This window comes from Cryptomeria japonica, chromosome 4 (genome assembly GCF_030272615.1).
Source record: "Cryptomeria japonica chromosome 4, Sugi_1.0, whole genome shotgun sequence".
Taxonomy (NCBI): domain Eukaryota; kingdom Viridiplantae; phylum Streptophyta; class Pinopsida; order Cupressales; family Cupressaceae; genus Cryptomeria; species Cryptomeria japonica.
This window is the reverse complement of record NC_081408.1, coordinates 265119966-265408323: the sequence shown is the minus strand read 5'-3', so window position 1 is coordinate 265408323 and position 288358 is coordinate 265119966. Positions and strand designations below refer to the sequence as shown.

The 288358-nt window shown below is 37.8% G+C and overlaps 2 protein-coding genes across 27 annotated transcripts; both read right to left on the bottom strand.

The window, feature by feature from the left end:
- Positions 1-92306: 92306 nt before the first annotated feature.
- Positions 92307-256021, bottom strand: LOC131039677 (uncharacterized). 26 transcript variants are annotated; one of them, XR_009104697.2, is made up of 24 exons: positions 255783-256021; positions 211777-212090; positions 211436-211580; positions 203477-203559; positions 202811-203031; positions 202488-202623; positions 185228-185310; positions 184787-185005; positions 155206-155565; positions 154922-155114; positions 154121-154318; positions 153740-153961; positions 153435-153527; positions 153105-153319; positions 152233-152820; positions 151973-152053; positions 151702-151787; positions 105872-106687; positions 105663-105737; positions 105185-105350; positions 103719-105068; positions 103503-103602; positions 102385-103130; positions 101773-102205 (listed from the first exon to the last, which is right to left on the bottom strand). XR_009104697.2 is itself a non-coding variant. In XM_057972471.2 (22 exons), exons 1-21 carry the CDS (start codon positions 255895-255897, stop codon positions 104957-104959), a joined length of 4521 nt encoding a protein of 1506 aa, XP_057828454.2. In that variant the 5' UTR covers positions 255898-256021; the 3' UTR covers positions 92307-92875; positions 104944-104956. The 26 variants fall into 26 exon arrangements, 3 of the variants coding, with proteins under 3 accessions (XP_057828454.2, XP_057828455.2, XP_057828453.2); XR_009104694.2 differs by having other exon boundaries at positions 102385-103799; positions 104612-104670; positions 104944-105068; XR_009104698.2 differs by having other exon boundaries at positions 102385-103602; positions 104612-104670; positions 104944-105068.
- Positions 191025-192948, bottom strand: LOC131875456 (uncharacterized). Its single transcript, XM_059219787.1, has 3 exons — positions 192468-192948; positions 191951-192359; positions 191025-191837 (listed from the first exon to the last, which is right to left on the bottom strand). Exons 1-3 carry the CDS (start codon positions 192855-192857, stop codon positions 191239-191241), a joined length of 1398 nt encoding a protein of 465 aa, XP_059075770.1. The 5' UTR covers positions 192858-192948; the 3' UTR covers positions 191025-191238.
- Positions 256022-288358: the final 32337 nt, after the last annotated feature.

Sequence of the window (288358 nt, the reverse complement as noted above, 5' to 3'; positions counted from 1 at the left end):
CTTAATGACATCCAAGTTTGGAATACTATCCAAAGGCAGATAGTTGTTCCATGAGTCTATAGGATAATCGATGAACAAATGAGAGGGGGGGAGGGGGTGAATCAGTTGTTAACAAATTATATCAACCAAACAACTTAATAACCTTTAACCGGATCACATGAACATTAAGTACCGGAATAGCAGAAACAGATATCGATAAACAATACTACTTAACAATAAAATAGATAATCAACACAATGCAACCATACCACATAACACCATGATTTGTATGTGGAAAAACCAGAAAGGGAAATGGGAAGGCTACCCACAGTCAGATGATACTTTGGCAGAAAGTATGTGATACAATGAGGGGCCTGCACATGCAGGAAGTCACACTTCCTAGAGTGTACTGCTCATTACAAAAGAGTCTCACTGACTACAGAGAGGTTATAACCACCTCAAGATAAATGGACAACAATCCAGAATAATGAACTATCGGAGATAGCATCTACCATGCCTGATTACAGTCCTAGTTAAGCTCAATACTGGAGGCCTTTGACCTCTTCCTTAATCCCAATTCAATCACCTATGATCAACCAAATCTCCTTTGCATATGATATTACATTTCACGACCATGATGTCTAATCTACAATGAGATCTTACATCAATTTATACCAACCCTAAGGCCTAAACCAATTAGGTCAGCCACCTAAAAGATATTACAATAAGATCATTACATACATATATATTACAATGATATGTCATGTCATCTTAAGACCAAAACAGCAATAACCAATCCATAAATCATCCTGGTAACATGTAGAGAACACGTTAACATGATACCGGTCCATAATCTAGATAGGCACTGGACCTAATCTAGGTCCACCATGCCAAAGAAATGTCTTCAATCAGTTGAGGCATGATCAAAGAACATCTTCAGCATCCTGAAATCCATCTAGAAGCCACACCAACACCACTTATTCATTCTATCAAGACTTCTCAATGAAAGCTCTGTCGATTAAACCTTAAACCCATGCCAATAAGGGTTTACAAGAGTGTATGATAGCATCCGATTACCAATTCAATACCAACTGACCAAAATATACTCCAGAAGCAAGTAACACATAAAGTCAAACATACTCCATTGATCCAAACATACCGGAAGTGTCCAACAGATAGTCCTTTCTGCCAGTAACACTATATCTTCTACCGGTAACCAAAACTTGTCTATCGGTAACCAACCATAACAGGTAGTGTTGACATCAATGACAAAACATCAATGCAACACATAATCAATTCATCCATAATGCCAACAATCTCCCCCTTTCGCATTTATGGCAACAGTAGATGTGAAAAAACATTTAAGTACCAAAAAAATGCCAAACAAGTCTCCCCCTATAGAAGACAACCAATAATCTCCTGAATATCAATAACTCTTCCCCTGTGAATAATATCTCTGTAAAATTCTGAATTTATTTTTCACATCACTATCTCTCCCCATTTGACATCAATGCTAGAATTCTGACAAAAATATCAAAGCAAGAATATAAACCTCTAAATCTCAAAGTTGACTATTCCCCTTGAGTAGTAGCACCACTCATCAGTGCTGGAATGAATAATATTTCTGATAGTCAGACTGATGACAAACTATATCAATCAAGTCTCTACTGGAGGGGCAAAAACCCCTAACCTATCTCTCAAATACTCAAATGATTCCTTAGACAGTGGTTTAGTAAATATATCTGCAATCTACTCTTTAGTGTTCACATAAACCAAATTGACTTCCTTTCCTTCTACCTTGTCCTTCAGAAAGTTATACTTTATTGATATATGCTTAGTCTTAGAGTGAAATACTGGATTCTTAGACATGTCAATACTTGCAAAGTTATCATAGTAGATAACTACCGGTTCACTACAATTTACCTTGATATCCTTCAACATTTGCTTCATCCATAAGACTTGAGAGCAATTAGTTGTTGCTGCAACATACTCATCTTTTGTAGTAGACAAAGAAATGCATGACTGTTTTTTGTTGATCTATGAAACCAGTTTCTTTCCAAGAAAGAAAGCTCCACCAGAAGTGTTCTTCCTGTCATCAGTATCTCCTGCCCAATCTGAATCAGTATAAGCACATAAAGTGAAATAATCATCTCTAGAATACCATAAGCCATATTCTGTTATTCCTTGCAAATACCATAATATCCTCTTTATTGCACATTCATAATTTTATTTAGGATTACTTGGATATCTTGAAATAATACTTACTGCATTCATAATATCAGGTCTAGTTTGAGTTAGATATAACAAGCCACCAATCATAGACTTATATCTTGTCAAATTTACCGATGTAGATGTATATTTGATAGATAATTTATCACTTGTCACCATAGGAGTACTTACCAATTTGAAATTATCCATACCAAACTTCTTCAACAATTCCCTTTGATACTTAGTTTGACAGATAAAAATGCCTTTGTCAGTTTTAGTAATCTGCAAACCTAAGAAAAATCTCATCTCACCAATCATGGACATTTCAAATTCATTCTTCATATTATTAGAAAATTCCATGTACAATTTATCTTCTCCTCCAAAAATGATATCATCAACAAATACTTCAATAATCAGAATGTCATCATCAATGATCTTATAATATAAATTCCTATCAGCACTGTCTTTAGTAAAACCAAGCTTCAAAAAATATTTATCCAACCTTGCATACCAAGCTCTAGGAGCTTGTTTCAATCCATATAAGGCTTTCTTCAATCTACAAACCATATCTTTATCATCTGTCAGTGAAAATCCATCAGGATGTTCAATGTATACTTTTTCCTCAAGTTCACCATTCAAAAATGCATATTTAACATCAATTTGATAAACCTTATAGTTCTTATAAGATGCATAGGCAAGAAATAGTCTAACAACTTCAATTCTAGCTACAGGTACAAATATCTCACTATAATCAATTCCTTCCATTTGAGAATATCCTTTACAAACCAATCTAGCCTTGTTTTTTACAACTTGACCATCCTCATTTAGTTTATTCCTAAAAACCCATTTAGTTCCAATAACATTCTTATTTTTAGGTCGGGGAACTAAACTTCAAGTCCCATTCTTCTCTATCAGATCTAATTCATCTTCCATATCCTTTAACCAATGTTTATCTTTACAAGCTTCAATAATAGATGTCAGTTCAATTTGAGAAATAAGACATACCTCTTCATTTGTCAGTCTTCTTCTTGTCATAACTCCCTTGTTCCTATCTCCAATGATTTGAACTTCAGAATGATTTAATCTTACATACCTTGGTGTCTTCTAAACTTCAACTTCACTGCTCTGATCATCAGTCACAGTTGAATTTTATGATTGTACTAGTGTAACTGTCTCAGTTTCCTATACTGGTTGAGGCATTGTCGGTTTAGTTATGATCATTTCCACTATCGGTTCCATGTCATATGATATAGATTGATTTATGTATTGCTCGTCCACTTTCACATTAACGGTTTCCACAATTTTCTGCAATCTTTTGTTATAACATCTATATGTTTTGCTTTGAATTGAATAACCAAGAAATATTCCTTCATCACATCTAGGATCAAACTTGCCAATTGAATCATCCCTTTTGATATAGCATTTACTTCCAAAAAATCTGAAATATTTAAAAGTAGATGTATGTCCAAACCATAATTCATAAGGGGTCTAACTGGTTTCACCTTTAATGTGAACTCTGTTGAATGTGTAGACTGTTGTACTCACTGCTTCTCTCCAGTAGATGTGAGGCAATTTGGCTTCCATCATCATAGTTCTTTTTGCATCCAAAATGGTTATATTCTTTCTTTCCACTACTCTATTATGCTGAGGAGTCCTAGGTGTAGATAACTGTGTGTGAAAAGTGGAATAAGTATCTGCAAGTTGTAAGACACAACACTTCAATTAAGTCATTGCATGTACGGTTAGATAGATATAAGCATGAATAATAAAACCATAACAAATCAACCAATTGCCTTCTAAAAGATGTGAGTATAGACTTGCTCTCAGATTTGTATAAGAAATACCAATGACTAGACTACACCAAGATGAAGGATTTAATCTATATGAGCATGATATTAAGCTAAATGGATTCAAGATTATGCTAGATGGATGAGTAGTAAGCTATATGAATTCAAGCAATCATAATTGAACTAAATATGCAAAAAGATAAACTAAGATGCAATAATCTCAAAAAAGAAAGCACAATATCTTCAATGACTCCAAAGCAAAAACTGTATAATAACAATAAATCTCCAGGATGTTTTGAATGAGAGATGAAGGTTTATTAGTGATAGGGTCCTCTACGTAAAATAAATTATCCTGATATGAAAAGGATGGTCCTTTGCCTCTGTCATCTTTCTTATGAGAACTTCCGGTTTGAGTAGGCATTTTTATTGACTGATGTGACCTAGAGTTGTTTGTGATGCAGAAGTCAAGATCAAATTTGGAGCTAGTTGTTCGTTTAACGTATTGATTGAGAGAAGCAACTAAGATTTAGTCTGGTTTCTGGAAAGATCTATCTTGTGTAAGACGTGATCTAAGTTACCTAGTTTTATTTGAGAGAAGTGACTAAGACTCAGTCTGGTTTCAGGAATGATCTATCCTGTGTAAGACATTATCTAAGTAACTTAAGTTTGATAAATGGTTGATTGAACTAGCTAAAAGATAATCGACAAAATCGTGCAACACAATGGCAGAGGTACATTGTTTAGATTTGTTTATGCTCAGGATGATGATAACCAGTTTTATGCTCGTTGTAGGTTGTTTTTAAGCAATTGTGATTGTTCTAGACTAACAAAATCAGAGATTTGTACGATAGGGTTTACAAAACCAGACGACTATTTAATAGCTTCAAGATGATGAAAATAGTATTTCGTATGAGTTGTTGCCTAGGTTCATACGACAGGTGGGTATACCTCAGATGACAAACTGATGAATGTGATGTTTTCTCGTATGACACAGGACAAGGGCTCAGACGATACTTCCCTAAGAAGGACAACAGTTTATCAGATCTCGTATGACAACTAATGCAAGGTCAGATGACAAACTGTAAGGCTTGATGAAATTTCATACGAAAATAGGTATGTAGAAGAACAATAAATCAGAAGACTCGTATGACAGTTTACTGGATAGAGACAAAATTCTGACAGAGTTTTCAATGACTAATGATGACCAGTTTTGAGATGGACTGAGTTTTTTACGGCTGAGATAGACTAGTTTGTGATACAGGAAGAGTTTTAATCATTGAGTTGTTTATTGTTTTCTCCAATTTTGGTATTCCAGTTTCAGTTTCAGGGATGAAAACACAATAAACACAACAATATGTATAATGACTTCAATCACAACACGCTAACCCTATGGAAATTGGTGAGAGAAGAAAACCTTTGCTTGCAGACTCGGGTACACACCCAATAGCTAATCAGAATATGGCCACTAAGTCTCATACAATGGATTCTCAATGCCATATTAGCCGACTCCAAATGCTAATGGGGACATGAAATGGCAAGTCTCTTGGGAGAGTTACTATCTCTCTTGCACAAAGATTATCCCCCTTTCGGAGGTGAACTGGGTAGCCTCTATCTTATAGTTCTTCATCGGGAATTCCATTTGAAATTACCCCTTGAATTCACACAAGCACAATTGAGGCCTATAGCTCGACAAGGTACCAAAACAAGTTGTATTCACGTAAACATGATTGAGATCGCAAGGCCCTACAAAATGATCGATATGAGAGATCTCAAAAAGAAAACTCAAATAATCTCATCCTCTAAGACTTTAATCAACTAGAGGCCTATTTATTATAGTGAGTTATAATTCCAAGGTCCGCTTGTACTCACTTGGGTCGTTCTCATAAGGTAATTACTTTTTTCCACTGTGACAGGCCCACTTAAGCTACACAAATCTCAAACTTAGAAAAAGCCTCAAGGGTCTGGATTTCTGATTGTTTGTGCACAGACAAGAGCATACTCTCCTACCTTTCAGAATTTTCTTAAAACACAAAAGACATATTTGTTCATTAACCAGATAGCAATTAAGGTGCCTAAAAATGAATTTAAAGAATACATGATGTTTACTTGAATCTCCTCAAGCAACCTGCAAAGACAACGAATTAGTAGTCATATTGTCTTTGTGCGACAAGCATATTCTTCGACAAGTGTTCTGCAAAAAATGATTAGGCTATGAAAATTCCTCAAAGAAATGAACAACAAGCTAAGGTCAGCATTAGTATGATCAAAATTGAATAAAGAACCCGAAGAATGAAGTCTTCTTTTAACCTAAAAATACATAATACTGTACGACGATTCTCACGGAGTCGTACGATAATCCATACGAGACCGTACAATATTTGCAATTTGTCATTCGGGCATGTGGGAAATCTCGTACAATATTTCGTAGTAACTGTATGGACCAAAATCCAAAAATGTTAAATCTGAAAAATAAGAAAAAAGTGAGTCTTTGAGGCCGAAAGATGTAGTCTTCTGCCCCACGGTGGGTGCCAGAAATGTGTGTAAAAAATGGAATAAGTATCTACAAGTTGTAAGACACCACTTCAATTAAGTCATTGCATGTATGGTTAGACAGATATCAGCATGAATAATAAAACCATAACAAATCGACCAATTCCCTTCTAAAAGATGTGAGTATAGACTTGCTCTCAGATTTGTATAAGCAATACCAGTGACAAGACTACACCAAGACGAAGGATTTAATCTATATGAGCATGATGTTAAGCTAAATGGATGCAATATTATTCTAGATGGATGAATAGTAAGCTATATGAATTCAAACAATCATAATTGAACTTAATATGCAAAAAGCTAAACTAAGATGCAATAATCTCAAAAAAGCAAGCACGATATCTTCAATGACTCCAGAGCAAAAACTATATAATAACAATAAATCTCCAAGGTGTTTTGAATGAGAGATGAAGGTTGAATATATAGAGAATCACAAGAGAGACCAACGGTCAAGATCAATTAGCAACGAGCGGTTGAGATTATTCAAGAAAAAACACAATTTAAGATAATTGAAATAATTGACAGATCAAATTCAATTAACCTTGAGATAGATTCCAATTATAGTTTGATTGAAATGCATTCAGATTATAAGTTTGAGTTTGCATTGGAGATAAAATTCAATTAATTCCATGCACTTGAGATAAAAATAGGTGATTCCATGCATATTCTTTGATTTATTCAAGAAAAGAGTCTTTTCAATGCAACTCAACTTCTTTTCTCAAAAGCTTTGAGTTCCAATTTTAGAGAATGATTAATAATTCATTTTAATTATTTTTTTTAATTTCAAGTTATCTCAATTAAGAAGAAGAAATAATATCTCAAGTTTGATTTCTCTCTCAATTCAATTCTTTTATTTTATTTTCAATTTAACTCTTTCTTTGCATATTGATTCCTCTTTTGTAATAAATTGATTCTTTTTTATGATTAATGGCAAATTTATTAATTAATTAAATATGATAATATATTTAATAAATTAAATAAGATAATTGATCAAAATGATTTTCTTGGAATGATTTAATTAAAAAATAAATATTTAATTAATATAAAATAATTCACTTGCCATGTGACATTTAATGATTGAAGAATTAATTAATTGTGTGCTCAAAATTGATTTAATTGCCTTTGGTTAGGACCTTGGTGATGTTGTCGAGATTAGGGGCCCATGGTTTAGGTGACCAATTTTAGGGTATTACATTTTCTCCTCTTTGAATTAATGTGCGAGCAACGCGTTGGTTCAAAGAATAGTTGATGTCTAGGAGATACCAGTTCTAAACTTGATTGGTCACAAACCAGATAAAGAGCGAGGTGTTTAGCTTATTTTGAAGTGATGAAACTAAACAGATTTTATTAAAGCAATACCGATCCCAAACTTGATTGTACTAAAACCGATGAAAAGCAAAGATACTGAACTTGAACTTGATTGATCAAGAAACGGATCTTACTAATCTAGAACTTGATTGAACTAGACACACTGAGGGAAGATAAAATTGATCTTGAACTTGATGGATCAAGACACGATGAGGGAAGATAAACTATCCAGCTTGATTTGATGTGATGAAACTGAACACCTGCTTAGATTGAGTGTGTGATCAAAGATACTCTTTAAACTTTTGATTGAGTTTAAACGAATAATCATCTTGATAAAAAGCGATGAAACTGATTAACATTAAGAGACTAATTCAGATGAAGGCAATATCAACTTGAATTGAAGCGATGAAACTGATATGCCACTAGTGATTGATTTGATTCAGATGATTGAGAGATCCCAACTTGATATGAAGCGATGAAGATGAGATGCCCCTTAGCGATAAGGATTTGTTCGATTTTTCTTAGTTGAAAAGATTTTTGCTCGACTTTTGATGAAGATTTGAAAATTTTCTCCACATTGAAGATGTGAGGTCATGAGTATGCCCACTCGAGAGCGAAATCGAAAGATAGTGAGGGTACAATATTTTAGGCAATTGTTGGCGATGATAATGAATCAAGCACAAAGATTGAGTCAGAGGATCATTTGAAGATTTAGTGATGATTGATGTGAAATTGAGCGCAAATTGAAGAAAAGAATGAGAATGTTGAAAGCACTAAGTGGTCTCAGTTGTGCGAAGTTGACTAGAAGAATGATCTTGAATTTAATTTCGATCTTGAAAATTGAATCAGGACGAGCAAATTAGCTAAGGGTACAATTTTCATGTTCATCGGAGAAAGTTGAAAAATTAGGGTTTTGGCTATATAAGGGGTCCAAGTGTCATTTTCAATTCATTTTAACCTCTCCAAGTTTCAAATTTGAAAAGCCTTATGCGAAAAAAAATGGCCATTCCGATGCAGGAGCATCGATTCAAGCACCATAAACGAAATAATCGACCACAGAACTACGAGTCAGCAGTAAGTAATCAATGTTATGCCTTCACATTTCATCAATTTTGAAATTTTGGTTGAATTTTTTTCTTTTTAATGTCGTTCAATGTCGTTTTGTCGTGCGAGATGATACTGTCTCTCGTACAACAAACTGTCCTTGTGTGGTTTGTTATATTAGGCTATATGTTTTGTCATCTGGGGTCATCCCATGTACGTATGAGAGTTTTCTTGAGAGCCCATTTTATCGTGCGAGTGCATGTCTTTTGTCGTATGGGATTCTTTTATCGTGCTACATGAATTCCTGACTCGTACGAGTTTTTTCTTACTCTATGAAATATCGTATGGAAAAAAGTGAGCATTTTAAGGGTCAAAAAATAAAAAATTGATTTGGCATTTTGTGTATTTGGATTTGTGTGATGTTTAACATGTTGTATAGTGTAATTGGGATGACTTGTTGATGCTCTGTTGTTTGATTCTTGTAGGTTTGACTACCACATATCCTGTTTCGGTGTGTCTATCCTCCTACAATGAGGCTAGTTTGTGAGCTATCAAATATAGATAGAGCACATATTGATTTGTACGGTTTTACTCACCTTTTACAGATGCTTGATATACGTGTGAATCACGAGATGCTTACTACACTTGTTGAGTGGTTCCATTCAGAGCATAACACCTTTCATCTACCAATGGGAGAGATGACTATTACTCCAAAGGATGTGTACAGTTTTTTGAGGATTCTATTTGTTGGGGATAAGGTTGACTATGATTCTGCTTAGTGTCCTGGTATCTTAGCCTTGAGACGCATTTTTCATGATGAGGACATCCTTGAGTGGGCTATCAGTTGGGATGATATGATGGCTAGATACAGTGAGCATTTTTTACTGGCATGTGTATTAGCAAGGTTCATTGGTTGTTTCGTTATGTCAGACAGGGGACAACAGGGCTTCTTATGTGACTGGGCTAGGATGCTCGAGAGACTACTGACACATCCTGAGAGATTAGGGTGGGGCTCTTGTTTGTTAGCCCACATGTATCATGAGATGCATGAAATTGCATACAGGGATGGGAAGAGAATGGCAACAGGAGTGTTGGTTCTGCAAATTTGGGCCTGGGAGCATATCCTAGTTTGTAGACCTATTGTTGATGATGCCAAAGATCCACACCAGCCGATCATTTATAGATATTCTAGATACATTACTCAGCCCCATCTGGGCAAGACAGAGTATTGGTGACGACAGCTTGATGATCTAATCATTGTTGTATGGATATCATATAGGGGTCTAGAGCTGTGGGATGATTGGAGAGCTCAGCGGAGAGATATATTCATGACCCATCCTCTTATTGGAAGATCTGTTACCGTTATTGAGGATTTGTTGTATCTTGGGTTATGAGGCAATATGGCAGGCCTCAGGGGATTTCACAGGATTTCACTGCCTACACCTATTATGGGGATGAGGAAAGATGAGGATGGGCCCCTAGGTTGTCATACGTATTGAGCATGTAGGAGCTTGTCGGATTGCAGTGACTTCAATGGGACTATCTGGAGGATGTTGCAGATGCAGGGGTATTGCCCCAATACAGGGATTGGTTCCAACATCATTCCTTCCCTAGATTTATGGCTCTGCCTAAGCATGCACCTCTCATAAAGGAGGTTGAGGATGAGGCCCCTGCATAGGCATAGGTACAGGGAGAGGCACAGGGATAGAGAGCGGAGGGCCCTAGGAGGGCAGGTGATGATTCTGGTGCTAGCAGCAATAGAGTACCAACTAGGGGGAGACAGAGACAGAGAGGGGAGGGCGGATTCCTAGGATTTGTTCGTGTTGGGACTAGTGGTTCTAGGGAAGAAAAGGGTGGAGGCGAGGAGGTTCAAGTAGCTCCTAGACAGGTGCGACAATGGAGGGATGAGTAGGGTGGAGAGGAAGGCAAAGATGGAGGCGGAGAGCCTGTGAGGTAGCAGGGGGTAGCTGATCCACTACGGTCCATGAGAGCGAGATTAGCAGGTCTGCAATAACAGTTGACAATGGCTCAGGCATAGCTTGCAAAGTGGGACTAACAACTGGTGAAGGTCAGAGATGAGTGTGATCATCAACTCGCTGAGATGAGGGTAGAGAGAGATTATCTTCAGCAGGAAGTGTTGCATCAGATGAGGCAGGTAGCATATTATGTTGCAGCTTATAGTGTAGAAGTTCTTGTAGTGTAGCAGGTTATCCCATATTCTTAGTATATGGCACAATCTGAGGGAGATCAGGCACCTAGGCAGGATACTAGTCAATAGGCTCCACCTCCTCCATTACCTGGCGATGAGGGAGAGGCAGAGAGCTAGATTTTTATAGCTCTTAGATTTTTCTATATACTCAATTTTTTTGTAGCCCATACGATTCTTACTCTGATGGGATATTGTAGATGATAGTTGATATCATTTGTACCCTGAAACTTTTATTTGTACTCCAAGATATTTATGATGATATATATGAGATCTTGATTTGATTTCATCATACTTGTGTTGATTGATTATGAGATGTTTTTCTATATGTATGCATATTTCTTCAGTATGGATGTATGTAATGCAGATGAATATGGATGTTTATTTTTGTTTCTTTTCATATGAAAATAAATGATGAAAATGAGTAACTAGTAATGCAAAAAAAAAAAATTCTATGCAATAATATGAATGCAAACAAGTATATAATGAAATTTATGGATCTATATAAGATGCTTATGTATGCAGCTAACATCTCAATACACAAGTACTCGATCGAAGAAATGATGAAAAAGAGACCACTTAGCTGAGAAATAATGATACTTCAAACTCTCATTCAGAAGATAAAGAGATCATTGTTATCATACCGAAATCACTCAAAATGCATAAAATGTAGAATGAATGCAACCTAAAACTAGTCACTGGATTTGAAATGCTTAACTTTCATCACTGAGCATTTACAAACATAGTAGGTAGAATAGAGTTCCTTCCTTTCCATATGCAATATTAATTATCTTGTTCGCAATGACCCTTTTTTTTTTCATATCCTTGGATAGATTACGCATGCATCTGGAATGCACATTTAAATAAATTCCCTCAAAATAGACAAAGAAATGATTCCAACCTCCCTGTAGCATACAAATAAGCAGATTCGAGGTATATGTGGTGATTTCACCTTGATGTGAAGGCACTTATCACAGACACCTAGATGATTAGATGTTTCCAGATCATCGAAATCATTCCTACAAATAGAAAATATATATATAATGCCCCCAATCCTTGCTCCTCTTAGTCAAGATAGACTTCCTCGAGTTACTCAAAGGGAATAATAATCGAATAATAATCGAAAACCAATATAAAAGACAACACACAAAGAAAATTTCATGCACATCTCAAACTGTTTAGTGATTGTTTTCAGTAATTTTGTTTTGCTTGTTTACTCAGTGATAAAACCCTCCAGTAGTTAGGAGACAGGTGACTGAATCAGATTGGATGACCAGATATCACTGACAGAAAGATGACTTGATTGATGCTTCTTAAGACACGTAAAATGCTCAGGCGATTACCATAAGACTAGGACATTGATCAGTTTCAAACCATGAGGGTTCTAAAAGAACAAGGATGTCACAAAAAGCGAGTAAAAGATATGTACAAGAGAAATAAAAGATGCAGGAAAGTAGGAAATGCCAACGTTGCGTTGATAGATGGAGTGCTTGAGTACAAGAGGTGCCTGTTTTCCAAGTTTTCACCTGCTTGGCTAAGATTTTTTTTTTTTTTTTTTCAAGACATTTTAGGATTTTTAGGATTTTTTCCAAGACTTTTTCAGCTATACAAGTTGCTGGAGCAGAGAATACTAAGTGAAGAATTTATTCAAGTGGATGGTGTTGATCAGTTTATGGAGTTGTTCTCCTTCTGATGTTGAGATTTGATAGGCACCAGAGCTAAAGATTGTAGTAACGATGTAGGGACCCAGCCAGTTGGGTTCAAACTTCCCTTTGTTGTCTCGAAACTGTTGACTTTTAGGATTTTCTCTCAGAGCAAGGTCACCAACCGTAAATTGTCGTTGTCAAACCTTCTTGTTATATCCTTTATACATTCTCTTTTGATACACTCTCAGATGATCAAACGCCACTTGCCGACATTCATCCAGCAACTCGAGTTCTTGCAATCTATATATTTTGTAGTCTTCCTCAGTAACAAGACCTTGCAAAGAAACTCCTAAAGACGGTATTTCCACCTCAATGGGTAAGATTGCTTTGGATCCATACACCAAAGAAAAAGGTGTATCCCCCATAGGTGTTATGATACTTGTTCTATAAGCCCATAATGCAGGATTGAGTTGCAGATGCCAACCCCTCCCAGATTTTCTTATTGTTCTATGTAAGATAGTCAGCAAATTTTTGTTAGATGCTTCATCTTGTCCATTATCTTGAGCGTAATATATGGATGACCAGTTTTGTTTGATTTTAAATTTTTCACAGAGTTCATCTTAATCTTTGTTCTTGAAGTGCCCTCCATTGTCAGTCACAATGGATGAAGGTATCCCATACCTGTAGATGATATAGTTAAAGATGAACAGAGATAAATTTTTACCGGTTTCTTTGATGAGCAGAACCGCTTCTACCCACTTAGTGAAGTACTCAGTGGCAATTATGATAAACTTGTGTATGTTAGATGATGTAGGATACATTTGGCCAATGAGATCAAATGCCCATTGCTGAAAAGGCCAATGTGTAATGAAGGGTATGAAATCCCTTGCTAGAGCATGTATGAGATTCCCATGTAGTTGACACTTCTCACAAGTTTTAGAAAACTCTATAGATTATTTCTCCATGTCTGGCAAGTAGTAGTCAGCCCTTAGTATTTTCCGAGCTAAAGTTAGACCGTTTGAATGAGATCCACAAATACCTTCATGGACTTCAGATAATGCGCGTTGGGACTCTTCCATTTCTAGACACCTAAGCAAAGTACTATACAAACCTTTCCTAAATAGATCATTAGTGATGATGATGTATCGTGAAGCATTTTGGGTTAGGTTCCTTTTCTCATTATGGGTAAGATTTTCAAGGATAATTTGGTCTCGTAGATAAGAGTAAATGTGGTTGTAGCGGGATGAGTCATGTCCAATAATAGAATAAACCATCTGGGACTCAAGAGAATCATTGGCAGGGTAATGTAACTCTTCCACCAAGAATTCAAAGAAAAAATTAGATTCTTGTAACTCTGGTATAGATGCCAAGGTGGCCATAGCATCTTTTTCTCTGTTTGCTAATCTGGGAATCTGCTGAAATAATACAAAAGTAAAATATTTCTTGAGATCATCAACCATTCTCTTATAAGGCATCAGTTTCTCATCTCGAGTCTGATATGTATCATTGATTTGGTTGATGATTAGCTGAGAATCTCCATAGATGTGTAATTCCACAACCTTCCATTTGATCGCCAGCTTGATCCCGTTTACCAAAGCTTCATAGTCTGCAATGTTGTTTGTGCAAGGGAAGAGAATCTTGTAATCCTTTGGGATCAAATATTTTTAGGAGTAATAAAAATTATTCTAGCACTGGAACCATGTTGAGTGAAAGACCCATCAAAGAACATCTTCCATGATTGTTGAGTAAGGTGCATGATAGATTCATCCAAAAATTCTATAAGAAAAGTTTGAGTGTCTTCAAGTGGAGCATCATCAAGTTGATCTTCAATTACCTGTCCTTTGATGGCTTTGCATTCTACATATTCAATATCAAACTTTGTAAGAACCATGACTCATTTAACCAATCTTCTGCTAAGTGTTGCTTTGTTGAGAAGATATTTGAGCGGATCAATCTTAGCTACTAGCTTGATTGAATGTGCTAACATGTAGTGTCTCATTTTTTGTCATGCAAATACTAATGCCAAACAGGCTTTTTCTATTATAGTATAGTTCATTTCATAAGACACCAAGGTTCTGCTGATATAATATATAGCTTTTTCCTTTTTATTTTCATCTTGTTGTGCCAGAAGTGCCCCCAGTGATGAATCGGTAGTTGATATGTATATAATCAATGGTTTACCTTGAATTGGTGGCATCAATATTGGTGGATTAGATAGGTATTCTTTGATTTGTTGAAGGTTCTATTCACATTCTTGATCCCAGTTGTATGTTACTCCTTTCCTTAATACTTTTGTAAAGGGTTGAGCTTTATCTGCTAGCTGAGAAATAAAGCGTCTGATTGACTAGAGATGTCCTTGTAAACTTCTCATTTGACTAATATTCTTTGGAGGTGGCATTTCCATTATAGCTTGGACCTTCTCAGGATCAACCTCAATTCCTTACTTTGAAATGATGTAACCAAGTAACTTCCTAGATGTCACTCTACATGCACACTTTTTTAGGATTTCGCCGGAGCTTGAATTTTTCTATTCTATCTAGTATGAGGCCTAGCTCTTGAATATGTGTCGATCTCTTCATAGTCTTTACTAAGGTGTCATCAACATAATCTTCCATGTTTTTATGCATCATATCATAAAAGATAGTTGTTACTGCTCTTTGGTAAGTTCCTCCTACATTCTTTAGCCCAAATGGCATGACATTTCAGCAGAAGGTTCCCCATGCATAGATGAAAGATATTTTTTCTTGATCCCCAGGAGCTATTTTGATCTGATTATAACCGAAGAATCCATCCATTAATGAGTACATCTCATATCCAGCAGTCATATCCATTATCATATCAATATTAGGAAATGGAAAATCATCATTCGGAGAAGCTTTGTTGAGATCTCTGAAGTCTATACAAACCCTAATAGATTTGTTTGCCTTTGATATAGGTACTGTCTTTGAAATCCATTTTTCATAGTCTATAGCTCTGATAAAACCAGCTTTTAGTAATTAGTCTAGCTCATCCTTGACTAACAGTGCTACATGAGGGTGCATCTTATGGAGTTTTTTCTTGACTGGTTTAACTCCTGGTGTAATAGAGATATGGTCCATGATGAGATCAGGATCTAAGCCTGGCATATCAAAGTATGTCCATGCAAAGTTGATCTTCTTTTCTAAAAAGAGATTGCTGAAATCTTTTAACTCTTCTGTTGATAATGATTGAGCTAAGTGGATGATATGTGGTGTCTCTTGACTCCCAATATTTACTGGGTGATTTGGTTCAATCAATATAGAAGACCTTTCTTGGAAGTGACTTGGTAGTATATCAAGTATCTCACCTTCAGGTGCCTCAAAGAGGTTTTACCCTTAGGTACGTCATTTATTTTCTCTATTTTTTATTCTGACACCACCACAATGTGGTTTTCACCATTAGATCTTTTATTTTCTTTTTTTGATTTTTGCGACTAAGATACTTGATATCTATTTCAGTCATGTTCTCACTTTGTTCACTAATGGAAGAGTCTATTGGTTCAACTGCATTAAGCTAGTAGGCTAACATGTAGTCATTGGCAAAGATAGGTACATTCATAGGTTGGTTTTGGAGACTACAGTCAATTAGTTCAGGATGTACCAAGGATAAATTTTGAACAGGTTTGAAGGAGTTCACGGTATTATCATCATAACTTCGGACCGACAATTTGAATTCTAGAAGACTACCTTGCATAAATGTCTCAAGACCAGGAAGAGTTACAACATGATCATTGAAGTGCACATTAATATTTAGTTGAACAAATCCAATAGACCTACTTCTAGTATCATTCTCTATGTCAGACTGGACTATATATTGTGGTTTGATAGTAACAAGATCAGTAGACAGATTCTCGATATTCAGGATGGAGGAGTCAAAGTTTGATGTTGAATAGGTATTGTCATAAATAGGTTTGTTGTCAGAGTCATCAGAGTCATAGGATGAAGTTTCCGACTCTTCTTTAAGTGATTGAGTAAATATATGTATAGTGTCAACACCTACATCTTTGATGTTGCAAGTTCCTTCATGATTTGAACTGCCTTCATTTCGTGAATTCATGGCCTACCCAGTAAGATGTTGTATGAAAGAGGGAGATCAAGCACCTAAAAAATAATATCTCTTTCTATAGGTCCTACCCTGATTGGTAATAGTACCAGACCTTTAGAGGTTCTTTCTTCTTCATCATAATCTTTGATTGTTATTTTCTTGGTCAGATCAAAGACATTTTCATAAAAGCCCAGCTATGTAAGAAGATTATAGGTACAAATATTCAACCCAATGCCTCCATCTATCAAAACACATTTAACTTGGTGTTTATGGATCATAGCTTCAATGTGCAATAGTTGGTTATGTGGTTGATTTAGCGAGTTGTCATCTTCTTCAGAGAAGGTAAGATAATGAGGTGAAGTTAGGTGACCCACCATACATTGAAATTGATCGATATCTAAATATTTTGGGACATTAGTACTGAGAAAGGCTTTGTCCAGGATCTCTTTATGAGCAGAAGAGATTTTGAGCAATTCAAAGATGGAGATTTGAGTGTTCGTTCTTTTTAATTGTTCGACAATGCTATAACCAGGAGAGAATGATGAAGCCAATTGTTTGGATTTAGCCATGGTTGTATCTGTTTCTCTGTTCGAAGAAGTTGGTAGGTTTGATGTTGTTTGAGTAGGAGTTGAAGAACTAGCTCCTTGGAGAGTGACTTTCTTTTGAGTGCGGGTCACAGCATTTGCATTTTGTGATTCGTTTTGTTTATCTTTGATTATGATCACATTGCAATATTTAGGTTGGGAAGACTCAATCATGTTGATCACATTGTCATTGTTGGTATAGGTGTAATTAACTTTGGCACCTCCTTTTGACTTTGAGGAATCACCTTGTTCATAAACAGGTAAGGGATCTTTAAAAGCTTTGTGATCAGCATTAGTTGTGTGATTTCCAACAATAATTTTGCCAGCGTCAATGAGATCTTGAATCTCATGCTTGAGCTTCATGCAGTTGTTTGTGTTATGACCTTTGTTTCGATGGTATTCAAAGTATTCGTTCTCTCTCCACCATTCTGGTTTGACTTCGGGATCATATGGCCTAGAATTGTCTGGTAAGGTTATCAGATCATTTGTCAATAAAGTTTTGAAAGTAGATTTGTATGATTCTTCCAAAGGAGTAAAGTCACATTTAGGTTTGGAAAGCCAAGGGTTCTCTTTAAACCACTCATTTACCTTCTTCAAAGGATTTTTTGTTGCAGTTTCAGCTGCTTTGAGTGCTTGTGTGCCACTAGCTAGGGTAAATATCGTGGACTTTGATTTTTCTTTGACAGTGTCTACCACTCCATCATTAACAACGTTTTTGTTGTTGTCTTTGTCATATTTCCAATATTTGTTCTTTTCTTTGGAAAGAACCTTGTTGTGTTTCTTTCCAAAGTGAGATATCTCTTTTCTTTATAAGCACATCTTCCATTATGAGGGCATTGTCTACCATTTTGTTGAATGAAGGGTATACTTGCATTTGGATACTATATTTCAATTCAGGGATCAAGTTGTTGACGAAGATATCCATCTTCTCAAAATCTGGAATAGGCCGTGAATATCTAGAGAACATCTTTCTCCAACATTGGAGGAAAGTGAGAAAGGGCTCTCCTATTTTCTATTTGTTATTGCGAAACTCAATCATAATGACTAGATGATGAATTTTATAGGAGTATTGTTATACAAACAATTGGATTAATTATTCAAAAGTTCTTATTCCCATAGGTAGGCTTGAGAACCATTCTATAGCTTGCCCTCCTAAACTTCTCGAGAAAAGGCGCATGAGATATGTTTGTTCGTGCATGAACTCCATACATAAAACACAAAATTCTCTGACATGGTCTTGAGGATTTGAGTTGCCATCGTATTTGTCAAATTTCAGAATCTCCACTTGTGAAGGAAATGGAGGCATGTAAAGGTTTTTATCAAATGAAAATGGGCATATCGTGTCCAGAGAATATTGTTTTGATGATTTATCCTTGTTTTTCAGTTTTGTGATCTCAGTTCGTAACGCTTGTAATTATTTGTTTACCATTGCTAAGGGTGTCTCTTCCTCTTTAGTGATGAGGGCCTCAACATTATAACCAGTAGGAAGTTTAGCGCCTTTCTTTGCTAGTTCTAGAAAATAATCTTCTTTTTCTCTAGCCATGATAACCTTCATCATTTTTTGGAAATCTTTATCCTTTTGACATTTATGAATATCAATTTCGGTAGGTTAAGAGGCTTCAGATTCGCTTGATGAGGAATCACTATCAGTAACATGGATACTAAGATCATCATAAGCATTGTGTTTAGCATCTCATCTTTCTTGTTTTGTTCCCTATATGGTGGTTTGCAACCTATAAGACACAACACTTCAATTAAGTCATTGTATGTATGGTTAGACAAATATAAGCATGAATAATAAAACTATAACAAATCGACCAATTTCCTTCTAAAAGATGCGAGTATAGACTTGCTCTCATATTTGTATAAGCAATACCAATGACTAGACTACACCAAGATGAAGGATTTAATCTATATGAGCATTATATTAAGCTAAGTGGATGAAAGATTATGCTAGATGGATGAATAGTAAGCTATATGAATTCAAGCAATCATAATTGAACTAAATATGCAAAAAGGCTAAACTAAGATGCAATAATCTCAAAAAATCAAGCACAATATCTTCAATGACTCCAAAGCAAAAACTATATAATAACAGTAAATCTCCAAGGTGTTTTGAATGAGAGATGAAGGCTGAATTTATAAAGAATCACAAGAGAGACCAACGGTCAAGATCAATTAGCAACGAGCAGTTGACATTATTCAAGAAAAAGCACAATTTAGGATAATTGAGAGATCAGATTCAGTTAACCTTGATATAGATTCCAATTATAGTTTGATTGAAATGCATTCAGATTATAAGTTTGAGTTTGCATTGGAGATAAAATTCAATTAATTCCATGCACTTGAGATAAAATAGGTGATCCCATGCATATGCTTTGATTTATTCAAGAAAAGAGTATTTTCAATGCAACTGAACTTCTTTTCTCAAAAGCTTTGAGTTTCAATTTTAGAGAATGATTAATAATTCATTTTAATTGTTTTTTTCCGATTTCAAGTTATCTCAATTTACAAGAAGAGATAATATCTCAAGTTTGATTTCTCTCAATTCAATTCTTTTATTTTATTTTCAATTTAACTCTTGCTTTGCATATTGATTCCTCTTTTGTAATAAATTAATTCATTTTTTATGATTAATGGGAAATTTATTAATTAATTAAATATGCTAGGATATTTAATAAATTAAATAGGATAATTGATCAAAATGATTTTCTTGGAATGATTTAATTAATATAGAATAATTTGTAAAGTTCTAATGCTAATAGTAAACAAGATGAGAGGGGGGGGGCTGAATCATACAAACTTAATCTTCAATATATTCAACAGATTCAACCTCGGTAGCTTATACTTCATAATACATAACCAAAATTGTAAAAAATTCAAACTTGTGAACAGATAACATCACAACACATATAACACCAGATTTAACATGGAAACCCAAATAGGGAAAAACCATTGTGGGATTTCAGACCCAGTAAGAAATATACCCTTATAGACTATGCTCGGTTAAAAGCAAATCCTGTTAAAGATTACAAACACATTGCTAGATGTGACCCGGTTAAGGGATTTCCCTCAAACTTGTTAGAGTCTTGCACTTTGTTAGAAGTGACCTTGTCAAAGGATTTCAAACACTCATTTAGAATGTTACCTTGCTAGAGGATTTACAAATAAGACTATTAGGTCCACTCGGTTAAGAAATTTCCTATCACTTACAAAATAAACAATAGTAATAAAATATATCTGCAACTTCACATCTGAAATGCTAAAGCAGATTCTTATTTGCTCAAAACAATCTTGTCATAAGACTTATCTAGTCCCTTGATGGGCTTGTTGGGCTTCTCAATCTGTTCTTCAATCAGATCTTCAAGCTTCTAAGCTCGGTAAACAATCTTGTAGCATCACTGTGCATACATTTGCCCGCATGCATTGTTTATCAATAATTTCTTATTTATAAACAATTTATAACCGCTTAATCTCCTTGATCACATTTCCCATGATCAATCTTAGCCAACAGATCATCGAACTTGACTAGGTTCAATGTATCCTTCGATCTGAAAAACATTTTACCTCGCCTTGGAACTTGCATTCCTTCCTTGGAACTTGTGCTAGGTTATTGTGGTTCAATCTATGTTGTAGATCTTCCTCCTGTATTTTCCATGTCGTCGATCCTCAACAAACTTCTTGCACGACAAACCAATCATTTGATCAACTCCATCTCATTAGCATCCTTCATTAAATAATGGCTTTTATCCATCCAATGCGATCTATTATAACTCGGTTGTTACTCGGTTAATACTGAACTTTGCTCGGTAGGCATTCTGCCTTCTTTAACCGATATCGATAACCTTAGGGTTTACCGACTAGGTTCCTTTCTCAATAACATAATACAGTATTAAACTTATAATCAACAACATGTGTAGGATATCAAAACAATTAAAACAACATGATCTTATCATTGTCTAACTCAATAATAGTTGCCTATTAAATAACTTATTTCTCCCCTTTATTATCACATTCTTTCTATGTCACTTACCGACCTCCTAATACTCATCAACACATACTTCTCAAGATATGGCAAAATCATACAGAATCAGAAAATCAATTTCTTGACATCAATGACAAAATAATATTATTAAGACAGTAATCATCCTTCTTCAGTTATATCAATAATCTCCAACAACCTTCTCAATATCCTTATTGAAATGCCAACAATCTTCTTTCTATTGTAATGCCAACAATATCCCCCTTTGGCATATGGAAAAACCCACAATTAAATGGTAATACCAACTTGATTTGTTCCAACTGATTCAAATTCAGATTGTTGTTTAGACTTCTATCCTTGAGTTGATCAAGCCTTCTCCTGAAGTCTTCTCCCCCTATCATTGGTTTTATGTTATCTTCTCCATTTAGTCTTCTCCCCCTTTGACAACAATGCCAAAAAGAAAAAAACTAATTCATGATTTCTTCCTTTGTGAAGTAATTTCCTTGTTGTGTTACACATGTATCATCTCAGTCTTAGTCAGAGCAACTTGTCTCTAATCACTATTTCCTACACACCTTTAGAAAACCTCCTAAAGTGTGTAAATCAACATCAATCCACAAATAATATTCGATGGAGTCATCGAATTGATGCTTTCATTGAACTCTATCAGTGAGTAGAAGATAGGGGTATGACCCCTAACTTGCTTCTGAGATACTCAAAAGTGTCCCTTGGCAGTGGCTTTGTGAAGATGTCTTCTATTTTCTCCTTTGAACTGATATATTCCAGCACAACTTTCTTCTCTTGAACTTATTCTCTGAGATAATGATACTTTATAGAGATATGCTTTGTCTTAGAGTGCATTACTAAATTCTTTGAAATGTTAATGGCACTAGTATTATCACATAATATAGTTACTGGCTCGATAACTTTCTCATTTATACCTTCCAACAGTTGTTTGATCCATGCTATATTTGTACAATTCAATGCTGTAGAGACATATTCAGCTTCAGTTGTTTCTTGTGAAATGCATCCTTGTTTCTTACTAAGCCAGCTTACTAGTCTTTCTCCCAAGAAGAAAGCTCCACCACTTGTGCTTTTCTTGTCATCAATGTTTCCTACCCAATCAGCATCAGTATAAAATTTTAAATCAAAATCATTCCTCTTTTCATATACTAAGCCATAATCTTCAGTGCCTCTCAGGTATCTGAAAATTCTCTTGATTGCTGTCATATGGGTTTCTTTGGGATCTGCAGAAAACCTTGCAACTATTCCTACTACATATGCTATATCTGGCCTACTGTCAACAACATATTGCAGCTTTTCAATCATAGATCGGTAAAGTGTCTCATCAACAAATACAAATTCATCATTCTTTGATAGTTTACAGTTAGTAGTCATAGGAGTACTTACAGGTTTAGAATCCTCCATTCCAAATTTCTTCAAGATTTCCTTTATGTACTTGGATTGAGTAATGAAAATCTCATCTTTCATTTGTAGTCTTTGTAAACCTATAAAATACTTTATCTCACCGATTAATGGCATCTCAAATTCTTTGCACATTTCATTTCCAAAGTTCTTGCATAGAGAATCATTTCCACCAAAAATAATATCATCAACAAATATGGCTGAGATCAGTATTCCATTGTCTTCATCATTCTTCATGTACATTTTGTTGTTTTCACTTGTCCTTATAAATCCAATCTTGATCAAATAAGAGTGCAGTCGCTCATACCATGCTCTAGGTGCTTGTTTCAGACCATATAAAGCTTTGTTTAATTTACATACCTGATCTTTACTCTTGTCTTCAACAAATCCTTCAAGTTGTTCAATATAAACTTCTTCTTCTAGTATACCATTCAAAAATGCAGATTTAACATCCATTTGATATACCTTGAAATTTTTGAAAGCAACATATGCCAACAATGTTCTTACTCCCTCAAGTCTAGCCACAGGTGCAAAAGTCTCACCATAATATATTCCTTCTTCTTGAGCATCACCTTTGCAAACTAGTCTTGCTTTGTTCTGAATGACCTCACCTTTTTCATTTAGCTTGTTTCTAAAAATCCACTTTGTACCGATTACATTTTTGTCCTTCGGTCTTGGGACCAATGTCCATGTTTCATTCTTCTTGATTTGATCAATCTCTTCTGTCATAGCATTTACCCAATCTCCATTGTTAAATGCCTCTTTTACTATTCTCGATTCAAATTCAGATATCAAACATGTGTTTTGTCTTAGTTTGTTCCTTGTCATCACTGGATCATCTTTATCTCCTATAATCTGACTTGATGCATGATTTCTTCTGACATATTTGGCTAATATAGGCTCGGTAGGCTCTGTATGATCTTCTTCATCACTCAGTAACTAGATATTATCTTCATTTTCTTCAGCAACTATCTCGATAGGACTTCTCGGTTGAACATCAACAAATTCTTCATAATTTTCTGGTTCTTTGGAATTTCCTTCATCATTTCTTTCTGCAAATTCATCAATTTTCACATTTGCACTTTCTACTATTTTGTTAGATGATTTGATCAGACATTTAAATGCTTTACTTTTAGAAGAATAACCAAAAAATGTTCCTTCCTTGCTTTTCTAATCAAACTTTCAATTTTTGTCATTTTTGTGAACATAACATCTACTTCCAAAGATTTTAAAATAACTTACATTAGGTTTCTTGTCATACCAAATTCCATATGGTGTCTTCATAGTTCCTTTCTTCAGTTGTACTTGGTTCAGGGTGTAAAATGCAGTGTTGATTGCTTCTCTCCAAAATGTTTGAGGTACCCTCTTTTCTATCATCAGGGTTCTAGCACAATCTACAATTGATCTGTTTCTTCTCTCAGCTATCCTATTTTGCTGAGGTGTTCTCAGTGCAAACACTTGCCTTTTTATACCATGATCATTGCAGAATAAGTTAAATTCATCAGAAGTGAATTCTCCTCCTCTATCAGATCTAAGACATTTTAGTTGTCTTCCTGTTTCATTTTCAACTCTTGCCTTGTACCATTGAAACATTTGAAAAGCTTCTGATTTTTCTTTTAAAAACATAACTGACATCATCCTTGAGTAATCATCCACAAATAATATGAAATATTTATCACCATAATAACTTTGAACTTTCATGGGATCACAAAGATCAGTGTGTACTAGATCTAAAATTCCTTTAGAAGTGTAGGACTTACTTGTAAAGCTTGATCTTGTCATCTTACCCATCTGGCATCCTTGGCACATAGCATTCTTAGGTTTTTCCAGGCTCGGTAGACCTCTTACTCGGTGCTTCTTACTTATTTTGATCAGATTATCAAAATTTACATGACAAAACCTTTTATGCCATAACCAGGTATCTTCTATTTTTGCATATAGACATTTATTCCGAGTTGAGTCAAGATGAAATGTGTTACCTTTTGTTTGTGTCCCAGTAGCAACTAGCTTTCCATGTTTGTCATGAACTTTGACACATCCCTTCTAGAATTTTATTCGATATCTTGTATTGTTTAGCTGTGCTACACTCAACAAATTGTATTTCAAACCTTCAACCCAGTATACATCATCACATTTATCATTATCAAGAAGTGTTATAGATCCTTTACCTTTCATCGAACATGGTGCATCATTACCAAATCTTACATATCATCCATCATAGTCTTCTAATTTATCAAACTTGTGTTTATCACCTGTCATGTGATGTGAGCATCCACTGTCTATGATCCAAGAATCATTATTATTTATGTGAGATATTAGGGCTTTTTCTTCATACCTTTCTTCATCTAATCCATCTTTAACAGCCACATAAACAACTTCCTCTGCATCAGTTTCATCAGATTTTTCATCGTTGGATTCCTCATCAGCTACTAGGCATGTCTTTTTGTCTCTCCTTCTGAAGTCTCGGTGTCCTCTATAGTGATTGTCTTTATGTCTGTCTTCTCGGTATTCTCTCTTTTCACTAGATTCTTTGTCAGGGTAGTTAGAAGCCATATGTCCTATTTTATCACAATAGAAACATTTTAAAGGTAGTTTTCCTTTATACTTACCTTTGCCTCTCGGTAACCTTCTGGCCAATAGTGCTTCAAACTCTTCTTGCTTTCTGATTTCCTCATATAGTTTGTGTACTTCTTCCATGTTTTTACGAAATCTCTCACTTTCTCAACTGTGATTTCCTTCAGAATACTTATTCATTCTATCATTATAGTCATCAGATTCACCAATATGAAAAGAACTGAATGCAGATTCTACTTGATTTACCAAAGACCCACTATTATCAACATTAGCTTACTGATAGTGGCATCCAAAGAGACTAGCATGTTTGGTACAGATCTTAATTCATTGATTGCAGAGACTCGAATGGCATAAGTAGGTATAGGGGTTCTCAACAACTTACTTGTTACATCCTTTTCTTCAATAGTTCCTCCTACTCCTTTAATTTGATTGACAATTTCCTTTAACCTTGTGCTATATTGGGTTATGTTCTCACCTTCATTCATTCTCATGGATTCAAGTTGTCCTCTTAGACTATCTACTTTTTCTCTTTGAACATGTTCATCACCGCCATACATAGATATGAGCTTGGTCCACATTGCTTTTGCATCATTATAGCCTTCTAGATCATTAAACTCTGAGTCGGTCAATGCTGATGTTATTTCAATCATAGCTTGAATATGTTCTTGCTTTGCCTTTATCTCTTCCAAGGTCATCGGGTTGGTGCTAGGTGCTATGTAATCATTTTCCAAATAATATGTTGCATATTCTCCAATTCATGATAAGTGCAGCTTCATCCTTTTCTACCATGTGGAGAAACTTGACTTGTTCAGCTTTGGTGCATCCCTTTTATACATCTTTGGATCTTTGCCTCAAGTACCTTTAAACTTTTCTTCCGAAGTCCACAGCTCGGATACCAATTGTAAAGTTCTGATGCTAATAGCAAACAAGATGAGAGGGGGGGGTGAATCATACAAATTTAATCTTCAATATATTCAACAGATTCAACCTCAGTAGCTTATACTTCAGAATACATAACCAAAACTGTAAAACATTCAAACTTATGAACAGATAACATCACAACACATATAACACCAGATTTAACATGGAAACTCAAATAGGGAAAAACCACTGTGGGATTTCGGACCCACTAAGAAATATACCCTTCTAGAGTATGCTCAGTTAAAAGCAAATCTTCTTAAAGATTACAAACACATTGCTAGATGTGACCCGGTTAACGGATTTCCCTCAGACTTGTTAGAGTCTTGCACTTTGTTAGAAGTGACCTTGTCAAAGGATTTCAAACACTCATTTAGAATGTTACCTTGCTAGAGGATTTACAAATAAGACTGTTAGGTCCACTCGGTTAAGAGATTTCCTATCACTTACAAAATAAACAACAGTAATAAAATATATCTGCATCTTCACATCTAAAATGCTAAAGCAAATTCTTATTTGCTCAAAACAATCTTGTCATAAGACTTATCTAGTCCCTTGATGGGCTTGTTGGGCTTCTCAATCTGTTCTTCAATCAGATCTTCAAGCTTCTGAGCTTGGTAAACAATCATGTAGCATCACTGTGCATACATTTGCCCGCATGCATTGTTTATCAATAATTCCTTATTTATAAACAATTTCTAACCTCTTAATCTCCTTGATCACATTTTCCATGATCAATCGTAGCCATCAGATCATCAAACTTGACTAGGTTCAATGTATCTTTCGATCTGAAAATGTTTTACCTCACCTTGGAACTTGCATTCCTTCCTTGGAACTTGTGCTAGGTTATTGTGGTTCAATCTATGCTGTAGATCTTCCTCCTGTATTTTCCATGTCGTTGATCCTCAACAAACTTCTTGCACCACAAACCAATCATTTGATCAACTCCAGCTCATCAGCATCCTTTATTAAATAATGCCTTTTATCCATCCAATGCGATCTATTATAACTCAGTTGTTACTCGGTTAATACTGAACTTTACTCAGTAGACATTCTGTCTTCTTTAACAGATATTGATAACCTTGGGGTTTACCGACTAGGTACCTTAGGGTTTACCGACTAGGTTCCTTGCTCGGTAACATAATACAGTATTAAACTTATAATCAACAACATGTGTAGGATATCAAAACAATCAAAACAACATGATCTCATCATTGTCTAACTCGGTAATATTTGCCCATTGAATAACTTATTTCTCCCCTTTATTATCACATTCTTTCTGTGTCACTTATCGACCTCCTAATACTCATCAACACATACTTCTCAAGATATGGCAACATCATACAAAATCAGAAAATCAATTTATTGACATCAATGACAAAATAATACTATTAAGACAGTAATCATCCTTCTTCAGTTATATCAATAATTTCCAACAACCTTCTCAATATCCTTATTGAAATGCCAACAATCTCCTTTCTATTGTAATGCCAACATAATTCACTTGCCATGTGACAGTTAATGATTGAAGAATTAATTAATTGTGTGCTCAAAATTTATTTAATTGCCTTTGGTTAGGACCTTGATGATGTTGTCGAGATTAGGGGCCCATGGTTTAGGTGACCAATTTTAGGGTATTACAATAACTGTCTCCTAATTCCATTTGTCTCATAGTAATTGTTAAATTCATGAGAAGTGAACTCACCGCCTTGATCTGATCTTAGACATTTGATTTTCAATCCAATTTATGTTTGAACCTTTTCTTTAAAGATCTTGAGCTTCTCAAAGGTTTCAGACTTCTCTCTAAGAAAAGTCACCCACATCATTCTAGAATAATCATCAATTATTAGCATGAAATACCTATCACCTTAAAAGCTTCTAATCCTTCATGGACCACATAAGTCAGTGTGAATCAAATCAAGTATATCATTAGATTTATCATGTATGCTCTTAAAAGAAGTTCTAACTTGCTTTCCCAATTGACATTCCTTACATACCGGATTATGAGGCTTCATAATCTTTGGTATATCTCTAACTGCCTTTGTTGAACTGGTCTTAATAATACAATCAAAATTAACATGACACGACCTTTTATGCCATAACCAACTCTCATCAATATGAACAATCAAACATGTTTTATTTCCAGTATTCAAGTGAAAGATATTACCTCCAGTCTGAGTACCGGTTGTAATCTCCAAACCAGTTTTGTTAATGATCTTGCATTTTCTATCTTTAAACTGAAGTTGGAAACCCTTATCCACCAATTGACCAACACTCAAAAGATTATGTTTTAAACCTTCTACATAATAGACATTATCAGTATTATGCTTGCCATCCAGAAAAATAATACATCTACCTTTGATCATACATGCTTTGTCATCTCCAAATCTGACTTGGCCATCATTGTATTCTTGCAGGGACAAAAATTTCCTTTTATCTCCAGTCATATGATGTGAGCATCCATTATCAATTACCCATTCATCCTTATCTTCAACTTTTGCTGCCAGGGCCTTTTTTTCATTCATGATAGCCAGTTCCAGTTCATCTTCATTTAGAGCATAGAACACCCATTCCTTTCCATTGTCGGATCCACTAGCAGAGTCTGTTGTCGGTTCATCCTCAAAGTCATCACCTACTCCTTCCTCATCCACTATGTAGCATTGTTTACTTTTCTTGAATCTATATATGTTCTAATAAGGATTAAATGTTTTCTTAACTCTCTCTTCAAATCTTACATTCTTTTTAGGACATCTAGATGCAAAATGACTAATCTTATTACATGCAGAACATTTAAAAGGTCATTTTCCTTCACACTCACTTCCTGTCGGTCCTTTAGGCACTCCTCTAGAAAATGGGCTTCAAGTTGCTCAAATTATTCATCTTCTTTCCTCATATCTTCCAATTCTTTTGCATATAAGACTTTCCAATCACTTTTGTCAGTAGATGATGATGATGCATGAAAAGAAGGTTCAGATTTTGTAGCTCCAAAAGATCCAAATTCTTCAAGCTCAAAAGAAGATAATTTCCCAATCATAATGTCTCTGTTAACTTAAGTGTTTGTCATTGTTCTTAGCTCATTAATTGCAGTTGCCTTTATCTTGTAAGCCGATGGAAGGGCTCTCAAGACTTTGGAAACTATTTCATCTTCACTCAGAGCTTCTCCACAACATTGAATTCCCATAACAATCTCATTTACTCTTTCCATAAATACAACGATTCTTTCATTATCTTCCATCTTCAATTTTTCATACCTTACCCAGTAACCATCAAGTTTAGCAATTTTTACAATAGGATCACCTTCATTCAGAGTTTTCAATGTATCCCACATAACCTTTGTCGATGATTTATCAGTCAATCTCATGATTTGTTGATCCATAAGTGCACACAACAGGGCTTCTCTAGCTCTGCAATCATTTTAAATATTCTTGTCTAGATCTGCAGGAGCACGATTGCCAAATGTCGGATCATAAGGTGTGTATTCTTTCTCAATAATCTCCCAAATATCCTTACCAAGACATCTAAGATGAGTCTCCATTCAAATTTTCCACATCCCATAATTTGTTTCATCAAGCTTAGGGATTTCTCTTCTGAAAATAGTTGTCGATAGGTTTGAAGTGTTAGGTGTCATAGGATCTACCTCAAGTGGTTAAGCTTCTGCAAAAGAGGACCAAAGCTCTGATACCAATTGTTAGGATAACTGGTGAACAATTAAGAAGGGGGGGTGAATTATTTGTTAATAGATTATATCAACCAAACAACTTAATAACATTTTACCAGATCACATGAACATTAAGTACCGGAATAGCAGAAACAAATACTAGTAAACAATATAACTTAACAATAAAACAGATAATCAACACAATACAACCATACCACATAACACCATTATTTGTATGTGGAAAACCCAGAAAGGGAAAAACCACAATGGGAAGCCTACCCATAGTCAAATGATACTTCTACAGAAAGTATGTGATACAATTAGGGGCATGCACATGAAGGAAGGAACACTGCCTAGAGCATATTGTTCATTACAAAAGAGTCTCACTGACTACAAAGAGGTTATAACCACCTCAAAATAAATGGACAATAATCCAGAATAATCAACTGCTAGAGATAGCATCTACCATGTCTGATTACAGTCCTAGTTAATCTCAATACCAGAGGCCTTTGACCTCTTCCTTAATCCCAATTCAATCACCTATGATCGACCAAATCTCCTTCGCATATGATATTACATTTCATGACCACAATGCCTAACCTACAATGAGATCTTACATCAATTTATACCAACCCTAAGGCCTAAACCAATTAGGTTGGCCACCTAAAAGATATTACAATAAGATCATTACATACATCCATATTACAATGATATGCCATGTCAACTTAAGACTAAAACAACAATAACCAATTCATAAATCATCTTGGTAACATGTAGAGAACACGTTAACATGATATCGGTCCATAACCTAGATAGGCATCAGACCTAATCTGGGTCCACCACGCTAAAGAAATGTCTTCAATCAGTTGAGGCGCAATCAAAGAGCATCTTCAACATCCTGAAATCCATCTAGAAGCCACACCAACACCACTTATTCATTCTGTCAAGATTTCTTAGTGAAATCTCTGCTGGTTAAACCTTAAACCCATGCTAGTAAGGGTTTACAAGAGTGTATGATAGCATCCGATTACCAAGTCAATACCAACTGACCAAAACATACTCCAAAAGCATGTAACACATAAATCCAAACATATTCCATTGATCCAAACATGTTGGAAGTGTCCAATAGATAGTCCTTTCTGCCAATAACACTATATCTTCTACCGGTAACCAAAACATGTCTGTCGGTAACCAACTATTGTTAGAATCAATTAAAGTCCCAAAGACACTGAGAGGGGTGGTGAATCAGTGTCTAACAGGTTAACAAAATATTTATACTTATTTAAAACTTTGCATCCCAAAATAGTGTACCAGTAAATAAGAATAATAGAGACAGCATAGAGAACACACCATAACACAAGATATTTAACGAGAAAAGCCGGTGTGGGAAAAACCTCCATGGGATTTGTGACCCACAATATTTACTCACTGTCCAATGAATAAATATTACTTACATGAGGGGCCTGTACATGCAGGAAGGCCAACAACCTAGAGCTCACTGCTCAACTACAAAATAGAAGTTTCACTGGCTTACAAAATGGATAATTAAACCCAATACAATGTACTTCTCAAATCAGCATCAACTATGCTAGGTTCAGTACTGGTTTAAGCTCAGTCTATAACCAAAACCTTGTTGTCCTTATACAAAATTCTTCTATTAATTTTGCATCATATCATTCCTCTTTCATACCATGCATCACAAAATGACCTACAAAACTTCATACATATATGAGTCTTTTACAATACACCAAGTTGACTTACAAAAAGATAATTATATTACAATAAAAGATATTTCCATGTCGGCTTAAGTGTCGGTATATTGTTGCCGATGTAATCTAAATGCCAGTGAAAGTGTTTGTTGATGTCGATGCTTATCGGTGTATGTAGAAATATTAATGTCGGTGAATGCCATTCGGTTTCCTATCAGTTTGTCAATCAGTTTGCCATCAATGACAACACAACCATTCTCATAAGAGTGTAGAATGCCAACAACCATAACAACTAGTGTTGACATCAATGACAAAACATAAATGCAACACATAATCAATTCATCCTAATGCCAGCAAAGTCCTCCCAAAATCTTATTGACCTACCATCATGCACTAACCAAGTTAGATTAGGCAGAAAACTCTCTCCATATTTTACTAGAAAATTCCACATCTTTGACCCTTTTAGATGATCCAAAACTATGAAAATTCTTTCTGGATCTTCTAATTCAAGATACTTACTTCTGATAATAGCAGCCCAGATAGATGAAGAGTCTGAATACAACTTCCACACGAGCTTAGTCCCTAGAGCAATGTTCCTATCTTCAAAATTAGGTATACCTGTCCCCCCATACACTTTGGGAAAACAAACTTTTTCCTAGGCCAGTAAGTGTATTTTATCTTTTGGATCTCTACTACTCTTCCATAGAAATTTCTTAAGGAGAGATTTCAATTACTCTTGGATCTTGAATGGCATGGGGAGGACTAACATGATGTAGTTTGGAATTGTTGCCAAGACAAATTTGATTAGCAAAATTCTCCTAGCTAGTGATAACCAAGTTTTCTTCCAAGAAGTTACCTTATTCTTAATCGACGAGACTATAGATTCCCAATGGTAGCCTTTTATCACTCCTGAGAAGAGAGGAACTCCAAGATACTTCCACGGTAAACTCACTTGCTTGAAGCCCAAAGTATTTATCAATTTTTTTGACAGAAGCAGAGAGAAATAAAATAAGAATGTTTTTTATTTAGTCTCTCACTTTTTACCCTGAAATCTCACTGTATAATTTGAGGGCTCTTTTAATAACCTTAGCTTCCCTCACCGTGGCTTCCCCAAACAAGATAGTATCATCAGCAAATAACTAATGTGTGATAATAATTTGAGTTTGAGGAATTTGTATTCCTTTCCATAGGGACAAACCCTGAAAGGCTGAGATCAATCTACCTAGAGCCTCTGCCATGATGATAAATAGAGACGGGGACAGAGGATCGCCTTGTCTGACTCCTTGGGAGGATGGAAATAAACCCACTGGACTACCATTAACCAAAACTAGAAATTTTCCCCCTGATAGACAAGAAAGAATCCATTTACACCATAATTTTGAAAAGCCAAATTTGAGAAGGATTCAATGCAAAAAAATCCAATTGACCCTATCATATGCTTTCAACATGTCAAGCTTAACCATAATTGATTCTATCTTATGAGCCATTACTGAATGCATGATTTTGTGCACTACCAAGGTTCCTTTTGTTGTTTCTCTACCTATCACAAAACCTCCTTGCTTCTTGGATATGATCTTACAAATCAAAGGAGCCAATCTGAGAGAGATGGCCTTAGTAATAATTTTGTAGACTGTGTTACATAGAGAAATGGGTCTAAAATTTGCAAAGGATTGTGGATTGGATAGCTTGGGAATTAATACAATGAGGATATTGTTAAATTGTTCCAACATATTACTATGTTTCCTAGAATCCTCCACCATCTTCCAGACATCCGACCCCAAAAAGTTCCAGCATTTTTGCAAAAAAAAGGCAAGGAACCCATCCGGTCCTGAGGCTTTATTCGGGTGCATGGAGAGTACTGCATTCTTATCTTCCTCCAAAGAAAAGGGATTCATTAATGATATATTGTCCTGGTGTGTGATTAAGCATGGTATATGTTGAAGAATGTCCTGAGTCTTTCTTCTTATATCTTCATCCTCAACAACTGAATTTGAGAAAAGGGAAGAGAAAAAATGAACTGCTTCATCTTGAATTTTTAGATTATCCATAAGAATTTCCCCTGCATCATTTCTAATTTGTGCTATTTGGCTATTTTCTCTCTTCATTTTGAATGATGCATGGAAAAAATTTGTGTTCCTATCCCCTTCTTGTAGCCATGTTTCCCTAGATTTTTGTTTCCAGAAGAGTTCTTCTCTTTTCAAAACTTCTTGTAATTGTAAGTTCAGGAAATTTTGTTGCTTATAAGACTCCTCATTTATGCCATTTTGAATAATGTCTTCATTTAGCAATTTAATGCTGTCCTCCAGCTGATCCTTAGAGTGGAAAATATTCTTGAAAGCTGAGGTATTCCATTCTTTGATTCTTGCTTTGACCCATTGAAGCTTGTTACAAAACTGAAACATCCTAGAGCCCGGAGTAAATGGAGCTGTCAGTGACCATTTTTGCAACTAAGGAAGGAAGGAGATATCTCTAAACCACATCTGTTGGAATTTGAAAAAAGCAGAACCCTTATTTGTGTTAATAAATAAGGGAATATCCAAGTGAAGTGCAGGATGATCAGATCCTGATAAAGGAAGGATTTTGGAAACTGGAGTGTTGAATGAAGCATTCCAAATAGGCTTCACAAAAAACTATCTAAATGCTCTGCAATATGAAAAAAACCTTGTCTTTTGTTTGACCAGGTGAAGGAGCCATTTGTTGGCATACAATCTATAAGAGCGTTGGAGGAAATAAAGTCATTAAAATCATGCATTGACTTTGTGGGGGGGGGGGATGATTCCTCCAGACTTATTCCTTGAGGAAAGGATAGCATTAAAATCTCCTCCTAAGATAATCGGGTCCTCTAGGAAATTGAGACAAATTTGGGCAAGGTTGTCCCAAACAACTTTCTTCCTTGTTTATGAATTTGGACCGTAGACTAAAATCAAATGAAAGGATGTTGAAGAAGCTACTACTTTGATGTGAACAAAGTTTTCTTTGATTGAAATAAAATCTATCCCTCACACACTTGGCTTCCACAATATGGCCAACCCTCCCGAGGCCCCAATGGACTGGGATGCAATATACTTCCACTTTTTCCATCCTTTAAAAGGTTGATCTTCAATGGTTTCTGAGAATTTAGTTTCTTGTATTAAGAAAAGATCAGCCCCGCAATTCTCTATTTGATATTTGATAAGGCAACTTTTGTTAGGAGTGCTAATGCCCCTAACATTCCAAGACATTATTCTCAGTGTTGTCCCCAAGAGTAATCCACTCTCTAAGATCCAAGTTGACCATCTAGTGTAATCTAAATTCCTACTTTGACCTCCTCTTTGGTTTTTTGGGGTATTCTCTTCTTCTTTGGTGGTCTCCCCACTCTCCCTTTAGGATCGATCGTCATAACTACTTTTCTAGATCTCATTTGATATATAGAGGATACTAATATAGGGATATCTTGATTTTCTCCCTCCTGTTGTTCTTGAACTACACCACTTCTTTGTTGTTGCAAATTTCCAAGGATCTCCTCTATTGCTAGTGTTGCAGGAGCAGTAAACTTTTGATCTACTATATGCTTGAAAAAACCCATCAAGTCCTCAATTACAACCATATTACTTGGTTGATCTATGATCTCATCCACAAATATAGAGCATGATTTATGGAGCTGATCTGTTACAAATTGATCGAAATGATCTGGATTACTCTTCAGGAAAGAGGATTTGTAGTGTTTTAAAAATAACTTATTCTCTTCCAAAGGGGAGATTGGGATTGTAGGTATTACATTGGGGCAACACAGATCTATTATTGACTTATCCACCATGATGTGATGAAAGGAAACAAGGCTTTGTATCTATGGTATAGATCTTAGTGGCACTGAGACCCTTCTTCGTCCAATAACAAAACTAAGAGAGTTAATGAGATTTTGAATAAGAGATATTTTAATTTCCACCACTTGCCCTCTCTTTCTTACTATTGTTTTTCCCATCTGGGTAATACTCACCAAGGGCTGAGATATGTTTATTTCATTATTTGGACTCTTACTACTTCGAACCTCTACCTCCCCTGAAGGGTTGGAAGCGAAAGTGTTGCTAATTCCTATATGCATTACTTCCCCATCTTTCTGACTTATTGTTTCCAATGGGGATTTCTCCTAGTTTGCCTCCAGTAAGGGCTCCAATTGTGTTGTTTCAGTATTTGGATTCTTACTACTTTGAACCTCAACCTCCCTTGAAGGGGTGCAAATGGGAATGCTACTAAACTCTTTTTGCTTTACTTTCCTGTCTTTCTGAGTTATTGTCTTCAGCGGCCTCTTTTCCTGATTTTCCTCCATTGAAGGATCCAAATGTGTCCCCACACTATTCAATGTTGAATCAGAAGGAAGCTCCTCGACAACTTTTAACTTTTCTATTATTACTGCTTCAAATTCAAAGGTCAAGGACTCTAGTGTGGATGCCCTATCATGTGGTGGATTTCTAGAACACTAAATCACAAGAGAAGAGTGGTCTTCACAAACTCTTATATATTGGCAATGAGATCCTTGGCAGTCTGTGGTTAGATGGCCCAGGGAATCTGTGTGCAAGTCTACTATTTTTTGATCCTAAAGAATGAGTTGTTGATCCCATTCCCTAGCTTTCGAAATGATTAATAAATTCTTAGGAAATGGTTTTGAAAGATCCAATAATAAACATACCCTTAAAGGAAGTTGTGGATCTTCAAATGGAATTAAATCATGCTTAACAAAAATCCCCAGATGATTTGCTAAGATTTCTATTAGGTCTATATATCTATATTATATTGGGATCCTTGGAAAAGATATCCAGAATGGCATATTTTATATCTATGCCCTGAGGGTTAAAATTTCAATACCAAGGCAATGTGTATAAACCAAAACCCTTGTAGAACCATCCCTTAGATCTATTAATCTTGTCTCGACACTGTTGGTATTTTGATGATGTTTTGATTGTCATTGATGGACATACACTTTCTTGATGTATGAGTTATGCTCAACCGGTAATTGTTCCAACCGGTATTGTGTATTATTGAATGTATAGTCTTTAGATTATAGATATTTTGTTGAAGATGGTTTACCAGTCACAGATTGACTGAAGATCCCAAGCGGTATGAAGACCCCAAGCATTTTGAGGATCTCAAGCGGTACGAAGGACCCAAGCGGTAGTTAACTTTTGATTGGAACACTACGATCTTCCAGTCTTCATTTTTGACAATCGGTAATCGGCATATTGTATTAACCAGTATATATTTATGATGAGTTACCAACTGGTATTTTTGTAATGTGTGATGAGTTATCATCCACCAACACTTTGGCGGTGTGATTGTGCTGTGTTACCAAATGTGTCCAGATGCACTGTACCTAGGAACTTGTAGTCTAATTCTATTGGACCGACATGAAATCAGATTCCTTTATAAGGACATCACGTTTAGGGTTTGCATGTGTGAGACATAGAATAGAAAAGGTTATGTGCGATCATCAAAGAGAAGGTTAGGTCTATGTAAAGAGATAGAGTGTGGAGATATTGAAGACTGAAGTAATGTTGAAATGCATTAACAATGAGCTATTAAGGATCTAATTAAGCATACTGTGCTATTATCTAGATCATTTACTTGTTGAATACTAATTTCTTCAACAAGTTTGAAACCCTTAACCAGGTAGGCCCAGTAAAGCCTTTGTAAATCCTCTAACAAGGTGGTTCACAATTGTGGATTTGAAATCCTTTAACAAGGTAGTCTTTAACAGGACTTATCTCCTAACAGAGATCTAGATTCCTAATAGGATCTATTCTGGTGAAGAACATTGTATGACCTTAACCGGTCTAACCTTAACCAGCTTGGTTACTATTCTGCAGATAGTTACTTGTGAGTTTCTGCTCACTGTGGTTTTTCCCATTTAGGTTTCCACATAAAATATCTTGTGTTATGGTGATTGTGCTTTTGTGGGTGAATGCTTTGTTTGCTATTTGGTTTTTATTTATCTTAACCGGTTTATTAGTGAATCTGTTGCACCGGTTATTTGCTAAACTATTTAAAAGTTTGCTTACAGTATTTTTTGGTATACTAATTCACACCCCCCCCCCCCTCTTAGTATTCATCAAACACATCTTTGTAGAAAATATGGCAATAAAGAACTGAAAACCCCGATCTATGAAAAAAAATTCCTTCACTCCCTCCCAATGTTTCTTAGCCCATATACATAAATCAGAATATTTGGGAGAGAAACCCCAAAACTTACCTATCAATGCTCTTTCACATAGATCTGAGCTCAATGAATCAAGGAAGTGATCTGACAATTTTATAGAAACCTTTCCTCCCGCCAGGTCTGGAGTCCTAGTCGACTATACTTCTCCCTCTCTCCTTTCGGTTTAATAGTCCATTCCATTCAGTTTAGGATCTGTGGGAATAGTCATTTCCTTCGTCTTATAGGAGTGATTCTTTCTCCAATATTTAGTAAAGCCCCTCCCATTCTACATCGGCCTATGTATATTTTTGTTTCTGTGATGGCTGGTGTTTAAGTTGGAAACCTCCCCACCATGTTGAGCACTATATTCCTTCGATTGGTTGAAATGTGGTGGATTGAAACTCCCCCCTCCAGATCTGAAATGGGAGTCCCATGCCATATGACCAGCGGTCGATTTAGGAGCACCCATTGATGGAGACGGTGATTTTTTCCACAAAGGAGTTCTCAAAGGAATATTATTTGGGAATGTGAGAACTCTAGAAACACCATGTGACCTATAAACCCCCGTTCCCCGATGCCCATATTTGTTTTGTAGAGTAATATTGTTGGGGACTGTCAGACGACTTTTCTTCCTATCAAAAACCTTAGGGCTATCAATGTAGAGCCTATTTAAATACTCTGAATATTCTTCCTGATGTCGAGGGATTGTTTCCGTACGGATCTGACTATTCTCGTCAAGATGTTTGTCTTCTTCACATATATTTAAGATTTCATGTTTCCCCTTGTTCAACTTTTTTGGCCACGTGAATGGCTTCCAATTTGGTTTGGAAAATCTGTGTTTGGTTTAAAGTTTTCTATGGGCCCAATGGAAACTATCCTTTCTTTTTGTATTTCCATTGTTCTGCCATTGTAGATCATTCCTATAGCACCCCCTACTTTGACCTCTGCCACCATTCCTATGGGAGTTTTGAAAAAAAAATTCCCGCCCAAGGCCATTGCCCAGTTGCAGAGCCCATATTTTTGGCTTTTTTTAACATACAACTATTGTTGAAATGGCTAGATGCATGTTTTTTATTAAGCAAAAACAGGTTTTATGGGGACCCAAAACCCCTTACAACATAGCATTAAAGATAAAGCGATAAAGTATCATAAAAGAACCTAGGTCTAAGAAACAAAACTGGTTGCTAGATGCATGTTATATGCAAAGAATATCTTATAAATTTTGGGTTGGAGCAGTATATTTTGCTACTTATATTATTAATAGGACTTCTACCAAATCTTTAAAGTATATAACTCCTAAACAGGCTTAGTTTGATAGAAAACCTAATCTTATGCATTAAGGAATTTTTGGTTTGAAATTGCTTATGTTCATAAACCTAAACAAAACAAAAATAAATAAATTATAAATCTTCTTATCATATTTTTGCTAGATATGATGGGCATTCTAAAGCCGAATGAATTTATAATCCTATCACTAACAAAGTTGAAGTTTCTAGAGATGTATGCATTGTTGAAAGTAGTGTTCATATTGTTCTAAAGTGCATGACAATGAGTTTTTTAAAAGTAAAGTTGTATGAGGATAATCTTCCTTCTCTAAACCCTCCTAATGCATCTCTTAGTCACAGTACTAGTGAAGATGATACTGATAAATCTTATCCTCGTGATTCTTCTTCAAGCGATGATACTCCTACATCTTAAAGAAAGTCTAAATAGTTTTAAAAAACTCTTCAAAAAAGTGAGGATATATTATCTATATTGAATCAATCTAAAGTTAGAAAGGTAAATTATTGCAATTATATTTTAATGTTTAAATTTATGGATACAAATGATTCTCAATCCTTTGAACAAGCTAAAAATCAGCATCATTAAGAAAAGACTATGCAAGAGGAATATGATACTTTGTTTGCAAATCAAACTTGGGATTTAGTTCCTTTACCTCAAGGTAAGAATATTGTTTTGTGTAAATAGTTTTAGAAAAGTAAGTTCAATGCAAACAATGAAGTTAGAAAGTTTAAAGTCAGATTAGTTGCTAGAAGTTTCTCATAAGTGGAAGACCTGGATTATAATGAAACTTTTGCCCCTATAGCTAAAACGTCAACTATTAAATTAATTCTTGTTTTAGCTTCTCATTTGCATTGGCCTATTTATCAAATGGATGTTAAAAGTACATTTTTAAATGGTGATTTAGATGAAAAAAATTGTATGTCTCAGCCTCCTAATTTTATTAAGGTAATGAACACCTTGCTTGCAAATTAAAGAAATCTATTTATGGTTTAAAACAATCTCCTAGAGAATGGTACTCTAAAATTAATGCTTTATTTATCTCTCAAGGTTTCATTACAAGTAAAAATGATTCAAATTTATATATTAAACATAGTGAAGATGATATTGTGATTATTTTATATGTTGATGATTCGATTCTCACTTCTAATTCTAAATTTTTTTTGTGATATTAAGCCTCAATTCAATAAAGAATTTCAAATGATTGATTTAGGCTTATTGCATTATTTTTTGGGTATACGCATTTTGTAAACACCTAAAGGTATTTTCTTTTTTCAAAGCAATATGCTCAAAATCTCTTATTAGATAAATTTAAACTGAATTATGCTAATTGTGTTTCTCCTCCTTGTGAATCGGTAAATAAATTAATGGTTGATATGGAAACTCCTTTTATTGATCCTACTTTATATAAGAAATTGCAAAGTAGTTTAAATTATTTGACTCTTACTAGACCTAATATTTCATATAGTGTTAGTTTAGTTTCTAGATTCATGTCTAAACCACAACAAACTCATTTTAAAGTTTCCAAGAAAATTCTAAAGTATGTTAAAGGTACTCTTAATGTTGGTCTCTTTTATGATGCAAGTTGTGAATTTATTTTAAAGGGTTATATTGATTTAGATTTAGGAGGTGATCCACATGATGGGAGATCCACTTGTGGTTATTCATTATTTGTTGGATCAAGTGCAATCTCATGAAATAGTAAGAAACAACAATCTACTTCTTGTCTCTATAAAATCTTAATATAAAGGTTGTACCAATGCATCTAAGGAACCACTATGGTTAAGAATATTACTTGAATACTTGGGTCTACCTCAAGAGGTTCCTAGACCTTTATATTGTGGTAACCAAAATGTTATTTCTTTGACAGAGAATCCATTCTTTCATGCAAGGACCAAGTGCATCTGTGTTCATCATCACTTTATTAAATAGAAAATCAAATACAAAAAAAATTATCTTTTGTATTGTAAAGGTGAAGATCGAGTTGTTGATATTCTCATCATAATAATCCAAGATTGCAACCCATTGAAGGGTTTGACAAAAACTCCCCAAGTAAAGCTTAAGTGGGGGTGTTAGGAATTAATATTTACTTAGCAAAGATTATATAATTTACTTGTTACTTGTAGGAATATTCCAAAGAAATCTCTATTGGTCTTTTGTCTTATTTGAGTGTTCTTGCGCGTGTGAGAATGACTCATTTTTATGATTCCTAATATGTGAAATATCAGAGCTTAGGTTTAGATTCCTCCTTATGAGGATCTTGACACTTTTCACACACATAGAATGATAGGTGGCATGCATAGACTTAGGAAAATCATATGCAACTCCTCTTTCACCTCTATTTATTTGAGGTTCTCTCTCTCTCTCTCTCTCTCTCTCTCTCTCTCTCTCTCTCTCTCTCTCTCTCTCTCTCTCTCTCTCTCTCTCTCTCTGTTCTGTTAGGTTTTGTGCCATCTTCGTAAAATTGAGGTGTTTCTTTTCTTTTTCCCCCTTGCAAATTCTTGTGTCTCCTCTCTAATATTTGGTGTGCTTACTTGTGGTTCTCTTTTAATAGTAATATTTCCATTCCAACAATTTTTCTTGGAGTAGTTCATTCCTTTTTTTTTCATATCATGAGATAATCCAATGACTCAGTTCAGCGACTCAACTACACCTTGCCTTTGTCTTACATTTTACCAAGTTTTGGGGTATAGAGAGGGTGAATTGAGGTGAGAATATTATTCCTTTATTTCATTTATATTTCTTTCATAATTGTATATATTCTCCTACTCGTGGGTGAATTTAATTCTAATATTTCTTGCAACAATCTATATGTTTTAGATGAATTTTTTCTTTATAATCATGTATGTTGCTAAATATTCATAACTACAATACATATTACCAAACTCTTTAGATTATTCCATGTATGTATTATTGACTTGTTGATACTCCCCAACCCTACAACATAAAACATTAATGTATAATTTACGTATGCAACCAAAAATTTATCATCTTTAAATAACTCCTCTATTTCCTCTAGGAAATCCTTAACATCTCCAAGTCTATCAATTTTTTTATTTCTCATAGTAAAGAATCATCAAGGATATTGACTTAACATATTCATTATTAATATTTCCCCTAATTAATCGATTAGGTATTTGGTGGTGTAGCACAATCATGATTATGCTAGCAGTTTTTAGAATTTTCCTCACATTTTATATGTTTTGCCTCTTTCTCTTCATCTCACAAATTACATCCTCAAATATTTGTCTCCTCTTTATCATGTCCCATCACTAAAACTATAAATGTCATGTTATTGGGGAGAGTCATCACATGGGATTTCTCAATGTGAGATATCACATCCTTTTATATTTCTTTAATTCATTCTTTATCGATCACCCTCTCTATACTATATTTATTTCCAAACTTATCAATTCTACCTTATACTATCTACTAATTCTTGACTTTCTTTTCTTTCCTTAATATTCATCTCATGAATTCATATCCTTAATATGTAAGTTTTTCCCTCTCCTTAGAGTTTCTCCCTAATTTCCTCCTCATCCATTAAATCTATTGGCCTTAAATTGTGTTTACCTTCTTCATTTCATCCTTAAGCCTATTAGTATTGACTTCCCCTACTCGGCCACTCTTGTCATTTATAACATCGTCAACCCACTTTCATACTCTTAATTCTTCATGTTATATAGATCCTTATACAATGGCCTTAGTGATTCTATCACCTATTGATCTTAGATCAATTTCACTAACTATCCCCATTGCTTCTCTCACTCTTCTTCCTCTAATTTCATTCTCTATATCCCATTATTTCACTCCTTTATTCATTTTTACATTATTTATTGTATTCCTCCCCCAAACATATCACCTAATTTATCTCAAGAAGCATGTCTTTTTAGATCTATTTCATTCTCTATGTCCTCTCCTTAGTTCTTAGTTGCTTAAGGGATAGGGATAAGCGTGCACCATTGCACCTCTACAATTTAATAACTAACATAATCATTTATAGGTGTAGAATAAAAAAATTAACTTCTCAATTAGCACCTATTCCTTTGGCATGATCAATAATATGGACCAAAAACCCATTTCCTATTTTCCATAAACCAAGCTTGAGGGAGTCGAGCCCAATAGATCTCAAATATTTTAAGTGTGAATTAACTTATTATTCAAATTGATAAGAAATGTGTTTTGTGAAAGTTTTGGATTTGCCTTCCCCAAGTGTCTTACTTCTAGTGTTAGACTCTCAACCTTCCCTTTACTCGGATACATCTTAAGGATCTTCCCTATCCCCAACTCTTAACTCAAACTTTTCACTTTACTGATGTAAGAGTTTTAACCTCACTTCTACCAAGGTACCAATTCCTTATTATTTTCAAACCCAAAACCCCACCCTTTACACCTTTTTGGAGTCAAATGTTTTCTCATCCTCTTACCTAAGTACTTCATTCTAAGTATCCTTGAACCCTAACACTAAATTCATTCCCTTCAAACATGTCCCATTGGAGTTATTGTGTCAAGCTTATCCTTAATCTAGTATATAATATGCCTTACCACTAATTCTCGACTCCCCACTTTTATTCCCTCCTATTAAGAGTTATAAGTTGTCCATGTCATCATCCATATTTACCAAACCCCTCTCCTCCCCTTGCCTTCGTTGGTGAGTTAGACTTCTCATTATTAGTATGTTTTTTCTCTAAACCTTGATCTTGACTTGTGGCATGAGTCTTGGGATGTCCTCAAAACCTAAACTCTTAACACTCTTGCCATTTTTTATTGTTCTTCTCACCTATCTCCAAGCACAACATTGAGCACCATTAATACATAGTTGTGATGCTATATATTCGACAATGGATTTCCCTTCCACCTAAAAAATATTATTTAATCTCTGGGATGTGGATCCAAATGTACCTCCAACAACAAGAAAGGAGAAAACAACCTTTATTTCCGTTAATGTGGTGGTTAGGGCTTCAAAGTACATATGAACCTATGATATTATTGCAAAGGAAGTTTTCATGTTGGAATACCTTTCTCGTTCCTTTCAAGTAGAACCTTGTGCGTGGGCATATTTTTTGAATGCAATCCAAATGAAATGACACCTAATAGTTATAGATGTCCCTTGTAGAATACCAATCATGTGTTCAAGAACATAAATGTCACTTTCAACATTCTTTCTAGGGTATTAAGGTTCTTGAGTCTTCATAAAGAAACATTATTAAATACAAATTAAACCCTAATTAAGAACATTTTGAAGCCTTGATTTCAAACAATAAAATCTAAGGGCAAAAACACTTATGTTTATTATATATGAGAGGACAAAACCCCTTTGATATCACATGTTAGAGGTTGAAACCCCTCAAACTTGAGGTTGATCTCAATTAGTGATTGAATTTGGGCTTACCTAGTGGAAAATCTTTAGTGGTACCGAGTCTGTTCAAGTTACAAAATGTAGTGGGTGTAAAGCTATAATTTTAGTTTTTACAACATTAAATACTTGAATATTTCCTTTTCAATATTCTTTTGATCTATCGGAAACATTTCAAGATGGAGTTTTCTAATTTCCTTTAGAAACCCATACTACACAATTCCATTAAGAAAGACATCCAATTGAATGGGTTCATGTGGAGGTGCCACCAAAGAAGCTTTCTTGGGTTTTTCTTTTTAATTGGGATTTGAAGTGCCTTCCTATCCTTTTCCTTCTTCTTCCACATTCATAGTTTCTAGCTTATTCCTTTTGAAATCCTTTTGTGTCAAATATTCAGATGCAAATTTCCTTCTATAAGGGACAAATTGAGTAGATCTAAATGGCTACAGAGGAGATGCAATGGTAGAAACAGATCCTCCTAACCTTGTAGTTCATCAAGATATCTTTGGAGGAACAGAGATGGATTTGGGATCCTTTGCAAGAGCATCAGAGGAGGGTTTTAGTGAAATACCCATAGTTTATGCAAATTTTCTCTATTTTTATCAAGATTTTATGTCACACTTATCTTATTTCTTTTATCCCTTATTTCATCATGTGTCCCAAATCTCTCTACAGTAGGGTCTCTTCACTTGCTGAGTAGAATATTAGCATAGGCAATAATTTCATGCTCTATGATCTCATAAGGTAATTGTGGAACTCAAGCAATCCTTGGTTCAACAACTTCCATGTAGGAATAATATTTGTCCACTAAAAATATAATTTGTCCTTCAATTTTGTTATGATCATGCTAAAGGGGATTCTATATCGTGCTTCCACTTCAGCTTGTAGGGTTTTGAAGAAACCCCAATACATTTCACTATAAATATTTTCATTCCCAAACCATCTCATATGCTTTATAATTTTGGTGACAATAGGAAAGGACTTTTCCCAAAGTTTACCCTTAAAGCCAGGAACATCATTCAAAAAGAAGAATGTAATACAAATATTCAAAGATACAAACCTAGAATTGTATTTGGTCTCCTTGGTTCTCTTCAAGTTCTCAAGTAGTTGCTCCCCCTACAATTCACATAAGTCAAAACTTGCCCCTTTAACCATTTGGTATGCAATATGAATTATGGTACTGGTAGTTGATCCTTCTCTATTTGTGAAGTAAATTTTGTTGCCAATGCACATATAGGCATATCGGACCCCTGGGTTAGTAATATCATTTACACTCAAGGTCCTTTTGACAAATCGGCCCCAGATAGTTTTGTAACTTCGTCATTTTTAATGGCTTTCTTCACCAAAACAAGTATGGTGGAGCACAAATTAGTAACGACCCTAATAGAATCCTTGGTGATCCTATAGGGTTTATCCAAATAAATGAACCCATCATGAATCCTGCTCAAAACATTTTTTACCCATTTATGGTTGCAAAAATTAAGAAAATTATTCCACACATCCACTCCTTTCATTGCCAAATTTGTACATTTTAATCAATATAGGCCAAGATTATCCAAGAGTTCATGTCAGGCAACTTTGATCTTTGTATGATGTAATGTCCCCAAATTATAAGTTCCCAAAATTTCCACTAATTGAGATTGAGTAGGGTTTACAAATACCTGTTAATTTGATTGAAACCTTGCAAGTAAATTAGAAAATATACAATAATCACATTTCATTAGATAGATCTATTAATTAGGAAATACCAATCATACATATGTTAGACATAGTCCTAATTACAATATTAAATTATGCTTCAGAGTTCAAAATAGAGGGTATAGAAGAGGATGACTAGATAGGGTGCCTTAGAGACTCTTTACCCTAATCCCAAGGGTGTATCTCATTCCCCCTTGGCCTCATGTGGCCCATACCATATGAGGTGGAATACCTAGTCAGGTATCCTATCACTGTTTTCCTTAACTTTGTCACCCCTATCTTACGTCTCATGGTTAAAAAATTCATTCATCATGATAGAGAGCATGAAGGCCATCATAATAGGGAGCCCAAGAAGTCTGTCCTTCATAGGCCCAAAGGCAGCACCCTTTGTACCCCTTTGGCCTCATGGAACTCCCCGATCTTATACCATGAGGTGTAATGCCTAGAAGATAACTACCACTCCCCTACTTGTAATCCTAATACTCAAAATGTATGTAGATAGAACTTACACATAAATATGTTTGATAGACCAGAAGTGAAGTACATAATATAATTCACCAGATTTACTCATTTATATATTATTCGTAAGGAAATGCATTATAAATTATAAGTATGGTGTAATAACATATGTAGTTACAACACTTTATATTATGCACAAAAATTCATACCAACTAGGGTGTTAAGTCGAATTGCTGAGAGAAATGTCTAATATTCATATAAAATCAGAATCCTTCCATGCCCTTCTAATTTTGTGTTACTCCTTTATTATGCCGAAGGCGTAACCTGTTTGAAGTATTCGAGTTAGCTTGAAAGATCAACGGATAAAAATAATGCAAGACGATTGCATTAATCACGTTCGTTTGTTTTTTTGCCATTAATCTGTGTCACTTTTTACCAATCATGCTTTGTCATTTACTAACAGAAAGTCATGGGCAAAGTCGTGTTTGCATTCACTATTTATGAACCTTATTGGGTTGGCTCTTGGACTTTCCGTCAGATGTGCTAGTGAATGAAGGTGGCCTTAGGTTGCTTTTTCGATTAGCACAATGAGCTTGATAACTGCTTTATTCTTTGTGTGCTTCCCTCTGACAAATCTGTGTACCTAATTCATATCTCCACGAAGCTTGTCATTTTATCTTTAAAGCAAACCTGCAATTCATTTTATTATTACTAATATTTTAATGCAATGGAGGGAGAGACTTTAACAACAATGTACACATATGAGATTTCTTAATTAAATACATAGTAAATTATAGATAATTTAAAATATATTATTATCTAGGAAATATATATTACATGTAATATTTATATTGAACATTTATAATTTTATATAATAAAAATAATTTAAATCTATTTTCAAATAAATTAACATAATTTTGAAAAATAAATATTAAAAAAATTAAACATATAATATATCTAATGTAAATAAAATGTAATATAAATTATAGATAATTTCTAATATATTATGTTAATATTTGATTAGTTTTATTTATGAAATATATATTACATGTTATATTTATATTGAACATTTTTATATAATTTAAATATATTTTTTATAAAATTTAATATAATTTTAAATAATGAAAATTAAAAAAAATAAACATATATTATATAAAAATGTAAATAAAATGTAATTTAAAATTAAAACTAAGTCATTTATATAACCTACTAATTACTATTTTAAAATTTAATATAATAAATTTTTAATTTGTCTTGAGTTTTATATATTTATATCCCTTATATTGAAAAGTGAATGAGTATGATATTTGTTTCTATTATGATTTCATTGATGTCACTTGCGTTGTCTATCCATTTTAATAGATGAAAATGAATAGACCAATCATTGATATCATTGATTTATAAAAAATGAAAAAATCACTTCTCCATTGAGACCTTTGTTGCACAAACAACACCATTTGCTAAATGACCTACCACTTCACCTCATGTACTATACAAATGTTTGCAATAAATAGAATGAAAAAATTCCTAATTGACCTTCCAAACTTTTTCGATGTACCCATTGCACACCAAGGTGTGATTGCTAGTATAACTTCTATATGCTTTCCATTAAGACTTGTCTTCAATCGTCCACAAGTTGTGGCTTTTATAACATAAACTCATTATTTCATAATTGTGGCTTTTGGGTAAAAGTGATAGACTTGTCTAACCAATCGCACCTCTTGTATACCAAACAAACCACCTTTAATGTTGTTTAACTCAACATGTTAATCCTTGTTGTGTTGACCATTATAGTTGCCCCTTTGCTTTGATGTTCATTAGTGCTCCTTACTATCACCCATTTCCAACAATTAATATCTGATTTGATTATTCTTTGTGTAGATAGTGATAGTACTTATTTTCATTATTAAATCTTCCCCACGATAGTAATCAATGGTTAATGAAGTACTGTAATTTATTAGTAAAGCAACATTAACTAGGGAACTGACCCTTAACATAGTCAAAAACTATCAACAGACAACAAGCAACATCAAGAGAGATGATGTTGGCAAAAAGAACAACAGTCCAAAGGCAGTTAGAAATAAACACAGTCAGACAAGAAAGGAATCCTATCCAACTGGAGAACAAAAAAGACCCCACTCAAGGGGGGAGAGCCACCCAAACCCTAATGAGGGGGGTTTGGGGCAGGGGAGAAGACTTCCCCTTTTGCCTGCGAACAACCACAGTCCAGGTGATGTTGTCATTAGGTCCATCAAAAGAGAGATCAACCGGAAAGGACCCCGCAGGGTTACAAATAGAGGTGTCAACAGAGTGTTGCAACATAACAGCAAAAGGTTGTTGTACAACATCAGCAGGCTATGACGAAACAATAGCAACAGAAGCAGATCCAGTAGCAGGGGATCGTGGTTGCAGAACAGGAGAAGAAAAAGAGGGGACTTCAGGAGATGAGGCCACAAAGGGAGAAGCAGGAGCATCAATAGTCATGAGGGGCACGACATCAACATCATCCTCATGAGAGGAGCCAACAAACATAGAGTCGAGAGCATTAAATGTTAAGTGATGCACAGTGGCATTCTTCCACCAGGTAGAAACACCTTTGTGGCGTAAAATAGAGCAGTTTGAAGCAAGATGACCCGTAGAGAAGCATCTCCTATAGCGAAAGGGGAGGCCCTCAAAATCCAGCAGTTGTGACCAAGGCCTATCCCCCACCATAAGAAACACATCTCCCAAGAGAGGAGAGGAGGGGAGATTTCAATGTCCACAAGAATGCAAGCAAAGGTAGTGTGGTCCATTGAGGACATAGCTTCATCAACCTTCAGGAAACGGCCAATAGAGTTACTGATAACCTCATAACAAGAGTGATCCCAAAAATGAAGAGGGATATTGATGAGCCGGACCCAAACTGGATGCACATCAATTGGTTAATGAAGTATTGTTAGTGAAAACATAATGAAACTCCTTTTTATTTTAACTCATTATTCTAAATATTAATGATCACTGCCTTAGTGAATTATTTATTCACTATATTCATGTGAGATTGTTGCCTTAGTGAATCGTTTCTTAACTATAATCATTATCATATGTATGTGTTGTGCATACATCAATCTTAATGTAGGGTTTGATCAGTCACTTTCTCTTTGATGTATGTTTGGGTTTGATTAGGTTTAAGAAAATTGTGAAGTCTAGTGAAACAAGATAATTTTCTTTTACAAGCACATATCATCAAGGCGGGGCATGACAGGGAACCTCACCTACCTCACAAAAGAGGATCACTCAATGTTATTTAATCTATATAAATAACCCTTGAGGCTGCTTTCATTCTTATCATATCTCCCGCTTTCTTCCCTACAAATTTTATAGGATCTAGAGTCTCCCACCATGAGTGCAATACTCAACTTCCAAAACCTTTCACTTCATTTTATATTTGAGCACTATAGATATATTTTACTCTTTTACAAAATGAGATCATTTGCTAGCACATCTCATCCTTCATCTTCCCATCTAGGATATTAGCCCCAAATATATTTGGGGAATATTCTCTTATAAAAAAATCTTCACATTATAAAAAATAACATTAATGGAACAAGGAGAGGGTATCATAAAAGGAATCAACAATTGCATTATTTTTTCCACTCGTAGACTCTATATCAAAATTATAAACTTAGGATTTTTCTCTCATTTTTTGTACTCATTTTCAAATTATGCTGATCCAACAAGGGATTAAATCTATTATAATGTGCCCTCCACCACACATCTAGCATCAACTAATATCTCATTTTATTTTTTAAACATAAATAATGGCAAACATCCTCTCATCATACATAGAACCCATTTCTGAATCTTTGAACTTTGTGCTCTTAATTTTTATGGAGTCTCTTTTGTATTAATACAACCCCAATACTTTCTCCTAAAACACCACATTTTAGCACAGATGAATGCAAGAAATTTGAAATAGAAAAGATGAGACATGATTTGATCAACATATTAGGATTTTCAAAATCTCATGTTCTATGCATCTATGAACGAGCGTCTTTTTTTGTCATGTTGGTTAAGGGTGCTGCTACATGAAAAAATCCCTTTTGTAATGGCTGCATAAACTAAGTAATCTTTTCCATAGAGCTAGTGTGGTAGTGAAAGCTCATACTAAAGAAATCTGAATTCTCATTTGACTCTTGTTGTGACGTATTCACACATCCCCCCATCGCAAATGGGGACCCCTCTTTTCTTAACATAGTTGTAAATGTAGAGTCTTAGTTTGATTTAGAGTTAGTGTCTTTAAAAAGCAAAAATACCCAAAAATAAATAAAAATTTAAAAAACCAAAAAAAAATTAAAAATTCAAAAATATAAAAATAAAATTAAAATTTTAAAAATAAAAATAAAAAAATCGAAAAATAAAAATTGAAAATCATAAAATTTTGGCTAAGGAATAGAAAATAAGCAGTGCCTTTCAATAGCACTGCTGCTTTTCAGCGGTGCCACAGCTGCTTCTAAGCGGTGCTACTGCTGCTTCTAAACGATGTCACTGCAATGCTTCTTAAGTGTCACTACTGCTTTTTAACAGTATTCATTAATATCGTTACTGCATTTAAACACAGCTTAGCATTGCACTTCTCATGCATTGCTTATCACTGCTTCTAACGATGCCAGTCACCCAAAATGATTTCAATATTCCATTACAATGGGCAAAGCAAGTTCGATGCATCTCAATAGTGATTGATACGAGGCATTAATTAAGGTGGCAATGCAATTATAAGTAGAAATCATTTAATACTTGATGCTTTATAATCAATCGACTAAGGTGATAACTAAGCAAGTTTTAAAAAAAGAGTATCATGATTCGATAAAACAGTATTAAATGGAGAAGCCCAGCGATTCAAAATCAAACAGTATTAAATGGAGAAGCCCAGCGATTCAAGAACCAAGAGTGTTGTTTAAATTTGGTGGATTAACATTGAATGAAGGTGGTCGAAGCATTTTTAAGACCATTGAATAGAAATCGCCTAAACTTGTGATGAGGTACTGACCGTTTTGAACGATTATAAGCATCAATTTTATTATTCGTTTGATCAAATTGTGATCGATTTACTTTTACATCTGTAATATCCGTTCTCTGATTATCAGTGAAGTGTTAGACATTATTTTCTGATCCACTTTAGACAGCAAAATCGCCTCTACATTTTAATCTTCAGCGACTCTACTTTTTCGCGAATTTGTCTAGGGAGCAATGGGATTTTGATAAGGCTGCGATGAGCTTGTGAAAAATGATTCTATTCTAAGGAGCAACGATTTGTGTTTTCCAGATTTTGGGCAATATTCACCAAGGAATCGATTTTATATCATCCTCCTAGGTTGGCAATACGACATCAATATTGACAGCGATCTTGATCTCCAGTTGATCTCCAGTGGGCAGCAAGTTCACTTTTTCCACTAATTCGATTATGTCTGAGACAGAGATTTTGGATCTGTGCGATTTGAAAGACTATATCGATTCAAACTCGTCTCCATTTTCAGCGATATCAAAGATCATTGTTTAGACAGTTAACAAATCCTTACAAAGGCGATTATACTCCATCTGCTGATTCGATCAGGGAGAGACAGGGATCTTGTTTTTAACAGAAAATTCATCTCTTTGATAGAGGACGATTGTGTTGACTGCAGTAGTAAGTCGCCCTTTGGATCACCTATATACCGGTTTCATTTTGGAAGGTGACAATTTTGGTGCAGTGGTGAAGTTACAATTTTGATCAGCGTTCTATGTTACAAACACTTCAAATTTTGGGAGACCGGGTAAAGCGATTGTAAGATCATTAGATTCATCCAACGAACTCCATTTTGACTGGTAGATTGGTCTATCTCTAAGGTGGCGGACTTGTCACAAATTGTGATCAGCGATACCATTCAACATCATAGGCACAACGATATCATTTAAGGATAGCGACTTCACCACGATTCTGAGTTTTGATCTGAAATTTATCTCTAACAAGAAATTAGAGGACAGTGAATTTGATCATCACCGCGAATTTGACCCGGAGGCGGCAAACTTCTCATTTTGGACCAACACGAGGGTGATAACACTATTTCATTTGGTGGCAGCGAATTGTGCCTATTTTGATCACTACGTTTGATCAAAATATTTGGAGTGGGTGATCGAATTATCATATGTATTACATATGATCGTTGTTTCTTTTGTCTAACTATCAGATTATGTCTTGCGCTGATATGGTTTCTTGATTATTACATCATCTTGATTGTGACTTCTTCATGTCATTTTAAAATAGTTGCATTAAGTGAATGGTTGAAGGCGTGATTCGGAAATACAAGATTTTTATCGAGATTTTCGTGCCTAAGAAATTGATTATCTATTTGCAAGCAAATTCCATATCGTGATACTAACTTAGTCAATTTTCGCAGGTGCATAATGGCGGGATCGCGACAAGCTCTCATCAAGAAGGAAGACATTGCATCGTCAAGTTGCGAGATCACGCAAAGAGAAATAAGATCAATGCACTTCAAAGCACAATGAGGATCATGCATAGGCGATGACAGGGTCTAATGCAAGCAATCAATGTGACGAATAACTATCAACATCAAAGCAAAAGATAAGCATTAGCGTCACCCATTTAAGGAATGAAACTTTCACAATCTTGAATTTCCTTCGAAAACCCAAGAATCATTGCCAGTAGAGCCAGATGAAAGCTCAAGAATGCAAGTGATCGAGACAAGAGAAAGTTTCAGAAGAGTTAATCAAAGTTAGAAGATCAACTTGAGCAAAGTCATCATCACATCAGGCGCTTGCACATGTTGAGTATCAAGAGATACGCCACATTCAGTTGCACACTTGTGATGAGTTACAAAGAGCGAGTTGAGGTGGTGCCCAGTCATCATTACATCCAATCACATTATTTCCAGAAAATCCGTCCAAGAATGAATAAATCTCGTGGCCTGCTACCTCCTCCAAAATGTTGTCAGTGAATGGAATTGGGAACGGATCCTTGATAGTCACGACATTCAAGCATCGGAAGTCCACACATATCTTGATTTGATTTGCTCCCTTCTTTAGGGATATGACAATTGGCGATACCCACTCACTGGTTTCTACCTTAAAGATGATTCCGTCCTCTAACATCTTCTCAATTTCTTCATTTACCTTTGCTGCATAGTTCGTACTCACTCTGTACGGCCTCCTTCGTACGGTTTGGGCACCCGGTATGAGAGGTATTCTATGTACACATAGTTCCGACGTAATCCATTTCAAGTCCTTGTACGTCCACGCAAACGCATCCTTGTACTCCAAGAAAATTTTAAATGTCGTCGCTTTCAGCACAGGGTTCCAATCGTCCCCAACCAGGATTACCTTCGGATCAGCCTCATTCCCCGAATTCACTTTCTTCACATTGGACTCCTCGTACTTGATGACTTTGTCTCGTTCGAACTAGTGCGCAGGTGTATCATCCACCCGTGCTACCCTTTCACGGTACTCCCCATACTCTAGAGGAAAAGTTGCATCTTTCGTACTTGCACTTGATTCCCCGATCTCGCAGATATGCAACATGTGGCAATCAAGGTGAAATAATTCATAGTCTTCCATTTGCCAAGGGAAGAGCCCAACGAGGGAAATTGTTTCATCCTCGGAGCATCCCTCCAGTTCCAAAACCCCCTCCGCATCAGGTTCCATCATTATTTGGCTCTTTTGTAAGCCTCATTCCCAATTGTGCGAGTCATCTGAGTGACTGAGTCTAAATCGGACGAAGCCAATTCCTTGCTTACGGCTTGATTCTTCAAGTCGATCACGTACTTCCAACCCTCAATCTCAATGGAGAGTGTTTTTTTATTCTAGTTGTGGTTCGCCTTCGCCATAATCAGCGAACCCCCTCCTAGAACTAGAAGGGCGTCGTAGGCCTTCTTCTCCAACAATATGACCACGAAGTCAAGGAAAAAGTGTTGGTTATCGACAACAACTGTTTGTGCCATGAGTGTCCCCAGGGGCTTGATTCCATGCTGGTTAGCACTGACCAGGTGGAATGTTGGAGGCCAGAGAGTTGGCTTGCCCAGACCCCTCCATGTCTCCTCTGGTAACACGTTCACTCCAGAGCCATCGTCAACAATGGTATTCATCAATTTATGTCCCATTATCTCCATCTCAACCACGACCGGCTTCCGACCAATGGTTACGATGAGCAGCATGGGGTCTGTAGCAAACATACCAGGTAGTTTTGTTGCTGCCATGGGGTCTCTGCCAGATGGTTTTGCTGCCATCGGACGGTGTTCCTGGTTGGCAATGTTGTCACCGACTATGTTTGTAAGAGCCATCTTCAATTGTGGCATTATTTGTAGAAGGTCAGACATGCGTACGGGTACGATGGTTTGCAACATCTGTTTGATGATAGTTTTCTCGGACTCTGATCGAAGTGGGGTACTGGCAGTATTGTGTGAGGCCCTACGTTCTTCCCCCATTGTGCATTCCACATCAGCCTTTGCTTCCCAGAGTCTCTCCTCCATACGGAGATCGGGGTACACTGCCTTCTTACTTTGCAATCTTGTGATTGCCAGTACCTCCTTGTCTGGCTCCTTCACGTCCAACATATTTACACCCTTCTATTTCGGGCAATCAGTGTCCTCATGGTTTCCAAGACCACACCATTTGCATAGCAAACCTCCACCATTGTTCCCATTTTGACATTCCCAAGCAAAGTGGCCCCACTCATTACATTTCCAACATTGGATCATGGGTCGCCCTTTTGCATCGTACTGAATTTTTCTCCTTGGCGCATGTTATTATTGGAACAGTTGTTCCCACGCCGATTATTGCGGTATCCTCCTGGTGAAGCCTCGGAGTTTGTTGATTGTTTAGGTGGTGTGGTTGGTCAAGTAGCTTGCTCGCCTTGAGTATAGAGCACTTGTGTGCTCCGTGTTTTTAAATTGTACAGGCATTCCTTGGTGGAATGGCCCAGTACCTGACAGATGTCACAAAAAGCTTTCTTTGACCATGTTCCCTTCGTATGCCCTTCTGCCTTGCAATCAATGCACCAGAGTTCTTTGTCGTCTCTGCCACCTTCTTTATCAGCATTCAACTCCATCATTCGCAACATGTCCTTTCGAAGAGCGTGTACGGTTTTGGACTCACCATCCATTTTGTTCAATAGTTCCTTCAACCTTCGGTTATAAGCCTGGACACTTTCACTTTTTCCCTATTTGGTATTGTAAATCTCCGCCACAATTTCATTGTCATCGCGTAGGAGTTTGAATTCCTCCTGGAACGCCTTCTTCAAATTGTTCTATGATGTTTTATGCTAGGCATCAAGGTCCCTGTACCAATCAATTGCTATCCCTCGAAGGGTGGCCTAAAATGCCTTCAACCAGTAATCCTGGTCGTCTTGGCCATTTGCCTCCCAGATGGTTATGCATGTCTTGCAGTGTCGTACATGGTCCTTCGACCCATCTCCCATGAATCTTGGAAGCTTCTATTTCTCTCGAGTGTGTGCCATTATCTTCGTCTGGAAGGTTTTATGTGCCACCTGGAAGGTATTATATGTCCGGAAGGTATCGTACCCATTTGACCAAATCGGACCGTATTGCTCCATCCACGAGCCTTCTACGCGTCCACCCATGTCCTCTGCGCTTTGGTCACCCTCACTCCTATACTCCCTCCTTCCCGGGGTTTTTGGGTATAACCCTCCTATTTTTGAGTATTCCCTGAGGGACAGATTTCCAATTCAGTACAGGTTATTCTCAAAGAGTTCGGCGACCTCACCCTACAGGTCCCATACAACTCCTTCGTCGCAGTCGAAGTTCTCTGATGGATTGCTCTTGGAATGAGTTCCGGACTATTCACTCGATGTCAAGTGAGTGGCCTAGTCGGCAAGATCGTCCTCCACTACGTCCGGTATTGGTAGGTTGCTCACAACCTCTACCAACCGGTTCTACGTACGCGGTTTTTGCCTCTCCCGACTGGGGCTCCGACTCTTGCTTTGCCTTTCCGGACTCTCCAAGCCTTCAACAATCTCCCTCAGTTGACGTCTCCACTCGTTTTGTTCTATGATACGTAGGGATCTTCGTACCAACCCCTCGCCTACTCCTCTGTTGGTGTCACGTCGTCAGTATTTGTTGGGACATAGGGGCATTAATTGTGAGGGATACATCGTCTTCTCGTATCCCTCTCTTCCTCTTCCCTATGGCTCCTTTCTTCGTACTACTGCAGGATTTGCTATCGACGACGTTCTCGACTGATTTCTTCCCTCTACTCTTGCAATTCAATGAGATTTTGTGCCAACAATCTAGGAAGGCTCCCAGAAGATCAAACACGACAGAATTTACTATGAGTTCCTCACGTATCGTGCCCTCAAGGACCACTCTCTCCCGAGCTTCCCTCTGCACGTTCTGGGTGATGGAAACGTCTCACAATTCCACCAAATCCTCCGTTAGTTGATCCTCCCTAGCTTCCGCCTGCATGGGCTCTTCGTGTGTATCACCTTCAATGACTATTAACTATTGTTGACATGGTCGGCCCATTACTGGTTACCACCTGCTGCCATATTGATCTCTGGAATTCAAATATGCAACGACGCCAAAATGTTTGCTTCTTACGATGAGTTGTTCAAGTTCACAGTAAAAACAGTATTTAATGCATACAGAACATCTAACCAATAATAACAATTATATCCAGAGCATTGATTAAGTAACAGTCACAATAATATAGCAGAAAAATATATCCTTTATTGCATTCCAAAATGTTCAGTACATCAACATTATTGTCGGGGTTCCCCTACATAGAAATATATACTACCTGGCGGTTGGTCGAGGTACCAACCGTCGTAACTAACACGTGAACCCACACGGTCGACTCCAAACATAACAAAAATGACATAATAATAACTTAAAAGTTTTATTCCTAATTACAGCCTAACAATGACAGGGTGTAATGCAAGCAATCAACGTGACGAACAACTATCAACATCAAAGCAAAAGATAAGCATTAGCATCACACATTCAAGGAATGAAATTTTCACAATCTTGAATTTCCTTTGAAAATCCAAGAATCATTACCAGTATAGCCAGATGAACGCTCAAAAATGCAAGTGATCGAGACAAGAGATAGTTTCAGAAGAGTTAATCAAAGTTAGAAGATCAACTTGAGCAAAGTCATCATCACATTAGGCGCTTGCACATGTTGAGTATCAAGAGATACGCCACATTCAATTGCACACTTGTGATGAGTTACAAAGAGCAAGCTGAGGTGGTGCCCAGTCATCATTACATCCAAACACATTATTTCATGATAAGGCGTCTAGATTCAATGAACCTAACAAGGAGATAACCACTACAAGGGCACAACGTTCGGAGTACCTACCCTCGTCATTCATTGGTCAAATTTTCACATAAGGACATATGTCCTACCAAATGTAATCATATCATTGCTCAAGCATTAAATGTTTTGCAATAGAGTTTCTATCTTGTAATCTTGGCCATTGATTTCAAATCGATTTGAGCCACTAAAATGTAATGAGAGCACTATAAAAGGCCTCACTTCTTCATTTGTAAGGTTAATAGTTAGAAAATAGTCAATAGTTGATAGTTAGTAGTTCAAGAACAGTTAGTAGTTAGATTAGAGTAGATAAGAGAAGGCAAAGATTGTTGCCAGGACATTGTTGCAAAAGACATGTAAACTGCATTGAAGATATGGTGAATTCTATGTGTTGATTCAACAATTTGCATGGTCTCTATACTTCTCAATTTGATTTCAAGTTAATTAGTTGAATGGAAGAAATTTGTATGATCAATGGTGAAATTCATAAATCCATACTACTAACACCTTGCTGATGGTAACGTGTCTTGCGTAGTCAACTGAAATCATTCAGCTTAAGCTTAACTTTAATTATCGCTTCTTCATTGATATGCATCAACTTGATGGTGTATATGCTTGTAGCAGTTATTTGAACATCATAAAGATATCCTTAGAAGATCGCACTAGCCTTGTGGAGATGTTTGTTGCATGTCGAAGCAAGACTTAGTTAGAGTTTCATCAAAGATCATTCATTGCTCCTACGTTATAAGAGTTAGAATAGTTGTTCTCAACCCTTATCTTTTTTTCCTTTTTTTTAAGTCAAGTGAAATCCCACGTTCCAGCAATCATTCAATCATTCAGGTGTTCAACGTAAGTCCCCTTGCAGGTACAGCGAATCACATCAATAGCATTGTTGGTATCCGACACGTTAAGACCTAACATAAAAGAACCTTGGAGTCATCTCAAGTGATCCTTCGCAGATCTTCAGCATTTGAGAGTCTTTTTATCAAGAGAGGATAGAGTACCATTGGTATTTTATTCTGTGTTCAATAGTACATCAAAACACCATCAACAACTCCATTGTGTGCCTTGAGCGGCAACAACATGGCCCAAGTATAAAACATTTGTTTAATAAATGTTCACAAATAAATTATTTTTCAAGTAAAGTTGCACTTCTAGAATCCCATGAATCAAATTTAGGTAATACATTTGATCCTTCCATGCTTTTCTGCACATCATCATATCACAATATTTTTATAAAACCAAATTGTCTCGTCTGAACATTAAAAACTTGATTCCCCTTGACGTGGAATGTAGCCCATGTATTAATCACATTGAATTGTATAACCAAGAATTTAATGTGTCCAAGAAGACATTTGAAAGTTGCACATTTCCCATCTAACGAAAATTTGATGGTAGCCTACTCTTAGGTAACTCTGTGGCCGGTTGGAATCCTTTAGTTGTTAGTGATCCAGTGAACATATATATAATTGTGTACCGTACCATGTTGATTTGGAGACATTTGAATATCAAAATAAAAACTATGTTTCTCACCAAAAGACAAGATAATATGCATGTCTTCTGTAGACATATAAAAATGACCATATTCCTAAATGAATATCTTATGTTCATTCCTCTATTTAATTAAATCCAATTTAATTGAATCACTCATGTTCCTCTATTTAATTAAGTAAATTACTCAATTTATTTAAATTAAATTCACTAAACCTCTTTTACCATTTAATGGGATAAATCATTTTATTCAATTAAATCCCTTCTATCCACTTTTTAATTAAATTCAAATTTAATTAAATAGTTTACCCTAAATTGAATAAATCTAATTTATTTAATTTCCCAAATTACAAGCAAATTGAATTAAATTAACTTTATTTCAATTAAATCCTATTATTTCTCCATCCACTTGCAAAATCCTACATCTCTCACTTGCCTCCTAAACCCTATTCCTAACCCCCTTCTAGACTCTTCTAATCACTTCTAAATTAGCCTAACCCATCTCCTAAATATTGTCACATCCCTAAGAAAGGGGAAGTCACTTCTCAAACCCTTAAAGTCTTTGAAAACCATTAAAGGCTTCAACAACTTAATTTTGAAAGTCTTCCAAACCATTAATGGTTAACTCAACCCTCCAACATGATTAAAGACTTTCTCTAAACTCAACCTCCATGTAACCCAAGGGTCTCATCAAGCATTTATTGCTTTGACCATGGTTAGTCCTTAATCCTTTGCACAAGAGTTTATCCTTTGGGTAAAAGCTTTATCCAATGGGTAATCCTAACCTAACCTTAACCCTTACCCCCTAAGGTAACCATTAGGTCTTCTCAAGCATTTAATGCTTCTTACATCTCCTCTCAACCAACCCTATGTTGCCAATTGTCACCATTTCATTGGTGAAAATTGTGAACATGGATTGAGCAACTTTCAAACTCAACCCTTGATTAACTCTTTCAATCCTGGCCATCCATTGTCCTATTTTTGCTATAAATAGAGCTCGCATTCCTCCATTTTCATATATGCAAGCTCTTAGTATCATACTTATGCTCAATTTTATCACATTTAGTCTCTCTCTTTGCAAATAAGAATTAATCTAATAATCATTTTATATTGCTTCTTTTATCAATAGCTTAACTATATAACTAGTATATCATGTTAGGATAGTATCACTACTAATCTTGTCATCTTATAATCTAGTTCAATTTGTTTACCTCACTGGGTAAACAGGAAGAATACAGAAACTGAACAGCAATGCACAATGCAATTACAAAGGAAGTACCAGAATAAGCTTTCCATTAATGTCAAAAGATGTTCATATTATAATCTGTCGTCAGCATTACATGTCCCCCAACACCCGGAGGTGGTACAATATATGACAGCCAAAGGGGTGCGACACAACCGTCGCGACTCCAACTACCTACCCGTCGGCTAACTAACTATCAACAATTAACATTACTAAACTATACATATTTTCCGATATCATCCCCCCCAAAAAAAAGAAGTCGTCTCCGACGACTAACAACAAAATGGAGACAATGCATATATACACCCAAAACAAAGTCAAGGAGGGGGTTGAGGAAGCGTCCCTGAAGTCGAAGGCTGGGATGCCGGTGTCTGGGCCGCCAAGCGGGCGCGGAGGTCATAAACCTACTGAGTGCGTGCTGCCACATCCCGCTCCGCCACCAACACCTTCTCTAAAGCCGTCTTCACCATATGCGCAGCTTCCAGCAACTCCTCCTCCTTGGTATCCGCGGACTCTGTCATACCAACCAACTAAGTCTGCAACAAACCCCGCTCTGCAGTAACAGTATCCAACTCCTGCTGCACAAGGCTCCGCGCACTTTGCTCCTCCGACAGGCGGATGCCAACCACAACCTTCTCTGCACGGGTTGTCTCAAGCTGTGCTAACAACTGCGTCCTCTCGGCTGCCCACGAAGCCTGCTGTTTGGCGAGATCTCTCTCTATCTCTACACGAGCAGCCTCGTGGACCGCGGACTCATGTTGCTTCTGCCGCAATGCATAGTAGGCATCCCTGTAAACCTGCTCAATCTGTCGGACGAGAGTAGTCACCCTACTCTCCATGATGGGCTGAGGCACACTCCAAGCCTCAAGCATCGCATCTGTCTGAATAGCTGGCCACCCCTGTGACTCAAAGCATGTAGCAAAAGCTATCGAACAATCTACCTGCATAAACTGGAGGACCTGCTCTAATTCCTCCACAACCTGCTGCAAAGCTCGCGTCTGAGCCATTGCCACCACTCGCCGACCCCTCGTCACCATATCTGTTAAGTAAGCCTCAATGTCCTCCCCATCCTGCCCCGAAGGCTGGGACCCCGATATAGGTGCAGGGGGCTCGAGTGGGACCAAAACTGCTGCATCCTGCTGGCACAAAGGTGTCTCCTCTACCCCCGCCTGCTCCTGGATAGCAAGGACGACTTCTCCTATCTCATGCCCTACTGCTGGTACCGGTGTCTCACCCGATGAATCCTCCAAGTCTACCACCTCCGTCAGAGGCTCTCGTCGAGGTGAGAATACAGCAGCTCCTGCTAGTGGCATCACCGTCATCTGAAATCGTCGGGTCAGCCAACTCCCCATAGCCACCACCGATAGATCCGTACTCAACACCTCCGGGCCTCTCTCCACCTCTAAAGTGTGTCTATCCATGGGCTCCTCCAACAAAGAGGCAGACACAGTCACTACTGCCTCGGATCCCACAACGTCCAACTGCACCTGAGGCTCTGCGTGGACCACCTCCCTGTGCTCCTCCTCTGCCACTACTTGCTGCGGTGATCCACACGACTCCGCCATGCCTTCTGTACGTGCCTCTATGGCCAGAGGCGGTCTCGCAGGTGGCGCACTAGCCTGCGGAGGTGGTACGATGGAAGGTGATGCCACCTACTGCATGGGCCCAAGTGCAACGGGCGTGCGGCCCTCCCCAAAAGCTGGAATCGACATGCCTCCCACTCCCGCGGATGACCTCACAAGTGTGCCAAGTGGTAGTGAGGGTGGCGCAAACAAGACTCGCTCCCCTGCGTGCTCCATCCTCCCCTCTTCTGTCGCCCTACTGCTACTATCCTCCGCCGAATCCTCCTCCTCCGAAACCTCTTCGCTACTGGAAGTCTCTCTTCCACTATCAGGTTCTGCCGAGGGGGTCTCTACTATCCTTTTTCGTTTCGCCGAAGAATGGCCAATGTCAAGGTGTCTCCAATGCATGATAGGAGGCTCACCTACAGCCAATGGTCTCTGCGGCTGTATCTCCAATTCTGCCTCCGGTACTACTTCTCGCGTGGCCTCTAGAAACAATCTGATGGCATAGTGGGGCATGTAAAACATGCGCTGCTCCATCCTCAAGAACTCGCACATCCGCTCTGATAACAATGTAGCCCAATCATACACAACGCCATTCAGAAGTTCATTCATCAATATGATCTGCGGTAGAGCGATATTCGATGCCCTACCAGACCCCGTCAACCTGCTCTTGATGACGTCCATTATGCACCGCCAATGGCCCTCTGCAACAAAAGACCTACGCATCCCACGGCTCTTCGTGGCATCAACAATGCTCTCCAATTCTACTGTGGTCAAGTCTCGGGATACTCGTTTAATCCGATATTCTTTTTCCTCCCGCATCATCTTCTTAGCTTTCAATTCCACTTTCTTGCCATGTACTCCTGGAATGCCAAACACTCATGAAATCTGTCGGTTTGAAGGATATCGAGATATCCTTCCCAAGGTACTCAAAAGTACTAGTCCGTGAATGGCTATCAAAAGTGTCTACCATGAACCGTAATGCTCCCTCATACTCACGGATAGCAAAGACAGGCATTCGGATGGCCCACTCCACTCCTGCTTTACGAAGGCTCTTCTTCACCAAATCATCATCTGGTACATCTTGCCACCATTTTCTGCATTCGGACCCATTCAATCCCTCGAAGGTGATATTCTGTGGGGTCAATGTGTTCTTCCCTCTTGCGGCATGCTGCTGTGGTGTCTTTCTCTTCTGCCTGGTGTGCATTGTGTTACCGACTATGCGAACACCCGAAGGAAGAACTCGCGTATCCTTATTCCTATGGCTGCTATCCTGCAATTGTTTTTTCCAATTTCTTTTACCTGCCGACTCCATTAACTTCTTCCTTATACTTACTTCTTGTTTTGCCGATGCGAAAAACCCCTTCGGTACAGGCCTAATTACCTCCTGGCAGCTGGGACCATGCAGTGGCAGTGAGTGTAACTACCTCCCGGGGCAAGACTTGAATTCCTTCACGACTCAAGCTTCAAACCAATACACTCCCGACCAATGGTATACAACCATGCAGCCACTGCAATTGCTCACGCCCAACAATTATGTCAACTGTGCTCGGTAATAATCCACGTCTTCCCTTCCGAGTTTGGCGTCACCTTCCCTCGGAGAGTCTTTGTTCAGCCGGTATACACCACGGCAACACGGAATCCACCACGGCGAAAGCCACTCACATTCGCACTTGGCCACTCATAATTGCTTAACGTAGGGTTACGCACTACGCTCTCTTCCAACCCAATACTTCAATCTCTTCTCGAACCCACGACAGCTACGTATTACCAAGCATGGGGTGATAATGTCGCAGTAGGTTCACCACGAGGATGGGGTTTTTTTCCGACTTCGGCTGTCCTTGGGTTGTGTACGCGGTGTGGTGAGCCTGCTTTGACCGCACGGTGAATGCCTCGTCCGCACGATGCAACGAAAGCTCGTGTTATGCTGGCAACACCTCCGTTTTCCTGACTACTTGCGGGTTCTCCTCTGTGAAAATGACTTTTAAACCCCTTCGACTACTACCGCACAGTGGAGTCTGGAATATACTTAACGCAGCAGCTAGGAATGTTTGGGATTTGCTTGTTTGTATACTTTATTTGTTTTGTGTGATCACCGCACGGTAGCTCCTTAGCTCCTTTCGCGCTGTCCGTTGGTATTTTCATTTAAATGTTTGACCACACGGTAGTGTTTTTGTTACGCTCTATGCGCTGTTCGGTGAGGGTTGTAGGTGATGCGGTGGACACCGCACGGTGGTTCCACCGCATGGTGGTCACCACACGGTGGTTCCACCGCGTGGTGGTCACCGCACAGTGGACCCAAAGTTTTTTTTTTTAGTTTTTTTTTTTTAATTTTTTTCAATTGTCGAGCTGCCTGCTCGCCTCCAGCCTCTGATGATATACTTTAAGTTTTGAGCCATTGACAACCTCCATAATTTCTTGTCCGTTGAGGGTCCAAAGTTTGACGGACCCGTTTGCTACGACCTCTCGGACCCTGTACGGGCCTAACCACTTGACCTTCAACTTGCCAGGCTTAATCTCGCTTCATCCATTATATTTCAAGACTAACTGCCCCAGGGTGAACCTCGCCCACCGAATGTGTTGGTCGTGCCAATGTTTCCTTCGTTGCTGGGCCACGTCTGTCACCCATTGTGCCATCAGCCTTCGTTCATCGAGTTTGTTTAGGGCATACAGGCGCTCCCTCAGGCTCTCCATATCGCCAAGTTTATTCTCAATAGCAATTTGGAGACCTGGCACCATGAACTCCATCGGTACTACCGCTTCCTGTCCGTACATTAATTGGAATGGTGTCTGGCCCGTCGTTACTTTGTAGGTGGTGTGGTATGCCCATAACACCGACGGTAGTCGCTCCTCCCAATCTTCTTTTTCTACCCTGCACGACTTATAGATGACCGAAACCAGAATCTTGTTGGTCGTCTCCGCTTGACCATTGGCCCTCGGGTAATACAGACTGGACAAGCAGTGAAAAATTTTGAACTCCGTCGTAAGGAGTCTCACCACATGGTTCACAAAATGGCCTCCTCTGTCACTGGTTATCTGAAGCGGAATTCCATATCTCGTGATAATTTGTTCATAAATAAATCTAGTTGTACTCACCGCGATGGTATCGGGTAGGGCCCGTGCTTCGACCCATTTTGTCAAGTATTCCGTAGCTACCACAATGTATGTACATCGCCGCGGTCGGCTAACTTTTAAAGGCCCCACAAAATCAAGCCCCCAACGTTCGAATAACTCTTGTGCCGCTGAAGGGTTTAATGGCATGAAGTCTCGTTTTAGTGGTTTTCCGGCCCTCTGGCATGTATCACAGCTTCCGACCCATTCTCTGGTGTCACTGTGTAGCGTCGGCCACCATAGTCCGGCTAACAGTACTTTCCTGACCGTCGTGTCCGGCCCCATATGACCTCCTGCGGGTCCTTCGTGTGCTTCCTTCAAAATCCCCGGTATCTCTTCCTCCATCATGCATCGGCGGAGTACTTGATCTGTCCCCATTTTGTAAAGGAGTCCATTGATCAGTTGGAACGTTCGGCTCCTCATCAGTTGGAACGTTCGGCTCCTCAGAACCAGTTTGCGTCGTTCCCCTGGTCGCATGTCCCGAGGGAACTGGGACATTGATAGGTACTCGCCAATACGAGTGTACCATGATGGTAAAACCGCAATCCGGAATAAGTGCGCATCCGGAAAATCATCATTCACCCCCTCCGCTCGTTCTCCCGACTTGATTCGTGACAGTTGGTCAGCGATCACATGGCTCTTCCCTGGCCGTACTATCATGTTGAATGTGAATTCTTGCAGTAATAACAGCCACCGACTCACCCGTCCTTGAATAATAGGTTTATTCACCAAGTACATCAAAGCTTGGTGGTCTACATAGAAGGTGAAGGGTGTCGCCAACAAATAATGTCGGAACTTCTGTACTGCGTAAACCATGTCGAGCGCTTCCCGTTCAGTTGTACTGTAATTCCTCTCAGCTTTCAAGAGTAGTCTACTGGCAAAGTAGACCGGGTGATCCAACCCATGATCCCCAACTTGTGCTAATGTTGCACCTATTGCATAGTTGGAGGCATCGACGTGCACATGAAATTCTCTGTCCCAGTTTGGGTAGGCCAATATTGGTGTCACCAACAGTCGTGATTTCAATTCCTCAAAGGATTCCGACTGCGCTGTTCCCCATACGTACGGTTCCCCTTTTCTTGTGAGGTTATCCAGGGGGTAAGATATCTGGGAGAAATTTTTTATAAACCTTCGGTAATATCCGATGTGTCCCAAAAAAGATTTTACCCCTAAGACATCCTGTGGGGGTTCCATCTCCACAATCACCCGAACTTTATCCGGGTCTATTTTAAGTCCCGCTTTACACACTATGTGTCCGAGTAGTCTACCCTGAGGTACCATGAATCTGCATTTCTTAGGGTTCAGTGCGAGTCGTGCCCTCCGGCACCTGTCCATACATTCTCCGAGTGCCTTCAGATGCGTCTCCTCCCCGCTGTAGATGGACCAATCATCTAGGAATGCCTTGAAGTTACCCACGGACATCTTATCAAAAATGTGGAGAATTATTCGTTGGAACGTTGCCGGAGCATTGTAGAGACCGAAGGGCATCCGGTTGTAAGCATATACTCCGTCCTCCACCACAAATGTCGTCTTCAGCGTATCTTCCTCCGCTATTGATATCTGATTATAGCCGGAAAATCCATCCATAAATGAATAGATTTCATGGCCGGCCACCTCTTCAAGAATAGAGTTCGTGAACAGTATGGGAAATGGATCTTTGATGGTAACTGCATTGAGTCGCCAGAAGTCGACACAAATCCGGATCTTGTTACCATCCTTTTTGAGAGATATTACGATGGGGGATACCCATTCACTATTCTGCACCCTAAAGATAATCTTGGCCTCCAGCATTCGTTCAATCTCTTTTTGTACTTTTGCAGCATAATTTTTATTCATCCTGTATGGCCGCTGTCGTACTGGTACTGCGCCTGGTACCAGCAGAATACGGTGAACACATAACTCCGGTGGGACTCCCTTCAAATCCTTATAAGTCCATGCGAATACATCTTTGTACTCGGTGAAAATCTTGAATGCGGCCGTTTTCAGCACTGGGTTCCAGTCATCTCCTACCAGAATGATTTTCTTATCCGTCTCCGTACCTAGATTCAAAGGTTTCACCGTTGGTTCTTCATACTTCATGGCCTCCTTGTTTCTAAATTGATGTGCGGGTACGGTGTCCATTGTAGCTTCTCCTTCCTTATACTCCCCGTATTCTGGAGGATATTGATCTGGCTCCTCTCCTTCGACGCTTAATACGTTACAGGAGGGTGAGAACATCTCATAGTCCTCCTGCTGCCAATGGAACAATCCATTTAGTGAATCTATGTCATCCTTCGAACAGCAACCTCCGATTTTTAATATGCCTTCGGCATCTGGGTCCATCCCCTCTCTCCCTTCGTCTCGTGGGTCATTTTCCCTCTCGGATTCAGATCCCGAGGAAGAGGCAAGTTCCTCGCTCACCAACTGCGTCTGGAGATCAATAGTGAATTTCTTGCCTCCGTTCTCCATCGAGAGTGTATTTCGTTTCCAGTTGTGGTTTGCTTTCGCTGCCACCAACCATCCTCTTCCAAGTATGGTGTCATACCCTTTCTGTTTCAATGGAATGACCACGAAGTCGAGTACAAAAGGTTGTGCACCCACGGTGACTTGCTGTGCCATCAACATGCCGAGGGGTTTAATCTCATGCTGGTCTGCACCTAGCAGATTAAACGTAGGTGGCCACAGAGTGGGCTTTCCTAGCTTTTTCCATGTGTCCTCCGGAAGGACATTTACTCCGGAACCGCCGTCTACTATAGTATCTGTCAGGATGGTGCCCAGGATGCCCATCTCCACCACGATTGGGTGTCGGCCATTGTTGACAGTAAGTACAACTGGATTTGTTGCCGAGCTTCCTAGTATGGGAGCGTCCACGTCTCTCGGTTTGGGTTTATCAACCTTTGTGCCCAACAACACTGTCCCCAATTGCGGTATGGTGTGTAGGAGGTCTTCCAGTTTCACAAGTACCTCCATTTGGAGCATCTGCCGTACAATGTTCCTCTCCGCGTCTGTGCAGTAGGGTCCAGATGACTCGTGTGTCTCTCCCCGTTGGGCTTTCATGGCCCTTTCTATTTCCTCCCTTGCCTCCGTCATTCTCTGCTTCTCCGTGCGGGGATGGGGGTATCGGGCTTCCTTTGCCTGCCCTCGGTTAAGAGCAAGGATGGCTTCTTTACCCCGTGTGTTGCCTTCGATATCAATTAGATTGGCCCCTACGCCAGACTTCGGACAATCGGCATCTTCATGGTCACCGGGGCCACACCACCGACATAGCCTTTGAGCGGTGTCATTGTTATTACACTCTCGTGCGTAATGACCCCATTGATTGCAAGCCCGACATTGAATCATCGGGCATCCCTTCGCATCGTATTGGACCCTGTTTCTGGTGGAATTATTATTATTCCCCCGTCCGCCTCGTCGGTTTCCTCAGTAGCCTCCGGAAGATGCATTATTGTTTGAATCCGATGTGGAGGGCTGCTCATGTGCAAAGAGCACTTGCTGGTTACGTGCCTTCAGATTGTATGGGCATTCCTTCGTAGAATGTCCCATGATCTAGCAGATGTCACAGAATGCCTTCTTGGGACAGGCACCCTTTGTGTGGCCGCTCTCCTTACAATCCGTGCACCACAGTTCATCATCCTTGCTTGTGGTCCCCTTCATTGTCTTAAACTCTTTTAACATCCGTTCCATATCCTTCTGAAGGGCCGTGACTTTCTTCTTCGGCTTCTCATCACTGCTACTCTCTTCTTCCGACGTATCATCTTCAGAGGATGACGAAGATCTATTCTTCTTCTTTTTGGCCGTCTTATTTTCACTTTCCAAGTCCATGGCCCGGTTGTATGCATCATCGTAGGATGTCGGAGGCACGATTTTCATCTTTCGTCGTAGCTTAGGGTTCAAACCCTCGACAAACCACCGCTTCTTTAAGCCATCAGCCGATTGGCTTTCCATCTTTCCGACTAATTCCTTCAGCCGGCGGCCATACGTCCGTACGGTCTCCTTCTTTCCTTACTTTGTTCCATAGATTTCGGAGACTATCTCATTATCATCTCGGAGAAGCCGAAATTCCTTCTCGAATGCTTTCTTCAATTCATCCCACGTAGTTACCCCGGTTTTATCCAAGTCTGAATACCAGTCAATAGCCACTCCTCTTAGTGTGGCGGGGAACTGCTTCATCCATTCATCCTGGTCAGTCACCCCGTTGGCTGTCCAGATGGTTTCGCATGTACAGCAATGCCGTGCGAGATCATCTGTGCTATCCCCGTTGAATTTGGGCAACTTCTGTTTGCTCGCCATTGATGGAAGTCGTCCACTTGGAGGTGGTTGTGGCTGTGTCTGCCCTCCGGCGCTACTCCCTCCGATGCCGCTGATGTCTCCTGTGGTGGTGACCAAAGGTACGGTGTTCTGCCTTGTACCTACCATGCGGTTAGCTTCCCCTTCGTCGTTACCCGTGCCCGGCTTCCTTCGGTGATCCTCCCTTTGTGGCGTGAGAGACAAGTCTATGAACCGATTTCGAGTCTCTTCAACTAGTTCTCTCCGTAACCTAGTTTCCTCCAGAAACTCTTCGAGGCTTCTCGCTCTACAGTAGTCTGGCGACGCGTAGAAATTCCCCTCGGCTTCTGCACCTTCCATGACACCTCCTTGGTTCCCTTCAGGCAACCCTTCGGCAGGTCGTCCTTCGGCAAGTTGCCTCAGCCTCCGTCTACGTTCTACACGTTGTTCCAGAATCAAAGCCTTCTGCGCAGCCTCCCACTCGTCGGTTTCTAATTTCTTATTTCTGTCTTTATTCAATAAATTGGGCATTAATTGTGGTACAATTTCATGTTTCACAACACATAAACCAAAACACAACACGTCTTTATTAATTCATTCTTTTGTATACAATCAACATAATTCTTTTGCTTCTAACAATGTTCTTTATTTCTCTCCCTTCACAATTTAAGGATTATTTGTCCTTCGTCGGTCGTCCGTCATCTTGGCGCTCATGAAATTCTCGTAAGATTTGTTGTCTTCGGTTCTCACGGTAGGTGTCTTCTCTGCGGTTTTGAAGAGCCAAAAATGCTTGAGCCAAAAGGTTAGGCAAATTGCTCATCAACCGATTCACCGCCGGGCTTACACCAAGCGCGCTCCACACAGCATCCTCTGGAACAGCCTCAATGGTGGCTTCCCTCCGTACATGTGTTTCGATGGCCGCCTGAAGGATGCAAGTGAAATCTTTTGTGAGTGCTCGTTCTCCTTCGAACAGTTCTTGGTGATCTTCGTCAGGGTTACTGCTCGTCCCCTCGGGCAATGGTTGTCCCATTATCCCTGTGCCATGTAGTATATTCCCGTCCCTCCCGAAATAATTTCGGCAGCGGCGCCAAATGTTTACCTCACTGGGTAAACAGGAAGAATACAAAAACTGAACAGCAACGCACAATGCAATTACAAAGGAAGTACCAGAATAAGCTTTCCATTAATGTCAAAAGATGTTCATATTATAATCTGTCGTCAACAATACATGTCCCCCAACACCCGGAGGTGGTACAATATATGACAGCCGAAGGGGTGCGACACAACCGTCGCGACTCCAACTACCTACCCGTCGGCTAACTAACTATCAACAATTAACATTACTAAACTATACATATTTTCCGATAACACAATTCATTTGTAGGATCATGCATAGATAGGTTGCATTCTCATGTTAAAATCAACCAAAGCACCCCTCGTTCTTGCATTTGTCATCCCTAAACCACTTTGCTCAGTGATCTGAGAGCAAAGACATTGGTTTGAGGGACCTTGTGAGATAGAGAACCATGGAACCAACCTTGGGAAGCTGAGTCATCCTTCATGACTCCATAGCTTGCACCAAGAAGTCTTGTGGGTGTGTGGACAAGGATCCTTAGGCTTCATTTTTCACATTTTAAGTTCTATTGACCCGCTTTTCCCGCATACATCTTCCATCATCAAACATCTTATTGTCTAAGCAACTCGTCACTTGCAAGAATACTTCTTATCTACGACTTCTCCAAGAATTGTTTTCAAGGAACTTCCAAGAACCATATCTGCTCATTTAGATATAGACTTTATTTTTCTAGATTAATTATCTTGTAGAAAGTCACTTAAGGAATAGAACCATTGAACTCATAAGCATGTCAATTTCATCGTCATAGAATTCACTATAGATCTTATGCTTTCCCTTGGCTAAATTGATTTGTCTACTTATTCTAGTGCATGGCATGATGAATTTTTCAGCAGCAATGATATTAGTCTCATCAAAAATTTCAACCTTAACGTATTTCTCATAGTCTTCATTCGGTAGTTGTTTGGTTAAAGCACTAGGTGATGCTTTTGTATTGCTGCTCAAGCCTTTTTAGCTTACTACCTAGGTTCCAAATCATATGGAAAGCCACATTTGAATTCTTTCATCTCTCTTGTGATACTTCCTAGAATGATAATAAATCAGAAATGATATAGCATGAAGCAACAAATCTCTAATAATTTTAGCAGCTGTAGAACCTAAATTATAAGGCATCTCAACATCCATCTCAAAAGGTGGGCTATCTAAAAAAAGATTGAAAGTTATTTTTATTGAAACTCTAGGTTACAAGCTACTTGATTTTCCATACAGAATCACACAAATGTCAACTGTTGGTCTTTTTTTGTTGACACTTTTATTAAATCAACACCCTTATCTCGAGGTCTCAAAATATTGTTCATTTTCACAAATATTTTGCAATTCATCAATTATTGGAGGATTGATGGATGTGGGTTAAAAAAAAGAACAACTCCCCCACTTGTGCATTCAAGAAGAGATGCTCTCTTTGACTCTATTAACAAATCTCTTGTTGATAGGCAAACTCAAGTCATTAAAATAATCTTTTCTCCACCAAATTTCATACTTTACTTGCATTATGGTTTTCTTGAAGGTTTTCTTTCTTTCAAATAATTGCAAATATGATTTTTCTTTCTTCTAAAGCTTAACTATCATAATTTTTTATTCTTGTAAGAGATTTATACACTCTTAATGAAGGCGGCATCCCTTACCATTCTTGCTTCTTGGACATGATTTGTTGTATCCTCATATAAGGGATGTGTATTCCTTTTACTCTTTTTGTAACTCAGTGGACCTATTCTCTTTTATTTTTCTTTAGGCTCATCTAAGTTTGATCTTATCTTACATTTGCTCAATCTAGTGCACTTGTTCTTTATCTAGGCACCTACAACATGGAGTCCGTGGTTCTTTGCAAGAAAAACATAGCTTCTTTCTCTTAAGCTTGTTTATGGTGTCTTCATCTATCATCTTTGTAACAACTAGAGGTGTAATATTCCTTCTTGTGTGAGCCTTCTTTGGAGTTGCTCACATATTATGTCTTTGAGAATGTTTCTTGCATTGGTTGTGGCTTTGGTTCTAAATACTCTTCATTCTACAAGAATATTTTATTTGATTCTTGCTCTTCAAGAGCTTTTTTAACTTCTAATTTTTCCTCTTCTTTTGATGTTTCAACTAGAGCTAAATTTTGCTTGTTACTCCACCACTGCAAATTTTTCTCTACATTTTTTTGTTTGACTGTATCTCTATCTCTTCATTTTCATGGTATTTGAGAGAGACATTATCTTTTGGATGGAGTGAAAGTTTTTTGTGTTGCCGATAGAGAATAGTTTGTTGTCATTGATGTCGATCCATTTTTGTTTTTTTGTCATTGATGTCACTACTTGAGGACAAACAGGGTATGGTGCAGATAACCCATGACATAACTAAATGTTTTAGTTATGTCATCCGCATATCTTCATTATGGTGCAGATCAGCTTTGTAGAGATATGAAAGACAAAGATTCAATATTATTGTACACAGTCATTGATGCTACACATGTGGAGAAGTTCAGAGAGACTTTTCACTAGTGAAATGATGGAGGAGACATGGAGTAAGCTCCATTTGTACACAATTGTACCTCGTCTTTTAAAGTTCATAATGAATATTTATCAAAGTTATTCAGTTTTGAGTGTCTAAAGTATGATGCAGACGTGGGTACACATGCTTGGGTATGATTCCAAGTTGTTCATAATGATATCCAGTCAGTCTTGTGTACCACACTTAGGAGTATGATAGGAAAAGTTGTCTAAGGCATAAACAAGATATTATCTTGCAGTTCAGAAGCTAACATTGTTGAGCTGGAAACATAATATATCTATAGTTTCAAGTCAAGATCTCCTCTGCAGAAAAAGTTATGGATACCTGTGTACTGGATAGCACTAAGACAGAGAAAAATGTTTCATAAGGCATATTGGAATTCTCTGCACCATCATACTGGCAGATTTGATCAAGCGACTTTGAGAACATGTTAACTAATGTCTAAACAATGATGTATTCAAGTTTCAGATACTTCGGTATATAACAAGTTCAGTTTCCAAGGCGTTGAGATGATATAGTGAACTTCTATGCTTTGTCCTTTTACCTACGCAAGTAGTTTGTTGTTTGCGCAGTGTGAAATGACTTGAAATCATAAAAGGAGAGTATAAAGGTGACAAGCAGGTCCTGTGACATTCATATCATGATCTGCATTATAACAATTGGGTCTCTCTGGTACTGGTATCAATTAGATCAGTTGGATTAATGTGTTAAGTGCTTAAAGGGCCAGCTTGGGATACTAGAAGGGTTTGCACCAGATTTTTGATCCATGCGCCAAGAGGAGTAACATGTGCCAACCATGCCAGATTGTTTTTGGACCAGTTAATCCTTCTGCATGAACCGTTGTGACCTATTTGGGGAATTAGGTTATGTGTCTTAAGGCCGACTAATGTGGTATTATGAATTTCCTCCATATGCCACCTTGTGGCTGACCTAAGTGATGCTTTGAAGACTTGGAGAGGATATAAAAGGTAGATCAAATCAATTGAAATGAGTGTGCAGCTATGAGATGTGTGTCCACTTTACTTCTCAGTTAGCAGAGTGTTATTGTTGACAAATGTCATTACTTTTGTAGACTGTTGTAAAGTTCAGGGAGCACTGAGGTTCCTTTGGTGTAGCCATATAACTCTAGGGAGTCTTTACTTCCTTATGAGCTCATCCCATAGAAACCTACTGTAATCTTGTTATCTTTTGTGAAGCTGGATTTGGACAATAGCTCTAAGCAACATTTTTCATCGTGATTTTTTCCTTGTGGGGTTTTCCACGTAAATTTGGTGTTATAGTTATGCGTTTGATTTTTCCTCTATTCTTGTTGTTCAATCATTAATGCAGAATGAATGACTAAACAAAAGTAAAAGAATTTTTAGTTAAGATTGATTCACCCCCATATTTTTAGTCTCCAAATGTGTTCAACAATTGGTATCAGAGCAAGGTTCCTTTATAAAGTCTAACGACTAGAGTAGATCATGCATTTGAACACACGGGAACTGAAACAGCGTTTAATAACATGATTTCTTCAAAAGATGACCTTGACTTGATCGACTTCAATTTAGATGACTTTAAAGTTTTTGAAAAAGATCTCAAATCTACTCTAGAAGCTATAGATATTGCAAGAGCAGAACCTAAAAAATTTAAGGCCAAACTCAAAGAGTCTAAAGAAACTATCACCAATCTAAACATTCAGGTTGAGGAAGATAAGAGGATTGAAGATTGCCTAAATACCAAGCTCCATGACAAATCCATTGAATGCTCAAAACTTAAGGAAGAGATTTTTTCTCTAAATAAGGAATTGGTGAAAGTAAAAGAGCAGATAAACAAAAACCTAAAACTCAAGGACATCACTAATATTCTAGATGAGATAATTAATAGCCAAAAATCACCAAAGGACAAAAGTGGTCTTGTATTGAAAAGGGTCAAAACTCAAAGTTGGACACTTCTAAAGAAACATTTGAGATAAAGAAGAATGAAGTTTGCGCCAAGGACTCCAAGAATGCTAAAGATGACAAGCAAAAGTTGAAGAAGGATCAAACAAAGGTCAGCAAATAGATGAAGGGCTTCAAGAAATCTCTCCAAACAAGCTGCTAACTCAATGTATTCTCAATTGTTTCATGGTCATTGTTTTTCTTGCAGTAAGTTTCTGTTAGGCCCAATATGGAAAGCTAATGTACTGAGAGGGGAGGGGTGAATCAATACTTCAAAACTTTTCTTCAACAATATCTTTATTGTTATGCATAAACCAAAAACTGTTGTAACATAACATAAAGCTAAAACAAATAAATAACAATCATACATGATTCACTCCATAACACATATATTTTGGTTACGCAGAAACTCTTGGTTAGAGAGAAAAACTGCGGTGGGGATGGCACCCACAACTTCACTACTGCAATAATAAAGGTTGCTCGGTTAGAGCTACGTGTTTAGCTATTTCTGATAGCTTACCCTGTTAGGAGTATCAAGATCGTTAGATCTACCTTGCTAAAGGATTTTACAACACTTATTCTAAATGTTGCACCTGGTTAAAGGCTTTACAATTTATAGACTTTGTTAGAGTCTTTCACCCTGTTAAAGGTTTCTCTTACAACTCAAAATATTACAATAAAATCTTTACAAATATCTGCAACTTTACATCTGGAATGTTATAGCAGATTCTATGTGCTCAAAATGAGATTACCTTGCATATAGCATACCTCGATAACCCATAAAATAACTCGGTAAACCCTTCTGTTTACTCTGTTCTTTGGCTGTTCTCTAAAATCCTTCTTGGTGACCTCTGTGTCTCTGACAGTCTCAATATTCAGTGTTTCCTTATGTATTACACATGTCTTGCTTCATACACCTCTATATATTTCTATTTGATCCCAATACATGCTGTATAAATAGATCTCTTATGTCGGTGATCTAGTTCATTGCTTCGATCTTACAAACATGATTTATCAAATGAATAACCATACAAAATATTTCATTGGATAGATGACCTCAAAATCATACACAATCTAGAAGTGCAAATTCCAATGTGATAACGGTTCTTTGTTCCTCGATCTTGTAACACGTTTCCACACATGTGTCTAGGTTCAATGAATCTGGTAAAACATTTCACTTGGTGTATATCAACTCGGTGTAACATTATTGCTGCTCGGTAGACATAGAGTGTTACTCGGTATAGCTCAATGTATACTAGGCTCTGTGACTACTTTCTTCTATAACTGACTGCCCTGTGCTTACCGACTAAATATTTTGGTAGTAGTAACCAATTAGAGTATATAAAATGACTTTGGACATAAAACTAATGGCAACTTAACAAGTAGTAACAATTTGGTCATAAGGCAGTTAATCGTAGAACTGTGGCAAGAAGAGATGGCCGCATGAGTAAGAAATCATTTATGCCTCGAAGAAACAATGCAGTAAGCTCGCATTCCTTCCATGGCTATTGCTATGCATGCAATAAGTTTGGTCACAAGGATGTAGACTGGAACTAAGGTGAGGAGAAATAACTATGGTTTGGATTACAACATTGTTTGCTAAAAATGCAACAATTTGGGGCATAAAGAAAAGTTTTGCAGAGGTGGTTCTGTGAAACCATCAGTTTAGAGCAAGAAGGAAGACACTATGAATGTGCATAGGAAGGATACTACAAAAGTATAAAGGAAAAGGCAAGGGCAAGACGATGAGAAAAAGAAAGGCATTGTGTTTGTGCATGGTGCAGTAAGGGTCTTAATAAATTAATTCTAAGCATTCACTTAGGCATAGTTATCATCTGCAAAATCTTTTAGCCCCCTGAAGAGAACAAAATGTTGAGAATCTCAGCATGAAAGATGATCTATAATAGTACGTCTGAAATATATGTTTGTGAAGGATGATCTAGTGGTTTTCTCAAATTTGCAGATCAAAAGGACATCATGCAGAAGATTGTGATAAGTCTCTGAATCTTCGTGAAGACATAACTGTCTAGCAAGAAATTACCTAACAAGGACAAATAAATTTATGACAAATGCAAAGGTATTTGTGCCTTACTTGATTGATTTGATCTCATTTGAACAAAAACAATTAAGTGAAAAGCTAAGAAGAGAAGGCATCCAAGGTACGAAAGGTGAAACCCTAGTGGCATTTTGTAGAGGTATTCTTTTGAGTTATTTCAAACCCTAGTTTTTGAAATTCAAAAGATATTGCAATGGTTGTTCCACAAGTCCTTGGTGTTGCAGAAAGAGCTTGACTTTAGCATAAGAAATTTTCGCTTATATCCACAGAAGATGATAAGGATGGAAGATTCTCTTTCATCCCAACATTTTTGGTCTATACTAAAGATGTGAGAGCTTACATTCATTCTACCTTGAATGAAATAGAATTAGAATAGGGCTTTTCCTTCTTCCCTTTTTCTCTGCAAGCTGTTAGGAAAGGTTTAGAAGTAGAATTTGGAGTGTTGAGTTGGTTCAACACCTGCACTTGGATTAAGAAGGAAGTCGGCCTTCTCCGAAGATTCAACCCCATTGCGCAAGGTCCCACACTTCGGGGTTGTTTTCATCTTTCACAAAGTTGTTGAGTTGATAGCTCAGCAAGGGTGCAAACTTTATTGACAACAATTTCTGGCACACCCAGTGGGACCCATCCTTCATGAGTTGAACATTTGGTGTGTTCTTCAGTGTATTCAACCTTGGAGAGGCATCTTTCAAGCACCTGGTGACTCTACTATCAATTTGGTGAATTTGTTGGTATGTTATTTGTCTTTGGTTGAGTAGATCTGTTTGCTCTTTTAAGCATTTCATTATACATGTTCTACCTCTTGCAAATGTTTTATAATAAATACATATCATGGGAATACCTTCTTTTCCCATCCATCCCATGAGCCTACTAGTTATTTTCCTTCTCATTAGCAATATCAAACTAGGAATTCTCCTAGTTTCATCCCGAACAACCTTGTTACCACAGGGTATCAGCACATCCAATATGCTTGCCACCCTCCCACCCCTGCTCAGCCTTCTTGGAAAACTAACCATACTTATTGATGCACATCAATAGGAGGCACAAGACAAGTCCAAATGTTAATATGTTAGTGACAACCAAAACGAAACACAAATGAACTTAAAAACCAAAACATGCATATCAAGAGAGATAAAAAGCATACAATAAGAAGCATACACAGATGAAAGAGGGAAAGAAAACCCCCCAAGATGCTCCCCAAAATGCTCATAGATGCTCCTCCCTTGTTCCTCTCCTCTCCAAGTCCCTCATGAGTGTAGCTCTCAGCTTTTAGCACTATCTATGGATGTCTTATGAAGATTCAAGATGGTTATGAAAATGATAACAAATGCCTATGCAAGTGTAAATAAGTTATACTATGAGAAAGCACCTAATCAGTCTATGTAAATTTTAGCAAACTAACAATTCAAATGCTTCTAAATGCTCTCTTAAAAATGACTATAAGTTTGATGCACAAAGATTTCTGATTTTTTTGAAAATGAAGAATAAAAGCTCTATTTATAGTAGAAATAAGGCAATGGATGGTCAAGATTGAGTAATCTTAACAAGGGTCAGGATTGAAAGTTAATCAATTCATGTGATGCCTTTCAACCCAATCCCATGATGACAAATGTCAACATGAGATGGCTTGAGAGGAGAGGGAAGAAGCATTAAATGCTTGAGATGACATGAAGGTTACCTTGGGAGGGTTTGGTTAACTTGAGTTAGTGTATAAAGCTTTTATCCAATGAATAATGTCGTTATCCAATGGATAAACTCTTATGCAAGAGTTAATGGGGATAACCATGGTCAAAGCAATGAATGCTTGAAGAGACCCATGAGTTAAATGAGGGTTGAGTTAGAAGAAAAGCCTCTAGCCATGTGGGTGAGTTGAGTTTAACCATTAATGGTTATGTAAGAGCCATAAATGGTTTGGAGGACTTTGGAGGTTAACTTGTTGAAGAATAAAAAGTCTTTAATGCATTTCAAAAACTTTGGAGGTTTTGAGAAGTGACTTCTCCTTGCTTATGAATGTGACAATAATTAGGGGATGGATTAAGCTAATTTGGAATGGATTAGAAGAATCTAGAAAGCGTTTAGGAGGCAAGTGGGTTTGGTTGGTGAGAGAAAATAAGATTTAATTAAAATAAAATTCATGTATTTCAACTAAAATTGTGCAACTTGCATTTGTAGGAGAATGTAAGTGGGGGGGGGAGTTTAGAGATTTTAAATAAATATTTATTTATTTATTTAAATGAGGAAAAGGGTTAAATTAAACAAATATGCTTATTCATTTAATTTAATTGTTATAGTATAGTTAAATGAATTAATTTAAATACATTGAATAATTTATTTAATTAATAGAAGAAGAGGTTTAAGATGAATTCATTAAATATCAATTTAATTAACTGTTAACTGATGGTTTAAATAATCAAATAAATACTAAATATTCATTTAATTAAGTGTTCAAATCTATGTATCTACATTTGCCCCTCTTTGAGACGGTGCGGTTTATCGCGTCGTTTCAAAGAAAGAAAGATAGGTATGAGAAATATGCCCCAAGAAATGTTAATTTAGTGGGTGGTATGCCCCCTCGAGAGATGGCCTGAAAAATTTCAAAAAATCGGGCGATCTCTCGAAAAAGAAAAAGAAATTGGGGGGAAGTAGAATAGAAGAATTTAGAAATAATGGTGAAAAAATGGGAGAAGACGGAGTGAATACGGAGAAACGGAAAGCCTTGAAAGTACATGGGGGTCACGGTGCAAATGTAGTGTTTGTGCTTTTGATTGATACTATACAATTGATCAAAATTGGTTGGACAATCTGGTGCAATCAGTTGAATTACCCCGGTTGAGTCAAAGCATGACAGTTGATGTCAGTTGTTCGCTTGGACAAGATAAAGTCTAAGTGAATCAAAGTGACCTGTTGTGACTTAGACAATTGATGTAATTGCCCGATGAAGTCAAAGTATCTGAAGCAAACTACTTGTTGAGACTTAAAAAATTGATATAATTGTTTGTTTTGATTATGTTTGATTGGTTGATCAATTCATAGTGTTTGCGTTGTAGGGTGTTTGTGGTGAATCATAGCAGCCCCGTTAAGACTAGGTCATTGTAATAAATACATGTTGTAGTCTAGGATTTCCATAATCGATTACCTGTTGAGACCCGAAGATACTTGATTAAAAAGTATATGTTGATAGTCTAGGCGTGCATGAGTTGATGTACCTGTGTAGACAGAGTAACTTGCTTTGCTTATAGGATGACCTAGGATGGGAAATGCGACCCCTCCTGTCAGGGATGGACAGTGATGAGTGTGGCTTGATTGTGTTGATGGGACACGATGTAGGGTATGTGATGTTGATGATTAAGATAGGGAGGGTGAGGGGGGGGATTCAATGTTAGATAGAAGATATGGAGGACCTAGGACCCATTCCTATGTAAGAGGAGCAAAATAGAGTATCCATTGGCATGACTATGTATGAATGATATGCAACGATAAGGATTTATGGAGGGATGGAATGCAACGGAATGCAATATGTACAGATGACATGAAATGGTGATCCATGGATTATTCAATGCTTAATTTTCATCATCGAGCATGGTAGTATCGATCTTGGCCGAGGTATCAGAAACCACGATTGAGCGTTTCGCTTGTAAGCAAACATCGCAAACAAAGAAAGTTCCCCACCATTCTGGTTCATGTACAAATGGTCAAGGTATACGCTATAGTCAGTAAGCCATAGTGATCCACGACTATATTTTTGCATAGGATCGCATAGCTTAGTGAACTTCCCATGTAGACACCATTAGTATATGCCCCAAAACTTTATTGGAACAATCCGCAAACAACAAAACAAAGAAAAAGATATCAGGAACCATCCTGGCTACTCTAATCACTTGTGGATATCACGGAGTAGCGTAGGAACCTGATATAAATAAACAAATAACAAATCGACCAAGTACTTATTAGCCAAACCAAATTTTCTTGTCAAAGAAAATGTTACCATGTCTTGTTTGTGAGGAAGAATGCATCCTTGTGAAGACAATTGTGTGCAGATGTTTTGATTGGTTGGTTGATTTGATACGTGGTCATCGTTCGAGTAGCTCAAAATGTTGTGTTATGTCTCTTGCGATGTGTATGTACAAGGAATAATATATTGTGCAATGTTTTTGATTAATTTTTGATGTTTTTGTCATGTTTTTAATTTTTTGAATGTTGTAAATGTTTTTGGTATTTTCTTTAGGATATTTTGCAAATGTTTTTTGGATTTTTTGAGTTTTTATGAATGTTATTTTGGTATTATATCAAGACATTTTTGAATGAGCAACTCAATGAATCACAAGCAATGGAGAATCTACTTCCATCAGTAGGTTTAAGCACATTTGCCCCCAGTTAGATTTCACTATGAAAGCGTGATGCGAGACACATGAAGTAATAACCCTGTTGGCAGATCCATAACAAGCTATGGTATAAATGATGGATGAATGGATGCAATGGATGTGATCGCAACAAATCTGAAAGAAAATGGAGCCATAGACTTTACGAATGGCACCTGTTTGCCAGGTTTTCACCATCGTACTTACCCAAGGCATCACCAGAGTGGTTTTCACTGTTTGGATGAATGATTTTTCTTTACTATCTTCTTGATTTTTTGTACTTTTGTAGTTTGTTCAAGACTGTTTTCTGAATGTTTTTGGTATTTTCTGATATTGGATGAGCCTGATGATCTGCACAACTTATGTATGAAACCTTTTGAGATGCATGTTATTGATCGGATCTACTAGTGGTTCTCCTTCTGAAATGGCTAACTGATATGCCCCAAACCCAAAAACGACAATGGTGGCATATGGACCTAGCCAATTGGATTTAAATTTTCCTCGGTGTTCTCTATTCAATTGATTGTGAGGATTCTCCCTGAGAACAAGATCTCCTACTTCAAATGTGTGAGGTTTGACCCTATGATTGTAGCTTCTGCTCATGCATTATTGATAAGCTTTTAGGTGGTTGTAGGCAGCTTGTCGTTTTTCATCAAGCAGTTCCAAGTCCTGAAAACATGAGACTCGGTATGCTTCATTATCTATTAGATTGTGCAAGGAGACTCGTAGAGATGGTATTTCAACCTCAATAGGCAAGATGGCTTCTGCTCCATAAACCAATGAGTAGGGGGTTGCACTTGTAGGGGTTCGCATGCTAGTTCGATATGTCCATAGTGTTGGATTCAATCGAATGTGTCAATCACTGCCAGCATCATTGACTATCTTTTTGAGGATCTTCAATATATTCTTATTGGATGCTTCGGCTTGACCATTGCCTTGTGGGTAATATGGGGTGGAAAAACGGTGTTGGATATGAAACTTCTCACAGAGTTCACAGACATCTTGATTTTTGAAAGGGAGTATGTTATCTGTGATGATGGACATGGGTACACCATACCAGCAGATGATGTAATTGAGGATGAATGAGGCGATCTACTTGCCGGTGACTTGGGTAAGTGGAACGGCTTCAATCCACTTGGTGAAGTACGCTGTGGCGGTAATGATAAATTTATGATCGTTGGATGAAGATGGATGGATTTTACCCACAAGGTCAAGTCTCCATTGACAAAAAGGTGATGGTGTTGTGATAGGTTGTAATTCTTGTGTTGGGGCATGTATCAGATCTTCGTGAACTTGCATTTCTTGCACTTTCTAACAAAGCAGAAGGAGTATTTCTCCATGGAGGGCCAATAGTATCTGGCTTGCATGATTTTCTTTGCTAGTGAAGGATCACTTGAGTGAGCCCCAATAATTCCTTCATGGACCTCTTCCAAGGCTTTTGTTATCTCATCTTGTTCCAAACATCGAAGGAGAGTACCATCAAGACTTTGTCTATATAGGGTTTCGGCAATGATGGTGTATCGAGCAGTTTGGCAAATAAAGGTCTTTCATTGGTTGTTTGATTGGTTAGGGGGAAGTGTGTGATCACGTAGGTAAGTGAAAAACTCATCGTACCATGGAGAGTCGGAACTAGTAAGGCGACATCATTTCAAATTTAGGGATAGCATAAGTGGGAATCCAAAGTTGTTCTACTAAGAACTCATAACGTGTCGAATTTTGTGGAAGATCCAGGAGAGATGCAATGGTAGCCATTGCGTCGGCAACTCGATTATGATCTCTTGGTACTTGCTCAAATGTGATAGTTGTAAATGATTCTTTGAAACTATCTGTATATGGTGAAAATGGATAACAACAATATTGAAAGGCTATAATGAATTCAACCACAAAACCCTAGCCTAACAACAACAAAGATGCACCATAACATATGAAGATTACCTAAGACAATGCAAATAAAATGAAATCACAAAGATTATACCATCACATGTCCAATAGGGTTTGGATCTCCATTCTTCCTATCTCCATTGATCTTGCTTGATATATTTGCTCTCAGATTTTATATGTGCACAAGAGCTCAACAAAGAACGGAAATGTGATTGCAAGTAGGCTTGATTGCATATGCAAGTTCGAAAACGTAGTCGGGGCTGAATGCATAGTGAGGGTCTGATAATGAAGGAAGCATCTCCTTATATAGAAGACATTATAAGAAATGGAGGGATAAGATTGAGAGGTGTAAAAGAGGTCGGCTATGATTAGAGGGTAGGTAAAAAAAATAACAAAATAATGGGAGGGTAGGTAGTGTATGAATTAAGAGATGAATGACATGTGTCATAAGTAGAAAAGGCTAATGAATTAATTCAATAAATAAAGATTTATTTAATTAATAGAGGAAGTGGGATCAATTAAATAAATAAGATATTTATTTAATTTATAAAAAGGATAATTTAAATAAATAAATGTATTTATTTAAATGAGAAATAAGGCTAGAAGAGGATAAATGAAGTAATTAAATAAATAAAGATTTATTTAATTAATAGAAGAATTAGGCTAAAGATAATTAAATAAATAGAGAGATTTATTTAATTAGACATGACAATTTTAGGTGTCTACACTATCCACCATCCTTTTGTACGGCATGAGCTTATCATCCTTTGTTTGGTATTCATCAGTGACTTGTTGGATGACTAGCTGGGAATCTTCATACACCTGTAGCTCTTTCAGATTCCATTGTATGGCCAATCTGAGTCTTGTGATCAAGGCCTCATATTCTGCTATATTATTTGTGTATGGGAAAGTGAGCATGTATGACTTCGGGATGCTGTCAACTTGAAGTGTGATAAAAAGAATACCTGCCCCCGAGCCATGTCTGGTGTATGAGCCATCAAAATATAGCTTCCAAGGTTGTGTAGTTGTGATCATGAAGATTTCCTCATCTGGAAAGTTGGAAATAAGAGGATGGTCGCCTTTGATTGGTGCATCAGCCAACTGATCTACAATAATTTGTCCCTTAATAGATTTACGGTCCACATACTCAATATCAAATTCACTCAAGATCACAGCCCATTTGACCAAGCGGCCTGTCAAAGTTGTCTTGTTGAGTAGGTACTTGAGTGGATCTATCTTGGCAATAAGTTGTACTTTGTGCGTTAACATGTAGTGCCTTAATTTGGTGGCTGCCAAGATAAGTGCTAAGCAAGCTCGCTCAATAGGTATGTAATTGAGTTCATAGCCTACCAGTGTTCGAGAGATGTAGTAGACAGCACATTCTTTTCCTTCCGCATTATGTTGTACAAGCAATACTCCTAATGTCGTGCTTGTAGCTGAAATGTATAACAATAGAGGTCTGCTTGGATTTGGTGGAATCAACAATGGTCTATTCATTAGGTAATCTTTAAGCATTTGGAATGCTTGCTGGCATTTTGCATCCCATTGAAAGCGGATATTTTTATGTAACAGATGGGTGAAGGGATGACATTTATCCGTCAATTGTACAATGAACTGTCGAATGGATTGTAGCCGCCTTTGTAATGTCCTTAACTGGCTAATATTCTTTGGAGGTGGCATGTCCATGATTGCCTTGACTTTCGCAAGATCTACCTCAATACCTTTACTTGAGACAATGTATCCTAAGAGTTTCCCGGAAGTTACTCCAAAGACACATTTCTTTGGATTGAGACGGACATGGTATTGTTCTAATCTGTTGAAGATTTTATCCAGTAGTTGCAAGATGACTTTCTCTTGTTAATGATTTAGCTAGTAAATCATCCACATAATCTTCCATTATGGTGTGCATCATATCGTGAAAGATGATAGTCATGGCTCTTTGATATGTTGCCCCTGCATTCTTTAGACCAAATGGCATCACATTCCAACAGTATGTTCCCCGTGGACATGTGAAAGCAATTTTGTGTTGATCCTCTAGAGCAATTTTAATCTAGTTGTATCCTAGAAAGCCATCCATAAGAGAAAGCATCGCATGACCTGCTCTTAGATCGACAATCATGTCGATGTTTGGTAAGAGAAAGTCATCTTTAGGACATGCTTTGTTTAAATCTCTGAAATTCGTATAGATACGGATGCTCCCATTAGGTTTACCAACAAGTGCAATATTGGAGATCCACTCTGCATAATCAATAGGTCTGATGAAACCAGCATCCAAGAGATTTTTACGTTCAGTCTTGACAAGAACAACAATCTGTGGGTGCATCTTTCTGAGCTTTTGTTTGACAGGTTTAGCTCCTTCTGCTACAGTTAAGTGATGCATGACCAAATCTGGATCTAAGTCGGGCATGTCTACATAAGACCATGCAAAGTTGATTTGGCGCTTCTGAAAGAATTCCACAAATTTTGGTTGTTCTTCAGGAGTTAATAGAGATGCCCAATGTATTTTGTGAGGAGTCTCAGGGGTCCCCTCATTGAATTCTTTTGTTTCTTCTATTAGGATGGTTGATCATTCCTGATTCGTATTAAAGGGGAGGATGTCAAACCTTTCATCCTCAAGCGCCTCAGAGAGGTTTTCACCTTTGGATAGGCTCTTTGTTTTTACTTTTGTGGGATCAAAAAGTGCCACTATGTGGTTTTCACTAGAAGATCCATGCTTTATTGTAATATTTTTGCAACTGAAAGGTTTGGCATCTACCCCAAAGTATGTTGCATTGTTAAATTCAATGGCAAACCCAACTTTATGATCCCCACTAGGTATATTATCCCATAATTCTAGAAAGTCTATGAGTGCCTCATTGTTTTGGAAATGGTCAAGGCACGGGGGATTTGGCTGGTTCCATTCAATGAGTTCGAGATGAATGATAGGCATTACTTCATCGATTAAGTTAAGTTCAAAGGAGGCATCAGTGAGGGTTAATACGGAGGCGTGAAGTTCATCGATGATACTCTCCTTGTCAAATTCAATTGTAGGATTTGACGTAGGGCCTGTGGAAGTTGCTTCTAGCTCAGGAACCCAAAAAATTTCAATACATGCTTCTCCATAAACTCTTATATCCTTACGAGGTGGAGGGGGTGATGTTTCTTCCTCGTCTAAAGTATTTCAATGTAGTGAATCCCATTCCCACTCATGTGAGTCTATCTCAGAATCACTCTCTAGCATCTGATTACTGTGCCAGGCTCGGATGTCATTTGAATTGAATAGTGCATTAGTTACTGGCTTATGTACTATTGGAGGTGGGGTTGTTGGTGCTGCTGGGGTTGCTGGTGCTGCTAGTGTTGTTGGTGGGGTTGTTGGTGCTGCTGATATAGTCAAGGATTGCATCCTTGGAGTAATTGGCTGATACACGGGTTTGCTAGGTTTTCCTTTGAATCAAAGCTTAGGAAGAGATTCTCTTTGAAAACCTACTCCAATTTATCTCTTTGTTTCAACTCAGGTTGTAAGGGCTCTTGTCGTCCTTGCAAGGTCCCAAAGAACTATGGCCATCATAGCCCATTCTTTGCATTATAATGAAGCCTTTGCCATATTTATCAATGGGGAGCTTAGCCTTTGGGCTTTCTTTGTTGGGAGGGTCTGTGTAGATCCATTCTGCCAGGTCTTCATCTATGGTTTCCTCCTCTTGACTTTTACCAGGGGTGAATTGTGCCAAAGTGCAAGTTCTTTTGGCCAGTGGTGTTTGAAGTAAACCTTGGGGTTTGCCATGAGTTCTAGGGGATGTGAGTAACTACCCAACACAAAAGAGTTGGCTAAGATTATATTCACCGGGACCTTCCTCAACCATTTTCATTTTCAATTTCTCCTGTTTTGGTGTAGGGGTTGTTAAGTTGGAAAGAGAGGTTGGATTAACATATGAGGAGGAACAGATAGCTTCTCTATTGTTAGGTACGGTGATCTCTTATTGATGGTGAATATTATTACAATATGCAAATGGATTAGCATCACCAAGGATTGTAATTTCTACCCCATTATGTGGAAACTTTATACATTGGTGATAGGTGGATGGGACTGCTTGCATGGCATGTATCCAAGGTCTCCCTAACAAGAGATTGCATGGCAAAGGAAGGTCTAGAACTTGGCAAACTATATGCTTCACCACTGGCCCAACCTTGATGGGTAATATAACAGCTCCTCTGGAAGAACATTCTCAATCATCATATGCGTTGATGGTTATTTTCTTGCTGACATCCACTGATTCTACTACATAACCCAATGTTGTGACTAAGTGCAAGGTGTATATGTTTAAGACGACTCCATTGGCAATCAAGACTCGTTTGATTCTATGTTGGTTTACGAATCCTTCAATATGGAGGGAGGCATTAAGGGGTTGTTGGAAGGATGTGTTGTCACTTTCGATAAAAGTGAGACATGGTGATGACTTTACACTACCAACCATGGCTTGAAACTAATCTATGTTGAGGTTGGCGGGGACGGACACTTCTTGGAGAGCTTGATCCAAGATTGTTTTATGTGGGGGATAAGCGTAAAAGCTCTAATATGGAGATGAGGGCTGGCGTTCTATCCAATTTCTCTACAAGATTATATTGTTTGGTGAGGGGTGTTGTTCCTTGTGGTGTCGCTTGAATAGTAGTCTTGCTACGACACGTAACAATGTTGCATGTAGGATTTGGATTTTTTATGGTAAGAGTTGCAACTTGTTCATCCACATCATAAAGGTGATTCATAGTATAATGGTATGTGGCTTGTGTGTAATTGGTTGTCGTATCTGTATTTCTTCTTGAAGTGGAGGGACCACTTTGATCATGTGATGGAAGTGGATTCTTGAACATTTAGTGATCATCATTGGATTTTTTTGGGTCATGTCATTCAATTTCAATTTCTCCTCTATCAATAAGATCATGAACAAGATCTTTTAGCCAATGGCAATTGCTTGTTTTGTGCCCTAGTCTTCCTTGGTGATATTCACAATGTTCATGATCTCGCCACCATGGAGGCTTGACTTGAGGCTCATAATTGGATGTTTTTGGTAAGGTCACAAGATTGGAGGATATTAATTGGCATAAGATCGTTTCGATAAGTTTCCCTAAGGGTGTATATGTGTGTTTTGGCTTCTAGTTTTGTTTCTTTTATTTTGGTTCCTCTTGTTGTGTATTGCGACCTTGATTTTGTGGATTATTGATGGTGTTGTTGTTAGGAGGGGGGTTTTGTCCTGCAAACTTGACCACTGGTTGTGCATTTTTTACTATTCTTGCGTCCATTGTCCCGTCATTGACAACGTTCTTGTTTTTGTTCCAAAATTTTGGTTTGTCGTTATTATAATGTGGACGAGGACCATCTTTGTTTTCATTACAAATTTTGATAAGTCCCTTTTTTACAAGGGCTCTTTCACATTTGAGCCCTTGAGTTATCATTTCTTCAAAGGATGTTGTGCCCTTCATGTCCAAATGAAATTCCATTTCATCATTTAAGTTGGAAATGAAAAATTTTCACTAATTCTTGCTCAAGTAGATGAAGGGAGCGTCTGCTAGACAGTTGTCTCCACCGTTGTAGGAAAGTTAAGAACAACTCCCCTGGTTTTTGTTTTGTGTTGCACAAATCTGCCATGGTGACATCACGTTCTATGTTGTGTGCATAATGAGCGGTGAATTTTTGGACCAGTTCTTCAAATGTTCTAATACCACCTGACAGTCGTGAAAACCATTGTGTGGTTGCGCCTCCCAAACTTTGAGGAAAGAGGCGCATCAGATATGTGTCCTCACAGGCCAACTCTAAGCAAGTGGAGTGAAATTCTCGCACATGGTCCCTAGGATCTCCTTTGCCTCTATATTTTTCAAATTTGGGCGTTTTGAACCCTCATGGAAAAGGTGGCCTAAGAATGTTCCTATCAAAAGGATAGGGACAAATGTCGTTAAGCGAGAATTGATTGGTCTTCACACCATTGTTCAATTGTTGGGCGAGATTTTATATTTGTTGCCTCAACATGTCTATTCCTGAAGGAGGAGGTGGTGGAGGATTCCCTTGATGATTAGGGTCATAGTGGAATTAGTCTCTACATCCTCCACCATCATGATGGCTATGTTGCTCAGATGTTTGTCGTAATTGTGTTGTATCAAAGTTGGAGGGAAGCTTGGCACTCTCTTGAGCGAGTTTCAAGAAATGAGCATTGGCATTGTTTCTAAGAATTTCATCAAAGAGTGTTGAATTTGGGATTATGTTGTGCTCTTTCTATATCTTCTGGAGTAGGACTGTTGGGTTCTTCATCATTAGTGCCTCCTCCAAAGGCCTCATGAAAATCGTTGAGGTTTTCTTCCTCCTCTTCAATTTCTGGTTGTCGATTTCTCATTGATCTTGTTTGAGTCATGGTTTTGAAAGTTGATGTTGTAAAAATGACTATGACGTGGTGATGAAATGTTTGATGGAAGACAAGTTTTTGTGAAATGTTTGGTGGAAGATAGATCTTTAATACTGGAGGTCGGATGTCAACAAAGTTCATTGTGAATTGCTTTTGTGTTTTTCAACAATTTGATGTGATGAGGTATAGCAAAGTTTGAGATGTGTTACAATCCAAGCTACCTAGCAATGAAAGGATGCACTCATAAACTAGTTTTAACCTATCTAGATGTGTAAAAATGCCTCTTAGGATGACTGATCCTAGATGTAGAGACAACCTAAAAAAAAATTGACTTGTTGGTTTGTTTAAGCAATATATGAAAGAACTAAGGACAAGACCTCTTTGTGTTGAGAGTTGAGTGATTTTGTGATGTTTGAATGTGAAAGTGGGTAGGATATGTGTCTCAATAAAATTCTTTCGTTATGAAGGGGGTTTCTACTTCTTCCTCTCTTACAGTGGTTGGTGGTTCCTCTCGAGCTTCGTTGTATGTGATACAGATTTGAGGAAAAAAAGAAGGATTGATCTTTGCCCCCTTTGTTCTTGTGATAACCAAAAGCTCTATGCTGAGTGACAGCTCTATTGCTCAAAGGCTCTTTGCAAATTTGTTGGATTTTCCCTGAAGGTACAAGTGCATATGATGCAAAAATACTCTATGTGAGAGAAAGAGTTGTCTATTGATATGGAAAATTCTTTTTCTTGATAAAAGCCTTTGAAGCAAGTTGTCTTTTCTTCAATTTGATATTTTGATGAAGATTTCTTTTTCTCAAGATATGAGTGATGGTCATACAAACTGATCAATGTTCCAATTCTTGATGTAGATTTGTTTATCAATGTTGATGTAGATTTGTTGGATGGATACTTAGTTCAATTTGTTTTGAATCCTTTGACAAGAAAACACAGCAAGCACACAAGCATATAATCTTGCCCCTTTAAAAAAGCACAAATGTGGGTCTAAATTAACCCAATCATGAACTTTTTGACCCTTTATAAATGTATGTTATGTTCTCAAAGCCTAAAGTCAGCCCAAATTTTTCTTGGTCTGAAACAAGACGAAGACAACTCAAACACTTTTTATTCCTAAGGTCATGGCCAGTTGCGATATTTTTAGCCCACATCTTGATATTTCTTCAACTTTGGTACTACATACCTTATGTATCCCGCCATGGGGGTAAGGATGTGATATACTAAGTCTTGCATGAACATAACAGATAGATGATCCCTATGATGGGGGAGTCACCACTTTTATCAAGCTACAAGTAGCCTTTCAAAAAGCCCTGTTTTTACTCAAGGAAATATGTATGGTGAGTATCTTGGGAGCAAAATCATCTATGTTTTTGCACTGAACTTTTCACAAATATCCTTAATCAACAGAACGGGTGGGCTTCTAAAATAAGAGGTGTCTAGTAATGATTGATGTCTTTGGACGTAAGTTCATTCTACAGTGACTCACTTAAGAGCCTTGTAACTTGTGATGGAGCCCATATGTCCTTTCAGCAAGTTATATTGTAGGAACAACTACACCCAAGGCTACAACTTTCGCTCTCATCTGATTTCTATAGCGGCTCGAAGGATTTACCGCGCAAGGTCGTTACCAAGAGTGATGTGTCTCTTGGTAGGCCTTTCTTAAAAATAGAAAATTTATAACACTACTAACACTTTTCTCTTGCACCTAGGACCACGAGAGTCAAGAGAGAGGATAGTGTGTGTTAGAAATGGGACCACTCTACAGATTTGCACAAGCGTGCCAAACACGAAAAAACACTTGTTTTTTTTAATTTTTGTATTGCAATATGATCTATTTGCTATTTGGAGATGTTGCTCCAACAGACATGATATTCTTTTTATTCCACAAAGCAATTTGTTTTCTAACTAGGAAAGTGAAATCCTGATCAACAAAATGAAAGAACTTTTGCTTAAAAGAAAATCGTTTTTGCAAATAAATGGATAAGTTTGATTGTTTTTTTTAACTTGCAAATAAAAGGTTGATTGTGAATTTTACCATTGCAAGAAATGAAAGATTGTTTTGTTCTTTTTAAGCCCAAATTGAAATGTTTTTCCCTAACTTGCAAGAACGCAAAGTGTTTGATTTGTTGTTTTTGTTACCTTACAATGAGACTTTTTTTAAGCTCAAATGAAGATGTAGTTGATTTTTAGCCCAAAATGAAATATGAGATTTTTTTTAAACCAAAAGAAAATGAATTCTTTTTTACCCAACTTCAAAAGCTGGAAAGAAATCAAACTCCTAATCCTAACTCCCTAACTCCTCCAATCCTGCAAGAAATTGTTAGTGACTTGCAAGAAGAAAAGTTAATGAAATGTCCAATCTTTTGGTGGGCTTCCACAAACCTAATTTTAAATTTTATTTTTTTCGGTTACAATTTTTTTTTTTTTTTAGCTCACTATTACAAAAGCACTACTTTGAGAACACAGAAGCGCTACTTCGGACAATAGCGCCGAAGTACTTTCAAAAACGCAAAACAAATAACAACAGCACTAAAATATTAACAAAAGCGCTAATTTAAATTGTTTGACAGAATTAAATAAATGACAGCCAGAGAGCGCAAAAGCGCTAGATTATTACAACAACGCTAGTTAATAAACAAATTCGCTACAACTTTAAATAAAGCACTAAAACTATAACGAAAGTGCTAAAAGTCTAACCAAAGCGCTAAAACCCTTCTGTCAAGGGTGCCAAAAGGCAAGACAAAAACGCAACCTGTGTGTGAAAATTATAAGAAAATCAAAACAAAAGTTAGAATCGAGATCAGAAGGTTGCATGTTGGATTCACGTCGGGTTCACCAAATGATGCAAGTCAAAAGGAGGCACAAGACAAGTCCAAATGTTAATATGTTAGTGACAACCAAAACGAAACACAAATGAACTTAAAAACTTAAACATGCATATCAAGAGAGATAAAAAGCATACAATAAGAAGCATAAACAGATGAAAGAGGGAAAGAAAACCCCTAAGATGCTCCCCAAAATTATCATAGATGCTCCTCCCTTGTTCCTCTCCTCTCCAAGTTTCACATGAGTGTAGCTCTCGGCTTTTAGCACTATCTATAGATGCCTTATGAAAATTCAAGATGGTTATGAAAATGAGAACAAATGCTTATGCAATTGTAAATAAGTTACTATGAGAAAGCACCTAGTTAGTCTATATAAATTTTAACAAAATAACAATGCAAATGCTTCTAAATGCTCTCTTAAAAAAGACTAAGTTTGATGCACAAAGATTTCTGATTTTTTTGAAAATAAAGAATAAGAGCTCTATTTATAGGAGAAATAGGGCAATGGATGGTAAAGATTGAGTAATCTTAACAAGGACCAGAATTGAAAGTTAATCAATCCATGTGATGGCTTTCAACCCAATCTCACGATGACAAATGTCAACATGAGATGGCTTGAGAGGAGAGGGAAGAATCATTAAATGTTTGAGATGACATGAAGGTTACCTTGGGAGGGTTTGGTTAAGCTTGAGTTAGTGAATAAAACTTTTATCCAATGAATAATGTCTTTATCCAATGGAAAAACTCTTATGCAAGAGTTAATGGGGATAAACATGGTCAAAGCAATGAATGCTTAGAGAGACCCATGAGTTAAATGAGGGTTGAGTTGGAGGAAAAGTCTTTAACCATGTGGGTGAGTTGAGTTTAACCATTAATGTTTATGTAAGAGTCATAAATGGTTATGTAAGAGCCATAAATGGTTTGGAAGATTTTGGGGGTTAACTTGTTGAAGAATAAAAAGCATTTAATACATTTCAAAGACTTTGGATGCTTTGAAAAGTGACTTCTCTTTGCTTAATAATGTGACAATAATTAGGGGATGGATTAGGCTAATTTGGAATGGATTAGAAGAATCTAGAAGGGGTTTAGGAGGCAACTGGGTTTGGTGAGTGAGAAAATAGGATTTTAATTAAAATAAAATTCATTTATTTCAGCTAAAATTGTGCAACTTGCATTTGTAGGAGAATGCAAGTGGGGGGGAGTTGAGGGTTTTTAAATAAATATTTATTTATTTATTTAAATAAGTTATGGGGTTAAATCAAACAAATATGCTTTATTCATTTAATTTAATTGTTATAGTATGGTTAAATGTATTAATTTAAATAAATTGAATAATTTATTTAATTAATAGAATAAGATGTTTAAGATGAATTAATTAAATATCAATTTAATTAACTGTTGACTGATGGTTTAAATAATCAAATAAATACTAAATATTCATTTATTTAAGTGGACAAATTTATGTGTCTACACTTATCAACAACCCCAAGAGGCCAATTTTGATTCTTTCCAACATGCCCATCAAAATGTGAAAAGCTTGGAAGATGTCACCATCAAGGATATAATGTTGAACTTCCAAAAGCAATTAGAAGCTATTGAGAAGGAGCGAGAGTATGGTCTACAACAAAGTCAACTTGCTTATCAGGCTCAGCTCTAGAAACAACAAATGGAAACCCAAAGACAACAACATGAGGACTTCCTTGCAAAGCAGCTTGCTTTTGCTAGGAAGGAGGAAATTAATCAAGTAGCAACTATAGAGAGGTAGCTCATGCAAGATGAATGTTCTGCCCCAAGGGTTCCCATATTTGTAATCCCAAGCTTCAAACAAGGGAGACCTTCCAAGCCTTCAAATAAACCTCCTAAGAATAAAATACCAAGTTTCAAAGGAGCTCAAGTTGTTGTTTTACAAGAGCCTTCCCCTCTACAACCTCCCTTGCAACATCCCTTACCAGATCGATCTTCTTTCCCTGACACTATCTCACTCTTCAAAGGTGGACCTGCTGTTTGGAAGGCTGATTGGCTTGATCATGAAGGAGGATGGGAGGTGTTGTATGCTAGTTGTGAGCTTCCTTTTACTCAACAAGATCGAGGTTTAGACTTGCTGCAAAGTAAATTCAAAGATAATCTACAATTGCAGGACATTGAGTGTGGATGTGAGGACATGGAGGAGCCAATTAGATCAGGTCATGATGTTGACCATTCAGAACATAAGTCATCCTATGATGAGAATGGTGAAAAAGAAAATATCTTTGATGTCTTACCTACTTTTGTTCCATTTTCAGAGGATAGGATGGAGATTGAGGCTACTTTGTGTTCAAAGGATGTGGTTGTTGCTACACATGCTAGAGACGCCACAAAAAATGATGTTATTCCTACAGGCAGTATAGGGAACAGATCATGCCATGAGCATGAGATAATTGCAGTTGGTAGCCAAGAGGAAGAAACAAAAACAGAGAGGCAATTTGAAGATTTTAGATCTTCATATAAAGTGCCTCATAATTTTGAGGTTGGTGTTGATGAACTAAGTATCGGCACGTGTGATTATGATGTATGTTGGTTCTCCCTTGTCTCGGAATGTGATGAAGTTGAATTTGAAGTCTTCATTCAAGGTGAAGAAGTTTATTTTAGCATTAGGGACAATGTGCCTCAGCTTGAATGTTTCACTTGGGACTATCATATCGCAGATGGTGATGTTGAGCAGCAACATACATGTCAAAAGAGTAATTATCTTGTTGCTCAAATTGACAGTAAACCTGAGCTTCAAAGTTTTCTATTTGATATGCATGAGGACCCCCTTGTGCAGATCAAGAAAGAGGTATGGTATACTTTTCATCGCCATGTGAGTTTGAGGCCTTTTCCTTTGGTTTCAACTCACACCTAGAGGAGGTCGACTATTGTGGAAACAATGATCCCCCCTTGTATGAAGAAAGTGTCTTCTCTTTTGCAAGTGGTAGTTATTATGAAACTAGCCTACTCCAAAAATACTACCCCCTTGCTATTGTATGTATGCTCGATGCATACCCAAATGTCTCAAATGCCTACATTCTATGGCTTCCTTATGGTGGCAAGGTGAACGGTGAAGTGTTCTTTCACCATATATGCAATATGTATGATATGATGCATGCATACAAAAGATTTTAATTGTTGCAATTAGATAATTGCAACTATAGTATAAAGGAGATCGGCTCCTTCAAAAGATTCATCTTTGACAAAGGCAAATGCATTAGTTGCCTCTTGTTGTAAATCAATGTAAATATTAGATTAGAGGTTGTTTTGCTTTCATAGGTGCTTTTGCACCTGCTACATTCTCCTTAAGAGAATGTATGCTCTAGTTTTCAACTTCCCTCCAAGTGTTGGCATGCACGTGTTTTGGGTCTTTCAAGTGACTCAGTGCCCAATGGATGCTTAGGGCTTCTGGATTTCATGCTTAGCAAGCAAGCATCCCGCAGAGGTTAACAAAATGTTATCATTTTATGACACCCTTGGTCCATCAATGAGAACCGACCAGAGATATGTTCCATGCACCAGCGCTGCCCAAGTTGATCAAGGACAAAGCCAATGGTCATAAAAGTGTTAAGTGTTGTCTTGTCGAGAGGCAGGTTCTAAGACTTTTCCTCATGACCCCGGAATCCTGAAACCCCCAAGTTTCAAGCCTTTTCCTCATGACCCCGAAATCCCAAAACCCCTAGGTTCCAAGCCATTTCCTCATGACCCCGGAATCCTGGAACCCCCAGGGTCCAAGCCTTTTCCTTCATGAACCCGGAATCCCAAAACCCCCAAGTTCCAAGCCTTTTCCTTCATGAGCCCAGGACCCCGGAACCCCCAGGTTCCAAGTTTTCCCTTCTTGACCCCGGAATCCTAGAACCCCCAGGTTCCAAGCCTTTTCCTTCATGACCCTAGAATCTCGGAACCCCCAAATTCCAAGCCTTTTCCTTCATGACCCCGGAATCCCGAAACCCCTAAGTTCCAAGCCTTTTCCTTCATGACCCTGGAATCCCAAAACCCCTAGGTTCCAAGCCTTTTCCTTCATGACCCCGAAATCTCGAAACCTCCAAGTTCCAAGCTATTCCCTTCATGACCCCAGAATCCCAGAACCTCCAAGTTCCAAGCTTTTCCTATCATGACCAAAATCCCGAAACCCCTAGGTTCCAAGCTTTTCCCTTCATGACCCCGAAATCCTCGAACCCCCAGTATCTTAACCTTTTCCTTCATGACCCCGAAATCTCATAACCCTCAAGTTCTCAACTCCTCTCCCCTGCAAAAAGATCCAACGTCTGACTTCCGACAACTTGCAACACTTCTATATGACATGATCAACACTCAAGGCTCTTAATGCTCCACTATAATGTCCCCACTTTGAGATATGATTTAATAATAAATAATAATAAAATTAAAATACAAAAGAATAAAAATAAAAATATATAATATTATAATTAAATATGATTAAAATTCGATTAAGTTAATGAATGGTCAAGAGGCATGAAATGATGAGTTGTTACTTCCCCAAATATGAGGTATAAAAGGGAGAAGAGAATTCATTTGAAAGGAGGATAATTTGAGAATCAGAAGTGCAGATCTGATTTAAATAAGTGCAGCTCTGACTATGAAAGGTTGTGTCCCTTTCAAAAGGCAGAAATAATGAAGAATTGCACTCTTTCAAAGGGTGCTAATGGTGAAAGGGTATGTCTCTTGCCAAAGGGCATACATGATGAAGAGGTGTGACCTCTCCCTCACATTGAGAGATATAAAGGAATGGAATAAAATATCCTAGGATGGAAGGGCGGACATAAGCAGAGATAAATCCTAAGGACAATAAGCAATGAGCAACAACAATAATATATTAAGAGCAACATAAAGGACAACGAGTTAAATAAGGCAACAATCAATCAGCACCGAAGAAACACAAGGATATAGTAGAGAAGAAAATAAAGAAAGTGGAAATCGCTGAAGACATAAAAAGAAGGAAAGAATAGAAGGTAGAAATGAATCCAAGGAAGGAAGAAATACTACGACAACATAGGCTCAGATGGAAGAGCCTATTCAGCATACTCACAACTATGAGAATCTACTTCTCCCACCCCACCATTATTGCATAAGAACTAAGGTATGTTCAGATGTTAGAAATAGATATTTACTGAGCAATATGTTGTTACTTTACTGAGCATATCTAAATGAAGACATAATAATTTAAATGTAAATTTTATTGAATGGTATCCCTGTTAATCCACTAGAATATGAATTAGCCATAAGGAAACAAGTCTGTAATATGAATCATATCAGACTATAATTGTTGATGATATAGTGACTAGTTTATTAAAGCACTTTCATTTCATATGTAATGAATAAGTTTTGTTTGTGCATCTTGTGAGGGATGGATAGAGGTGTAATCTAGTGGCAACGAGGGGCTCACAAGTGGTCAAGACCCTTGGAGTCAAGGAGCAGATTGCACCCTCTATGCCAAACCCGCAGGGTAAGACTTGTATGAGTAATGGACTTGAAGGGCAAACAACATGGGCCGCCAAGTCTAGCAAGGAGGTTAGAAGCAACCATTCCTTGGACTTGGTAAACAACAGACCCAAGCAACCCTTTCATGTCTCGTATACCCACTCTTTCTATTGTCACCTTAAAATAGATTATGACTAATTAAGAATGGATATGTTTGTAGTTGTTTGCCTTTCCTTGTGGGTGCAGGTTAGCTTTGTAAGTCTACACTCCTCTAATACAAGGTAAGTCTCAAGCCCTATCTTTGATTTATAAATTTATGAATTATTGATTGCAATAGGATATTAGATTCAAGGATAATTGCATTGAGTACTATGATAAATATCTATTTTAGATATACCATTAGCAAGTTAAGAATGGAAATTGTCTCCTAATCAAGCAAATTAATTTAAATCATAAATATATTGAAATTAGGTAAATGTTGTTAAAAGGCCTATATCTAGTAGAGGACATTACATCCACCAACCCCTATTACTTGTCTACTTTCATTCATGGAGCTACAGGGGTGCATTTAATGTTTTTGCAGGCTTGCTATCAAGTGGAGTCCAGGGCCATGCTTATTTATGGTTACTTGATGGCCTTCATGTCAGGCATGCATGCTTTGACTTTGGAATGTCAGGCCATCCAACTTCCAGAAGTACTTTTGTTCTTGGGGTTGCTTTGTAAGGGTATGGCTAGGTTACTTGAATACACAACATGTCAAGTTTGTGCACCTCCCTGCCTTCCCTGAATGACATTCCTTTGTGCATTCCAGGGTCAAGGCTTCATCTCCTTGACCTTTGGCCTCTTCTTTGCGACCAACTTGCTATATATAGGTTGTTAAGCCTCATTGCAAAGGGTTCTCTCCCTGTTGGTTTGAGCTACTCTTTGCTCTTTCACTTCTCTTGAAGATTTATATATTTTTTGCATTTATGCAACTATAAGTTTGGCCATTGGCCATAAATGAATTGAAATTATCATTCTTGCCTCCCTTCAACTTATGTTGTGTATGTTTCCTTACCTTCATTATAAGTGTATGTTTTGTGGCTTTCTCTCACGTATATGTTGTGTTAACTTGTTTATGAGTGTGACTAGCAGGAAACCTTCTCCCCTTTGACATTCAACAAATTCTAACCTCCATACGTGTGTTTTGGGTCATTCATGCAACCGAAGTTTGTGCATCTCCAGTGTATTTCAATGAATTTTGTGTCATTTTGGGGTGGGGAGAGGAACATCTCATATCTTGGTGCATCACCTCCTTTCATTCTTCCCTTTTTCTTTGCAAGTTGTTAGGATAGGTTTAGAGGTAGAAGTTGCAGTGTTGAGTTTGTTCAACACCTACACTTGGATTGAGAATGAAGTCAGCCTTTTCCGAAGATTCAACCCCATCTCGCAATGTCCCACACTTTGGGGTTGTTTCTATGTTTCACAAGGTTGTTGAGTTGATAGCTCAACAAGGGTGCAAACTTTTGTGACAACAGTTACCTTCCATGGGGGTTTCACCGGCTAGGCAATATTATATCACGTGCGTTCATATTGGGGTGTTTAAAATCCCAAAAATGAGGGTACAATATATTGTCTATCAGTGAAAATAAGGGGATTTTTAATTTGGGCTATGAAAAAATACAATATCTAGCAAAAATAAGGGGGCTTTCAATTCAGGTTGTGTATTGAGAGGGGGTGACAAAATAGGAGTTTAGAGAAATATTTTTTGAAAATAGAGAGATTCTTTAGTATGACATGAACGCACGTGATATAACCCAAGTTCACTAAGTGACACCCCAATGTTACCTTCTAGGCATGCCACCTCATGCTATAAGATCGAGGAGTCCCATGAGGCCAAAGGGGTACAGAGGGTGTTGCCTTTGGGCCTGAGAAGGATAGACTTCCTGGGCATCCTATTGTTATGGCCCTCATGCTCTCTATCATGGTGAATGAATGTGGTAATCATGAAACATAGGATAGGGGTGACAAGGTTTAGGAAAACGGTGATAGGATACCTCACTAAGTATTCCACCTCATATGGTATGGGCCACATGAGGCCAAGGGGGAATGAGATCCGCCCTAAGGCCTAGGGTGGAGGGTCTTTGGGGCACCCTATCTAGTCATCCTCTTCTATGCCCTCTATGATTGAACTCTCAAGCATAATTTAATCTTGTAATTAGGACTGTGTCTTACATATGTATGATTGGTATTTCCTAATTGATAGATCTATTTAATGAAATATGATTATTGTATATTTTCTAACTTAATTGCAAGGTTTCAATCAAAGTAACAAGTATCTCTAAACCCTGCTCTACCTCAATTACGGCAAAATTTGGGCAGTTATAATTTGGGGACATTACATTACCATCGTTTTTCTTCTCCATGACACACTTCCTCATCTGCCCAGTGACATCTTTTGATTCTTTGATAAATACAGTGAACTTTACTTAACAAAATCTACAGTGGATTCTCTATTAAACCTTTGATGGTAAAATTATCTACAAATGCAAGGGCAGAATAAACAACCCTGCATTATAAATTCTCTCATGCAAAAGATTTGCTGTTAATATCCATTCCCTCTCCCATTTAATACATGGTCATGTTAAAGGATTACAAACCTTCCCCTCCAGATCTACGGATATAAAACAGTTCTGTGAAAAAATGTGCCACCTCAGTGGACCTAATGGTGGAGACATATGTAGCCCACGGATGAGGCACAGATTCAAATCCAAACTGGGATACATAGAAGTGGAAGCTAGGAAAAAACCACACTTAAACAACATGCAGCAAGCTTCTTGTGCTAGTCAGAACCAGCACTTCCCATTCAAACAATAAACCAGTAACACCAGTCAAAACGGGATCAAACCACCAAAAAAACAGTCAAAGCTGAAAACATTGCAGGTTAAACAAGTCTGTTGATGAAAAACCTGCTGGTTCTGGTTTTTCAAAGGTTTTTCAAAATGGCGTTGGTTTTTTCTCTTATAAACCCCTCAAATTTCATTTTTTGTCATTTTTTCCCTGTGTGGCCAGTTAGGAAAATTTTGCAGGCATTTAGCATTTCTTTTTCCCATGATTTTCGGTTTTAGACCCATATAATTGAATTCCATTTATACTTTCAGTTTGCCAGGTAAATATAATGATATTATGCTGGGGTAAGCTACATAAACCTAGTATGAACAATATATAAGGTAAATGGAAATCAAACTCCTTGGCAGCTTCCACAACAGGATATTGTATCCCAAATTGGTGTGTTGCTTGGTGGTAAATCAAAAACTACCTTTACCTTTTTGTGCAGACCCTATAATTTAATATAAATTGTCAAAACTATTTTAGTATGGATAAATTTGAGTTACTAGTGGTAAAAATCTCAAGGGTGTCTAAAACAAGTGAAAATAGAATGCGTTAAGTCAATTTTAGTTTATGTTAGCAGAACTGCTTGATAGAACAATTAAAGTTCCTTCAACAAAATTCAGATGCCACTGCAAAATCAACCTAAGCCTGCTTTCCTGACTTTTCTCCACTACATGTATACATACTGCCATACATAACAACACACTTCTTTCCTTGGAACATGCATGTTTATCGATATCAATAGCTTACACAATACTTGAGATTATTTTCCTTCAGTATAAAGAAATATCTAAAATGCATGTATTATTTACCTCGGGAAGACTTGTAATAATAAGGCCATAAAGATATACATTCATACATATAGATCTATAATTGAAATAATTATTGAGGGTGAATTTAGTGAACAAGCCAAATGGCATGTCCCGTACATGAGGGTGAGATCACAAAAGACATGAATCTCCTTATTTAAGTATACAATTGGGCATATGATACAGAATATTTGATAGCAAAGATCACAAAATTGACTTTTTATTCCAACTGAAAAATCTGTTTATCATTATCTCAATCAAATAAGATCAGAATTATATTTTCCTTGGTGCTCTCTCCAACCCAACTTCATCATAATGGTGGCATAGAAATTCATTCATCAATCCAGTATAATAGAACATTCAAGTTGCCATTTCTCCTCAGTTTCATGAGAAACAGGATCCTTACAGAACAGTTTCTAGTTTGAACACTATTGTATCCTTTAATTATGTTATTCAATAGTTTCCGCCTAGAAAGCAACAATCAGCCTGTCCATATTATAAAAAAAGGGGGCACATGAGAAAAATAACCTAATCTGACACAGGGAAGTGAACAGAAGGCTAAATGCAATGTACCCAACAAAAGCCTCAAGACTAATAACCATGCATTTATATATTTCTTTTTTATAATGTAAAGAATATTAATAAAGAAGAAGTTAACAATTTACCAAGTGCCTGACAAGGACAAAACCAGAGAGATTACATGAAAATTGCAGAAACTTTTGGTAAGGCAGGGTGGGCTGGCTGCAAAGGACTATGCTCACTGCCCAGCTGATTTTTGCATTGAAAATGGCATTGTTTTGCTAATAGAAAGGCACAATATGATATAGGTGAATACATCGACCAGATTATGCAAAAGCTTACAAAGTTATATGCATACACAAAGCTTACAAAGTTAAATGCATATGCACTACTATTTGCTAACAAGTACCCTTCCGGATTAGAATAGAATCTTGCAAGGTGAAAGTGACAGACATACAAAATTGAAGTCGGTAGTAGTATTCATTGATTAGCAGAAAAAGGAAATCCATTTGTAGTTATAGTGACTTTCCTCGAGTGTGTACTGCTGCTGCCAGGAGGTAGATGCCATGTGGTGTGCTGTTACATGGAAGGATACTGCCAAGTGGTGCCCCTCATGGGGCATTGATTGCGCTTTTTCCTCTGTAGCTTGTCTCTCTAGGAGTGATGGGAGTTCAGCTTCTCTTGAATTATTTCAATGATCCTTCTTTTTGCATTCTTTGACATAAAGGGAATTGATGGGCTGTACGGTCTACTCATGTTGCTCAATGATCACATTTGGTCTCTCTATGTAAGTTCAGAGGTTTTCTTTTTTTTACTGTTCCCATCCACATAAACAAGTCTCACTAGCCCAACTTCACAATAAGGGTTTTACAGCCCTTTTATCTGGAAGTTCCTGCTTTGAATATAAATTGTATCAGCAGTTTCATCTAAAATAGCATGAAGATTGGGATTGTTTTTTACAAATTTCATAGGGTTCACAGGGTTAGAGCAAGTGTTTTGGGGTTTAAAGATCTGAGTAACCTTAGTGGTAGATGGGCTGGAATGCTGGTAGATAGACTGAAAATGGGAGTAGAAGGATGGGAGATTTAAAAGGGTAACTTCAATAGGCATTAAGTCCAAACCTGGTGAAAGTAGGGGCTACAGAAGCTCAGGCTTTAGCACTAAAGTTAAAAGCTAGAAAGACAGATAAAATTTGTTGACACTGACGAGCCTTAGGGTGATGTGATCCGGAAGTCATATTTTGGACAGGAGCAGACACCATTACCTGGGTTAGATTTGCATCTTTGGGATGGGGAATGCTTGGAGATGCAGCAGAGTAGAGAGACGCCCCTGCTTTCCATAATCAGCCAGATGTTCATCATCATCTACAAAAATATTCTTAAGTAAGTTATCCTCACTTCCTTGCTCTTTTATTAATTGCAGATTCAGATCTTTTCTTTATCTCATGTCTCTCGTAGTAATGAACATAGGGACATATTACCAGCTTTTTGTTCACCTTTCCCTTCTAGTATGCCAATTTATAGAATCATTATATTGCCTTGAGCTCCTTGTAGAATTACATCTGTAGAAAAATCTAGATTAACTTGATAGAGTTGGTTGGAATATGATTGGCAGAAATAATGAGGCACAAATAGTGGACCCAGAAAATTTGGAATGATGAGCTCAAGTTAAGATTTTGCAATGGGAATCAAACCTAGAATGCTTGAAGAGTTCAGGAGAGGACAGAGCAACAGTGAGGGGTTGAATGAAGGGTGGAAAAGGATTAGCGCCCTTGCTATAAGTCTTACCAATAATGCTATCAACAATAACAGCAGCATCAATGCTCACCCAATCTATTTTAATTTCTTTGCTGTCTCCTCCTAGTGGCTTAAAAGAAGCTCTGAACAGAACAAACTTGCATGGTTTCAGAATGCTGTGAAAGGAGAATGACCTACCAAAGTAGGCAGTGTAGTCCCTAAGGACTCTCATTCTACTCAAGAGCTTCATTATAGAAGTAATGTGTTGTCAGAGAATTAAGATCATTTCTGCCCCTATGACACTTTGATGATCAAACTCAGACATGGTAAGCGCTCAGAAAACGGCTGAAGGAATAGTGAAGTTAAAGACAAGGAAGAGTGGAGTGGTGCTTTAAAAAAGAGAAATAAGGAATTAATGTGATCAGTGGATGACAGCAAGATCTAGGAATATATGTGTTGGATGTGGAAGTGGTAAATACTAGAACATTAGTGACTAGAAATATATATCTGTTGCTTACAAAAATAAAGGTTAAGAGAAATATAGACTGTGCATACTAGCCAACTCAAGTTCAGATCTAATAATTAACCTCTTTGTATTTAACAAGAGAGCTTTGATGTGATAGGTGTCAAAAAAAACCTGTAATGCCAGTCCTGGTTCAAAACTGATGATGTGAAATGTAGTTGCTCAAGATGTACCTTTTACAGCAAAGACAAGAGTGTGAAAAGTTGTAAGAAGACTCTCAGTCTCTCAGTGAAAATACCATCATAATGAATAGCAGAAACTTCACTAACACTTATGAAGCTTCAACAAACCAAGTTTCCAACCAACAGTTCTCTCAGATCAAAGGATCCCATTTACTAAAACCATAAAATCCAATCAAATTTATTCTTTAAATTCTCTAAAGCAATTTAAGAATTTCATTGTGTTACCACTAACCTCCTATACCCATGTTTACAGAAAATACTTACAGGAAAACAATTCTCAATTATATCTCAGGTTCTCGGCATCTTCATGTGTATCTTGAATCTCAATGTTATTTGAAAATTCAACAATTTGCATGCCCCTTCCAACTATAGCAATCTGATAATGGGTTCTGACCCCAACAAAAGTACATTAGAGATTAAAAATAGCCTCTCTTGAAATTCCAAAAATAAGGAAAGCATTTGAAACCAAATAATAGGACTTCAATTCAATCCAAGTAATTTTTACCTTTTTTCATGAACTATAGTATGTAATGCTTCAGGTTCTGGAACATTAATAATTGAGCTAAAATGCTCTCTGATAGTATAAATTTCATTGAGACATGAAAAGCGCCAGTAACGAATGCGTTGATCTAGACCAGTGCTAAAAACCCAGTGCCCATCTGTCCACACACCTGTGGTGAAAAAAATGGGCCAATGAGTTTTCCAAAATAGAAATTTTCCATTGTATTACCATTTAATAAAAAATTTAAAACACAGTTACACTCCAAATAAAATTGCACAATTCAATCATTCTTAGCAAAACAATTTCTGCAATTCAAACTAAGAAACCTGAGGCTTTGTCTTTATCATTATATTAGATATGACCAATCCTAGATTATAACACATAAAATAACCTTCGAACTCTATGTGCTCATTTGTTTCATATGATAAAATATCAGCACAATTAAATTTATACCTAATGAAGCTAGGAAGAATTTACTTGCCTTTAATAGATGAGCTGTGGGCAGAGCCGATTACTTCTTGACTTAAGCAAGTGAACTTGTATGCAACTCTAAGTCCTGAAATCCCATCGATACAAGATATACACAAGTAAAGCTATGGAGGCAGATCTTAGGAATATTACCCAGTAAAAACTGATCATATGTATCTCTAGAAATCACCAACATATCATCAATTAAAAGAAAAACTAAACCTGGAGTCTTGTCATCTGTTGTGTTTGATGTGGTATTTCCAATAATTTGCTCAGCTAGTCTACAATGTTGAATTCTACTGTAAGCACAAGGTTCTTTCCTCTCATTATATATAGGCGCATCCAAGCTTTTCTTCTCAGTTTCTTGCACATGCAACTTAAAGCTTGCAATATGTAGAGCTTGATCATCCCCTCCACTAACAACACAGTAAAGCAGATCCGAATTCTCTGTGTTCAGCATCTCATTGCCATTTAAAGTCGAGATGTGGAGACAGTTGACTCCAGACTGGTGAGCATGATCAAATACATGTAAAGGATGTAACTTTTGTATTTCATCATGCAGCCTTCCCATTGATGTCACTTCATGACTGCCTCTTGTATCAGGATTTGTATCACATTCAGTTGGACACTTCAAAGAGCCCTTTTTATATTTTTTAGCAACCTCTAATTCATTTTCTGGGTCCTGTTCCTCAGAGCATGTAAACTGACTTCTGTTAACTGAAGTATTCAGAGAGATCTCCTCTCTCACATCTTCTGACAGCAATGTGTCTGATAATGGCTTGGAAATTGCAATATGTACAGCATCTGATCTACTAGCAGTATCTTTTGAATTCCCATTTTGGTTCCTTAAAAACCTCCAACGACGGCCACCTTGACTACCTCTGCCTGTTCGTGGGCGCCGTTGGGCAACAATATCTTTTCCAGGATTGAGAGAAGAAATTTTCGAAGTGAAATCATTCACTATGTCTGTCAGGTCCCACACTACAATGCTCCCTGTTGTTGCTCCACCAAATACCAGGAACGTATTCTGTGTGCTGTCTACAAATAGAAGTTTCAAGAAATATTAGATACAATTTCCTTGATAGACAGCTACAGAAGTTCCATTTGACTCAATCTCAAGCTCTACTTTTAACTTGTTCTCTGCTCAAGATGATTTTCAAGTTTGGACCAACAAAACCTTTGACCATTGTAAAGAAAATGAATTCGATACAAAAAGATACAAACATAAGACTAAGAAATAGAAGGAATCATATCCTGTCTATAGGAAAGATTATTATACTTAGGGGGAAAGTATACAAAATACAGCTTGAGCATTTGGGCATCTCAACAAGTACTTAAAGAATTGAGCACTAAATCATGGTCACAGGCCTTCCTATAGTGTTTTGCATAGATCAAGAAAAATAATTATTACACCAACAGTTTAAATGATAAGTCATGGGTTTAATTAAATAAACCTATTTAGTGTATTGGGGAGTGGTTGTAACACTCAGCTAAAATAAGGAATGGTAGAGATCTTAGCAGGAAAATGATTAGCTATGAGTCAATGGAAAATAGGATCAAAGAATTGTATATGTATCTTGCAATGTTATGAATAAATTTATCTTGATAATGCATTTGAATTTTCAGTCATTTTGTATCAGAGTAGCTCAAAACTTCAAGTTTGAAGTACTATAACTTAGGAATCAATTCTCCAATGTCTTTTATAGTATCAAATCTAGTTACTATTTGTTGCCAAAGAGAGTAACACAATTCTTGTGGGAGCACTAAATGCTGCAAATTCAATAAGAACACTTGAGGGAAGATGAGGAACAGTGTGGATAGTTTGCACTTGCTAATGCATTGAAGATAAACATGCGAAGAGGAGGCAACACATCTACATTTCATTGGCTCATGCAATATAAAAAATTATGTGCATTAAAAATACCTCACCCAAGGCATCTAAGGAGAAGCGATGTTGTCCTTCATTCCATAGTTGGCAAACTCGGCAGTACTTGCCGAGTTTAATACCAAACAACTAATCACCAGAGGAACTTGCCAAATTTATGGTGAGTACTCACCAGTTTTTTAGCAAGTTCTCGCCAGAAACTCAGTGAGTCCGAGCAAAAAACTCATATATAACCCAAGTTATACATAGTTCATGTTAAAAAGTGACATAAAATGCTGAAAAGATGTGGAATTCTCCTCGTTAAAACCACCAATGCCCCTCCCACTTTGCACACAGCAGTGACAACACTCTTGCATCCTTGTGAGAACACTGGAAGGGTTTTTTAATGAATTTGGATGACAAATCTGAAGAATTTGAAGCACAGGTCAGAAATTTTTTTATTTTTTTTTGTAAGCATTTTACTTCCACTTTATAGTTGTAGGTTGATCATGGATGCAACTAAAGAGGCAAAGCAAGTAGTGGAAGAACAAAAAAAACAATTGCAAAAATTTGCCTGAACTATGCTTTCGTATCAATGGAACAACAAACAGAAAGAACCACACCATTAGCAACCTTTTGGTTGCTTCAAATGGTGAGGTGATATTTTAAAATCAGTTGATGCCTCTAACAAAGTAAAAAATGAAAAAACATTGAGTCGATTGTTGCAGGAATTTGTAGAGGTGGGCATATAGAATGAAGTTCAAATTGTAAACAATAATGCAGCAGCATATGTGGCGGTTGGGAGATTGCTTGAACATAGGCATTGATCACTATTTTTGACCCCGTGCACAGCACATTACCTTGGCCTTCTTTTGGAGGACAAAGGCAAACATGATTGGGTGGCACTAGTTGTAGATGATGCAAGGAGCATAACAAAATTTATCTAGAATCACCCTTGGGTTCTTAATTTGATGAGAGATCACACCAAAGGGCAAGAGTTGGTGTGATCAAGTGTCACAAGATTTGAGACAACTTTCTTAACATTGCAAAGAATTATTGGTTTGTTGACTTCTTTGAAATGGATGTTTGTGAGTCAAGCATGACTAGATTCATCATATTCAAAGAAGCCTAAAGGAAAGAGGGTTGCAAGCATAGTCTTTGACATTTCTTTTCGTACAGAGAGCTACAACAATCGTGAAGGAAGCCTCAAAACTTTGATTTCAACTTCAAATTGAATATTTTATTTTTTCATCTTGGTCTTTCATTATAAATTGGTATCCTTAATCTTTTTGTGTGTAAATTATAGGTGTCGGATATTTTGGGTATGTGTAGTTTTCGCCAAGTCCAAGTCTACCAACTATGCTTCACAGAAGAATAGCAATGTTGAAGGATAGGCGCCAAAGATGATGGTAAATGGATAATCTTAATCAATGAAATCACAAATACACATAGGCATTTACAAAGATGATGTTTCCTAAAGAAACAATCATTTAACTGAAACAAATTTAGAAACTATCTAAATTGTCTAAACAATCTAAAATTACATTATTGACCATTAAATAAATATATGTAAATATTAATCTAAAACCCTTCCTTAATGGTAATAAATCAACTACACCAAGGTGCCCCCTAAATTTTCCAAACTTGTTCGAGCTCAAAGACTTAGTGAGGATGTCTACAATCTGATCCTCAGTTGGAACATACTGCAACTGAACTGATCCATCTTCTACAAGCTTGCAAATGAAATGACAATGAAGCTCAACATGTTTGGTCCGCTCATGGAAGAGTGGATTCTTGGCAAGTTTTAGCACCCCTTGATTGTCACAGAGGGAGAAGGACCTGCTTAAGACATTTGCATGTCAGAAAGCATCCTTCGAAGCCAAACTGCCTCACAAGATACCTTTACGGTTCCTCGATATTCTAAATCAATCGAGGAAAGAGCTACCGCTTGCTGCTTCTTGCTAGTCCATGTGATTGCACCTATGCCCAAATCTGAAAACATACCCAGATGTATACTTTTTGTCACAGAACCTGCCCAATCTAAGTCTGTAAAACCAATAAGCCTAGGATCTTTGCTTTTGTTGTACCAAATGCCAAAGTCAGGAGTGCCCTTCACATATCTCAGCACACGCTTCGCTGCAACCCAATGTTCAGCTTTAGGGGCTGACATGAAACGAGATATGTAGCTCACAGCAAAACTGAGATCAAGTCTAGTAGCAATGAGATAAATGAGGTTGCCTACTATATGCCTGAATGTGGATTCATTCACCACAAGTTAATCTGATTTGATTGATAGTTTCAGCCCTTTCTCCATAGTTGTAGATGCAAGTTTGAAGTCATTCATTCGGAACTTATCCAACAAACATTTGGCATACTTCGACTGAGATAAAAAGATGCTACATCAGCCCTTTCTCCATAGTTGTAGATGCAAGTTTGCAGTCATTCATTCGGAACTTATCCAACAAACATTTGGCATACTTCGAGTGAGATAAAAAGATGCTACCATCTATTTGCCAAACCTCTACATTGAGACAATAATGCAGAAGTCCCAAATTTGTCATGTCAAAGGAGTGACAAATTTTGTTTGATTTCATCAATCAAATGTGTTGAGCTCCCACTAATGATCAAGTCATCAACATAGACAACAAGAAAAAGAATATCATCACCATACTATTTGACATACTAATTAGAATCAAAAGGACTCCTCTAAAAAATCATGATCAACTAGGTACTTATTATTTTTCATGTACCATGCCCGAGGAGAATGTTTGAGAGCATAGAGTGCTTTCACTAGTCAGCATACTTAGTGTTCTTTACCAACAACCTTGAAACCAGGAGGTTGCGTCATGTATACCTCTTCGTCCAAATCACCATTGAGGAAGGCACTTTTGACGTCAATTTGATGGACTCTCCATCCATATTGGGCTAAGATAGCGAGGACAAGCCGAATGGTGCTCATTTTGGCTGTGGGAGCAAATGTTCCTCATAGTTGATGCCCTCTTTCTACAAGAACACTTTGGCTACCAACCGAGCCATATACTTATCAAGGGTTCCATCAGCCTTATACTTGATTTTATACAACCATTTGCAGCCAATGGGTTTCTTCCCAAGTAGAAGATCAGACAGGACCCAAGTGTTGTTCTTCAAAAGAATATGGTGTTCAGCTTCCATAGCCTATTCCCACTCAGGTATTCCTTTAGCATCTGAATATGTTTGAGGCTCATAAACACTATGAATGTTAGCCATGAGCGCAAACTTAACTGTGTGGTGTTGCTTGCACTTGCTTCTAGTTGATCTACCCTCAATAAGCTCATCATCATGAAGATCACCAATGATCTTGGCCCACCGCCTAGGCCGGAGAGTAGAAGCACCAACATTCAAGTCAAGAGTAACAACAACACCTAGGGTGCCTGAACAAATTAATCTAGATGTGGATCCGAATTCTCCCAAGGAAAGTCAAGTGGTGCAATATCATGTATAGGTGACTCCACAACTGCAAAGTCAAAGTCATCAGAATCCCTCCCATCAGGTGGAGCAAGGGGAAGGTAAACACCCAAATCCTTAGCCTTCAGAGGCTCGTCCTCAGGGCTTAGAGTAGGAGAGGGGAGATAAAAGGGCCCACTTTCTTCATCAACCACAACATCACGACTGAAGATGAGACAATTGGTATCTACATCAATCAACCTGTAGGCCTTATGATTATCACTATACCCTATGAACATGAGTTTCTAGCTCTTGGAATCCAGTTTTGTGTGCTTGGCATCTGGCATCCAAACATAACCAATAGAGTCGAAGACTTTCAGGTGGCGTCAGGTGTTATTTTTCTATTGGCCCACGTCCAATTAGGGTTACCCCTTAACCCCCCCAAAAGTCACATGTTTTTTAAAAACTGCTTTTTTTGGTTAGCTTTGACATGGGAACGTGGGAGACGCCCAGACGTCTCCGCGTCCCGGCGGCGCTTGGGTGGCGGTGGTGGGACGGCGGGGGACGTCGCATCCCCGTCCCCTGTCCCCGAGACGTTTTTGATGGGGGGACGTGCCCAAAAAGGGGGGGGACGCGTCCCCGTGGAACACTGATATATATATATATATATATATATATATATATATATATATATATATATATATATATATATATATATATATATATATATATAGTTTAGATTAGACTAAGCTTCCCATATGTTTCTCAGTGTGCCTCGAGGAATCAATTTGATTATATCTATTGATCTGGCTAATAAAATTCAATAAACCTTTGCCAGCTTGGCCAAATTATCTTTGTGAAACATCTTCCATTACAGTTTTGGTCTACCCCTCATGATTTGTGAGAAATAATTGTGTTTCTGCATTGGTTTCATTTAAAAATCCTCATTCTAAAATTGCAAATTGTTTTTTTTTTAAAGAAATGCACTATCAGGTGCTAACTAACATCCTTACAAATTTTTTGATTAAGGGAGAGGAAAACATTCCAATTGAAGAGACAAGTTCCAAAAAAGCTATGGTTAGTATCTTCTGAAAAATATTAGAACTGACGGAAAGCTTCATATTGTATCCTATGGTTCATAAAACCATCTTGATCAACCTAGATTAAACGCTAGAAGACCATAGGAGGATGGAGGATAATTCCCCTTAAGTTTCCTACTAGCTCAAAGCCCAGTTTATTGTTTTGGTGGCAACCTAAAGAAAAAAATATTATAACATTTACAACAGCAATGATAGAGCTTGAACTGCTACATAAGAGAGGAAGGTTTTCAATAAGGCCTAGACTGACTAAGACCAAGACATATGTCAAGGCCTTTGTGAATGATTGAGTTTGTCCATATTCATGGAATGTACTATGTAGTAAAGACTAATAGGGTCCAATCCAACTGATCATAAGAGGCTAGTTGTGTATGTCCCTTGTCACAAGGTGTTCTGAAAGATGAACAACTAAGTGTCCATGTTCATCTGTCCACTAAGGTCATTCCCATTGAAGAAGCACAAAGATGCCATAGCACTTGAGAGGCACAATGAGACCATTCATTCTATTGCTTTTGAATAGTTGAGTGTGTCCCTATTCACAACTAGAGTTTTCTATAGTGAACAGCTGAGTGTCTCCACTTCTTGCACGTTTATGGATTGTAGTGTCTCAATTCAGGTGATATAGAAGTTTTTCAATGACTTGTGTGTCCAAACTCAACAATTTGATGTAAATATGCGAAACAGTGTCTATAAGTATCCATGTGTGAAGACTATTCTCTCCAATTCCGATGACTACATTGGAATAGGGGGGACTGTTAGAAAAATAAATATTACACCATAGTTTAAATGGTCAGTCAAGGTAAATAGGATCAGTAATATAGCCTACTTTTGTGTGTATGTTGAGTGATTATAACACTCAACTAAAACAAGACACACTATTGTGTGTAATTGCAAAAATATTTTAAAAATGTTTCTCCAACTCTAACATCAAGAAACCCTCAACGTTTAGATGATGTGGCAGCAACAATGCATCATTATCTAGGTCTATGTTAACAGGTACAACAGATGGGGCATCATTTGTCAAGAGAGGTCTATCATCTATTGCCTAATCAAAGCTAGGATACTTCTCTAAAGGTTCACAAGGCAGTAGTGTCCCAGATTATGCCTTGCAAAGAGGGCCTAGAAGGGCATATTCAGGGAGAGTTTTCTTTGAACTACTTAGGGAATGAGCGCATATCTAAAGCTAAGCTCTTTCTTGAACCTAATGAAGACAACAAAGGGTGGTAGAGCTAATGGATGGGAAGTCTCTAGACTCTCAGATGCTTCGTAAGAACATTATTCCTTGTATAAGCAAGCGCCCCATTCTCTCTCTAGGAAAAGAGATGTTGAATGAGGAAACAAAACACTCCAAGAGAGGTTTCATATGTAGGTTTAGTGCCTTTCGGCCTATTCCTATTTCTTTGCATGCTTAGATTTCTACTTCATGGAATGCCAAATTAAGAAAATCATAGAAATATACCCATGTGCACAAGCATTTTTGTACCACTCTTTGAATCTTTCAAAAATAGATCTTAATGTTTAACAAATGGACCTTCGGTCTTAGGAGAAGCACATATTAATGGTAAAGCCTTCATTTTTAAGATTCAACCCATTGATAGAATTGTTGTTTATTATACCAGTTTAAGTCCATCTGCCCAATCTTCCATTGCAATGTTTAGTAGATGCCTATTTTCAAGATATAGGCAATACAATAGGTAGATTTTTAGCTTTAAAGCCAACAAATGGTTTTGTTCATTCTACCTCTACCAAGATTTAGGTAAAGCTAGATGTATCCAAAAGGCTCCAAAATGCAATTTGGTTGAAAATGGAGGAAAGGATCTAGAAGCAAGTACTAGACTACGAGAATGTGTCTTTCCACTATAGGAAATGATTTTAGGTTGGGCATCTAGCTTCTAAGTGTAAGGCTTGTAAATCTACTAAGTTGGCTACATGGTGGAAAGTTTCTCACCATGATTCAAGTAATTGTAGAGTACTCAACAATTTATCAAGCAGTCGACATTTTTTTATCCCTGAGTACTTCCAACTTTAACTCGTGAGACTACAAAAACAAGTTTCTAGCAAGTTTTCCACTTTGACTTGAGCAAGTACTTGCTAGTACCCAGCAAGTTTGAGGGTAAAATGTGGAAAAACGGCTTCACACAAAAAATGACAAAAAGGCTGAAACTTTCAGCCTGCACATGCCCTTTCATTTTTGCATGCACCTTACAACATTTCTACAAACATTTTATATGCTTTGTCAATTAACAAACATTTTAGGAATTTTACAAACATTTAAGGACACTTGACAAACGTTTTTTAACAAACATTTTCATATACACAATTGACAAATTAGGTAAGTATGATTCACAATTTACAAACATTTTCAAATTTGTGATTTACAAATCTAAATTGCACAAGATTTAGCATAAATAGCAAAACCCAACCTATTTTGCATAAATTTACGTTTTTAAAAGAATCGTAATATTTTTTTTAAGTTGCCGAATTTTCACTAAGTCAAAATTGTTGAGAACACAGCTATACTGAGAGGAAGGTGGGGGAGGGACTCAACATAACAACAAACTTTTATTTTTTCATCTTTATATTACAAGCATCTAACTTGATCTCATTAACATATTCATTTCATATTAGCATTAACATGGATCTAACTATTATGCATAACAAGTTGAACACAAGATATATACGTGGAAACCCTTACGGGAGAAAACCACGGTAAAATAGCTTCCTTATATTTTAAAAGCTTCTTTTGCAAATTCATAGGTATCAACCCAGTAGAGGCATCAACCCCTCATTCTAATTTCCACTTTTAAAAGGATGATGGATGATCCTATTCTTCACAACTTATATTATAATTCTTCCTCTCAAATTGATCTTCAAATCTGCTCTAGTGTGTTCACTGAGTCCTTATATATCTGCTCGAGAATGCTTCATAGCTCTGTCTATTACAAAGACTTTATTGATCTGTACATTCCTCCTTCCAAATCTGCATGCATTAACTCATAGATATCCTGGCATGTATCTTTAATATGTCTGCACATAACCATCTCTATTTTATCTTCATACACTACTTATTTCATTCTTTATTGAATGATATTTCCCTTTATTAACTCACACACTACACCACTCCTACTCTATCTCCATTTCCAAACTCTATATATACCTACGAAGATGTCCATTTCCTTTCTAAAGTCATGCTTTTCCAAAATGAATGTATCCATCCCAACCGGTCACACTCCTCCAAAACAAATTAATTCTTTTCAAGCAATCGCACCACTTGGATAAAACTCACCTCTTTAATAGATCAATTTTCAAACAAATCACAACCTTTATCTTTGACTAATGTATCTCCAATACTATTGCTGACTTTCAAGGATAAATCAATCATTTTAAATCACACCATATTATTATGAAATCGCTTCAATAGTGTTATGGATACCTTCTAACATGGGGCCGCCACCTTAGTTATGAATCTGCACCCTTTCATTAACTGTTGTAATCACTGCCAGTTGATGGTATTAGACAGCAAGAGAGGGGAGTGTCATACCTTTCCTATTGGTGTTGACGTCTTGATGCTAAATTGGATACCATGTGTTCTTGGCTTTTGGATGTTGTAACATCCCTTGTGCTTGGATGCCCCATATTTGCCATGTTTTGATGCTATGTATGCTTTGTATTTGGTTGAGTGTTTGCCTCTCCTCTTGTGTCTTGTGTGTGTGTGTCTTTGGCCTTTGTCGCTATATCATAGCACAAAGGGAGTGGATCTCTTTGAAGAGAACACAATTATATTGACAAGGGGGTGAATCTGTACATCTACAAATTTTTACTTTTAAAAACTTGATTAGATGCAATAGTGATACTTCAAAGCATAATCAACCACAAATGCAAGATCTAGCAAGAAGAAACAAAAAAGAACACACGATTAACGTGGAAACCTATTGATGTGTTTTTTATGCACTTCATACATAGAATAAAATACCAAGGTATCTTATCCTCTCTTGAACAAAATCCTCTCAAATGATAAGCTAAGTGATCACTTGAGGTGACTCCAAGGTTCCAAATGCCAGGTCTTGACGTGTGGATAAGCTCAAAGGTTGATGGGATTGTTGGTAATCCAAGGGGACTTACGTTTTGCATGAACTCTTGCTTGAATGCGGTTGGAACGTGGAAATTTACTTGATTTTAAAACAAAAGACAAAAGAGATAGGGTTTAGGGAGTCTAATCTAGTTCTAGGGATGCAAGAAACTATGAATGACTTAGTGAAACTCTACTAGGCTTTGCTTTACCATGCAAAGAACAACTTCACAAAGCTAGTTGATCTTCTAAGGTAATCTTATGATGTTCAAATCACCACCAACAGCATAGACATCATCAATGTGATGGATATCAATGGGTGAGTAGCAATCGAAGTTAAGATTATATAAAGAGTTCATTGGACCACACAAGGTATTTAGCAATCAACAAAATACAAGTAGTATGAACATGTAAATTTCACCATTGATCATCCACAATAGCTTCCATCCATCTAATCAACATAAAAATAAATGAGAAGTAGATACCATGCAAATGTTGAATCAACACATGAAGTTCACCATATCTTCAATGAAAATAATATGCTTCTTGCAACAAAGTCTTGATAACAATCTCCTTTTCTACTCTAGCTATCTGCTAATAATCTACCCGCTTACTATCTAACATGTATCAACTATTAACCTGTTGTTAACCTTTACAAATGAGAGAGTGGAGCCTTTTATAGTGCTCTCATTACAGTTGATGACCAAGATCAAATCCAAATCCATGGCCAAGATTGAAAGATAGAAACCCTAATTTGGGTTTGTTAGACCCATGACATAGCATTTAATTCTTGACTAATAATAAAATTACAATAGATAGGACACATGTCCTTCCTTGAATGTGCACCAATGAATGATGAGGTTAGGTAAATCAAACTTTGCACCCACATGTGGTAGTTATCCTCGTTGGATGGGTCAAGTACAATGAATCCGGATGCTTTGACTTGAAATGATGTGACTGGGTTGAAGATGACTAGGCCCCACCTTAGCTACTCCTTGTAACTCATCACACGTGTTTGTGATTTGAGCAATATCTCTTGATACTCAACATTTCCAAGCCCATGATGATGATAGTGGGAGATATTCCCAAATTGCATCATCCTCTCTGACTTGATCACCTTCACTTGAAGCCTTCATCTTGGATTATTCTCTTGCTATACTAGCAATGACTCTTGGATTTTCCAAGGAAATTCAAGATTCTTGTAAGATTCCTTGCTTTAGCATCTTCACTATCATGCTTACACTTTCATGAGATTGATCTTTACTTTGTGATGATGAATCTTTACGCTTCCTTTGCAATGTTGATGAATATTGGGGTGTTTATCACGTGGAGTAATCTGCTTCCTTGTTTAACTTGATATCTCCCCTTGTGAAGTCTTCTCTCGTTTGAACTGCTTCCATGTGTTCATCTCTACCATGGTGAAGTTGTTTCTCCTGCATCCCACGTGCTTACTTCTTGCATCAGAATTTGATGTTGCTGGCAGCCAGTTCCTTCATTTGATCACCTGCAACAACAAACAAGCTAGCATCAAACACCTATGATATATATATAGATTTCATACATTTTCTGAGTTCTCTAACCTGATATGTCTTCCTAATGAGGGTGAAATGATGCTCTGATTTCTGACCTTATGTCTGATTTTGTAATGCCTTAAGGTCTGATCGAGGCTTTCAGTCTAAGACTTCACCTCTAGTGATCTGATTGGTGTTTCCACCAAGTTGTAGACAAATCAGCAGGTCTGATTCTAGGATCCACAGTCCTGATCTGCTCTAGGCCGGGGATTTGACCATGCAAGGGAAGAAATGAGGATGGACGGACATTTTGATGGAAACTGGAAGTGAGCAAAAGAAGTCTGGGCTTTTGAGGGGTAAGTGGCAGTTGATAAGGTAGGCCAGGATTTTCAACATGAAGTGGAAGTTTATGCAAGATGGCCGAACTTTTAGGCACCAAGTGGAAGTTGAAGGAAGATGGCCAGACATTTCAAGGGTAAGTGGAAGTACTTACCTGCCTTGTTGCCAAAACTTGATGATTTCAAGCATTCTTCACTCAATTCACTTCAAAGCATCTTAGATTGAGCAAGTTCAACATTTCTTCTCCACATCAAGGATTAATCTTGCCAACTTCATGCATGGCCAGAATTTTGAGGTGCAACTGGAAGACTGCATGATGATGGTCGGGGTTTTGGGGGTGTACTAGAAGTCTGCATGATGATGGCCGTGGATTTCGATAGCAAGTGGAAGTCTTCAAAATAGGCTGGGGTTATGGGGGTGCACAAGAAATGATGCTCAAGGTGGTCGGACTTTTGACTACTCACTGGAAGTGCCTTAGAGCTGGACGGACTTTTTGATGCCAACTAGAAGTGAAACATGACCCTTGAAGTCTGCAATAAAATTGCCCTCAAATCTGCAATAATTTACCCTTCAAGATCTGAACTTAGGTATGCTACAATTTGCCCTTTAGGTCTGCAAAAATTTTCCTTCAAGACTGCTCTTAAAATCACCAAACAGATTCTCATTTATATCCATCAACATGCCCCTTAATAAACGGTTGCATTGCTTTGAAACAGATTGGCCAGCAATCATAAAATTCACTTTTAACTCAAACTTTCCTTACCCAAGAAAGGGTGCTCAAACCTAGGAGGGTTGGCCCAAGAACCATAAAAATATTTTGTTTTAATAGTATTTTCAAACTGCGCATTTAGCATAAGGAGGTCGGCCCCAAAACAAAAGCAAATTAAAAATTAAAAAAAATTATTTTTGCCTAAATAAATCACTTGCAAGCTTGGATGCCAAGATTAGATACTTATGCAATTTAAATTAAATTGCCTCTCTCTTGATAAACCAAAACTCGATCATTGTGCATAAATTTGACCATCAAATACTCTTTGGCATCAATGACAACAATTTATCAACACTTTTGATTCCACGTGGTTGGGTGGTGTGTATACCATTGTTGGGGTCTGAAGGATAGCAAACCAAGCTTGCTTAGTGGATCCATGATCCGAATTATGGATTCGGACGACAACACCTAAGTGAGAACTTGCGGTGTTGTGTATGAACAAGATAATACAGAATTGAAGCAAGCCAAAAAGTATTGTATTCAATTTGAAAATCCAACATATAGTAGTCCAAGGGATTCCAAGGGTCACCAACAACTCCTTGAGAATCAAAAAACTAACAGTCATATCAGGTTTATTTACATAATAAAATCTAAAACTATGTAATTTTTCAAAAAACTATATAAAATTTGTTCTAACTTTAACTAGGCATAACTTTCTGCACAGGACTCGAAATTACGAGCCGTTTAACTCGTTGGAAAGGTCTCCAAGAGTTGTAGGTGAAATTTTGAAAGAACATGCCTAGCCATGTCCACTTTCAAGGGCTAAAAATGCCCTGAAGACCTTCAAAAATGCCATTTACTAACATATAGAAAAACTAAGAAAATATATAATAATATTTTTCAAATTTTCTTTTGATCATTACTCCCCCCTTGAAGAGCAATGGGTTCCATTGCATCAATACTCTGAATGAAATGAGGGAAACGGAGCTGAAGCTGCTCCTTAGTAAACCACTTTCCTTCTTGAGTGATCTGCCTTGCTCGAACCACTTTGTATAGATAAATTTGCTGTTGTTTGAGTGTTTTCGCCATGGTGTCCACAATCTAATCAAATTGGAATGGAGAAGCTGCACCTAGATTCAATTCTGTAGTGGAAATTGTTTCTGCAACATCTAATAGTGGAGGAAAATATGGCTTCAAGAGTTCCTTCTGAATATGCAGCCACACCTTGTCCCCGACTTGAAAATTATGAGGAGTGTGATACTCATCATGTCTCTCCTTATATTTCTTATTGGTATGCTCCAAGATTTCATCCTTTTTCTTTGCCAGAACCATGGGACTGCCACAAGGTGATGCACTTGGACGAATATGTCCTTTCTCAATCAATTCTTGTATTTGCCTCTTAGTTTCATCATTTCCTAATACTGATCTACGATAGACTGGTTCATTAGGCAATGGAGTTCCTGGTATCAAACCAATAGTGTGTCTTACTTGGCAGTGTGTAGGTACCCTAGTTGGCAACTTAAACAAATTCTCATATTTCATCAAAATTTGGTCCATTGATCTTTTCTGTTGTGTTGTGGTGTTTGTGATGTCATTGGAATTATATACAGACTTCCTTTCTTCTTTAGAACGAATCATTAATAATATGAATGTTCCTGTTTTGACAACCAGCCTCCTACCTTGCTTAGCACTAATCAAAGAGGTAGTGTATGCAGGGCTTACCTCTGGTATTCGGTATTTCTGCTCACCTAATCTGATTGTCACGCTGCGAGGTCTGGATTCATAGACACCATGGCGCTGGTACATATATGGTTGTCCCAACAAAACATCACAAACATCTAAAGGAGCCACATCACAAATTACTTCATCTTTGAAAGGCTTTATAGAGTAGGAAATGCGACACTGCTAGTGCACTTGGATATCTCTCCCTTGACTTACCCATCCCATAGAATAGGGTTGCGAATGTGCTGTTGTTTTCAGATTCAATCTTTTCACGGTCTCTGCTGATATTAGGTTCTTTTGACTTCCACTATCAACAATAAAGTGCAGGGCCTTTCCTCTGACCCACATCTGTGAGTGAAACAATCTCTCCTCATCCTCCCGAGGCAATATCTTTGTAGTAGCTACCGTTGCGTATGGATCAGCCTCAATGATCTGTTCATGACTTTCTTTTGGACAAGATTCTGCCACCTGAGGTTCTTCCTTGTCCTCATGTGTCTCCATCATTAAACTTTTTATGGTTCTGCAATCTTTTGTGCTGTGAGAGGGACTCTTATAGAATTCACACCACATATTGTTCTCTTGTGTATTCTTCATACCCCATGCCTTTTTTGTTGGTGAATTGGAAGGAGATTCCTTGGAGCTCTTCCATCTATTATTTGCGAAGTTATCCCTCCTTCCTTTCTGTTTGAATTTCTCCTCAATTTTTGTAGCAAATTTATATGCACTAGGTAAACTCTCTATGTTCAGGAATTCCATTTCGGTTTGAATATACCTATGGAGTCCACTCTGATATTTTAAAACTCGATGCTGCTCACAATCTTTGAGGCCAAGTTTTGTTGTTAAAGCATGAAACAGATTAGTATATTCTTGAACAGTTTGGTCTTTTTTCTGTCGAAGCAATTGCCATTACATATATTTTTGTTCATATGTATCAACAGGAAAATATTCTTCCTTTATGTGCTCCATGAATTCTCCCCATGTGGGTTTTTTTATCAAAGATGAACGTAGTGCCCGTTTCTGCTGCCTTGGTTGCTAACTTCGCTTCCCAAGAATCTTTCACATGATTTTCATCTTTGAGAAGAGCGAAAGTTATTTTCTCTTCATCTGAAAACTGGATGACAGAGAAATATCTTTCTAGTTTTGAAACCCAGTCATCAACGGCATCTGCATCAATCGTTCCTTGAAAGGTGGGTATATCGAAATTCACTTGCACCTTGAATGGTGTATACCCTGTGAATGGTGGGTTTGCAAGTGACCCATGACTTTCCAACATCTGCTTAAACTGCTCCATCATTTATTCTCGTTGTTTTGTTAATGCATCTGCAACCAATGCTTTAATGTCTTCATCAGTCTGCAACTTAACCATCTGTGATCATGTGCGTCTCAAAGGAAGGTAGTCTGAAGGATTCCTTGTTTCCAACCAAATCTTTGATATGTTGATCGCGTGTGATATGACATACAGGAGCGAACTTGCTCTGATACCACTGATCCGAATTATGGATTCGAACGACAACACCTAAGTGACAACCTGCGGTGTTGTGTATGAACAAGATAATACAGAATTGAAGCAAGCCAAAAAGTATTGTATTCAATTCGAAAATCCAACATATAGTAGTCCAAGGGATTCTGAGGGTCACCAACAACTCCTTGAGAATCGAAAAACCAACAATCATATCAGGTTTATTTACATAATAAAATCTAAAACTATGTAATTTTTCAAAAAAACTATATAAAATTTGTCCTAACTTTAACTAGGCATAACTTTCTGCACAAGACTCGAAATTACGAGCCGTTTAACTCGTTGGAAAGGTCTCCAAGAGTTGTAGGCAAAATTTTGAAAGAGCATGCCTAACCATGTCCACTTTCACGGGCTAAAAATGCCATTTACTAACATATAGAAAAACTAAGAAAATATATAATAATATTTTTCAAATTTTCTTCTGATCAATCCATTTCTCTTGGTTTTACTTATGCTTTTCAATTATTTCAGTTAAATGTAATTTTATATTGATAGGACATCTGAGTCCTCTTGTAATGTAATATTATTTCATGAACCTCTCGTTGAGATGGATGTAATCGTAATTGGTCTATGAAATTGGTTGTGAATTGGTTTGTGTGCCTTAATGTTGAAGCCGAGCACAATTACTTTATAATCTGCTCAAATTGCTTACGCATTGTTAAGGAAAATGAATGTAGGAACTTGTTTTTGGGCTTAAAATGAATCTTAGGTGTTTTTATGTCATCTTGGGTGGTGTTGTAGACCCACCATGCCCTCGTCATGTGTCCTAGTAGCATTTTGAGTGGCATTGTAAACTTTTTTGGCCATTCCAAACCCCCTTACAGAGTGTTGTAAAGTGTCACTTTGGTTTAAAAGTGTCGTTGTCATGTGTCCTTGTGTCCACTCGCTTAGGTCAGGAGTTAGGAGTGTTTGTGAGGTCACTACAGTGCCTTCCAACCTCTCCTTTCACATTATGGTGGTGTCTAGCACTTAAGGGAGTTGTTTGTCAATTTCGTATCCTAACTCAAATTTTGTAATTTTTGAGCTCATGTGGCATTGTAGGCCCTTGTGGGTGTGTCCTTTGCATTCAAGGTGTCCTGGTGACCAATCCCTGGTGACCAATCCCTCACTTTGGATTGCTCACTATTTAGGACTCTAGCACACAACCAAGACACCAACGTGTTGTCAAGACTCTAACACTAAAGTAGGACACCACCACAGTGAGCTAGTGTCTGCCTTGGGCACTATTGTCCCATTCCGGCACTAATGTCCCCAGGGTGTCCAATTTTGTAGTTCAGTTGCCCAAAACATATTGTCAACCATTCATTGAGGTGAGCTAGTGTGTGGAAGTTGATACCCTTGGTCTCTGGGACCTTCCTAGGTCGTCATTACATTGACAAGTGTCCTACAGTAGGTTTTAGGACATCCCCTTGCCTTAGGAGGTGAGTCAATAATTGGAAGTGGCTTGTCATCCTCCCATTCAGTGGAGAGTTGTATCCTCCTAGTTGAGTTACCTCTTATGTAGGTTGAACCTTGTATTGGAGGGTTTTCTTTGGTTGTGGTTGTGATAAGTGTTTTGCCCTGGAGTTTGTTGGTGAGGTTGATGTGGATTGGATGTTGATGATTCACCCATCTCATCCTATTGTCATTTAGTGAGGAAATGCTTATGTCAATCCTTGTTGAGGTGTCGTCCTATTGTGACGTTTTCACACATCGCCCCATTGCGAATTGGGACCCCCTTTCTTTTTCTTTTTAGGTTAAGGTTTTGGCGTCTTAGGGTTTTGTCTCCAATCTCTCGCCTCTGCAAATGAGTCAAGTTTTCCGAAATTTGGAGGAGTCATCAAAGTCAGAATAGTGAAGCAATGGTCGAATTAGCGTTTCGATGTTGCAGATGGCCTCAAATAGGTCGAAGGAGTAAAATCGCAATTTCCCAGGGTCAATTCGGACACCTTGCTTTTTTAGAAATTTTGCTTTCTTGCTTTTTTAGAAATTTAGAAAGTTTTGTTTTTGGCATTTTGGGGCCAATCTGAGAACCTACTTTTTCAGCCTGCTTTCTTCTAAAAATAGAAAGTTGCTTTTTCCTAAAAGTTGCTTTATGCTTTTTCGATCATGGATGGTTTCAGGATCAAAAGAAGTAGACGAATTCGCCCAAAGCAAACGAAGTATAGAAGTGGCTTTCAAATCCAGAAGATGTATTCCTAAAAAGCTAGTTGAAAATCATGAGGAGATGGTTAAGTCTAGAATTAAAATCAAGAACTTCTTTGTTTAAATCATGGAGGTTGCCTAGAAAGAAGAAAATTTTCAATTGAAGACCAAGGCAGGTGAAATGTTGCATAGCATTGTGCAAAGTCCACCCATGGTAGGTGAATTTATACATTATGCATATGCAAAGTCCGCCCTCTCTATGTTAAATTATATGTGTGTATATGCAAAGTCCGCCCTCTCTATGCTAAATTATACGTGTGCATATGCAAAGTCTGCCCGCTCTAGGTTGGCAATCATACGTGTGCACATGCAAAGTCTGCCCATGCCATGGGGAAAAGTTATGTGGCACTGTGCAAAGTCTGCCCCCCCTTGGTGAAATTTCTCAACCACTAGCCAAGTCCGCCTAGGGAATAGGAGTAAAAAAGTGTTCAGTTGTTGGCACTTGGAGAGTGGAAAAGTTTGAAATCTTGGCTAAGTATGGCAGATTTCCTCATCAACACATGAACTCCACCCTTGAGATAATAGAATTTTCAATCTTAATGTGAAGTCTGCCTTGGTAGGCATGACAAATTCTTCCTTGTGCTTGTGTAAAGTCCGCCCTATGGGTAGGCATGAAAGTGATAAAGTGTTGAGGAAAAGATCAGAAATATTTGTGAAGTGTGGCAAACATGAAAAATTCCCTAAAGTGCTTGCAAAGTCGGCCCTCAAGGTGGTAAAAACTTCCTTGGACACACCCCAAGTCCACCCAAGCACATGAAAAACTTCCTTGGCTAGCATCAAAGTCCGCCCATGGACATCAGAAAACATTCCCAACTCAAGGCAAAGTCCGCCCTTGAAATTATAGAATTTTCAATCTAAATGTGAAGTCTGCCTTGGTAGGCATGACAAATTCTTCCTTGTGCTTGTGTAAAGTCCGCCATAGGGGTGGGTATGGAAGTGATTAAGTGTAGAGGAAAAGATCCGAAATGTTTGTTAAGTGTGGCAAACATGAAAAATTCCCTAAAGTGCTTGCAAAGTCCGCCCTCAAGGTGGTAAAAACTTCCTTGGACACACCCCAAGTCCGCCCTCAAGATGGTAAAAACTTCCTTGGACACACCCCAAGTCCGCCCACGCACATGAAAAACTTCCTTGGCTAGCATCAAAGTCCGCCCATGGGCATCGGAAAACATTCCCAACTCAAGGCAAAGTCCGCCCTAGGAGGAAAATCTTTTGGCAAGGTGGAAAAGGAATAAAGCAAGGAAGAAAACAACAAAACAATTCGCCCACCAAGGAAAGAGAAAACTCTAGGCATAAAAGCACAATTTGCCTAAGTGTTGGATCAAATAAAGCAAAAAAGGAATTAAAGCACAAATCGCCCAAATTCCAAAAGAAATTGTTGATGACAAAATGAATTAAAACAAGGAAAGGGAAAAGTCAAAGCAAAGAGCAAGAATTCGCCCAAGTATTGGATGTAAAAGGTTAAAACAAAAAGCTGAGCACAAAGACAAATTTGCCTAACTCATGAAAGGAAAGAGTTTGAAGTTGGCTAAATTGAAAAGGGAATAAAGCAAAAAGAATTGGAAAACAATTAAAGCCAAGTTCGCTCATGAAGAAGAGAAGCTTCTAAGTGAAAAAAAGAATTGCCAATAAGTCTTAAAACATGAGAAAAACAAAGGGAAGGTTCGACTTGAAGAGCAGATTGTGACTTGATTAATTCCAATTAAAACTCTTTAAAACAAAAAAACAAGGCAATGCAAGGTTTGAATTTCCTATAAACACCAGCCATAGCAATTCATTATTCACAACTCTCTTCTCGCACTTAGGAATTCGAACTCTTCCAAGAGTTCTTTTTCAAGTTGTGAACTAGATTTTTAAAGTAACATTGCAGGTTCAAGGTGATTTCTAAATAGAATTCAAGCATTTGAAGACAAATGAGGAGCAATTCTTTGAGAAATTCCCTCAATTCTTTCAAGGCAGATTTCCAAGATTTCAAAACTTTGAAATTATTTTCTCTGTCAGAAATTCTGATTATCAGACCCCTGCACAGATTTTCCTTCACAAATTTTTTGAGTTTCATCAAGAGAACAGGGTTGCTTTTTATGCTTTTCAATCTTGGAGGCAGAAATTCTCAAAAATCAGACTTTGTTTCACAATTCCCAGAATTTTCCAAGTCTGATTTTCATTCCTTAAGTTCAAATCAGACTTAATTTCATGATTTCCAAGAGTTTTTCCAAGTCTGATTTCAATTTCTAGAAAGTTCTTGAAGTCTGATTTTCATTTCTAAAGTCCATAATCAGACATTAATTCCATAAATTTCCAAGTTTTCCAAACTCTGATTTTCATTTTTCAGACTCTACTTAGTCTGATTTTGGGTCTGATTTTAAGAATTTATGAGAAAATCAGAAGTTGTCCTTTGAAATTCCTTAGTGAACATCAAGCCTATTTCTCGCTTCAAGATGGAATCCAAAGATGAATGGAACAAAGAAGGACTTACACTTCATCAAGACATTCAAGAAGATGAAGTCATACAAGGATGAAAGACTCTACATCGACCTTGGATTCTTTTGGAAAATACAAAATCAAAAGAAAGAACTTGTCAATATGAAGGATTGTTCAAGAAGCACAAGATCAAAGTGAAGATGAGGATTTGTTCATAAAGAAAACTTGAAAATGATAGTAAACACAAAAGATTCCACACCAAGGAGCAATAAGTTCAAGACACAATGAGAAAGAAGAAAATCTTCTAATCATCTTGAATTTCCTTCGGAAATCCAAGAGTAACGTATCAACACTTTCTTCATGATGAGGAATCAAACCCACAAGGCAAGCTGAGGTGGCATCTCAGTCATCAATCAATCAGTCCAAGGGTTCCACACCAAGGAGTGATAAGTTCAAGACACAATGAGAATGAAGAAAAAGTTCTAATCATCTTGAATTTGCTTTGGAAATCCAAGAGTAACGTATTAGCACTTCTTCATGATGAGGAATCAAATCCGCAAGACAAGCTGAGGTGGCATCCCAGTCATCAATCAACCAATCCAAGGGTTCCAAGTCAAACATGTCCAGGTGCAATGAACCAAACTCAACAAGTGGAAGATATTTTCCCATTGGTTATCCAAAACATTGTAATTTTTTTATTGGCCAAAAGGAGTTTTCTTGCAATTAACCCTAATTAGGATTTTATCTGTTAATCTCATTGTTCCACGGAGGTTCGAGACGAGGAGACAGGGGGACATGGGCACGGGTTTCGGGGACAGGGAAACAAGGAGCCTAAGTTTGGGGACAGTAGGGGCACTGCGGCGGGGTGGTGGTGGAGGGGTGGGGGCCGGTGTTGCTATACATATAGTACTTGAAAAACTACTTATGAAAAGATGTATAAGAATTACATGTCAAAATGAAACTTTGGCAGATTAGTTAGATAGCAAAATCACTCAATCTATCTCTTTTCAGTCCTTCAATCAAGACTCAGACTCGGCGAAGGTGACAAAACTCATGGAATATGAAATCCATGACATCAAATGTTCCAAACAAATATCAAAACAATAACTAGGAGCTTGCATCCCTCCTATGAAGACATTGTTGTTATATGGAGCCTAATCAAACTCGAAGGTTAAATTTTCCCACCTTTTTAGCGCACTTTCCCCCCAAATTATTTGACAGGGATTTGGGGGCAACGCCCCTTGCGGTGTCCAAGGGCAGACGACTTTTATTATTTTATAAAGGCGTCGGGAATTATTTTTTCTACTAGTTGACATATACTTACCCTATTTTTGTAACCGACATAAGTCTTGATAAAACGGCTAATGGTTAAGGTTTTCCGTGACGTCCTAGAATAGGAGTCTTGGAGATGCTAAGACGTCTTCGCGTCTCCAACGGCGCATCGGTAGCGGTGGCAAGACGGCAAGAGATGCCACGTCCCCATCTCCCCGTCCCAAAGACGTCCTCGTTTCAGAGACGTGGGCATGAAGGGGGGGAAACGCGTCCCCATGGAACACTGGTTAATCTTGGCCATTGATCTTGGATCAATCTAGGCCATTGCTTTGTAATGGGGTGCCTATATAAACCCTCCTCTCATTTGTAAAGAGAGAGATTTATGAGAAATTGTTGTAGTGATACTTCTTAAGTGCTCAGACATAATTCATTGTTCAATTGTTGATGAATCTTGTCTACATTTGTAAATTAGAATGGTTTCTTGGCTCTCAATAGAATAGATTTCATTTTAAAGTTGTCAGATTGAATGAAGGATCTATTAGAGATTGCTCAATATGGAATAGAGTGTTCATATTTTTGATAATTGGATGATTTTCAGTTATCGTGCAAAGTTAGCCTAAACCTGTAAAAGAAATTTACCTTCTATTGCTTTATTCATTGTTCAAAATGTTGGTGAATATGAGTAATATGAAAATCTTTTGAGATTTTGTAGAAGATTGCACCATTCTTGTGTAGTTGTTGAATTTGGCGAAGCAAGAATTGGTTTGCATTCCACTTTGCAATTTCCATCTTCGGAGTTCATAGGATTAGATTAGGATTAGAACTATCTTTCTAAACCCTCATCCTTTTGCCTTTTTTCTAAGTCTTAGTAGAACTTATTGAAAAATTATTCCAAAAAAGAGAAAGTTATAAGTGTCAGGAATCCGCAGAATCCTTAGATTGATTCACTCCTTGAACAATTATGTAAGTCCCCCTTGAGATTACCAGCATATAACAACAAACCAACTGAGACTATTCGCATGAATCTGGAAACTCGAAGTCGTCTTTGTGATCACACAGCCCATCTGTTTAGCACATAGACGATTTTGATCAAGAGAGAATAGGATATCTCTGGGAATTTTATTTTGAATTGTGCATGCATAAAAAACACACCAATACGTCCCTTCTCTCTCTCTCTCTCTCGTCATTCCGTCACGTGAGTTGTCCCACAATTGTGAGTCTTTTGTTGGTGCCACCTTGCTTGTGCAATGGTGAGGTCTTGTGTGTAAATGATGTTCAATTTTCAATTCAATATGCAAGATGTATCCTAATTTGTATTCTCTCTATCTATGTATTATCTATTTATATTATAACTCTGACTATCTTCTTTTGTATGGCAGGTGAGAGGAGTATTTATCGATTTCAATATCCTCTTCACAAATATCGATTGATATATATATGGAAGAGGGGAGGATCAAGCAATGCCTTGACCGGTCATGTCTTATGAACATGACCGATCAAGACACTACTTGATCGCACCCTTTGATATATAACTATCAATCAGTGTTTATATTAATCACCAGCCCGATACTAATCGGGGTCTACGTAACCTAGCATTCCATGCCAACTGGTATTCGCGTGGTATGTTTAACCGATGTCAATCGGTATTTGTGTGGCATATTAACCGATGTCAATCGATGTCTAAGTTAACCGACACCAGTCACTAACTAATAGTTATATATTAAGCGGTGCATACTTTGCCACCCGATAACAATTCGATAATCATTATTTGTTTGCTGCTGAGAAGATATCCGATATAAATCGGGATACATGGTTAACCCGATAATCATCGGTGATCACAGTTATAATGCAAACCGATATACCATGCTATGATATGATTATCGATATTGTAGATTGGATATATACAAATGAGGAATGATCATCAAATGAAATAGCTTGAAGTTTTCCTGATAGTTTATCGATAGAATAAATGATTGAATGAGAGACTTCATTTATCTCTCATTCAATCATTTATCTTACCGAAGCTACCATGCATTAACACTCCCTCTTAGCTAGGTAAGATGAATGAGAACAGTATATCAAGCATCAGAATTCAAATGATGGTTAGTATTCTTTACACAATCTAACTTCCTAAGAAATCATATCACCTAATCACATGATATGAAGTATCACCTAAACACGTGATACAAAATGTCCATCACGTCAATCTTGTGATGACAAGATATCACCTAAGCATGTGATATCAGTATTGCCTAAACACGCAATACTTAAAGATAATCATATGAGAAAATATTCAATTCTCATCTTTATCCAAATTGTGGTAGGTGCACTAACATCTTATACAAATGTTTTACCACAACACAATCGTAGCACATCCATGACACACTAGAGATCCAACATGATAACTGGTTTGGACATTATAAGATCGTCACCTTATAATGTCTACATACAAGTGTTCATTATCTTGAGAGATCGTCACCTCTTATATATGAACCCAGGGGATAAAATCCAAAATGTCCTATCATGACAAAGAAGTTTACACATTAAACATCTTATTGATATGTAAATACAGATTACAAAGCAAATTACCTTTCTATCATACCTAAACCTTTTCTGAAGTGATCAACCTTCACTCTAGAAAGAGGTTTGGTAAAAATATCTACCGTTTGATCTCCTGTACAAACATATTCTAATTGAATCACATTTTTGTCTACCATATCTCGCACATAGTGGTATGGAATCTCAATATGCTTGGATTTGTCATGGAACACTGGATTTACTGAAAGTTTTATGCAGCTCTGATTGTCACAATGTATAACAGTGGGTTTCATAGGTTCTCCAAACAACCCCACAAGCAACTTCCTAAGCCATACTGCTTCTCGGGCAGCCATAGAAGCTGCAATGTATTCTACCTCGGTGGAGCTTTGAGCTACAGAGGACTGCTTCCTGCTGATCCAAGATATTATGGCTGAACCTAGACTGAAGCAACACCCTGAAGTGCTTTTTCTGTCAATTACACCTCCAGCCCAATCTGAATCTGTAAATCCATGTAGGCCTATATCAACTTTCTCATATTAGAGACCAAGGTTTAGGGTACCTTGTAGGTATCTCATGATGTGTTTTACTGCAACCAGGTGTATCTCCTTAGGTTCACACATAAACTGACTTAAGGCATTAACTGCATAACAGATATTTGGCCTTGTATTCACCAGGTACATCAGGGACCCAATCATCTGTCTGTATTGAGTAGAGTCAATGGGTTGTAACTCTGTTGTTGCTTCTCTAAGTTTGTGTAAATTGGTTTCCATAAGAGAGGTCATGGGCCTACAGTTAAGCATTCTGAATCTCTTCAAAATATCCAAGGTATACTTTCCTTGGTTTAGTATAATGTTATCAGAATTCTGCCATACTTCCAATCCTAGGAGGTAATGAAGGAGTCCCAAGTCCTTCATATCAAATCCTTTAGATAGATCTTTCTTGCATTGATCTATAAGATGATCATTTCCTGTGATTAATAAGTCATCAACATATAAAATCAACATTAGCATATCACCTTTATTTCTTTTGTAGTAGAGATTAGGATCCGCATCATTCTTAGAGAAGCCTAGTCCTAAGAGATAGGTGTCAATTCTTTCATACCAGGCCCTGGGAGCCGGTTTAAGCCCATAGAGAGCTTTCTTGAGTCTACACACATGAGACTCTGCATCATGAATTTCAAACCCTTCATGTTGCTCTAGGTAGACTTCATCTGAGATCTCACCATTTAGAAATGTTGTCTTAACATCCATCTAGTGTACCTTCCACCCCTTTGTTGTTGCAATGGCTAATACAGCTCTTACTGATGTATATCTAGCAACAGGTGCAAAAGTTTCTTCATAATCTATTCCTTCCCTTTATGAAAAACCTCTAGCTACAAATCTAGCCTTGTGTTTTTCAATACTACCGTCTGCAGCATGTTTGATCTTAAAAAGCCATTTAGATGAAACAACTGATTTCTTAGTTGGCCTAGGAACAATCTCCCAAACATCATTTTTCATAATGGACCGATACTCTTCAGACATGGCATCCTTCCATACTTGATGTTCACGTGCCTCTGATACATTGTTTGGTTCGGCTTTAGAGAGATCATTCATAAGGGCAACATAGCTAGTGAATTTATTAGGCCTTTTGCTTTACCTGAAGGTCCCTGAAGGAGCAACAAACTTCTGAGCTTCTGCTACAGTCTTGGTGGCCCATAGTGGTCTTTTCTTGAGGTTTTCTCTAGGTGGACTTTGAGTTTCACTTATAGTTTCCTCAAGATTCTCCCTCTGAAGCTCAGGAGTAGGATCTCTATCTATGTTAGGGGTGGGGATATAGACTTCAGGGTCTAGAGAGCTTTGGGCGATTTTGAAGGCTGTCTTCTTCAAAGATCACATCCCTACTTAGTTCAATATTCTTTTGACCAGGTATATAGATCCTGTACGCCTTGGAGGTTTCACTATATCCTACAAGGATTCCCCTTTTTCCAGAAGGCTCTAATTTTAATCTTTTCTCCCTAGGTACATGAATATAGACAAGGCATCCAAATATCCTAAAGTGGCTAATATCAGGTTTTGATTTAATAAAGACTTCCTCAGGGGTCTTATCTTCAAGATGAGAGTGAGCACATCTGTTTTAAATATATACAGCAGTGCTAATTGCTTCTGCCCAGAGATTGACATTTAGATTTTGATCAAGAATCATAACTTTGGCAACTTCAACGATTGTCCTATCTTTCCTCTCAGCTATCCCATTTTGTTGAGGGTTATAAGGTATTGTTAACTCCCTCTTAATCCCTGAATTTTTACAAAACTCTTTAAATAATTCTAATGTGTATTCCCCCCATTATCAGTTCTTAGGGTTTTAATTTTATTTCCCGAGTAGTTCTTTGTTAGTGATTTGAATTCTTTAAACCTATTAAGGATCTCTTCTGATTCTTTACATTTCAGAAAGTAGATCCAAGTTTTCCTAGAGTAATCATCAACAAATATTACATAATACAAAAATCTTCCCAATGAAGGTACGGACATAGGTCCACATACATCAGAATGAACTAACTCTAAAATTTTACTTGTTTTCCTAGTACTATTCTGAAAAGCACCCTTAGTATTTTTACCTAGGGCACATCCTTTGCATGCCCTTGAATGATATTGCTTTAACTTAGGTAGACCTGTGACAAGGTCTCCCATTGATGATAAAGCTCTAAAATTTAGGTGGCCTAGTCTTCTATGCCAGACTTCATTAGCATCTGTAGTTTCATGAATTAAGGCTAAGTTGGGCTCTGTGCATAGCTCATACAAGTAGCCTTGTCTTTGACCAATCATTTTAGCTTTCTTGATGGATGAGTTCTTTGGCCAAGCCAATACTCTATTGTCCATGAAGGTTACTCTGTATCCATTGTCCTCCAGTGCTGATATTGAGACTAGATTTCTCTTGATGCCTGGAACATATAGTACTCCTTTAACTTGTAATGATACACCTGACTTTAGTTTGATGGTGCAAGTTCCAACTCCTTTGACTGGATGTGTAGAGTCATCTCCGATAGTTACTTCCTCATCATTCTCCTCTTTCATGGAGTCTAGTACTTCTCTGAATCCTGTAATGTGTCTGGATGAGCCACTGTCGATCACCCAGGAGTTAACTTTGTTTGATGCTTGGTTTGTGAGTGCTGAATCAGAGTACATACTTCTCGGGGTCCTCTTCCCTTTTAGATTTTCCTGTTTTGGCAAATGTGGCTTGCTTAGCTCTTTCTGGACATTTGGCAACATAGTGCCCAAATTTGTCACACCTGAAGCATTGAATCTGAGAAAGGTCCTTCTTGAGGGTGTTTCTGCCGTGACGACTTTTTCTCTTCCTGAATTGTTTCTGGTTGCTTTTCTTCTTTGAGTTCAAATTTAGAACTTGGAGATCTTCATCTATATTCTTTTGCTTGATCCCTTTCTTATTTTGCCTTGATTCCTCTTGGAGACAGTAAGCCTTTAGCCTATCGAATTTTGGGAATTCATCCGTTGCACTGATGCCTTGGACGAATGTTTCCCATATGCTAGGCAACCCATCTAGAGCAATGAGTGTTAATTCTTTGCTTTGGATCTCATATCCAAGGATTACTAGTCCATCCCTTAGGGCAAATATTCGCATGAAGTAGGCATTGACTGATTCTCCTTTTATCATGGCTATGTGATTTATTTCTCTTTTTAAAGCCAAGGTTCTACTGGCATTAGATATCTCAAAAGCATCTTCAAGTGCTTTGAACATGTTGAAGGTTGTTTCATGTTTCCTTATGATAGGCATAATATTGTTTCTTACCCCATCAACTATGATTTTAATAGCCTTTTCATTTCCCTCTCCAAGTTGTTTTGTCAGGTTGAGTCTCAGGTTCTACAGTTTCAGTCTTTACAAATGATTCGACTTTATTTTCTTTTAGAATCATTTGAATTCTGAACTTCCATGCTGAGAAGTCATCACCTCCGACTCTGTCTTCAAATCTGATAGCACTAGCCATTGAAAGAATTGTGATGTTGAATATATGGTTGATTTGAATTTTCCATAAAATTGAACAGCCACAGGTTCGATTTAACTATAGCTCTGATACCATGTAAATGATGTTCAATTTTCAATTCAATATGCAAGATGTATTCTAATTTGTATTCTCTCTATCTATGTATTATCTATTTATATTATAACTCTGACTATCTTCTTTTGTATGGTAGGTGAGAGGAGTATTTATCGATTTCAATATCCTCTTCACAAATATCAATTGATATATATATGCAAGAGGGGAGGATCAAGCAGTGCCTTGACCGGTCATGACACTACTTGATCGCACCCTTTGATATATAACTATCAATCAGTGTTTATATTAATCACCAGCCCGATACTAATCAGGGTCTACGTAACTTAGCATTCCATGCCAACCGGTATTCACGTGGTATGTTTAACCGATGTCAATCAGTGTTTGTGTGGCATATTAGCCATTGTCAATCGATGTCTAAGTTAACCGACACCAATCACTAACTAATAGTTATATATTAAGCGGTGCATACTTTGCCACCTGATAACAATTCGATAATCATTATTTGTTTGTTGCTGAGAAGATATCCGATATAAATCGGGATACATGGTTAACCCGATAATCATCAGTGAACACAGTTATAATGCAAACCAATATACCATGCTATGATATGATTATCGATATTGTAGATTGGATATATACAAATGAGGAATGATCATCAAATGAAATAGCTTGAAGTTTTCCTGATAGTTTATCGATAGGATAAATGATTGAATGAGAGACTTCATTTATCTCTCATTCAATCATTTATCTTACCGAAGCTACCATGCATTAACATTGTGTAGTCATTCTTCAGTGTCGTAGTGCTCTTGCAACACTTGTGTTGTAATGTCCCCATTTCAATAGACATGGATTTTGGATGATTAGCCTATTATTCTGACCCTCATAGGCTAATGACGATGGTTAGAGGGTCTTTAGAGGCTTGTATCATCTCCAGTGTTCAATGGTTAGCAGTTTTGGCTTTCATTTGAGGTCTCTAGGACTCCATATGCATTACTTACTATTTGTAGTAAGTCAAAGTTACATAGAGAGGGACCCTTTCTATTTTTAGTAAGGCAGTTGCACGTACAGAGGATAAAATGGTTAACTTCCAGGTGTAGATAAAATTGAGAAATAATGATTATTTGGGGAGTTATGATATGTAATATCCCGGTAAATTTATTTTTTTTGGTTTTTTAACAATAAGCGATACAAGCAATCACCACAACCCATTAAAGATAGAGAAATAATCCAAACTGCTGAAAGGGAACCCTTCCACCTTTTGTTCACCGAGAGCCCAGTCTGGGAGCGTGAAAGCATACGGTGTTCCGAGGATCGTTAGCAACAATAATCAAACTGAAATTACAATGCCTGGGCGGCAAGCCAGCCCCTTCTGCTTATCCAGCAGGATAGAAACCAAACTCTTGGCGGTAAACCGGCCAAGGGAAAATGACAAGAAAATGAAATTCAATCACTCTACCGCATATTTCAGCGGGAGGACATTACATTAAACTATCACTCTACCGCATATTTCAGCGGGAGGACAATTGCATTAAACTTATCACTCGACCACTTATTCAGTGGGAGGACTGAGTACATAAACTGAATTTCAAAGTAAGAAGGTGGCTAAGTCAGCCTCTTCCACTTATGCAGTGGGAATTACAAAATAAGGACAGCAAGAATGATTGATCAGTACTACTGAAACAACCTTACAAAATTAGAGATGAAAGAAGGAGAGTAATGCAGATTTCTATAGCAAGAATATAATTTTCTGTTACAATCAATCTGCAAGCTGAAAGTACAAAACAGTAGCCCATGGAAACACCCAAATGCTCATAACTCCCTCATTTTCATCCCATTTGACTCAAACCAGTCCCAAACCCACCATAATTCACTCACAACAGCAACCAATCAAAGCTACAACCCCAACAACTATTTGGCACGCATCCCAATGCAAGCACAAATCCAATGCTAGACCTAGAAAGTTCGATTTTGTCTAGAAAAATCATTGCTCAATTAAACTTGTTAAAAAATTACACAATGTATCGCCATGGCTAGGAAGGAAGGATGAGCCGATACCCAGAATGATGGAGTCGCCTGCTTAAGAGGTGTGAGCAAAATATACTTTCAGCAGTCCCGCGACCAGCAACCAGAAAACACTCAAATCCCACATAGAACACTCCACAATCTGCAACTCATTCACCAACAGCACTGGGAATACAAGGACACAGCTAGGTACTATCTTGCAAGTACGAAACCGAGACTTAGCTAGGAAGCCATACTTCGAAGCTCAGATTTTCAGTCGCCAAACCGGCAACATAACGATGCCATTTTCATAGATAGTGCAAATGGGAGCCCAAGTCTCATATTTATAACTTCACTCCTCAAACCCAAATGCAATTCCTCCAAATTCAACGCCTTGCATTTGCATTTCATTCCACTACATGTGGACCCAAGTGTAGCGCCACTTTTCATAAGTCAAAACTCACGCCAAAAGGGAGAGGACCCATGTTAATCACTTGGCAAATAATGGAGATGCAATGTGAAATAATATTCCTATAAAATATTTCGACATCCCATAGCACACATGAATTTCGCCAAAAAACTTAGGATAAAATAGGCATTAATCCCAAATTTAATAAACCAGTAGCCAATAATCATATTAATTAAATATTAACCTTAGGATAAGGAATTAATATTTAATTATGTCGCAAATGACTCCCGTACTGATTATTATCACAACTAGGATGAAACTGAGCCCGGACGACCACAGAACTGTTGCAAAATCAGAACCCTGTCTACTGCCAAAAATAGAATTGTGCCACACTGCCACTTACTAAAAATAGTAAGTCAAGAACTAATGCTCAGAAAAGCATGATCTTCGCTTCCAGAGGCAAAGCACGGAGACCTCAGTAGAACAATAACACCAGAATGGCCATTCCCTGACTTACGAAAAATAGTAAGTCCTCGTTTCATCAATGTTGGACCCTCATTCTTCATTCCACCTAGCCTACGGGTCTCAGGAATAGGCTAATGGACCATTGGAAGGTCATCAATGAGAAGGGGACGTTACATGATATTTAATTATTAATAAAGTGAGCACTTTATTAGTAATTAATTATAATAAGGCATTTAATGTTATATAATAAAGTTATTAATATTTCATAAAGAAGGGGTCAATGCATCATTAAAAAGGGGCCAATTGATTATTTAAGTGAGGTGCCTAGGCCAAGGCGGTGAAATTAAGTTATCATGCCAACATTAAAGATGTTTAATGAGTTAAAATTGTGCTTTTTAGGAGAAATTCGACCGCCTTCATGGAGAATATATAAATTGCTTGGGAAATCGAACTAAGGCATTATTATTGTATTTTGTCTTCATGAATTTCTCTCTTCAAGCGAAAGCCAAGGTTTTCAGCATGCAAGCAGCCATTGGAGAACGGATAATCTTCAGTGTGCAACCATTTGAGGGAGTGAAATATCTTATGAATTTGGTGTATAGGAGGGCTTCACACAGGAGCTCTAATTGTGCTTCAAATCTGAAAGTAATTCATCAGATTTCAATGGTTTAGAAGAAGGGAAGGTTCTTAATAGATAATAGCATAAAGACGACCAAGATTGTGGTCATTGGCAGCTGCATTTTGGCTGTACAATCTTCTTTTGCCCAGCCGTACTACTTAGGGCTGGTGCGAATTTGCAATGGGAGGTGTGATTCTTCATTGAGTGGATCTCATAATTGTTGGACCGTGCTAATCAGGTCTGCCATTCATCTGCAATTCATATATGCACTTCATATCAGGTTCTAATGCATATTCCTTAGTGCATTGATCATATGTCTTCATTAGGGAATTGCTGCTGTAGATGTCTTTTTAATATCAGACCTAATATTGTAGTTGATTCATGGATGTAAACCTATAGACTTGGCAACTACATGTTCTATTGTATTTGGCGATTGCATATGATAAAGGAGGAATTAGTTGCAGGCCAATTATTTGATAATATGTCCATATTCAAGGTGATAGTAGTTTGCATGCCAAGTGTTTGTGAAAATGACAGTTGGCTGTAGGTGCACATTTACATGTAGAATTCCTTTTACATGCATTTGAAGAGACCAAAAGAAGTTGCATTTGCATCTAGTGCTTTGCTAGGACATTGTAGCGATAATTTACAAGCATTCGAACATCATTTGAAACCATTTCAAGCAAGCAAAATCAGTCTGAAACAAACGACAGCAAATTAGAGGTTTCATGACAAGTGTTCGACGATATTCCTTGAGCATTTAAATCAGAAATTTTCAATCAGATTTAGCAAGGGATATCTCATGTGTGCACATTGTAGTGTGAATGCAACATATGTTGTCATATCTTTAGTGTCATCAATTGTCATTTCAAAAAGAAAGTTATTTTGCCTAGTTTTGCCTTGGTCCTTCAGATGGCGCACTCCTCAAAAATGTCTTCATTTTCCTCTAATGCAACCACCTCTATTGTTCTTGTGTTAGTGTGAAAAGAAGTATTATCAATCTAGTTAGCTTTTAGCCTACTTAGTAGAGTCCTATTCAAATTACACTTAAGCTCACTTAGAGGTTATCTAGACTTTTGTCTCACCTCTTGTAGACTCACTTGTCCATAGAGTCCTACACTTGATTCATACTTGGAGAGCTAATCAGAGTTTCACTCCTACCTTCTCACCTCTTCTTTCTTACCTTTATAAACAAGGCTCATTTGTACATTTTACGAGTCATGAACACATGCTTATGATATTTCTCATCTTTCACATTGTTTATTTGTGAAGAGTTTTGAGTTTGCAAGCAAATCTTGACTGCTCAATTGTTACTCCTTCTACTTGAGCAATATCTTCATCAACAAAGATGATATCATTATGTTCTTCAATAGTCCAATCAACAAATGGATCGATTTTCACCTTTTTTGTTTGAAGACAAACGTTGTGCTAAATGAAGACAAGGTCATTGAAGCACTACCTAGTCAACATATTTCTCTTCTTTGTGTGAATGCTCTCAAATAGGCTCCAATTGCATTCACACCCAAAAACCATTACAAGGCTAGGATAAAACACAGATAGCTAGCCTCTAAAGACTCGATGTGACAACACCATAATTATCCCACCACATATTTATAAATAGAACATTCTAAAAGATGTAAGAATTATATAAAAAAGTTAGAACTTGTTTAAACTTTCAAGTTTCGAATTTCTACTTTCTAGTATCAAGCTAAAAATTGAAGGATTATTTTTTAACTTGACTGTAGGTTTTCCCTCCTTGAAATGGCTTAAGCTAAAAAACGAGCCTCCCCTCCGCACCCAAGTAAACCTCCAACTCATCAAGAATTTTATCTATAATCTCATCATTTGGTATCATCCAATCTATGCATGAAACAAAACCTACCTGTTGACGTGTATTTTGTACACAATCATACACAGAATAAAATACCCAAAGGCATCTTATCCTCTCTTGAATAAAGTCGCTAACTGCTGAAGATATTGCAAGAAGGATCAGTTAGGATGACTCCAATGTTCTTTTTAGTAGGGTCTCTACGTGTGGATAAGCTCCAGTGGTATGATGTGATTTGCTGGAATCACAAGGGGACTTACATTTAATGATTGAACTTCCGATCAGCTTTGAATATTGCTGGACACAGGATTTTCACTAGCTTAGATTTGAAAAAAATGGAAAAAGGATGAGGGCGAAGAGAAGATCTAATCCTAATACTAAGAATGTAGGAGCAATGATTTGATTTTTGATGAAACTCTAACTAGGTCTTGTTTTGACATCAATGGACCATCTCCACAAGGCTTGTGCGATCTTCTAAGGGAAGCTTTATGATGTTCAAATCATCACCGCAGGCATAGACACCATCAAGTTGATGCATATCAATGAAGAAGCGACAAATTGAAATTGAGCTTAAGCTGAATGATTCCAGTTGACTACACAAGGCAAGTCTGCAATCAACAAACTGCTAGTAGTATGGATATACGAATTCCACCATCAATCAATCACATTTCCTCCATTCATCTAATCATCTACCATCTAGGATTGAAGACTCAACAAGAAACCATGCAAATTGCAAGAAACGACACACTTCACCATTACTTCAATGAAAATGGAGTTTGTTTACAATCAATGGCAACAATTTCTTGCCTTGTCCTCCTATTCTACTCTAATTACTATTCTATCAACTTCTAACTACTCTCTATCTACTAACTGCTTTCTATTATTTACAACTCTCTCTAATAATCTTACAAAATGAAATGTTAGGGCTTATATAGTGCCCTCAATACAATTCGATGGCTTAGATCCATTCAAGATCAATGGCCAAGATTTTACAATGAAAACCCTAATTAGGGTTTGTTACAACCATTACATAACATTTAATGCTTGACCAATGATAAAATTGTATTGCTTGGACACATGTCCCCTCTAGAAAAATCGACCAATGGATAGTCGAGGTAGGTACATCGGAGTTTGTGCCACCTTCCATGAGTTAAGTACATTGAATCTGGACATGCTGAGGTGGACCTCACTGATTGGAGAAATGATGACTAGGACGCCACCTCATTTGACACTTGTAACTTGGTAGATATTCAACTTGATGTTATTGAGAAGCTTGCTTTAATTAATTCATCTGGAACTATTTACTTCTTCAACGAGCCCTTGTTCTAACTCCTTGTGTCCTTGATGTGCAGGATGATGATGTACCTCGCCTTGGAACGCTGGATTGAAAGAGGTCACCCCTGTCCTTGCTTGATCGTCCCGGCGAAGACCATCCTTGATCCGACTTGATTTTCCTTGATGAGATCTCCATTTGATGCCTACACAACATTTCAAAATTAGTAACATGATTTTGCAATGAATAGCATAGATTAAATTAATTTTAGGAAACCTCATGATAAGTCCTTGAATTATCATTTCCTAAAAAACGATTGGGCTACTGGAATTCAAAATTTAAGCTATGACGATCAACATTCAAAATCAAAACAATAAATCCATATCGCCATACCTCTCTTGAGAGCTAACACTAGAATGCAAAATGAGGAATTTGCCTAGGCAAAATTAACGTTAGAAGCCTTCAACGTGATCTTCAAGGATAAGGAACGTCCTCTTTATCAATTCGCCACCCTTGGGGATGTCTTTGACGTGGTCTTTGGCAAGTCCGCCTAACTTGAAACTCGAACTCCTTTGATAATGCTTGTGCCTTCCTATTGATAAGACTCGCACCTTGAACACAATTCGCACCTCCTCTTGAATGATAATTTCGCATTTCCTTTGTATACTCCAAATCGCATATGAAAAGATGATAAATGATGATGTGAAAATGAAATAAACTACTCCTCCTTTATAGGCGCTCACCTTCATATTGACCCTAGGCCGACTTTGGTGAATAAGGCAAATTTAAAATAAACTTAAAGGCCGACCCTTGTAAAATGAAACAAATTTTAAATCAAGCGCCCCATTTTTATTTATAATTAATTAATTTAATGCCTATAATTTTAAATAAACTCGATTTTTAAAAGGCAAAAATTAATTAATAAAAGCCCATGCACTAATTTTAAATGCTATTTTAATTGAATTTTTTTTTGATTTTGTCGATTTTAGCATTTAAAATAAATTCAAAAAAATGATTTAACGCCAAGAATTTTAAAAAAGGTGGAAAGATGCAAACCTAACGCTCTGGTCCCTGACTGAGGGACAGGAGCGAAATCTCAATTTGGTCTTGATTCTTGTGCTTTTGACGTTAAAACCTCCATCTCCACATTGAATTTGGCATTTTTGCTGGGAATTTCGAACTTGACTAACTTGATTTGGTGAATGAATGCCCTCTAAGGTGGATATCGCCCTGGTCCCTTGGTGAGGGACAGGAGCGAACTTCCATATCTAGCTCAAATTGGTAACATTTTGTCATTCACTTCTTTTGTGTCGCCTTCCAAATGACGTTTTAAACCTTTTGCAACTTTGCTTTGACATGATTTTCGAAGGAAAATGAATGATTTAGCTAATATCGCCCTGGTCCCTTGGTGAGGGACAGGAGCGATCTTGGTGTTTCTCCTTAATCTTGCTTGTTCAATCACCAATCTGCATTATATGGCAAGTAATGACGTTGTCCCTTCATTCCACTTTACTTCACTTGGCTTCTACGAGGCATATTTGATGTTTGGAGGATTATCGCCCTGGTCCCTTGGTGAGGGACAGGAGCGATCCTGAAGTTCTAGCCAAAATTTGCTATCTTCCAACCTTTGTTCTTTGTTCATTGCTTCCTAAATGATGTCCTTGATCTTGTGTATCCTTGCCTTGTCATGATCTTGAAGAAAAATGAATGATCTTGTGCAAATCGCCCTGGTCCCTGACTGAGGGATAGGAGCGATATAGGTCCCTTGGTTCAATTGATGACCCTTTGACGTTTGAAACCTTTACATATCGTTTTCTTAAGACACCTTTGATACTTTGCAACTTCGTATAATCCTGGCTTGGCATGATTTTTGCATGAATTGGCAATTATGGTGAATATCGCTCTGGTCCCTGCCTGAGGGACAGGAGCGAACTTCAATGTCCTGGGCTCATGCTTGCTTCCATCAACTTGTAATTACTTTCATAATGTAGAATGAGGTCCCTTTGATCCCCTTGGACACTTGATACTTGTTAAACCTTCAAAATCTAGGCCCTTATGAAAATTTCGCTCTGGTCCCTGACTGAGGGACAGGAGCGAACTTGGACGCTTGATGTAATTCTTTCAATATTGGCGACCTTTGATACTTCGTTCTTCATTGAGACGCTTCAAAACGTCCTTGCCACCTTTCACCTTGACTTGGAGTGGTTTTAAACTTGGAGGAAAGGCACATAACTAAGATATCGCCCTGGTCCCTGGCTGAGGGACAGGAGCGAATTTGTACTTGTAGGCTCCATCACATTTTGCCAACTTCAAAATTTATCTTCAACGGATTCGTAATGTATCTTTTCATTCATCCATGGCTTGGAATTCATTGTAACTTGGCAAGAAATTTGTCTAAGGTAAAAATCGCTCTGGTCCCTGACTGAGGGACAGGAGCGCCCAGGCTAATATAGGTCCCATTTGGTGTCTTGCAATCTTCAATTTTGTCTTCAACGAATCCGTAACACCGTCTTTGCTTGCCTCAAACCCTAAACTTGCTTGATCTTTGCCTAAAACATGCCTTATAAGGAATTTCGCTCTGGTCCCTGGGAGAGGGACGGGAGCCACAATGGATTTCGCCCTGGTCCCTGACTGAGGGACAGGAGCGATTTTTGCAATTTGGTCCACTTTCTTCATGTTTGTGCCTTCAAATTATATTCAATTGATGAAATGCACTTCCTTGGACCTCTTCAAATCGTCAAGTTGTTAAAATCCTGCAAGGACAAAGTAATATTTGATTTTGAGCTCCGGTCCTTCACTGAAGGACAGGAGCGATTTTGACTCCTGGGGCATTTCCGTGTTCCTGAAATTCTTCAATTTATATTCAACGGAAAGATCACGCCTTTCTTTACCATTTCTACTTGAAAAATCATCTTGATCCTGCAGAGACAGTAAGATTTTTGAAAACGAGCTCCGGTCCTTCACTGAGGGACAAGAGCGATTTTGCTCTTACAGGCCAAAATATCATGATTTCACAAGTTTAATCACTTCACAAGGCAAAAACAAATCATTCCTCATGCCCAGGATCAAATATCAAAAAACTCAAAATTTGGTCAAAAATTACTCAATTGAATAAAAATCACATTTTCATCATCAACACTTAGACAAATTAAGACTCTGCACTCAAAATTCCAATTGAAAATAGACCATTATGGCGAATACATTCCATTCAAAATTGCATCCTACAAAAGGAAGCTCAAAAAGCTCTCAAGACTGACTGGATTCTGGCCCTGAAAACGTCAAAATGAAAATAACCCTAAGGCTTGACCCTAATCCAGACAACTGACAAACTAAACCAAAACCCTAAAAAGCAAAGCGAAAACGAGCAAAACGAGCAAAAACATGGGTCCCCATTTGCAATGGGGCGATGTGTGAAAACGTCACAACACTACCATGATCTCCTAATCAACCCTAAATGTATTAACATAGTTAAATTTTAGGTTTAGGTAGTAACAAAGGCATGTATCAACTAGTAGAGTTAATTCATCCATCTATGCCAAACGATCCCATATTTTCTTTTGTCTCCACTATTGTAATGCAAAATGGACTCTTTAGCCCTATCCATGGCCCTATACAAGCAATGCAATGGCATGCCATCCCCATCCACCAGACATAAAACCTTGATCAAAGGTTTTATCACCTAAAAAATTGATAATAAATTTCTTAAATTATTTAAAAATAAACAAAAAAAGATTGAAAACAACAACATATAGACGATTTCCTATAAAATCTATGTTTGTCATCCTTACTTATCCTGAGCAACTCTACATTTTTTATTAACTTGTAAAAAAAAAGTTCTTGTGTCCTCCCCTGCAATTTTTTGGAATATGGACTCCATCCTAGCATTGCTCACAAACATTTGCTTGAAAGAAGAAACTGCAGCTACAATGCTTTGATAATAGGGAAAGTAGATGGCAAATAGTGTCACATCACACAAACTCATTTCCATAAATGTGATCTCTAATCAAAAAAAGGGCCCAACTATGATTGTAAATTAATTTGGCAATTTATCTAGCATCTTCAACCACAATTCTGACCCATCCAATCTTCCCAATGTCCTTTATAATCAGATCCAAGCAATGTACAACACAAGGACTCCGAAAAATAGTGAGACATTTATCCATAAAAATGTCTCCTTGTAGTTAAAAATGTCATTGCATTGCCCATGACAATTTGGACAATATTCTCAACTTCAACCTCCTATGGTACCCCCTTCAAAAAATTGCACAAAGTTTCAACATTTTCTACTTCATGTTAAGCATTTACATACTTCAAAACACCAATGGGCCACTCAAAGCCACTAAAAGGTTAAGGAGAATCTTATTTTGGCCATCTATCCATCCATCTAATAAGGTGTTGCAGCCCTTTCTCTACCAAACCTTCTTAAAATCATCAACCCCAAGCCATGTATTTTTTCACATCTTCCTCTAACAATGGCCCACTCAAACCCTTAGTTGTTGGAATCTTAAACCCTTTATCAACAACTTTCAATGCATTTATCAACCCTTGCTAATATGGGTTGTTGACCACATTGAAAGGAATATTATTATAGTACCTAAATTTTGCCATTGTCATCCTAGCCTCATGGCATTCCTCTTTATTCCAAGTAATACCTTCAAGCAAAGGTTGTTCTCGTAAAACATTGCAAAGAATAAAGAAACAAGGTGAAGAAGGCAAATGATTAGAACTCTCAAGAGTCTCACAAGTAGATTAGAACATTGTGCGGAATAAAGAAACAGGGTGAACAAGGTAGATAATTAGAACTCTCAAGAGTCTCACAAGTAGAGAAATGTGAATGACAAATGCATCAAGCAATAAAGGAAACTATAGATGAATCAGCATTCATCACTTCTACCATCATTTCCCTTGTCCTCTTCCTTTATTTTATATCAAAATTGGTAATTAGAGCATCCATTTCTCTCATAAACTCATCAAGAACCTTATCACACTCCATCACATCATCTCCAAGTGTCCGAGCAAGGTGGTACTTTAAACTATTGATTCCTCTTGTTACAAGAAGCTAGCAAAAATTAATACACACCTTGACCTTTGCATCACCCAATGTGCCATGCTTCCATGGTGGGCCTTTCCTACCATTGCATTGTATTTAACTTGCCATTGTTGACTTTAACATAGGGGCACAAATAAATAGGGTTTCAAAAAAAAGACAAACATTTATAAGATAAAATAGAATGAAAGAATATGTGGTAGGGTTAGGAAATGCAAGAAAACAAAATTTAAAAATGGGTAACATCATACCTGGCTTTTCAATATTAATTTTGAAATACAGATTTTTTTAGTTAATTTTGAGATCACTATTTACAATGAACACCACAGTGTGTTACTACATAATTCTACTTCAAAGATAAACTCAAAATCAATGACAATTTTAAAAACTTTAAATACAAAAATGTGGATTCAGCCTTCCAAATATTTAAAAAACTCAAACATTTTCTAATTAAATATTTTTGTGTTCTATAAAATTAACATTATAGGCCTGGTAATGGGCCTTCTCGGGTTGATCCGAATAGGGAAGATAGGTCTACACTGGAATGGAAGAATCCAAAGCAAAAGTGGACAAAAATAAATTTTGATGGAGCGTCGAAAGGCAATCCGGGCCATTCAGGTGCGGGCTACATTGCTCAGGATTGGAAGGGGATACCCTTGCCCTTGGGGCGAGATGGCTTCTGGAAGGTACAAACAATGAAGCAGAGGCTCAGGTGGCTTTATGGGGAGTACAGATGGCAAAGAAACTAAATGTCTCTAAACTGCACCTTGAAGGGGATTCAATGATCATTGTCAATGCAATTATTAAAGAAGTGCTTTCATGGAGGTTGGATAAATTTATAAAATTAATATTAGAAGAATTAAATGATTTTGAATGTTACCAAATTTCCCATACCCTGCCAGAAGGAAATCATGAAACGGACAACTTGTCCAAGGTAGGGGCATCATTTAATATTATGCAATGTAAGGAGATATGGGAAGATTTTCGAGCAAGTGAGCTGGTGTACGGGGAGGAAGGTACATCGGCAATCAAGGAAGAATGATGATTTTGAGTGGTCGAGGTTGGTGGTGAGAATTATAAGAGTACTGTGTGGATTTTTCCAATTTCAAAGCAAGGTGGTAAAGACTGAAAGAAGGGCTTTGTTGTGGTGGTGAACAAGTTTAGGCAGGAGATAATGGAGCTGAATTTTTATCTATCATCGGCAAAACAATAGCTTCCCTTTATGGGAAAGATTTTGAAGAAATGATTGAATGGAATTTTTAAGTTTGAGCAACCCATCTTCATTCAGATCTTGGATTTACTTCTTGGGGAGGAGTATATGCGGTCAGAAATCAAATTCCACACCAATGTGGATGTAGTTTCTATGGTTGCCACTTGGGGTTTAGAATTGGGTTCCAAGGAAGAGACTGAATGGGTGCTCCATGCATGTGTTCCGGAGGGATACCTGTTTGGGTTGAAGTCTTTGTAGGCAAAGGCAGTCCCTAGGAAGGGATCATGAAGGAGTTTGAGTCAAGGTATCTACACCAGAGAGGAAAATGAAGAGTTCAGGCCCTTCATTCTATGGAAGGATGGGATAGACAGAATGGAGCGGAGGGAGGAAACTTTAATTGGGCAGGAAGGGATCAAGGATTTTGTCCAATAAAAGGAGATAGAACGGTGGAGGCTGCAAGAGGAGAAGCAAAGTGGACAAGGGTTGCGCTTCGAGCCTAACGATTACTAGGAGAACAGCCCAAGGAAGCCATGAAGCAGGGGTCTGGGTCTTCAACGAAAGTGTGGGATGGTGCACAACTATGTTTGCCTTTTGCCCACTTTTCATATGTTTGTAAATTTGACATAAAAATTTATATCTGGGGGTAGATATAAGCTTTTTGTTTAATGAATTACAGTTGAAGACCAATTTTGTTTTATGGCCTCGGCCACAAGGGATAGTATTATGCAGTTACTTTTATGAACAATGTTTATGGCATTCGGGGATGGGAAGTGAATGGATGTAGTGGGAGGTCTCTGGTTTAGTCATGGTAGTTGCTGGACAGATATATTGTTTTAAGTACTATGTAAAACTTTACTTTTTGAAATATTGATAAAATCATAAATTACCAATCAAAAATAAAATTAACATTTTAAATTTTAATATGAAATAACAATTTTAAATTTTATAGTTTAAATAATATTTTGTATTAAAATTTAAAATAAATAAAAATAATGATTTATTTTTTAAATATATATTTGAGTTAAAGTATAAAAGAAAAAATTAAAATTAAAATTTATCTTGAAATAGAAACATAAATAAAAACAAAGAAAATATTTATATATGCATGCTTTTTAAAAAAAAAAAACAAAGAAAAACAAATAGGGTTTTGAAATAGAAACATAAATAAAAAGAAGAAAAACAAATAGGGTTTTGAAATAGAAACATAAATAAAAAGAAGAAAAACAAATAGGGTTTACAAAAACTTTAAGGCAAACATGTATAAGATAAAATAGAATGAAACAATATGTGGTAGGGTTAGAAAATGCAAGAAAACAAAATTTAAGAATGGGTAACATCATAACTAGTTTTTTAGTGTTAATTTTAAAATACAGAATTTTTCATTAATTTTGAGATAATTGTTTACAGTGAACATTGCATAGTGTGTTACTACATAATTCTACTTTAAAGTTAAACTCAAAATCAATGGCAATTTTAATAACTTAAATACAAAAAATTGTATTTGGACTTTCAAATATTTAAAAAATTCAAGCATCTTCTAATTAAATATTTTATGTTTTATAAATTCAACATTTTAAATTTTATAGTTTAAATATTATTTCATACTAAAATTTAAAATAACTACAAAAATTAGTTTTCAAGTTTTAAAGAAAAAAAAATTAAAATTTATCTTGAAATAGAAACACAAATAAAAAGAGAAAAAATACCTAATGTATGTATGGTTTTTAAAATATTAGAAAACATTTAAGTGGCACATGTATTGCAAAAGTCAACAGAATTGGATGAGAGTTCTGGAAAACAAATACTTGGACTCACCATGCGCCACTCATATTCTTACAATTAGAGACCCCACCAGAGGATCAGCATTTTGGAATTTCATCTATTCATGTAGGTCAATCATTTGCAACCGGTTATGTGACATGAAACATCAAGAATGGACAAAATGCAGCCTTCTGGTCAGATTCCTGGAACGGTCACAAAATCATTAACAACCTGTAGAACCTGGAGACATTGAAGCAACTCTTGATGGAGCAATGGGGTTCTAAAGTCGGAGATTATGTGCAACCCAATTGGAGTGGTGATATTTTCAACTATAGATGGCATTCTCTTTGAGATGTAGATGCTCCAGCTGACCAAAAGGAATATCTACAGTTACTCTTGGAAAATAGGACCATTTGGATCTCAGAAGATGAGGTGGTGTGGTGTGGCAAAAAAATCGGGGAATTCAAGAAGCCACTACTTGGAAGGAGAATTGGTCGATGCAGCTCATGTGGAGTTACATTAGCCTACCTAAGGTAAGAGTTTTTTCCTAGGCTGCTCGTCAAAACAAGATCCTAATTGGGGACAGGCTGCTCTTCAAAACAAGATCCTAATTGGGGACAGGTTCAAGAAGTTAGGATTTGCAAGATCAAACAGATGCATTATATGTAAATTGGAAGAAGAAACAGTTGATTATATCTTCCTACAATGTGACATGGTGGAATTTTGTTGGAAAAGCATAATGGACAGACTGAATTGGCAATCCCCTCTCCCCAACAACCTACAGGATCTATTCATCGTGTGGCCTAGACTCATTAAAGGCAGCTTTCAGTAGTATATGGATTTTGTTGGAAAAGCATAATGGACAGACTGAATTGGCAATCCCCTCTCCCCAACAACCTACAGGATCTATTCATCATGTGGCCTAGACTCATTAAAGGCAGCTTTCAGTAGTATATGGATTTCCTCGACATCCATCATCATATGGGAGATTTGGAAATAACACAACAGGAGATTATTCAAGAACAAGGAATCACCTAAGGAAGGACTTCTAAGTAAGATTGAGACAAGCATAACAAAAAATACAAATAACACTGCCAGAAATCAGAGTTTTAAGAAAAGCAAATATACTAATTGGGATTGATAAGTTAAAGAAGCATTGACAGGGACTAAGTAACCACCCCGTTTATGGAGTAAGGTAGGTTAATAAGGAAGGATATCAAACGGATGCCCCCCAATGATGGGTGGGTCAAGATAAACTTTGACAATCCTATCAGGGGCAATCTGAGTCTATTGAGTCCAGATACGTTATCAGAGACCATCAAGGCAAGATTTTGAGATTGTTGGGGAAGAAGTTAGGCAAAGCTACCGATAATGCAGCAGAGTTTCAAGCAGCCTTACTAGGAGTGAAGGCCAGAAAAAAATTGTGCCTTCAAAAAATCCACCTAGAGGGCGATTCGCAAATAGTCATCAATGCTATAAGGTTGGGTAATACTCCGAACTGGAAGTTGGATGGTTGGCTACAGCAGATCAAGGAAATCCTAGCATCATTCGAAAACTATGTTGTTTCCCATGTTTTCCAAGAGGGCAACAACGTGGCCAATAAGGTGACAAAGACCACGGTTGATATGACATCAATGGAGGTGGAGGTCACTTCACTCATTGAATGGCACGAGTTTTGTAGTCACACTGAGTGATAACATATCACTTCACACACCCGATACTGCTTGTCGAGGCAGATAACATTACATTGGAGGGGTTCAAGTAATGAATACGAGCATCAACTTACTTTGCAATCATGGCACCCAGGCTTTACAAGGTGAACAGTTAGGAGCGTCGCGATGTAATGAGCAGCATCTATCATGGATTCCAACATTTGCCTTAAGGCTAGCCAAATGACTTTCTATGAGGACATGTCGAAGCATAGGCTAATGGAGGTGTTTAAAACTCGAGTCAGGGTTATTCTACGTGCTATGAGAATGGTGCTCAGAGAAGAATATTTGGGTGGGAATAGGTGATACCAAGTTAACTCGAATATCACTTCAATGTTTCTTGCAATGCTGTTGGACGTCAATGAGTTAGAGTCCTTGGTGGAGGCCCTCATGGCCAAATTAATCTTTCGAAGTGAAGAGACAGTCTAAATAATTACTTGCAGAGAGCAATTCTTGGCCACGGCTCAGTCCTAGATGGAAAGATGTGGCCTAAGATGGATGAAGTTGATGATGATCCTTTGCAAGTTTAAGTTGTGTGGGGTGTGGGAATGACGATGGCAAAAAGGAGGAACTGGGTGCGGGTGGGAATAAATTTCCTTAAGGGCTCTGTGGAGGGCATGGCAGCGGGAGATGACAGATGGGCCTTCTCACTGGTGGAAGAGGAGGGAGATGTTGCACTAGAGGAGGACAAGGAAGGGTGAAATGGGTGGCAACAAACCCACAGGGAAGCCAAGACACTCCCAGACCCATACCAAAGCCAATTTCTGTGAACCCAAAAACATTGGCTGGAACAAGTGCCTTTGGTTCATTCTCTCATTCATACATGGTGAAAGATGAATAACAAACATTTTGATTTTAAAATTCAGAAAAATATAGAAGATGCACTAAAAGCACATGATGGAACAAATAGCCGTTGATGGACAAAATCTATGCTGAATACATATCTAGACAGTTTGAAATCAGTTTGCTCCCTAAAGGTGACTATAAACTCTTGAAAGCCAAGGAGATTACCAGAACCACGATGGTAGACAGGAATAACAACATGCTGTAAAGCTAAAATCAGTGCCCTCTCGTGATCCAAAACAGCCACCTCAAACCTTAAAACAACACAATAAATAAGTTAAATTTAAATCAATACTCAATTAAGGATTTCAATGTCCAAATAAATACACCAAATTTATTTCAGCTAGGCCATCTATTTCTAAATTAGTAATTCCCTCAATTATGTAGGGAAAATTGACAATGTAACAGCAAAAAGGAGCCATGCAGAAATGGATATTACCAGAGACGATCTGGCAGTAGGAGAGCTTGCACGGTAAGAGTGGCATTTGAACACGCAGTTACAACAAAGCAGACAACTGACCTGGGTAGCAAAATAAAAATACTCATCAGGGACATAATGTTATGGTACTGGTGGCCTGCATACATCGTAAAATCAAGGTCTGAACTAAAGAGCCTGATCGATGTTCATATTAATGTAGAGAAATGCCAAAGCAAGCAAGTTAATGAATCAAATGACATTTAAAATGTTGAAAAATGTACCTGGGGTCAGTTACATGCACCATGAAAGCTGTCACTGCTAAGTACCTCCAGTCATCTTGAGTCTCCTGATCAATGATAGGCTTCAACTTTTCTCCGCCACTTCCATCTTGTTCTGATGCATGCTCCATGAGAGCTTCTGGTATCACTATTCTAGGAATAGTACCATTTGTATGACTCTGCTTTTCTCCACCTCCCAGGTTCTTAGGAGGTTTGTGAAATCTTGGTTGCATGTATGTACTCAACCATTGGAAAGAAATTTTATGGTTTCTCTCTGATGAATATTTTTCAAAATTTGATGTGCATGCAGGGTCCAATTTATTAGATAGTTCGTTCTCATAGCCATCATCACTTTCATTTACCCATTTCAGCAACCAACTTGTTAAAACTTGCTTGGCTCCAACAGATAGCAACACCAATAAACTATCTTTGTTTTCCATGCTGCAACTATGACTATCTTGTATTCTATGACCATCCAATTCTAAAGGATAAATCTTTGAGACAATGGTAACTGATCTTACTGCTGATCCACCCACATGTTCCCCAAGCAATAAGGATAGGCTCAACTTGTCCATCTGCTTCGAGGAATACCTGAATAAAATTTACAATATCCAGAAGATTGTATGTGTCCAAATAAGGAAAGGATTGCCATAAAATACCAATCAAAACTACTCAATATTGCAGATGGAAGCCTCATTATCAACAAATATATGCAGACATAATATATTGCTGAAATCTCACATATCGATAGTTACATTCTATATAATATTTAGAGACCTTTCCTGAATGGCATTCCACTTATTTGAATGTGCTATTTAACATGGAAGATGTCCCAAGACAAAATAAGTCAACAGCATAAAACAATGAAGAGTTACCTTGTTATGCGTACAGTTCCATCTTCACTCCCTGTAGCAATCCAGCTCGTTTTGGGACAAGAAAGATTATTCTGACTACAAAACAAGCTAGACAGCATGGGAATAAAATGAACCGAATGAATCTCCCTCCCATGAAACTGTGTGTGTAAAGATTGAGGAGAAAGTTTTATTTGATCATTCGGAACCCAATTTCTGAGTACATAAATCGTGTGATCCTAAAACAATTCAGGAGGGTTATCAAGATTGGTAATCCATGAAACGTTACTCACAAGCATATGGGCAATATGAAAACAATTACACCTGCGGCAAAAAGGCCAGGTCAAGGCAAACCTTTAAATAGGCAAAACAATTCTGAATTTCTGGCATCACTCCAATGAAATATGAATGAGGCCTTCTCCAGCCCCCACAAGGAACTCGTAAAAGCTGCCATACCAATTAAATTAGTCTTTATTTCTCTTGAATGCTTAAGTATATATTGAGCACCATTCAAATCATTGCAATCTCTCAACACAACAAAGAAATGTATTTCGAGGTAAGTTTTTTCACTGCTAATATCATATGATTAATACTTCAACAATAAGATATCTAGGAAATAACAAAATTTCTATCAGAAAAAACATGCTTATAACAAATACCTCGGACTCATTTGTTATGTCCCATAAAAGAAAGTCTACAGATGTAAAACCTGCTGCAAAACTCCTTTGAATCCCATCTCCCATGACATTTATGTAATTAACAACACCTTCAACCATAGTAATTTCTGGTACATCTTTAATTCCAGTGAATATCAATTTATTTGAGTCTTGGGCAGTGTCATCATCAAATATATAGCTACAGATACATCCATCCTTGCCTGTCTGGGACATACAAGAGGATACATTGAAAGAGGGTAAGAGATGCATCAGTTCAGAATATGTGTCCAAATTACAATATCCTTCTTTGGTACTGTCATTCAGAACTGGGGCAGAAATGTTCTCAATGAGCATTCCAAAAATGAAAAATGCACTTGGCCTTACCGAACAAATATGGATTTGATTTCCATTTGATCTTGCAACTGAGATGCTAACCACACTAGATATGCCATGAGCTCCTTTAAATGAGCAATATGCTTGAAACGTTTCTCGCAAAATCGTGTCATTAAGATCAAGTGCAAGCAGTTTCGTGGACAACTTAAAAACAACAAGATTCCCTCGTTGATCACCACAAACAAGTAACTGCAGCACAATCAGTTGTTGAAAGCCAAAAATAATGAATCAGATTTCATTTTAGATGTAACCAATGTTTAATTATGTAATGTAGATATCTATATTCATTCTTACCTTAGTGTTTTAAATATATCTGACCATGTATGTAACCTAAAATTTACTAATTAAGATTATTGAAATAGATATAGTGACAGGAAAACCCAATGTGCTACAGTGAATTTTTAGGAAAGCTTCAGACTTGAGATAAGATTTTTAGGTATTTGTTGTTTCTCCATCGTCAGTGTATTCATCATCTCTAAGAGCAATGTGCACTCTGATCAGAAAACTAATCAGCAATAAACAATAAACAAACAGCAATTGGTTAAATTGTATTGTTGATGTAAGTGTAACTCACTCAAAGTTCATATTGAGTTGGAGAGCAACAAACAAGTGGAAAGCTAGAAAGAGAGAATGCAGCAACTTCTCATTGAAAAGAGCTATGTAGTATTTTACGAAAAAATATGAAGAATTCCAGTTGTAAGAATATATCTAAGAAGCTGAAAATGTAAGCACAGTAGAGCCACTATATAATACAAAGGCAGTAGAGTCCAACATAATAACCTTAACTAGTACCTCATTTTCAATATCTGCATCCATGCAAACAATACGTGCTGAGAAGTTTGAGACAAACTCGGCAATTAAAGATGCCTGGGCCTCCTCTGGAAGATTCCCTTCAACCATTTCACGTGATTGAATTAATTCTCTAGATGGGTGCCTCAACCTCCACAGTTTTATTCTTCCTTTGGGATCTGTTGTGAAAAGATGCCTACATAGTAAAGAGTCCAACATATCATCTCAATAATATTCTGTATTGTGACTAATTAAGAATCAAAACACACTAAGAAATAAAGTTTTACCTATTTCCCAAGGACTTACACCAGTAAATCCCTAGAAGTTGCCTTTGTCGTTCAGATGACCACACAAAAGTGCTTGAGACCTCGTGCTTAAGATTACTAGATATAACTTGGACAACAGTCACTCTTCCTTTACCATCACCTATTGCAACCCAATCTTCTTGAAATTCTGGGGATTTGGGGGACTTCAAGACAAGTAAATCCAAGCAAACAATGGGCACCTTATCATCACTCTTGACTATAGTAGTCCATTTTTCCTCCCCAGGCACAGTCAAGTCAATGCAATGTAGAAATCCCAGGTTGGTTGCAACATACAGACATCTTTCTTGAGCTAATTGTAAGCATCTCACATATTCACTCTTACTGCACCATCACAATACAGCATTTTTCAGAAATTTGACGAGGAAAATGAATAATTTCTCAGACAGCATAACCAAAATATTAAACAATCAATAAATGTAGCCTTAATAAGCCCAAAACCACACAGAAAAGAAAAAATTACGTGTTGTATTCAAGATAGGTCATTTTGCCAACTTTCCAAAACTATTTCTGTGTATGCTACTTTCACATTGCAAATTTGAACAAAAATATGAAAATGATTTGCTCATGATTGTTATGCCTACCAAAACTTTCCATAAAGAAAACCTAGTATTTTATAACCAAATAATATATATTTTGTAAAACTTAAAGATAAAATGCATATTCATAGCCATCACTTACAAGTCCATACACAAAAATTCAATTTCCCTTTACTACAAATTTATAAAATATATTTTTAAAACACATTACATGTGAATAGTTCAAGAGATAATGGTCTATTGTTGAGAGCATGTCACTCCTTTAGGACCAAATAGATTCAATTCACTTAAGTGAACAATGTAAGAGATTATATACCCTACCCAATAATTTAAAGGGATTTACAATTAGATAAACATTACAAATGAAACCATAATAAATCTGGAAGCAGAACGGTATGCGAAGAAAGTGCCTTAGCAAATGAGGATGGCAACTAGGGAGATGTAATGTCCCCTTCTCAGGCGTAATGTTTCAGTTGACCAATGGCCTATTTCGGAGACCCGTAGGCTACTCAATGGGTGAAATTAGGGTTTCCAATTTTGGAGGTTGTTGTTGCTCGTGAATTAGAGTTTGGATCGCGGATTCTTTCTGGGTTTTCAAAGGGCTTCGCAGTGGTATGTCCGGCTTTGTGTTCCGAGCACTTTTGGAATTTACTATTTTTAGTAAATTCTATTTCTGGCAGTGATCCTAATTATTTCGATACAGTTGGTTCTCTTCTTCAGTTGGTTCAGTTGGCTTCGTCACTTTTGGCCTTGGGATGTTTTTGGAGAGATAAGTTCATTTCATTTAAATAATGTTATGTTTTAATGTTATATTTTAAAGTTGACCCCTTGGCCTAGCTTCATCAATTCAAGTTGTTTTAAAAGGTGGTCTTCAAGGGTGGACGCATCATGGAAGGGATTTAATATTTCCTAAGGTCTAAAATCTTGCTTATGAAAAGGGGTGCCAACTTTATGAAGAGAAGTGAATTAAAATAAAGGTTAATTAAGCTTTTAAAAGTGGTGCCATTTCTTGGAGGAAAATTCAAATGTGAAATTAGGGCGCACTTTCTAGAAGCCTCTAGAGATCCCTTCTTAAGCTTATAAATGGAGGCCTCTTCCCTTCATTTGGCATCTTATGTCTATTGTAATGTTACTCTACTGGAATGGTATTGGGGTTGCTTCGAGGAATGAATGCCTCCTAGCCTTGGCATTGCTTCTTGCTTGAAAGATAGCAACTAGTGGTGATCTAGTGTAGTTGTGAGAGTTTGTAGTGGGGATTGCATTGTAGCTTGAGTTGTGCTTGAAGTTCAGTTATTTGCTGTTCATTTCATTTTCGAGAGTCGCAATTAGCAGGGCAGATTTGTAGTTTCACTCATATAATCCAAAATAAAAACATATTCATTCTGGGTATTGCATATTTCCTCTTGTTTTGGCTGGGTGCTCCTTTGTGCAAATTTGCAAATTCTAATATGAAGTGTTTTATTTTATAGAGAAGAATCGCCATTCTTGTCTGGCGTCATTGCTGGGAATTGCCTTGGGGTTCGTGTTAAATAATATGTTGGGTTAATGTCCGATTTCTTGGTATTGGTTGGGTCGCCTCCTTCATAGGAAGCCATTGCTTTTGGTTTTGGGTCATTCGGACTAGTATTGAGAGAGTAATGAGCATTTTAGTGATTCCAGGTGTTGCTGATTAAGCATTTCACGTGCAGGTCTGTCATAAATCAGAATATTAAGATTGATCATTGAGTAGAATTTCTTGGACTTATCATTTTTGTTAAGCCCGGGAGAGCCTTCTATATTGTTACAGCATTGTATAGTCTTAATCCTATGATCTTGGCAAGCATTTACTATCATATTGTAAGCTGAACAATAGTACTGGCAACATTTCTTCTCATTTTCATTTCATGCTTGTTATTTACATTTAATTCCATTTCTAAGTTCTTAGCATCTCCGCCATATGGTAGCTCCATTCCCACCCTGGGTTTGAAAGCACATGCTTGGTGTCGAGTTTTCCTTTCAGCAATTGTAATTGTAAAGATCCTCTGACCATATGTTAGTCCGTCTTGGGCACATTCTTGGTTAGAGTTGCTTTCAGCATGCACCAAGATCCTCTGACCATATGTTAGTCCATCTTGGGCACATTCTTGGTTAGAGTTACTTTCAGAATGCTTTAAGACCCTCTGACCATATGCTCACGCCTTGCTCAACTCGGGATCCTAGTGTACATTCTTGGTTAGAGTTGTATTCCTCATTGTTTTGGTTTAAGTGCTAACCCTAACGGATGTGTGTTGCATTACTCTTTGTAATTGAAAAATTGAAAATATTGGTCTAGGATATATCAGGAGATTAGCCATGAAACAACCTTGGATCTACTGAGATCTAATAATTTCTGGACTATTGACAAAGGAAACCTTCAAACTAAAAAACTCTGCATTTTTTTCACTTTGTTTTTGGACATAAAAATAAGATGTCTGTGTGGGAGATGATCAGCTTTGGTCCACTCATTCTATTGCCCTAAATCAAAAAAATTATACAAAAGAAGTCATTTTTGAACTAGATTTTTATTAACATTTACTTGAAAATTTTCCATGAAGCTTTTTTTTCAATTTTTCGCTCATATTTTGTCTCTTTTTGAACTGCTTGTTTCTTCTTTTTCTACAAACACAGCTTATATGAATTGGACAAATTTTAGTACTTGCTGGCCCATTGCTGTGCTTAGCATCTATCTCCTATGCTCAACACATGTAGGCATCCAAGCGACACAAACACAACCATAGAATTTAAAAATAAGACTTGGTTCTTTCAGATCTTCCACCAAGGAAGAAGACCATTGGTTGCAAATGGATATACATAGACAAGTACAAAGCCAATGGTAAATTTGACAAGTACAAAGCACGATGGGTGGCTAAAGGTTTCTCGCAGAGAGAAGGTATTGACTATGAGGAGACATTTGCTTCTAGAACAAAGATGAGCACCATCTGTCTAGTTCTAGCCATAGCAACATAGTTTGGTTGGGAAGTCCATCAAATAGGCATGAAGAGTGCCTTCCTCAATGGTGACTTGGAGGAAGAAGTGTACATGTCTCAGCCTCAAGGTTTTCAAGTTTCAAGAAAGGAGCATCAAGTATGCAAATCGATGAAATCTGTTTTTGGCTAGAAGCAAGAACCCATGGAATGGTACATACGGATTCAAAAAATCATCGATAATGAGATCATTATACTGGTCATTTACGTAGATGATATCATCATAAAAGGTAGTAAGGCAAATTTGAGTATAGTTTATGAAATGATAGACTTAGGCCTCCTACATTATTGCCTAGGTTGTATAGGTTCGGTAAACAAGTAGTGATATTTTTATTTCTCAATCTAAATATGCCAAGAGTTTGCTCAACGAGTTGAAAATGACAAATTGCAAAATCTTGTCTAAACCTATGGAGAAAGGGTTGGAGCTTTCAACCAAAACAGACTCAAAGGTAATCAATGAGTCAGCCAAGCAACTAGTGGGCAGTCTTATCTACCTTACAACCACTAGATCTGATTTGAACTTTGTTGTGAGTTACATTTCTCATTTCATTACTGCATCAAAGGCAGAATCAAAGGCAGAACATTGGGTTGCAACGAAGTGGGTACGAAAATATATGAACGGGACACTTGAATTTGGCATTTTGTATAGCAGAAGCAAAGATCCTGGGCTGGTTGGGTTCACAAATTCAAATTGGGCAAGTTATGTTGATGACAAGAAATCCACTTTTGTGTATGTTTTTGGCCTTAGTACGAGCGTAGTCACATAGACTAGTGAGAAGCAATAAGCAATAGCACTTTCCTCGATAGAAGCCAAGTATTAAAAAAATAGTAAAAGCCGCATGTGAGGCAGTATGGCTTTACAAGATGCTTCCAGACATGAAAATATCTCAAGCAGGGCCTTCCCCCTTGTTTTATGACAATCAATGGGTGCTAAAGTTTCCCAAGAATCCACTCTTCCACGAGCATGCCAAACATGCGGATCTTCATTGCCATTTTATATGGCAACGTGTAAAAGACGGATCAGTGATGTTGCGGTATTGTCCAACTAAACAGACTACAAACAATATTACCAAGTCCACAAGTCCTAACAAATTTGTAAAATTTCGGGATAAACCTCATGTTGTTAGTAAATTGACCATTAAGGGAGAGTATTAAAGTAATATTGTAATATTTTGTTTATAATGGTCAATTAATTCTTTATGAATATTCTTTTATCCTTTTAGTTAAGTTCTTATCCTCTGCTTTCTTAGTTGTTGATTGTATCCTTATCGGATAAATCTTAGTAAATATCAATTATCTTAGTAATCATTATGTGTTTATTACTTTTCGTAATAAAGACTAGAATGAAGATAATATAAATAACTAAAAGATATTGCTCGCAAGTTGACTAATTTACAATGTAAGCAAAGTCATAGAATCGATCAAGCCAAACTAGCTGAATGCAAATGAAATTGCACCAAATTCAAAATGGTAGACTACTTCACCCAATTCCAATACACATCTTAAAAAACAGAAAATGTACTAAAAACAAAGGATCCAACAAATAAACTAACTAGAATCTAGTACAATTAACTTCGATCCAACAGAGAACCATCCAAGATCTTTGAAATATCAAACATTGGCAATAAACCATCTAGTGATAACAATTTAGAAATATAAGCAATAATTACTCCAAATTCTATCTCAAACATTTGTATAACAATCTGAAATAGAAATTTTGTCAAACAACTGGCAAATAATCAACTGTAAATGTAAAATACTCGCAATTGAAAATTGATATGTTTTAGGGATGAATATGTGCCAAGGCTGAACCAAAATCAATAAAATTCTTCGTACTATCAACAAGAACGAGCATAACCAAACTAATATATTATCGTATGAAAACCTTCACACTGAACTTGTCCAAAATGCTGTTACATTCAAATACTAAAAATGATATCAATCAAGTTCAAATTCCAAAAATGATAGTAATAGAACATTGCAGCAGGTATCAAACTTGATCCAATTTTTTGTGATTCCTCCTAGCAGGTAAATCAGTTGATATGACTATAAATAAATACAATTCTCCATATTCGAATTTTCTTGCAGCAGCTTTACCTTGCACAGTGCCTCAAATGCAGCAATACTATAGCTGCCTTATAATAATATTTGCAGCAGCTTTGTTTTATTACACGAGGCTGTGATAGGCCAACCAAGACTGAATAATGGATCCCAATCAGTTGTGATCCTTTATGAATGAATTAATAAAGAATTTCTGACAATAAAATGACAACTCGCATACCCTGTCTCCGCCCTCCATACGCTCCTTTCTAACAAGTATAAAGACAAATTTCACGCTCATAAAGCATTAGGAAAGAATCCTTATTTCCCATCGCAAGCTTTTAATGAGTCCTTGATGTCAATTAACATGGCAATCCAACATAGAGATCAATCAATAGCAAAAAATACAATAAAATTTATGGATGCCCAAAATGATGTATGGCAACCCCATATCTCCTTAAAAAAACCACAAACTCTACTAAAACTTCTGATGCCACCTTACTAAGTAATATGTTCAGCAAGAAATGGGCAACCAAACTTTTTTAATACACTATGATCCAATCTTTTACATAACATTGACCCTCACTGATGATCCAGACTTGTACCAATCTTTTACATAACCTTGACCTTAAGTGATGATCCAACCTATGTAAAAGACGTACAACCAACAAGGTAATAACTCTACGACACCTAAATAAAGATCAGTGCTTATGGCCTGCACTGTGTACGTCCTGCATAGGTATTAGGCTCATAGAAAGCTGAGAAATATGAATTATTATAATATAACCATCAAAATCTCAAACTGGAAACCATAATTTGGAATCAACCAAAAACCACACTCAAAACTAGATACCAAAACCGAAAATCACAAACCCCAATAACACTGAAAATTGTGAACTTGGAAATCAATGAATCATTGTCTAAAGAAGCACATGGTCAATTCCTATATGGAACTGCACTGAAAACCAAGAGGGTTCTCATCCTTAAAACTTACAAATTGATAGGGTTTTCGTCTTCAAGAAGATAAGATGCACGTTCATTCATGAAAAATGAAATTGTTTCAAACCACATGAAGACTCTTTTCAAAAACATTCCTCCTATATATTACTTTATTTTGACAGAATAAAATAATATTATTTTCTTTTTGATAATTATCTCCTCAAAATAGTAAAAATATAATAAATTGTCCCTTTTGCACACCTGGAGTCTAGCGACACTATATTTGATCACTTATAACGACATTTTTAGATAACTAATATAGGTTGTCTTTTAATATCAAGTTACCTTTCAACAATAGAATTAATTATTTAATTATTTCCATAATTTTGAAAAAGGTGACATGACAGATATTTATAAACATATCGAAATTTCCACTAGTTGATAATACAAAGATTTGTCATACTTGCAGGTCCATACCTATCTATTTTTGTTTTAGAAAACAGTAATGTCATACATCTTATCTGGATAGAAATAGTGTGGATTGAATTGGTGCATTTCAACATGCATTCTCAAAGATTTTTCAATTGCTCTCCTTCCAAGTGTTCCATATAACTATGCCAGGAGTTGGTGCATTATTTTTGTACCTTCACATTCACTTTCAGAATAGTCCAACCCTTCAACATTTGTACCAATGAATGATTCTTTGCAGGATCACAGTTGAAATTTCCTGCTTGTGCATTCCATATGGTAGTAGCATAAGAACATTGCACAAACAAATGAGCAATTGATTATTTGTCTTTGAGGCAATTAGGAAAGCTTGTTGGCCAAATCCACCCATTTTTTTCATCAAATCAGATGCTAGAATTCTGCATTGTAGTGCCATTCATTGAAAGTATTTGATCTTAGGCCATGTGTACAGGAGCCAAAACATCCTACATTGTTTGTTGGGAGGAGTGTTCTTATTACAAGGGAAATAAGTTAAGGCTGTCATACATTCTCCTAAACTGGTAATCTGGTAGAGTTTCACATTACTTTCTCATTCTTGCTGGTAAATACCATGTACTGTGTAGCCAACTTCTCAGACAACTAATGGTATTGTGTGTAGATATTGACAGTTGTAGTGTTGAAGCAGCACAATATTCCAATGCTTCCCTCCCCCCTCTCATGTGGTTAATAGATATTGTTCACATCCATGAACATCCCTTTGCATTGCAGTTTGTAGTTCTTGAAGTCTGGTGTAGCCCAAAAATTTTCTCCATCCCTTCTACCAATCTTCCAAGTGGTACCTTGTTGCAAAGTTGTTGCTCCTGATTTCATGTATTTTGAAATTTTCTATAGAGGGGCAGATAGGCTTCTAGTTGATAAGCACAAAGTTATCATTAGGAATGAAGAAACAATTGTCATTGTTTTCCAAGGTGAGTTGTCGTTTTGCAGGAACTTCCATGGTAAGCTTATTAAAACAACCTAATCGAACTTTAAGATGCCTTTTTATTCAAACCTCTATTCAATGTCAAGTCTCAAATGAGCATTTGAATGCATCCTCTAGTCTATGCCAAATAAATTTTCTCTGAATTTCCACTAGTACTCATTCAACCAAGCTCAAAAGGGCAGGAGTGCAAGAAGATAAACAGGTATATGTTGTAGGACAACTCTTCTCAGTTAGGCTTTTTCTGCAAAAGAAACCCTTTGTTGGTCAAAAGTGCAAGTTTATTTCCATTCTTCTTCTTTTTTATTGTTTCCTATAAAGATGTGGTGGACTTTCAACAAATGGGAAATCCAAGATAATTCATATGTCAATGACCTACATTTAATCCCAGAGTACATATCACTTTGAATTTGCATGTCAAGTAGTTATTATAAAAAACCAGTTGTGATCTGCTTATATGTGTTTGTTGTACCAAAACTAGTTGATATGTCTGTACTTGTAGACTGGGCTTTAGTTGTTCTATTTCTTTTATCATTAGAGTTGATCAAATAATAGAGTAACAAGCAAATTGTTAGCATGCCTGTGTACATCCACCTTCTATTACAAGAAGTCCATGTTACTTGCCTGCCAAGTGTAGCTTTTAAGAAGTTAAAAGGACTCTCACCCTTAATATAAATTAATAAGGACTTCAAAATACAAATGTATACATTGATAGAAAAAGAAAGGATACATGGTGGGATGCAACTTCTGATCGAACTGATAACATGCCTGCTAAATCATGTTCAAAATAGGTTCAAGTTACACCTGTCAAAGGGTTTTGACATGTTCAACTTTAATCAAAATGCCTTGCCTATGCTAAAAACTTGGTAAAACGGAGTTCTCAGACTGCTATGTTATTGTCTGCAATTTTCCATCTGGATGATGTTTTGAAATCACTTTTGGTAGGAGACATTACAGTATTTGAAAAACAATTACTGAGATGGTTTCATAAGCCATGTTATAGAGAGAAATTGATCTATACAGATCCATCAAACCAGCTTTGGTGGCCTTTGGGAATAGAGCTAACCTCCCATCCAAGCGGCATTAAATTGAGTTATTTGTTTATTTCTTCTCAATTCATCCACCATTCACAATAGATCTGAGTTATAATATCGTAAAAGTGTTTGAAAACATAGCAGGAAAACTATCCTTCCCAAAGGATTTCTCTTTGTTAAAGGAGAAGACTATTTCCTATAATTCACAATTTTTTTCATGATTTGCCCATTACCTAGATTTGTTACTGCTCTTGGGAGATGATTTAGACTTCTCTATTGGGTTCAAGTTATGGCAAGGCAAGCTTTCTCTTGATTTAATGGAGTTATATGCTACTAACTATGAATGTCTTTATGAAAGAAGACAGGGTCTGCATCTTCTTCTCGTAAAATATAACACAACATAGCTCTATTAGAAATTCGAATGATCACTACAATGAGGTTCATCTCTGTATATAGAGTTTAGGAGATGTAACCACAAACACAAACATGAAACTTGCCCTAGATTTTAAACGCTAAAAATAGTAATACTAAGAAATCACTCAAGTTACTACAGTGATGAAATATTCCCCTTAAATTTTATTTTATTTTTCTCAATAAGATTACAAAGCAAACACAATAACCCGTTAAGGTTAGAGAAATAAGCCAAAACAACCGAAAGGGAACCCTTCCACCTTTTGTTCACCAAGAGCCCAATCTAGGAGGGTGAGAGCATACGGTGTAGATTTTAAACGCTAAAAATAGTAATACTAAGAAATCACTCAAGTTACTACAGTGATGAAATATTCCCCCTAAATTTTATTTTATTTTTCTCAATAAGATTACAAAGCAAACACAATAACCCGTTAAGGTTAGAGAAATAAGCCAAAACAACCGAAAGGGAACCCTTCCACCTTTTGTTCACCAAGAGCCCAATCTAGGAGGGTGAGAGCATACGGTGTTCCAAGGAGCGTTAGCACCATAAAATAAATTGAAATTACAATGTACGGGCAGCAACCAGCCCCTTCTGCCAAGGAAAACAAGGAATTTCAACACAATCACTCTTCTGCATATTTCAGCGGGAGGACAATACATAGAAACTATCACTCCACCGCATATTTCAGCGGGAGGACAATATCACTCAACCACTTACTTAGTGGAAAGACAAAAGCTACAAACTGAATTACAAACAAGAAGGCAGCTAAGCCATCCTCTTCCACTTGCACAGTGGGAATTACAAAAGAAGAAGCAATAAGAATGATTGATCAGTACTACTGAAACAATCTTACAAATAGAGATATGAGCATAGATAAGAAGTTAAGTGCAGATCTCAAGCTATCCAAAATCACACAACATAAACACTACTTGCTATTCTGAAACTGAAAATCAATGACACACAGAACCAGCCACACCAAGCAACACCAAAAAACTCACAACTCACTCAATTCTACACCAAATCACACCAAATCTGAAACAAATGAAAGAAATGGCATAGGCGATCAATCCCCAAACCTCAAACCAACAATGTGGAAGCTTCAGGAGTGTTGCACGCAACCCAAGGCACCTCCCAAATGGTATGGCCTGCTGTAGATTTTGATTTGCAGCTAAAAATCAGAATCACCACGTCCCCTTCTGCAAATTGGTGAGTTATATCGCCCAAGGAGTACGGTTGGATAGAGCCAATACCTAGAATGTAATGATCAACAGGCGGGGAGATACAAACAAAAAAGTGCTTCAGCCACCACGTCCAGCAACACCAAAAAATTACAGCAGCAAACAAAACTCTCCAAATCCAACACAAAATGCAATCCACAGGAAACAACCAAACAATCCAACAAAATCGAACCACAGCTAGGAGTGATGTCTCACACTCGAAACTGCAAAGGATGCTCTAGGAGGTTTTCACCCTCGAAGAAGTCTGGAGTCATTCTGACAGCATAACAATATAAATTCTCTGGATGACCAAATGAGAGTCCAAGCAACTGTATTTATAGATTTCCCAGTCTGAAATTCAAATCTAAATTACCGCCAAATTCACCCCCTTCAATTTGCATTTCATTTCCCAAGGTGGACCCAAGTATGGCGTCCCACTCATAAGTCAAAATTATGCCTAGAGGGAAAAGACCACAATTTTTTGGCATATACACTTTGTTAAATAAAATAATGTCTCCAGATTCACTCTTTGGCGTCCCCCTTCATAACATAAATATTTCGCCCAGCAGACTTAGGAAAACAACATTATGCACAATTCTCAATAAAATTAATCAGTAATAAAATAATTCAATATTAAACCTTAGGATTAGGAAATAATATTTAATTAAATAACTTATAACTCCAATACTGATTATCATCAAAATCAAGGATGAAGCTGAGCAATGAAAACCACTGAACTGAACCGGATCAGGACCCTGTCCAAGACTGCCAAAAATAGCAACGCTCAAATTGCTACTTACTAAAAATAGTAAGTCATGAAATACTGCTCTGAAAAGCATGATCTTCGCACCCAAAGAAAGAGCTTGGAAAGCTCGGTAAAACTGTACCATCCAATCAACCAAACCCTAAATTACTAAAAATAGTAATTATGCGAACCTCAACTGAATGTGATGCATGTATCATCACTGCGAAGCTCTCTGAAAACCCAAAAAAACTCCACAATCAAGAACTCCAGACTCCAACTGCTTCCAACTCAAAATCCGCCTGGAAGATGGAAACCCTAATTCTGCCAAAAATAGCCTACGGGCCTCCTAAATAGGCTATTCTCCACCAAGAATGATCACTGGCTGGACGGGGACATTACAGTCCACCCTCCCCAAGATTGCTTGCCCTCAAGCAATCATAAGCCTGGATGCTATTAAATCTCTTCACTCTCCCAAGTAGCATCCTCTACAGGTCGGTTCTTCCACTTCACCAAGTACTCCCTAATTGTCCTTCTCCTCAAGGAGCGCTCTCTGAAATCAATAATCTCTTATGGGATCAACACCAACTGCCCTTCCTCATCCAAAGGGGGTTAAGTCTGAAGAGACCGCTACATTGTGTCCTCGTGCCTTCTTGAGGCATGACACGTGGAAAACATTATGAACTATGCTACTCTCTGGTAGCTCCAACTCGTAAGCCACTGCACCAACCTTCCTAGTGACTCGGAATGGACCATAGAAACGTGGCTTAAGCTTTCTTGCACCACTCTTCTTAAGAGAAGATTGTCTAAAAGGCTAAAGTCTGAGGTAGACCATGTCTCCAACCTCAAATGATCGCTCTACACATTGCTGATCAACGTACAACTTTTGTTGATTCTATGCAATCTGGAGGTTATTCTTCAAAGCTCTCAAAATTTCCTGACACTACTGCATCATATCCCGAGCTTGAGGGGCTTTGATATCTCCAAACATCAAATCAGCAAAGATAGGGGCCTCATAACCATACAGCGCCATGAAAGGAGACATCCTAATAGACATGTGATAAGAAGAATTATAGCGATATTCCCCTAAATGTAACCATCTCACCCATGTTTTCCGTTGTTCTAAAACATAATTTCTGAGATAGCCTTCCAACCACTTGTTTATAATCTCTGTTTGTCCATCAGTCTGGGGTTGGTAGCTTGTGCTTGGAGTAAGCACTGTGCCACATAATCTGAAAAATCTCTTGCCCAAAAGTGCTTAGGAACTTGCTATCCCTATCACTTACGATATTCTTGGGCAGCCCATGTAATCTAAACACTTCACGGAAAAACACATCAGCCACTTGAGTTGCTGTAAAAGAACTAGTGATGGCAAAGAAGTGAGCAAACTTGGTTAATCTATCCACCACCACATAAATGCAATCCTTGCCATGAGCCTTTGGTATCCCCGTGATGAAATCCATCGAAATACTTTCCCATTTTTGGTTTGGTAATAGGCAGAGGTTGCAACAAACCAATAGGTAGAGTGTGCTCATTTTTGTTCATCTGACAGGTGTGACACTCTTTCATGTAGTTCAATACTTCCTGTTTCAGCCCTTTCCATGTGAACCTCTCACGAATCTACTTGTAGGTCTTGAAATAACCTTGATGACCAGCAAGGGGAATGTCATAAAAAGTCTGTAGAATCTTCTTTTTGAGCTGAGATTCAAGTAACAAAAAGATCCTACCCTTGTAGAGTATCAGACCGTCAACCACTTTGTACCTTTCATCCTGAAAAGCACCCTCAATAATGTTGGTTGCAAGCTGATTTTTGGCATAATCAGCAAGCAATAAATCTTTCCAATCAGCAGTGAGCTCACACAAAGAGCTCAAATGGGGTCTCCGTGAGAGAACATTTGCCACTACATTGTTTTTTGCCTTTGACATACTCAATGTCAAAGTCGTAAGCTTGTAGCTTACTCAACCATTTCTACTGCCTCTCATTCAGGTCCTTCTGATGCAAGAAATGCTTGAGGCTATTGTGGTTTGTCTTCACTACAAACTTGCTTCCTACCAAGTACTGCCTGAACTTGGTCAAGGCGTGCATAATTGCAAGCATCTCCTTGTCATAGATAGAGTATGACCTCTCAACTCCTCTCAGCTTTCTACTTTCAAACACAATTGGGTGTTTGTCTTGCATCAACACAGCTCCAACACCTTCACCTGATGCATCACACTGAAGCTCGAAAGGCTTGGAGAAATCAGGTAGGGCTAAAACTGGGCATGTGCTCATAAGTTCTTTAAGCTTGTCAAAAAACCCTTGTGCCTTTTCTGTCCACACAAAAGCTCCCTTCTTTGTGAGATCCATGAGGGGGCAGCCATCTGAGAGTAACCCTTCACAAACCTCCGATAGAAGCCACATAGACCCAAAAACCCCTTCAGGTGAGTCAAGTTCTCAGGTGGAGGCCAATCAACTATGGTTTTGATCTTTTCTGGATCAACCTTCACTCCTTCTGCACTGATAATAGGCCCCAAGTAAAGCAACTCCTTCATTCCAAAGTCACACTTAGATTCTTTTGCAAACAATGATTCGAACTCCAGAATACTGAGTATTTCATCTAAGTGCTCCAAGTGCTCCTTCCATGACTTACTGAAAATAAGGATGTCATCAAAGAAGATAAGCACGAACTTCCACAACTGCTTTTGGAAAATCTTGTTCATGCACGACTGGAAGGTAGCAAGTGCATTAGTCAAGCCAAAGGGCATGTCCAAAAACTCAAAATGCCCAAAGTGGCATCTGAAGGCTATTTTCTAAATGTCAGATTCCCTCATCCTGATTTGATGATAGCCGGACCTGAGATCAATCTTGGAAAAGTAGACAGCACCATGTAGCTCATCAATTCTAGGAATAGGATACCGATTTTTTATGGTTTTTTGATTGAGATCCTGATAATCCACGCACATGCGCATGGTCCCATCCTTCTTCTTAACCAGAACTACAGCCGAAGCAAAAGGGCTCTTGCTTGGCCGAATGTAACCCATGTCAAGAAGCTCCTAAATGGCTTTCTCAATTTCAGCCTTCTGCTTCTTGAGGTATCGATAAGGAGTAGTCATGACAGGCTTAGCTCCTTCAAACTCAATAATGTCTTCAGTACCTCGCTCAGGAGGTCTACCGAGAGGAGGATTCTCAAACACCTTACTCTTTGTAATCAAAGCTTGAATGTCCTCAGGATAACTTCTCTTCTCTTCAAGTGAATTAGCAGGCATGATCATGCACTCAGGAGATTTACCAAGAGGGGGATTCCCAAAAATCTTACGCTTTGTTGAGATTAAAGATTGTACGTCTGCAGAGTATCCTCCTTTTTCTTCAAGTGGACTAGATGGCATTATCAAACACTCTGCTGCCCACTCCACTTGCTTATGGCGGATCAGCCTCTCCATCCTCTTCAAGGATACAATCCGCGGGCCTCCATTAGACATCCCTCTCAAAATTACCTTCTTTCCTTCAGACATGAACTTTAACTCCATGGTTTGCAAGTTAAGGGTGATCTCACCAAGAGATCGCAGCCACTGAATACCAAGGACCACATCATCAGTCCCTCCAATATTGACAACATAGAAGTCATCCTTGACTTCATAGTTACCAAGCTTCATTGACATGTTTGAGACCATCCGTTTGCAACAAATGGTTGATCCATCAGCCACCATGACCTTGAAGTCTTCAACATCATCAGTGATAAGACCTCTCTTTGCGACAATTCTAGCATCAATGAAGTTGTGAGTTGCTCTAGTATCAATTAGAGCAACAAGTCGATGCTCTCCCAATGCTCCTTGAACTCTGCATTATTCATTCTTGTGGAAGCTCAAGAGTTGGGCAGCTATACCCCTATCTTCATGGTCACTTTCAGGCCCTTCTGGAGCCTCTTCATACTCACTTCCCTCTGAATCAAGCTGTTGTTCTGAATTTTCAGAATCTGATCCATCAGCTGAATATGCTTCCATTTGACGAGAATTACTCTTCCCATGGCATCTATGACCCAGAACCCAAGGTTCTTTGCAGGAATAGCACAGATTCTTTCTTCGGAGCTCTTGACGGAGCTCATCATCCATCCGGCAAGGGAACTTCTTAGGCTGATTAGAAAATTTCTTCTTGTCTTTACGGAATGAGAAAGGCTTTGACTGAAATTTGGACTTAGGGGAGGCCAACTCCATGCTCCTAGCCTTCTTGATTGCTTCAGCCAAGGTGGGCGGGTCAAAGGCTTTTACCCAACTTTTCAATGGTTCTTCAAGTCCCTCGGTAAATAGGACCACTAACCTCTTCTCAGAGATACTACTAACCATAATTGAAAGACTTTTAAACTCAGTTATTAAAGTATCCAAATAGCCCTGTTGTTTGAGTTGTGCAAGCTCTCTAAACTTCACCTCTAGATCCTTGGTATCAAATCTTTCAATCAACTTGTTGGTGAATTCCGCATAGGTATTGATCAAGTTATGGCCAAGGGTGACCAACCCATGCTACCACCATTCATGAGCAGCTTCATCTAAGTGCAAGGTGGCGAACTTGATGGCTTCTTCTTCGGGCATAGGCCTCAAGGACAAGTAATTGTCCAACTTTTGCACCCACGCTCTAGCTGTGCTCTTACTACTTCCATGAAAATGTGCTAGAGTAACCTTTCCAAGAGCTTGTTGATAGTCTCGTGGAGTGGAGTATCGACTGTCATACCTCCTTCCCTCTTCTTCTAATTCATGTATTGGTCAAGAGACCAGACATCTTGAATCTCTTGGGGAAATGTTGCATACTCCACGAAACTAGCTCAGATCTCCTTGACCACAAGGATTTCAACTTCAGGAGGCGGTGTTTCCCTTGGAAGGAAAACTGGTTGCAATGACCTTGTCACCGATCCAATAGGCATTCCACTACTATTGTTACCATTGTTTATGCCATTTCCATTACCACCGGAGTTGTTGGAAGTGCTGGCATTATTTCCACTCATATTCTGATTCTGATCTTGGCTATGCCCTCCTCCAGCACTTTGTCTAAAAGTGGCTATCATCTAGGACATCATGTCCATCATAGTGTCAAATTTCTTCTCCATTTTCTCCACAGCCACTGCTGCCTCATTCTGACCAAACAACCTTTCTCCCATTGAATCTGCTGAATCAATTTCTTTATCTCTGTTCCTCAGAACCTCTAGAAAAGTTTCTTCCACTGGAACTGACGGTATCTGATACTGTTGCCTTCTATGTTCCCGGTTGTAGTATCTGATATCTCTGTCACTTGTGGAACCCCTCTGTCACACACGCTGGCAAGATGTGTGGTTCTGATACCACTAAAATATTTCCCTTAAATTTTTATTTTTATTTTCTCAATAAGATTACAAAGCAAACACAATAATCTGTTAAGGTTAGAGAAATAAGCCAAAACAACCGAAAGGGAACCCTTCCACCTTTTGTTCACCGAGAGCCCAATCTGGGAGGGTGAGAGCATACAGTGTTCTGGGGTTCGTTACCACCATAAACTGAACTGAAACTACAATGCATGGGCAGCAAGCCAGCCCCTTCTTCTTATCCAACAGGATAGAAACTAAACTACTTGGCGGTGAACCAGCCAAGGAAAACAACAAGGACTTTCAACACAATCACTCTACCGCATATTTCAGAGGGAGGACAATACATAGAAACTATCACTCCACCACATATTTCAGCGGGAGGACAATATCACTCAACCACTTACTCAGTGGGAGGACAAAAGCTACAAACTGCATTACAAACAAGAAGGCGGCTAAGCCATCCTCTTCCACTTGCACAGTGGGAATTACAAAAGAAGAAAGCAATAAGAATGATTGATCAGTACTACTAAAACAATCTTACAAATAGAGATATGAGCATAGATAAGAAGTTAAGTGCAGATCTCAAGCTATCCAAAATCACACAACATAAACACTATTTTCTGTTCTGAAATTGAAAATCGATGACATGCAGAACCAGCCACACCAAGCAACACCAAAAAACTCACAACTCACTCAATTCTACACCAAATCACACCAAATCTGAAACAAATGAAAGAAATGACATAGGCGATCAATCCCCAAACCTCAAACAAACAATGTGGAAGCTTCAGGAGTGTTGCACACAACCCGAGGCAACTCCCAAATGGTAGGGCCTGCTGTAGATTTCGATTTGCAGCTAAAAATCAGAATCACCACATCCCCTTTTGCAAATTGGTGAGTTATATCGCCCAAGGAGTACGGTTGGATAGAGCCAATACCCAAAATGTAATGATCAACAAGCAAGGAGATATGAACGAAATAGTGCTTCAGCCACCACGTCCAGCAACACCAAAAAATTACAGCAGCAAACAAAACTCTTCAAATCCACACAAAACGCAATCCACAGGGAACAAACAAGCAATCCACAAGAAACAAACAAGCAATCCAACAAAATCGAAAACGCAATCCACAGGAAACAAACAAGCAATCCAACAAAATCGAACCACAGCTAGGAGCGATGTCTCACACTCGAAACTGCAAAGGATACTCTAGGAGGATTCCACCCTTGAAGAAGTCTGGAGTCATTCCAATAGCATAACAGTATAAATTCTCTAGATGACCAAATGAGAGGCCAAGCACCTGTATTTATAGATTTCCCAGTCTGAAATTCAAATCCAAATTACCGCCAAATTCACCCCCTTCAATTTGCATTTCATTTCCCCAAGGAGGACCCAAGTATGGTGTCCCACTCATAAGTCAAAATTACGCCTAGAGGGAAAAGACCACGATTTTTTGGCATATAAACTTTGTTAAATAAAATAATGTCTCCAAATTCACTCTTTGGCGTCCCCCTTTATAACATAAATATTTCGCCCAACAAACTTAAGAAAACAACATTATGCACAATTCTCAATAAAATTAATCAGTAATAAAATAATTCAATATTTAACCTTAGGATAAGGAAATAATATTTAATTAAATAACTTATAACTCCAATACTTATTATCATCAAAATCAAGGATGAAGTTGTGCAATGAAAATCACTGAACTGAACAGGATCAGGAACCTATCCAAGACTGCCAAAAATAGCAACCCTCAAACTGCTAATTACTAAAAATAGTAAGTCATGAAATACTGCTCCGAAAAGCATGATCTTCACACCCAGAGAAAGAGCTTGGAAAGCTCGGTAAAACTGTACCATCCAGTCAGCCAAACCCTAACTTACTAAAAATAGTAAGTATGCGAACCTCAACTGAATGCAATGCATGTATCATCACTGCGAAGCTCTCTGAAAACCCAAAAAAACTCCACAATCAAGAACTCCAGACTCCAACTGCTTCCCACTCAAAATCCTCCCGGAAGATGGAAACCCTAATTCTGCCAAAAATAGCCTACGGGCCTCCTGAATAGGCTATTCTCCAACAAGAATGATCACTGGCTAGAAGGGGACATTACAGACTTTATTACAAAGGTAAGCCTTTCTCTTAACACCCACTCTTAAGGCTACCTATACAAAAAATAAACATACTAACACGATGACTAAAAACTTAAAATCTCAAAACTGTGTAATTCTTCAGAAGCTATTCATTGAAAACAATTCTTGGACCAAGTAGATTTTTAATTTCCAAGTGTGGAAGTCAAGGCCTGAATATTTATCTACTGGAATTTCCATTTTCCAAAAACATAAAAAATACCCTAAATTTTCAAAATATAAACCCAGAAACTTTTCCAGACCCTCCGTAGTATTTAAAATTTTTTCGAAAATATTGAAAACTGTTTTAAATTCCTGAAAAATAAAAAAACTTGAATTTAAAATAGAAATAGCCAAAAAAATTGATGTTGATTGTATTTTCCCTAACTAGGACTACTAACAGCAAAAAGATGATGAATTTTATGACTAGAAATGGTAATTGTTTTACTACAACCCCCATGAAGCCATCTTCAAATGCCCTCAATAAAATATTATAAATCTCCAATCAACTACAAATAAGAAAAAACACAAATTAAAATTTGTGATTTTCATGTGTGATACATGTCCAAAAAATCATGATTTTTGCATCTGCCTATGCCAACAAGTTAATACTTTTTGCAGAAGTATATTAGAATTGTTTCCCTTGGTGAAAACACAACCTTGCTGCTTTCCTTGTTTGTGAACTTTGCAAAATTTGATGTGAGAATAGTCACAACCTAGATTTCCTCCATGCGACATACCTAGGATAGAACCCTCGTTTTAATACCATGTTGTAAAAATAGCACACAATATTATTCTATTAGATATTGGAGTGACTACTACAATGAGATTCATTTCCTTATATATAGTTTGGAAGATGTAACCAACAAACATAAAAGCAACACTCATCCCAGATTTAAATGCTAAAAATAGCAATACTAACAAATCACATAGGCCACTAGGTGACTCTTACAGAGGTAAGCCTTGTATTCTAAGTTACCAGTTTGGGTTCGGACTCAGGTTTGGGGACATGTAATGTCCCGTTTTAAGAACAATGCAGTATAACCACAAAATGTAATGCTTGATACCACTTGTAATGTCCCTTATTGAACAATATATGAATTGTAGGACAATTATTGTCTGATCTTACATAAACTAATAAATGATAATGATCAAGCCACTGGCTGTCTCTGATTTATACAATTAAGATTATGCTTGAGTGAATTGATATCAGTTGGCACTAAGTGTATAATTACTTGCTGTTTCAAATAAGACAATATAAATATGCAATGGACTAGATGTTGATATTGCCAAGAGCAATATGAATGGCTGTTTCTGATTTGGAATATATAGTATGCACAATTGGTTACTGCTGTTTCAGATCTGGAAATGATATTATGCAAGGTATATAGTGCTGTGTCAGATGTAAATAATCCTGGACTTCATGCACACAATATTGGGCCTTCGGCCTTGCTCACACGAGCTCTTCCAAACTGGAATAAGAAATAAGATGTAAATGCAATTGCTGATTGAGTGAATGATTGTGAATGCCTTCTTATATCATGTTTTTGGAATGGAATGATAAGTCACCGTGCCAAAAGACATGTCTTCATAGCATCTCTTCTCCTTAATGCTAATCACACCACTTCATTGCTAATCGCTGCAGTCTGATCCTTTATGTTAACCGCCTCCTTTCATTATCTAATCTATTAGCCTTCTCACTAACCATTGTCTTCTTAAACAGATTGCTGACCATTAAATATCAATTTATTATTATGTCCTCTCTAATCATCAGTTAGATAATATAGTTAAAGGATGCAGAGTTGTAAAGTATGTGGTGGCTGTTAGAAGAGGATGCCGTTGTTGATCTGATTGATAGTCCCTTAAGTTTGCTAGTCTCGTGGGAATTGGTCGTTGCCTTATCATTAGTCAATGCTAACCAAATTACAATTCTTATCATTAGTCTTTTATCTTAATCCTCCTTATCGCACTTCACTTCTAATCACATCCTTTGCAAAGATAGTTGTGATTCTGTGGTTGCAACTTTACTAATTCCTCGGTGTGACCGCTGACGGAAGGAATCTTAGTCACTGTTCTTACATACCTCCCATGTCAACATCATCTCTTGCTGCTTCCAATATTCTTTTGGACTTGTTATCGGCACTGTGAGAATTGTTGGCATTACATTGTCATTGATGTCAACCATTGAGAAGATGCACTAGACAAAGATGCAAAGACATCTATTGAACATAGATGCAGGGCCGATCTGGTTAAGTATGCAAGGGGAGATGAGTTGCAAAAGAGATGAGTTGCAGAAGTGTTGGTTCAAGTTGGATTCGTGTTGGTTCAGTTTCGGCATCAATGAATGGGGGCTCTTTCATGTCGCTACACAATGTATTTGTAGCCGTTCTTTGCGCACCTAAGCTTTTCGGTGAGAGATCCTACAAGTCTTCTCGACACCCTTGCTTTATCGGCTTATCGCCACCCGATGGAAGTGTAACACATTAGTTCTCATTGTCATCAAGCTTTGTTCCATCCGATCCCCGATCTCCAATAGTGGACCCCACCCTTGCTTTATCAGTTAATCACTCTCCGATGGAAATGTAGCCACTAGTTTTTGTAGTCATTGAGTCTCATTCCATCCGAACCCCGATCTCCGATAGTGGACCCCACCCTTGCTTTATCAATTAATCGCTCTCTGATGAAAATGCAGCCACTAGTTTTTGTAGTCAGCGAGTCTCATTCCACCAGACCCCCGATCTCCGATAGTGACGTGTCAAAGGGGTCCTCACAAGTCCCATATTGGCCGATCGCCCTTTTAGGACTTTTACGCACACAAGCTTTGTTGTTCTATGATTCCTGAGGTGCCCAATTGCCCGACTCTCCAATGGAAGCAATCCCATAGTCGACAACTTGTGTGGTAAGGATGAAATGAGTGGACCCCACCACGATCAAGCTGGTGACTATTGAGTGGTATGGAAGACGGAGAAGCTGGTGACATGGCAAGTTCGGGACGAATTAAAAGAAGTAACTTTGCTGACAGAGAATAACCATGTGGATGCACATAACATGCAGAGATTATTCAAGAGTATGATGATGTCGACTAGAAAAGTTGCCCAAGTGGACGCAGACCAAGTGCGACCCGATGACAAAGGTGAAGTCAAAGACGTAGCTCGCACGAAGCAGATCCAATTCCTCTGTCCAATAAGGATATTCAAATTGCTAGTGAGGAAACAGGTGTCCCGCTAGCCCGCAGTCAAGAAGACAAATGAAAGATGATCTTGCGAGATAATGAAATGGAAGATGGTGCACAGCCCCGCCATCCCACAAGTATATTTTGCGATGATGAAAACGCAATGGGTATTTCACCAAATGCCCGCTCAGAAGTGGTCCATGTGGACAGTTGACCAAGTTTGACCCAACGACATAAAAGGAGATGTTGAGGACGTGGAGTATACAAGACAAATCAAATGTTGCTGACTGTGAATGGATGTTGCCTATTGATCAAATCTGATCGCAAATAGAGATGAAGGCAAGTGGATGCATATAATGGAACAGGTAGAAGACCAATTGGATGGCTCGAGAAGATCTGAAAGAAGATATCACAGCTATGAGAAGATCTGAAAACCTCCAGTCGACAAGACATCACAGCTACAAGTAGGTGAAGATTACTAAATGTAGTGATCAGAACTCAAAGATCGATCCAAAACTGGAAGAAGATGCAATTAATGATGGTGGCCAATCAGTAGTAGGGTTGATTTCTTAGAGTCTCGAGAAGACTACTTTTGAATGTCCTTTTTGGAGGGAAAGTCTATGATGAATGTAGATGACTATTAAGGGTAGTTATGTAGCAGGTGGATGTGTGGAGAAAAAGATAGGTGAGTGTGTATGCTCTGAATCGAAGTGCAGAAAAGAACTGAAAGTAGAAATCAAGAAAGCACGAGGCATAGAAGGCAGAACAGAGAATGTGGAAAACACACCAAGTGAAGCAGAGACAAAGGACATAAGACGAAGACTTCAGAGCAATGAGCTAAAAGTAGAGAGCAGACATAAAAGAAAACAAGGGTGAAGAGAAGAAGACCAAGGTGCAGAGAAACCAGAAGGTTATACACACAAAGTGGGGTAGAGAAAAAGGACTAAACCAAGTAGAGATCAGAGAGCTATATGCAGATATAAGAAGAGGACAGAAAGCAAAGGACAGAGATTGATAACAAAGATCAGAGAGCAGAGGACAGAGTTCGTGAGCAAAAAAGAATCAAGTCAATCTCAAGTGCAAAAAATAGTGTTACAAAATCTCATTTGTAACAAGGTGCTTATTCGTATTTGAATATTTACTCATTGTAATCGTCTAAGTTGGTGCTCAGATAGGGGGGTTGGTGCTCCTTTGGGTTGGTGCCCATAAATATTGTAATCGTCTAAGTTGGTGCTCAGATAGGGGGTTGGTGCTCCTTTGAGTTGGTGCCCATAAACGTGTAATCAAATATTTTCATTGTGAGGCCGGATTAGAGCAATAGACTCTAGCAGCATTTCTCACCGAGGTTTTTCCCCACCATGGGTTTTCCTCGTATATCTTGTGTCATGTGCTTGCCTTCTGTGTGTGTGACAATGGGTTTAATATCTCTACTTATAGTTTCTTGACTTTTGTTATTAACGTGTTAATTCATACAATAAGTCCAAGTTTTTAATTACCACTAATTCACCCCCCCCCCCTTAGTGGTCCATTTGTGTTCCTTCAAGAATTCCATTATAGAGTTGCGTATATTTTCTTATTTATTTAATTGTGTTAAACTTCTCCATAGAATTTCAATATACCTTTCAAATTTGTCTCTCCCAGAGACTTCACAAAAATGTAATGATGTGAAAAAGGATGGGGACATTACAAGACGCGAACCCAATTCATGGATTCGGGAAAAAAAATTCACCCTTTGGGTTTGTGGGTTAGGTTCGTCCGTGCATGTGTGTGTGTATACATATATATATATACTAAGTCACAGGGTTTTCCGAATTTCAACGATGAAGTTCAAAATTCAGTGAACTCCAAAACATGATTAAAAATTTGTTCAAATACACTTAATAGATTCATACAGCTGAAGGGCATAGATTTTTTTCTTTTTTGCCTCTATCAATAACAAAACCCTGAATGTGGAGCGGGTTGAGCTTTGAAACACCGCACGAAGAGGAAAATTGATGCATTACAATTCTTTCCATCTATCCATTAAGATTCTCTTCATCTATCCTTTGCACCATGGTTCTTTCCATTCTTTCATTCGCACCATGGTTTTTTCCATTCTATCCTTCGTGAATTTCACAAGTTCTTTTCATCTCTGCTCCATGAAACTCTTGTAGGCTTTGCTCGTGTTCTCCTTCCTCTATCAGGCTGACCTCGATAGGACTTTTTGCGAATGGGCCTTTTATTTTTAAGTTTTGTTTTTATTTTAACCTTTTGTTGTTTCAAATAAAATTTAGTAACTTTATATTTTATGATTTTAACCCATGTCATTCGTTTATTTATTTTATTTTTTATAATAGATTTAAATTGGATTTTTAAATAAAAATATATTTATTATTTAACTTTAATATTATTTAAATTAAAATTTCAAACAAATTTTTGTTTATATATTAAAAAATTTAAATTATTACATTTTTTTTTTTAAATTGTATAAGACGAATTTAATGTCGACTTCTTTACCCTCGTTGATATATATACACAATAATATTGTATATTAATAATTTTAACAAAATAATAAACTTTAAATGAATAATTTTTTAATGAAAACTTTAACTAAATAACAAACTTTATATGAATAATTTTCAAAAGTAAACTTTAACTGAATAATAAACTTTAAATGAATAATTTTTAATGATGAATTCATTATATTGCCGAGTGAAAACTTTCACCGAATCTATATATAATTTTTTATTCATTGTCGAATGAAAAATTTCGACAAAAGGCGGCAACACCAAACCCGACCTGGACCTAGATGCAAACCCGAACCCGAACCCAAGCAAACTTGGTCAAGCACAAGGTATAGAAGGGTTGAACCCAGTAACTCAGCTTATATTCTAAGTTACTGGGTTCACCTGTTTTGGTCCAGGGTTCACTCTGATTCGAGTTCATGTGGGGTTCGCCTTGGGTACGCCTTGGGTAAGTACCCAAGCGTTTGGGTTCGCTAAGTACAAACCTAGGCATATCCAAAGGCTCCGAGTGCCAAAACATAACAAAAACAGACATTTTTGACCTTTTCTTGCATCCAAAACCCTAAAAGCACCCCTTCTATTCTTGGGTTTTCGTCATGCATTTATCAATGAAGTAGCATACTATTAAGTGTATTTAGTTTTATAATTTTGAATTTTTCTTTAAACTTTTACATATAATATGTGTGTATGTATGTATATAAATATATAAATGTGTATGTACAAATATATAAATGTGTATATACAAATATATAAATGTGTATATACAAATTTATACATATATGTGTGTGTTTGTACAAACAAACCTGACCCACGAACCCAAAGGGCAAAATTTATTTACCCGAACCCACGAACCAGGTTCATGTACCCGAACCCACGAACCAGGTTCATGTACCCGAACCGGTAACTTAGCTTATATTCTAACACTCCCTTCAAAATTCAATTTCCCTAAACATCTAGCTCTCACAATGATCCTTCGTCATATTTCATCACTTGTTCTCTACAATGATTTTGTGGCTAAATATGCCTTGATGTTACTTCTTTGTACTAAAAAAAGATATTCCAAACTCATATTTTTCCATTCTAGCATTCAGATTTTGAAGTGATCTAGTCCTTTCATAAATTTGTACATGGCATGTCCAATGATATTCCAAATTTCTAACCACCAATGAACCACCTTTGTGGAAAAAGACAGATGAGTCAACCACGTGCATTTAAATCTGAATTCAGGTTTGTATGGAAGACCTACTTTCGAGATTTTCAATGTGATGGACTAAGATCAAAAACTATATAGTCACTGACTAAAGTATTGTTTTATGTGTTGGTTGAGACACACGGATAGAAAAAAATTATTTATATTGGCTTCCTTTTAATCAATTTGTCCAGGTGAAAAAACCTTCAATAAATTCCATATCCATGATACTACTAGTCTCAACAACAACCATAAGAACAATTCTATTCTGATGTCAAAATATAAAATTTTCCTCAAGGATGAATTTTGTGCCAATATTAATTGTTACTGAATCTCTGATTTGCTCAAGATAGGCAATTATAGTATTCCATATGGAGGGGCAAAGGCATTTACAATGGTGAAATATGTCTGCAATTCATAAGAACTGAAGAAAGATGAAATATCCCAAACCAGGGATAACATATTTTTTCCTCTAATGTAATAATATCAGTGGCACTCGAAAACAGGAGTGATTAAGGTATCATAATAACATCAAAGCTCCATGGCAATAAACGATTTTATATAGCAGACTTAAATCAAAATAATCAATCAACTCAGTTATCACACACTTCAGATTATGTGCCTCTTATTCACAAGTGCCTGAGAATGGTGTCACAATCGATGAAGATTATGAGTCTGTGTTGGAAGGCGCTAGACATATAAATAGAGATTCCATACAGACTCCACACCATGTGATATATTCCAGAAAACAAGCTCAGCGAATTATGATGTTCTGCGGATAAAATGATGGAGGAGCTTTCCACAGCAGGTATAAAAATGGGATCTCAATCCCATGCCAAGAACGAATGCCAAGAATGATAACCTGCAGAAAAAATAGAAAAGTCGTTACCTGTAGAATGCCACACCACATTATCAAAGGGTTTGCTCTGATCATTTGTTCCATCCAATACATCTGCCACTGTATTTCTTCTTGACAGGACCTCTTAAAAGAAAACCTGTGATACTCAAACAAGGAGACTTCAATCGATGAACTGGTATTGTTGTCTCCAAGTTCCACACACAGCTTTGCAATATTAATCTCCAAATTATTTATCTCCTCATGGCAATTATTTAACCCGAGATCTTTAGGAAGCCAAGGCACAAACCAGCTCACCAAAACTATATTTCGATCACAAAAAATTAAACTTGATACTACCGCCACTTATAGTTATCCTTCCACAAATGGGGAATAACTCAAATAAAATGTTCACGAAACTATAGTCCATTTACCACTAAGATTCAGTCTTAATATGAGCACTAGTCTCTTATGATAGCTATGGCCGATATATTTAAGCCCGCGACTTTACACAATAAAAGATTACCAAGCTCCCTTTATTTATTTGACAGACCTCCAATGTTAATCAGCCCAACTTTATAATATTAATCGCCAATATTGGAAGAACGGCAAATATAAGGACTTACGATCAATATCACTCTTCAAAAATTATGTCGTCGCATTCTCATAATAACTCTCCTAGCAAAGTATTTATCTTTTTATTTTTCTAAATCAAACACTGATCTTCTGCTAAATTTGCCTCCAATGGAGACTTCACAAATTTGACTCAACTATGAACTCCATCACGAATCCACTCCCAGGAAGAGTCAAGTTTTTGTCCAACCCTTTTGTCAACTCCTGAAGGTTTTCGTCTCCAAAAATCATAAATCGTTTATCAAATCCAAAAGCACGCCTTTGCTACAACCCCAGGACCTCCTTATAAAGCCCTCCAAGAAACATCTAGAAGATTAGGCCAACTGGAGAACTTTATTTAATAAAGTGACCTTATAATAATATTTATTATTTTATTGTTATTTAATTAAATTAATTAATATTAAGTCATCATTTGAATTTTTTTTTTTTTTACTACTTAATAAAAATCAATTCAATTAATTGTCACCTTAAAAATTGGGGGCATTACAAAAGAAACCATCTCCCATGGAGGGAGGCATAGGAGTGGGAAACATACCTTATTGTGTCTCACTAAACGACCACCTTAAATTTGAACAAAATTGGATGTGTTTGCTGCACCAAATTTGCAAATATCTGATCCTCTATAGATAGTTGGATCTTGTTGTTTCTCACATCAAAATCAAATCAATCTAGTTGTCCTTCACTTTACCTTTGACCAAGACGCATTTGTTGAGTAAATCCGTACCGTACCCAGTACATCCTCTGATACCATCCACATCACAAGGATTTTGGTATGATTGAAGTTCCTTCCTCTAAGGGCAGCTCCAAGTTAGAAAGATTTGGCATCCATATTTGCGTAATTGTCATCAATGTCCTCTCCATTTTTGGGTTTTCCTCAATTTCTATAGACTCGTTTGATTTCTTTTCTTATTAGTATCAAGATACCATCCATAGCTTTGGCTCCCATATGTATAAATCTTTTCTCCCTGAGTTGTTGGTTAGCCATTTCTTATTCCTATTATTTGGCTTGGCAAAATCAGTCTTCAATGTGAAATTATGGGGCTCGGTGTCTTAACTTTGTGATTGGATTTCCTTTTTGCAGATTCCCTTGAATTATTTAAGAAAGTGGGGACCATGGTTTGAACTTTGAAGTAGCTTTAGCCCCTCTGTTTCCTATCCTACAAAGGCTACAAATGGGTTTTTCAAAGCTATTTGGATTTCCATTCCTATTGTTTCTTTTCATTTTCTTACATATGATATATGGAATTGTATTCATCATGGCCATTCCAAATTTTCTGCTGATTATTATGATCTTGCAATAAATGTGCTGGTGTTTTGGGTTCAAGGCTTCCTATGCTTTTTTTCTCATGGGGCTGCGTTTGGATCTACTAGTTGTGGATTTCCTATGAGAGGCATACCCTCACTAGCTAGCTCCCATTTCCGAATCAATATATCACACAAAGACCTGTCCAAACAAAGGTTGACTCAGATTCATGCTTACATAGTAACTCCTAATTTTCTTGTGAAGTCAGATGCTACCATATACTCACCAATTACAGTCCCAAATTTTTCTAGAGGATTCCCACCAATATTCTCGTACCAGTATAGGCAGTTTTACACATTCGAGGATGGTAATTGATAGATACTCAATCGGGTTGAAAGCCATAGAAGTTTAGAACAGTGTTTCATAAATAAATAGACTTGATTTTTCATTAACCATGTCCCTCCTTAAAACATTTGATCTTACTCTTGTTTTAATAAAAGAAATACTATGAAATATCATTTGGCTATAATTACTATTTCAATAGAATCTTGGGGCTCTCAATTCTCTTGTACACAAATCCCTAGTTTTTTTGGTCTAAGATGGGAGCCCATGAATCTGTAGATATGAGAGTTATTTCTTTCCACAGCCAAATTCTTTGTTCCATTTCATTCATTGAGAAACAGATCTTTGATGCGGTTTCCATTCTAAGATGGCATTATTTCCCATTCTATGAAAAAACTGGTCCTGGTGATTTTTCTTTTTGCATGGTTCTGAACAAACTGTGGTAGATCTTGCTTGCAAACGTGTGATGCTTCTTGAGAAACAGCACATCTGACATTATAATTTGGATTTTGAAGGATATTACTTTGAAAGGAGGCCATGGCCTCTAGGAAGAAAGCACTAAAACTAATCAGTTGTTGGCTGTTCAGGTAATAATTTCACCAGTTTTGATGGCTTAATTGAAATAGTTTAGAGGATGGAAGAGCAGGGTTGCCAGGGTTGAAGCTAGACTAAAGTGAAACTATAAAAATAATATCAACAAAAATCTACACATAATTTCATCCAAGTTTCTTTCCAATTTCATGCTCCTCGTTAGCAAATTATATCTACTCAATTACAAGATTTGATACAGTATATAGCATATGTTTCTTGCAGGTTTTAATTAGAGTTTAGGCAACCTATCCATAAAATCAGGACTTTCCAATGTTACATCTCCTAGCAAACAAATGTTGAAGATCTCCATGTTGTCATCGACATAATTATCCTTTACAGTTGTATGTAACATGTGTTTCACAGTCTGCTTTGTCAGACACTGCATCTTTATTAAAGAATCTGATCCAGCTGTTATGAGAATAGAGGTTCCTGGGTCATATACACATCGCCAAACACCTCTTCCACTGCACATAGATACAAAGAAAAGGCATGAATATGATCTCGGTTATGGAACATAAATATTAAATATTAAAAAAAAATTGCATAATGGATCGTGAAGGTTAGTCAGTGCCCCAAGAATTCAAAATTCCTTTATATTAACTATATAGCATGTTTCTAAAACCTAAGAAAAGAACATTATCTCATTGATTTATGGTGCACTTCTATTCCACTTAGGTAAAACTCACATATGTCCCCTGATAGTCGTAACATGTTCTCCATTTGGTTGCCAAATGCAGCATGTGCAATCCTCACTGGCTGTAACAATTAGCTAGGGCAATGCATCAAGAAGTGACATAATCAGAACAAATTCAATATCACAAAATACATTCACTAAAATACAAGCAATCATAGGAAGGCACGTTTCAAAGAGCACACCATGAAAATATAGTTCGATAAAACATAAAATAATCCATGCAGGAGAGCATGTGTTCAAACACAAACAATTAGAGTGGACAATCAACAATGCAACAAAAATGCAAGGGCAGTTGTTTTAAGTCATTTTAAAATGGCAAGTTTCTAAGTTCATAGGACAATAGTGGACTTCCTTAAAAACAGTTTGACTAACCAAACAGGTAACTCTTGACCTCTTAAAAATGGAGAAATGTAGGGTTTTGTTCATATCTTTCAAAACAAATCAAGAGTTCCTTTGTAGAGATGTCTGGTAAGATTAATAAGCCCAAGTTTGTTGGGCTTGAAATAAGACACTATAATACTTTATGACTGTTCTTCCTTATTTTAGTGTTTTGATGGAGACAAGAACATTTGGACAGTCACAAAATGTTCAGTGTTAATGTCGCTCAGATTGATACAGGATCATTTATGTTTGAAATGGTGTCCTTAGTGTATCAATAATCTATAATCTTAGTCAGTGCAGCCTGGATGCACATATCTATTTTCTCCAATGCATCCTGTAAGCAGCATTGATTCCCTGCAGTTCCTCAACATTTATGACAACTATATTGTTTCCCCTGCTAAAAATCTTGCAGAAATCTAAAAAAAAACAAGTGTCGTTGGAGTCTGGCTTAATGGTAAATGTTTACAAAAAAAAAATCTAGAAAGACAACTTACCCAATTAGTTCCTATTAATAACCACCACTCAATCTTTGTCTTTTCTGACAAAAAACAAGGACTTAGATCTTAATCGATTTGTACCAGAACCTTAGAACAAAAAAGATAATCAATACAGGTTGGAAGGCATAATACAGTTTGGAAAAGATCTACAAAGAAACGTATCTCCAGAAAGTTGAAAAAATAAAGCAAACTCAAAAACAATTCATCATCAGTTACTTTGCAGTTAAAAACAATATGCCCTTATCCTATTCTTGTCAAGGTCATAGTATGCTACTCATTGAAAATAAAGCTTCAAAGATTATATGTTGAGCAACAAAAAACGGCTAAGATATGACATGATAAGTTTCCTTCCATTGCCCAATAATCATGTTTAACCCATCTACACTAAAAAAACAGTTGGCAAATGACATGGATACATGGTTAAAGCATTGGTAAATCCATGATGACAACATTTTCACATCCCTCGAAGGCATTCATTTTTAATTTGTCGTAGATTCATACACTAATCAACTTGTCAATGGCAAGGTGAAAGATGATGCAGGTTATGTAGTTCAATAGGGAGAAATCATCAATGCTGTGGCTCCATGCTAGAATGGGGTGCAAGTGATATTGTCTTCTAGTGTAGCTCTCAATTATAGTTAACACTCCTAGAAGGATATTTTTGGTATATAATTATCATATATATGACAATAGTATAAATACTAAATAACACCTTTTAACAAATATGAAATATTTAATTCTTATTATAAATTTAGATAAATAATAAATATAAATGTTATTATCTAAAGAATAATTTCACCTATCAAGGTCCTACACTCTATGGGCTTTTGATAGAATAAAATGAAATAAATGAAGACAACAACTGCCTCAAGTGGTTTGAACTTCTTGTCCAATACATTGTAGGGGACTGTGTATTACACTCCAAGCTCTCTAGAATGATCTGCACCCTACACATTTGGTGATGTTGATGTTATAGCAGCAGGAGATATCTTAATACTGTATTTATCGCTGTCTTATATCAGTAATCTCCTTATTTATTTCACTAAATACTTAGTAAGTTGCATTCTATGTAATGACTATTTGCCCTCTCGAGTGAATAACTTAAAGTACACAGATAAAACACGTAATGCAGAATAATAATGCCATAGATATCAGATGCAATATAAGAGATGTTATTCCATTCCTAATTGTTGTCTGTCACGAGTTACATTCGGAAGTATATAAAGATATCGAGGGGGTGTGAGCGCCAACCGTTGCACCACAACTGCCACCCCTCGGTTGCCAACTAACCAAGACAATTACAACTTAATTAACTAGTTTTATTTTCATGTACAATATTGCCGCCAACATCATCCCCCCCAAAAGAAAAGAAGTCGTCTCCGGACGACTTAATACAAAATAGAGATGACATTAACCAGAACTACTGACACCAGTCGAGCCCGGAACTTATACACCTGTTGCGTCCTCGCCTGAAAACCCTTTTCTGCTACCATCCGATGCTCAAGTGCGGATTTCACCATTAGTACTTCCTTTGACATCACAATCCTCCTGTGCCTAAACCAAACTTGTTTGCAAAACATGCTTTTCAGTCTCAGCCTCCACCAACTGCTACTCAAATAATACTGTCTCCCTAGCCAATTTGTCCTCGATAACCACCGGCGTTGCCCTTCCGCCATCCAACTCCTGGGTACGCTGAGCTAAGTCTCACGCTAGTACTGCCTCTAACCTGGTGGTCAGCTCCTCCCGAGCCTTCTGTGCATCCACCAAGGCAACCTCACGTCCAGTCGAGACATACTCCAAGTTCCTCAAAGCGTACCATTCCTACCTGGAGGTGGCCACAACCCTCTGGCACAAAGGCTAGGAGACGCCTCAAATCCTCCATCACGCTCCCCAAAGGCTGATAACTGAACTGAATAACTCTCTGGTGTCGTATGACTTCGCATTCTTGCAATGCCTTCCCTCAAATTCTATTTGTTCGCAACCTCCAAATCCGTCTCCCTCTATGGCTTATGGCTTCCATGCCAATGCTTAGCTGCAGGCTTCTTTCTCACAGTACGGAACAACCCAACACTTACCGTGCCTTCTCTGATGCCCTTCGCCCAACTCAAAAAGTGTATTGCAGCTCAAAAACAAACTAGGGGTCTATTGTAACACCAATTTACAACCTTCAGAACCACACGCAAGTCCATGGCGCGCATCATTTCTGTGATATTTTAAGATGTCAAAACCCTTCTTCTCCACTCTAATATTTTCAACGTCCTGGCTCCACATGTCATCGAATGATTTTTCAATCTGGTCGTCGTCATTTTTTTTTTTTTGTTGTTTCCTCTGTAATGTCCCCAATGGTACCCCGACCATACAACCTCCCCGTACGGTCAACAACAGCACTAACACCTCCAATCGTACGGCCACCTGCCCGTGCCGGCAACACCCCTCCACCGTACGGAATACACGACCAACCATCTACCATACACACCGTACGGGCCTCCTTCTGCACGCCGAACGCTTAACTACCTCCTGGATGGCTGTGTATGGCTGCGTATGCCTTGTGTGTGCTTGCGCGTTGTGTTGTCGGCATTGTGCGTGCGATTTATGTTTGGGCTGCTTGTGCGTGTTTTATATCTCTGTTGGCGATGATGTCCACCGCACGGTGGTGCCCACCATCGGTGGTCCACCATCAGTGTTACCACCGCATGGTGGTCCCACCGCCGGTGGTCCCACCGCCGGTGGTCCCACCGCCGGTGGTCCCACCGTCGGTGTTGCCACCGCACAGTGGTTCCACCGTACGATGATTCCACCGTGGCTTCCTTTCTTTCTTTTTTTTCGACCGTACGATGATTCCACCGTGGCTTCCTTTCTTTCTTTTTTTTCGATCGTACGGTCAACTGTCATACGGACCCGTACGACCGTACGGTTTTTGTTCTTTTTTAAGTGTCCAGATTCGGCTCAGGTTTCATGCCTTTGGGATCGCCCTTTCTCAGTTTGCCTCGCCCGAGAATCTCCCGCTTTGGCCCCGTGCCTCTCGAGTCGCCTGCTCAGCCTCTCAGGTCCCCTTCCATCCTATCGGGTGTCCTTCCGACCTCTCGGGTCCCCTGCGTGCTTCCTGTGGTAGGGTTTCAATTTGGATCCGTTGGTGGCAAGTCTATTTTCAATGGCCATCCGAAGACCTGGAACCACAAATTCTACAAGGACCACGATCTCCTTCCCGTACATAAGAAGAAGAAGAAGAATAAAGATTTTGAAGGCTGCGGCCTTCCACACAGGGTTCCAATTGTTGCCGACCCAAATGATCTTGGGATTATCTACGTCACTGAGGTTTGGGGCGTCTCCCTTCCAATATTCTCTGTATTCTAGCAGGTACACCTCCTCTGTTACTTGCTCTGGTTCCTCTACTTCGAGCCTGTAGCTTTGAAACATTTTGTAAGCCTCCATCTGCCAGTGGAAGAGCCCGTTCAATGACCCTGTCTCATCCTCAAAGCACTCTCCTAGTTTGAGAATCCCTTCATTGTTGGGCAACCTGCAGCCCCGTCCTTTGTCCCTCAGGTCGCCTTTTCCTTCACCGTCCGATTTCGAAGATGATGCCAGTTCCTTGCCGACAACTTGGGTCCTCAGATCAATGGTGTACTTCCGCCCACCTTTCTCCATAGAAAGGGTGTTCTTTTTCCAGTCGTGGTTCACCTTTGCTGTAACCAACCATCCTCTGCCTAAGATGGCGTCGTACCCCTTCTTCTTGAGTGGGATTACCACAAAATCTAGTATGAAGGGTTGCGTGCCAATGGTGACCGGTTGGGCCATCAGGGTGCCGAGTGGCTTGATGTCGTGTTGGTCTGCACCTACCAAGTTGAACGTGGGTGGCCATAGTGTTGGCTTCCCCAGCTTCTTCCACATATCCTCTGGCAGTACATTCACCCCCGAACCTCCGTCCACAATGGTGTCTTTGAGGATAGCCCCGAGAATTCCCATCTCTACTACAGCAGGATGCTGACCACTATTTAAGGCCAACAACATTGGGTCAGCCAAGGGGTTGACCAGAACTTCCGCCCGTGAGGCACACAAAGGTGCCTGCGCAGTGGTTTGTATGAAACTAAAAATGGCAGTTCTTAACTGTGGCATTGTTTCTAGAAGGTTCTTTATCCTTATAGGTACTTCCATCTGCAATACTTGCCCAATGATGTTATTTTCAGCTTCCGTACGGGATGATGTACTCACCACCTCGTTGTTCCATCGTTCGACCGTCATCTCACGTTCAATATTGGCCTTTGCCTCTCGTAATCTCTCCTTCTCCGTACGGGGGTCGGGATAAGTGGCCTTTTTCATCTCACTGCGGGTGATCGCCAGTACTTCTTTCTCACCTGTCTTCTCAGCCTTCTCCATGTTGAGGAGATTAACCCCTGCCTTTGGGCAATTTGCGTCCTCATGGTCGCCTGGCCCACACCATCGGCAGAGGTGCTGAGGGGTGGCTTCCTTCGTGCAATCACGGGCGAAGTGCCCCCACTGATTACAGGCCCTACATTGGATCATTGGCCGGCCCTTGGAGCAATACTGGATACAACTTCCATTATTGTTATTGTTGTTATTCCTTCCTCCGCCACGTCTATTGTCCCAGTAACCTCCAGATGATGTCGTTGTGTTGGTTTGCTAGGCCGTACCCGTCGGTGCGGATGTTGTGGCCTGCTCCGTGAACAACACTTGGCTCATTTGCGTCAAAGAAACGGGACTCAAACTCGGCTCGGACTCGGCAAGGCCGACTCGGACTCAGACTCGGGACTTGGCATCAGACTCGGTCGGACTCAAGAAAGTGAAAAACTCAAGAAATTTAGAGATTTTTAAAGATTTAAAACTTGTTTCAGACACCCTTTATTGAATACACCTTAAAGACACAAAAACATCATCAAACTCAGCTCATTTGATTACATACACAAGTATACATCAATCACATAAGCATAAACGCAAATTGTAGCTGAAGAAAATAACAAACATAGATATATAAATATTGTCAAATGTATACAATATTACAAAACTCATGGAATAAAAAATCCATGTCATCATATGATCATCATCAAATGTTTCATACAAATACCAAAGGTAAATAGTAAATACTAAATACAACTACAAGTGTACAAGCCTATGGCTCAGAGGGCCGTGCAACTGCACCCTCTCGCCCTGGCCTCCTGCGAAGGCGTTTAAAGTAGGTCCTGGATGATTCAACAGCCATAGTCGCTCCCCGTGACACCATGCCATGCTCACCAACATCAGGAACAGCTGTGTCATGCTCGCCAACATCAGGAACAGTTGTGTCACTCTGAGTCTCAGTATTTCCTATCTCTGCTTGTGCTCTCTGCTCCTCTGCCATGGCTACAGCCTCAGCCACTATATCTACCTGGTCAATCCAATCAATGTCATCATCACTAAATACAGATGTAGGAGTCCCAGGAGCTGCCTGATTCTCATTGGCCCACTCTGCTTCAAGATCAACCTCATCTAGAATGATAGGAGACATGTCAACTATTGCATTCTTTCTCATTCTCAGGCGGAGGTTGTAGTGAACAAAGACGAGATCATTCATCTTCTCCACAGATAATCTATTGCGCCTCTTGGAGTGTATGTGCTCAAACATACTCCAATTGCGCTCACAACCTGATGCGCTGCATGGTTGGCTCAAGATGCGAATGGCCAACTTCTGAATATTTGGTGTCTCTGGGCCAAAAAAGTTCCACCAATGATCTGAGTTTGAAATGAGAAAAATAAATAAAATCAATCTCACTCATGAACTCATTTAACAAGTTACAATATAGTATTGAATAAAACTAAAATTAAGCCTAATAATTTATTTTTACCTGGCATCATAGTTGTCCTACCGCCTTTGGCGACAGGACGAGAGAAGGTCTCCCCTTGTGCATCTGAGAACATCTGTAGCTCTCGAAAAAGGTCTATCTGAGAAGTACCAGCAGGTCCCATCTTCTCCATGATTGCATATAGCCCATTAAGGACCTCCACATCAGCCTTGAAAGAAGGGATAAAACGGAATGCCGGATTCAGATAATAGGCTGCTGCATGGATGGGCCTATGAAGCTGATGATGCCATCTCCTACCAATGATCTCCCAAATGGGACCATACTTGCTCTCATCTGCTCGATAGACGAATCTAATGACCTCCTTCGCCCTATCCATGCCCTCATATATATAGCCCATTGCGGGCTTATCTCCATCCGCAACTCGCAACAAAACCACCAAGGGCTTAACAAACTGCAAAATTGAAAATATTGTGTAATTTATAAAAATGAGCAAATAAGAGAATACATATAATAAGTTATAAAACATGAAGTTAAATTGTAGAATTTATAAAAAAATTACCTTCACTATCTCATCACAAGGGACCCAAAAGCCTTGCTCATCAAAAATGCAGTCTGCCATCTCTATCCCTGCAGGGGTGGTAGCATAGGATGAGGAAGACCACTCCTCACCAACAATCATACGTCTCAAGGCAGACTTAGACCTAAGCATGGACTGCAATGTGAGGAAGTTTGTGGCAAATCTTGTGATTCCTGGACGAGCTAACTCCTTTTGCTCTGTGTATTGTCTCATAAGAGCCAACACCCATGAATGATTATATACAAATTTGCAGACATTTCTTGCCCTTTCTACACATCTCTTGACCCATGGGATTTTTCCAATATCCTCCAACATGAGGTCAATGCAATGAGCAGCACATGGAGTCCAAACTATAGATGGGTGCCTCTCCATCAATAGTCTACCTGCAGCAACATAATTTGTTGCATTGTAAATTGTAATTAATGGAGGTACAAACTACAAGATAGTAATTAATTTGCAAACAAAATTAGTTTGTAATCAAAAGTTTACCCATAGCAACATAATTTGTTGCATTGTCGGTCACCACCTGTACCACGTTCTCCTCACCCACATCTTCAATCACCTCCTCTATCTGCTCACATAGGTAGGTGGCATTCTTGCAATGGGCGGAGGCATCAATGGACTTGATGAAAACGGTGCCCCCTGAAATAAAAAAATAAAGCTAGGTCAATGATCATTCAATAAACCATTAGATAAAAAATAAAAAATTAAAGACTATACGAAACTAAAATTAATCAATCACCTGCAGAAGAAACAAGAAAATTAAGGAGAGTTCTATTTCTCCTATCCGTCCAACCATCAGTCATGATGGTGCAACCTTTAGTGCTCCATATGTGGCGTTGTTCATCTAAATCCTTTTTCACATCATCCACCATTTGAGACAAAATGGGTCCCCTCAAATCACTCTCACTAGGGGCTTTAAAACCCCGCCCCGAATATGGTAATGGCATCAACCATTTGTTGCCAATAAGGAGACCTGTCACAAAGAAACTCAATGAGATAAGTATAAAAATTCAATGAGATAAGTTAAGTATAAAAATTAAAACAATCAAAGTTATCAAACATAAAAGTTAGTAAAACATTCACCTAGCTACAAAGAATGGAATACAGCTGTAGCTCCAAAACCTGCCAACTGCCATTTTAGCAGCATCATGGACCTCCTTGTTCCAACCCATGCCCTCAAGTGACGGTTGGGACCCAGGAGTAGTGCGAGGCACAAAGAAGGAATCCAACCTAGATTTACGAATCCTAGGTCCAATGGTAACATTCCCACTACAACTACTAGTGGTAGGAGCATGAGAAGTGGCGGTGGCACTCCCACTTATAGAAGCAGAAGCAGAAACGGAAGCACCAGTAGTAGCAAACTAAGTGGGACGATATGGAGGTAAGGAAGAAGGGCCTCCAACACAACCTAATTGTGTCCCTCTTCCTAAAACTGTCTCTCTCCCAATGGCCGCTCGATCCTCCTTTTGTTTCTTTTTTCTTTCAATCTCCTCAACCATCACATAACAATCACGTACGGCCTCAGGGACTGCTTTTAGGCATGGTTCGGCATCATGTCCACGCACACCAGCAATATGGTATTTCAGCCTATATATACCTCCATGGAATATTGTTTTGCAAAACATACATTTTGTTTGCCCCTTCCCTTGCCCTGGAAAATCCTCATGATATTTCCAAGCAGGGTCCTTTCTAATGGGGGGTCTAGAAGCTGAAGTAGATATTTTAGGATAGTTTTGTGAAACTTGAAGTTGAGGCAAACTGAAATAACAAAGTGAAGTTTGCTGCAATAAAACATTACAAATACAAAATAAAATTAATACATATTACATACATTCAAAAAAACTAAAGTAGGGTTTGTCAAACCCTACTTTAAAAAAAAAGAAATTTACAAACCCTACATAGTACAACACTACAACTACATAATACATGCTACATACACACATACAAAAGATTTTGAAAGATGTAAAACTTTCAAAATAAATGGATACAAAATGGAATTTTTGCATACAAGAAACAAACTAATCTTCAAAAAAACAACCGTACCTCTTACAACAAGCTTGAAACGAGCTGCAAAGTCTTCCTATCCAACTCTTGATGCACCAAATCAAAACACAATGCAGCTCCAATGTGACAAATTGAAGAAAACTTGAGCTTCCTCCTTGCTGGTTTTTCTTCTATGCACCCTTGTTTTTCTTCCCAACTCACTTTACTCTTCCTTTTTTTGCAAGTGAATGAAATGAAAGTCACTTTTAGGGCTAGAAGACAATTAACATAAAAAAACGGACTTCAAAAAACATTGCATATTAATTTTTTTTTGTGTTTGGTAGATGCCGGCCGAGTCCGAGGCTCGGGACTCGCCGAGTTTGGCGAGTTTGGGCCAAACTCGCCAACTCGGCGAGTGGCGATTTTACTCAGACTCGGACTCGCCGAGTCTGGCGAGTCCGGGCGAGTCCCGTTTCTCTGATTTGCGTACTTCGGGTTTTCATGTTGTATGGGCATTCCTTGATGGAGTGTCCCATCACTTGGCAAATCTCACAAAAGGCCTTCTTCGGGCAGGTGCCTTTTGTGTGGCCTTCTTCCTTACAATCAGTGCACCACACCTCTTCGTTTTTACTCGTGCTTCCTTTCATGTTCTTAAATTCCTTCAACATCCAGTGCATATCCCTTTGAAGAGCTTGCACCTTCTTACTTGACGATTCATCACTGCTACTTTCTCCCGAGGACTCCTCTTCCCGCGATGTTTTGTCTTCACTTTCCAAATCCATCGCGTGGTTGTATGCGTCATCGTATGAAGTGGGCGGTACAATTTTCATCTTTCTCCACAGAGATGACCGCAACCCTTCCACGAACCATCTCTTCTTTAGTCCGTCAGCCAGCTGGTTCTCCATCTTCCCCAGTAACTTCTTTAACCGTCGGTTGTATGTTCGCACTGTCTCGTGCTTTCCCTGCTTTGTGCTTAATATCTCCGCCACGATCTCATTATCATCTCGAAGGAGTCGAAACTCCGTCTCGAAAGCTTTCTGTAGGTCGTCCCATGTTCCCACCTTTGTTTTATCCACATCAGAGTACTAATCAATGGCTACTCCTCTCAGGGTGGCCGGGAACTGCACCACCCAATCTACTTTGTCAACTACCCCATTGGTTGACCATATTGTCTCACATGTACGGCAGTGTCGTATGGGGTCATCAATGCCATCTCCGTTGAATTTAGGCAACTTCTATTTGCCCGCCATCGATGGGGGTCGTCTTCCTGGAGGTGGTTGAGGCTGCATCTGTGCGCCACTCCCTCTGGCGCCAGTGGTGTGTCCTGCGTGGGTGACTGGAGGTACGGTGTTTTGCCTGTTGTGTGTGGCACCTACAACCGTACGGTTGTCCTCCCCTCCGTTCTCACCCGCACCCACTCCTGGCTCCCTTTGGTGATCCTCACTTCGTGGCGTAAGGGATAAGTTTCTAAACTGATCCCAAGTCTCTTCGACTAGATTCCTCCGTAACCTTGTTTCCTCCAGAAACTCTTCGTGGCTTCTCACCCTACGGTGTTCTGGCGACGCGTAGAAATTTCCCTCGGCTTCTGCACCCTCCGTGACACCTCCTTGGTTCCCTTCGGGCCACCCTTCGGCAGGTCGTCCTTCGGCAAGTTGCCTCAGCCTCCATCTACGTTCTTCTTGCTGTTCCAGAATCAAGGCCCTCTACGCGGCCTCCCACTCGTCCATTTCTGCTTTCTTATTTATATCTTTATTTAATAGGTTGGGAATTAATTCCCATACATTTCCATAATTCACAACACATAAACCAGAACACGCCTTTATTAATTCATTTCGTCAATACAACTTGTGTCAATATTATGACACTTTTATTTGAATATAAAATGTTTCGTTATCCCTATGGGATTCAGGGTTCAATTCCTTCCTGGCCTCGTGCCATCCCGCTCCACTTCCTGACGGCTGCTTTCTTCGTACTATTGGAAAATTCCCTCGTCGCAGTGTCTTCTCCACTGTAGAGCTCTGTTTGTGCGTCGTCGGCCTCTGGGTTTATCTCACCAACGAGTAGGCCCATCGTGTCCGTGCGCCATCTGCGTCTTCCATTCCCGAGTACGTCTAGGCAACGGCGCCAAATGTTTGCCCTCTCGGGTGAATAACTTAAAGTACACAGATAAAACACGTAATGCAAAATAATAATGCCATAGATATCAGATGCAATATAAGAGATGTTATTCCATTCCTAATTGTTGTCTGTCACAAGTTACATTCGGAAGTATATAAAGATACCGAGGGGGTGCGAGTGTCAACCATCGCACCGCAACTGCCACCCCTCGGTTGCCAACTAACCAAGACAATTACAACTTAATTAACTAGTTTTATTTTCATGTACAATATTGCCGCCAACAATGACTCTTTAGTTATTTCCATTTGTTAATAGATTAATAGTGATTATCTTTCGGGACTATTGGATTATCGCACCCCTTGGATTGGTCATGTTCCGATTAAAGTCGTGAATTTTCACTCACCTCAATCGGGTATTTAGTTCCCTCAATCGGGAGCATTAAGGTGTTGTTCGTCGAATGAAATATCGTGATCATACATGGAAACCAGTCTACAATATCTGCTGTGCGACCTGTAGATGATATATATGCTGTACATTTTCAACCTGCAAACCTAGATACTCAGATCAAATACATGTGGAAAAACTAGCGATTAAAGGGAGAGTCGATTTCTTCAGCATAATTATTATCTACTGCATATTGATATATATTGCTTCAGATATTCTGTTATAAAATAGAGAGGAGCCTTCACTTTATTATATTGGCCTTGGGGTTAAGGCAAATTCTATATATTAATTAAAGTATATCAGAGACATACTTCTCATAATTCTGTAATTGTTAATTCTGATCCAAAATTTAACAGATGATCTATGCATTCTAGGGAACACAGTCAGAGAGCAGCAAATAACTTATCAGAATTAAAATGATTTGACATAGGTTTGGTGGCAGCAAACAGGGAGGTTGAGAATTGTATAAGGACCATCCTTCCTAGTACAGGGTGAACTTTGAGTGGAACTTTGGACTGATTTAGATGCCTATGAATTTGATGGGAAATGAGCAATACAGGGTATGGAGTTGAGGAAAGTAGGCATCTAGTGCCGAATATTGTCGATTTAGTGATGACCAACAGCCTCTTTCAGAGCTCTTTTTTATTGTGCTTGGTTGCTGCCAACAATTTCAAGGTGAAAGGTATACCAGGAAGCTCTAAATTATGAAAGAGAAATAAATGCAGGATGGCTGTCTCCACTTGGATATTCTGCATTTACTATCACTGCTGCCTTGGACAGTTCTATATCTTTGGAGTGGTACACACTTCATACCTTCAAAAAGCCTAAAGCAATGTGTAGACAAAGCTTATCAATCAGAGCATCAAGATGACATGGTCATCTGATTCAGTACACAGCTACTGGGAAGGAAGAATCATTCAAAAACGTAAAGGCTGCAGTGCTAGAATGAGGAGAATCCAAGAAAGGAATGAGCCAATGAAGAGTGATTGAGGTATGGGGGTATGATCCATATTCTTTTTGTTTTTTTCTGAAAAAGAGAACAATGATTTTCCAAGAAGATACAGGAATTTGTTTGAAGTAAATTCTAGTGTGTGTGATCTCATATTATAAGGAAGTATTAGGAGAATAAATTGATAAAATCCTTGAGACAAATGAAATCTTGCTAACAAAAGTAAATACGTAGTAAGTATTAGAGAATCTTTGATTTACTTAAATATATCTTCTGTAACAATTATAAATCCTTGTTGCATCATGTAGAACCTATACTTGAACATAATCTTTATCAAAAAGTTTAATGCCTTTGGGATTTTAGTTCATTAATGCAGAGAACTTTAATCCATCTATTATCAATCATATTATTTGTAGCAATAGTCAAATGATTGTGAATTAAATATTCTGGTGATTGTATACTACTAGAGTAAATACTTGTGCTCTTCTAATGTGGTCTCATCTGAGGCAGAGTACGATGTTGTATCCTGCCCTATGAACAAAGCTAACGTGTATCAAGTGGGAAAAATTCTTACTAGTAAAAAAAGAAATTGTGATAGTTGGGTGAAGTTTACAGTTAGCACTTATGTCAACTGGCCATTGGGAAATTGGCCTAATACTACTCTAAGACTTAACTGAGTTATTGTTTTTAACAGATTAGCACACATTAGGTATTTGTATGGTTGTGTTATGTAAAAGAAACTGAGCACTTAAAAAACTATGGATGCTCAGCTATGTAATGTTTATGTCCCTATTAGGAGGATTAGGGTGCACTTGTGTGTTGAAGGAAGCATGCCAAGCGCTACCTGCTATATCCTAAGATTTAGCCAGCTCTCACCAGTAGCATGCAAATGATAGATGCCAGGAGCTACCCATGGTATGATAGGGCTTAGCTGATTTTCACCAGTGGCATACACATAATAGATGCTAGAAGCTACCCAATACCAAGTTGGGCTAACTGTTGTCAATAGCAAACAGGCAATAGATGTCAGGAGCCACCGACTCAAAGGTTCAGCAAATTATGGAAATCTTAATAATGTTTGCACTCTAACTCACAACGTTCAAGTTCATGGTTGTATTTGTCAACAATAAAATTTGGATGAAGTTTGACAAGGAGAAAAAATTTGAAAAAAAATATCGTGATTAAATTCGCATTATATAATTTTTTTTATTTTAAATATAAATAATATATCTGTAAAACTATAAGAATAGTTTAATATTGCTAAATAGATTTAGGTTCACCCATACAAAAAAATATTAAATTAATAATATATACATATTTATTAAAAATTTATTTAAAATATAGATACATAACATATGTTATATATGGGGGTTGACCTCGCAGTGTAACGGTTAAGTTGCAAGCAGCGTTAATGCTGTGATCCAGGTTTGAATCCCACCCGCTCGAGCCCTATGGATGCAGGTTGGAGTGGAACGGAGAGATAAGAAGCAGAGCGGAGAGATAAGGAGCGGAGGATGGCAAAAGGAGATATAAGGGTGTTAATGTCAAACTGCTCTGAGGATGAGGCCCTCAAAAATGTGGCCTCACTGGTTCATAGCTCTAGTCAAAAGCATTTACGGCTTCGGCCCCTTACCAATCAAAAAAAAACATGTTATATATAATAAACAAAATCACCATAGAAAATAAATCTATAGTTAATGTATATTATAATAAATTAAATAAGTTAATTTTTACATATATAGTTTTATGTTAATAAATTATAAATACTAAAATTTGAGTATAAATGTCAATAAATATAAAATATTAAAATTAGACAATATTAAAATTTAAACATATATGGTATTCTATTAACAAATTAAAAATATTGAAACTTAAAGTATAATTGTTGCAAAACACTGATTTCAAAATGCGCAGCTGAAATGTCAAGGGAGGTGGTCGGGCACGAGGCTCTGTTGTCAACCATGAGAATGCACTCTCCTCACCATTCCATAATCTACCACACTACCTGCCCCCGCCACTGAACAGAAGAGAAAATGTGGCATTACAAAACAATTTCAAATATGTGTTTTAATCTATGTTCCACAGCTTTTCAAGGATGGGGACGGGGGAACAGCAGGGGGCGCATTTCTGAGACGTCCCCTACAGGGCCATTTTTAGGGGATGGCAGGGGACGCGGTAATATACAAATATATATATATATATATGATTTTTTCAAAATATATTAATATATTATAGAGAGAGATATGTCGATAACTGATAAATAAGCCTCATTTGAGCTATCAATATGAAAAGACTTAGAACCATCTAAGTCACTATCACCCTCTAGCATAAGTGGATCATCCAATGGTAGCTCAACTAGTCCTGGTTGTTGGGTTAGTGATTTGTTTGGTTTTAACTCTTTATGTCATTTTAGGGTTCCTTTGTGGTTTAGAAGTCCTAGTGGGCCCCCCAACAAACCAATAGAAGCAAAGAAAATTTAAAAAAACTATTTTTTTTTGTTTTTGTAAGCCTAGAATCATTCCCAACCGCAAGGGAGGACTAGTCATTTTGGGGACAAGAGGACACCAAGGGGATGTCCCCTTGTCGTCTCAGGGACAGCGAAATGTCCCCAAATGGCTTGGGACATTTCATGGTGTTTACTAGGATTTTTGGTCAAGCAGGGATGGCAAGGGAACGTCCCCTTGGCATCCCCCCGTCCCCAAAACAGTAGGGGGCAGGGACGTTGGGTTTAGGAGCAAGGGACGCGTCCCCGTGTAACATAGGTATTAATTGGATGGAAAGGAAACACGAATGCTAGCACAGAAGTATTTTCACAAGTCGATGAACCGAGCCTAGGCATAGCCTTCTACAAATAATAGGTGAATAACAAGCAAATCTCAACAAATTTTTTAACAACGCTTAGAAGTTCAATGAATTCTGAAACTCATGATCGAAATTTAGTGAACTATGTGACTTAGGTTGCACTTGATTTGTGTTGTTACATTTATGCCCTTGCCAGTGATAAAGAGTAGTATGGGACACTTGCTTGGTCATCAAAATCAGCTGAGAAACAAGATAAGGATGGACCCACCATATGGTATGGGATGCACTAGGTTTTCATTTCCCTATTTTCACCTTATTGTAAAGGTTTTAAACTTTGATGTGTTAGTGAACCACATCAAGGGAATTTGCATTTGGTAGGGTCATATCCACTTCCTAGTGTCAACTAGACACTATATGTATATGTGATATGTGTATATACGATATATGTATAAGTTGGTCACCATGTGGTTTTGTGTTCATATAGTGTTGTCGACATCATAATAAGTTACTAATATAATAATATTTGTCTAGGATACACTTGTTATCATTCACCTGTACATGGATATATTGTAAGTATGAACTCAATTAATAGTTGTGATTCAAAATAAAGGATGGAGATCTCATCTCAACCATGAAGATGAAGTCTTTCTATTATTGTGCGTGCGTATTATCGAGCCTCTAATTCCCTTAATGAATACATTGAGAGGGCCAAAGATTTGGTTCCCCAAGGAACAATTATGGGCCTAGGGTTATGTCATGATATAGAGAGCTTGCATTATTTAGTATAAGAATGTAAGTTACAAAGCTAACACTTCTAAATTGGCATAAAAAATTAAGTTATAGAAATACTTGGTGCCCCAATTCAATGTGGACAAACATTAATGAAAAAGTTAAGAACTAGAAAATATTAATTGGATTGGTTATTTTATTCACTTTCCATGAAGAGAACAGATTACTAAGATATGGAATGTGCTATGCTTTACTTAACAAAACTATAATATGTATGAAGAAATAAAATAGTAGTAACCAAGAGTGGTTATTACAAACATATTGGTAGAGTTGGAACATCCAAACTATAATCGCTAAAAACCTTTGAAACAATAAAGAAATCAAAGATATGGAAAAATTGTGGTACCAAATAAAACATTTAACCCCAAACTAGAGCATCACACTTAGCCACCTAACATAAGAACTGTTAAAAAAGATATAATGATTGAAACCTAAGAACCAATTTACATGGCCTGCCACCGATCTGGGAGATGACCCTTAACATCTTGGATCAAAGAATTTGAATGGCATGAAGCTCAAATCAAGTATAAGATGAAACCAATTTCCTTTTGGCCATGCCCATTATATCTTGATGTTAGGAGCAATTATACAGTTATTTGCAGTTATAAGCTCCTACATGAAGTCTTAAATCAAGACAAACAAACAATGCTTGAATAATTTATTTCAAAACTAAACAATTATAGAAAGAATCCTCCATGAAAAGAAACTCACTTGGATAGGTCCTACAAAGTATTTACCATTCTGACCTAAAGGATAGTAAAAGCATTCTTATCTTATATATTGATAAATCACATATTAAGCTTCATGATCAATAGAATGTGAATTTGCATATGGAAGAGATATTGAGTAATCAAAAAGTAAGGTTAATGTGCATGAGAATGTAGCAATGCAGAAAAGCAAAATTAGATACTTACTACATCAGAGATGTAGCAATCCCAAATACGAGCACTGTGACCAAAAAGTATTGGTCCTGCAACTATGGTAGGATAAGATGTTGTCCATGCATCATGAATATCTGTCCCAGTGAAGTTGCATATCCATACACGGGCACTACATCAACATCAACACAAATTATATTTCTACAATTATAAACTAATGCCAGACATCACAAACATAATATCAATAGATTTAGGTGGACTACAATGAATTGTGCACCAACAAAATAAATGAAATTTTGAGTTAAGCACAGCGTATACAGTCACGATAGCCAATGCATACTTGCAAAGGAAAAGTCTACCTGCGATCGTCAGAGGCAGAGATAAGTGTTGATCCATTATGTGACCATGCAATTCGAAAAATTGATCCCTCATGCCCAGTGAGTCTATTCAATAAAAGAGAACTATGTTGAATATGCCATATTTTATTTGTGCACTCAGTATCAGTGTCAGTGCAAGGTGGCACCTCTAAACTTACTTCACCAGCACCAGTTTGTTGGGAAACAATTTTCCAAATCAGAATCTGACATGAAACAAAGCGAAATTAGAAAATGCAATACAAAAGCATAAACTAATTTGAAAAGTCTCTCCTCTAGAACTTTCCTCAATGAGCTATTTGTGATCAACTAAACTCGTGTATGTGGTAGATAGCAAGAAGCCTCACCATGCATTGCTTGACAGCAATATCTCAACACAAAACTTTAAAATGGGACACAGGATATTAACCATGAAATGCTTAGATTGAATCTACAAGCAAAAAGCTTAAATTTTTAACACTTCGCCTAATTGAAATCAAAAGAATCTTATTCATGTAGAGATCTCATAAAATTTATAGAGCCATCGGGTCCTGCAAGGTCCACATTAGATATCATAATACAAGAGGTTTACAAGATAAACATGTTGTCTACAGAAATGTAAGTTGAAAAATTTACACCTTTCAGGGAATTAGTGAAGGGAAAAGATTTTACCTCGTTACAGATCGTACCAGATGCAATACAAAGAGTCTTTACTGAGTCACCCCACAAACTCATAGAATACAAAAGGCACCTCTCTGGAAAGGAAGAATATGACAACAATGTAAATGTCAAGCAATGCTTTATTAAAATAAAATTGTCTTGCTCCATTATCAGGGATTGTGAATTTTGAAGTCATACGTCTCCCAGATAATCTGATTACCATGTACCATACGATGAAAAAAACTACTATATTTAGATTTTAATTATTTTTACTTTTACAGTAAATATGAAATGTAATGATAGTGCAATGGTGTTTTATACGCTCTCAAAAACTTTAGGACAGATACTCACAAAGAATTCTTAGAGTTGCCAACATGACATTACAGATTCAATTGCATATACAAAAGCAAACATCCATGAGAAGTAAATGGGACCTTTAAGGAAACATCAGATGATATTACAAACAATTATAGGTATAACAAACACCAATCTGACTTACAAAGATCGGCAAAGCAACCACAAACAACTTGCACAGAACCAAATGACAAGGATATATGTTGATAGAGCACTACAAATAGTGTTTTCTAACTATCTAGATATGCAATGATTTAAGCATAGTAAACTGATTTATACATACATGATTGATTCCGATAAGAATAACAGAGTATTTCAGAAGATATATCATTTTTTCTTTGTTCATTCAATGCTCCAATGCTCTCATAAAAAAACGGAGAAGGGAATGATTTTCCAACAACGAGGTCCCATTTCCGGACTATTGAATAAGTATATAAACTCACCGATTGTTCCCAAGAAATTACAACTGTCGACAACTACCAAACTAATTCAATCAGCCAACAAGACATAACCATTATTGCCAACTAACCAAAATTACAACATAACTAATAAGTAATCTATATGATCTTAAGGCCCCTTTCTTGGCAGGGAAGTATGATGATCTTGTACAAGACCTGCTATTGCAAACATGTATCTCTACTATGAATGAAATAGAGACTCAAGTATCGGCTTAAGACCACAGAGAGCATGCCACTCTCCTAGACACTAATGAAAATAATTACCTGGAATGTTAGGGGCCTAACGCCCCTAACAAGAAACGCCTCATCAAATCACAGATTGATGTGTTTGGGGCAGACTTAGTCTTATTGCAGGAAACGAAGTTTTCTGAACAAGAGTCCCCTCGGCCTTTCAAGAGCTGGAAAAAATGGAAATCTGTAGCAGCCAAGGCTAACTGGATCTAGGTTCAAGTCAAGTATGATAAGTTCTCCTTTCAGGTAATCAATGTTTATGGGCCTAATTCAACAGTTGGGAAGAAGCTTCTCCGGGATGCAATTTCAAATGTTCTAGCAGCAAATCCAGATGTTCCATTTATCATTGGTGGAGACTTCAATGCATTACTATCAATTAAAGATAAGACAGGAGGAATTATTCCCCCTCTCAAAACACTCCAAGATTTCAATGATTTTGCCTTAAACAATGGTCTAAAGGATTGTGTTCTTGCACATGGAGATGTGATGTGGTCTAATAGAAGGAAGGATTTCTTGCATATAGCAAAAAGACTGGGCAGCTTCTTTGTAAACCTGGTTTGGATCTCGATGTATGACAAAGGGACAGCACAAATTCTTCCTCTGACTAGGTCGGATCATTTTCCTCTTCAACTTGAATTATCTATGGGTAATCCCTTCCTTAAACCCAAAGCGTCCTTTAAGTTTGAACATATGTGATTTAGGGACCCCAATTTTATTCCCCTCTTAAAATCTTGGTGGCAAAATACTCCTTTTGTTGTGGGATCTAGAATGTACCAGCTGCGCAAGAAGCTAAAGTTTGTTAAAGCTAGAATTCAAGAGTGGAATAAGAAAGTGTTTAAAAATATTTTATCTCAAAAAGCAAAATTGGAATCCAAGCTAGCAGATATTATTTCTGAAATTATCCACAAAGGGATTAATGCTATCACTTATCAAATCCAATCTGATCTTCAAAGGCAACTCGAGGAAGTGCTAGCTAGAGAAGAAATTTTTTGGAGGCAGAAATCTAGGGAGTTGTGGCTTCAGGATGGTGATCGCAACACTAAGTTCTTCCACTCTTCAACAAAAATGAGAGGCTCCTCAAATTTAATCATCCAAATTAAAGACTATCAAAGAAATGTTATAAAGGATAAAGAAGGTATACAAAAGGAAGCTGTTAATTTGTTTTCAACTCTGTTCTCGTCATCTAGCCCAAGAGATGATACAGAAGAAAATGACCTTTCTCCAATCCTAAATCACATTCCCAACAACATCTCAAATGAAGACAATGTGTAACTAATGAAGCCCTTCTCTTTGGAGGAGGTCAAAGAAGTGGTTTTTTCTATGTCCCCAGAAAAGTCTCCAAGCCCGGATGGCTTTATAGCGCTTTTCTTTTAGAAATGTTGGGAATTCATCAGCTTAGATATATGGAGAGCTTTGGAAGAATCCTGTAGGAATGGAACAATTCTAAAACAATTTAACACAACCCTCATTGCTCTTATACCTAAATTAGCTGGTCCTTTATCCTTTTCTGATTTCAGACCCATCTCCCTTTGTAACACCATTTACAAGATCTTTACCAAGGCGATTGCTAACAGATTTGCATAGCTAATTCCAATCTTTGAAGAGCAAGGAGGTTTTGTGCCTGGTAGAGAAACAGCAAAAGGTGCTCTCATAGCACATGAAGTTCTTCATTCCATTAATCAACACAAGATGGAAGCTGTGATTATTAAACTATACATGATGAAAGCCTATGATAAAGTGAGCTGGAATCTTTTGGAAGGGATTCTTCTTAAGTTTGGTTTCTCTAAGTCGGGCAGATGGATTATTTCCAGCATCTCCGGGGCAAAGTTTTCAGTGATTGTCAATGGATCCCCCTGTGGTTTCTTTTCAGCCACTCAGGGAGTCAGACAAGGTGACCCATCATTTGTTTACGTGTTCATCATCATGGCGGAAGCTCTCAGCAGTTTCATCAAAGCTCAACATGGCCTCAGTTTATGGAAATGGATACAAATTCCTCCTTCTCAGGTAGCAATCACTCATATTCTTTTTGCAGATGACACAGTTCTATTTGGGGAAGCTTCCATGTCGGAAGCTAGAAATATTAAACAAGTATTGGATGTTTACTGTGATAAATCTGGGCAGAAATTAATGCATCAGAATCAAAGATTTTCTTTTTTAATTGCCCCCCCTCATTTCCAACAAGCTTTCAAATTTTCTTGGTTTCAAGCAGGACACGCTTCCTTGCAAATACTTAGGAATCCCTCTTTTTGTGGGGAGAAATAAAGGTTCCTTTTGGTCTAATATCACACCCTCAATCCAAAATAGAATAGCTTACTGGAAAAATACTTGGTTGTCACTTGCAGGCATAGTCATTATGATCAAAACAATACTGTCATCAATTCCCAACTACATTATGTCAGTATTACCCATTCCTAGAGGTATTCTTTAAAATCTAGAGGCAAATCTCAAATCATTTCTTTGTAAAGATACTAAAGATCCTAAAGTCAAGATTCATCTCTTAGCTTGGGAGAAATTTTGTACTCCAAAAGAAGTAGGGGGAACGAGCATTCAGAAATTGGAGGCTAGAAATGAAACTTTGGGAGCCAAGCTAGTCTGGAAATTGTATACCAACCACAAGTCCAAATGGGCTAAAAAAATATCAGCTAAATATTTGGTTTTTGATGATCCCGAAAGAATCTTTCCAGTCCTTAACCCTCCAAAAGGATCCCAAATGTGGAATTTTCTGATACAATGCAAGAAAATCTTCCTCCCTTATCTATCTTGGATAATATTTGATGGGAGCAAAGCTAGATTTTGGGAAGATTCTTGGAATGGATTTCCCCCTTGGATTCGTTGGATAATATGAATGAAGCTAAACATTTCCTTCAAGAGAAGTGGGGCACTAGGGTGAAAGATTACTTTCGCATTGTTTGTTCCAATGGCGTGCAATGTGTTAAATGGAAAGACATATCTGATATCTCTGCTCCATCTTCCCATGTATCCAAGTTGGGTTCAAAACTACAGAAGAGAGCTATTTTCTTTAAAAAATCTCAAAATAAACTTATTTGGACAGCCTCCCCATCTAGCAAGTATTCAGTCAGACAGGGATATAACACTCTTAACAAGGATCCTTCATTCCATAAATATAGATGCTTTGACTTCTGCTGGTCGGATGCAGGACTTCCCAAAGCAGGTCTCTTTGCTTGGCTTGCTCTGAAAGGAAAGATCCTAACAAAAGATAGACTTTCTACCCTTGGAATTGCCCCACAATTCACGTGTTATGTGTGAAGAGGAGCTAGAAACCAAAGACCACCTCCTTCTAAATTGCCCTTTGCATTTCAATGTTGGAATTGGCTTCTCAACAAGTTACACTGCCAGTCTCCTCTCCATGCAAACTTAGTGTAAGTGTTTGAATCGTGACCAGAATTACATAAAGAAGCCTTCTTTGCTAGTGTTTGGGAAGTGGCGCTTGCCATTCTAATATGGAATGTGTGGTGGGAGAGGAACAAAAGAATTTTTTGTAAGGAAAGTAATAAAGTGGAGGTTGTTATAAATAAGATTGAAGTCTCCATTTTGAAGACAGTTAAAGCGTTCACAGTAAAAAACAAGCCTATTGATTCTTGCTTCATGGATTGGGACAATTTTGTCCTTTCAGAATGGAAGCTTATCTCCCTCCCATTCAAGGGTAATCTTCTCAAGAGAATGGATAGCAAAGTTGATAGGAAATCAATCCATTGGAAACCTCCGCCCACAGGCTATATCAAACTCAATTTCGACGGAGCACTGAAAGGAAATCCAGGCATTTCAACTATTGGGTGTGCACAGAGAGATTACAGGGGCATTCTTATTAGTGCAAGTTCGGTTAGAATCCCACAAACAACAAACAATACAGCAAAGGCCAAAGCCCTAATTGCAGGCATCAAACTTGCTATCACAAATCAAGTGAAGGATATTGTGCTAGAAGGCGACTCTCTAGATATTATATCCTCTTTTAAAAAAATTGAGGCACCAAACTGGAAAATCAACTATATCATTCAAGAAGCATGTTCCCTCATGGTAAACTTTGACACTTTTCAAATTCAGCATTGTTACAGGGAAGCTAATAGACTGGTAGAGACCCTCACCAAAATAGGGTGTGGTCTAGCTGAAGGTCACTCTCTGATGTCTTTAGCAGAATTTGGTGCTAGGAAAGAAGTTGTTGAAATTCTAAAGGATGAGTATTTCTCTAACAATTGATTTTGGAGGGTTTGTGCATCACCTTTCTAAATGATTCCTAATTTGGGTGGGTGGGTATTGTCTTAATGAAGGCAGATCGTTTGCATCCTTCAAATCTATTCTACTATCAATCTTCCAGTTCCTAGCTCAACTTCCCTCAACATGACAAAAGTATTAGTACTTCTGATCAAGGATGAAAAAATCGGGAAAAAATCGTGTAAATCGCGATTTTTCCCGATTCAAAACTGCAAAAGATTTAATTGCCGAAAAAATCGCGGAAGATTTTAAATTTTAATGAAAAAATCGGTGCGAGCTTGACTTAAAAATCGTTGAAAAATCGCAATTTAAACAGCATTAAATCGGCGGACAAAAAAAAACGCAAATGTTTTAAACCTGCGAAAAAAAACCCGAACTTTTGATCCGCGGAAATGACGCAGATATTTTCGCACGGGGTATAGACGATGACAGCAGGCATTTCTTGCGTTTTTCAAGTTATTTTAGTGGGCAATGTGTTTTTACATCCATATCTTGCAAGTTTGCAGTGTTTGCCCTGCCATTGACGAGTAGCATCCAAAGCTCTATGGTCGCTAGTACTCTAGATCGCAGAGAAGAGCTGCAATAAAATAATAAATTAATAATAATAATAAGGGAGCTCACTAAATTGTCAAGAGCATATCATTGTACAAAATTTTATTCGGCATATACTGATAGCTTTATGAGAGGCATGCCTATATTTATTCGCTAAAAAATTGTGTTTAATCTTTGATTTTAAGAATAAAATATTAACAATGTTACATGGCCTTTTAATAAAAATAGAAAGTAAATCTAGACTTAATAGAATATAATGAATGTTATAATAATCGTGTAAGTAAAATTTCTTGAAAAAAATTGAAGGAGGTTTAAGTTTTCATTCATCAAAGACCACTGATTTTGTGAAGTTCTATAAATTCAGTGTATATGTGTTTTTTTTAGAATATTTTGAGAAATTATATATTTTTAAATGTTCGATAAATTTGCCGATTTTTTGCCGAGTCCTGATTTTTTTTAAATTTTGGGCCAAAAGATTTATTGCCGAGTAAGATTTTTTCATCTTTGCTTCTGATGATGTGGCAAGTGAAGCTCCACTTCCCCTAGCATGTTTTTTGAAACATTATTTTAATCATGTTTTTTCTCAATTCTCAGTACATTCCCATGCATCCACATGTGCAGTGAGAAAAAATCATCCAAATTTATTCATTTCCCTTCTTGGGCAGAAGGAGGTTCTCTCTATATAAGAAAGGTAGCATTGTCATTAACAGGTGTTGAATAACTCAATTTCAGTTTGCCATGACTGCTTCATGGAGTATAAGGCAAGGAACAAGCACATTTATATCCCAATCAGGCACTGCGAAAATCCAGTTTCTGGTCACTTCACAAGCATCAACATGCACAAGACTTTTGACTAGGATTGTCCGAAGGTAGAAGGAGCAATTTGGAACTTAATAGGTGACGAATTCCTCAACCCAAAGGCCCCGCATTGCATTTACCCTGCTTAGGTGGTGTCTCTCTTTCTCTCAAACTGTTTTGACTTGATGCAAAATTATCGTATGCTGGTTCAAATTGCTCTTCAGCATGTCAATGAGGGTTTTGTCTGTGGTGAATTATTAGACAGAGCAGTTAAGAATTATGACCTTTTTGAAGGAAAGGCTTGGATTGGGGGGGATTTTCCCCAGAAAACTGCTCAAAAAGAACCCAATTTATGTTAAGCTATATGATTCCATCAAAATCAGTCTGGATGCTAACAACTGCAGGTTCTTTGAAAATGAAATGGCTCTTTACTTGGAGATTCTGGAGCCTTCCATGGTCCGAAAGTTCTCCTTGGTGTTCTACGCTCTTCACTGCCTCTGAATCAGCAACCTCATGAGCCTAAAGATGTCCTTCCTCAGAAGCACCTGCTTGAGACCCCTGTTGAGCCTCACTCGAGGAAAAGGGCTGCTAACTCATCTCAGAAACAAGTTATGGTAGCAGGAGGAGGACAAACTGGTCATCTGAAGGAGGCCGCAGACACAAAAAATGAGGAAGTGGGGGAAAACACCCCATAAATTATCAAGCATCAGTTTTGTTAATCTAGTTCCCATGACCAATTTTGGTCCCTCTGCTCAATTTCAATGTTCAAGCCTGTGTATTCAGCTAATGTATATGGGGGTTATTTTACAGGTTCTCCTTGTATTTGTGCCCTAATTTTGCAAATATGTTTCAGGTCATCTAGTTTTTTGGTGTGCTTTGTCGCTCCATGGCAAGCTATTTTGTCTGGGGTCATAGGATGTACTATTTCCTGTTTTTCTTAGATCTAGTTTTTCTTCATATGTATACTTTTAAATATTAATATAAAGTTCAGGCTTTATGCTTTATGCCTTTTGCCTTTAAAAAAAATAAAAAATAAATAATCTATATTTTATTCTATCTACAAATAGCACTTCCTCCAAGACATAGTAGTCAGTAAATCTACATCCTTGGTGCATCAGGCATATTATCTGTAACCAGGAATCAAATTTATATAAAAGTCCTTTGAAAATATCATATTGACAGCAGTCAGCATTTGAATGGCAAATATCTGGTCAAAGGGTTACTGATTTAAGGTCAAAGCAAGCATTTCAAAACTATTCAAAGTCATAAATTTCAGAACTACACGTAAAGCAAGGAATAAAAAGCTTTGAAAATATTGGGACTGTATACCAAAAGGTCACAAACTAACCTGCGCATTTCACCTCAAGCACACAACATGATTGACCAATATCCCAGAGATAAACAGAATTATCACTTAGGCCAATAGCAAGCAAACTGCCAATAATCTTTTCTTCAGTCCCATAATTCTGCTTCAAGGCCCCTTTGTCTAACCCCTACAACATCATAGTTGCCTATTAGGTTTTGTAAACATGACGAGAGAAAAAACTCATTTATTTTTTCAGAAAATGTTCAAATTAAATATGAGGATTTTAGAATTAAGCACACTACATCCAGGAGGAAGAAAGAGAGTATATAAAGTTTCAAATAATAAAGTACGGAAGTGGAGAAAGATCATCCTCCAGAAAATACCTTCAGAAATCGAACATCCATGACCCAATGACCAAAGGTAGGCAGGACCTGTAACAAATCCAAACTAATATGCCCTTTAAGCTTATTATTGCTACCCGATTTTCCTCTAAGATGTACATCAAATAATTTGACTCTTCTTTCCCCAAAAACTGCAACAGTGACCGCAGAAATCCTTACACAAGTGGAAGTGTCAAAATCTTTAAGTAAATAACAAGATGAATGAATTCCATGCACTCGAATACCATCAAATACATGGGATGAAGAAAGCAATTTTCCATGCTCGATGTCATATACAAAGAGTTGTGCTCCTGTGCCTGAGATAAAAATAAAGTCAAACAATGTGAGAGATATGAAGTCACTAGCACAAATTGTTATTTTAGACGTGAAAAAGCAGACACCATGGGAATAATGCTACGAACATGATCTTGGTATTGATTGAAAAGTGAGAAAAATTATCATCAGCGTGACAAATCTTCCCATATAAAAGTTAAGACCAACTCAAAGGATTACAAATAATAAACAAAAAGGAAACAGAATCAATGTATGTTTATCTATTTTTTCCTATGTTCCACGGCATTTTCGAGAGGCACAGTACAAGACTGCTGGACACAATTCAGGGACAGCAGTCCAGGAGACCATTTTTTGAGAATGATGGGGAATAGAAATATAAATCAGATATATCGAAATTCAAATAAATTTAGCTGTATATGACATCAAGATTCAAATTTCAAATTAAGCCATTCATATAATGCACCAAATTTAAGATCCAATGATCATTGATTCAAGTATAGCAGCATTAAAAATTAGAATTTCATTGTTTTCATTACAACAAAAGGCCCTAGGGCCACAAATTGAAAAAAAAAGTCCACTAAAACAGTAAGATTATACACACAGAAATATACAACTGTCAACAACTGAACCTTCTAAAGTTGCACTTCATCTTGGCTATCAATATCAAAATCAGCCCTTTGACTCTGAATCATGCCCTATATCAAATTATGACTCATCCAAAGAGACCCTAACCTAGCACCTCCTCCCCATTAATTTGTCTTTTTCTGATCAATATCCCAACTTGCAGCTAGAGTCTATTAATCCTGAATTTGCAAGGCACTATGAACTGCAACTACCTTTCTGCTCATCTCAAGGTAAGCATGTTCCTCTTGACTGAGCAGATGAAGTTGTAGGTGGATTATTTCCTCTCAGCACACAATGTTGGCATTCCTTTTCAGCCAGCTTCAAAGGATGTAACTCTATTCCATGTAACATTCAATAATGTGGTTTCCTTAAGAAACTTTTTTCTTTCCACCAGTAATAGTTCACCTACATTGACATTCACTGACTTGTCTTTTGAAGAACTTGGCAGATTTACATATTAGAATCCCAAAAGTGAAACTACTCCATAAATCTATCACAAATTAAACCCAATAAATAATTTTGGAGACTCATCAAGAATGGCATAGAACTTATGTACCAATACTGCAAGATCTTCTTACCCTTTGTCCTTCTAAACCTAGATACATGCCCCAAGGTGAGCCTCTAAATTATTTTGTCCCTTATACACAATCCTTTCCTCTTTCACTAGCACAAGTTTCTCCAGTTGAAATTTAGCAAGCATCATCCAACCTATCACTTTACATCTGTTAGCAGCTCATCCCTAAGTAGGTGTTTCTGTGAGATTATGCTTGAAGCAACCAAGATCAAAGAGACCAATAGATAGCGCAATGACAAGAGAGATAAAATATGACAAGATTAAACTATATTCCTATCAAGATGCAAAAGAGATCAACTGGATCATCACAAATTACATACAACATATAATGAGTCTGCTTATAAAGGCAAGGCTAAGAGACAAGAGAGCACACAATGATGACATGTGGCTCAATGAGATGCAAGGGTAGGTAGGAGGAGGAAGGAGAAATAGTAAAATATCCCACATGAGGTGGATCACCCACCGAAGGTGGAATGTAACAACAATATCACACCATAAAAGGTGGAAATTCTCCTACATACATACTCCCAATGTATGCACATCTCCCTAAGTGTCTCATATGCAAACTACAATGTTGTGCATGTACCTAAGTAAACTTAAGTAAAATGTAATTATATCCAACATGAATAAATAATTACACCAACACCCTCCCTTAAGTGCAACTTAGGGGAATGCACTTAAGTCTACAATGCAACTAAGCAATGCAAGATGAGTCCCGGCTACGAGGCCATGTTAGGTACCCATGTACAAATGCAAATGCAATCTCCCATAAAGCGGGGAAAGAGAGAAAAACCCAATGGGAAAAAACCCTCCCCCAAAAGAGAGATGAAAACTATATACAAAGGAACTCTCAAAGAAGCATGTGAAGGACAAAACCCCATGTGAGGAAAAAGTCCCCTCCATTCGAGAGAAGAAGAGAGACTAGGTAGCCCCCCCTCAATGTGGAATCTGCACCAATGGCAGAAGCTCAAAGCTGAATGAAGAAACTACTCCACGAACGTTGAACAACGTTCCTCCCCTTGGGAAGAAACAAAAGCAAAGGTGTATCCATGAAGTCTCCCCAATCATGAAGGGAAAATCTAGGGAAAAAACCCATGATGAATAAAGTCTCTGAAAACTGCTCAAGTGTCCCCACGTCAATGCTAAATGTTACCCCATCCAAAGGTGGTGTACTGATCCACACTGTTGAAAAAGGCACTCCAAGATCTAATGGAGATGAATGTAGAACAATATCCAAATACTCACATGTCTCCTCTAAAGATAAAGAGACCTCCTCCAGCTGTTGTACATAAGAATCCACAATCATGTCAACCTCGAAAGAATGATCATGTAGAGAATGAACAAGAGGATCAGAGTGTTCCCTCGCAAAAATCGAAGAAGGATCATCTTCATCAAAGAGAAGATGAATATCATCAATGATGTCTCCCAAATCTGCAATGTAGGACTCCACAAACAAACCTGCAATGTTTGTCAAAGAGTTATCCCAAGAAACTGAAGCTGGAAGACAAGATATATCCTGTTGCACTGAATCACAAGAAGGAAAAACTATCACACTATCTACATCATCAGGTGCAATAGGTGATGTGATATCAATATGAGGAGATGAAATGCAAGGCTCAAGAACGGGGTCACATGTGAGAATCCCCAAGTTCAAGTACCCAAAGTTCTCGTCAAAATCTGAATCATCACAAGAAGTGTGATTATCATATGTAAAATCATCCTCATCAATAGGAACAAAATCTGAAAAGGAATATAACCAAGATGAATGATCCACCACCTCAGTCGCAATGATAGCTCTACTCTCCAAGTCTCTAATGATAACTGATTCAAGTGTGAACTCCACAGTTTTCTTTGTTGCCCCATGTGTGATTTGATAGATGAAAAGAAGATTGTTTGTCAAGTGGGGTACTGTTGACGTGTATTTTGTACACAATCAAACACAGAATAAAATACCCAAGGGTACCTTATCCTCTCTTGAATAAAGCCTCTGATTGCTGAAGATGTCGCGAAAAAGGATCAATCAGGATGACTTCAAAGTTCTTGTATGTAGGGTCTCTACGTGTGGATAAGCTCTCTGTGGTATGATGTGATTTGCTGGAATCACAAGGGGACTTACATTCGATGATTGAATGTCTGATCTGCTTTGAATATTGCTGGAACACAGGCTCATACTAACTTTGACTTGAAAAAAAGGAAAAAAGAGGAGGGTGAGGAAAGAATCTAATCCTAATACTAAGGAATGTAGGAGCAATGATTGATCTTTGATGAAATTCTAACTAGGTCTTGTTTTGACATTGCAGGAACATCTCCACAAGGCTAGTGCGATCTTCGAAAGAAAGCTTTATGATGTTCAAATCATCACTGCAGGCATAGACACCATCAGGTTGATGCATATCAATGAAGAAGCGACAATTGAAGTTAAGCTTAAGCTGAATGATTCCAATTGACTACGCAAGGCAAGTCTGCAATCAACAAACTGCTAGTAGTATGGATATACGAATTCCACCATCAATCAAGCACATTTCTTCCATTCATCTAATAACACGAAATCAAATATGAGAAGTATAAAGACCATGCAAATTGTCGAATCGACCCATAAATTTCACCATTTCTTCAATGAAGTTACAAGTCTCTTACAACAACATCTTGGCAACAATCTTTGCCTTCTCTCTCTACTCTACTCTAATTGCTATTCTCTCTCTATCTTCTAACTGCTTCCAACTATTCCTAACTATATTCTAACTATTCCTAATTGCCTTTACAAAATGAAATGCCAGGGCTTATATAGTGCCTTCAATACAATTCGATGGCTTAGATCAATTCGAGATCAATGGCCAAGATTCAACAATGAAAACCCTAATTAGGGTTTGTTACAACCATTACATAACATTTAATGCTTGACCAATGATAAAATTGTATTGCTTGGACACATGTCCTCTCTAGAAAATTCCACCAATGGATAGCTAGGGTAGGTACATCGGAGTTTGTGCCACCTTCCATGAGTTAGGTATATTGAATCTGGAAATGCTGAGGTGGACCACACTGACTGGAGAAGTGATGACTAGGATGCCACCTCGTCTGACACTTGTAACTTGGTAAATATTCAACTTGATGTTGTTGAGAAGCTAGCTTTAATTAATTCTGTATATGGTGAAAATGGATAGCAATAAACAACAATATTGAAAGACTAAAATGGATTCAACCACCAAACCCTAGCCTAACAATGAACAAAGATCCACCATAACATATGAAGATAACCTAAGACAATGCAAAATAACTCAAAAAATCACAAAGATTATACCATCACATGTCCACTAGGGTTTTTGATCTCCATTCTTCCTATCTCCATTGATCTTGTTTGATATGCTTGCTCTCAGATTTTTGTATGCACAAGAGCTCAACAAAGAACGGAATGTGGTTGCAAGTAGGATCGTAGTGTAGCCAAGTCCTCCAAAATTAGTCATTAGCCATTAGGGTTCTGGTAATGAAGAAAGCATCTCCTTAAATAGAAGACACAATAGAAAATGGAGGGTTAAGATTGAGAGGTGTAAAAAGAGAGGTCGGCTAGGATTAGAGGGTAGGTATAAGAAATACCAAAATAATGAAAGGGGTAGGTAGTGTAGGAAATAAGAGATGAATGACATGTGTCATGTGTAGAAAAGGTTAATGAATTAATTAAATAAATAAAGATTTATTTAATTAATAGAAGAAGTAGGGCAATTAAATAAATAAAATATTTATTTAATTTAGGAAAGGGATAATTTAAATAAATAACTGTATTTATTTAAATGAGAAATAAGGCTAGAAGAGGATAAATGAATTAATTAAATAAATAAAGATTTATTTAATTAATAGAAGAATTAAGCTAAAGTAATTAAATAAATAAAATATTTATTTAATTAGACATGACAATTTTAGGTGTCTACATTTTGCCCCTCTTTGAGACAATGCGGCTTGTCGCGTTGTTTCAAAGAAGATAAGCTGAACTGATACAGAGTTGCCCCAGGATGGGAATGATATGCCCCCTCGAGAGATTGGATGAAAAAGTCTGGAAAGATTGCAGACAATCTCGCGATAAGAAAGATGGGAAAGAATGGGCTGATTGGATAATGTGACAAAATCACAGGATGAAGAATACTGACTCGGGAAAATGAAGGGCAGGGCTAGGGTAGGCTATAAGATAAACCACGGGCAAAAGACATCCTCATTGTCATTCACACCCTTACGAGATCACAGTGCAGAGCGAGAAAAGAGCAGCAGCAGTCAGCAGCGATGGCATTCGTTCATAGATTCGATCGTGTCCGCCGATTCCAGCGACCAGCCGATGCAGGAGAGCCAGTAAGTACCCGAAAACCTCCTCGTACTTTCACGCATTTCAAGTTTTGTCATTAATGCATGTTTAGGAGCAATAAATGCGCTAGAAATAGGGTAGTTTAAAAGTGCAAAAACGCGCAACCGCGTCTGTGTCAGCGCCAAGCGCGTCTGTGTCCAACAGGCGCGTCTGTGTCGGGTCCAGGCGCGTCTGTGCCTGGAACCGCGTTTGTGTTGAATGCGGACGCGTTTGTGAAATGTAGTAGCGTCTGTGCTTTTGAATAGCGTTTATGTCATGCAGGGACGTCTGTGTTCCCTGGTCGCGTTTATGTCTGGCATAGGCACGTTTGTGTTTAGAAAGCGCGTCTGTGTTGCAGAGGCGCGTTTATGCAGTCTATAAGCGCGTTTATGAGTTAAAAGCGCGTGTGTGTTGAAAAAGTGCGTTTATGTGTTTAAATGCATAGTTTTAGTCCTTAAGGTCAAATCGGCAGTTCTGTGATGAACATACGCTGTCGATTGGATAAGCTGCTGAGAGGATACACTCAAGCAGGTCCTCTAGGAAGATTAGGATAGATCAAGGCACTTTGTGATGAACAGGGAGCACCAGGATATGCAGCACTTTGTGATGAACAGGGAGTGCGAATGTGAGTGACACTTTGTGATGAACAGGGAATGTCACACACGTAGTACTTTGTGATGAACAGTGAGCACTACTAGGATAAATAGCAACACTTTGTGATGAACAGTGAGTGTCACTAGGGTAGATAGCCATATGCATTTGGGTAGCGAGTAGCATTTTGTGATAAACGGTGAATGCCACGATAACTGACAAGATTGATTTGCTTGACTGCAGGAGTATTTGCCGATGTTGGAGTCACGGGAGAGATTCCCATCGACTCAGAGACTGCGTCCAGAGTTGTCCATCCAGGACATGATTTCCATTGAGGAGATGGGTCTCACATATATGCTCTATGTGCCTGAGTTTCGGGCAAACATGGGGTTGCTGACTGCATTGGCCGAGAGATGGCACTCAGAGACATGCACGTTTCACCTGCCGATGGGTGAGATGACAGTGACACTGGAGGATGTATACAGGGTATTACATGTCCCTATTGATGGAGAGTTGATCCCCTACGACCGTGACGGTGACAGGGAGGCCTTGAGACGGGTTTTTCAGGATCCTGAGTTGGAGATGAGAGCAGGGCATGTAGCCTGGGACACCATGACTGCCACAGGATTGGCATTGCCGGCAGTTATTGGGGGAGTTATCAGTGGATACCTGTGTCCAGACAGGGCCACACGAGGATTGGCAGTGGGCTGGGGAGGGGCCTTGGAGACGCTGATGGCAGAGCACACTAGGTATGCATGGGGGCCATGTGTCCTAGCACATTTGTACTATGCGCTGCATCAGTTTGTATACCACGGATCAGTGGGGCTGGGCTGCGGTGTGACTCTATTGCAGGTGTGGGCCTATGAGCACCTTCCAGTGACGAGGCCGATTCATTTCAGAGGCAGAGGACAGGGACAGAGTTTTGTTCATTTGTATGCCATGATCACATCCCAGCCTCGGATTGGGAGATTGGAGCACTGGAGGAGAGTCATTGATGACATTGATATGGTGATCTGGAGGCCGTACCTGGGGTGCGAGGAGTGGGGTGACGATGCACTGGAGCTACCCTACACCTTCCGGAGCAGGTACCTGATTGGACGGACGCCCTATATATTAGAGAGACAGCTGGTGGATAGGGTATGCAGGCAGTATGGCCGGATTCAGAGGATGCCCCGAGGCTCGGGTATGTATGCCCGTACTGTTAGAGATCAGGTGCAGTTTGGCCCACTGCTATCTTATGATCAGGCAGTGATGCAGCTAGCAGAGATGATGCCGATGCCATGGGACATGTGGCCAGAGGTAGATGATGCAGGGATGGACGCAGAGTACTCTGCGTACTGGGCAGAGCATCCATTTCCGAGGTTGACAGATCCGGCAGAGCCAGTGGATGGAGAGGGTGGAGGAGATGATGATGAGGGAGGAGGGGATGCAGGTAGGGGCCGGCGGAGGCGGAGGGGAGTGGTGGGAGAGAGACGGGTAGCACCTCGGAGGGAGGGAGGTCAGGAGAGAGCAGCTCCAGTGGTGAGAGGACGGGGTGGACTGCCCCTACAGGTGCCAGCAGCACAGGGTCCCAGAGAGGGACAGAGACAGGTACAGCCAGAGGGACAGAGACAGGTACAGCCACAGGTACCTATACAGGCACAGGGACAGGTGCAGGCAGAGGCACAGGGACAGGCACCTGTAGAGGAGGAGCCACAGGCAGGGGCGGAGAGCGGAGACTCCGAGGAGGATGAGGTGGTGAGGCTGCGGGAGATCTGCCAGGGCCAGGCAAATGAGATTGAGGATTTGGTTCGAGAGAGGAACCACCTCAGGATCAGGGTCCGAGACACAGAGCGGGAGAGGGATCAGGCCATCCAGAGATATACCGAGGCCGAGACAGCTCTGAGGGCAGGTAGGCGGGCAGCAGAGGATGCAGGGGCAGGCTACGCCTATGTTTTGCGAGCGGGAGAGGAGATCGCCTACTGGAGGGATCTATATTATGCAGCCGTGCCAGCAGAGCAGCGGGCTAGGAGCTTCCAGAGGTCGTCGCGCACAGCGACGGCTACGGGAGGGAGCCGCAGGAGACAGGCATCCAGCGGTGGGGTTATGGGGCCTCCACCACCACCAGAGGGACAGGGGGATCCAGGGGCAGGGCCATCTACAGCTCAGACTCCGTCGAGGCGAGGTGGCTCCGAGGGAGGGAGTTCCTCATAGCTATAGTGGGCTCCCATTGTATCAGTAGATGTATCATTGTTGTATTGTAGACACCTGCGGGTGATTCTTTTGTAGCCATATGATTCTTTTGACATCATTGTATTATGACACATTTGATTGATTATATATATGAGATGATTCATCTTTTGCGGCAGCTATATGCATGTGTACCTTGTGTGATGAGATGTTCTTATGTGATGCATGTTTTATGATATGGATGCTTATATGATGCAAGGCCATATATTTTTGTTCTTTTATGTTGTATATGTGATGCATGATGCAAATGAAAATGTATGTGATGCAAATGATTATTTATATAATGAAAATGTGAGATGTGCTAACATGTGTTGTATGCAGGATGTGATGCCATTATAATATCTATATGTATGAAATGCTTATATGTGGTGATGCAGGTGCAACTATATGAAATGCACATGTTTTTGGTGTGTCATTATACTCAGTCATGTGATAGCGGGCTACGCGGACTCGAGAAGGACAATGGAAGTCAATCAAGAAAGGGGGATGGAAGACAGAAGATATGAACGTGAAAGAGCTTCTTGTGCGTTATCATCATTGAGCTTTATTATGGCAGAATAGGTTATGACAATCGAGGCATATGTTCGTCCCAGAAAGTCATTGTACCTGTTTGCATGGAGATAAGACAGTCACAAACAAGGAATGCCCCAGTTCACACTAGACTCACAGTGTCCTCATATCCTTGGACAAGTCATAGTATTACTAAAAGACAATCCACAGACAGCAAATGCAAATAAGTGACGATACCCCATCCTCGCCTTTCTAGTCAAAGACATCCTGGAGATAGAATCTCTAGTCAAAGACATCCCGGAAAAGCTAAAAGACATGTCACCAAAAAGATGAAACCAAAAGAAAACCAAGACTCGACACCCACATCCACTGTAGTCCTCAAGTTTGTGTCTCTTGTCACTTGTTTAAGTCAAATTTTGATTGTGGTCACAATGTTCACTTTCACAAAAAGGATAGATAGCACTGAACCATATGTTGTCTGAGTCTGTTAAAAGATTTGATTTTGTTGAAGCCCATTGTTGCTGCTGTGTTTCCTTGGAAACTGACTGAATCCATGAAACTGATACCTTATTGTGGAGAAGATGGAACTTTATTGCGGATCTGCGATGCAAAATGTTGCTTTATTGCGAATTGTGCGCGGATAGACTGAAGAGAGCTGAAAGAAACTGTATTCCTCGAAACATGTGATGTTCTCAGTTCCACACCCATTACTAGACGCAGGAATTGGCCGTAGTCACAGATAGGATCTGATTTATTATGGATGGAAAGAGAGTGAAAAGGGAGGGTTTATTATGAATGGCTAACCAATCTCGGGTAGATCAATAACAAGCCATGATGGGAATGGGTAAGTTTATTGTGGGTGAATTGGTCGTGATTGTGTGCGAAGTGAAAGAATGAAAGGGAATCCTGAAAGAGGGAGGAGCAAAGTCCCTACGCATGGCGCTGGTGACCCAGTTTTCACCATGGTACTTGCCCAGGGCGCCACCGAAGTGGTTTTCACCGTTGGACGAAATTATTTCTCTTTACTTTTTTGGATTTTGCAATTTTTTTGTTGTCACAAGGCGCCTGTTTGCCAGGTTTTCACCAAGTAACAATTTTTTTGTTTTATAATTTTTTTTGTATTTTTGAATTTTTTTGATTTTTTTTTTGTATTTTTGCATTAGGATACTCAAAAAGAGCTTATGTGTAGAACCTGCGAAGGTGCATGCTGTTGATAGGATCCTCCAAAGATTCACCTTCTGTAGTTGAGAGCTGATATGCCCCAGATCCATATGCTGCTGTGATGATGTAAGGACCAAGCCAGTTGGGTTCAAATTTGCCCTTCTTTTCTCTATCTTGCTGATTCTTGGGGTTCTCTCTGAGGACTAAGTCACCTACCTCAAATGTGCGAGGCTTGACCTTGTGATTATAACTGCGACTCATTCGTTGTTGGTAAGCCTTGAGATGATTAAAAGCAGTGTGTCGTCGTTCCTCCAACAGTTCTAGTTCTTGTAAGCGAGAGACCCTGTAGTCTTCATCGTTGATTATGTTTCTCAAGGAGACCCGTAAAGAAGGTAACTCGACCTCAATAGGCAAGATGGCTTCAGCACCATAGACAAGTGAGTAAGGTGTAGCTCCTGTAGGTGTGCGGACACTGGTACGATAGGCCCAAAGTGCGGGATTGAGTTGGACATGCCAGTTACGGCCAGCGTCGTCGACTGTCTTTTTAAGTATTTTGAGAATTGTTTTGTTAGACGCCTCAGCTTGGCCATTACCTTGGGGGTAATATGGTGTGGAGAAACGATGAGAGATATGGAATCGCTCACAGAGTTCACGAACATCCTGATTCTTGAAAGGACGCCCGTTGTCGGTAATAATGGAAGTAGGAATCCCGTATCGGCAAATGATGTAGTTCAGGATGAAAGTAGCGATTTGTTTCCCAGTAACTTGCGTGAGAGGCACAGCTTCAATCCACTTTGTGAAATACTCTGTGGCTGTGATAATGAATTTATGTCCGTTGGAAGAAGGAGGGTGAATCTTGCCTATGAGATCAAGTCCCCACTGACAAAAGGGCCAAGGAGATGCAAGTGGCTGTAGTTCTTGTGCTGGTGCGTGTATGAGGTCTCCATGAATTTGACACTGCTTACACCTCTTGACAAACTGATATGCATCTTTTTCCATAGTAGGCCAGTAGTATCCAGTCCTGATGAGTTTCTTGGCCAAGGTAGGACCACTAGTATGCGGACCACATATCCCTTCGTGCACTTCTCGTAACGCAATCTGAGCTTCGTCACTCTCTAAACATCTAAGGAGGGTGCCATCTAGACCTCGTCGGTATAGGATATCAGCTAGGATAACGTATCGGGAGGATTGGCGGATGAAAGTGCGACGTTGGTTGTTCGATAAATCGGGAGGTAAAATGTTGTCGCGAAGGTATGTGAATATGGAACCATATAACTGGGATTCAGGACCAACAACACATATCATTTCCGTGAGAGTGATCTCATATGACGGAATCAGCAGGTTGTCAACCAGGAACTCATAACAGGTCTCATTTTGTGGTAGGTCAATGAGTGAAGCAATTGTAGCCATGGCATCAGCAGCGCGATTCTGTTCTCTTGGTATCTGCTCGAACTCTATCTTTGCAAAGCGTTGTTTCAGATCATCTACCAGTTGTTTGTAAGGCATTAGCTTTTCATCTTTTGTTTGATAATCATCAGTTGCTTGACGGATGACAAGTTGAGAATCGCCAAAAACACGAAGTTCCTGGATCTTCCACTGAACTGCAATTCTTAACCCTGTTGTTAATGCCTCGTATTCCGCTATATTGTTGGTGCAAGGAAATGATAAGCGGTATGACTTTGGTATAGAATCGCCTTGGGGAGTTATAAAGAGTATACCCGCTCCTGCCCCGTGCTGTGTGTATGAGCCATCAAAGTATAGTTGCCATGGCTTTGCAGGTGATATTGTTAGAATGGACTCATCTGGAAATTCTGACTATAGAGGAACATCATCTATCATGGGAGCATCTGCCAGTTGATCTGCAATGGCTTGTCCTTTGATTGCTTTTCTGTCCACGTATTCAATGTCGAATTCACTCAAAATCATTACCCACTTGGCCAGTCGCCCAGTAAGTGTAGCTTTGTTGAGCAGATATTTTAGTGGATCAATTCTGGCAATCAACTTGGTCTTGTGAGTGAGCATATAATGTCGTAATTTTTGTGAAGCGAAGACCACAGCGAGACATGCACGCTCAATTGGTGTGTAGTTGAGCTCATATCCCACCAATGTGCGACTGATATAGTAGACTGCTTTTTCCTTGCCGTCAGGTATTTGCTGTGCTAGTAGTGCCCCCAGTGCTGTTGGAGTAGCTGATATGTAAAGTAGCAATGGTTGATTCGGAATTGGTGGCATCAAAACTGGCGGGTTCAAAAGATAGTCTTTAAGTGCCTGAAAAGTCTGTTGACAGTTCTCGTCCCATTTGAACTTAATGTTTTTGTGTAGCAGGTGCTGGAAAGGATTACACTTATCTGCAAGTTGTGCTATGAATCTTCGTATGGACTGGAGTCTCCCTTGTAAAGACCGAAGTTGACTGATATTCTTGGGTGGCGGCATGTCCAAGATAGCCTTGACTTTTGCTGGATCCGCTTCTATTCCTCTTTTAGACACAATGAATCCTAGGAGCTTCCCGGAGGTTACTCCAAAGACACATTTCTTTGGATTTAATCTTACCTTGTATTTTTCCAGCCTATCAAAAGCAACTGAAAGTATGTCCAAGTGTGTATTTCTGTCTATTGATTTAACCAAAAGGTCGTTGACATAATCTTCCACCTTTACATGCATGAGATCATGGAAGATAGTCGTCATGGCTCGTTGATACGTGGCACCTGCATTTTTCAGCCCAAAGGGCATGACATTCCAGCAGAAGGTTCCCCATGGACAAGTGAATGATGTTTTATGTTGATCTTCAGGTGCAATCCTGATCTGATTATATCCAGAGAATCCGTCCATTAAAGATAACATCTCATGGCCTGCTGTGAGATCAACAATTAAATCAATGTTTGGTAATGGGAAATCATCCTTCGGACAAGCCTTGTTGATATCCCTGAAGTCTGTACATATTCGGATGCTGCGATCTGGTTTGCTAACAGGCACTAAGTTGGAAATCCATTCAGGATAATCAATTGGGCGTATGAATCCGACATCTAGTAATTTCTCCAGCTCTGCCTTGACTAATAATGCCACCTGTGGATGCATTTTTCTCAATTTCTGTTTTACTGGTTTTGCCCCCGGTTTGACTGTTAAATGATGCATTACTAAGTCGGGGTCTAGTCCAGGCATATCAGCATAAGACCATGCGAAGTTGACTTGTCGTGCCTTAAAGAAGCTTATGAACCTTGCTTTCTCGGCCTCTGTCAATGATTGAGCCAAAAATATGTTGTGTGGAACCTCGGCTGTACCAATGTTTGTCTTTATAGTCTCCTCTACCAACATGGATGATTTTTCCTCGTATGATGTTGGGAGAATGTCAAGCCTTCCATCTTCGGGCGCCTCAGAGAGGTTTTCACCCTCAGATACGTCCTTTCTTTTTACTTTTTTAGAGTCAGAGAGCGCCACAGTGTGGTTTTCGCCGTAAGACCCTTGTTTTGTCTTTATTTTCACATTTTTGCGACTAGAAGGCCCGACACCCTCACCAAAGTATGCCATGTTATTTAGCTCTATGGCGTATCTTGCTTTATGGTCTCCAAGAGGAAGATCATCGCGAATGCCAAGATAATCCACGATAGCTTCGTCATTTTGAAATGTATCGATCTGTGGTGGTCCATCCTGATCCCAGTCAATGAGTTGGGGGTGAACGAGGGGAAGGTCTTTAGTGTTTTTAGAATCCGCAAGGCTAATAGTGAAGATGTGGTTATATTCAGGTATGTCAAGGTAGTCATCGAGGTCGTCAATGGCACTCTCCTCATCAGTGTCGATCGTGAGTGAGTCCAAATTATCATCACTAGTAGCACCCTCAGGGACAGGTGTCCTCATCCTATGTGATCCTGACCTAGGGCCCTGAAACGAAGCTTGTGCGGGATCCTTATGGGTCGGTTCTTGACCAACTCTGAATTTCTTGTAAAACTCCTCCTCCTCTGTAGGTTCATCTGGCTCTCTAAATGTCTCATTAAGTTCATAATCGCTGGAGGATTTGTCTGAACCCCATTCCCACTTATTGGAGTCTGTGGAATAATTATCCTCTTGTTGAACTTCAGCCACTTTGACTCGCCATATCTGTTTTGTTTTCTTGTGTTGAATCTTGGGGTTTAGAAAACCAAGCCCCTTAGAGCGTTCCCTTCTTGTAGTTAGCTCAGGTTGTAGAGGCTCCATGACACCTTCTTTGCGTAGTCCGAGAGGACTTTTTCCATCATACCCGAATCTCTGCAGAATTTTGAAACCTTTACCATAGTTTTCACAGGGTATTATAATTTGATCATGTGTATCATCTCCAGCGTCCTTATATAGCATTTTATATAAACTTTCTTCCTCTAGTTCGCCCCATTTTTGAAAGACGGTAGGATCCCATTTGAGGAGCATGATGGAGATTTGCTTATTTGGATGTGGTCGCCCATATTCCTTGGGGGAGTTCATGACTCGTCGTAAGAACATTGTTTGATTCAGAGTGTATTCTCCCATGCCTTTGTCTTGAAACTTGGCTCTAAGTTCACCTTGTTTGGATGTCGAGGGCTTTAATGACTCAGGATCAATATATGCTGAAGAAGGAGTAGCCTCACGATTGCTGGGAATGATAATCTCAGTATGTGATCTCAAGTTATTGCAATATATGAATGGATTTGGATCACCATTGACCGTTACCTCGACTCCATTATGAGGAAATTTTATGCACTGATGGTATGTTGATGGGACCGCTCTCATTTCATGAATCCATGGACGTCCTAGCAATATGTTATACGTGAGGTCTAGATCCAGGACTTGACAAATCACGTCCTTTGTTACTGGCCCTATTCTGAGTGGTAAGATGACCGTGCCCTTGGACGAGCGCTCTTCATCATCATAAGCCTTAATAGTGATTTGGTTTGTAGCATTCACAGCTTTGTCAGAATATCCCAATTGTCTGATGGTGCTCAATGTACAAATATTAAGACCTGCTCCTCCATCTATCAGGACTCGTTTTATTCGGTGTTTATGTATGAAGGCTTCAATATGTAGAGGTGCATTGTGAGGCTGACTTATGGAGGCGTCATCGGCTTCTGTAAATGTGAGGGAGTGTGGAACGGATAGGTATCCCACCATGGCTTGAAACTGATCCACGTTTAGATCCGTAGGGACAGCAGTATCTCTCAAGGTTTTGTCAAGGACAGCTTTATGTGCAGGAGATATACGTAAGAGCTCAAGAATAGAGATGAGTGCGGGTGTTTTCCCTAATTGCTCTACAAGATCGTACTCAGGCTTAGTTGACGGAAGATTGGTATTCTTAGAAGAGGTTCCTGGCAATGTGATCTTACCTCGACGGGTTGTAACATGACATTCAGAGGTAGCTTCGGATGAAGATCCCACACCTTTTAGGACAATTTTAGGTCGCTGAGGAGGATTCTCAGGATTTTTATTTTTGATAGTAATGGTAGAAATATGATTGTCCATTGAGATGTGATTAATAGTGGAATCATAATTGTAAGATGTTCTGGTGTAATTGGCTTGATCATCTGTGACTTTGCCTTTTCCCTTGTCATGTTTTGGGAATGGTTCCTTAAACACCTCATGCTCTTGGTTAGATGAATGTCCCTCAATCTCAATATCTCCTCTGTCAATGAGATCTTGTACAATGTTTTTCAATCGATGGCAATTACTTGTCTTGTGACCCTTGCTCTTATGAAATTCACAATATTCATCATCATTCCACCAATTCGGTTTTACCTTTGGTTCATATGGAGGAAAATCTGGGACCGTGATCACTTTGTTTGCTACAAGCTTTTTGAATACTGATTCAAGTGGTTCTCCCAATGGAGTGTACTTCCTTCGTGGTTTTGAAGTTGTTTGATTGTTCACTTGATTGTTGGTAGAACTTGATCCAGAAAAGACGAACTTTGGTCTCACTGTGTTGGCATCAACAACACCATCATTAACTGTGTTCTTATTCTTGTTCCAAAACTTTGGTTTGTCTTTTCCCTTAAAGTCCTCTTTGTTTTCTTTGAATAGTTTGATAACTCCTTGTTCAATTAAGACTCTTTCTGTTGCTAGGCCCTTTTCAATGACATCCTTGAATGTAGACAAACAAGCTTTTCTGAGATCATAACCAATAGCCTTGTTAACATTTTGTGTGAACATTTCCACCATTTGTTTTTGCGGGATTTCACAAGAGCATCTGCTAGCTAAGTTCCTCCATCTTTGCAAAAATGACGCAAAAGATTCTCCTTCTTTTTGTTTCGTATTGCACAAGGTAGTAACTGAGACATCTGTTTCAATGTTGTAAGAGAAATGTTGAATGAATGCCTCTGCCAAGTCACCCCATGACTTAATACCAGGAGGTAATTGAGAAAACCATTCCATCGCTTGATCTCCTAAGCTCTGTGGGAACAACCTCATTAAGTATGTTTCTTCTGCCGCTACCTCAATGCAAGCTGTGAAGAATTGTCTTATGTGTGCCTTGGGGTCTCCTCTCCCTCTATATTTGTCGAATTTTGGTGTCACAAAGTGTGGAGGAAATGGAGGCATTGGAATGCTCTTATCAAAGGGATAAGGGCATATATCTCTCATAGTATATGTGGGTTTTGATGTGCCCATGTCTTCCACTTTCTTTTGTAGATCTCTAATTTGTTGCTCCAAATTATTTTTGGGAGGAGATGGATTTCTTGTAGCATATCCCATGTTTGAAACACCCATTTGAGGAGGAGCTTGTTGCATGTATGGATGATACTGATCGTAGACATGTCCATATGGAGGTCTATATTGTTGCGACATGTATGGAGCACTTGGCATAATTTCTTGTTGAGGAACCCCATATCTGTTTTGTGTATATAAACCATATTCAATGGGCCTTTCATTTTCCATTGTGTTGCCCCCAATTTTGGCATGAGGTCTTCTTGTGTCAAAATTTTGAGGAAGTCCTTGAGTATCCATTTGTCTTGGTTGACCCATATCTTGAGCATGTGTTTGAACATAAGGCCTCCATGATGGTCTTTGAGTGTAAGTATCGTGCATTTGAGCTTGTGTATGTGGGATTGCTGGTTTCTGAAGCAAAACTGATGGTGACTCCGGCATCATATTATTTGGTCCTCCACTATTTGGTTGAGTTTGTTGTGAAGGTCTACTTTCCATAAGTTGAGATAAGTCAAAATCATGTGGTATCTTAGCTCCACTTTGTGCCATCATGTTTAGAAAGTATTGACGATCCCTCCTCATTATCTCTTCAACCAATCTATTGAATTGAGGATCCATTATAGATTCTTGTATGTCTGCTGATAGTATTGAAGAATTGTCCACATTATCATTGTGTGTAGCGTTGTGTATAGCGTTTGCGCTTTCCATATTTGAATTGTGTCTATAAACATTCATGTCTGGTAATGTAGTGTGCTCAGGATTGTAGAAGACATCATTGTCATACTCATAAGAACTCGTGTTTACGGGTCCTTGAGCTTCTTTAGCTTTTCTCCTAGATTTTTGAAGACGGGTTTCAACCATGAACTAGGTGTTAGACCAATATGTGAGAGACTTAGACGAAAATGACAAGGGTATGTAAGACCAAGAGTTGTATGGAGTGTAAATGAATCTGAAGTTTACTTGCAATGTCCAAAGTGTAAGACCAAGTATGTATGTTGTAGAGTAGGTGTGACTTCCAAAGAGAGGATAGTTTCTCTTGATGAGGTAAGCTGACCTTGACTCTAAGTAAGACCAAATGAGACCCAAAGGTAAGAAACCTTGATGAGGGATCACTTAGCAAAGTGTTGTAGTATGTAGTGTGTTGACAAAGTATAGTGAGGACAAGCAAGTGACTTTTTGACTCAAGTATGAGGTATGAAGCAATGATGGACTGTGTAAGACCTTAGAACAGGCTGAATGCTAGATGAACCTGAAGAGATAACCTAGGAAGCTCAAGTGTGCCGAAACTGATTTCTTTGTTTGCTTGACTGTTAGACTTTTTTCAAATCCTGACACAGACGCCTCTGTATACTTCACAGACGCGGTTTTAAGACACAGACGCTATTCTGTTTGACACAAACGTGATTCTGAGATTTCCTGTTGATGTTTGCTAAGACTGACAGATTTTTGCAATTGTGGACACAGACGCGCCTGTATACTTCACAGACGCTATTTCCAGACACAGACGTGTCTCTGTTCGACACAGACGCTGATAAAAACACAGACGCTATTCTGTACTTCACAGACGCGTTTATCAGACACAGACGCGGTTTTAACAGACACAGACGCGTTTCTGTAACCTTAGTGCAATCTTTCCTATCTGTGAATTTGTTTTGCTGTGACCAAATCTGATTTTTCGACTGTTTTTCGTGACAAGAGGACACAGTGTTGATGACCCAATGTTTGCAGACTGTTTAGACTCCAAAAAGTGTGTTGTTTGATGTAAAAAGTTTTTGCATACACTTGAAGACACAAAAGACACAATGTTTTGCTGTTTTGTCTTGATTGTTTGAGTGTTTATCATAAGTCAAGCACAATTCTTATGGCTGGCCAGGACAATAATTGTTGATCCCACATGGGGTTTTACCCCCGAGGCTACGCTATTCAGAGCGGATACTTAGATGCTTGACCTCACTGGCTCCACCCTCGGCACTCACTTCTCGGGTCAGCCAAGCATCAGTCCCCATGAAAACTCCCCATGGCGAACTTTGTATCTCTACTAAGAACCGTATGTGTGTGGGCCGCTACCAGAGGTCCGACCTCCTGCCTCAACAACTAGAAGGATTTGGGCATCTAAAACAATGAGGTGCTAGTAAGGGCATCCGCTCGTGTGGCCATACATGCGGCACTTTCAGCTCTGTAAATACAGAAGGCTCCCAGCCGGTAGGGGTTACGCCCTACAAATGATCAAATAAATTTGATCAAACGGGTTTATGGGGAGACATAGTGTCGGTATGAACTAATCAGCACACGTTATTCATAGTTTTCACCATGAATACATTTGATTATAGTGGCTTGGAAGAAGATGGCTTTTCTTTTGTTACCACTTGGGTCGTTCTCTTCTCACTAGTAGTCCTAATGACCACACGGGAAGACAGGCCCTCTAAAGAATAAACACAAAGAGCCTATTGCTCAAGACACAAAAGACAATGGTTCAATTTTAGTGCACCAATTGAAGTGTTTGCTAAGCTATGAAGACAAGGCACACAAATAAAATTACAAAACCCTAGCTAAGGCCCTGCAACAAAATTGTTAGTAGTTTGGGTTGTTTCAAATGATAACCCCTTCCTGCAAGCACACGAGTTAGGTAAATTTTAAGAAAACCCAAAAAGACTTTGTGAAAAGGGGCCTTCAACAAAAACGTATTTGCCTCCAAAGCAAGCTGCACAAACCAGGTTAGCTAGATCTGCAAAGGTTAGCCAAAAATAAACCAGATCTGAAACCCTAAGTACAAAATCCGAAAACCCGAATCGAAAAACTTGAAAAAAAAAATTTTTTTTGCAAAACAGAATGCACAGACGCTGTTATACCAGACACAGACGCGTCTATCCGACACAGACGCGGCTCTGTGATTCGCAGACGTGATTTCAGAACACAGACGCCTTTTTATTCTTCAGACGCGATCAGAGGGTTCACAGACGCGATTCGGGATCACAGACGCGACTTTCGGAAACCATGCAAAAATAGAAAATGACAGAAACACAGACGCGATAAAAGATGTCACAGACGCCTCTGAAATACAAAAACGCGATCCGAACACTCGCAGACGCGAAAAAAAACCTAAAATGTCGTCGAAATCGTCCGATCTGCAACTTCAAAAATGCAAAATCTGCAACAAAATGTTAAATGCAAAGGGACAAGAGTCCCACCGGGCGTGCCAAAATGTATATGGTGAAAATGGATAGCAATAAACAACAATATTGAAAGACTAAAATGGATTCAACCACCAAACCCTAGCCTAACAATGAACAAAGATCCACCATAACATATGAAGATAACCTAAGACAATGCAAAATAACTCAAAAAATCACAAAGATTATACCATCACATGTCCACTAGGGTTTTTGATCTCCATTCTTCCTATCTCCATTGATCTTGTTTGATATGCTTGCTCTCAGATTTTTGTATGCACAAGAGCTCAACAAAGAACGGAATGTGGTTGCAAGTAGGATCGTAGTGTAGCCAAGTCCTCCAAAATTAGTCATTAGCCATTAGGGTTCTGGTAATGAAGAAAGCATCTCCTTAAATAGAAGACACAATAGAAAATGGAGGGTTAAGATTGAGAGGTGTAAAAAGAGAGGTCGGCTAGGATTAGAGGGTAGGTATAAGAAATACCAAAATAATGAAAGGGGTAGGTAGTGTAGGAAATAAGAGATGAATGACATGTGTCATGTGTAGAAAAGGTTAATGAATTAATTAAATAAATAAAGATTTATTTAATTAATAGAAGAAGTAGGGCAATTAAATAAATAAAATATTTATTTAATTTAGGAAAGGGATAATTTAAATAAATAACTGTATTTATTTAAATGAGAAATAAGGCTAGAAGAGGATAAATGAATTAATTAAATAAATAAAGATTTATTTAATTAATAGAAGAATTAAGCTAAAGTAATTAAATAAATAAAATATTTATTTAATTAGACATGACAATTTTAGGTGTCTACAAATTCATCTGGTACTATCTGCTTCTTCAACGAACCCTTGTTCTAACTTCTTGTGTCCTTGATGTGCAGGATGATTGATGTACCTCGCCTTGGAATACTGGATTGGAGAAGTCGCCCTTGATGACGTTAGTCCAAAGAAGGCCGTCCTTGTCGATGCTAGACTGGATCGAAGAAGGTCGTCCTTGTCCTTGCTTGATCGTCCTTGATCTGGCTTGATTTTCCTTGAGGAGAGTCTTCCGACTTGTAGATCTTTCGAGCTTGGAGTCGCCATCTTGATACCTACACAACATTTCAAAATTAGTAATATATCTTGAAGTGTAGAAAGGAAAATTCAAGATTCCAATTTAGGAAACTTCATGATAAATCTTGAGTTATCATTTCCTAATTTAGGATTTTCAAAGCAAAATTTAAATCTTCAAAAATGGTGCCAAGGTGATTACGCCATACCTTCACTTGGGAATTAATTCTAAAAAATGATGCAAAAATAGGAGAATTCGCTAGGCAAAATGTAGATCAAGACTCCCTTTAGCAAAATGCGCCCCCTTTAGCTTGGAAAAGAACTCCATCTTCCACTAGCTTCTTCAAGATCTGGAAATTCGCCTTCAAATGTCTTCAAAAATCTGGAAATTATCCTCCAATCTAGCAAGAAATACGCCTCTCCAATAGCCTTCAAGATGAATTTCGCCTTCCTTAGTCTCCACACTTGGTAGAAATTCGCTCCACACAAGCTAGATTTCGCACCTCCTTCCTTGCTTCTCCAAATCGCACTTGAAACAATGAGTGGATGATTTGAATAATGAAAAACACACCCCAAATATATAGAGCGCTCACCATTTCACCTCCCCATAGGCCGACTTGATGAAAATAGGCCAAAAAAAATAAATAAAACTAAAAAGGAAGAGGCCGACTTAATAAAATAATAAAAATGATACCTCAAGCGCTCCCTTTTTTTAAATTTTAAATTAATAATAATTAATTTCGAAATGCCTCAATTAATAATAAAAAAAAAACGATTTTCCAAGGCTCAAAATTAATTATTAAATGCTATGCGATTTTCATTAAATGCCAATTTAATTAGAATTTTTAAAAATATTTCGAAGTTTTTTGGCGAACTTGGCATCTAGTGCGATTTGCTAAAATAAGGCAAAAAATAATGAATTTTGATAACTTCGCTCTGGTCCCTTGGAGAGGGACAGGAGAGCCTATTGCAACTTGGGTTGATTCTCTCCTTTGTAGGCCACTCAAGTTATATTCAACGAATAAAACACACTTCCCTTGACCTCTTCAAATCGCGAAATCACTTAAATCTTGCAAGGATAATGCAAATTCGGAATTCAAGCTCCGGTCCTTCAGTGAGGGATGGAAGCACTTTTTCATTTTTAAGCCAATTCGTCCTTTGCTAGTCTTCCAAATTATCTTCAATGGATGAACCTTGCCCTCTTTCATTCATTTCAATCACGCAACTTGCCTTGCCTTTGCAAGAAATTTGTATTTTTAGAAAAGAGGGACGGTCCTTCAGTGAGGGACGGGAGCACTTTTGACATCTTGGCGTACCCTTTTGTTCTTTAAATCTCTCAATTGCGTCCAAGGCATAAAACATCCTTCGTCCTTCCCATCCAAGTCAAGTTTTGCCATAAAATATCAAACAAATAGGAGAAACTTGAAAAAGTGGCACAGTCCTTCAGTGAGGGACGGGAGCACTTTTTGTCATTTGGGTTGATTCACTCCTTTGTAGACTGCTTAAATTATATTCAATGGACAAAACATGCCCTCCTTGATCTCTTCCAATCATAAAATTGTCCTGATCCTGCAAGAACAGTGCAAATTTGAAAATCAAGCTCCGGTCCTTCAGTGAGGGACAGGAGCGATTTTTGTCCTCAAGGCCAAATCACTACAATTTTCATCTCAAATTTCCTTTGCTAGGGAAGATTTCACCTTACTTCATGCTATGAATAAAAGTTAATGTCCAAAAAAGGTCTAAAATTGTGCATATAAAGAAAAGCGCTCTGGTCCTTCAGTGAGGGACAGGAGCGAATTTGTCCTTCTAGGCAAAAAACTTCATCATTTCATTGTCAAGTCTGGATGCTCTATCATGCTCATTTCGTCCTTCATTGTGTCTTTGATGTTTCAATTTGACCAAACAAGGTCAGGAATGACTTAAATAAGCCTTTTCGCCCTGGACCCTTGGTGAGGAACAGGAGCGCTTCGCCTTGGTCCCTTGGAGAGGGACAGGAGCGAAATTCGCTCTAGATCCTCAGTGAAGGACAAGAGCGAAATTTGACTTTTTGAACTCTCTATCAGGATAATTTTAATGGAATATAACTTACTTTAAGTTATATTCCATATATACTTTCAGGATGTTTGAGAGTGGTTTCAGACCTCCAGGAGTTATATAGCAAAATCTAGTTTTTGGAGGTTTTTCAGTTTCCAGACTTAGTCAAATTTCAGGATCAGGACTTTCAGACTTAGCCAAATTTCAGGATCAAGACATTACAAACTTAGCCAAATTTCAGGATCAGGACATTCCAAACTTAGCCAAATTTCAGGATCAGGACATCACTCAAGCCGGACTTGCTATCCTATTGATCTCCCCGACAGCACTCAAAATGCAAAGGCCAGCTAACAAAACCCTAAAAGACCAAAAAACAAACCCTAAAAAGCAAAAAAGCAAGGGTCCCCATTTGCAATGGGGCGATGTGTGAAAACGTCACAACAGGTACACACAACACATCATTGAAGGAGTTATCCCCAATGGCAATAGATCCTTTCCCAATCACATCCATGTATGTATGATTGCCCATCAAAATTTGCGGCATGGTGCAAGGCTCAAATGAAGAGAACATAGACTGCGAAGATGCCATATGATGAGAAGCCCCTAAATCTAGAAGCCATCTCCCTGAATCATGACTTGTAGTAGCACAAAGAGCTTGTCCTTTTCTTGTCCAAAAAGAGTGAGTCTTCCCACTTGTTGAGGCCATGAATGCTTGCCCTTTCCCCTTTGATTGTGAAGAAGTGGAAGGTGATGAATCCTCCTTGTAGGCATTAGGCAAATCAATGTTGTTCTTTTTGAGGATATGTATGAGCTCATCAATCTTCTTAGAATGGCAACGACGCTCCTCATGACCAACCTTTTTACAATAGGCACAAGTAGGTCTTTCCTTCTTTGGTGAATTGTCCTTCTTGGAAGAAGATGAATCCCCTTGTTGTGGAGAAGGTGGTGCTTTGTCCTTAGGCTTTGATTGCCCTTTCCTCTTATTTGAGTTGTCCTTTCCTTGATTTCCTTTGTTCCCTTGAGTTGTGCCCATATGCTTGAGACTTAGAAGTCTTAAGAATGCCCATGCTTATCAACTTAGTTTGTTCCATCATCAACATGTCGGTGAAAGCATCAAATGTAGGCATTGTGTAGCTTGAACTCATTGTCATCCTATGGGTTTGGAAACTAGAAACAAATGCTGCATATTCTTGTGGAAGCTTGCCCATCAAATTGAAGATCAACTGAGTATCCTTCTTATCAATGCCACAATCCTTGAGTTGTGCCCTCAACTCATTTGCTTTAGTGACATAATCTTGTATAGTATCAAAGTTCTTGGGATCTAACATGATGAGATCACTATCAATTTGATATCCCCTAATCTCATCAACTTGACCATACAAGTCTTGAAACTTTTGCCAAGCATCCTTAATTAAAGTACATTTCTCAATATGAAAGATGAGATCCTTTGATACATACTTTCTTAAGGTACCAATTGCCATGATGTTCTTAGTGAGTCAATCCAAGTGACCATTAGGATCAGCCTTAGGATCAACGGGAGCAACAATAGTTCCATCAATGTAATGAGTTAATCCTTTTTCCATAAGTTTACTCCATGCATCAATTTTCCAAGTAGCATAATTATGAGGAGTTAGAAGAGGAAACTTAGGAGAACCCATAGCAGCAAAATGAAAGAACACGAGCACAAGAGACACCCCCCAAAATTCACTCAATCAAAGTACCCCCCCCCCCAAAAAAATGATGATTTTGGCACTTTATATGTAGTGCGTGTACAATAGGCCACTTGCAAACAATGGCAAAGTGGACTTCTGATTTTGTTTTACAACTGCCCCAATAGGATGAGAACTACAATGCAAAAGACCGGAAAGATAGATCTATGCAATACAAGTGCCAAATTGGCCAAAAAATACCATATGCTGAAAGTACAATTTCTACTCAAAATCACTGCAAATAGATAGCAGATTATGAAAGTAGACGAAAAATCGTGCACTTTCAAAATAAACAACACCTGAAAAGGAGTTTGTATGAGCCCAAACAGAGTTCTGGAAGTTGCAAAAACGAGGATTGGGCAAGTATAGTCACCAAAAATTGAATTTTCTGAAAAATCTGTCCACCCAAATCAGAAAATAACACCACCACGTGAAAGTACACAAAAAATTAGCCTATTTCAAAAACAATTGCACCAAAAAAGGAGCAAAAATGAGCAAGATATGGCCTCTTGAAGTTGGACTGCAAAATCAAAAAGCCAAATGAGGGGGGGAAAAAATTTCAAAAATCCTGACGCAGTGCTGACGTCAGCATTCAACGGCCTTAAATTTGATGCTCGTCGAAAAAACTTCACCTCCTTGCCTATGTCAGCGTCCGTGCTGTACGGAAAATATGACATGGACCAACTGAATGCTACCACGTGTCGTACGGCAGAGTGAAGTGGCGGAGTTACTAGGCGTACGGAGATGCTAACTGAGCAATACGGAAATGACATGGCATGTATGGTTGAACGCCATGTCAAGCTGATGTGGATTGCCACATGGTTGGCTGACTGGACCCAATGTGGCGTACAGTTGTTCAGTGATGTGGCAGCGACTCTGCAGGTACAGCGATGATGTGTCAGATGACAGGTTGCCGCGTGGCGGCCTGCATGGCACCAGGGCTATCGGGGGTTGACGGCACGAGGTTGTCGAAAGTTGGAGCCGCGAGTATCGGAAGGAGCAATGGCCTACCGAAGCTAAGGGAGAGTGTCGAGGCGGCGGTAACGAAAGCCAGAGAGAAGGCACGAGCAGTCGCCGGCGGAGTCAACACGGGCTGCCGAGAGATGAAGGCGGTCGGGAGGGAACCGAAGGCAAGAGCTGGTGACAAAGTTTGCCGAAAAGAAAAGCGGCGCCAAAAAAGAACACAACGACTGTTAGAGCTCGTCGGCAGGAAAAACACGGGAGCTTGTCGGCGATGAATAGTACGAACTCTATGAAAATGCAGAGGGTACGAGGGTGGGGGTCACGGGTCCCCCCCCCCCAAACAAAATAATAATATATTTTTTTAAGATTTTTTGATATATAAAAAAAGTTTTACAATATGTTTAAAAAACTGCGAAATAACAAATAATGAATAGTAATTTATTTGCGAAAAATAATTTATTTATTTATTTATTTATTTCAAAAAAATTGTACCGTACAGCGAAATAGGCTGATTTTTTCCTCCAAAGCCCGAAATCTGATTTTCACCCAATATAGGCGAATTTATAGTCAAAATTCATGGAAACGGCCACCTAGACGCATTGGTGAAGTCGGATCTGGTCTAGGACACCTCCAAAAGATGCTGCTCCTCAGATCTGCCTCTTGACCTCCTTCAAGGATGCAATAAAATCTCTCCAAAGGCTATGCAATGGCGCTCCAACCACTCTGATACCATGTGAGATTATGCTTGAACCAACCAAGATCAAAGAGACCAATAGATAGCACAATGACAAGAGAGATAAAATATGACAAGAATAAACTGTATTTCTATCAAGATGCAAAAGAGATCAACTAGATCATCACAAATTACATACAATGTATGATGAGCCTGCTTAAAAAGGCAAAGCTAAGAGACGAGAGCACACAATGATGACATGTGACTCAATGAGATGCAAGGGTAGGTAGTAGGTAGGAGAAATAGTAAAATATTCCACATGAGGTGGATCACCCACTAACAGTGGAATGTAACAACAATATCACACCATAAAAGGTGGAAATTCTCATACATACATACTCCCAATGTATGCACATCTCCCTAAGTTTCTCATATGCAAACTACAATGTTGTGCATGTACCTAAGTAAACTTAAGTAAAGTGTAATTATATCCAACGTGCATAAATAATTACACTAACAGTTTCCCTCAATGCATGGCCTACAGTGTCCAAAAGAATTAATTCGAATGAAAGTCCACTTCCATATCTGTCAGATATATCTTCCCATCCTTTGAGCTGCCAAGCTTACACAATTCTGGTTTCTATCCAAAAATCCTAAGCATTTCCCTTTACAGAAACATCCATGCTCCCATATAAGAAAAGATATATAAATGTGTTAATCTATATTATGATAAAGGTGCATTACAATAAAAAGAAAATATAGATTAACATATATATGTGTTGCATACACTATCATATCTTTTGACATTTTTTTCTATTTTTAAGTAGAATTTTAGTAACAGATTAATATCAAACCTATTTTTAGTGCATAATTTTTAATTCTTCATTTAATGCATTTATTCCTTTGTTTGTTTACAATTTACAGGTTGATTGTATTATTTTCTTCCTTATTCCTTTTCATTTCTTTCATCTTCCCCTCTTACCCATCCTTGCCCGTAGCCTCCTATTTAGGACTTATTTTACAATCCAACTCACAATTCTTTCTTCATCTTGAAGATGCACCACAAAGTGTGAACCAAAACATTGGTGCAAAAACTACCACATGATTATTTCCAAAATCTTTCTCAAATTATTTTCAAGGACAACGGAAATATCATGTCTATCAACATCTATGCATATTGTGGGACAACTTTCTAGGACAATTGTGTTGTTGCTATAGAACAACTTCAGCAGCATTGCAAGGCAGCCAAAGTACAACTTTGGCAGCAACAGTGTTGTTACTATGGAACAGCTTCTGCAACACTGCACGGTTGTTGTGAAGCAACTTTTGCAGCAATAATAAGACTACCACAAAACAATATCCTCCCTAATTGCCTTTATGCAATCCCTCATTGCTGAGTCTATCCTTCCCTCCTTGTTATAACATCCTCAAAATCCTTGAATTGTGCTCAACACAATCTTTGTTCAAAGAGGACTCGCTTTATTCCACCTACCTATGCCTGAAATACACATTCTTTGTGTGATACAAGGTGGCACTATTCCCAAAATACTCCTATATTATAAACACTATGTAAGAGTTTGTGAGCGAAGTGCTCACATATTTGAGCTGGGAGGTAGAACAATCTTTTAAACTGTTGAGTTGGGGTCATGGTGTGCCCTTCCACTATGTGAGGTACCTTAAAAGCTTGTCACTATATTTCTTTCACTTTTTCCAACCATCTATTAGGACCATAAATCATCCTATATGTATATGTATATATATATATATATATATATATATATATATATATATATATATATATACCCCAAGTCTCAATTTGGCCCAACCCGAGTTTAAGGTCTAGGCTCGGTCCCTTGTGGGTTCAGACAAGGTCATGCTGATAGCATGTGGGTTCAGCCTAGGCGAACCTAGGCAGAACACTGTCATCTCACGCATCCAGCCGGCAAATTTCAGCATATTTTTTTTCTTTTTTACTCTAAAGAGTGCTACTCGCTCCCCTAACCCTAAAATGTGACATAAAAACATCTAAAGGGAAAAAGCAAACTCAATTTCATATTGTGAATTTAAGACAAAAAATATTTTCCGCCATTGCTAAACTTATTTTCTTGCTTGTCAATGCACAAATAAGTTGAAGATTGGTCATTGAACACTCCAAGCTAGTTGTTGCACTATTCCTATGCATTTGCAAGTGTTAATTTGTTGTCAAGGAGATCATAGAGGAAGATTTCTTCAAAGAGGTAGGGCTTTTCAAGTTTTTGGTTTTTTTACATTTTTTTTTAACAAATGAACTCTTTTATTTTGTTTTGAAGTTTTTGGTTTGCTTTCATTCTTCTTAGTATTTTTAACACATTTATTTTTTTTAAATGAATTAAATATTAAGTTGTATTTATTTATTTTTATTTTCAAACTTCATTTGTTTCAATTCTTCAAATGTGTTGTTTATTGAACTTGTTGTCTTAGGTATTACGATGGCAATTATTTCTAGCTACATGAGTCAACCTCGCTTCAAAACAAACCCAAACTCTCCCCTTTGGAAATATGTTGAAATGATCGAACTTCGAAGCGATGGAGGTTATGTTTGGATTTGTGGTCATTGTAAAGTTACATATTTGAGCTCATACAGTTGAGTGAAAAGCCATTTGTACAAGATCCCTCAACAAGGCATTAATTTTTGCCCAAGTGCAAATGGTGAAGGCATTCCTAAAGCATAAGTCTTGGCATATATTGTAAGAGCAAGAAAAAGAAAACCAAGTAGTAGGCCATCAACCAAATCATCCTTTGTTAAAGAAAGGATCTCGATGGATGAAACCCCCTCCACTGCCTTCTCATTTTCAACCTACAAAGAGCCATCTATTTTTGTCCATACATGAAGAACAACCTGTGGCCTCTACATATAAGAGATCAAAGGGACCATTGGAAATGACATTTCAAAACAAGTCTAGAGAGATTGTCGATCAAGGGATAGCGAGATATGTCTATGCGAATGAATTGGCATTCAATGTTGTTTGCTCAACATATTGGCAAAAAGTGGTGAAATCAATAAGGCTCAAATACGGTACAAAGGTCCAAGTTTTGAGAAGGTGCATTGCACCTTATTGGATAAAGAGGTAAAATTTGTAGAGGACTCCTTGAAGCCCATAAAGGATTAATGAGTCGAAACAAGAGTGTCCACCATTTCTGATGGATGGAAAGATGCCAAAAATTGCCCATTGATCAATGTTCTTGCAGTGTCCCCTAAAAGGGCAATGTTTTTGAGAGCACTAGATTGTGAAGGAGAGGTGAAGGATGGTGCAATTATTGCTAACATTTTTTTTCAAGCCATTGAGTAAGTGGGCCCTCGAAATGTTGTGTAAGTTATAACAAACAATGCCAAAAATTGTAGGGTTGTTGGGTTATTGGTTCAAGAGATTATTCACACATGTTTTCGACACCTTATGTTGTCCATTCCCTCGATCTAATGCTGCAAAAAGTTGGCACCAAATTTGATTAGATCAAACGACAGATCCAAATGTTCGTCACTAACACCCCACAAGAGGCAAGACCGTCCAACTATGACCAATTCCATCCCTTGGGGTAATCAATTCATCACTTGGCCCACAACAGGCAAGAATGTCCGACTATGACCAGTTCCATCCCTTGGAGTAATCAATTCATCAGTTGGCCCACAAGAGACAAGAACGTCCAACTATGACCAGTTCCCATCCTTGGGGTAATCAATTCATTACTTGGCCCACAAATGGCAGGAACGTCCAACTATGACCAGTTCCATCCCTTGGGGTAATCAATTCATCATTTGGCCCACAAGAAGCAAGAACGTCCACCTATGACCAGTTCCATCCCTTCGGGTAATAAATTCATGATTTGACCCACAAGTGGCAGGAACATTCAACTATGAACAATTTCATCCCTTGGGGTAATCGATTCATCCCTTGGCCCACAAGAGGCAAGAATGTCCAACTATGACCAGTTCCATCCCTTGAGATAATCAATTCATCACTTGGCCCACAAGAGGCAAGAATGTCCAACTATGACTAGTTCCATCATCTCAATCATAGGATTGTCACTTCTCATTACCCCTCCATGTAGGGTTGATTCTCAAAACCCTTCTCACTCTTGTGTCCTCTTCTTGGTTTAGAAAGTCATGAATGTCTCTTTTTGGACTGTCATACCTTCATCCATGCAACACAAGTCTATGCATATTCACCTTTAAGATCTGCAACGAAACACCTTCAAAATCTGCTCAATGTTCTTCAAAATTTCTGCTCACAGGAAGTGATACAATCTGCTCACAAATCTGCTTAAATCTGCTCACAAGTCTGGAAAATGTCTGCCCATAAATCTGGAAAATGTCTTTGAAAATCTGCTCACAAAGGCTCCTTAAGTCTGGTCTTAGGTCTGCTACAAATTGCCATTTATTCTACTCTTTGATCTGCTACAATTCACCTTTGATTCTTCTCACTAAGTTTTCTCAGATCAAATGCCACTTGTAATTTCCCTCAGTCTGGCAGAATCATGCTCTGATACCATTTGTAATGTCCCCTATTTGAATCACCTTATATTTTGCCCACAAAAGATTAGAGTATCACGGTTCAGGTCCGATCTGATTGCTTAATGAGAACTCCTGCTATGCTTCCATGTCCTCATCAAATGAAAGGGGCACACCTCTTCATCATGTCCGCCCTTCGTAATGGTCACAACCTTTCACAATCACCACCGTTCGAAAGAGTCAACCCTTCATCATTTATGCCTGTTGAAAGAGTCACAACCTTCCATAATTATGCCCTTTGAAAGAGACAACCTTTCATGATTACCACTCTTTCAAAAGAGTCACAACATTTGATAATTTCCACCCTTTCGAAAGAGTCACAACCCTTCATCATTTTATACCCTTTGAAAGAGTCACAACCTTTCATAATTTCTGCCCTCCTTTGGAAGAGTCACTTCCTTATTTACTTCCCATTCCATCCTTCTTCCATTGTTTCTTCCTTGATTCACATGCTCCATCTTTCTTCTCCTCCTCACAACCTTTCATTTCAGGCCTTTTGACCATTCATTAACTTAATTAAGTTTTAATTATATTTAATTTTATTCTTTTATATTTTAATCTAAATTTTATTTTTATTCTTTTGTATTTTAATTTTATTATTGAATCCTATTTCAAGTGGGAAAATTAAAAAATTGTAGAGTTTTCTTAAAGGGCTGATTTTCTTTGAAATGAGTCAAAGCCCATGTGGCTATAGCATTGTAATTTCTAAATCTGTAATTTCCTTTTATTGAAGAAATTGAAAGTGGGTTGTTTTTCTTCTTGCATTTTCTAAGCTAATATATGTTGTAATATGTGTGAGTGTTGGGTGGAGTAGACCATCACATTCTTTACTCCTTTCTTCTCTAAAGTTGTCCTCAACTTTGAAGGCTATTCTCTGTCCCCTTGAGTTAGAATCTTCCTCTCCCTTGCTTGGATTGTTGTTCATTCATTGCAGAAAATCTAAAATACTTCAAGACTTCACAAAAATAATGTTAGAGGAATTGTTACCTCCCGTGGGCTGTCCTTGGCTTGTCCATGGTGTAGAACCCTCTTTGAGTTTTCTCCAATCTTCCATGACATCACATTCTTGCTTGCAATATAAAGCCTAACATTGTTATGCCTTTCAAACTTGCCAATTGAATCATTGAAGAAAACTTGATCATGAGTTCTCTTCTAGTTCTTGAAAACCTCTTTCATAATTTGTTCTTCTTGAGTAGAGGTTGTTCCATTCTTTCTTGTAAACCCATCTATCTCTTCTAAAATTTTTGATAGCAAATCATCCTTCACCATCAACCCTTGTTGATTTTGCCCAAGGAATCGAACAAAGAGATCATATTGAACCTTCTTCTCAACTTGCAACATCTTTATTCTTTGCCTCAAATGGTGAACTTCCTCCCAAAGAGCTCTGTAGTTTCCTAATACTTTCTCTAAAGTTTCTTGGATATCTTTGAAATAACCCTTGCTGCAATTTTATATCAGATTTAAAAAAATTCTAATAACCCAACTTAGATTTACAATTTCCAACCAAATGGTGGAATCAGGTATGTCGAAACTTGCACCAATGAACTTATAAACAATTAAAACACTCATAAAACATAAGAAGAAGATTCTGCAGAAATTTTGGCATTATAATAGCATGCAAAAATATGTTTATGACAGTCTACAAATCTGCCAAAAAGCATTACAAAAATGACTCCAAAAATGGAGCTCAAAGCTTCACAAATCCACTATAAAATCAAAAAATACTCTCCAAACTCCTCACACTTTCCCACAATAGCAAGATGCATGAAAATAAATGTCTAACAACAGCCAAGAACAACAATATATGTTGTTATTACCAGCAATACAAATCTGAAAATGAACTAAGAAACTACAAAACACTAACTATTACAACCCCTGCCAAAACAACCCACATAAAAGTCTCTTTGAAGCACAACTACAACACCTAAATGCAATTGCCACTGGAGACTCCTAAACACACTGCCTGCAAGCCTCTACCCACCCGGTTTATCAGCCTGGAAGATCACTCCTTCAATGGTTTCTCAGTCTCTGAAGAAGAACAACAAAACCTTGTTGAAATGATAAGATAAAATGAATCCAAATGGAGCCAACTCCATGCATATATGAAATCACTTTCAGAATTCAAATTCAAAACAAAATGAGCACCAAAAATTCCACTCCCAAGGAAAGGAAAGTTTCATCTTTCCAAGTGTCTCCAATCTCCTACAACTCCCAAGGAAACTTGCCATTTGCCAACAAATGTCAAACGGGCATTGAAATTCAAAATATTGCTAAAATAAGGCTTTCCAAAAACCCACACCATCACATGTAGAAAATTCAAAATAATATCTTTGATGATAAATCATTATTGTTGATTTGATTAAATCACCCTAAAAGATATTATTTTCCAGTCTTATCCAAAAGTCCTTATTTACTATTTTTGGAAAGTTGAGCTTACTAAAAATAGAAAGTGTTGATTTTTGAAAGGAGTCATCATGAATATTAATTAAATAACCTTTCCAAATGTATCTTGTCATAGTTGAATTACTATTTTTGGCCAATAGGGACTTAGTAAGTGTTATTTTTAGAAAAAGAGACGTGACAAATCCTCCCTTCCTAAAATTGCTTGTCCTCACGCAATTAGAGAAATGTAACTCCAAAATCTTCATGCCAAAATAATCTATCATGACAAACTAAATAGCCAACCTTGACTCTGCATCTATGTAATGTTGCATGTTCTTTCCAAGCATCCTGAAAATTCCTTAAAACCTGTGTCCTGCAATATTGTGAAGATGATATTCAATATGCAACATTTTTCTCCATATTACTTGTAGGATTTTGTCATACCTTGCATCTTTTCCAATCAATAACCCACACATTTCAGCTTCTTTCCAAATCTCTTTTGCCTTAGAATTGAGGAGATTCTCCCTATAGGAAACAACACAAACAACTTTGAATTTGGCCACATTTTGAAAGATGCTTGATGCATATTTAGGAGCAGATTTGGAACTATAATGGCACATATAAGAGACAATAATTGATATCAAATAGCATCTCATGCTCCACCAAACTCTGAAAATTGATCTTGCAACACAAAGGCCTTTCTTATGAACGACTATGCACCTTTTGAGCCCCTCCACAAGCACAATTTGATCTCCACATAAAATTTTCAACATGAAAGTATGAAATGATTTTATGACATGTTCTTCCATGTAAAGAAACTTACTGATGTTCTTGATAGCTTCCACCTTGAGACACTTCCAAAACAAACTCCCACTGCAAGACAAATAGTGTCTTGGATTTCTAGCTAGAAGTGCACTATTATTTGGCAGCTTGAATTTAAGACGTTTGAAACATTTGCTGATGTTATGGGTCTGATTCTTTCTATTATTGGGACTGTTATAACAGCCTTTACAATCAATACCACATCTTTTGAACAAATATCTTTCATTCACCTCTTCAATGCTGAGATGCATATCATGGAAATTCATAGCAATAAACCCATACATTACCTCAACTTGTAAGCAGCCATTTTCATCCTCATGGATTGGTATATGGAATCCAAAATATATTATTAGAATGATCATACAGCAGCAACAACAACTTATTTTGTATGAAGATGATGAACTCTGTGGAATCGTCCTTTGGTATACACTTGACACCCTTCTATATTCCACAAAAAGAGCTAGAGCCAAAAGCATTAAAAACACATTCTAACATGACAAGAACACTTTCACCTCTTATGGAAAATAAGAAAATGCCAATAAGTAATCATTTTGAAATAATCATCTGCCACCATCCTTTGTATTGCCAATTTATGTGACCCATCACTCCCATAGTACCAAACCAAAAAGAGTCTCCTTTCAAAGTGATCTATCTCCATCGTAAGTCTTCCGTTAACCATAGGATATATGAATTCTCTCAAAGAATGATGAATAGGAAATTTCTCATCATACCTTGTGAATCCATCTTTCAAAACTTGGGGGTTGATGAAATCAAATTTATTGGGTTCCCACATATGCATTGAACTCCAAATTGTTCCTTTTTCTGAAGCACCAAACTCTAAAGATGATGCACATGAGAAATACGGAATGTTAAGTAGATAGCATGGGATTATTACTATAAAAAATCCCTTCAATGCTTCTTGTGGTGCAATCTCCTGTATGCCTTGGACGCTTATGAATTTTCCTAAATGATCCAAAATATCAACCCAAGTCTTGAAACATAAAATGCTTTCAACATAGATCATTTCAAAATGAAATACCTGGTTCACTTTCAATTGAAAAGTCGAACTATGAAGCATAAATTTGAACTTTGTGTGCTCCTTGTAAATTAATATCAACAAGTAGCTTGACACCACTCAAAATATGAAGCAATATTGGTGTGTTCTTTGTTAATAATATGCTGAAATCTCCACTCCACAAATATTTTTAGTAGCATATATCTGGAAACTCTCTTTTAATGATTTGAAAGCATTTGAAAGTTCAAATGAAGATTGCACTGCTTACCACACCTTGAAATGTGATGTATGTTCTCCAAAACTAAGCAACTTGCAGCATCAAGAACTTGTAGCATCAAACAACCTGAAGTCACTATCTCTTTATGGAAATCATTCATAAGTTTTCCTTCATTTGTAGAACATGGCTCCAAAAGGTGATCTATAAGCTGTAAACATTGGTCCTTCACAACATGGTTAGAGTGCAAAATAACCAATATAGACTTCCTTCCAATGTAGATGAGAAAAATGGAAAACTCATTGGCAACATTAAAGCCTTCATTTGTTTTGATCCTCATAACATCACTTGGATTCTATTTGCAAGAATAACCTTAATTTTGTAATAGTGAATCCTCATTCCCCATTTTGAAAAATGTCTCTCTTACTCTAACCTTACTTTTAGCATGCTCCCTTTTGTGATAAGATTTTTGTATTGGCATAAAGAAAATAAACAAATCTGAAAATTGAAATTTCTCTCCATACCTTATAGGTTGAAAACAAGGAAATCAGTTTCTTTTGCCCAACTTAAAGTTGGGGAGACACCAACATGATTTGACTGTGCTTTTTTGATAGATCTGGAATTTGATAGTATGGAGCCATGAAGTGATTTTATCAATGTGGTATTCAACTTATCAAAAATTTTAATCTTCATTTGCCTTATCTTCTCACCTGGATCCCACATTCTTATATTCCAACAATTTTGAACCTTTGGAAAGTGATCTCATGCTCTCCATCATGACAAGATTTTTGTGGTAACATAGAAAATGAACTATTGTAATGATGACCACCCATTCTTGCATGCTCTCTTTGATAACAAAATTTGAATAGAGGAATAGGTAGAGGAAATAATTCTGAAATTTCTTTATCATACCTTGAGCTATCAATTGAGAAAATACTCTCTTCAACATCACCATGCTTTTGTTGTGCTATTCCAATGCAAATATAAATATGATCATTTCTCCAAACTTCCATCTTAAGGCTTTATAAAACAAATTTCATATCTTCATTGTTAGGCTCTTCTTCCGAAACTTCTGAGAGGATAATTTATTCATCTCCTTGCTCCATCTTTTCTTCTAGATTGGTTTTTCCACCTTTGTCTTCATCAATGTTAGATTGAAATACATTATTATCAAAAATTGAATTGATATCTTCATTCAAAGGATTTTTACCTTCAACTTTCCTTTCAGATTCCTCATGTTCTCCCTCAGTGGGTTGGTCTAATTCTGATGTGTAATTTTCTTGAAAAGATTCAAGCTTTGATTTTGATTCTTCTTCATTATCTTGATCTTGTAATGATGTATCCATCATCCTTTCTGGTTTCACCATCTCATTCATACATGCTTCTCCCTTTGCTTCTTCATTGTTCCCACATCTATGACTTGGTTCCCAATGTTCCTTGCATGCAAAACATAGCCTTTTTCTTCTGAGTTCACTTCTACTGTCTTATTTCATCTTTGTAATAATTAGGCTTGTATTCTTTTGTGTACGTATAGTTGTATGATAATGCTTCTTCATTTGTTCTCTTCTCTTTGGATCCTTTTCATAAACATCTATATTTTTCTCAAATGGAACTACTACTTTGAAAGCATCAGATTGTTTAACATAATCCTCATAACATTTGGTAGCTATTTCAATCGAGGATCTTTCTATTGAGATGATAGGGACAGCTCCTCCTTCTCCATTATCAGGTAGGAACATGGCCTTGGTTGTCTTTGTGTTGAGATCTGACTTCTTCCTTCTAGAGGTACTTCTCATGAAGTAATTGAAAATTCCCCCCAGTATTTGCAACTCATAACCCTACAGGCTGGCAAGATCTTAGCTCTGATACCACTATAATAACCCTTGCTGCAATTTATATCAGATTTACAAAATTCTAATAACTCAGCTTAGATTTACAATTTGCAACCAAATGGTGGAATCAGGTATGCCGAAAATTGCACCAATGAACTTATAAACACTTAAAACCCTCACAAAACATAAGAAGAAGATTCTACAGAAATTTTGGCATTATATTATTATAATAACATGCAAAAATATGTTTATGACGGTCTACAAATCTGCCATGAAAGCATTACAAAATAGACTCCAAAAATGGAGCTCAAAGCTTCACAAATCTACTATAAAATCAAAAATACTCTCCAAACTCCTCACACTTTCCCACAATAGCAAGATGCATGAAAATAAATGTCTAACAACAGCCAAGAACAACAATATATGTTGTTATTACCAGCAACACAAATCTGAAAATGAACTAAGAAACTAAAACACACTAACTATTACAACCCCTGCCAAAACAACCCACATAAAAGTCTCTTTGAAGCACAAATGCAACCCCTGAATGTGATTGCCACTAGAGACTCGTAAACACACTGCCTGCAAGCCTCTATCCCCCTGGTTTATCAGCCTAGAAGATCACTCCTTCAATGGTTTCTCAATCTCTAAAGAAGAACAACAAAACCTTGTTGAAATGATAAGATTGAATGAATCCAAATGGAGCCAATTCCATGCATATATGAAATCACTTTCAGAATTCAAATTCAAACCAAAATGAGCGCCAAAAATCCCACTCCCAAGAAAAGGAAAGTTTCCTCTTTCCAAGTGTCTCCAATCTCCTACAACTCCCACGGAAACTTGCCATTTGCCAACAAATGTCAAACGGGCAATAAAATTCAAAATGTTGCTAAAATAAGACTTTCCAAAAACCCACACCATCACTTTAGTAGAAAATTCAAAATAATATCTTTGATGATAAATCATTATTGTTGATTTGATTAAATCACCCAAAAAGATATTATTTTCCAGTCTTATCCAAAAGTCTTTATTTACTATTTTTGGAAAGTTGAGCTTACTAAAAATAGAAAGTGTTGATTTTGGAAAAGGGACATCATGAATATTAATTAAATAATCTTTCCAAATGTATCCTGTCATAGTTGAATTACTATTTTTGGCCAATGGGGACTTAGTAAGTGTTATTTTTAGAAAAAGGGACACGACAATCTTCAAGCTTCTTTTTGTGAGATTGTCATGGTTGTACCTTGCAACCAATATCTTGCAACACCTTAAGAATAACTGGTAAATATAGTTATGCACAAATTTGCGTCACCCAAACCAACCTAGAAATACTTGTGACTTTGATACCAATCGATCCATAGTTTCTCCAAATTATGGTAGAAACTAAAAAACCAAATAACTGCAACCACTATGCTACTTGGTACTACCAAAAGACATAGATAGCGAAACAATAATAAAGTTGTTATTGATGAACACTAAGAGGGGGGGGTGAATTAGTATGCCAAAAATCTCTGCACTAAAACACTTACACAGTCTAAAGATAAACCGGTTCAACAGTCTAACAGACAGACCGGTTACCACACATGCAAACCAAAATGCGAATAAAGCATTCACCGACAAAAGCAATACAACCATAACACAAGATATTTGACGCGGAAACCCAACTGGGAAAAACCACGGTGAGATGGAACTCACAAGTCACTATCTGCAGAATAGAAACCAAACCGGTTAAGGTCTTACAATGTTCTTCACCAGAACAGATCCTGTTAGGAATCTCAATCTCTGTTAGAAGATAAGTCCGATTAAAGACTACCTTGTTAGAGGATTTTAGATTCACAGGAGTGAACCACCTTGTTGGAGGATTTTACAAAGGCTTTGAGGCCTACCCAATTAAGGGCTTCAGACTTGTCAAAGATGTGAGTAATCAACAAGTGTTTGATCTATCTAATAGCACAAACTGCTTGGTTAGATCCAATATTGCTCACAGTTAATGCATTCCAGCATTACTTCAGTCTTCTCTATCTCCCTCTCAGTTACAACTTGATCTTCTCAGATAAGATCGTTCTTACAACAACTCAACATCCACCTTAAACCCTAGCACGACATTAACCCTTTCAGCAACAACTTAAAACCCTAGACATGATGTCCTTTTAAAGGAATCTGATTTCATATCGGTCCAATAGGATTACATTACAATTTCCTAGGTTCAATGAATCTAGACATACTCAGTAACACGACACAAAAAGCACCGTCAATGTGTCGGCACCGTCAAACAATCGGTGGATTGGTAACTCATCACAAAATGTCAGTTGGTAACTCATCACAGAGTATTACCGGTTCATACAAAATACCGGTTGCCAGTTTGACAAAAATGAAGACTGGTAAGAATGTGTTGTGCCGCTTTGCTCCCTCGTACCGCTTGGGATCTACGAACCGCTTGGGGTCAACATGCCGCTTCAGACCGGGAAACACATTCTGCAAAATCAACACTAGTCTAAAGACTAGAATACAACATACCGGTTGGAACAAATACCGGTTGAGCTCAAGCTCATACATATAAAGGGGCTCTCAATACAAGTGTGTGTCCATCAATGACAATCACAACATAAATAAACAAAAATGCCAACAATCTCCCCCTTTGGCATTGATGGCAACACTTAGGAAAATAAAATTTTGACATCTAAGTGTTTTACAACAAAAACTTGCCATTAACAAAATTGCTCCCCCTAAGCATATACACTATCCCTTAATCAACACAATGTATAGCAATTTTGCATACAGAGCATAATCATTGAGACATCAGAGCATATAGCATATATCAAAACTTATATCAAAATTTCAAAACCAGATACTTCTCCCCCTGTGTCAGAAGATCAAAAGTTTAAAACCAAAAACTAGATACTTCTCCCCCTTTGCCAACAATGACAAAGTACCGCTGAATAACCCTGTTTCCATATATATATATAAACGTTTATGACAATAATGAATAATACTTGTCAAAAACCGATTTATAGTCTTGCAAAAACTGTTTCATGGATAGAGACCAAGACTCAAGTAGGGAGGTTGCCACTTCTTTCTCTGTTTGCATCTGGGATACCTGTTCCTCCATAGCATCAACTGTGCTCATCTCCTACGTAACTGTCAAGGCATCCAGGTTCAGATAACACTTCTGAAGAATTTGCAGTCGTGGAAGTAAAACTAGTTGAAGCTCCTGCAAATCCCTAGACCGTGTACTGATCTCTTGCTCCATCTTGGCTGACTGTATCTGGAACCGGTGAACGGTTTGCCCATATGTTGCAAAGGAATCATAAGGTGTCTTAAATGTGCCCAAGTAGGACTATAAGTCCGTTTGAAGCTTTTGCTTCTTGGCTAGCACATCATCGCAGAACAGATGAGGTTGACAGATTTTGCTTAGCAGCAAGTTTCCCTCATCCAAGGCATTCCTTATGTCCTTTTGATCTTTCAGCAATTCAGTCCTAAGCTCATTCATCTTTTTCACCAGAGCAACGTTAAGAGCCTTTTGATGCTCTTTCTTGACATTGGCCTCAGCTGCTTCTTCCAAGCTCTGCACCTGATCATCCACTACAGTACATAGTAGTTTGAGCTGTGCTAGTGATGATTCAGTGTCTGGAAGATTAGTACCGGGGATTAAACCAGTAAGGGTGTCTACTGCCGCCTGAATAATATCCTGTTCCTTTTTCCTGCGAATGATTTCAAGGCGCTCTTGGGCAACCTTGATGCTTTGCATAAGCTCCCACTCACTTGCAGATTGGAGATCAATAAGACTCGAGATATCAGCCGGTTTGGCTTGGCTCCCGGTTGCCTTAGGAGTCTCCACCTGTGTGCTCTTCATTGCTTCAGCTGCCTTGTCTGCTTCTTCCTTCTTCCTTTTCTCTGCTTCTTTCTTCTGTTCTTGTGCCTTGTCTTCTTCTTCTTTCTTTTTCCTCTCCTTCTCTTCTTTCTCTTTCTCTTCCCTCTTTTTCTTTTCTTCCTCTTCCATCTTCTTCTTGACTTCCTCTTCTTTCTTCTTCTTCTCTGCTTCTTCCTTCTTCTTTGCTTCCTCTTCCTTCTTCTTTTGTGCTTCCTCTTCCTTCTTCTTCTTCTCTTCCTCTTCCTTCTTTCTCTTTTCTTCCTTATCCTCTTCTTTTTTCTTCTTCCTATCATCTTCTTGCTTCTTCTTCTCTTCATCTTTTCGTTTCTCCTCTTCCTCTTTCTTCTTTTTCTCATCTTCATCCCTCTTCTTCTTCTCTTCCTGTTCCTTAGTCGCTTCCTGTGTGTCCTTAGCCTGCTCACCACCCTGTTCGGCTTGTTGCCCCTCCTCAGTTCCCTCAGAAGGTATGTCCTGAGTGACATCTTCTACATCCAGGGCATCGACATCGATAGTGTCGATTGGTTCTTCAACCAGGTTTCCTTCCTCATCAAAAACCTCATCCGGTTTGGAAATAACCGGTTCTTTTTCCGCTTGAAGGTTGGCCATTCGTGCTTTGTGAGCTAAAACAGCATGATTCATGCGCTGATGAGTGTCTTTTTCCACATCATCAATTCTTCCCTCCAACAGCCAGTGTCTTCTTCTCCTTGTGAAGAAGAGACCTTTATTTTGATCCAACACATCAAACAATTTTGAATTTGAGATCGGGAAAGTACTGTGAAAAGACTTTCTCCCTAATCTCCTGTTCTTTTTCAATGGCAATGCGCCATTTATTATCTAATGCTTTAAATAAAGAAGCCGGTGTCTAAGATTTAATCTCTGATGGCGACCGGTCATTCTTGCACAAATAAATAATGATTTCCTGTAATATTTCTTCCTTCTCCTCTTCACTAAAATCATCATAATAATCTACTAAATCATGAAGTAATTTCCTCCTAATATTCTTAACTGTCCTTTGAAAGTGTGTCAAAGGTTTGTATGAGGAGATGTCAATATTTACCGGTGCGGATGCGGCCGGTTTATTCTTCTTCATCTTCTTTGTCTGTCTTGCCTTCTTTGGCTTTTCATCAGACTCGGTTTCTCGGAGTCCGGTTCATTTGTCTTAGTCTTCCTTTTTCTTTCAAAGACTTTTGCCAGTGTTACCTCCGGTTTCTTCTTTGCAGGTGACCGCTTGGTCACTCTTGGAGTTGCAGTGGTAGCCAATGCTGATGCTGCAGGCACTGCCTTGGGTTTCTTTGTTGTTGGTTCTTTTCCTTTCTTAATAGATGGTTCTTCAGCCGGTGCAATCCTCTTCAAGTAGGTTCCGGTCCTTTTAGCCTTTGGATCAAGAGGCGAGGCAATAAGGGTTGAGGCATACCCTTCCAGCATATCATACATAACTTCATAGCCCATTGGCTCCACTTCCTCCATTCTAGGCTCAAGAGCCTCCATTAAGCATTTGTCCACCTGAATGGTGAAACAGATGTCATCTTCGTATTTCTTAACGATATCACCTGAGATCCTTATTCTTTGACTCATCTTTCTTCTGAACTCATCAAAATATTTGTTCAGTACTTCAAGGTAACTGGTTCCAATGGCTTGTATGCTTTCCTTGATCTGCTTGGTTACCAGTTGGTCAGGAGACCACTGGACATCTCCTACTCCAGGAAAGTAGCCTTGGAAATAGAAGAACAACCCTATCAGTAGTTGTCCAAACTTAAACCTCAGTGCATTGTCCTGTTTGATTGCCTTTAGATTCAACAAGAGTTGCCTCTGCATACCGGTGCATAAGTCAAAAGATGCATCCTCTTTAATCATCCAGTAAGCGGCATTTACTGGTGCAGCAGATACAGAATTAATCCTGCTGGCTGAAAACGTTCTGTAGCCTATCACCATGCAAGCATATTTCACCAGATCATCCTTGATAGGATTGTTCCTCAATACTCTGCTTCTCTCAAGGAAAAAGCTACTGCCTACTACTTCTTCCTAGTCCATTTGACTACACCCATGCCAAGATTGAAAACATATCTAGAAGCGGATTTTTTTGTCATCAACAAAACCTGCCCAATCTAAATCTGTGAAGCCAACTAGCCTAGGATCTTTGATTCTATTGAACAGAATGCCAAAGTCAAGTGTCCTTTTCACATATTCAACACTTGCTTTGCTGCAACCCAACATTCTACCTATACGTGGTATCCATTACCGTTAATATTAAATAATCAGTGTGTTCTAGTAAATCCTATGGCAAAAGCTAACAAACAGGGCAAGCGAGATTGACGTAGCTTTCAAATAATAACAAAAGTTTGATATATCTGGCTGCCACATTCTAAGGCCAGTATTTTGTTTATATACGAATTGCAAATATCATTTGATAAAAACTCTCTTCAGATGATTTTGACACCTGAGGCTGAAGGACCAATCATTATCTCACACTTATTAAGACACCCAAATTCAAACCTCGGCTAAAATAATGCTCAAATGCCCTCGCTCTCGACCTAAAGTGGGTCCAGTGATGCCATGCCAGATTATAGATAGTGATGCTACCATTTCTTTTAGGCTAGGAAAATTATAGTGGGACTATTAATAAAATTTGGCAGGATATTTCAGTTTAGTTATATCAGTAAAACACCAAGGTTTTGCATTGTCCATGAGAATGAGTTCAGGAAGTTACATTCTATGATGGTTCAGTCAATTAAAATGTAAGGGCCCCTTAATTAAGAGGGGAGAGATGAAGTGTACCTGCTAGTAGATAAGGAACAGATGACTCCCATGGACAATGCAGAAAACAAAGGGCCGAGACATCTCCCAGGTAGTCACCGGTTTCCACTCGCCACGCTTCGCCTGATGTGGCCATACCTTCACTTCTTACTCCAATGCCCGTTTTGAGGAACTAAAAACATCAGCATCTGAGCCCTGAATGGAAAGACATCATGGTTTTGAGCGTCCAAAGAATCGAAGCGCGGAACTTACATAAGTTAAAAAAAAGGCATACATATGTTAAATAGGCCGAAACATATTAGACAAGTGTCTTATTAAATTTATTATATAAAAGAAAAAAATGTATCTAATGTTTTTTTTTTTAATTTATGAATAAGTATTTATATATTTGTAAAAAATAATACTAGCAATTGTATTTGGGTGTGCAAAGTCAAAGAGGTGTGAAAGGTCAAAAAAGGAAAATTTTGGTTTTTTTTTTGTTTTGTTTTTTGCATACATTTGTCTAATACATGAGATCATTTGGTAGGCCATTTAACAAATAATGTTGTTTGTGCAATAAAGGTCTTTCAATGGAGATGTGATAGCTTTAAATCAACTATGCATTCACTTATAGGGATCCAACCACGACTAAAACAAAATCTCTAAATCAAGAGGATAATCAAGCTTCATTACCAACAAGCCTATTTTACATTTGCAATGTGAGAGAGAGAGAGAGAGAGAGATGGAAAGATAACAAAACAAAGATAGAGAGAGAGAAAGAGAGAGAGAGAGAGAGAGAGAGAGAGAGAGAGAGAGAGAGAGAGAGAGGTCATTTAACAATGGGTACACTGAAGAGGTGTGGAAGTTGTATTAGTGTAATGTAGTGGAAAAATAGGAATTAGGGTTTTAGATAATAAAGCCACTACTAAGCCAAATTTACCCATTACATTGAAAGAGGAGTGAACCCAATAGATCTAGACACAATCTAAACAAGGAAAGGGCTAAAATTTAGATTGGATTCACTGATTGTGGGTAGTAATCCTCTTTCTTAGTTGAATTTGCAATGTAATTGTTAAATTAGGGTAAAACCATGAATAATTGAAGTCAACTATCAAAAACAAACTACTACAAATATATCATAGAGCCACAAATTGATATTTGGGCAAAAGAAGATGTTTAGAACCTATTCCTAGAAGTTTGGCCTGATTTTTTAAGACCAAGTAGTACAAATTTGCCCTGCTCCTTTGAATTTTCCTCCATCGAAACCTAAACCTGTTCGTTGTTGTCAACTCTGTCGGAATTGTTGAGTACAACTCCTGCACCTATTTCCTACACACATAAAGAGAGGGAAAGATGTTGAGGATAGGGGTTTGCCTTAGGTCAAACCCCAATAGTGTTGATAATTGACATATACCTTGATGAAGTTGTGTTTGATCCTCATGCAAGGGTTTTAAGATTGTCTTGTAAAATGCCTTCAAAGAAGATTGATCGTGGATGCCATCTTGAATGCATAACTTGACTTCACTTCAACTCCAATGCTTGATGAATGATTGATTGTTTGCTCACTTGAATTTTGCTAGAGTGTAATTTGGATCTTTAGACGGCTTCCTTAGGTCTTTTTTTTTAAATAAGAGGGGTAGACCTCCTTTAATACTTGACTACCTAAAAATTAGTTGAATTTTTGGAGCACACCAACATGGGGCCAAATTTCTTGCTCACTTGAAGTGATTGTTATGGGGACCCAAAATGGGTCCTAATGAGGAGGACCAGGGTGCCCAATGCCTTGGTTCTAAGAATCAGGACTCCAGCATGAGGGGGAGACAATGAAGGTGATGAAAATGTGAGATTGATAGGTGGTGTGAGGAAAATCAAGACAAACATTGGGCATCAGACGCCAAAGAACCAAAGTGAGGTCTAGGTGAGGACAAAATTGTATGCAGATACAATTTACAATGCTATGATTAGAAAAATATTTGGTCTATTTATAGCATACATTTGTGCAATAATGAGATCAATCGGTAAGCCATTTATAAAATGACGTTTTTTGTTCAACAAAGGCCTTAATTAAGAATTGATAGCTTCAAATGAGCAATGCATCCACTTTAGGGATGCAAATAGAATTGAAACAAAAGCTTTGAATCGAGAAGATAATGAAGTCCCATTACCAATACGCTCATGTTATATTTTCAATAGGGAGAGAGGGAGAGAAGGGAGAGATCGAGATAAAAAGAGATGGAGATGGATATGGATATGCAAAGAAGGAGAAAGAGAAATCAAGAGAGAGAGGAGAGAGCAATACATAGAGATGGAAGAGATAAATATGTAGAGGGGTGGAGACAATAAGAGAGAGGGGGAGAGAAATAGAAAGATAAATATAGATATGAAGAGAGAGAGAGAGAGAGAGAGAGAGAGAGGGGTAAAGATGGAGAGATAAATAGAGGAATGTGGAGGGAGAGAGGGAGAGAGAGATAGAGAGAGGGAGGGAGATAAAGGTGAGGAGATAGGTAGATGAGGGGGAGAGAGAGAAAAGAGGGAGAAGAGGGGGAGAGAGGGTGGGTATAGAGAGAGAGAGGAAGAGAAAGAGGGAAAGCTAGACAGAGGAGGGAAAGAGAGAAGAGAGGAGAGGGGGGGAGAGAGGGGGAGAGAGGGAGGAGGAGAAGGAGAGGGGGTATATAGATAATGGGAAATATAGAGAGATAGAGAGGATTAGGGAAAGAGATAAAGATGTACAAAGAGAGATAGAGAGGTAGGGAGATAGATGTAGAGAAAGATATGGATCGATAGTGACGCAACCATGACCTGGAGGATCCTCAATGAGAACAATCTCGATCATGCAGCAAGAGTAACGCAATGGAAGAAACAAAACATAAGGTAGAAAAATGCACAATGATACATTCATAGTATCATAGATTCATCATAAACTATCTGACAGCATCTGGTAAACATACAAGCTTATAGGCCTGGTTTAGCATACATTCCAGATTACAATCTATACAAACCTCCAAGAGGTATCCAAATCACATATCATGATTCTAATTCCTCATACCACTTCTATATCCCCCAAAGGATCACCTTCAATAACATATATAGCATCTGGAACACATCTAGGTTGGCCACAAAAGATTGTATTCTCCAAGACAAGAAAATGAAATGTGTAAAATAGGTCGAATCCAAAGCGTGAAGATCTCCTCCGCCAAAGACAATAATGAAGTGCGGGCCATAAAAGGAAGGTCAGCCAAGGACATAGGAACATCGAGCATGGTGCCAATTAGATCTGCAAACCAAGAAACCACTCCGCAAGAGAAGAAATCTCCAATGAGTCGTTAAGTTCAAAACTACTTCGAGAACCAAGAAATAGACACTCTGGAAGGAATAACTTGCGGGAAAAGAATCCAAATGAACTACAAATCTGGAACAAGGAATAACAACATGTCTTGAAGCCAGAAATATGATCCGCAATGGAAAATGAATAACTATTAGAAAAAATGTTGAAAGAAACACAGAAACTACACTACTAAACCGAACAGGAACAAAACTAAAACAAATATTTTTGGTTCATGCAAGATTACTCATCGACTAGGGATGCTCCTACATTAGACACCCTAGGTCGAAAAAGATGTTCCATAAGAAGAAGCTCATGAACATCGAAAAAGATTTGAAATACAAATCCCATTCTCACTTCTGATCCAGATGTCCTCTTTGTCTACAAAGTTCTTCCTCCTTACCCCTTCCGATAATTCAGCCGAATTCTCTAACTTCTTTTCCACTTCTCTTTTTCCTTGCTTCATATATGCACACTATCTCTTATTACCACTCTCTTTCTTTTGAAAATCTGATTTATTTCTTTCAGCGAAACTCTTCTTATCTACCACCATAACTCTAACCTTACTGCTATCTAGTACCATCTTGCTAACAGATCCATCCACAAGATCCTTCTTCAAATCTGTACCATCATCTGGTATAACCTTTGCATCCTTTTTCTCAGCACTGCAACTCTTCACAAGACTCAAATACTTCACTTCCTTCTCTTTCTCCTTCAAAGAAGCCAAAGTGAACTTATGTCCTTCTTTCTCAATTGTGATTAGGTTTCTTCTACAATCATAGATAGCTCCTCTATCATACTGCCAAGGTCTACCGAGAAAAATATGACAAGCACTCATAGGCACAACATCACACAAGACTTCATCTTTGCAATGCCCAATATTAAAATTCACCAATCATAGCTCTCTCACCTCTACCACATGATGATCTTGCAACCAACTCACCTTGTAAGGACAAGGATGCTCAAGCCTCTTCAAACCAAGCTTCTCTACCATCTCCTCTGATACAAATTTTTTTTGTACTACCACTATCTACAACAACCTTACAACACTTACCACTTGATTTGCAAACAGTCCGAAATAGATTATTCATTTGAGTAGGTTCGGTTTCTTTGTTGCTCTACTCCATCAAGACTCTTCTAAATATAAGGGATTCTCCCTTCTTCGGTGCTATTATGCTCTCATCTACAACTCCAGCATTCGATTCCTCAAGTGCCCTGAAATTCCTTACTATTCCTTTGTTACTAGTTCCCTGAGAACACTCATAACATCTATGCTCAGTTTCCCCACACTTGAAACATTTACCCAAGAACTTCCTACTGCTACTGCCACTTCCTTTTATTTATGTCTTCTACTTTGGTTCTTTACTCCATTTAGATTTTGATTCTTCAGAAGTTTGCTTCTCCATACTGCCACTCATCTGCCCTCTATCCACTGCATATCTTTCTCTTCCCTTAGGGTTATTATGTTGTCTTCTCTTCAATTTATCTTCTGCCTTCAACGCATATTGATAAGCCTTCGCAAGTGTAGAAATATTCAACATACTCATCTCATCCTGGATGTTAAATTGGAGTCCATTTATGTATCTAGCCACCTTTTCCCTATCCATCTCTCAATGTTTGGATCTGATCATCACCTTGTAGAATTCCTCACTATACTCCTTCACACTCATGTCCTTCTGCTTCAAGTTTTTCAACTTCTTGAACAATTCCAACTCATAGTCTCCCATAATGAATTTATCCTTTAGTCTTGCAACCATCTACCTCCACCAGGTGATTTTCATCTCACCATTCTCCACTCTATCTCTCTGCAATTATTTCCACCATAAAGCACCATTCCCTTTCAACTTAGTTTGTGCTAATTGGACCCTATATGAGTCTTTAACATCTTCAAACTCGAATTAGTCCTCCAATTCTTTGATCCAATCTATCAGGTCTTCCAGATTCAATGTACCTGAAAAGTTAGAAACCTCAACTTTATGAATTTTGCTTACTTGTGCCACCACTCTCAAAAATATTTCTTCTTCCTGATTTGTCGGTCCTTCAACTTTTTTAACCTCGAGCTCTTCTCCTACCTCTTCATAATCATCCTCTGATTTCGGATTCCTTCGTAAACTAGCCAACATGTTTCAGATCTCATTCCTCATCTTATTCTTGAAATCCTCCATCATCTGCTCTACCCTTCTAGGGTTCATCCTTCTTGGCGGCATCTTCTCCCTTTGCTTTGGTGCAATTGCCTCAACTCGGTGATCTGACTACAAGGTTTCAATTGCCTCTTCATCGATGATCTATTGAACATACAAGCAACCTGCCTCAAATCGACAATTTGTTCACCCAAAGGAATGCCTCAAGGTTCGTAACTAGCTCTGATACCATCTGACGCGACCATGGCCCAGAGGATCCTTAATGAGAATGAAATGGATCATGCAGCAAGAGTAACACAATGGAAGAAACAAAACATAAGGTAGAAAAATGCACAATGATTCATCATAAACTATTCGGCAACATTCGGTAAACATACAGGCTTATAGGCCTGGTTCAGCATACATTCTAGATTACACTCTATTCGGACCTCCAAGAGGTATCCAAATCACATATCATGATTCTAATTCCTCGTACCACTTGTATATCCCCCAAAGGATCAACTACAATAATATATATAACATTCGGGTTGGCCACAAAAGATCGCATTCTCTAAAACAGGAAAATGAAACGTGTAAAATAGGTCGGACCCAAAGCGTGAAGATTTCCTCCGCCAAAGACAATAAAAAAGTGTGTACCACCAAGGAAGGTCAGCCAAGGACCTAGGAACATCAAGCACGATGCCAATTATATTTGCAAACCAAGAAATCGCTTCGCAAGAGAAGAAATCTCCAACTAGTCGTTAAGCTCAAAATGGCTTTGAGAACCAAGAAACAGACCCTTCGGAAGGAATAAATTGCTGGAAAAGAATCCAAATGAACTGCAAATCTGGAACAAGGAATAAGAACACATCTGGAAGCCAAAAATTTGATCCGCAATGGAAAATGAATAACTACCAGAAAATGTTGAAAGAAACATAGAAACTGCACCACTAAACCGAACACGAACAAAACTAAAATAAATATTTTTGGTTGATGTAAGATTGCTCATTGACCGGGGATGCTCCTACATCAGATAGATATATAGATAGATGGGTAGTGATATAGATAGAGGGAGATAGGATAAGAATAGATAAAAATAGAGATAGGGAGATAGAGGCAGGGGTATGGATAAAAAGAGATAGATGAGTGAAAGGGATATACAAAGAGAAATAGAGAGATTGAGATATGGAGTAGGAGAGATGGAGCGAATAAGAGAGAGAGGTAGAGATGATGAGATATAGATAGACAAGGGGAGGCAAATATAATGAGATAGAGATAGAGGGGGCAATAGTGAGGGAGAAAGAAGATGATGAAGACAAGTAGTAGAGAGAGGTATAAAAAGGGAGAGAGATGGGGGGAATGTTGAGAGTTAGAAGTAGATACATACCTTTCACTCAGACATATGATAGAAGATGAAGCTATCAACATTGCCATTATATATTTAGAGGGTGTGGCTTGCGAATGGTGGCATCAAGATTTGATAACATGGGGGCTTAACTATATTGTGACATATGTTGGTTTCACACAAGGCTCACTGATAATTTTGATATAAGAGACTTAGAGGTATAATTCAAGGATTTGACACACTTGAAATAGTAGGGTTTCATAGAGGATTACATAGTAGAATTTTAGAGTCTATCAATCATGGTTCTAAAATTCTTAGAGAAGAGGCTCATTTTTTATTCATTGATGGACTATCCAAGTCATTTTGTAGTTTGGTGAGAGCCTTTGGACCAATAAAATTGGATGATGCTATCTAAAGGTATTTGAGCTTAGAGGATTCAATGGTGAAGAACAAACCTTCTCCTAAGAATGCACCCTTGAGGTGGTAGAAGAAGTCATTTCACAAGAGTTTTCTGCAACCTAAACCCTTACCTCCAAATCCTAGTAGGAGGCATGAATCTAAAAAAAGAGCTATGAATAACTTGTAGTGAGTCATGTGTACCAACACACAAGTGTTTGGTTAAGGTTTAAATACATCGCATAAAAGTGATCTCTAATGATGAGAATATATAGGAAGGTAAGCCTAAGCTTGAGTTTGTTGTGAATGAGGCTAAGCATTAGAACCAAAGAGGAGAAAATCTAGGAGGCACACTTGTAGCACTATTAGGGGTACCCAAATATCATCCTTTCCATGTTAGCGGATTTTTCCAAGGACGATGTGTGATAGTTTTTACTGATAGTGAGGCCATGATCAATTTTATTGATGAAGGGCTAGTGGCTAGGATGGGATTAAAGACAAAAGAACTTTGAAGGGTTTAACTTTATAGCGGCAAATCAATGTATTATTCCTTGTAGTTGAAGGATTCAACAATATGACTTTAGGACACAAGGTCTAAGATTATTTCTATATGATTGGAATTGGTGATACAAATTTGGTATTGGAAGTGCAATGGTTGCACTCACATAGTGAGTATACATAGAGTTATCAAGCCACGGAGTTAAAGTTCAAATATAATGTTAAGGAGGTAGTTCTTCATAGCCTTTTAAATGAGGTTCCCATGCTGGTTTCAACCAAGAGGATTGAGATTTTTGTAGGGGTCAAGTGGATTGTGAAACAAAGCACTTAATTGCATACATGAAACCATGTTGATATTAAACCACTATTGGATAAACATAGCAAGGTGTTCAATGAGATTCCTCCTAGATTACCACTAGATAGAGGTTTTCACCATGTGATTGAACTTAAGGATGGAGGAACACTTATCATCACTAATACTTATTAGCACTTTGGAAGATACACTTGGAGGAGATCGAGAAGGTAATCAAGGAGCTATTGTACATTGGACACATATAGTCCTTCCAACCGATTTGTTAGGAAAATAATATCTCAACCTTGTGATTATAACAAGTTACAATTGATAAATGAGAATATGGGGTTGTAAGGGGGGCACTTCCCTTGTGGGGTCTAGGGGGATGGCCCCTTGGTAGGGAGTCCATGGGCCACATGCCTTGGAGGAAGTTTAGAGGCAATGCCCTTATAAGCCACATTTTATGTATAATTTATCATTGTAAATCTTGACCATTTATTATTAGGTCACAGATCTAACCATGGATATTATGTGTTCTTTCCTTGTCCTAGAAGGCAAACCTATTTTATGAGGCATTATATTGCAACTCTATATTATGTGTATTGTGAGAGTCTGATAGTTATTGAGCTCTCTCTAGATCTCTGGTTGAAGATACTCCTAGAGAAGCTTGCTCTGCAAGTATATTATAATCTATTATTTATTTTTTAATAATATATAGAGTAGCTTTTGGAGTGTGGGTTTTTCTCTCAAAAGTTTTTTGCCCGCTAAATCACTATATTGTGGTATCCATTCTATTTATGTTTATTTTTTCTTAAGTTTCTATAGTTGTTGTAAAGTTCTGAAAAGTTTTTGTATTAACCTTGTCTTAATATCAATGTAGGAATTTATTAAGTTACCTCAACTTCCTTTAACCATTCATGTCCTCTATGGCGTTGATCAAGAAAAACAATGGGACTATGAAGATGTGTATTAATTATAGAGACCTCAACAAGAAGACAATAAAGAGCTACCCCATACCCAAGATTGATGGGTTGATAAATGAGCTTCACGATGCAATATACTTCTCCAAGATTGACTCAAGGTTGGGGTATCATCAGATAAGAGTTTGAGATGAAGATGTGCACAAAATGGCTTTTAGGTGTTGCTACAAGCATTATGAGTTCTTGGTCATGCCATTTGGGTTCACCAATGCACCCAATACATTTCAGGCATGTATGAATCATGTTTATTTTGCATTTGAGGAAATTTGTGCTAGTTTTTTTTATGTTATTGATCTATAACAAGATATTGGAGGATCATTTGAAGCACATAAATGAGGTGCTTGGCATATTGGAGAAACATTCATTATATGCCATTGTATCCAAATGCGAGTTTGAGTTTCTATAAACACTACATTTGGTGCATAAGATTAGTGTCCAAAGAGTTAGTGTGGATGAGGAGAAGATCAAGGTGATTCAAGATTGACCTAGACCAAGGAATTTATCACATTTAAGAGGATTTGAGGGACTTTGCAGCTATTATTGGAGGTTCATGAAGGGGTTTTTACAACTTGTACCCTTGTTGATAGATTTGTTGAAGGGGATTTCTCTTGGAGTGAAGTAGTGGAGTGGACTTTTGACAAACTCAAGGAGGTAATGGTTTCATATCCTATTTTGGCTATTCTTGACTCCTCACTTCCCTTTGTTCCAGAATGTGATATTTTAGGAGAGGGGATTGAGGTATCTTTTATGTGGAATAACCAACCCATAGAATTTTAGAGATGGGAGATTAATGAGACAAAGAAGAGCTTCTCTATTTGTGATAAGGAGATGTTTAGCATGCATGCACTTGCAAAATTCAAACAATACTTGGTTTGAGGGAAGTTTGTGGTGAGAAAAAATCATAACAACTCGAAGTTGTTTCCTTAATTAGAAGGATTTTAATGATAGACAACAAAAATGGGTAAGTTACAAGCATGTTGTTTGGATATTGAATATGTCAAGGGAAGGAATAATGTGGTGGTTGATGCACTTTCTAGGAAGTCTTATTTTTTCTCTGTTTTTTGATATATCTATTGATTCCAGAAGGTCTTTATTGTAGTTGAATATGCCAAAAACACTTTGTCATTATTAATTTGGAAGGCAAGCTATTAGATGATAAGCACAAACTGGTGGATAAACTCATTCCATATAAGGCTTGCGTGTACCTTGTGTCAGAACTAAAGGTAAAAAGAGAATATTTTGAGGGCATGTCATGGCACACCACATGTTGGTCATTAAAGGGTTCTTCCAGACATACAAGCTAGAGAGCATTTTTTGTTAGGAATTAGGTGTTGTACACCTTGCATAGTATTTATAATGTTTAATTTATTATTATGTGCATGGTGCACCTAGAGGGACCTAGAAGTATGTGCATCACTAGGAGATAATATTCTTGGGGCCACTTTATGTGTTGTATTAGCATTTGAAAATATATTTAGTTTAATATTGGGGAAATATTAATTAAGTGAAAACTTAGTATCCAATATTAAATAAGGGGTTATTGGTTTTATGATCTCATGATTTTCGTCACATGGTTTTATGTAATACCATTTGGTGGTTTTGTGTGAGCTTGTTTCTATAAAAGAAAACACAAGGGTATTTGTCTAAGATTGGTTAGTTGGGGTTTTGCATCTTCTTCTGAAGAGTGCATATGTAAAGCATGGCATGGGATGTGTAGATTTATGCTTGGACACATGGAGGATCCATTGGAGAGGTTTTTTATTTTTCAAAGGTGTTCCTAGAGGCTTTGAAGATGTATTGTCGTGTTTATTATTGAATAATACATTGACCATGGATGCTTTTGGAGGCTATATTTTCTCCCTCAACGAGGGTTTCCCTAGGCTATATCTTGTGTCATCTTTGATGGTATGTTATCTATTCTTTTGCATATGGATTTTGAATACATGTTTGCATAGATTCCTCTTTTGGGTTATGTGGAAATTGCCATTATATGGTTGCAAGTTTGCTTTCATTTTTCATCAAAATGACTCAAAGTTGATATGTTGAAGTATGTTAGGGAGTGCATGACTTGTTAAAAAAATAAAATAGCACATGTTTTTCTAGTTGTTTTGTTGCAGCTCCTGCTCATTCTAGATTAGAAATGGGAGAGTATCTCCACATATTTTATTATTTAACTCCCAAAGGTGCAAGGTAAAGACTGTATATATATTTAGTTGTTGATAGGCTTACTAAATATGCCCATTTTTCACATGCTATATCTTTAGAGTATAGGACTTCATAGGTTGATGATATATTTTGTAGAGAGATTTTTATATGTCAGGGGTTGTTAAGGAACATAGTAAGTGACAAGGACAATAGGTTTAATTACTTGTTTTGCTAAGAATTTTTTTGATTGACAGATGCAAAATTGACTCCAAACACTAATTATCATCCTCAAACTAATGGACATACAAAAATTGTGAATAAATGGATAGAACGTTGTATACACATAAAATTAACTACGAGCAATTAAATAAATATTTTATATTTATTTAATAATTATTCTTCTATTAAATAGTTAATTTGAAAAGATTAATTGATTTAATTCATTTCATATTCTTCTATTAATTGAAACATTTTAATTAATTCATTCATTGTATCCCTTTCTTCTAACCCAAATAATTAAATATCTTATATTTAATTAACTTCTATCCATTATCCTATAGTCTCATCAATTAAATAACTTCTTAATTATTTAATCTTCCTTTTCCAATTCACCCTCATCTCCACATCACTTCTTCTTTGCCAACTCATCAATCATGTGGATAAGATATTAATATTTTTAATATTAATATGCATCATTGTCTTCAACTTCCAAAATTATTCTTCAAATAATGTGTACGTACACACATTCCTCAACCTCCCTATATTCTCTCCAACTTTCCTATATCTTTGGAGGAAGTTGAGTCCACTTGTCCTCGTATCCCTAAATCCTCTCCAACTATCCTATATTATCTCAAGTCTTCTTCTCAGTCAAGGTGAGATGAACGACACTTGGCTTCTCCTTCCACCTTTTCCTCCATTTTGTAGGTGTAGGAGGAACATCTTCCACCTTTCTCTCTCACATCTTAACCTCTTGCTCATAGCCATCCAATTTTCAAGATTTAATAAGGATCGTTGATCTCTGCCACCTAAGCTTATGCACTAAAAAATCTATAAATAGAGGTCTCCTAAGTCATATTTTGAAACTAATAGCTAATCTTACAGTCAATCAAGAGTCTTTATCTTTGCATCCATGAGTTCATTTGATTAGAATTTTTAGAGTTTTTGAGCAATTTAGCATAAATCATTATCATATTTTAGCTTTGCATATCATCTCAACTACTAGTCCATTCTACACTTGCCATCTTGGAAGCTACCAGTGCTTGTCTGAGAGCAAAATCATTTGCAACCAAGAACAACGGGGTTAGGACACAATGAGACATAAATCATGAATATACAATCTTTTATTTGTTTTTTCATTTCATGTTGTTTCATTGGTTGAAGCTTGATTTATATTTGTATGATAGACTAATGAGTTTGCAGGTTTAATCTTTGAGCTGAAACTTAAGTTGATACTTTTTTGGCGCCCACCGTGGGGTTGAGGCCTCGCACTTCATTTTCTAATATCCTGTCTAATTCTCACTAATGAAATGGATTGGCACTTCTGTAAACCCGTTTCACGCCTATGTGAAATAAGGTAGCACTTTTACAGCTTAGGATAACGCTTTTGACCCTCAATTTAGCACTTTTCCTCTTAAGTTAGCATTTTCATTGCACAAGTTAGCATTTTTGTCTTACATATTTGCGCTTTTGCTTCCTAGGTTAGCGCTTTTGCTTAAGAAATCATGCTTTTACTTAGCATTTTAGCACTTTCATTGCACAGGTTAGCACTTTTGTCTTGCAGGTTAGCACTTTTGCTCAATAAGATAGCATTTTCGTTGTTTTAGCATTTTCATTTCACTCTACTGCAAAAAATTTGGAATTTTGTAATCTATATGCTAACGGATCTTTGCAGGTTCGACCGTCCAAGACCAATTTTGGTGAATTACTAACTTGTGTGCTTGCAGGTTTCATTTTGAGCAACTTTGATGCATTTTCTCATTTAGTGTAACTAGGAGTATTTTGGGAAGTAAAATATCATACATGTTTCACCTAGCTTAAATAAGGGGTAAATGAACAACATGCAACTTGCATCATGTGTTTTCAGTTTGGTAGTTGCACATAGGTAATTTAAAGGGTAAGAGAACCATTGTCTATCGTGCTTGTTTGAAAGTAGTATGTGAGTATGCTCTCACCCTAATACGTTGATCAAAAAGGTAGACCTACTTTTATTTCATGTTTTACCTTTAGAGGGCCTGCCTTCCTGAGCTGCCTTGAGGGGGCCAGTGAGAGGGGAATGACCCAAGTGGAAACAAGCTAATATCAAGTCCTTCCGATCCACTCTAAATAAATTGAGTCTATGATGAAATTCATGGACAACATGTGCTAATTAGTTCATACCTACACTATGCTTCCCATAAACCCTATGGAGCGCAACCTCTATAGGCTGGGAACCTTTTGTATTTACAGAGTATAAAGTATCGCATGTATTGCCACATGACCGAAAGCCCTTACTAAAAACCATTTTGTATTAGTTGCCAAAATCCTTCTAATTATTGGTGCAAGAGGCTAGACCTCTAAAGCGACTCACACACATAGGGTTCTTAGTAGAGATGTGCAGTTTGCCATGGGGAGTTTTCATGGAAATCGGTGCTTGGCTGCCCGGAGAAGTGACTGCCAAGAGTGGAGCTAGTGGGTTGAAGCACCTAAATATCCACTTTGAATAGCGTAGCCTTGGGGGAAGCCCCATGTGAGATTCAACAATTATTATCTTGGCCTACCATAGGATTTGTGCTTTCTTGTGCACTTTGATTTCTAAACATTGTGTCTTTTATGTCTGCAAAATATTCTCAAAATAGTAAAAAACTTGGAAAATCATCAGTCTGAAATGAGTCAAAAAATCGAGAACTAGCTGGAAAACTAAAAGTTTCATTTGACACAATAAGAATCACACTTTTGTAATGCAAAACGTCACTTTTGCAACTTAGAACAATACTTTTGCATCTTGAAATAGTGCTTTTGATCAATAGTACAACACTTTTGACCTTTAGGATCACGTATTTGCTCAACAAGACAACGCTTTTACAACCGAAACAACGCTTTTGCACCTTAGGTTCTCACTTTTACATCCCAGAGCAATGCTTTTATCCAATAGAGCAGCGCATTTTCTTCGTAGGTTAGCACATTTGATCATAGGTTAGCGCATTTGTTTTCCCGCATCTGCAATAGCGAGCATTTCCACTTATCAGACCAAGATTTCAACATCATTTTCAGATACCCTTTTTCGAGGAGGTTTGTTTTCAACTATCACAGGTCTTCAAACTAGTCAAACAATTAAGTTATCAATCAAATAGGCTATTTTCCAAAGGTTTTTATAAGCATAAACATCCAACAAGTTAGTGATTCAACCATCTCAAGTGCAAATCAACATCATTATTAGTTTCTTATCAGGATATTTCAAATCCTTTATCACGAAACTTGATCATATCAACCTTTGTTCATTATCTTGGATATATCATTCCTCTTTGGACCTAATTTTTATCAAAATCAAGATTGCACTCACATTGGAATCAAACAACTTGTACATCATTAGATGCTTATATGACTTTTAGATATCACCTCAAGAAAAGAAAACCAACTTGAAAGGCTATTTTGAAGAAGAAGAAATTTTTATACATCAATCGCAAGATCTTGTTAAAACATAGAACATTCCTACACCATTTTCGTCACTATTTACATGGTTACGGAATGGAGTTTGATGGAGAAATTTTGCAAGCACGTGTTTTTCAACAAAAAGACGCCTTATCACAATGCACTAATAACGGTGGTAAAATCAACAAATCTTATCTTCCTAAACTAGTGATCACCTACTGAGTTGCATTTTAGAAAATAAAAAACTTGGGAAGTTTTCAAATCAATCACATGCCAGTTTGGACTAGAGCTCAACATGAGCAGTTGAGAAGACAAAAACAAATGGATGACGACAATTCAATATTTCAAACATTTGGGTACATAGATGTTGATGAAGAAGCAGTCAATAACACCATTAGAGACCTTGAACAAGATTCTAGATTTGATAAACTATTGGAAAAACTATTGGAAAAACAAAAGCAAAAGTACATCTTAATGTTGGCAAATTCAGGAGCTAAATTTCCACAAGATTTTAACGTGGAAAGTTTGAAACAAGATGCAGGAACAAGTAACAATCAAAACACTGATGATCCCAATGAGGATGATCTAAATCAAGTAAATCATGAGGAAACAAGAGGAGATAGAACATGAAGAGACCATGGTGATGCAAGGAACCAAGATGAAGCAAGAAGACAACATAGTGACAAAAGAACTTATGAGGATGCAAGGAGAATCTGTATTGATAATCCTTTGTTAACTCTCACTCAACAAATGCAAACCTTGCAACAACAAATACAGGATATGTAGAATGGAACAAGTTCCAAAAAATATTCATTGGAGGATATCTGTCCATATCCTTTTGATAAAAATTTAAACATGATACCATTCCCACAACATTGTGAAATCTCTAAATACGATAAATATGATGAGAAATTTTATCCTCAATATCACATTAGGGAATTTTACACTTTGGGTATGGAGTTTGCACATGATGAAACTTACCTGATGCATCTTTTTCCTAGAACCTTAAGTGGACAATCAATGGAATGGTTCTCAAGATTATTATCTAGGATTAAATCTTTTGAAGAACTTGTGATTAGATTTATCTCATAATACTCCTATAACATACAAAATGAGATAACAGTGTTATATCTATGCAATATCAAGCAAAAGAATGGTGAACCTTTCATGGCCTTTTTACAGCAATGGAGACGAATGTTTAATAGATATCCGAGAGATGTACCAGATCAAGAGAAAATTGACATATTCATTGACAACCTTACCAGTGAAATGAGTTATCATCTCAAAATGCAATGTCCTCCTTCTTTTGCTAAAATGATTGAAAATGGTCTAAAGATAGAGAATGCAATGGTAAATAAGGGAGAGTTAAAAATCTATAGCAGTTCCTACAACAACAACAACAACAACAACAACAACAACAACAACAACAACAACAACAACAACAACAACAACAACAACAACAAAAACAAAAACAAAAACAACAAAAACAAAAACAAAAACAACAACAACAACAACAACAATCACAACAACATCAACAATGGTAACAATAACAATGACAAACCTAAATTCTGATCAAAGAATAGGAATGTTACCAATGGAGAAAATGATGATAACAATGCTACCAAACAACAACCAATCTTTAACTTATCAAGTCAAGTACCAAACAACAACAACCAAGAGATCATTAAACCTAAGTCTTTCTTCTTTAATCCCCGCAGGAAATTCACAAACATTGGTGAACCATTAGAATCAACTTTGAAGACTCTTCTTACGAATAAAGATAGAGAATGCAATGGTAAATAAGGGAGAGTTACAAATCTACAACAGTTCCTACAACAACAACAACAACAACAACAACAACAACAATCACAACAACATCAACAATGGTAACAATAACAATGACAAACCTAAATTCTGGTCAAAGAATAGGAATGTTACCAATTGAGAAAATGATGATAACAATGCTACCAAACAACAACCAATCTTTAACTTATCAAGTCAAGTACCAAACAAAAACAACCAAGAGATCATTAAACCTAAGTCTTTCTTCTTCAATCCCTGTAGGAAATTCACAAACATTGGTGAACCATTAGAATCAGCTTTGAAGACTCTTCTTACGAATAAATTGATTACCTTACTAGAAGCAAGAAATTACGAGCCTCAAGTCAAACTGAGTTCATGGAATTACAATCATTTTTGCAACCATCATCGAAACAAAGGACACCAAACCAATGATTGTCAAAGATTGAAGCACCTTATTCAAGATGTAATCGATAATGGAACTATCTCACAGTGGATGATCATAAAATGAATGAATCGCATCTAGCATTGAAAAATCCACTCCCAAATTATAAAAAAAGGTGAACAATCTAACCTAAAAGATGACAAGGGCAAAGCTAGGTAAACTATACTTACACATATGATGATGTGGTCAATGTCAATGTTGTTAAAGATAAAACACCTTTAGAACCAATCAACGTCATTACAAGAAGCGAAGCGAAGGTTACATTTATGGTTATAACAAATGAATCAACATCCACTTCACAACAATACAATTTCGTGGAAAAATTGCAAAAGATACTCGCTCAAATATCAATTGTGGAACTCCGAAGAGTTTCACCTATGCATAAGGAAATATTGGAAAAAGCTCTAGCAGAAACAACGGTCTCAAAAGACTTGGATGTGGATCAATTCCAAAACATGGTGGGACACCTCATAACCCCACATTGCTTATCATTTTCTAAAAATGATGACGCATCCTTACAACACCCTCACAATGCTCCCCTACATTTTGAAGTCACCATTCATTAAACCCGTGTCAAATGCGTACTCATAGATGGTGGAGTTGTCTTGAACATTTGTGCATTAAGTTTAATAAAGGCTTTGGGATATTCAGAAAATGCAGTGGATCCAAAGAAGAAAATAACTATCAAGGCCTATGATGAGGAAGAGCGTTCTTCTAAAGGTACTGTGGTGTTGCCAATCAAAATAGAACTTGTGGAAAGAGATACATTATGCCAAGTTATAGATTTGAATCTATCTTATAATATTCTTTTGGGAAGATCATGGATTCATGACATGCAAGAAGTTCCTTCTACATACCATCAGTGTGTTAAGTTTCCTTATAATGGACAAGAAATCACCATATCAATAGATTCCAGTCAATATTGCAATAATTTGAAACCAACACAAGATGCAAGAGTTCCATATAATAGAGAAGTAGTCTATCCCACTAAGGAAACTCAAGAAAAATTATGGGAAAACTTTGAGAAAAAGCTCAAATTAAATGATGAAGGAATGGGGAATTATTCTTTGCATAACCTACCACTTTCACCTAAATCACATGGAAAACGTACAAATGATCAACCACGGATCTCACATAAATTAGTTGAAATGTTTGATGGAGCATTTGTTAGATCTGGAACATTTTTAAAGCAACCTGAAGACAAGGACATTCTTAGCTGGTTGTACAAAGATGAAGATGAAACTATAGCAACAACTGCAAAAGTCAGTATTCCCATAAAGCAATATGGCAATGGTTACAAAATCATGCAAAGGATGGGATATAAAGGAAAAGGACCAATTGGCAAGAGATAAGAAGGTATTTTAGAACCCATTTGTCCACACACACAATCTAAAGAAGATAAATCGAGACTTGGGTATCCTAAACCAAAACAAAAGTATCACAATTATCAACATCCAAAGTGGAGAAAAAAATCAATTCCTAAAGAAGAACCATGGCAAGAAAGGCTACATCAAGCAGCAGAAACAATAGCCGACAAACAGAAACAAGAAGAACATGAGAGGCAACATGAAGAGCTTGCTATCAAAAGAGAAGAAGAATCTTGCAAACAAGTACAAGGCATACAAGCAAGCACAAAACCTGATCAAGATATTCTAGAAACAGTGAAAGAACAAATGGCCAAAATCAGAGAATCAGAGAACTATCCTAACCATATAACATTCCTGTCAGGTATAGTGGTGTGATTCTAGATAGTGGTTCAAAAATAGATTCAAATGAATATGAATGGGGTCCAGATCCATCATCCAATGCATCAAATGAAGAAAATGATGAGAAACAAGTAGTTGGTACAGGTGAAGATACACTTTTCACAAAACAAAGAATAGAGTTGGAAAGAAGGCAAGAAGAAATTAGGATTTAGAGGAAAGAAGCATACGCAAGGCAATAAAAGAAGAGAGAATGAGAAAGATCAAGAAGTGACACCATAAGAAACACTAAGAGTCACTTCTCAATCATTAGAAGATCAACAGAACATCAGATCTATATCAAACATTGAGCAAGAGACACCAAGGCATGGAAGAACTATAGAAGAACTAATAGAAAGACAAGAAGGAATGACTATTAGTCCAAAATAAGTTGAGTTCGATAGAAGGCAAAAGTTAGCAAAGAAAGAAAAATCCTCTATACCATGTACATAAGTATGTCAGCTTCAAGCCACAAATGAATCTAATAAGATTGACCCAAAAGGAATCTATAGTATCAAAGATGTATGGACAAACGTCAGATGATGAGTCACTTGAGAGCGAATCGCAAAATACCAATCCTGACTTGGTTAAAGCTAATTAGAGAGCACTTGGGAGAGATTATCCTCAAGAGAGTTTTATCTATGACATAACTTATTCTACACCAAACTATGACTATTACGTCATGAACCTTGAAATACCCAACGATGACAATGACTATGACCTACCCCTGCTCCATCCATAACTAATTGATTGAGATAACTTAGAAAACCTTGAATTGGATGTCTTTTCCAATGATCATGACTTATCTGTATATCTTAATATCATTGAACCAATCACACCTAAGATATCTTCCACCGGTGAATCGAGTAACACATCTTGTAGTCGGGAGAGTGCCAAACTTTCCAGTCGCAAAATTGAAATAAAACAAGGGAAAATACCTAGTGTTCAAAACCATTTCATGGCAACACTATATCAATCAAGAGGAATAATAAAGGACGTATTTGACGGTGAAAACCTCCTTGAGGTGCCGGAAGATGGAAAGTTTGACACCCTCCCTGCATATTTTCTGGAGAGATTTGTTATATTGATAGAGCCAACATAAGCAGTAAACATTGGCGCATCAAAGGATCCCAAAGTCCTTCATCCTGCTGCATCATTATCAGATGAAGAAAAGAAAGACTACATAGAATTCTTCAAACAAAGGCAGATAAATTTTGCTTGGTCCTATGTAGACATGCTAGGACCTGATCCATATCTTATAGTACACCATCTTAATGTGGATCCAAAATCCAAACCAATTAAGAAAAATTTAAGAAAGATGCATCCACATATCGCTTTACTGGTCAAAACGGAGCTAAAGAAACTATAAGATGTGGGTTTCATAAGACCTGTCGCTTATCTAGAGTGGGATTCAAGCATTGTGCTAGTGTCGAAACCGGATAAAAGCATAAGAGTCTTCACCGACTTCAGAGATTTGAATAAAGCATGTTCCAAAGATGATTTCCCACTGCCCAACATTGATATAATTGTAGACTTATCAGCAGGACATGTGATGTTTTCCTTATTGGATGGTTTCTCAAGGTATAATCAAATAAGAATCATCCTTGAAGATTAGGAAAATGCATCATTCACTTGTGCATGGGGTACTTATTGCTGGAATGTCATGCCATTTGGGCTTAAAAATGCAAGAGCAATCAATCAGAGAGCCATGACAACAATTTTCCATGACATGATGCATACATCTATGGAAGACTATGTAGATGACATACTTGCAAAATCTCATACAAGGAAAGAACATTTGAATATCTTGGGCAATATCTTTGATAGGATTGAACAATATCAGTTAAGATTGAATCCAAAGAAATGTGCATTTGGAGTTACCTCTGGAAATTTTTTTGGGTACATTATATCAGCTCATAGAATTGAAGTAGATCTTGAAAAAGTTAAAGCTATCATGGAGATGGAGACACCTAAGAACATAAGCAAATTGCGTTCTCTACAAGAGAGATTGCAGTCAATCAAAGGATTCATCTCTCAACTAGCAGATAGATGTCATCCCTTCACTCACCTATTATACAAGAATGTTCCATTCAAATGGGATCATAAATATGAGGAATCTTTTATGCAAATCAAGGAATATCTAGTGAATCCTCGAGTACTGGTATCACGAATCAAAGGGAAACCCTTGTTGCTTTACATCTCAATGACAAATGTATCACTAGGAGCTCTCTTAGCATAATATGATGAAGAAGGAAAAGAAAGAGCATTATATTACATCAGCAGAACACTTGTAGGCTATGAATTGAACTACACATTAGTTGAGAAGACATACCTAGCAGTTGTATTTGCAACTTAGAAATTGCGACACTATATGCTGACTCATTATGTGAAATTGATAGCAAAAATAGATCCACTGAAGTATTTGCTAAGCAAGCCAACTTTGACAGGCAGATTGGTTAAATGGGTTATGATACTAAGTGAGTTTGATATAGAATATGTCGATTGAAAAGGTATCAAAGGACAAGTAATTGCTGATCAATTGGCTGAAGTACCCCTACAAGATGATACACCATTGCACATTGAATTTCCTGATGCAGACATTTTGACAATTCGCACAATTTTTTGGGAATTATACTTTGATGGCTCCTATACACAATGGAACAGTAGCTGGAATTTTGTTCATCACACCTCAAGGCCACACAATTCCAAAATCATATAGACTATGATTTCCATACACAAACAATATTGCAGAGTATGAGGCATTGGTTATTGGGATAAAAAATGGCCATTGAATGGAACATCAAGGAATTTCATGTTTATGGAGGTTCACAGCTCATAATCAACCAGATAAATGATGATTATCAAACCAAGGATGACAAGTTGATGCCCTATAAACAACTAGTTGAATATTTTAAAGAGCATTTTGAAGAAATATCATTTACTTAGATCCCAAGAAATAAGAACAAAGCAACAGATGCAATGGTTGCAATAGCATCTCTTTTGCAGAATCAAGGGAATCAACAACATTATGAATTCTTGGTGGAAGATATCTTGCATCCTACTATTGAATCCCAGGATACTCACATGATTTTCCATATATCTAGAACCGATCAATCCTTATATAGACAAACTTATTGATACTTAAAAGAGAATATCCTTCCTCCTGACCTATCCCACAATCAGAAGAGAAATTTTATCCGTCAGTCATCCTGGTAAATTATTATTACTGATAATTTATATAGACGAGGTCTAGATAACACTCTACTAAGATGTCTCGAATAAGAGGAATCTAAGCAAGTTCTTAACAAAGTCCATGTAGGTATTTGTGGCATCCACACAAGTGGTTTAACACTGGCTAAGAAACTTATTCGATTTAGTTACTATTGGCCTACTATGGAGAGAGATTCATTTACATATGCCAAGAAATGCAAACAATGTCAGATACATGGGAATCTCATCTATGCACTAGCACAAGAACTACATCCTATGGCAGGATCATGGCCATTCTCTTAATGGGGTCTTGACCTAGTGGGTAAGATAAATCCTTCATCTTCTAATGGACATAAGTTTATTCTAACTGCTACTTAGTATTTTACTAAATGGATTAAAGCAGTACCTTTGACAAAGGTGACAGGAAAGAAAATAGCATCATTCATCCTGAATTATATAATTTGTCTCTATGGAGTCCCTATGACCATGATCACTGATAATGAGAGGCCATTTAAGAATCAAGATGTGAAGGAACTATGTGAGCGATTTCATATCCAACATAGGTTTTCTACACCATATTATCCATAGCGAAATGGTCAGGTTGAGGCATCAAACAAGACAATCTTAAAGATCCTAAAGAAAACAGTTAATGAAGCTTGTAAATATTGACATATTTAGCTAAATCCTTCTCTCTGGGCATATCGAACCAACATCTGCACACCAACGGGGAAAACTCCATATTTCTTAGTCTATGGATCAAAAGTCATATTACCAGTAGAAGTAGAGATACCTTCTCTACGAGTGTCCTTGAAAGGTCTTATCCTAGAGGAAGAACAATGAGTCTCTAGACTTCAAGAACTTGAGTTGATTCAGGAGCGTCGCCAAAATGCTTCAGATCATTTGAAAGCATACCAACAGAGAATGGTGAGAAGTTACAACCACAAAGTTAAGCCACACATTTTTCAGATTGGAGATCTAGTTCTAAGGGAAAATCCACGAAATCAACAAGATCGAGAAAAGAAAGGTAAATTTGAGCCAAATTGGTTAGGTCCCTTTGTTGTGGTAGCAACATATGGTTCAGGAGCATACAAATTATCTACATCAGAAGGAAATTGGTTTGATGAGCCTATCAATACTATGCATCTGAAGAAATTCTATGCTTAAAAGTATTAGCATAAAAATAAAATACCACAAAAACAATGAAAAAGCAGAAAAAGCCTAAAAATCAGAAAAGTAGAAAATATCCCTAAAAAGCATAAAAAGAAAAATACAAAAAAGGTATAAAACAATCAAAATAAATAAAAAAATTAAAAAAAATGCAATAAATTTAGATGGTGAAAACCTAGTAAACATGCGCTATCTAAAAGTGAGTTTCTCCATCTATGAGATCGCGTTGCCCATTTATCCATCCTATCCCATCTGCTCGCATCTACCTATCCTCGCATATCAATTCTATCTTTCGCATCCATTGTTTTGAACCATTAACAGGAAATATGCAACTTATCAACATTTATCAATCTTTGATATACTTATCATAGTCACCGTCTTGGATTTTATCAAAATCAATTTGAATTTGTATCCCACCATGGTTTGGATAATCCTTTGTACATCCATAATAAATTTTGTTTCTGCTGGGGGAAAAATCCTAAAGTACTCCTTTGATAAGGGCATCTTTAAAAGTTTCGAAAAACCAAAAACATTCAAAAAATTTAGAAAAACAAAAAATACTTCGGGTTTTGAAACAAACGACAAACAACAAGGCAACGCAGATCAAGACATTTGTAAAAACTGGATCGTGAAACTCATAATACAAAGATTCAACCAACAAGTATCGAAGGATTATCAACAATCATTAATCAAGATTATTATATCTACTTTTGATAACATACATGTGACATGCATGATTCAATGTTTGTATCTTGATTTTAGTTAATCATGTACCCTATGTAACTCAATGATGTCTGAGACTAGAGTAGCTATGATGGGGCATGGTTATTTTTCTTTGTCTGTTGTTTGTGGTTTATCTCTTAGTAATGTATGTGCTTGTCTAAGGACATGATCGACAAAATATCATTGAGGACGTTTCAAGTCATGCATGAAAAGGGATAATCCTTGTCTGTTCCGCAAGAAATACTTAGGTCAACTTGAATCATCATATCAAGTTGCTTGTGTCAACTTGATATATCAAACTTTGCAGATCTTGCCTTTCTCTTCTCATTCTTTCTATTTCTATTTCATGTGCAGATAATCTATGAGATATCCATGTAAGAATTACTCAGGTCATCTTGAATCATTATATCAAGATACTTGTATTTTCTTACAACATTTTAAAAGCTCAATGATGAATTTAAGCACTGTTTCAAAAACACTAAAAAGACGGTAATATCATTTAGGTATTTGCATTTTCATTTGCATTATAAGCATATCATTTAATCATTGCATATCATTATCAGTACATTCATTATAATCGCACCATTATCATCATCACTTAGTCACATTCATCATTGCATCCATCACATGCATATCTATTGCATCATGATGGTATCATTCTTCACTTTAATATCTTCATCATTCACCCAATTATCATCTATAATGTATTATACGAGATGTATCTTTCCTAAAACCAGACTTGATCTAAATCCAATCAATTTTATCAATCCAATCCAATCAATCTTGTCAACCATGTCTCATCACAAGGGTATATGCATCAAAAATAAATGTCTCATATCAATATGTCAACTAGCATGAAGAGCAACACTCTATTTAGATGTTGTAGGCCTCGTTGATCCTCCTGCTCCCCCCTAGACGAATCAATACATCTAGATCCTCCTACAACATGATATCAACAAAATGTCAATTCTTGATCCAATCAATCGCTTTGATCAATCAATCAGCTATCATATCCACTCACTTGAGATTTTTATCAATCTCTTTGACCACATATTAGTGAGGCTCATTCATCATGAGGTTGCGCATCTAGTCTATCCAATCTTGAGTTTACATCATTGACATTCATCAATCATGAAGTCAATCAAACTCTATCCTATCAGATCATCAAAGCTTCTAGTTTATATCATTGACCCTCATCGATCATGAGGTCAATCAAACTCTATCAATCATCAAATCAAGAAGAATATCAAAGTAATCAAAGAGCGGACATTTTCATCAACCAAAGTTGCAAAAATTTAAATCATTTTATCATGAGATTAATTGTTCAATCAATTTTTTTCAAATTTTCACGATCAATCTCCTGAGGGGGCATGATATTGGCATTTCATCATCGACAGGGACAATCAAAATTGAGACTTGATTTTATTCTTTGAAACAATGTTGTTTCAACATCATTTCAAAGAGGGGCAAAATGTATACACATAAAATTGGCTATGAGTAATTAAATAAATATTTTATATTGATTTAATAATTATTCTTCTATTAAATAGTTTATTTGAAAACATTAATTTATTTAACTCATTTCATATTCTTCTATTAATTGAAATTTTTTAATTAATTCATTATATCCCTTTCTTCTAACCCAATTAATTAAATAACTTATATTTAATTAACTTCTATCAACTATCCTATAGTCCCATCAATTAAATAATTTCTTAATTATTTAATCTTCCTTTTCCAACTCACCCTCATCTCCACATCACTTCTTCTTTGCCAACTCATCAATCATGTGGCTAAGATATTAATATTTTTAATATTAATATGCATCATTATCTTCAACTTCCAAATTTATTCTTCAAATAATGTGTATATACACACATTCCTCAACCTCCCTATATTATCTCCAACTTTCCTACATCTTTGGAGGAAGTTGAGTCCACTTGTCCTCTTATCCCTAAATATTCTCCAACTATCCTATATTCTCTCAAGTCTTCTTCTTAGTCAAGGTGAGATGAATGACACTAGGCGTCTCCTTCCACCTTTTCCGCCATCTTGTAGGTGTAGGAGGAACAACTTCCACCTTTCTCTCTCACATCTTAACCTCTTGCTCATAGCCATCCAATTTGCAAGATTTAATCAGGACCATTGATCTCTGCCACCTAAGCTTATGCACTCAAAAATCTATAAATAGAGGTCTCCTAAGCCATTTTAAAAACTAATAGCTAGTCTTATAGTCAATCAGGAGCCTTTATCTTTGCATCCGTGAGTTCATTTGTTTAGCATTTTTAGAGTTTTTGAGCAATTTGGCATAAATCATTATCATAGTTTATCTTTGCATATCATATCAACTACCAGTCCATTCCACATTTGCCATCTTGGAAGCTACGAGTGCTTGTCTCAGAGAAAAGTCATCTGCAACCAAGAACAATGGGGTTAGGACACAACGAGACATAAATCATGAAGGTGTAATCTTTTATTTGCTTTTTCATTTCATGTTGTTTCATCGGTTGAAGCTTGAGTTATATTTGCATGATAGACTAATGAGTTTGAAGGTTTAATATTTGAGGTGAAACTTAAGTTAATACAAACATTACTTGAAGAATTATGTTATAGAAAACTGCATGGATCAAATGGTTGCACCTTGGTTAGTATTGTTATAATACTATTCATAACATGTCTATAGGTATGACTCCTTTTAAGATTCTATATGGTTATGGTGTTATTTCACTCATGGATTTGATTATTTCATATACTAGAGTGCCATGAGCTATATATTTGACTCAACAAAGTTTGTATGTTGTGAAAGCACCCAAAGAAAATATACAACAATCCCAAAACTAGTAGAAGTTGTATGTTGATCGCCACCAAAATAAGACATTTTTTGAGGTGAGAGATATAGTGTTTTTGAGATTACAGCCCTATAGACAATCTTCCCTCAAGGGAAGTAGTGCTAAAAAGTTAAAACCATAATTTTATGGACCTTTTGAGACCATAAGGGGGATTAGTGAGGGTTTATATGAGTTGGATCTTCTAAAGAATAACAAAATTCATAATATTTTCATATTTCATGTTTGAAGAAGGTTGTTGGATAATAGGTCACTCCTTGATAGATATCATACCTTGATGATGAATGGAAGTTGATTTTGGAGCCCAAAGCCATCATTTATATGAGGGAAAAGATGTTAAGGAACAAGGCCATTTCAACATATATGGTGAAATGGAAGAATCTTCCATTTTAAAATGCAATGTGGGAAGGAGTGGTGGTTTTTGAACACCCGACTTGAAATATCTTGACAATCCAATTCTAGAAGGAAAGAATGACATAACCCTTCCAATATAGGTCAGCTATAGTAGACCAAAACAAGGTGTTTTCTACTACCACCCTAATTTGATTTTATATAATATATATATTTAAATTTAAATAAGTAAATGTTAAAATAATAAATATGAAAACTAATAAATAAATTTAACTCTTTAATTTTAAATTTTGGGTTCCCAAGTTAATTTCTTATTTTGGTGCTTAAGTTGGCCCACACACCACATCAGGAAGCCTATATTTATTATTTTTGCTTGACTTTGGAGAGAACATTTTTTTTGAGATATTTTGGACAAATTATTAAGGGTCATACTAGTAGGATGAAACTCATGTTGTGTATGCTAAGAGGTTAGGATGAAAACCCTATCTCTCCTTAACAATCCATTATTTTTTCTCTTTTCAATATGTTCATTCAAATTTCATTTACAAGTTTGGATGATTAAGAGCAACACCATTTTTGTGTTTACCATATCAGTAGGAAGGAAGATTAAAAGTGAGCACCACACATCATATTTTAGGTCTTCAAGTTATCTTTTTTGGGGTGCTTAGCTAACACAAGGATGAGCAAGGCAAGTCAATATCAATGCATTTAGGTAAGGAAAATCCAGGTATATAGTTTTTCTATAATTCAACAAAGTGGTGCTAACCCTATTGATTCACATTAGGTGGTATGCAAGTTACTTTTGCTCCTAACCATTTGCGGATTAGAATTTTATTATTAGGTAGGAATGTTAAGTAATTATACATAGAGCCACCTCTTGGATAACTCTACATGTCCTCTTGATTGGGGATTTAACTTAGATCTGAGGCCAAAGGGGATCAATGAATCAAGGAGATATCATTGTAAGCTATACATTTTATTGCTTTCCTTATCGAGACAAGTTATCTAAGTGACTACATTAGCATCTACCCATGTTTATTGTATAATAGAGATCACTAGGAAATTAGATCTAGTCTAAATTAGTGAGCACTATCATACAATATATTTTTTCCTATAGAGTCTTAAGCAATCAAATTATTTTATTCCAAATAGATTTTGAGTACTTTAATTTGTTGATAAAAAATTGGAGCCAAAGTTTTCTTTTATTCATGCACGTATTGAAGTAATAATTTTTTTTCCTAAGTTAGCATGGTTTGTGGATTTAAATTTTGAGTTTTCTTTCCAAATCTTAAATTTTGGGGGTTGATTTAAAAAATTAAGAAACCTAGGCTTCTAACAACTAAGTTGATAAGGAACAACTGAACATAGAGATTGGTTCTCAATGTGAGGAGTATGAACTAGATCAATAATAGCCTCTAGAATAATAATTTCCCTTTGTAGTGCCCCTCCCTTGATCAGACTCCGTTTAACTTAGTTTGACTCTGGTTGTTTTCTTTTGTGGTTTATGTGTCTGGATGATACTCTCTTATGTGATGGATTTTATCATGTTGGTTATGCATTTTATCTTGAAGGATGGTTAGATGCTATATTATATGCGTATATACTAACCTTGGACTGACATATCTTCTTTATATATAAAATATTTCTTGTGTTCGTCTTCTTGTATGGGTATGAGTCTGTATGGGGTGCGAGGGGATGATATTTCATCACCCACTTAGGAGGGACATGGACTATCATGACTCTCCTCCACCGGTGTGCTTGTTCATGTTGGATATCTGTATGTATGTTTCTTGGTGATGCAGGTACCGAGCATCGACCCTACTCGAATCTTTGGGTCTGAGCGTGCTTTATGACCCAATGGTAAAGTGGAAAACCAGAGTTATCAGTCAGACCCCGTCGTACCATTGTTCCTATGGAATGAGACTTGTGTCAGGTATCTTGGTATCTTGTTTGTCCGGTCATGTCAGTCGTCAGCTCTGTTGGTCCTCCGTGTTTTGATTTGTCATAATTTGTTGCTCCTGCATATAGTTTTATAATTATCTAATATTTTGTGAGAAAGATTAACATCATATTTTTAATGATATTTGGATGTCGTTGATTAATTAATTAATAAATTGAAATTGTGGAACTTAAAGATTTAAATTATTTAATTATTTCAAAAGGGTTATTTACTAAGGGAAGTTAAATATTTATTTTGTTATTTAAAGGAGATTAAATTTTTATTGGATTATTTTACTTAGCTTCATGAAATAATCCGTTAGTAACATAATTACTATTCTGTTGTTTTAAAATTAAATTCAATGAATTTCGTGTGGGGAGTTACAAAGAAATAAAGTAAATAATGGAATTAATTAATAAGATTCTTGGCATGCAAATTTATGGTGGGAGTTACAATTTGTAAAGTTTTTTTTTTTAATTACTTGCTTTTTCAGAATAGAGGGGGGAGAGAAAAATCTCTGCATTCCCGTGAAGTTTTCCTCTGTGCATATATCTTTTGGTTATGGGGTTTTTGTAAAGGAATTTGGGAAATCTGGGTGGTTGTAAAGGAATTGGGAGATTTTGTTGAAGCTTTTTGGGCTGAAGCTTTCTGGATTGGTGCCTAGCGATTTCTGCTTCTGTCTTTGTTTACTCTTCCAGATAGCGTAAGAAGGTAGGATTCAAGTTCTTTTCTTTTGCATGTTAATATCTCTTCTTAACTTGAATGAAATTCAATTTGGTTGTTTGATTGAAAAGGGTGAATGAGATGAATAGTTTGAATATGAGAGATTTGTTCTTCTTTGTATCTCAAATTTTGATCTCAAGACTAAAATTGATATGTGGAAAAATAATTTATTCTATGGGCCTTGTTTCGCAAGTCTTAAATGGATTGTTTGTTTTATTTTTATTTGTAAATCTGGGGTTGGATTAGATTTAGTTGGGAATCTTTGCATTTGGAATCTTGATTTCAAAAAAATAAATTATGAGAAGTCCTCTAGGAATTCTTGTTTAAAATTTTCCTTTTAATAAAAAAATGTTGTCTTTAGTAATCTGAGAAAGTAATTTTCCAGGTCTATGTTTTGGTTTTCTTTATCAATCTCTGAGACAGAGACTCTGTGTTTATTATATCTATTCAAAATATTATATAAAAAAAAGTTATTGTTTTTGTTTATTTAATATTAAATTATTTTAATTTTTTTTTTGGTTTTGGCTGTTGTGTGGGGAGACCCACGGCTCGTGGGACTCGACCCACTAAATGGGGAGTTCCATGGTAGTGGGTGGCTCTCCCACCAAAGTGGGCTGCTCTACCCATGCTGTGGGGAGCCGAACCCACTATCATGGGTCTCTCCCACTATGGTGGGTAGGGAGTACCCACGCCTCCCACATTGCAGTCGTTTCTACAATGCGTTGTCTGATGAAATTTGGGGTTTTAATAAATTTTTCTTCTTAGTAATATATATGTGCGTGCGTGCGTGTGTTTGTGTGTGTGTGTGTGTGTGTGTGTGTGTGCACGCGCGCATATCTATGTATGTATGTGTATTGTTTTGTGGTTGTATAATCATACGAAGTTATATCTTTGTTATCATTTTACAAGATTTGCTTTTAATTCTCAGATCTAGTTGTGATGGTAAAGTAATGTTTTTTTATTTTTGATCTTGTTTATATATATAGGCAATTGTGCATCCGCATAGTATCCTTTCAATTATTTATTTATATATATACTTTAACTTTGAACTTCCAACCTCGTTCTATTGATAAAAAAATCATTAGAGTAAATGGTAATATTGTAATACATTATCGTAATTGGTTGAGCAATGAAATGCTAACTTTATTGTGTAAGTAGGAATAGAATGTATTATAATGAATTGAATTTGGGTTTTGGCAATTAATGTTAAATTTAAAATTACTGGATGAATAGAAGTTTAACTGGACTCTTGGCACTATTCTATGATTGATTTCTTTATGCTTGGCAATATGAGATTTTATAATTGCTTGATTCTTGTATATCATTGTGGGTTGCAAGATTATGTCGTTAAATTATTGTTATGTTCCAAAGGCTAGATCATTGGCTGAGTTTCTCCTTGTGCATGTTTTCTCTCCGTCTTGGAATTTTATGAGATCAATGTCTTACACGACTTCTTGATAGCGAGCCTTCATTGTTGAACATTGATGTACTTCTTCTCTTGATATTTTTGGATCAGTGGATTTTTCTTATGTGCTAGATGGTCATTCCTAGCATATTGTTGTTACATCTTTTGGGGATCTTGTTATAACAAGTGAGTTAAGCCTTGCTATGGTTGGAACCTTGTCACCTCGTGTTTTAGGTGTCAAGGCCTTGTGATTTATTTTGATTCCTAGGTGCAAGTGAAGAGGGAGTGGCTTTCATTGGGGGTCAGGACCCAAAGTGGTCAACAGGGTAAATCAATGAGAGTTTTGTAATCAAGTGAAAACCTAATTAATGAACCTAGGTGGGTAGTTAGTTCACATTAATAAAGATAATTTTGTTGCCTCTTTTGCCCACAGAAGCTCGTATAGGTTTGGGGTAACTAGAGAAGGTTTGGAATGGTTTCCACCAATCTTGTCCCTTCAAAAGGTTGGTGTGGTCCACTAGTGTTTGTATGGGATTTGGGGGTCTAGAGAGGTCACCAGGGTAACCCAGGATGGGGGTTGGGACCTAGTGAAGACCTACCAGGGTAACTCATGACAACCTAGTGATGTCACTCTTCCCTATTGCTACCTAGTGGTAACTTATGTTTTGTTTTCCTCCTATGGTTTGCTTCAAACCTTGGGAAGTTCATTGTTTAACTTTTGTGACTCCTGTGATGTAAATTTTGTGAGCCTCATGTGTATTTTGTCTTGGTGTTTCTCTTGTGAGGCTCATGTGCATTCTATCTTGTTGTTTCTCTTGTGAGCCTCATGTGCATACAATTTTTATTGATTTTCTTGTGAGTACAGTCTTATTGATTCTCTTGTGAGTCATGTTGGTACCCTTGTATGTGATGCTTTTGCCTTGTGGGTCTGGCTGATACCTCCTAGCACGGGGGGTGGACCTTATGGTACCACATGGTTAGGTGGAGTGTTATTCACACCCATTAGGTTTTGGCCCATCTCGGTTCATGTTTGAGAAGGCTCGTGAGAAGATTGAAGACTTTTTTTTGTACCAGATTCATGTATTCATCCCATCTTGGGACTCTTGAAGATTGTATCCTTATGGATCCATTGTAATGTAATTGATGTTCATATGTATATTCTCAAGTAATGTAAAATATATCTTGTACCTATGTAAATGAACAATGTTGTAAATTGTATAGCATTTCCTTGTTTGGGTTTGTTGGATGATGTTCAACCTTAAGTTACATCATTATGGGGCCTTGAAGGTGAATGCTAGTTGTTAATTGTGTATCTTTATTTATCTTGATGAATGTATCTCTTTGCATGTGTATAATGCCATATATTAAAAAAAAAATTATTTTCATTTTCATTGTCTATTTTGTTTTAATCCTTCGGGCCTCATGGCATGGCATGACATCCTTCCTCATCCAACGGTGGCAACTTGGAAGAGGAAACTACATTATGTCCTAACACTTTCTTGAGGCAAGATACATGAAAGAGATTGTATATTAATTAGGTAG

What these genes read in the sequence shown, in the direction of transcription:
- LOC131039677 (XM_057972471.2), bottom strand. Translation starts at nt 255,897, where the DNA reads ATGGCCACATCAGGCGAAGCGTGGCGAGTGGAAACCGGTGACTACCTG. An exon ending in AGTCCTGATTTTATGGATAG is followed by an intron (nt 155,566 to 184,786) that starts GTTGCCTAAACT and finishes GTGATGGTGCAG; the next exon opens with TAAGAGTGAATATGTGAGAT. An exon ending in ACTATAGTTCATGAAAAAAG is followed by an intron (nt 105,069 to 105,184) that starts GTAAAAATTACT and finishes TGTTGGGGTCAG; the next exon opens with AACCCATTATCAGATTGCTA.
- LOC131875456 (XM_059219787.1), bottom strand. Translation starts at nt 192,857, where the DNA reads ATGGAGAGGCACCCATCTATAGTTTGGACTCCATGTGCTGCTCATTGC. An exon ending in CTTGTGATGAGATAGTGAAG is followed by an intron (nt 192,360 to 192,467) that starts GTAATTTTTTTA and finishes TCAATTTTGCAG; the next exon opens with TTTGTTAAGCCCTTGGTGGT. An exon ending in TAGGACAACTATGATGCCAG is followed by an intron (nt 191,838 to 191,950) that starts GTAAAAATAAAT and finishes TTTCAAACTCAG; the next exon opens with ATCATTGGTGGAACTTTTTT.